Raw genomic sequence first — 288,358 nt, 5'->3', positions numbered from 1 at the left:
GTCCTACCTCGTTGCGCTCCTCACTTACCTCAGATATCTAGCCTTCGTTTTCCTCAAGTTTCCTCTTATTTCATCCTTCGCTATTTCTTCATATTCTTATCTTCAAAAAAAAAAAAAAAAAAAAAAAGATTTAGATAAATATCTTCCCCGCTTTTTCCTCAGACCTCCCTTCCCCCACCCCCACCCCCCCCCCCGGGCGTATGGAAGGAAGGGACAGTAAAATAACTTTCAAAAGGTGCTCGCGCTGTAGGGCGAAAATCCCTACATCGGACGGGCATTCGCTTTGCTTGTTCTGTTTGGGAGAATCCCATAAAGTGGACGCCTGTGCGCACTGCCTTCAATTTTGCAAACAGGCGCGAAAAAACAGAGCCGCTAGACTCAGAAGCCACTTAATGGAGTCTGTGCTCCAGCCTGATATGTCGCAATCTTCGTCAGCAAGTAAGTCGCCTCCCCTACTGACTCCCCAAGGGGACGGCGCAAGGTCGGCAGCTTCAGTGGCCATTGCTCCCAGCAAGCATAAGTCCGGCGATGCCGCGAAAGCCGGCGACGGCGCGAGAACGTCAGAACAAACGGCCGCGGCGACTAAACCAAAGGGCGGGAAGCACACTAAGAAACATAAGCATTCCGACCCGAAGGGCCAGAAGGATTCGAGAAAACCGTCCGATCCGAAGGCTCCGCGGAAACCGACAGACCCGAAGGACCCGAAGATTCCGAAGGACTCGAGAAAATCCTCCGAACAACAGAATGAGCCTGAGACGCAATGCGAGCCTTCCACTCCCGGATCCGACACCCAGGAAGTGACCACCCCGGCTACGGAGTCGCCGCACCAGCAGACGGAAGAAGTTATTCCCATTCCGTCCCGATCCCCTTCCCCGCATGGATCCATGCTAGACCCTGCGCTGGAGCCGATTCGAGACCCGCAACAGTGGACTCGACACCACATCAATCCTAGATCGTTCCGCGATATGTCGAATCCCATCCAGTACAAACATGATGCTTACAGGTACTTCGATGCGCATCGGTTCCCAGCCAGGTCTCCCAGCATGGAGAGATATAGGTATCATCATGCGCGTTTCCCGGAGAGATCCCCTAGTAGAGGGAGGGACCGCCATCGCTACAACCCGAGATCTCGGTCCCCATCCATGTCCCCGAGGCGACGCCATTATGCTTCTAGGTCTCCTTCCATCGAATCCCATGCATGCTGCGGATACCATCATTCTCGGTACCGAACCGATTATCACATGAACCCATCCAAGGAAGCGACTCCTGTCCAACGGAGCAAGCAACCACCGAGACAGCCGTCTCCGACTCCTTCCACTTCGACTTCTAAACCTAGGGGTGCGATTCCAGTGGAACCCAAAAGCACGACTCCAACCAGACCGGACCTACCTGAACCCGAACCTGACTCTGATGCTGAATCCGAAGCTCAATCATCGGATTCGATACAGTCCATGTCCCCTGGGTCCCCTGCTTCAGATATCGCCAAGCCCGCGGATTTGTCACCTTCCGAAGGGGCAAAGACATACCTGGACTTGATTGCCAATATGGCCTCTGCACTTAACGTAACTCTTACTTCGGATGCACCCAAGGTGACAGACGTGGTACACGACCTGGTGCACTCAGATTTACCTGCTGGTTCCTTTCTGCCGATGCTGCCGGTACACCTAGAAGCCATCAAAGAAGCTTGGGACAACCCAGCCTCCATTCCCCCGACTTCAAAACGAATCGAATCCCTTTATAGGATCCAAGCACCGGATTCGAAATTTTTATTTAGCCATCCAGCACCGAATTCTCTGATAGTGCATTCATCTTCTAAAACCAAACAGACCCGCCACCCGGTACCCCCTGAGAAGGAAGGCAGGAAGTTAGATACTCTTGGAAGGAAAATGTATTCAATCTCGACGGCAACTGCCAAGATCAACAATTACCTAGCATACTTCGCCGCGTATTCCCACAATATCTCCTCCCAACTGAATACGCTAGTCTCTGCCCTGCCTGAGCCCTCCCAGAAACAAGCCTGCAAGCTACTTCAGGAGCTCAACAGGATTTCAAAGCAACAGATAAACACCATCCGTCACTCTGTGGGGTGCACTTCCAAGGCGATGGCCGCCTCCATTGCCCTAAGACGACATGCTTGGCTTCGATCCTCTTCGTTGCAGCCTGATCTAAAATTCAAGATAGAAGACCTTCCCTTCGATGGCCAAGGTCTCTTTAATGCCACAACGGACGATATACTGTCCACCGTGGACGACAGCCGCAAACGAGCGAAAAGATTGGGGGTAGCCCAACAGCAGCAACAACAACAGAGCTATAAGCCCAGATCATGGAAACCAACCCCCTTCAAACGTTCCAGATCCCCTCGACAATCTGAATACTGGAAACGTAAAGCTCCTCCTCCAAAGCAATCCTTTAACCAGAGACAGCAGAGACCACAACCACCTAAAAAGGCTGCATCTTCATCGAAGCAGTCTCTTTGACTTTCTACCTCTACCACTTCAGCACGTCTCCAGGCTTCTTCCATTTCTCGACAATTGGCAACAAATAACCACAGACAAATGGGTTCTGAACATTATTTTGAGGGGCTACTCCATAGAGTTCCAAGCACCACCAAAAAGACATCATTTTGTTTCCACTCCCCCATCACCTTCCCTTCAGGAAGAAATAGACACCTTAACAGCCAAAGCGGCTATAGAGCCTGTCCCAGTCCAGTATCATCGGACAGGTTTTTATTCCAGGTACTTTCTAGTCCCGAAAAGGGATGGGGGACAGCGCCCGATTCTGGATCTAAGAGCCCTAAACAAATTCATCCGCCACAGAAAATTCAGAATGATCACCTTACAATCGATTCTGCCATTAATCCCCAGAAACTCCTGGATGGCACTGGTAGATTTACAGGACGCATACTTCCACCTGACAATACACCAATGCCACAGGAAGTTTCTGCGTTTCGCCGTTGGCAACAACCACTACCAGTTCCGAGCTCTGCCCTTCGGACTTTCCACGGCACCACGGACATTCACAAAATGTATGGCGGTTATTGCAGCGTACCTCAGGCAACGCGGCGTTGCAACCTACCCATACATAGACGATTGGCTCCTTGTGGGAGCTTCAAGGACACAGTTGATGAAGGACATTTCCATCACACTTGCGCTCCTAGCAAACCTGGGCCTCCAGGTCAATCATCAAAAGTCACACCTTACCCCAACTCAAGACATTCAGTTTATTGGGGCTCGTTTGTGCACCACGGACCACAAGGCGTATCTTCCTGTGGACAGGATATCCTCCATTCAGACGCTGGCCACACAAATAATGCAACAACCCAAGCAAGCGGCCTTCAACATTCAGCGCATGTTAGGACTTATGGCAGCCACAACGGCAGTTCTGACACACGCAAGACTACGCATGCGAACCCTACAAATCTGGTTCGTCCGCGCGTTTCGACCCCAACACCAATCTCAAGGAACGGTCCTCACTGTTCCGAGCCACATCCTCCCTTCGCTCGAATGGTGGACAGTTCGAGCTCACCTGCTTGCGGGAATGCCCTTTTTACGGCCAAGTCCATCAGCAGTGGTTACAACAGACGCCTCGAGATGGGGCTGGGGAGCTCATCTCGACGTACTCACGGTCCAGGGGCAATGGACACCGTACGAACAGTCGCTCCACATCAATTGCTTAGAGCTTCTAGCCGTTCACAGAGCGTTAAAATCGTTCCTTCCATCTCTTCAAGGCCTACACGTACAGATCGCCTCAGACAATGTGGCGACGGTTTTTTATATAAACAGGCAAGGAGGGACAGCATCCACCCGCCTTTGCAAAAGAGCAATGCACCTGTGGCATTGGAGTATTGCCCATCAGATCCACCTCACTGCGGTACATCTTCCTGGCATACAGAATGTTCAAGCGGACAGACTGAGCAGATATTCCATCAACGACCACGAGTGGTCACTCCACCGGTCATACCTTCTGCCAGTATTCCGGAAATTCGGAACTCCGTCAATAGATGCGTTTGCTGCACCAGAAAATGCACAGTGTGCGATCTTTTTTATGAGAGGTCCGCCCTCACAACAGTCTGCAGGGGATGCCTTCATACAGACGTGGACCGGTCCACTACACTTCCTCTTCCCTCCCTTTCCGTTAATAACACGGTGCATACAGAAAATTCAACTGGACAACACAGATTGCATTCTCGTGACGCCATGGTGGCCACGTCAGCCATGGTTCACAACCCTTCTCCTCCTGTCAGAAAGCACTTACCATCACTTCCCTCTGGCACACAACCTCCTGTCCCAACAGAACGGCAGGGTTCTGCACCACGACCCGAACAGACTTCGCCTGACGGCCTGGAGGATATGTTCTCAGACTTTCCTGAAGGAGTAAGACACGTTCTCCTTAATGCAAGGAAACCGTCAACAAGGAAGTCATATTCCATGAAATGGAAAAGGTTTTCCATCTACGCTACCAAGCATAATTTCAGACCCTCCTCGGCTTCCATGCCTCAAATCTTAGCATATACACTGCATTTGTCAGAAAAGGGCCTTACGTACTCCTCTCTGAAGGTGCACCTGGCAGCAATCTCAGCTTTTCACCCGCATGTACAGGGTCGAACTGTTTTCTCACACCCTGCTGCGAAATCCTTCTTAAAGGGAATCTTACATTTGCACCCACCACTACGGCAAATGTATCCTAGCTGGAGTTTGTCACTAGTGCTTAGCCAACTAGTAAAACCGCCTTTTGAACCTATGGCTACGATACCACTTCACCTCCTCTCATGGAAAACGGCTCTTTTAGTTGCACTCACCTCGGCTAAAAGAGCAAGTGATCTCTGCGCGTTCAGAGCGGACTCGCCTTACACCATGTTTCACCATGATAAGGTGGTGTTACGGCCAGATCCCGCTTTCTTACCGAAGGTGGTCTCCGCATTCCATCTGCATAGAACCACTACCTTACCTGCTTTTTTCCAACGGCCTACGGATAAGGGCCAAGAAGCTCTACACTGTCTAGACGTGAGAAGAGCACTCGCCTACTATATAGATCGAACTGCATCGTTCCGCACAGACTCCAGACTTTTCGTGGCCTACGGCCGCCGTCATAAGGGAAAAAAGATATCTACGCAGAGACTATCAAAGTGGTTGGTTGCTGCTATAGAGCTGTGCTACAAGCTCGCGAAGCAACCAGTTCCATCTGCCATAAGAGCTCATTCTACAAGAGCTTTGTCAACGTCATCTGCCCTTGCCAGGGGTGTATCCATGGAGGACATTTGCGCTGCTGCCGCTTGGTCTTCCTCCTCGACCTTCGCCACGCACTACGCTTTGGACGTTCGTGCTAGGCGGGATGCATCTTTTGGACAGGCAGTTCTTCGCTCCATCTTTGACTAAGAAGCTGGTCCGGGCTTGGTGAGTAGTTACTTACCTTATAGCCTATAATGTGCTGCCTATGTTGCACTAACCTTTGCACTATTTTTTCCTCCAACTCTAGTGCCAGCACCCACCGCCTTGCAGATCAGCTTATCAGTCACCCATGTGTGGGACTGCACAGAGACCACGAAGAAGATAAACAGGTTACTCACCTGTAATTGATGATCTTCGAGTGGTCATCTGTGCAGTCACACACGCCCGCCCAGCCGTCCCCGCTGCTGGCTACTTGTCTTATATATCCGCGCTCCTATTATGTCAGCGGCGGGGAAAGAAACTGAGTGGGTTGGGCGCCTCCCTCGCGCTACAGGCATGCGCAGTGGATGCCTGCTCCCCAGAGCGGGAGGGAGTGCGCGCCAAAAATAACGCCTAGGCTAGCTATTTAAAATCTCCGAGGTAGGGTTCGTCCTGATAGGAAAACCCATGTGTGTGACTGCACAGATGACCACTCGAAGATCATCAATTACAGGTGAGTAACCTGTTTTTTTAGCTTGTCCCCCCAGTTTCTGCTTGTCAAGAGAAAGTTTGTTTTGGAATTAAAACATATACCCCATATTCTGAGTATTTAAAATCTAGGTGCCAGCATTATTTTTGGCTGCTGCTGGAAATAGATTATGATACAACTTTATCAACATTATTAACCAGTAAATTTGGATAAATATATAAATTATATGTTCTAGGATATTGGTGCTATATATAGAAATATATAACTGAATCACTTTTTGATGTATTTAATTTAGAAGAGGATTGTAAATGGCAAATTACAAAATAATTTTAGAAAAACCACACTCCAAAGGATTTATATTGTGATTATGTAAGAATTCTCAACATTTTCCCATGTATTAGATATTGCTCTGGGTTGTCTTGAAAGGAGAGATGCCCAAGCAATGACTCACATACAGCTAGAACAAAGAGCCTCCTCTGTGTTTGGACAATTCCATACTACCTTTGGTCAATGTGATCGAATCATTTGATTACTCTCAACATCGTTCTCCATTTTAAGGAGAGATAATTTGTTAAGTCTTTGTATTAACCACTGTTCTTGGGAGAATAGTTCCATACTGTCTCTATACTGAGTGACTGAATCACACCCGATGCAGAAATGCGATCAAACAATTCATTTGGGAGGGTACTGCCTGTTATAGCTGAACCTGAGTCACAATTCTGGGATGGGATAACTCTGTTTAGTCTTTACACTGAGAACAACTGAATAATTAACTCATACCTGATGCAGATATGCTATAGAAACACCCACCCTCAGAGGAAGCTGCTATCTCTGAGGCAGCTGCTCAAGAGATCTTGTTTTAAGGCACAATGATTGCATAGTGTCAGGCTTAGTCTGCCCGCCAGCTTCCCTCTTCATGCATACCACCCTTAATGATTCTCATTAATGATTCTTTAGACCAACAATGGAAGGGAGGCAGTTCTCTGCACCCTTGTCCTCCTCCTCCTCTCTGTCAACACATTGTCTCCTCAGCATGAGCAGGGCAGCCCATCCATTCGGCAGTCCTAGACAGCTGCCTAGGATGCAGCCCTGGAGAGGTGCTGATTTGGGCCCTCCCCCCACCCTTGCCTCCTCGGCAGAGGAAATAGGCAAGCGTGGTGGCACAGCTCCTGCGCCTCAGAATGCATGCACTCCCTGACCTCCGTTGTTCATCCTCCCAGGTCTGTGTATCCGGAAGCTTCCAGAAGTGCAGACTCAGGAGGCTGAGTGACAGTGGCTGGGCAGCATGTGCATTCTGACACAAAGGAGCCACAACATGCTACTGCAGTGGTGCTTGCCCTCTCCAGGGGCAAGGGTGGGGGGGAGGAAGGGTGTGGGCAGTGGGGCAGAGGACAGGAGTTGTGGCGCAGGGGGCAGGGCTTTGCCTTGGGTGCCAGATGCCCAGAAGCCAGTCCTGAGCATGAGCAGATGCACCTTCAACTCCTCCTTGGCCATCATGGGAGCTTCTTTTTATATCTCCCCATTTCCCACCTGCTCTTCTACCCCTGGCCCTTCCATTGGTCCTAGGCCCTGCCTGTCAGGAATAAGACTAGGCCACTAGTTGGCTAACCTGCCTGGGCCCAGGAGACTCCATCCCCTTGTTACCTTAGCCCTTTGTGTGGGGTACACCTACCCTACCCGGGCTTTTGCAACTGGAGGGTTACTCCAGATGGAATGGTTTTGGAGTCTGGACTTGAGGGCTGGGGCTCAGGCTAGACAAATGGGTTTCAAGTTCATTCCATGTAAGTGATCTCATACATTTGCAGCTTGGAGATTTCATACAGCTTGGAGATTTCATACAGCTTGGAGATCTCATACAGGTTGCAGCTTGGAGATTTTTCCAGTTTCATAACTCTACAACAGCAGTTTCTCTCATAAGAACATAAGAGAAGCCATGTTGGATCAGGCCAATGACCCATCCAGTCCAATACTCTGTCACTCTGTGGCCAAAAAACCAGGTGCCATCAGGAGGTTCACTAGTGGGGCCAGGACAAGGGCCGGCATGTGGGAGTAGGCCAGGTAGGCAGCTGCCTTGGGCACCACCTGGCTGCAGGGGTGGAAGGCGGGGGCAGGTGCCTCCTCCCCGTCCCTGCTCATGCCAATGGAGCTGGCTAGAAAGCGGCTGCCTGCATGCTTCTTCCTCCATACCGATTTGGAACGGAGGCAGGAGCACGCGGGCACCGCTTGCCAGCCAGCCGAATCCTTCTGAAGGGGGGGAGTGAACTGGGCTAGGAGCAGGCTGAACATTCTCACTTGGACCACCCCTTGCCCAGCCCTTCCACTCTGCCTCTTCAGAGGGACTCAGGTGACTGGGCAGTGGCCACCCATGTCCTTCTTCCTCCATTCCAATTCGGAACCGAGGAAGAAGCATGCAGGCAGTTGCTTCTCCGCCAGCTCCCCTTGAAGTGGGGGAGGGCTGGGCAAGGTGTGAGCTGAGCATTATTGCCCAGCTCACTTCCCTCCTTCACAGGAACTCAGCTGGCTGGGAAGCGGGCGCCAGCATACTTTTTCCTCTGTTCCAAATCGAAACAGAAGAAGCAGCATGCAGGTGGCCGCTTCTCTGCCAGCTCCCTTTGAAGGGGGGGGGCTGGGCGAGGTGTGGGCCAAGCGTTCTTGCTCGGCCCGCCCTTTGCCCAGCCCACTTCCCCAGTTCAGAGGGACTCGGCTGGCTGGGAAGCGGCTGCCCGCATGCTTTTTCCTCCGTTCCAAATCAGAATGGAGGAAGAAGCATGCAGTGGCCACTTCCCAGCCAGCTCCCTTTGAAGGGGGCAGGAGGGCTCAGCAAGCAGTGGGCCGAGCAAGAACTCCTGCCTTCAGAGGGAGCTGGCTGGGCCAGCAGAGCACGTCAGCGCGATGACATCACTTTAGGTGACATCATCATGCCATGTGCGATTCAACTCCTGGGGGGGCTGGGGGCCAGGTTCTGCATGGGGCGGCAGAACCTTTAGCTCCAGGTCTGGCCAGGACACTAGAAGCCCTCCTATTAGAAGCCCTCCCATCCTGCTTCGTCCTTCATTCACCTTGAGTGGAACATGATGAAAATCCTGCATGCTGTAAGCAGGTAGGATGAGAGTGAAGAGCATTATAAGACTAGGATAAGATATGAAGTGGGAAAAGGGTCAGCTCCAGAGAACAGGTCTACCCGCTCCTTTCCACTATATTGGTAGACCAGGCCACCAGAGAACAGGTCTGCCCACATCCACCCCTTTCCACTATGGCCCTTTCTACAGTAAGTTCTGCTCCAGATTTTGTGAGCACTTGATCCATCTGCTACAGATCCACATCACCTAAATTGATTCTGCATTTAAAATATTGCTTTGCACCTTCTCACAGGAAACAGTTTTATCTGTGGATTTTTACTTCTGCATTTGTGTTGTTTAACACACTGCTGGGATTGTGAGGTAGGGGAGCCCATGAGAGTCCTTTCCCCCCTAAGCAAGTAGCCAGCCAGCCAGCCAGTGCTGTCAGGAGAAGATGTGTGTGTGTGTGTGTGTGTGTGTATGAGTATGAGAGTGTTAGCAGGGCGGGGGGGTGGAGCTGGCGCGAGTCTTTTTCCCCCTCAGAAATTGGCATGACAGCCAGTGCCATCTGGAGAAGATGTGTGTGTGTGAATGATTGGGAGAGTGGTAGTGGGGAGAAGCCCACGTGAGTTCTTTTCCCCATCAAAAATTGGCATGCCAGCCAGGACCATCAGGAGAAGATGTATGTGTGTGTGAATGAATTGAAGAGTGGGAGTGCTTGTGACATTGGTCTCAATAATATCTCGAGGTTCCACTCCAAACAAAAAAGAGAAAGCATATAATTTTGTCCAGGAAAACTTCCACAATGCAAAAATAGTAAAAACAAATCAGAAAGTGAGTTTCAAATAAAGAAAACCAGGGCTTTTTTGTGTAGAAAAAGCCCAGCAGGAACTCATTTGTATATTAGGCCACACACACACACCCCAACACCAAGCCAGCTGGAACTGTGTTCCTGTGCATTCCTGTTCAAAAAAAGCCATGAAGAAAACTATGGAAAGTTGGAGAAAATAAAAAAGGAGGTGGAAAGTTGGAGAATATAATCAACAGGAGATGGAAGGGCAAAAGGAAAAAAATGAAAAGTGGGACAGAGCTTTGGGGAGGAGTTTGAAAACGCAGAAGAGCCCCATGGCGCAGAGTGATAAAGCTGCAGTACTGCAGTCCTAAGCTCTGCTCATGACCTGAGTTTGATCCTGGTGGAAGCTGAGTTCAGATAGCCGGCTTGAAGTTGAGGCAGCCTTCCATCCTTCCAAGGTCGTTAAAATGAATACCCAGCTTGCTGGGGGGAAAGTGTAGATGACTGGGGAAGGTAATGGCAAACCACACCATAAAAAGTCTATAGCGAAAACATTGTGAAAGCAACATCACCCCAGAGTCAGAAATGACTGGTGCTTGTACAAGGGAACCTTTTCTTTCCTTTGAAAACACAAAGGAAAAGTTCTACAGTTCAGACTTCAATCCAGAGCTGAAAGGTCCAGACCAAAACTAGTTTCGAGAACTTCAGGGCAACAGCAGGGTGGAAGCGGTGTTGGTACACATTTGCATTAAAAAAATGTAGAAGCTAAAAGAAATTGTGAGACAAGACAGAACTGAAGGAGGCAGGTAATGTAGAAGGTCACTTTGGAATGTGCACAAAGAAAGGATCAAGTGGTTAGTGTAGAAAGGGCCTATATTGGTAGACCTGGCCTCTAGAGAACAGGTCTACCTGCCCCAGTCCACTGTATTAGTAGATTTGACCTTGGACCATCACCCTGCACTTAGCCTTAGAAAACATACTAGCACTTGGGGAGGGGTGGTGGTGGATTTTTGCAGTCTACTTTGGTTTTTTAGTTAAATATGAAAACCAGCATTACAAGCCAAGTATAACAGAGGAGGAACAATCACTGTCAGAACCCTGCCTAACCTAACAAACAGGAAGTTGCTTAAATGTTATCAACCTGCCCAAACTACTTATTTATTCAAATACTGATATCCCACTTTTCCCTGTGACTCAAGGTAGCTTACAAATCATACTGAAAAGCATAATAGGGGTCTGCAATTTTTTTCCAGCTCAATTGTAGCCTATGGGGACCATTATAGTCAATGGACCTTATAGGTTATAGTGGAAAATCAATCTGGGGGTATCTGGAGCTGAGGGAGCTGATTTTTGAGGTAGAGCCCCCATATTTGCAGCATAGCTGCTGGTGCCTCTCCTCAAAAACCTCCCAAAGTTTCAAAAAAAAAATGGACCAGGGGGCCCAATTTTATGGGTCCCAGAAGGAGGTGCCCCCATCCCCCATTGTTTCCATTGGGTTGAAGCAGTATATGTGGGCAGAAATTTGTAAGCAGCTTTTTAAAAAATTGTGCATCAGCACCCCCTAGTGCAGCTTAGAGGGAACTATGTTTGTGAGCCTTCTTGATGTCCTCAGGTAAGTTGTTCCACAAGGTAGGAGCCTCAAAAGGGAATGCATATGTATAGAGAGCTAATCTTACCTGTTTGCAGGAAGACCTCCTCAGAATGCTTTGTTCAGATGAATTAAGTTATCTTGGTGGAGCACAATGGGAGAGCCAGTCTTGCACATATGTGAGGTTAGGCTAATAAAAGCATTGTAGGTGATAACTAGAATCTTGAATTGAGCCCAGTAAGTGATCAGTTACTGATGAAGTGGCTGCAGATTACGTGTTATACACGTATGCCTAGCTCTGTAAAGTAAGTTGTGGCATTCTGTGCCAACTGGAATCTCCAAGTTTATGAACTTAGACACACTTTGTAACTTTAAATTGTTGTATTAATGTTATGCAATTTTTAAACCGACTGTTTTCATTTTATTGTTGTGAGCCGCCCTGAGTCTGCTCCGGCAGGGAGGGCAGGATATAAATTGAATAAAATAAATAAATAAACCCAAAGCCTAACTAACTGCAAGTAGTCTCTTAAACATCCCAAGAACTATTGCATTTAGATTCATTCTTGAAATTGGTGAGTGGTATTGTATAAATGAATGATATCTCTACCCCAGCCAAATGCTGCAGTCTATCAAATGTATACAACATATAGTGAAAATTCTGTTACTTAGATAAAAATAAAAATTGCTAATTAAAGAGACAGCCACAAGGCATAATGTGTTTTCAGCATTGAACAAATCGCCTATTAATGCCAATTTTATACCTAAAATTTGGTTTAAAAGATAATTCCTAACTTTATCTTCAGAATGTTCAAATCACATACCATTCATAAATTAAATATAGTATATGAAATTATAAATCTACATTGGCAAACATGGGCTAGTTTGTTGTTGCTATTTTAAAAGTGCGTTTTAAAAAGCCTAATACAGCTGTGTGACATATATTATATTGAGATCTGTATACAAAGTAATTACATTGCAAAGACTATTTTGTAATAATGGCTTATTGGCACTTCCAAAGCAGAAAAATAGGCTATATGAAAGCAAATGTGAAAATAGTACCAAGTGTTAGGGAGAATAAGATTTAGCCATTATATTCACAGTATAGCAACAGCTACTTGCATGATGTCACTCACACACAGAACTTCAAGTTTTGGTTATAGAAGTTCAGTACAATTTTCACCAGAGAGAACTTTTATTAGTGATCCCAAAAGATGGGTGGACTGATGCCAAAATGTTTCTGAGAAGTTTCATCATAAGGTTTTGCTTGAGTGATAGACAATAGCTCAGATAGCTTTAGAAGATAATTAGACAAATCCATGGGTCTATCAACAGCTATTAGTCATAATTTAATTGAACCTTTATGTTCAGAGGCAGCATAGCTGTGAAGCCACGTGCTGGGAAAAAACAATAGGGGAGGGTTGATGCCTTCAGGCTCGGCTAGTAGGCTTCCCAAAAGCATCCAGCTGGTCACAGCTGGAAACAGAATATCTACTATTAGACAAACTATTGGTCTAATCCAGCAAGGATTTTAAACTGTTACGTTCTACCTCTCATTATATAAATCATTCTGAGCCTGCTTCAGTGGGCAGGGCGGGATATAAATACGAAAAATAAATAAATAAATATAGATATTTGTTCCATAAAGTTTCTCTAGATGGATTGCAAAGTCCCCATTCCATATTGATGATCCAGTTTCCTATCTAGCCCTGCCCATTCTTTCTAAGAACACCATCATTTTGATGTCAACAGCTGTTCTCTTTTGGCTTTCCATTAACAACCCTCCATCGTATATCAGATTTTTCTCAACCTCTGCCTCATTCCAGGCTTCTTTTAGCTGCAGGCATTGGCCACCCAGTTCTTAAGTGAGATATTATTTTCCTATTTCTTAAAAAGAAGCCCAGTTTACTTTTTTAAAAAATAGGATATGATTTACGGGTTCAGTTTGTATCATTTATTGGCCCACTTCTTTTCTTCTTTTTGTGGTACATAATTTCTTGTCCAACCATATATCTATAAGCACAAAATCCACAGATATGTACATCTACCACATTTGAAATAGTTTCCATAATAATGTTGTCACTCAGTATAATGGATGGCAGCAAAGAATTATTATAGCCGATCACTTTACCTGAATATATAAAAAATTAACTCTGCCTTGCTGAAGTCTGAACATTTTTTGTATGATTTAAGATATCAGAAAACATATTGCAAGTGTAGTTTCTTTTGTATTGAACAGCAAACGCATTTAAACGTGCTTTTGTACCACTGAGAATAAATGCTTATATGATTTCTTATTGTCTTTTAAATCAACCTACTATGAACAAACAAATTGGGTGTCTCATAGGGATGTCACTTTACATTAAAATGTATAATTATTTTAAAACATTTTTTCAATGTTTAGTCCTCAAGGAACTGGAAACAGGTCTAAAGGAAAAATTTGGGGAATGGATGCTAATAAAAAGCCAACTATTTTTAGTATTATTAATTCCATTCCCACCACAAGCTAAGACATATTTATAATTTTCTTTCATACATTTTATGTGTTGTAGTTACTGTCTAGCAATTTAAATATGAAACATTCACTAACATTTGTGCAAACAATAAAGGCAGCATTCTGTGCTTGTAGATAATCTAGCAATTAGGAAATATCAAAGATTTCAGGTTTTCACGGCTGGTAACATCATTAAGGTTTGTAGAATCTTTCGGGATCAAGTGCCGTGTTCTACTGGAGAAAGTTTTCCTTCCAGACGTTTCGTTCTCAGCTGCGAAGAACATCCTCAACGCCACTGAGGATGTTCTCCGCAGCTGAGAACGAAACGTCTGGAAGGAAAACTTTCTCCAGTAGAACACGGCACTTGATCCCGAAAGATTCTACAAACCCTAATTAGGAAATAGTCAAGCAGCTGCTTTCTTTCAACTCAGTATAGCCTGGAAAGTGGTCCCCTTGACGTGTCCAGTCTGGCTAACTTAGATCCATACCACAGTGATATCAAAACTGGGCTACTCTACTATAATGCACTTTTTGATGGTCTCCCCTCAAAGTAAGCCCAGAGACTCCAGTTGGCGCAAAATGCTGCAGTCGGGAGCTAAGAAAAGGAATGCACAGGAACAACTGAAGAAAAGGAAAAAAACTGTGCAAGCCAATATTCAAATTGTTAAACTATGCACACACATCATAGAAATTAATATAATATACAATAGAATTCACACCATACAATCAGCAAGATTTACACAGAATTCATAAACATCCAGCACTCAACATAAATTACTGTGTATATAAATAACTTTCCTCCAGGACTTTTTTTTTCCAGTTCAAAAGTCCAGTCCAACTTCAGATATTGTATCCATAAACCCGGTAGGAAATCCAGTTCAGTAGCTCTTTATTCGGCACATGCTTTGGATTGTGTATTTTGAGCTGAGGAGAGGTTTGTGAATGTATGAGTTGGTTATAGTTCGTTAAGGAATAATCCCTGAGGAAGCTGTGAACGTGAAACACTGTCACAAGTCCGCGGAGGTGTTGGGGTGGGGCTGCTTTGGCAGCTCATGAAGGATTTTGCTTCAGCAGCCTATGGAAGAACATTGCTACATAGAATTCTAAGCGACCTGGATTTATTTCTTACAAGAGCCACTGAAGTGAATTTTCTACTGGGATTATGGATACAATATCTGAAGTTGGATTGGATTTTTGAACTGGTGGCTGAGGGGGAGACTTCGAGGAAAGTTAATAATATATGCAGTGATTTATGCTGAGTGCTGGATGTTTATAAATTCTGTGTAAATCTTGTTGATTGTATGGTGTAAATTCTATTGTATATTATATTAATTTCTATGATGAGTGTGTATAAATTAAACAATTTGAATATTGGCTTGCACAGTTTATTTTCTTTACTGCAGTCAGGAGCTAGGCAGAACTTGCATATTACTCCTGTCCTGTAGTCACTTCATTTGCAGTCCATCGATTACCGGACTCATTGTATCATATACAGTGCCATTCAAGGTCTTCACCCCATATATCTGCAGGACTGCCTTTCCCCCCATGATCTATCATGATAGCTATTGTGGCATGGCCTACTGTAGGTGCCAACCTGTAAATGGGCAAAATCAAAAGCAACTGAATGTAGACAAAGGTTATTTTCTTTTTGCTCCTACTGGATTTATCTGCAGCTTTTGACACAGTGGACCTTGCCATCTTGTTGAGTTATTTTGGTTTGGTTTAAATTGTTCTTTACAGAACAGACACATCAGTGTGGGGTTTGTCCTTTGAGATTCTTCAGGTTGCAATCCTATCACCCCTGCTGTTTAATCTCTATGTATTATCCTTAGAATAATCCGTAGAATAATTATAGTTGTGGAACTGGTATCATCAATACAATGATGACACCCAGCTCTATATCTATCCAGATAAAAACTAATGTGGTGGAGGTCCTAAACCACTGTCTGATTGCTGTGGTTAAATGGTCTAAAAAAGCAAATAAATTGAAACAGAGAAAGAAGTATTTTTCTCCCTTTCTCACAATACAAGAACTCGTGGGCACTCAATGAAATTGCTGAGCAGTTGGGTTAGAATGGATAAAAGGAAGTACTTCTTCACCCAAAGGGTGATTAACATGTGGAATTCACTGCCACAGGAGGTGGTGGCGGTTACAAGCATAGCCAGCTTCAAGAAGGGATTGGATAAACATATGGAGGAGAGGTCGATCAGTGGCTATTAGCCACAGTGTATTGTTGGAACCCTCTGTCTGGGGCAAGTGATGCTCTGTATTCTTGGTACTTGGAAGGGGCAACAGTGTGAGGACTTCTAGTGTCCTGGCCCCACTGATGGACCTCCTGATGACACCTGGGTTTTTTGGCCACTGTGTGACACAGAGGGTTGGACTGGATGGGCCACTGGCCTGATCCAACATGGCTTCTCTTATGTTCTTAACCCTGGCAAAATGGAGGTAATTCTGGTTTGGAAGGCTGAGGACTTAAAGGATATTGTGCTTCCCTCCTTTACTGTTGTGCAACTGAGCCTTGTTGACTTGGTTATGAGCCTAGAGGTTACACTGGATCATTAATGCAGATCATCCCCTCCCAAAAAGCTTTCTTCCATTTAGCCAGGAAGATGCCCCGTTACCTTGACTTGACTGATCTGACCGCCTGGCTCTATGCCACACTGACATCATGAGTATTGTAATGTACTCTATGTGGGTTTGCCCTTGTAGTCAGTTCAGAGCTGCCGGTTGGTATAGAATGGCACAGCTGTTAGCCAAAATGCCCTCAAAACGAGGTTGGGGAATTAGTTAGGTGGGCACCTGGCTCACTAGGAATCTTTTTACCAATTTATACCAGGCTCAACCATCCAGAGGGTAATTGCTCAATAAAAGGACTCTAATTTAATAAAAACCAATTGTAATTTATTTAGAATAATAGTTCTTCCATACAAGATAAAAATACAAACAATCACACATTCTCACAGGTCTAAGAAACACAGATAGATTGATAGGGGAACATATAAGGGTAGACAGACAGGGCAATATTTACCTCTCGCAGACTTCAAGGAAGGCTCCGGTGGCGGCAGTTAAGGGAATGGGGGAGGACCCGAAACTGATCAGGAATCGGGGATGGATCTATGCAGCGGAAGGTGGGTTGCTGAATAGAAGCACACCTGTGGATAGCTAGTCCACAGGTTATAAGGCCTCACTTGTGCCCTTAGGGGATGGGAGGCAACGGGGAGGAGGAATGGGAGGCTCTGTGATGACCATGAAGGCTGGACATTAGCGGAGCCAATGGCGAGTCCTTTGGTGACACCTGATTGGGTGTTTGCTTTGACCAATGAACTTCACCTTCGTCCTGGGCACCCTGGAAACTTCCAGGTTGCGACAGGGCCTGGGGTGGCTCCAAAGGTGTCAGTATGGAAATGGCTAGATACTTGGGATTAAGTGGGCTTATCTGGGAAGGTGACAATAGGGAATCAAATATTGACCTAGGTATCCCCGGTGGAAACAAAAGGACTTGGTTGTGACAGGAGAAGTTCTTCCTCTTTTCTCATCGACTTCTGGGCAAGAGTTATTGTTTAGGGTATTGCTAAGCAATCAGGACTAACAGTTGAGCTATTAATCCATTCATGGAGCAAATGGGTTGCTGCGGGCTAAGGGTGACTCAGGGTGTGTACGTGAGCTTCCCACTATGAAGGAATGAAGTCCAGCCTGGCAGGAAGATGGCTACAAGTGTTGTTAGCGAGACACAGTGGATTCCATGCTCAGCGCTTCAACACCGGCCGCCTGGATAGTTCCGTGGCAGCGCAGCTTCTTCCCTACCATGGCGGATCCACGCAGTGACGGGGGAAACGTCCGTGCACGTTGGCAAGCACTCTATACCGGTTTAAAATGCCTGCACACTTAGGCGGTTTGTACACATGAGTCCCTTTTGGTCCCTGGATGGTTTTGCTCACACCCTCTGGCCAAAGGTGTGCGAGCTCACTTCTCCAGGCGCCCTGGCATCCATGCTTGTGACTATGATAACAGGGAAAGAGGGGTCATTTCCTCACACAGCTCACCTATTATTATGAGGTAACCAGAGCATGAATGTTACATGCATTCTACAGTCATTCCACTCATCATTTATCAGCTTCAGTTCAAGGTACCAGCTATCCCATACAAAGGCCTTCATAGTCTTCTTAGACACTCAGGACTGCCTTTCTTGCTATGTTCTGCCACAACAGCTTTCATCTGAGCATAGCCTTCTGCAGGTGCCATCTCACAAACGGACAACCGCTCATAAATGCACTTTCTCTGTTGTGGCTCCCACCTTTTTGAATGCCTGCCTGAAGTGGTCAGGAAGGCTTCTATGTAAAACAGATTTGTTCAGGAGGATGCTTTTGTAAATGTAATAGGACTATATTATAACAAAATCATTCAAAGAGACACTTTATAAAAGGAACAGGACTATGAACTACACCACAATGTATAATCTATTTGCTGTATGTATTATCCCATGTTTTAGTCTTATTGAGGAAATGAAAAATTAATAAGTCTCCAGCTCCTGATGACATACACCTGAATGTTCTTAGGGAATTCAAATGGGAGGTAGTTGATCTACTAACCTGTATATATAAAACCTATCACTAAATTAAGCTGCTATACCAGAAGACTGGAGATTAGCAAATGTTACACCAATTTTTAAAGAGAGATTCAGGAAATTACAGGCCATTTGGCATGTCTGTCCCAGGCAAATTAGTAGTAAGTTTAGTGTGAGAGCCAGTTTGGTATAGTGATTAAGTGCGTGGACTCTTATCTGGGAGAACTGAGTTTGATTCCCCACTCCTCCACTTGCACCTACTGGAATGGCCTTGGGTCAGCCATAACTTTCGTAGTTGTCCTTGAAAGGGCAGCTGCTGTAAGAGCTCTCTCAGCCCCACCTACCTCACAGGGTGTCTGTTGTGGGGGGGAATGTAAAGGAGATTATGACCACTTTGAGATCAGAGTATAGATCGGGATATAAATACAAAATCATCATCACTTTCTTCTTCTTCTTTCAAAGACAGAAAAACAAAGCCTTCTGAGGGAAAATCAAGCATGTAGATGTTGGGAGATTTCTATTGTACCCCCAACAATATAAAATACCAAAATCAAAACCCTGCAGGAACTAAAACAACCTGCACTTATCAGAAGGCTAATACATACCCACTAATAAGTTTTAAGACCTCGTAGTTAAACTTTATCTGACTCCAGGCTTCTCAAAGCAAAAACAGTTCATTAGACTCCAAGTTTCTCTTTAGACAGAAGGCAAACAGTTTAGATATATGGATAGAAAGACAGAACAGAGATTAAATTAGTACAGTTGCTCTTACAGTTCCTTTAGACTTAATAACGCTCCTTTAGAAGGCTTAAAATATATGGATAGAGAACAAGACAAAAAAAACAGTTACACATTTAGAGCATAAAGCATACAATACAATAAAGCAATAATGAAAACTATGAGCGTTTTCGCACTGACCTTACTCGAGAGCGACGTCCCTCTTCACCGCGCAGCTTCTGCGCGGATTTTGCACTAATTGCTCCGCAGAACCCAGAAACAGCCGCAAAGTCCCGCGGCTTTTGCATCGCAAATGTAAACTGGTTTTTGGCTTCCCCTATTAGTTACATTTTCCCTTTTACAATCAAAGTCCCCTGTCTTAGTAGATGCCATGCTCTAGATTATAAATCTGAGCATTTTCTCAGTGTTTGAAATCTCAAACCAAAGATGGTTTAAATCAGCAAAGGCTGTTTTCTTTCTTAGGCTGTTCAGCAGAAGAAACTATCTCTGCAGAGCAGTCCAAGATTCTGTCCTAATTAGTATGGCATAATCTGACACAGAGGGAGTCTTGCTACCCTCTGGTCCAGATCAGCAGCGTAAACCAAAAAATCCACAGTTTAAGTAGGCTTTTATGACCTCATACATACAGCTACTTATGTCATCCAGCAGCAAACAATTTTTCAGCCAAATAAACAATAAAGGCTGGGAATGCCTCAAGCAACCAGTTCCCTAAATCTAGTTGCTGGGCTTATGCCAATGGCTGCCATAGTGGTTGACCTCGTACCCAGTAACCTACCGTACTTAAGCGTTTACATAGCTTGGTTCTGTGTTTCTGAAAGACAGAGCCTCTGGTGGCCAAATGCTATAACTGCAACAAAGAGAAATATAGAGGCTTCTAAGGTGTTTGATAGTGCTCATTTCATGAGAGCATAGCTACTTTCAGAAAGAGTTCTTGTAGCCAATTTCATAAAGAGTATATTTAAGAGTATGTTTAAGATCATAAAGAGGGCCAACCCAAAATAAATTCCGCCACAGTAGACAAAGGTGAGCTGGTAGGCATTATATATGTGGACTTTCAAAAGGCTTTTGACAAGGTACCCAACCAAAGACTCCCAAATAAACAGCAGTGTTGGATAAGAGAACAGATTCTCTTCTGGGTTAAAAACTGTTTAAATGACAGGAGGCAAAGAGTAGGAAAAAATGGAAAGTTCTCATAATGGAGGGAAGGAAGCAGTTAGATTCCAAAAGGATCAGTTTTGGGGCTAGTACTATTTCATGTATTCATAAATGATCTGGAACTTGGGATGAGTAGTGTAGTGGCCAGATTTGGAGTTGACACAAAATTATTCAGAATGATAAAAACCAAGGCTGGCTGTGAAGAGCTCCAACAGGACCTCCACAAACTGGGTGAGTGAGAGACAATGTGGTAAATTAAGTTCAGTGTTGGTAAGTGGGGGAGAGGGGTGGACTCCCTCTTGGGTATCCTGCCCCCCCAGGGGAAGTGTATGCGCAATACATAGCCTCTCCTTCCCGGTGTAGTGAACGCCGCGCGGTCACTGTCCGGCTATGCCTGGCAGATGGTCACTGCAATGGCCTCTCCTGCATTACTGCATCCGTGGCAACACCTTCCCGCTGGTCCCCCCTGTTTCTCACAGAGTTTGCCATGTCATGGTGCGATCGAATGTCCGGCAGTATAACCGGATGGGCAGGCTGGGCTCACCAACCTCGCCAGCCAAGAGAAGGAAAACTCTAACATCAAACCCGGGCAGATAGAGCTAGTTAATGTAACACCTACCACCTGGAGGACTCGCTGCCGGCGTCCCGGCTTACTGGGCCATGGCAGATGACCCCAAGGTGAAAGGGTGGAGCCAGTACCGCGCACACTGTGCTTCACCTAAAAATTCCTCTGCGCAGGCCTGAAGGGCATATCCACATCCACAACCCACAACACACCAAGTCCTGCAGCGATGGGCAAGGGGCGAAACGGCAGGTGGAAGATGCCACTGGAAGCCGCAGTCCCGATCCTGCATGTAGGCGGTTCAGGGTATTGGTCGCCTGATGCTGACCCGGAGACGAAAGCATCTTTCGGCAGCACCCTGACCGACCAAGCAGCCTTATCTAGGGACAGCACTGCTTGCTCCACACGGAGAGGGGCCTAGAAAAGGTGGCCTAAACAAAGCTCGTCTCCCCCACCCCAGTTGGCTAGCCGCGGTCAACGGGCATCCTTACTTGCGGTCAAAAAATAACAACAAAGAAAAGGCATGCACCTGCCTCACAAAGTGTGCAAAGACTTAAGCTTGCGTGTTGGAACATCAGAACCATGCTTGACACAGTAGACAGTGGTCGCCCTGAACGACGCTCTGCTCTAGTTGCCCACGAACTTCTCAGGTTGAATATTGACATAGCAGCTCTCAGTGAGGTCCGTTTCCCTGAGGAAGGTAGTCTTCAAGAACATGGTGCTGGCTATACCCTCTACTGGTCGGGTAAGTCAAAGGCTGAGAGCCGCCTTTCTGGCGTTCGCTTCATGGTCAGGAACTCCATTGCCTCCAAACTCGAAAACCTGCCAACAGGTCACTCAGATCGCATCATGTCCATGCGCCTCCCACTTCAAAACAAGCAGCATGCAACACTCTTCAGTGTGTATGCCCCAACCCTTCAAGCAGATCCTGCAGAAAAGAACAAGTTCTATGCTGATCTACGCAACCTCGTACGGAAGACCCCTACAGAGGACAAGGTGATCATCCTTGGCGACTTCAATGCCAGAGTAGGTAAAGACTCAGAAGCCTGGAAAGGAGTACTTGGCAAACACGGCATTGGCAACTGCAATGATAACGGGCGCCTCCTGCTAGAATTCTGCACGGAGCACCAGCTCACCATCACCAACACTATCTTTCAGCAGAAGAACAGCCTGAAGACAACCTGGATGCACCCACGGTCCAAGCACTGGCACCTTATCGACTACATTCTGGTGCGCCAGAGAGGCCTTCGAGATGTCTTACACACCCGAGTAATGCCCAGTGCGGAATGTCATACGGATCATCGTCTTGTACGCTGCAATCTCCGTCTTCACTTTAAACCCACACCCAGGAGAGGAGGTATCCCTCGGAGGAAGCTTCAGGTTGGCAGCCTTCAGTCAGCCGAAGTTAAAGCTGCCTTGCAGGCAAAACTCCAGTCAAGAATTGAGGACCCCAGTTGCCCCACAGACCCTTCTCCAGAAGCGCTCTGGGAACACCTAAAAAATACCATCCTGTCTATCTCTGAAGAAGTCCTCGGGTTCTCCACAAGGAAAAACAAGGACTGGTTTGACGAGAACAATCAAGAGATCCAAGAATTACTAGCGAAAAAGAGATCTGCCTACCAAGCACATCTTGCTCAGCCCTCCTGTCCCAGGAAAAAAGCAATCTTTCGCACTGCATGTAGCAACCTCCAGCGCAAGCTTCGAGGCATTCAGAACGAATGGTGGACCACGCTTGCAGAGAGAACCCAGCTGTGTGCAGACACTGGTGATTTAAGAGGGTTCTACGAAGCCCTGAAGGCAGTATATGGCCCATCATATCAGGCTCAGAGTCCCTTGCGTAGTGCAGACGGCCAAGTGCTCCTCACAGACAAGGCATCCATACTGAACCGGTGGTCGGAGTATTTTCAGGCTCTCTTCAGTGCCAACCGCGTAGTTCAAGATTCAGCAATCCACCTCACCCCACTTCAACCAGTGAAAACAGAGTTGGATGAGATCCCCACCCTAGAAGAGACTGTTAAAGCCATCAAGCAACTGAAAAGTGGCAAGGCAGCGGGAGTTGATGGAATCCCACCAGAGATCTGGAAGCATGGGGGCACAGTACTACATAGCACACTTCACAAAGTACTTGTCACCTGCTGGGAACAAGGCAAACTACCACAGGACTTTCGCGATGCAATCATCATCACTCTACACAAGAACAAAGGAGAAAAGTCAGACTGCTCCAACTACCGAGGGATAACCCTGCTCTCCATCACAGGCAAAATCCTTGCCAGAATACTCCTGAACAGACTGGTGCCCACCATTGCAGAAGAACTCCTCCCAGAGAGCCAGTGCGGCTTCAGAGCTAACAGGAGCACCACCGACATGGTATTTGTTCTCAGGCAGCTCCAAGAGAAATGCAGGGAATAGAACAAGGGTCTATATGTGACTTTTGTCGACCTTACCAAAGCTTTCGATACCGTTAGCAGGAAAGGCCTATGGCAAATATTGGAACGTTTAGGATGTCCCCCAAGGATCCTCAGCATGATCATCCAGCTACATGAAGACCAGCGAGGCCAAGTCAGACACTGCAACGACCTCTCGGAGCCCTTCCCAATAGGCACAGGTGTAAAGCAAGGCTGCATTCTCGCGCCAACTCTCTTTACGATCTTCTTTAGCATGATGCTTCAAAGAGCCTCAGTAGATCTAGATGATGATGATGGTGTCTACATCCGCTATCGCACTGATGGCAGTCTGTTCAACCTGAGGCGACTAAAGGCTCACTCTGAGACAATGGAAAAACTCATCCGAGAGCTACTATTTGCTGATGATGCTGCACTCGTCTCCCACTCGGTATCAGCTCTGCAGCATATGACGTCCTGCTTTGCAGAGGCTGCCAAGCTATTCAGCCTAGAAGTTAGTCTGAAGAAGACAGAAGTTCTCCACCAGCCTGCACCCCAGGAAGATTATCACCCTCCCTGCATCACTGTGGGTGAATCAGTTCTGAAGACAGTCCAGCAGTTCAGCTACCTGGGGTGCATCATCTCCTCAGATGCCAAGATCGACAAGGAGATTGACAACAGACTGGCAAAGGCAAATCGTGCATTTGGCCGACTGCACAAAAGAGTGTGGAGCAACAAGCATCTGAAAAAAGGCACAAAGATCAATGTTTACAAAGCGGTTGTGATGACAACCCTCATCTACGGCTCCGAATCGTGGGTTTTATACCGTCATCACCTACGACTCCTTGAGCGCTTTCATCAGCGCTGCCTTTGCACCATCCTCAACATCCACTGGAGTGACTTTGTGACCAACACTGAAGTCCTCAAGAGGGCGGAGGTTACAAGCATCGAAGCACTGCTGTTGAAGACGCAGCTGCGCTGGGCAGGGCATATTTCTAGGATGGAAAACCACCGCCTTCCCAAGATTGCTCTGTATGGCAAACTTTCCACTGGCTATCGAAATAGAGGGGCACCAAAGAAGAGGTACAAGGACTCCTTGAAGAAATCCCTTGGCACCTGTCGCATCAACCATCACCAGTGGTCTGACCTAGCCTCAGATCGCAAAGCATGGAGGCACACCATCCACCATGCTGTCTCTTCCTTTGAGAACGCATGCATAGCTGGTCTTGAAGACAAAAGGAGATTGAGGAAGAATTGCACTGCTACAGCATCAACCCCAAATCAGACTTTTCCCTGCAGCCACTGTGGCCGGATCTGCCTGTCCCGCATTGGTCTTGTCAGCCACCAGCGAGCCTGCAGCAGATGTGGACTACTGCACCCTTCCTAAATCTTCGTTCGCGAAGTCAAGCCGAGAGAGAGAGAAGTGTAAGGTGATGCACATTTGGACAAAAAAATCCCAACTTAAAGTATAGGCTAATGGGCTCTGAACTTGCTGGCTAATGGAGTCTGAACTTGCTGAAATTGAGAGGGAAAAAGATCTTGGGGTTATAGTGGATAGCTCAATTAAATTGTCAACCCGGTATGCTGCACCAGTGAAATAGCAATCTCTGTGTTAGGAATTATTAGGAAAGGGATTGAAAATAAAATGGCTGATACCACAATGCTCCTGTACAGATCTATGGTGTGGCCTCATTTGGAATACTGTGTACAGTTCTGTTCACTGTATCTCAAAAAAGATATCCCAGACCTGGAAAAAGTAAAGAAGAGGGTGACCAAGATGATTAGGGCAGGGGAGTCAAACCCATTTGTTATGAGGGCCAGATCTAACATAAATGGGACTGTGGGGCTGGGTTATGTGTGTCACAAAATGTAATGCCAAATAGCAGAGATATGAACTTTATAAAGGATACAGACAAACACAAAAATATTAATTTTTCTGGTAAAATACAAACATGCTTAAAACTCTTGCAACATTTGGTTTAAAATGCAAAGGTGGGGATAGTGGGATTTAGCTATGCAATTTTTAAAATAAAACATCAAGAAAAAGCACAAGGATCACAGCAGAAACTAAAAATATAAAATGCTCTGAGCCTAGGAAAACATGAAATGTCTGGTCATTGCAAGCTCCCCCCCCCCCAAGTCTACTCAGATTGGCAATGGCTTTCCAGTGTAATATCCCCCTTTGGCTGTAAGTTCCCAGGTTAGAGTACTCACTAGGCGCCAGTTCTCAGGTCCATTCAGCAAAGACAAGCTGGCTCAAAGCATCAACACTTTATTTGCAAGGGCACAACTCCAGTACCCACCAGTATCAGTGGGCCGTAGGAATGCTGGAAAGTGAAACTGAGTTCCAGTCCATTGAAACACATTGCAGCACAGACAATGAAGACTATGTATTTTGGCACAGAGACCTAAATGGAAAATCCATTCCACATTTTATTTGCAGCTTTGCAAGCCCAGAAGAACTTCCTGCTGCAGCTGGCAAAGACAAGGCAGAAGGAACTGGGAACTTCGGCAGCCTTGGAGCTTCAAAAGATGAGGCAGGAGGGGGAGACAAAAGTCATGGGCCTGATTAAAGCTCGGGGATGGGGGGTTCTGGCCCATTGGCATGCCTGGATAAGGGGTTTGGAGCATCTTCCCTATGAGGAAAGTCTGAAAAGTCTAGAACTTATCAGTTTAGAAAAGAGACAACTAAGGAAGGACATGTTAGAGGTTTATAAAATAATGTATGAGGTGAAGAGAGTTGACAAAGAGAACGTTTTCTTCCTCTCTCAAAATACTAGATGGCATCCAATGAAGCTGATGGGTAGTGGATTCAGGATGGGAAAAGGAAATACTCAAGGCTTTTTTTTTTTTTTGCTGGAGTCTATAAGAACAGAGCTCCACTTGGGCTGGCCAGGGCTCCAGCTGACCCAACCTGCCGTGCAGCAGCCACATGCTCCCAACCCAGGCAATGTGGCCTGATATCCAAATTAGCTCCTGCTGGGCTTTTTCTACAAAAAAAGCACTGAAAATACTACTTTACACAATGAGTCATTAAAATATGGAACTCACTGCCAGAAAATGTTGTGATGGCCACAGGCACAAGTTGCTTTATAAGGGGGTTTGACAGGTTCATGAAGGATAACTGTTATGACTAATGAAAACCAACATGTTCAGAGTCAGTAGACTTCTAAATACCAAAGCCAGGAGGAAAAATCAGGAGAAAGCCTTGATCTCTATGCCCTGTTGGATCTCCAGAGGAACAGGCCCCATGTGACACCAAGTCAGATGCTGGAGTAGATGGACTACTCATCTGATCCAGCAGGGCTCTTCACTTCCTATTCTACTCTCACTGCTTTTTTTTACTTACATAATACAATTTCTGCATTTCTTAACATATCATGTCCAATACTTAAACATTGCTTCAGATTGCTGTAATCCTAGTCCTATTACATTGCTGATTGGACATCTCACCCTATTGATTGCATTGATTTACACTGTGTAATCCACCTTGAATTTTAATGACAGCAAATAAAATAAATAAATGCATGTCACACACTTCTGAATGTGAGGAGCTCTAGATCAGAGTCTTTGAGTTCAAGTCACAAGAGTCTGGTTCCAAACAAATCCCACTGTTTGTATAAAAACCACTTACCTTTGTTCAGTTTGGGATGAAACAGACTTGCAAACAGTCTTCAGTGCTTGTATTCATGTAAGAAGGAGACCTTCGTGTAAAATTCTGCTGCTTGCATGTTTTCTCCACCCTGTTACATCCGTCAGGGCTGTGTGCATGGAAGCCTTATTAGAATGCTGGCAGTACCTTTAACATTGTAGAAAAGAGAGTTTAAATGGAGTGCCATCTAATAAGCACAGACCTTCTCTAAGAAAGTACCCTATTGCCTAGAAACTGCATTCTGGAAAACATATCACTAACAAGGGTTTCTTGCACAGCTAAAGCATTCCAACATTTCACGCGAAAATATTTGCATACCTATTATATAGCTATTATTTGAGTTATTCTCAAATTAGCATGCCACCATCACCATTACCCATTGCTGGAGGTTGAATTCTGCCCACTATGTGGACTCTTCATTTATTCTGCTATAGTCTGTTCTGCATAGGTTTCAGCAGGGCTTTTTTTCGAGCATGAACATACAGGAAAGCAGTCCTGGCCAGCTTGGTGTCAAGGGATGTGGCCTAATATGCAAATAAATTCCTGCTGGGCATTTTCTGCAAAAAAAACCCCCTGTGTGAAACAATGATGATGTCAGGGGGTGTGACCTAATATGAAAATAGGTTCCTGCTGGACTTTTGTCTACAAAAAAAGCCCTGGGTTTCAGTTTTAATGGAAAATCCAGATAATATATGACGACCTGTTGCATTCCAGTGTTTTCTGAGTTGCTTTTCCACGTTTTTTCAGACATAATCTGTGGTGGTTTATGTAAAGTACTGGGGTCGGCGCAGTAAGAGACCAGAGTCGGAGAGTGATTTCAGCAAGCTTTACTTCAGGAACACACACACAGACTGAGCTCTATTCAAACTTCCCGCTCCTTTATACAATTCTTGCCCCCTTCTGATTGGTCCTTAACTATGTACATGGATTGGCTATTTACAGGGCCCTAAGGGCCTATCAGGGTACAGTATGAGCCTAGATGTTGATTGGCTACTTATGTTTCAATCCTTCCCCTGATTGGGCACGCTTAGGCCTTCTCTGGAACCCTGGTGTGGAGTACAAGCTTTGGCTTGTTCAGCTTCCCTCCAAAAGTAACAGTTCTCCCATTTGAGCCTAGGACACAACAGTTTATTTCTAAACAATGACAAATTATAATACACAAGATCTTCAGCTCTTCTCATTGCTCCAGAAATTAAATAAGCAAACCATTGTACCTTGAGTACGATGATATTAAAATGGAACCTGTTGCCACAGATGTTTTATGCTACTGTTCTCATCCTTCCATCGTATTAACAATTTATGCTAATAGTGATTTAACTTTCTTATAAGGGCTCTGGTGCAGATGAAGCTCTATTTATAGACAGAATTGTTCAGTAGACTTCTTCATCTGCTTTTTTTCTCTACTGGGTAAAATAACAGAGGACTAATATTAAAATTTTACTTTCTTTATGCATCCACAATTACCAAATATGTTGCAGTTGATCTTTAGGATTAGAGTTACTATTACAATAAACAGATGAAATATGAAAATGCAAAGTAGTGCCTAAAGAACCTGGTAATTATTTAGCACAGAGATATTAAAAAATGGAAAACTTTCCCTTTGTCCATGCACAGAACATTTTAAAAGCCTCTTAAAACAGGAGGATGAAAATTGACCTCATCAATTGACCTCGTCTCCAGTGACCAATGGACAGGCACAAAGGAAAACTTGTTTGCTGGATTTCCTGCAGTACAAGAAAGAAGTTTACTTTTAAAAACTCTGCACAGCCAATTGGATCTCCAGTGACCAAGTCTGAAGTCAGGTTCAACTCATACAAAGATAACAGAACTTAATGTAAAAAGAGAGAAAGAGACCACATGATTTCATGATGGTTGATAATACTAATATATTGCTACATGAGAATTCAAAGGCATCAGCTCCTTTCACAAGTGATGTTTAACTACACAGCTCTGTTCCTGAGTTTTTAATCAAGATTTTGGAAATCATAAAGCAACTGTGTGTTTATTCAAAGCTCAGCCCATCACCACTGTATGACCCATACTTAACAGATCAGAGATTGCTGCAGAGTCTGTCTCCCTACAAACACAGTACATCAGTTTTGTTATGTAAATAGACCTTATAACAGCTACACTCAAGTTCAGGAGCACCTTAAAGACCAGCAAGATTTTAGGGATATAAGTTTTCAAGAGTCAAAACTCCCTTCATCACATAGGAGTTTTTAAAGTACCAAAAAAAGAGAAATGGACAGGCACAAAGGAAAACTTGTTTGCTGGATTTCCTGCAGTACAAGAAAGAAGTTTACTTTTAAAAACTCTGCACAGCCAATTGGATCTCCAGTGACCAATAAAAAGTCCTGTAGAGCAAAAATCTCACCATAACCAAGGAGAGGTGGGGTAAGGGTGAGGCTCTAGAGCAGGGGTGTTGAACTCATTTGTTATGAGGGCCAGATCTGACATAAATGAGACCTTGTTGGGCTGGACCATGTCTGGTTGGGTCAAGCCATGTCAGGCCGGGCCACGTGTGTACCTATTTAGAAGAAGAAGAAGATGAAGATATTGGATTTCTATCCCACCCTCCACTCCGAAGAGTCTCAGAGCGGCTCACAATTTCCTTTACCTTCCTCCCCCACAACAGACACCCTGTGAGGTGGGTGGGGATGGAGAGGGCTCTCACAGCAGCTGCCCTTTCAAGGACAACCTCTGCCAGAGCTATGGCTGACCCAAGGCCATGCCAGCAGGTGCAAGTGGAGGAGTGGGGAATCAAACCCGGTTCTCCCAGATAAGAGTCTGCACACTTAACCACTACACCAAACTGGCTCTCCTTAATTTAAGATTAGGTAGCAGAGATATAAATTTTATAAAAAACAACAGACCAACACAAATATATTTTTTAAAAAACTTAAAACATTAGCACTCATTAGTCTTAAAGATGTTTTCTTCGTATTTCTCCCATGGGACTGAGGAAACTGGGCAAAGGAAGCTCTGGCTCTTTCCTTCCTTCCCTAGGGACTTTTATCTGATTGTTTTATTTATCTGCAATTTATCTGTTTGTTTTATTGTTTTAATATTGCTTTTGTTTACTGTCTATTTTATGCTGTTAGCCGTCTTGAGTCTGTACAGAATGGGCGGGATATAAATATAACGTAAATAAATAAAAATAAATCATTCAGTATTTCTTGGTTCAGTGCATGGAGACACAAGACATAGCTCAGTGGTAAGAATTAGCTCACAGAAGAATTAGAAAAACAAATGAAATGGGCGAAACAGTTTCACTTTGAACATGTGAATAAGAACAGCAGGTGGTTGGCATACAAGCTAAGAAAGGAAAAAGCGAAAACTACCATCACCTCACTTAAGAATGAAAACAAAGAAGTCTCTCAAACAACTCAAATGGAAGAAATAGTTCAAAACTTCTTTCAAAATTTGTACACCAATCAGGAGATCTCGGAACAGTCCCAAGAAGAATATTTTAAGCAAGTTCAAATTCAGCAGTTAACCAAAGCCCAAAAAGATAGGCTGGAAGAACCTATCTCTATGCATGAAATATGTGAAGCTCTCAAAATAAATCCCCAGGCCCCGATGGTTTACCCATCGAATTCTTCAAAACATTTGAGGAGGTCCTGCTTATCCCGTATAAGGAGCTGATAGAGGATATCCAAGACTCAGTTATAATTCCTGCATCATGGAGCAAAGCGATAATCTCTTTAATACACAAGAAGGGAACTGATCCTCATGAAATTAAAAATTATACATATATCGGTTTTGAATGCGGACTACAAGGTATCTGCAGCTATCTTGTCAAATAGACTTAAAAACGTAGTATCATCGGTAATTCACTCTGATCAAACGGGATTTATTCCCGGAAGAAAGATGACCCAGAACATAAGATATCTAATAAATATTTTGGAGTTCTATCGTGAGCGCCCGGATAAGCAGTTTGCAGGTATTATGCTGGATGCTGAAAAGGCCTTCGACAAAGTAAATTGGAATTTCATATTAAAATCTCTGCAGGCCATCGGATGTGGTGAGAAATTCATTAGACTGGTGAACGCCATCTATATCAGGCAAAGTGCCAATATTAAATTCAATGGTCACCTCACAGATAAGATTGAGATTCAACAAGGCACGAGACAGGGCTGCCCGTTGTCCCCACTGCTTTTTATACTAACTCTAGAATTCCTTATTAAGAGTGTTCGAGATGATGTAGAAATTAAAGGAGTTAAAATTAAGGACAACATCTTTAAAATTCAGGCCTTTGCTGATGACGTATTGTTTGCCATAGAAGATCCCATCCACTCAATTGCCCAACTAAAGGAGAGATTTAAACAATATAGTGTGGTATCTGGCTTTAAAGTGAATGTTTTTAAAACTAAATTCCTATCACAAAATATGTCAAAGGAACAAATAGCACATTTGGAAGAAGAATCCGGATTTAAACATGAGAAGAAAGTGAAATACTTGGGTATTTACGTAACCAGCGATTTGAGAACACTACAAAAGGACAACTATGATAAAATATTAAAAGAAATCCAAGCTGATTTGACCCGCTGGCAAGATCTACAAATTTCATTGCTGGGAAGAGTTGCTTCTATTAAAATGAAAGTTCTGCCCAGGATACTTTTTTTGTTTCAAATGATTCCAATTACACTACCCCAATTTTTTTTCAAACAACTTAACAAGATAATTTCGGCTTTCATCTGGCAAAATAAAAAACCAAGAATTAAACTCAAGATTCTGCAAGACATCAAGCTGAAGGGCGGCTTTGCCTTACCCGACTGGAAGCTTTATTATCGGGCTTGTTGCCTGGTTTGGGCGAGAGAATGGTTTCTGTTAGAAAATAAGAGACTGTTATTGCTGGAAGGTACCGGTCTAACCTGTGGTTGGCACTCATATATTTGGTACAAAATCCCTTCGGGAAAGAACGTTTTTTGCAGACATATAATTAGGAAGTCTATTCTTAAGACATGGATTGAAATAAAGAAAACATTCTATACAAAGGTACCCTATTGGGTATCACCAGTTGAAGCCTCTATACACCCTAATATATATAATTGGGACTATAACTACAATTATGGTACTTTATTAGACAACGCTCACAATTTAAGACTAACGGAAGATAACATCCAGGTAGATTGGTGGACTAAGATACAAATCAATTCTAAATTCCAAGTTGACAAGGTAATGGGGTTTTATAGTAAATTAAATGAATTGGACATGATAATGCAAGACGAGCAGAAACTTATTTCAAAAATATATAATTGGATGTTACAGGGAAAAATGCAAGACGAATCAATCAAAGAGAGTTGGATAAAATGGCTTCAAGATTTTGGCTATAATATTGAGCTGAAGGAATGGGACGAAATTTGGCGACAGAATATACGACTAACTAAATCAACTATATATAAAGAAAACCTCTACAAGATGGCGTACCTAACCCCTGCCCGATTGGCTAAGATCTATACGAAGTACTCCAACAAATGCTGGAAATGCGGCAGAATTAAAGGCACTCTTTGCAAAAAAAATTTGGGCCCAAATATATGATTGGTGTCAGAAAATTTTCAAATTAAGCCTCCCTCATACCCCCGAATTATATCTACTGAGCATTGTTAAAGGGAAAATGTCTAAGACATCTAAGCAATTGTTGTTACATATAATCACAGCAGCTAGATTGTTATATGAACAATATTGGAAGGTCCCTAAAATACCTGACAAAAATGAATTTTTACTTAAGGTTTTAGAAGCTGCAGAGTTAGACATGTTAACCATGAGATTAAGGGGGGGTAACCTTCAGGATCGTCAAAAGATTTGGGATCCACTGTATTCATGGATTAATAGCATGGGAATCGACATGAGAAATCTGAAATGGTGTTGTAAATTTACCCCTCCAGCTCAGGGGGATGGGTGAAAGATCTTGACTGTAATGACTGTTGACAGTATATATTTTCTTTTTTGTTTGTATATATGTGTTATACTATAAAAGCATATTTTTTGGGGGGGGGGGGAGACATAGCTCAGTGGTTTTCAAACTTTCACCTTCCCCAGGGACTTGGGAAGGAGAAGCTTCAGTGAGTAGAAGGAAGAGAGGCTTGGCTCAGCAGCTCCGCTGTGTGATTGACAGAACCTGGCAAAGCAAGCTATTCCTCCTGAAGGGAGGAGCCTCAGCCAATGGAGAAAACAAGAGGTTTTGTTCTGTAGATCCTGTGCAATTGAACAAGCCTTGCAAAGCAAGCTGTAATGAAGAAGGAAGCAAGATACAGGGAGAAGAAAGCACATGACAGCCAGTTGCTCAGAGGCCTGATAGGAGCCTTCGAGGGGCCTGATTCAGCCCCCAAACTGCATGTTTGACACCCCTGCTCTAGAGAGAGGATTTTTCAGTTTTGTTCATGAATATAACAGTTTGTTGAGTCATAGAAGTATGATACTGAGTGCAGTAAATAAATCTCGCAAGTATATTGCAAAAAGCAAACTTACATTTATTCAAGTAGATTCACATTCAGGTTGCAGTCAAAAGGAAACAGAAGCCTAATCTAAAGCGTACTTTCCCTATCATGTGGCCAGCTGATCCAGCATCATGTGTATGGAAGAATAAGGTCACTGTTTTTACAGAAGAGACCTGTAGAGATGTGCAACTCCACAACAAGCTGTGGGAAGAATGGGCAGAACAAAGGACACATTGAGAAAGGAGGGGTGAAAGGGAAGCTCCCAGGTTAAAAGCAAAGAGACAGATATCCCATTCAAAGAGGTAACACTTATACATACTTAGGGTGATGTAGTGCCCCCAATGTCTAGGCATGCTGAGTCACTTACTCCAATAGGCTAATGGGGGAGAATTTCCCCTTCTGAGACCTTAATTTTGTTGGAATGGTCATGAAAAGTTTTAAGGAAGTAGGCCATACATTGAACCAGCCCCTCTGGTTGACAAAGTCCAGTTTGTCTATATTGCTTGACCTAATTTTCTGGTTCTGCATTCATGCAGTCCTTTAACAAACAATTTAGTTTCACAGATTACCTGATTTTGAGAGGGTGGCCTAGCTCTTCACCTTCCCCACCTCTGACAAACAGCTGACTGACAATGTTTTCATGAACACTGGCTGCCTGCATCTCCACTGTCATTTGATCTGCAATATAATGCAGTCACTTATCCCCTTATTTTCAACAGTAATTCTCTTTGTTTTGTTTTTGTGCTAAAGAGCACCAATAAAAACAAGACAAAACCATTAGTGAACAAATAATTGCACTTTTTGTGCTTGATATAGTAATATATTACCTACATTGTAACTGGGAACATAGCACTCTGTTTAGGACCTGTATAGAATAAGTGTAATAAATCCACTTCCAGCAGAGTGTGGAACACTGGTGCCTTAGCAGTACAAGAAACACCTTTGGTATAATGCATTTATTTGATATAATAGTATAATGAATTCAGAAAGAACTATTACATTGCTGTGACCATTTGGTGACATTCTTTTTAGTTTAATGCATTGAAATAGCCATTTGGAAATTCATTGCTCTTCTATGGCCATTCAGAAGTGGGGTTGGGGATTATTTCAACAGCCATTTGGTGTCGCATCATTCAGTATTTCTTGGTTAAGTGCATGGAGACACAAGATATAGCTCAGTGGTTTTCAAACTTTCCACATTAAACTCATCTGCCAAAGAATCACTGCATTGCTGCATTGTTCCCCAGAGACAACTGCAATCAAGCTCTCAAAATCTTTTGGCTGTCCCTGGGCTAAAGGAGGCTAGGCTCAACTCCACCAGAGCAAGAGCCTTCTCGGTTGTGGCCCCAATACTTTGGAACACCCTCCCAGAAGCCATCAGGGCCCTGCGGGATTTATTGCAGTTCCGCAAGGCCTGCAAGATTGAACTGTTTCGGATGGCATATAACATCTAATGGGAGAGGGCTGCCACCACATCTGGATCCATTGCGCTTTTATTACTACCTAGGATCTGTGCATGTGAGAAAGAAAATATTACATGATCCGCCTGAAGTAGCACCATTGCCATTTATCTGATTGTTTTATTGTTTTAATATTGCTTTTGTTTACTGTCTATTTTATGCTGTTAGCTGCCTTGAGTCTGTACAGAATGGGCAGGATATAAATATAACATAAATAAATAAAAAGAATTCCATTATATTGTAGACAGTTCTAAAGGCCTCTGACCCTTCCTACTGGATTTTACCACTCCATTGCATTAGGGTACACTTAGAACTTGTGTAATATTTTTCTGTGCCTGCATGGTACGGAATTGTGGACAGACTTCTGCATCATACTTACTTTCAAAGAACCTCATAGCTGCACATAGGACAGCAAAACAATCCCTTCTCCAGTTTAATACAAGCCCATGTTGTGGTGTTATTTTATTCCCAGGTGCAAGCATATTGTGTGTGCCAAGTTGTTCCTGTAAAATTCCCACCTCAAGGTAGTAACATGCTCAGCATGAAGCAGAATGTGGTCATGCCTGCTGTCATTTGGTGGTATGATGTGACAGAAGAATGGTTTCTGGGTGAATCCCTCTTACTGTCTGTTGTGAATATAAGAAGAAAAGGAAATATGGGTTTAAGGAGTGAGATGCCCAGAATATGATTGTTCATTAAAAAAAGATAAAGGTAGTCCCTTGCACAAGCACCAGCTGTTTCCGACTCTGGGGTGACATCGCATCACACTGCCCTCCTAATCATTATCTTAGTGCTAGCTATGATGCTCCGAAACCAGGCACTATTTGTTAAAATAAGAGATAAAACCTAAAAAGAAGACGATAGCTGGCAACCCTAAGTTAGCTATATATAGCCTGTAATGTAAGAAATAACATTACATTTCAAAAGATAATTTTTACTGTGGTGTACGTGATTTAGAAATAAATGTAATAAAGCAAACTTGAAACAAATCTGAGTTGGTGCATCCGGAATTTTAAAGATTTTCCAGGAGAATAACAGTGTCTCCACATTACTTGCACTTTAAGATACAAATTTGTATAAGATTTTCTATGGAAGAAGTGGGGGAGGTTTAGCGTCTGGTTCAATGTGTAGGTGTGGTGGGTCACAATTGTCTCCACTTGCATTTAGCTGGCGTTCTGTAAATAATTCAGCTTGACAACATTTTCGTTTCAGTTTGCCTTACTACTCAACTCTTTCCTTCCCCCCCCCCTCCATTTTTTTCTTCCTTTCCCCGCCTTGCAACAATCTCCCTTGCTTACATCACCGTAGTAGGATTTAAATAGCTATACAAACCATGTTTCTCCTGGAAACAAAACATTTGATTGGTCAACCCGGCAGCTAGCCTCTACCTACCAACAGGGATAACCCCGATCTTTTCAACCAATAGGAGCACAGTTCCTGTGGTTGCAAGAATCCAATGAAACGTCTGTCACTAAGGGAGGGAAATACATAGAAGCATAAAAGGTCTGTCATGTGTATTATAATATTTTCATGCCGTATCAGTGATTTTATTTTCATTCTAATCTTAATATCATTTCAGAATGTAGATTAAGGAGATATTTAGTCGATTCTTCCCACGGGTTGTTATTCTATAAGCAGATAATGGAACTTACTAGCAACGTGATGTAGTACTATCAGGTTGTAAAAGGGGAGGGGGCGAGGTGGAGGAGATTTGCAGGAAAATATTGTAACTACAGTTTCTCCCTTGTTGTAAAGGATCCTTAGGGCAGTGAAATGTAGCTAAATATGCAAAAATATAGATCCAATGTGATTTTTTTTAAAAAAACATTTTTCTTAGAATGCTTTATAAAAAACGCTAATGGTGGCTTCTGAGTAAAGCAATCTACTACGATGTAATAGTCTCACAGTGATTTTTAGCGCAAAGAAGAAGAAAGGTAAAGAAATTATTTACATGGATACCTGTATATGTGTGTGTCTGTGTTTCCTTCGTGTGTTAAGAAAATTAAGTGGAAACGGGAGGAGGAGAGTTAAACTGTTCCTATCAAATCTTTAGATTATAAAATAAGGGAAGAAAGTACTTGATTATTTAGGGATATGAAAGAACCCACGCTGTTATTTTGGCTTTATAATCTCTGTTCATGTTTTTAGCATAAAGAAAGGTTAAGTACCTGTAGGCTGTAGAAGAGCATTATGGATACTTTTGTGTTTGTAATCTGGCAGTGGCAAAACAAATTCACATTACGATGACGAGCCAAATAGATATGTAACACAGTGCTGCAGCTCAAGCAAATGATGTAATATGTAAAAGCCTCTTTTACCAATTCTTCATCCAAACCAATCACAGTGTGAATCTTTTATATAAAGCAGAGCCAGCCAGCAAGGAAGACAGAAATTGGGAGCATATGGGGGAAAGGGGAAACAAGCAGGATTTACAACCCAGAAATGCAGAATGGATATATGTAACTTTGCAGCCAAATCTTGTCTGAATCTGGAAGAGATTTTCAGAGCAATTCTGAACAGAGCTGCATTCTTCTAAATCTGTTAAAGCCAGTAGAACAGCATAAATATATTTAGCATTACAATGTTAGGTTCAGGGGGAAGTTTCTGTTTACCTCAGTTATAGTGTCTAGTGCCCTCCTGCTGCTAATTCTGGGGCTGAACCTCAAATCAAATAGGACAAAAAGAAATCTTCCTCCTCAAGATTAAATATACTTAAGATATGTATTGTAAAGCTAGACATCTATGAACAACTGGCATAATTTAAAAAACCAAACTGTTACAACAGTGTTATAAGGCTTTATCGACACTTTGCATTATGAAGTAAAAGATGTGGTATACTATGCGTGACTGCATCCTCTTGTCTGAGGATCACTTTTTGGAATAAATATAATTTCCTCCAAAATGGAGCAGCTAAAGTTGAGACTAAGTGACTTATTTCATGTGACAGAAAATATCAGCAAAGGATAACTTTATTGTTCAGAACCATTTCCAAGCAATGATTGTTTTCTTCTTGAATATTGTTTTTCTTGTATTTCCTTTCTTAATTAAATAGCTAGGTTTTAAAATGTGTTTTTCTCTAAACTTTTTAAAATGATTTTTGACTAGAAAAAGAGAGCGTTGGGAGCTTTTCCCATCAGCACATCATAATGTTTATCAAATTATGCTTTTGTTTGGCTTGGAGCTGAAGAAAATCAATGCGGAACATCACAGAAACCCAAACTCAGAGTATGAAGAGATCTGAATGGAAAACTCCACACACACACACCCCCCGCTGCCCCAAGATTATAGAGCCATTACAATGGTGGCCCTCTAATCTTTCCCTTGACTTCATAGAGGGTGGGATCAAGGTCACAGCAACAGCTCACAGTAAGCCCCGCTGTAGATAATGCATTCATACCCTCATTAATAATGCTCAAAATAAAAACAATTAACACTAACACTAACAATTTAAATACTCCTGTCACCACAAGTACAGGAAGCATTCAGATCATTGAAGCCAAGTGTTTGAGTGATTTAGGTTTAGAAAGGTATGAAATGTTTGTGTCTCAAAAAGACAATCAGGCTGCACTCCTAACCATAGAACTGAACACTGGAAGATTTGCTGTTGATTAAATAAGCTTAGAATCAAGTTGACAGTTTCCCTTCCTTCCCAGTATATTTGTCACAATTTTATACCAAAAATATTGCAACCACTGCCTGCATTTAGAGAGAGCTCACCAGCATGAACAAGGTCCAGGGACCAGATATTTAGAAGATACATTCCTATGGTTTCCTGATCCCTTATATCATCTTTGTTTTCTGTCTCTGCAATTACTGCCTCATGCCAGCCACTTTGAGGGCAGAAGAGGAAGCACAGCGCAGAGTAAACCATGGTATAAGCTGAGCTCAACTAATTGTTCTGGGTATTCTTTTACTTTTCACCTTTTTAAAAAGTCTACCTAAAGCCACATTATTTGGGTAAGTAATATCAAAGTAGCACAACATCATATATAATATAGTCATCTTAAGCCTGCTTGTCTAAAGCATTATGCCTCTTTTGACTGAAAAAATTCAAAGCAGTATACAATATTTAAAAAAAAACCAGTTATACAAAATGTGTAGTAAAAATATCCTTTAAAATCTTGCAAACCGGTCACAGCTAATGAGAAAATATTTGGGGATGGAATGGGAGCCAAAAGCCAAATTAAAAAAAAACAATGATTGTACATTTCCTAAAAAGAGAAATTATTTCTCAGCTCTTCAGGGATTTAATTCAGTTGAATGTATATGTAAAACAAATATTAAAATCAACCAGATTAATTTAAGTGACAGAAAAACAACTTTTTTCCCAAGGTCTTACAATATTTCCTAAAGCTTTTATAATTTAGGCAGGACATGATGCAATAAACCTAATTTAACCTAACATTCCAAAAATTTAGACTTTAAAGTTGTATAGTGAGTGGCCTTGGCAAACACAGGAATGCTGGCACCCATGGTCGGTCTGAGGCATTCAGTTGAGACACCGAAGAAGAGGTGTTTCTTGTATACTTACAATGCAGCCTTCTAAACAAGGAGGATATGAAAAGAAAAAAAATATGTATACTGACCCAGTGAGATAGGGATGTGCAAGGCAGCTATGATTATTGAAGTCACAATAAAAGAATAATACTGACAATATAAATTGTGGTTAAAAATAGCCAACTGAAAAGAAACAACTAAGATCTTGGAAAATAAGCTGAATTTTTTTCTAGGACCCAGTATACCTCTAGAAGTTCTGTCTTAAATTAGCATCTCAGGGCAAACTTCCCTAGAAAGATCTTGTCCTATGTTACCACTCACCAGACCTTAGACAACGTGGTTCTACAAAGAGGAGACCCATGAAGGTGACCTGGATGTATATAAGGGTTACTGTTCCCAGGTGGTGGTGGGAGGATCCCCCGCTTTTATAAGCTTCACCTGCTGGCAGCCAGCTGGCCAGCAGGAGGAAATTCCCCCCATAGACAGCAACATGGTGGGTAGATGTCACCTGGAAGTGATGTAGGCACATTGGTAATGGTGGGAGGGTGACACTGGTTTTGGGGAAAACTTTTATGGTTTGAGGGTGATTTTACTATATCCCAAGTCCCAAGCATTGTCACTGGCATGTCCGTCACTTCCAGGTGAATTGTGCATGTCATGAAAAGTCCCCAGCCACTCCTGGAACACCTCCCCCCAATTCCCCTGCCAGAACACCAATAGACCTGGCAGCCTTATGTACGTAGACTTTTATGGGAGAGGAGGACAGTCTTATTTCTCAACTGTAAGGCTTTATAGATTAAAAAACAGCCATTTGAATTGGGCCTGTAAATAAACTGGCAGTCATGTAAATGGTTAAATATTGTAATCCCGTGCTCAAGCAACTAGCAGGCATAATTTAATAATCTTACAGCCACAATCTACACCGGTTATTTGTTCATTTATATTTATTTAAACTTGTATTCCACCCTCCCTGTGGATGATCTCAGAGCTGATCACATCAGCATTTTTTGCACAAATGCTGATCGCTTTCCAACAGTAGCCCCATGTAGAGCATGTTACAACAATCCATTCTGTATCTGGTTTAGGAACATTATAGCAACATTCTCTGAATAATATTCTCTGAATATTATATGTATATTTCTTACTTTTAGTCTTGATGTCTTTCCTTGAAAGTGTACTCAGTGACCATGGGCCAGTCACACACTTGCAGCAAAACCTATCTCACAGAGTTGTGGGAAGGAGTAGAGAAGAATAATATAAGCTGTGCACAATTCTGGTCACCACACCTCAAAAAAGTTGGCATTGGAAAAAGTGCAGAAAAGGGCAACTAGAACGATTAAAGGGTTGGAACACTTTCCCTATGAAGGAAGGGTAAAACGCTTGGGGCTCTTTAGCTTGGAGAAACGTCAACTGCGGGGTGACATGATAGGGGTTAACAAGATTATGCATGGGGTAGAGAAGGTAGAAAAAGAAGTACTTTTCTCCCTTTCTCACAATACAAGAACTTGTGGGCATTCAATGAAATTGCTGAGCTGTCGGGTTAGAACTGATAAAAGGAAGTACTTCACATAAAGGGTGATTAACATGTGGAATTCACTGCCACAGAAGGTGGTGGCGGCTACAAGCATAGACAGCTTCAAGAGGGGAATGGATAAGCATATGGAGCAGATGTCCATCAGTGGCTATTAGCCACAGCTTATTGTTGGAACTCTCTGTCTGGGGCAGTGATGCTCCGTATTCTTGTGCTTGGGTGGGGGCACAGTGGAAGGGCTTCTAGCCCCACTGGTGGACCTCTTGATGGCACTTGGGTTTTTTGGTCACTGTGTGACAGTGTTGGACTGGACGGGGCATTGGCCTGATCCAACATGAGTTCTCTTATGTTTCTTAAGCTGCTTTAGGTCCCCTTTGGGGAGAAAGGAGGGGTATAAATTAAGTCAATAAAATAAATTTCTTGGGGCAAATTGAGCAACATGTGAAAGATACCTGTCCACAAAATATGGCAAGAGGCAACCTGTACTGAAATTTCAGTAACAAGAATTGGAGTGTATTCCCATGTCTTGATAGCAAATTAAAGGAAACTGCCAGTCTGTGGTAATTTCATAATGTTAGTATGGAGTAGTGCCTAAGATCACAAAAAATGTATCCAGTTGTAATACATATTTTACAATTGTTTACTAAATTATGTATCTGCATTAGGGTTGCCATCCTTCTGCTGGGAAATCTCTCAGCCCCAGTTCCTGTTGCCCATTGCCACTCAGCTGGGCAGTGGAAAGAAATGCCCAATGAAACAGGGGAGGGCATGATTGGTGATGATGTCATTTCTGGTATAACAAAGAAGTGACATCATTGCACTGGGTGATGCTCTATGGTTGAACCATAGAGATTTGGGCAAATGCTGGAGTATCAGTCTGTTATGATGGCATCACAGGTTACAACCCAAGTGGCCACTGCACCAGGGATACTGATCCTCTCTCCCGAGTCAGGAAAGCTTTGCCTCCCCCATTTCCCACTGGTTGCCATGTCTGGCAGCCCTAAACTGCACAGGTCTTGCAAAGTAATATACATTTTAGAAGACGGGTGTGTATGTAGTCCCTGAAACTCCCAAATAAATTCTGGTGGTTTTCCCACCCCATGTTATGGGGAAAGTTTGCTGCTTGGCTGGAGCCTCTTTTGGCTCAATTCTAGGAAATCATTTCAAAATATAACAGCAGCAGGTTATCAATACAGAGATTTACTTCATGTTTGACCTGTGGTATACTAGTCTGATAAAGTTGCAAGTTTGATGTTGAATCTGCCTGTTTGAAGATTTAATCCAGCTTTGTTTGCAATTATTAGTAGTATTCATTTTCCTTTCTGTTTTACACTCAATTCAGATTTTGGACGGATTGTGATTCAGCTGTGTCATTTAGCAGTTCATATTCAGGAATTGAGTGGTACCATATTGGGAGGGGGTAGTTGGTATAAATTTGAAGAATGTCCAAAATTAGTGAAAAGGCTTGGATCCCATGGTTGAAAGAGTGATTTTTACTGATTATCCTCTTCTGCTACAGACCTCTGACTTCCCTCATGCTTTCCCCAGAAGTGTCCTGAGAATATTTGGGGTGCAGAGGCTTGGAAGTTGTCCTCCACAGGCAGAAATCTCCAGGGGATCACAGCCAGAACTCATAGTCCAGTGTTTTTATATGCTTTGGGACACTGAATTCATCGAACAGATTTTGTATTTTTTATGAATTCTTTGAATTACCTGCCCTGCCCTGGATAGCTCAGGATAGCCCAGTCTCATCAGATCTGGGAAGCTAAGCATTGTTGGACCTGTTTAGTATGTGGCTGGGCAACCTCCAAGTAATACCAGCATTGTGATGCGGAGGCAAGCAATAGCAAACCACCTCTGAAGTCTCTTGTCTTGAAAATCCTACAGGGTCACCATAAATCAGCTGTGACTTAATGGCAAAAACAACAATGAATCACTTACAATTAATTACCTACATTTTTATATCTCTCCTTTGGTACTTTCTTATTTTGATATGGTTTGAAAATACATATATTAAACCACACCAATAAATAAATAGTATGCTTTTTCAATACATGGTAAAGTGTTTTTACTTTTGTCAATGGCATTGGATTGCATCATGAAAGTTCTCCCAGCTATTTATTTAAAGATTCAGGTGGACCTCTTGCAAAATATGAGAGGATTCAAAAAAGAAAAAAGCTTGAAATTTGTCTTCCTTAAAATGCATATTTTAAAATTCCCACAATATTTAGGCCAATAAACATTAACCTTTAACAAGGTTAATTTCCCTCTTCTGTGAATGCACAGTGAGCCTAAACAGGACTGTTTAAACAGTAAATGCTGTTTAAATGCTCCTTCCATGTAAATTGGGTTTTATCTGTACTGTACATTCACATGGTTTTTGTAATATAGTTTACATTGTTGTACACATTTATTATCTGAACCTGCAGTCTTTGGGTGGACACTGCTGTAAGAAAAATTCTTTGATATTTGGGTGTATTGATATTTTTTTTTTGAGACAACTGGCCAGTCTTTGGGATATATCAACATGACTTGGTTTCCACAATCCTCACTTTCTTTAACGCATTTAAACTTTTCAGCCAGTTTGAATTTTGAGAAATCTGGGGTATAAACATTGCTGTTAGTAAAATTTCTGATCAAAGATTTCACCATTTCTAATCTTTATTCTCTAAACACATTGGCTTCTCAATGGCCTTTATTTAAAAATATTTTGTGCTGCCTTTCTTCTTCAAAATGTCCAAGGAACTTTTACAAAAATCGAATATAATGAAATCCTATAAGCACTGCATTAATGAAGGGATTTAAAGTAATAAGAAGCAACAGAAAAGTAGGAAAAACTATCCCAACATGAAAGTAAAAATTATAGCAGTATTTTTGAGAAAAGTTAGCACAACTATCTCTGTATTAGTCCTTGTTACGTGACGAACATACATAACATCTTACACAGAGGCCAGAGGTGTCCCAAGAGAATGCAGTGGGAAACTATGCACATAACTGGCAGAATGGGAAGCTGTAACCTAGACATTTTCGAACAAGAGAAGGCGTTTTCCTCTCTTGAAGTAGGTATACTTCTCCATTAGGTAGAACTCTGCAAGACTGATTTCCAGATGATAGAGCAAATGATGCAGATCAGATGCACAGTATAATCAGTGCAAGCTGGTCTCAATGCATGCAAATATTAGTGCAGATGAGCCCTGCAGTTGTTTCTTTTCATTTTGAGAACTGCTTCCATTAAGTTTAATCAATTTTAAGAATGCTTATCCTTTGCCTATGGATCTCAGCTTTCTATGGTGTGTGTTTTTAATTTTGTGGTATGCTGTAGGAAGCCCAAATGCTTAAGTATGTGTTCATGTTGCACTAGTATATACTGTTATTTCTTTTCCTGCATTTTCTTTCCATCTTATATCTGCTTGTGCTGAATATCTGAAAGCTAAATTATAGCTTTTAAAAAAACTGGTCAAACTTTGTACCGACTGGATGCAATATATGTTTTATTAATCCAGTATCCTAGCTGATATACAAAAGGACAATCTCAGTCATTTTTTAAACATTAACTCAGTTTCGGTTATACATCGAAAGGAAAGAAGTAAAGAAAAGATTATCCCTAAATTCTTCTTATGGGAGGATATTTTACCTTCATTGTATCTGTTTTGTAATATACAGCGTAAATATCAGATATAAACAGATTCTAAAAGGAGCAAATATGTATGATTATATAACAACTAATGGCATCCTTTGAGGTCATGGAGTAACCATGATACTACATCTCACTTCCCTTTCTCCACTTTATATAAGACTGGCTTGTTTTTCCTAGAGATTCTTCAGTCCATACTTTTATCTGCTAAAAACTGTTTTCTCTGTGTTAATAAAATCATATATAGGCTTTGATTTATCCATTAGAATAGCTGGTATAAAACTGATACCAATATTGACTGTAATTGTTTAGAATACCCATTATTTATAGCCATATAATCTACAGGATGTTGTATTTAAGATAAGACCAAACTGTGCTCAAACTTGCTGCATGTCCAGGCCCCAGTGTCAGAAAATATACATATCAGTGATAACGCTTGGCATCACATGTGGAACTGATATCCTTTGAAATATCTCTTATCAATCTTGCACCATCTGTCATTATCATCTTATGTAACAAACTTCTTGTATGGCTTTCATAGTTGATGACTTAGCTACATTCTTTATTGTTTTATAATGTAGACATTTGAGTTCTAGAATCTGCATGAGGTGTGTGCTGCTCTTGCTTGTGTCCCCTCCCTCTCCCTTATATAACATCTATGCCCTGTTAAAAAAAAGTCACCTCTGGAAGAATTATTTTTGAATTTATTTTTTGTTGTTAGTATTCCTATTGAGCAAAGGTAAAATAAACCAAACAGTAAGTGTTAATGTGGCATGAAAGGAGTGTTACTTGGTAGGGTATTTTACTGTGTAGATACTTGGTAGGGTGTTTTGCTACTCAGTCTTCCTTGAGAAGCAAGCCAGAGTTATTTAAAGAATTCTAGTGTACTTGAATATTTTTAAAACTTTTCGTCCTGCAGAATGTGCTACTGAATGATGGTGTGATTATGATATAGAAGTAGCAAATATTGCAGCCAAAAGCAAGTATTTCAGAAATTATATTTTATCTTAAGATTGTCCTATATATTATGTAAACAGGAGGACATTTTCTTCATACTTTTGTTTAAAAATGAAGGTGACATAAGAAACGAGACAGAATTAAGAATTTTACTTCATATTTATTTTTTAAATTCTCCATGCATAATGACCCCTCATTCTCAAGTCCTCACAGGCATTTGCTTGATAATTGTTTTCCTAATGATAGATGTTCCAGCTTGAGCAGGACTCCAGGATGAAGGTATTGTAAGGTTTTAATTATATAACAAAAGGCCAAATTATATTCGTTCATTCTCTCTCTCTCTTAAATACAAGGGTCTCTTCAATAAAACACAACTTAGCGGAGCAGAATTCCCCTTTCATTTTTTTCCTGTACGTCTTAAGTACTATTTGCTCTTGATTTCATCCAGCCTTGGGGGGGGAGGGGAATTAAAAAAACATATTTTCCTTTTAAGAATATATTAATTTATTGCTGTATTATACTACATGTGGATTTTAATCTGGTGTGTGACAAATGCATTTTTAATGTCCTGTACAACATGTTTTAGTACCACAACAAGAAGGCCATATTCCATATAGACATAAAGCAAATAGAAACTGTTATGGCTGTGTATGTTGTTTTTCATGTTGGTCGATCACTTTCCTGAAGCTGATTCTTTACAGGGTAGTGAAATTTGTATTTAACAACGAAGCCTTCAGTTCCAAATGGCAAACTGGTGAGCCAGATCCAAATAGGAGTGTCAAGAGTTATGTGAAATGGTTTCTGAATGCATTTACAAAACATGATTTAGTCTGAAAATGTTATTCAAATTTTAAATGCCATTTAAGCAGAGTAGTTCTGCAGACAAGGACTGAATATTTACAAACCAGAGGGGGTGGGTGGAACCTGATTAAATGGATGGTGCTATATTCCAGCACTGTCATGTTATTTAATACATGTCCAAATTCTGCATCACAGATTGGATCTTCACAAGCTTGGGCATTCATAACACAAAATACAATTTCAGATAATGTGATATAGATCAGACATCTATATGAATATTGTACAGGTTTATAGGCATATTACTTATAAGAACTGTTTTCGAAGTCTACAGTATCTGTTTCCCTGAAAAGCTAAAGAAACTGAGAAAGCAGGACAAATCAAAGTGGGCCATTTCAAGAGGTTGATGGCTGAGCTTATTTTAAGAGGTTTTTAAAAATAAGACCATCTAATTTTTTGAAATTCGGATTGATACGTCAGTTTTAATTCTTTGTTCTGAAAAAGGACTTCCTCACCACCGTTTTCTCAGTAACATTTATCCTGCTGAAAACAGATGATAACGTTCTTAATAAACTGTTGCTCAGTATATCAAACTTTATATTTCCTTGAAATAAAAAAACACACAGATGCACTGCTATGGCATTTATAGCTACTTTTACTACTGGATTTAGTTTAAGGAGATTCTCTGTTGACATCCATGTGAATGCAGTAATAGCACAGAGCAACAACCAAAGCTGCAAAATTAGAAAAGAAAAAGAGTTGCTATGCATGTTTTACTGCTCCAAGATCTATTAAGATAATTAAGAAATATACTGATTTGTAAATAATAATAGTCTGAGATCTTATGCACCTGGATATGTAATGTCAATTTCCATTTGTGCTGCATTATGTGCTATTTATGATGATTGTGATATCCAAGTGTTACATAACCAAGACATGCATTGTATACCTCTTGTATTTCCATATACCACTAAATTTAATTTAAAATAAGTTAAAGAAGTGCAGCCAGTATTTTTAATACACATTATTCCAATCATATATTATTTTTTCTGGAAACATACTGGCTGCATGACTAAAATGATGATTATGTAAATGATAAATTGGACATTATCAACAGTTTTGCTACCTAGAAACCTTCTAATATTTAGAACATTCTTTGCTTACTAAAATAATTCCTAGATATTGAAACTATACATATATATATATATATATATATATATATATATATATATATATATATATATATATATATATATATATATATATATATATATATATATATATATTGCTTTTTACAGGTATCAAGCAACCTTTTCAGTTTTTGACTCATCTTGCAGGTGAAAATAATTCTTTAAATTGTTTAGTTTTTGCAGTGGATAACGGAGTAAAACTATTGTATATAAAATTAAATATATAAATAAAATTGATTGGCTCGTTGTGTTTATTGTAAATTAAATCCATAACAATATGTTACAATGCCCCCAAATATGAGCCTGTTTGCTAAGATTAACTCACACCTATAGGTGGCAGTCTGCTTTCACTATGGGAATGTCAGACTTCTAGTTCACAATGTACCAAAGTTGTGCACTGAAATTATACTGGTGAGGCATCTACATGTATATGCATGGTGGTAGGGGGCTGACAAGGTTTTCACCAAGGAAATTTACAATAAAGAAATCTCTTCCTTTTGAGGGAGTGGTGGATTTAAATATTCCACCTTCATTCAAACTTGTCATTTGAAATACAGTCAGTATTACAGTCAGTATCTCAGTCAGTATTACAGTCATTAACCAATCTGTAAAATTTTAGGGATGTCTCACAGATGATGAAAAGTAACTTCATATATGGATTGTAGATTGTTTTAATTCAGTTGTTAATCAGAAATGAAATGATAAGAATTATAAACGGAAATACCGTTTTTAAAAATTGAGATGAGGCACCAGACTTAGTGTTTGCAGTTTTATAACTAAACTTATTGGTGGTGGTGTGCTATACAGGGGACTTCTATTACCCAAACCTCAGTAATTTTGACAATCTTATCATAAGCTAAAAATTATGTTCCTAATTCTTGAAAGGCTTAGTGTAGTATTCAAAGTAACTATTTGCTGCAGCAGTAAATAATAGGATCATTCGTTACCTCAGTTCATCATAAACTGGTTTTGTTTGAGGGAGGGAAGGGGTCGTGCAAAAACATGAGGGCAGATAGTGAAAGATATTCCTGGGAGGAATCCCCTCAGGAGATAAAAGATGGCCTTATTTTGCCATTACCATAGGATTCCACACATGCTGGCGAGTGTTCATCAGTTCTTGTTTTCATACGTCACCTCACTGAAGCGCTGGCCCAGTACATCCTGTCAAGGAGTTCCAGGCCTGAATCCTGTGGGTTCTCAGGGCAGTTGTACACTCGCAACCAGACTGTTGAGTATATTTTAAAAGTTTTATAAAATTTATCTTAGATTCAGTTAATGCAGGAAATTATTCTATAGCCAACACATTGCTCTAGAATCAGGAAGCAAGAAAAACTAGTTTAACAGTCTAACCCTCTTTGGGCTAGCATTAGAAGAAGAAGAAGATATTGGATTTATATTCCATCCTCCACTCTGAATCTCAGAGTCTCAGAGCGGCTCACAATCTCCTTTACCTTCCTTCCCCACAACAGACACTCTGTGAGATGGGTGGGGCTGAGAGGACTCTCACAGCAGCTGCCCTTTCAAGGACAACCTCTGCCAGAGCTATGGCTGACCCAAGACCATTCCAGTAGGTGCAAGTGGAGGAGTGGGGAATCAAACCCGGTTCTCTCAGATAAGAGTCCACGCACTTAACCACTATACCATACTGGCTCTCTAGACATACCAGCCTTAGTTTCCAAAGTCAAGTAGAGCAATTGCTATCCATTTGAGATAGTTTAAACCTCTAGACCACTCAGATCTCAGCTAGTGTCTCCTCTTCTGAGCCATAGCTGCATTATAATTTTGGCCCATCAACATCTGGTGAGGATGATACCCAATCAGAACACATTATCTGGAGAAACCTCTTGAATATTACCTTATCACCTCTGGCCCTCCCCTTCCCATACCACAGACTGCAGGTTTTGATAACAGGCTAACTACTTTGACCTTGACAATGGTAAGAGCTTTGTAGACCCAGCAGAACAGACCAGGCCCATTATTCACATTGACCCCTTAGAGGAGGCCAGGAGTGCTTTGCCTCACACATACTTTCATTGAACCAGCTCTCCAGTTTGCATGGGTGGGAGGGGAAACTGTGCTCCTGTCACTCAAATTGGAGTGCTTGCCTACATTAACTGGGTCATATTCTTTCATGCTATCCATGAATTCCTGGCAATATAATTATGAATTTAATAACACTTCTTTTTTTTCAAAATTATTATCATATATATTTTGAGTAGCTGTTAGATGTTGCACTTTCTGCCCAAAAAGCTGAAGTTAACACAGGTAAGACAGCGGTGAATGGAAAGAGCAGGACTTTGTAAGCAAAAGTAAAACTAAGAAGTGAATGTATTGGTAACAAAAAACATAGAACAGATAAGCACATAGTGATTTCCAAGTGGCTGAGAATCCAGGTGATTTTGGCAGTTCCATTATAAATTAGTAAATTTCTAATATAAAATATTAACATCTTGATCCAACCATAGAAATTTGGCATATTTTTTGTCTTAAAAAGAAGAATGAAATTAATCTTTAAAATGCACATGGTTGTAATCAGATCTCAGTATTTCAGTAGATCCTGCTTTTGAGTTTTAAATATCTGGGACTAGAAAGTAAAGTAGACAATATTTTTGTTTTATTATTCATAACCCTGTGAATACTGGTTGAGAAATAATGCAGGAGATATTTAGGAGTACTCCCATAAGTCCTGTCAGAGATACATAGAAAGAATAGCTATTTAGGGCCAATATTTCCTCTTTGGATTTGCAATGGAAAATAATGTTGTTTGGAGATTCTCTGATACCTTTTTGATTGAATGTCTGTTGATATCTCCTGCAAGACTCAACACAATGAAAAGAATGCAGTGGTGGTGAGGTGGAGCTTGCTACTCAAATTTGCTGTTAGTTTTTGCCAGAGTTACCGTATCTTTCGCACCATAAGACACACTTCCCCCCCCCAAAAAAAGTGGGGGGGAAGTGTGTGCGTCTTATGGAGCGAAGGTACCGTACGTACCTTCCTCCTGGGGGGGGGGCGATCCGCTGCCTCCATCCCGGCACTTCCCCGCGCCTGCCAGCCTGGCTCCAGCTCTGACGCTTATAGCAAGCGCCAGGATCACTCCCTCCGCCCTCCATTCCCAGCGCTTGCTTTAAGCATCAGCGCTGAAGCCATGCAAACAAGCAGGGAGAAAGCACGCAGCCCCCTCCACAGCAGGCGCTCGCGAAGCGCTGGGTTTGCAGAGGGGGCGGGTGCTTCCTCTGTGCCTGTCTGCCTGGTTTCATCTGCTGCTTATAGCAAGCGCTGGGATCGGAGGGCGGAGGGAGCGATCCTGGCGCTTGCTGTAAGCAGCAGATGAAACCAGGCAGACAGGCACAGAGGAAGCACCCGCCCCCCCTGCAAACCCAGCGCTTCGCAAGCGCCGGCTGTGGAGGGGGCGGCGTGCTTTCTCTGTGCCTGCGTGGCTGGTTGGGAGACAAGCAGCAAGATCGCTCCCTCTGTCCCCATCGCAAACCCAGCACTTCGCAGGGAGCCTGCGTGCCTGGCTGGGAGACAAGCAGCGAGATCGCTCCCTGCGAAGTGCTGGGTTTGCGGTGGGGGCGGAGAGAGTGATCTCGCCGCTTGTCTCCCAGCCAGGCACCTGCGTCTAATGGTCTGGAGCGTCCAATGGACCGAAAAATGCGGTAATTATGAGGGGTTTTTTTTGTTGCAGAATATGTAAAGATGCTATGAGAGTGCCACCAAAACTGTACACGAAGGACAGCTATTTGTTTTCAGGCGATAGGCATTTCTGAAACCACATACATGTCTATTTAAAGCCATAGAGAAAATTAAATTTTAACAGTAATTATTTAACTGGATATATCATATCACTTCTCTCACTACTGCAAATGTACTGGGTCTATCTGCAGGGAAAGGAAAGCACTTAGATCTGATATCTAGAGGTATTGTCTCAGTGCAACTGAACAATGGATAAAACTTTCACAGGTGATGGTTTTTCTTTATGGCCAGCTAATACACAAGTGCATGCAGAATAAAGAAATATTTCAACATTTGCTTGATTTTAAAAACGAGCACTTAATTTTTGCACAAATATGAACAAAGCCAGTAATAAAAATGTCTAGATTCACAATCTGATATCTTCTACATCAGCAACAAGCTTAAATGACAAAATAAACATTAATTTGGCAGTTGAAAACTCAGATGATTTATATTATTAAAGAGGTTATTGTATGTGCAGAAAGGTTATGAATCTAGGTCTCTTGACTATTTTATTCACCTCAGGCTTCAATCCTAAACCCATTTAGTAGGAATTCACTTACACTGACCTCAGTGGGATCTGTATCTGAGTAAATACACATATGATTGGGCTATAAGTAGTAATAACACTTGATAATTAAAATAATTATATACACTATATAAAAATACAAAGTTCCTGCCTGCAGGCTTACAGTTTAAATTAAAAAAAAAATAGGACACTGCCTAAATTTGCATGTACTTTGCTAAGTATAATGTGATAGGCACGGCTGCAGAATTTTACAGTGCCTGTGTGTTTGGTTTTTGTGGCATAGAGTAGGGAAACCCAACTACTCAAGTGTGTTCATATGACACCAATGTACAGTATTTCTTTTCTTGCGTTTTCTTTACATTTTATACCTACTTGTGCTGAATATCTGTGTCCCGCCCAGCCAGGGCAGGGACTGCGCGGAGGAGACCCCCCGGCGCCTGCCAGCCGTTCCAAGCCCCCGTCATCGCCCCAAGAGCCTTCCCCACCTCTCCAAGCCCCCGGGGCGGCCCCACCCCTCACCTCGACTGACGGGGCAACAGCAGCCGCCCGAGCAACACCTCCCAGACGGCGAGCCCGGCTTCGAGTCCGCGAAGTCTGGCCAGGGCAAGACGCCGGGAAGCAAGAGGGAGAAGCTGAGCCCGGCGCCAGAGGGGGAGACCCGTTCGTCTCGTCGCAGCGCGAGACGCCCCATCGCAGCACGCAGCCGAGGGCTAGGACGCCCGAGGCACGCCCAGTCAGCCCAGCCCCGGCACGCCTCTCCTGGGCGTCGGGGGCTTTGAAGGGGGGAGGGGCCAGAGGGGGGCAGGACCCGGGAAGGGGGAAGGAGGGGTCGGGGAGCATAAAAGGAGGGAGGGAGGAGGTCGCTGAGGAAACTGGCTGATGCGCAAAGAGGCTGCCTCGCGAGAGAGAGGGACAGGAGCCACAGCACAGCCAAGAGGGGAACGGGGGCCTGCGGTGATGTAACCCAGCGCCCACCCCTGTTTCTGAGACCTCCGGGGAACGCCCCAGAGTGCCCGGGAGGGGCAACGGCGACGCCGGGAGACCGGGAGGGGTACCGAAGACCCGACAATCTGAAAGCTAAGTTGTATCTTTTCTAGAAACTTCTTAAACTTGATATCAGCTGGATGCAATGGATGAATTTCCAACATTTGCAATGGAGACATTAAACAGTTGGTCTTTTTATGGATTTGTGCCCCTTTGCACCATTTCCCACTACTTTAAAGAAGCATCAACTTCAAGGCAGATTTGTTCTATAGCTGAGAACTGTGAAGTACCCTATTGATGAGATATAATCATAATCAAAATGGAGATAGCTGTATTCCCAGGTTGTTACACCAGAGTCATAACAAGAGTAAGGCAAGTGCCTCACAAAGCTAAGGGGACGCAGGAAAATTATAAAGCGTGCATCTGCTAACCCCAAGCCACCAATGCCATTAAGAAAAGGGTGCATTTCTGTAAATTCAAATCCAACCAAGCAAGTGTGGCTGGTGCATTAGGACAAAGAAAAGTGCCCCAGCAATTGTAGCTCTTTGCTGCTTGCCTCTTTTGCAGTGAAAATGAAGTAAAACTAAGGACTTAACGTACTACCAGTTTAGACAATTTGCAGGCTGTCAGCTGCCTCCTTAATCAATCTTAGCCTTGCCTGCTTGTCTTTCTCCCAGACTCCAGCCAAGTTCCTCCCTAAGCTCAAGCTATAAGGTTTTCTTCCCCACAGGATCTTATCTTGGCTAAAGCCCATGACTGCCTAATGCAAAACTAGAAAGAGGGTGAGGTATATTAAAAGAAGGAAAGATTGATAGGATGGATCATTGGTTTCTTACAGAATTTATTGATCAATCAGGCACTCACAAAGGGTAACAGAAATCTGTCTAGAAGTATGGTAATAGAAGGGTTTTTTGTTTTACTATTCTTCTGTAATCAAGGACATGTGTATCCCTCCCATCATATAATTACTTTCCCCCCAGATGCAGTACACAAACGCTGCAATCCTAAACACACTTACTAGTGTTTAAGCACCATTGAGCTCAGTTGGACTTCTGTGTCAACAACATGGTTAGGACTGTGCTGCAAATCTGTCTACCCTCCTCCCATGAGACTGCCTGGGAGACTTTCTCTCCTCTCACCCCACTTTCTGTTTGCTTTTTAACATCCAGCCTGTTGAAGAATTTGAAAACTTGCATGCTGCTCTGGATTATTTTGGTTGGTATTAATCAAAGGTCTGCATGGCTTTGGCTTTTTATTTTTTTAAATACAGATTTTAAATTTCTCTTGTGCATACACTAGGCTTCCCAACCCCCCCGCTATGGCGGGGGACCCCCGGTTTTGCAGCCTCCTCCCCCGCTCTCCAAAAATCTGGAAGTGGGAGGAGGGACGGCGCTTCCCCCTCACAGCGCCGCCGCCACCAGCGCCGGCCTGGGCACAGGCAGCCGCCGCCATCGCTGCCGCTGCGGCCTGAGCTACAGGCTGCCTGTCTCCTCTCCCTCCGTCCCACCAGGCCGCCGTTGCGGCCCGCCTGAGGTACAGGCTGCCTGTCTCCTCTCCCTCCGTCCCACCAGGCCGCCGCAGCCCGCCCGAGCTACAGACTGCCTGTCTCCTCTCCCTCCGTCCCACCAGGCTGCCGCCGCGGCCCGCCCGAGCTACAGGCTGCCTGTCTCCTCTCCCTCCGTCCCACCAGGCCGCCGCGGCCCGCCCGAGCTACAGGCTGCCTGTCTCCTCTCCCTCAGTCCCACCAGGCCGCCATCGCCGCCGCCGCGGCCCGCCCGAGCTACAGGCTGCCAATATTTCCTGAATTGGACTTGGAAACCCTATAGCTAAGGCCTTGCCGCACCTCTGCTGCTTGGGGAATGCAACCGCTTCAAATTAGTTCCTGTAGAAGCCCCGCAATAAAGTGGGCATCATCATGTTTACTGCTCTGCTTTGCCAGGCCTTTGTGCTTACTGTTAAATTTCAAATCATGCCTTGTGGTTTCACTGAACTCCTGAACCATAAATGTGAACTGGTAGGAATTTCTCCTCTCGTCCTGCTGGGGAGTTCGAGATGCTGAGGATCGAAGAGTGTGTAGTTTCTCAGGAAACACTAAGCTTTTTATTTGGGGCTTTTTGCTGAGGCAGAAAGACATGAGCAAAGAACATGATAGGTGCAAGTTTTCTGGTGGCTGCTGCCAGTTTCACTTCTGAAGTAGGGCTGACAGCTTTGTGTTGGAAACTTTGGGGGTGGATCCAGGGGAGGGCAACATCAGAGGGTAGATTGACTCTGGGACATCACAACTCTGGGGGTGGATCCAGGAGAGGGCGGGGTTTGGGGAGGGGAGGGACCCCAGCATGGTACAATGCCATAGAGTCCACCCTTCAAAGCAGCCATTTTCTCCAGGGGATTTAATCTCTGCCAGCTGGAGATCAGTTGTAAAAGCGGCCCCACCTGGAGGCTGGCAACCCTAATCACTGTTACAGGGCCACTCTGGTAAGAAATCAGCTCACTTGTCCTAAAGGTCCATAACAATTTTTTTAAAAACCTGTCGTATCTAGTTGAGCTCTGGACTGTTTTTCCCTGAGACAGTAACTTTGCAATATTTTCCTCTGAACAAAAAGTGAGGATGGGATTTTTAAAGGAATGACTGGAGAAATGAAAAGGAAGACAACTGGGTTTGGCTAGGAAAATGCAGAGGAAGACAGCTGGAGTTGCCAGCTCTTGCTTGCGGGATCCCTGGAGATTTGCAGGTAGTGCTTGGGAAGGGTAGTTTGGGGACAGTAGGGATTAGGTTTCCCAATCCCCAGGGCCCAGCGGGGGATCCCCCAGTTTTACAGGCTTCCCCCCTCCCCCAGCCAGCTGGCCGGCAGGGGAAGCCCTGCCCCCAAAGCCATTATGCACCTCCATGAACAAGTCCCATAGGGAATGATGGGGAATTGATCTGTGGGTATTGGGGGCTCTGGGGGAGCTGTTTTTTGAGGTAGAGGCGCCAAATTTTCAGTATAGCATCTAGTGCCTCTCCTCAAAATACCTCCCAAGTTTCAAAAGGATTGGGCCAGGGGGTCCAATTCTGTGAGCCCCAAAAGAAGGTGCCCCTATCCTTCATTATTTTCTATGGAAGGAAGGCATTTTAAAAGGTGTGCTGTTCCTTTAAATGTGATGGCCAGAACTCTCTTGGAGTTCAATTATGCTTGTCACACCCTTGCTCCTGGCTCCGCCCCCATGTCTCCTGGCCCCACCCCCAAAGTCTCCTGGCTCCACCCCCAAAGTCCCCAGATATTTCTTGAATCGGACTTGGCAACCCTATCCTCCTCTGGGCTGAGATGTTCCAGCAAGCGGCAGCCAGGCCCAGCAGCACCGTGGGCAGCCCCGAGGCCACTTGCTGGCACATCTCGCCGCTCCGACCCGTCCCTGCTGCCCCTGGTGTCCCTGCTGCCCCCTGCCCTGCGCAACGTCGCCGTCGCCGGCCACCTCCTCCGGCTGCTGGCCGCGGCCTTGGGGCTGCCCGCGGTGCCGCTGGTGCTGGGCCTGGCTGCGGGGCTCCTGCTCTCCGCCACGCCGCCTCACCACTGCCGCCCCGACCCGGCCCTGCTGCCCCTGGTGTCCCTATCCTTCATTATTTCATATGGCCGAAAGGAATTGAAAAGGTGTGCCTTCCCTTTAAATGTGATGGCCAGAACTTCATTTATGCTTGTCACACCCTTGCTCCTGGCTCCACCCCCCAAAGTCTCCTGGCTCAACCCCCAAAGTCCCCAGATATTTCTTGAATTGGACTTGGCAACCCTATGCCATGTATGTTCATGATCCGTTACTGAAATAAAAGTTGTGCCATTATCATTCTAGCTTGTTACTTAGATATTTATTGTTTTAACAGAATAACTACTATGAAAGTATAAGGGGACACAATTTTATTTTTTGCCTCAGGTGCAAAATTAGCTTATTAAGGCGCTGTGTTACACAATATTGGTGGTATTACTGTACAAGGTTTTGTTACATAAATGGTCCTGGTCACTACTGAAATCTTGGTGTCTTTAGATTTTGAACTGAAACCCTTCAAAGTTTTAAAATCACATGGGTCTCTTCTTTTAATAGCACTCTCGCAGCCTAATCTCAGGTTTCTTGAGAGGGTCAAATAAATGAAGAACCATGTATGTTGTCCTGAACTCCTTGGAAAAGTCTGGGACAAACACATACTAGATAGATAACTGATGTATGAATTAATAGAATACCTCAAGGCAGCATATATTTTGAGTGTATTTTATAATATTACCTCATTGTACAAGATAGACAAATTTATTATTTAGAAATAACCTAGTCAGAATCAAGAATCAAGAAATGTCCACCAACTGTCATTGCAGTTTAAATGTCTAACTGCAACTGAATTTTTAAAAATCCACTCTTCTGATTAATGTATGTATTTATTTTTATTTAAAACACTTCTGTGCCTCCTTTCCACCCTCTTAGGGATCCCCAGGCTACAAATATCAGAACATTAAAACATTTCAATGTTAAAATATAAGTGTATATAAAATATGTAAGCAATTCAATAAAACATATGCGCACACATAACAACACAAGGAGGGAGGTGAGCCAATAACGGTAGGGGAATGCCCAATAATAACAATAATAATAAAACCTACTGGCAGAAGACAACAGGAAAGGGAGACTGATGAAGCTTCATGAGGAGGGAGTTCTGTAACGAAGAAAGCCCTTTCTTGGGTTGCCACCTGCCTAGCTTCAGATGTCAGGGTCATCCAAAGCAGGGCCCTCTGAAGATGACCAAAGTGGACAGTAAATTCATAAGGGAGCAGGCGGTCCATCAATTAATGTTGCTGTGGATTTTATTTATTTATTTATTTATTTATTTATTTATTTATTTATTTATTTAATGGACTTATATCCCGCCCTTCTCACCGAAGTGTCTCAGGGCGGCTCACAACATAATGATTCATACAATTCCATTTAAAACATTTACAGATACAATAAAAGCATAGTTAATAAAACAAGATAAAATAAAGCCAGCGGTCTATAAGAGCATTTTGTTCCATCCAAAGATGTTCCATCCAAAGTATCAGTTAGGTGTTATAGGCCTGCCGGAAGAGGGCTGTCTTGCAGGCCCTGCGGAACTGCCCTAGGTCCCGCAGGGCCCGCACCTCCTCCAGCAGCTGGTTCCACCAGTAAGGTGCCGCTGTTGAGAAGGCCCGATCCCTGGTGGATTTTAGGCGGGCCTCCTTTGGCCCAGGGGCTACCAGCAGATTTTGTGAGCCGGAACGTAGTACTCTCTGGGGAACGTGTGGGGAGAGACGGTTCCTAAGGTAGGCAGGTCCTAGGCCATACAGGGCTTTAAAGGTAATGACCAACACCTTGTACTGGACTCGGAATGTTACTGGCAGCCAGTGCAGATCCCGGAGCCCCGGCCGAATGTGCTCCCATCTTGGGAGCCCTAATAGCAGCCGGGCAGCAGCGTTCTGCACCAACTGCAGTTTCCGGGTCCGGCACAAGGGTAGCCCCATGTAGAGGGCATTACAGTAGTCCAACCTCGAGGTGACCGTAGCATGAATCACTGTTGCTAGGTCGTCGCGCTCCAGGAAGGGGGCCAACTGTCTCGCCCGCCTAAGATGAAAAAAAGTGGACTTGGCAGTGGCTGCTATCTGAGCCTCCATCGTCAGAGAAGGCTCCAATAGCACCCCCAGGCTCTTGACCCTGACTAATGGATTTATGCTTTTTTATCTTTGATTTTAAGACAAGGCCTTCTCAGACTTTTTTTTTTTTTTAGAAAAAGCCCAGCAGGAACTCATTTGTGTATTAGGCCACACCCCCTGATGTCACTATTGATTTGCACAGGGCTTTTTGTAGAAAAAGCCCAGCAGGAACTCATTTGCATATTAGGCTACACCCCCTGACACCAAGCCAGCTGGAACTGTGTTCCTAAAAAAAAAAAAACCCTGCTTAATATATGTTTAGTTTATAAAATTTTTATGTTTAACATCACATTGCAGCACTGGAAATGAGAAGCCAGAGCTACTAACAGAATCACCATATTTATGTATGTGAAAGTGTTGTGTCCATGCCGTTTCAAGCACAGTAAAAACAAATCGTATGAAAAAAGTACCAGGTGCTATCCAAGCTCATTAAAACAGTGGGAGCTTTATTGTTATATAAAATGGAATATGGATTACACTCTTCAGTAGTGACAGTACACACGCATAATAATGAGAGCTGGATTAAAATATATACGCTAAGTATTACTTGTTTTAAGGACATTTGTGCCCCGTAGTTTGAGAAGTGGCAGCGCTATATTTTAGCAACTAATTTACAAACATTTTTAAAAGTCTCTGAAAATTTTGGACAACAAGAAGGGGAAAGTCCACAAAATAACTTTTGATCTCTTTTGATATGCTTTTAAAATATTCTTTTAGTTAAGTGTGCAAAAGCTGAATTGTGTGTTGGCATAAGTACAAAAAAATTAGTCTCCTAGCCCACTACAAAGTTGAATCAAAGACAAGACTGCACAAACATTGTGTAACCTAACCAGATGTCTCTTTCCTATAACAGACTTCTTTTATTTAAAAAGATCATTCCTCATTTCAGAATACTATAGCTCCATAAATGTAATAAGAATTCTCCTTATTTTTTTCCAACTCTATAAAACTCCATAAACTTTAAAGCCTGGCAGCATCCTAAACACTGACATTTTGATCTGATATCTTAATTTAACCCCATTTTTTTAAAGCATAATTACATCCAGCATTTTTGGGTTGTTTTTTTTTTTTACCAATTCCCAGCTTCATAATTCCTGTATTGACTGTTTAGCTAACTCCATATTTACTTAAATGTTGCTCTAGCTGTTTCCCTACATATTTCCTAGTGCTCCTTGCAATCAGAATTTATTAATTGAATCATTCTCTCTCTCTCTCCCCTTCTTTTTATAATAGCATTTCTGTTTTATGGAAAACCTAAGAATTGCATCAACATTTAAATAATCTTCTGAAAACAAACAGACTTGAGTACTTTATGTGTTAAAGTTATTTTAGGGTTGCTGTACTATTTTTCATGTCTTCAGTTCTTTTCCTGCTCTTCATATCTGGCCACAAGAATGTTAAGATTGTTTTTATAAGACGATAACCAAACAGCAAGTTACCTAGGATCATGGTTATGCTATTTTTGTGGGCAGCAGCTTAATCAACGTGCTGAATCTTGTTATTAACACTGTTACTTCTTCTTGGGCCAAAAACGGCTGTATTTTGTGAAATGTGCCCTTCCTGCCTGTGATGCACCTTATTTCGTTCTATTCTGTTGTTTTTGGTTTTTATTGTATTGCTTTAATTTTGAATTGTGGGTTTTTTATTGTTCAATTTATGTTGTGATCCGCCCCTGAGCCTGTTATGGGAAAGGGCGGAATATAAGCCTACTAAATAAATTAAAAAATAAATAAAATAACTACTATTGGTGTCCTCCAGGGCATAGGTATGTCCAGTGGGAATGACCTTTTGGAATGGCAAGACTCCATGCCATGTCACAAACAGTTTTTGAAACTCCTTTCAGTCTCACATGGTGGAGGAGCTGCTATTTAAGAACACAAGCTCGAAGTTTCTTGGTCATGCAGAACTAGCCATGCAGTTCTTTGGATTCCAGCAGTGTCTTTACAAACCTAGTCCTTCCTATCTTAGACACTTTGCAATATCATTCACATCTTGCCTTAAACTGTAGATACTTTGGGGGTGACATTTTCCCCTGTAAATTTCTATTGTTGTTATATGGTAGAACCAATGTACCTGAATGTTCTTTATTGATTTTATTTTAAATTGGGCACATCTTTGCTTCAGGGTATGCTATTTAAGGATAATCATATTCACTTGGCATAATAAGTACAGGGCCTTATAGTAGGCCCTGTACTAAGAGCCCTGTAAGCTCTTGGAGGATTGACTACATTGGGGTGGGTGGCCTAATATGCAAAGGAGTTCCTGCTACAAAAAAAGCCCTGCACTTGAGTAACTCTACATAGGATTGCAGTGTAAAAAGATTGCTGTCAGTTAAATTGGCAACACATTTTAAAAATAATTTATCTTTAAAGTAAAGGTAGTCCCATGTGCAAGCACCATTCGTTTCCAACTCTGGGGTGATGTCACATCACAATGTTTTCACGGCAGACTTTTTACGGGGTTGCCTTACCCAGTCATCTACACTTCCCCCCCAGCAAGCTGGGTACTCATTTTACCACCCTCAGAAGGATGGAAGGCTGAGTCAACCTTGAGACAGCTACCTGAACCCAGTTTCCACCGGGATCGAACTCAGGTCGTGAGCAAAGAGTTTGGACTGCAGTACTGCATCTTTACCACTATGCTCTACGGGGCTGCTGATTTATCTTTAATATCTAATAAAACCTGAAGATGGCAGGTGTAATTTCAGAAAAAAGACCTGCCCTTTATCTCATGTAATAGGGAATGAGAACAATCCTAAAAAATCCGCTCAGAATCCCACACAGGTATGTTCAGTGGAGCTTTCTTCCAAGTATATGTTCTTAGGATTGTACTAAAAATCTCTTAAAATTATGCCTATAGGTTCACAGACACATTCTAAGATCAAAATAAATGTGTTTTACCTGAAAATGATTGCTTATTTATGTATGCATTTGTTCAGATTTAACAGATTTGATTGATATGCATTTGACTAAGATGTGTTAATTGTTAATCTCTAAATAAAATGAGAAGGCACAATATAGTGCTCTTTCTGGAAATACCAAAGGACATCAGGATCATTATCTCGTTAAATCTTTCTATGAAACGTAGATAGACCAGGATGTATTTTTCCTGTTCACAATGTTCAAGCCTTTGTCAGGTATTTTAACAAAGAGTGATGAACCAGGCCTAATTATAGTAATTGACAAACTCCAGCATTTTGGAAGTAATAGAACCAATTCATGTGTTTGTCTGCCTTCATTCAGCCATACTGACACCACCTTGAATGTAATGATTAGACATGCTAATCAGGGATATATCTGCAAGATGGCCAGTAACATTACGTCACGTGTTTCATGATTGCCATTTGGTGCAAGAGACAAATATAGGCCACATTTCATAGAATGTTTTCACACACCAGTCTACCCCTGCCTCTGTGTGTTCGTAGAGGCTCTTAATGGGATTATATTTGAAGCTTGCTTTGTAGTTGCAAATGAGAGTGCATCAGTCTGACCATTAATAGGAGTTACAGGGTTCTTGCTGCCTCCCAGGCTGTTTGTTTATTTAGCATATTGTATTCATTCCTTGCCAGGCGATATATGACTGATCGTACCATTCACAGTCAGAAACTGCTACAAGAGTCTGAGTCAACACAAATGTATTGTTATACATGTCAATGCAAGAGGGTTAAATGTGGCTTAGTTTACTCCATATTGTGGAATATGCTGCATATATTTGCTTTTTCTTATTATCCATCAGATTTACTGTGTGGTAAGTTATTCTGAATGTGTTGCACTGTGAATGCAGCATATTTATTCATTTAATATAATTTATTTCTCACAAAGTATTCGGTTCAGTGGGTTTTGTGGTGCTTAAAAAAGACATAGTCAGATAAGAAAAGCTATAAGAAAAATCATTTAGTTAGGAGACTGCCTTGGCAGGTGATTATGCCTTGTCCACTGTGTTTCTTTTCAAACATATTAGTACATATCTCAGGCTTGTAACTGATAAGATACATAATTATTTTTCCTTTTTTTCTCCTGACAGAACACTAGAAATCAATCCAGGTATACTCCTTACAAAAATTCTAGCCATAACAAACAGTCCATAACAAGATTTTAAAGATGGTGGTATTATGTCCTATTTACAAACTTTATGGTTCTAAAATTGTTGTTCATTTAATAGTATTTAAAACAGTAAGACTTGCTTTGTCTTTTAAAACAAATAAGTTATTTCTGGGCTACACTAGACATGACAGTAGCTGTGGGGCAAACCCATGGCCAATTTAGAGGATAATTTAGCCATTTAAAAATTGCTGTGAGGGCAGATTCATGGTGCAACAGCAACAGGTGATCTTGTCTCCCTGTAGGCCTCTTAAAATGCCCAAATAGCTAATGGGAGAGGGGCTGCTTCAGCACTTTAAAATGTGCAGAAGGGAGAAACAAAGTTGCCTCACCACCATACTGTGGGCCCAATCAGGATTGGGTGTTCACTACAGTTTTTAAATGGTTAAATTCCACTGTAAAATGGTGTTGATGGCCATAGCAGCCATCACATATAGTTTAGCTGTTGGTATCTGAATTCTAAGATGCAGGATAAAATGGCAGAAGGGTGGGGGGGAGAGGAATAAGGGAATTATGTATACCAAATACTAAAGTTCTCACAAACCAAGCTGTAATTTAAGTAGAAAAATCATTTTGTTCTGGACTGGCTGGTCAAGAGTTCATTATGACTGCAAAGGCACAGTATAATTCTGGTTGTTTGTTTTTCCTCAGTACTCACTTTTGGTCATCAACTGAGTCAGTAGTAAATTCTGCCTCTGCAGTTAAGAGTTATTGTGCCTTTCTATGAATGTGACAGCACTCAGTGCCCAAGATTAGTTGCCTCACATTTATGCTTCTGTGAGTAAGTAATCAAAATAATGAAGTTTAAACTTTTTCTGAGACTAAGGCTGAGCAGTCTTTCCCCATCTTTTGCTTAAAATATTTTTGATTAGCAACCAGCCATTCTGACTTTCAAAAACCCAGTGCTAATGCTGAAATTGCATGTGCATTGTAAAATGCAGCAGTGTGGAAATGTGATTGTAAATCAACACACACCCCCTCTATGCCCACCAGCATTCAGAAACTTGATATGATAGGAGTGAAAAAAGGCTTTTGGTGTATCTGTGCATTTAGAACATAAGAGAAGCCATGTTGGATCAGATCAATGGCCCATCCAGTCCAACACTCCATGTCACACAGTGGCCAATATATTTGTATGTACACACACACACACACACATATATACACATACACACACACTGTGGCTAATAGCCACTGTTGGACCTCTGCTCCATATTTTTATCCAATCCCCTCTTAAAGCTGGCTATGCTTGTAGCCGCCACCACCTCCCGTGGCAGTGAATTCCACATGTTAATCACCCTTTGGGTGAAGAAGTACTTCCTTTTATCTGTTTTAACCTGACTGCTCAGCAATTTCATTGAATGCCCACGAGTTCTTGTATTGTGAGAAAGGGAGAAAAGGACTTCTTTCTCTACTTTCTCCATCCCATGCATAATCTTGTAAACCTCTATCATGTCACTCCGCAGTCGACGTTTCTCCAAACTAAAGAGCCTCAAGCATTTTAACCTTTCTTCATAGGGAAAGTGTTCCAAACCTTTAATCATTCTAGTTGCCCTTTTCTGCACTTTTTCCAATGCTGTAATATCCTTTTTTGAGGTGTGGTGACCAGAATTGTACACAGTATTCCAAAAGAGACTGCACCATCAATTTGGGATAAGATGTACTCAGGGGGTGCGTTCAGACATACCATTAGTGGGGACACAGCGCCGTCTCGCTGACGGATTAAATGTGTTCGTTCAGACATCCACATCTGGCAATCGAGCGTCATCCAGGGTCATCCCAGCTTGCTGCACCTCAATGCCGCATTAATTTGACAGCGCACAAAGTCCAGCCCTTTTTCAAAAAAGCGGCACAAGATCAGCTTTTTCCTGTTTGGACAGCTCACGCGCGATACTGCCCCTTGGAATGTTTACCGCCCCTCCCACCTTTTTTTTTTTTTAAAAAGCAGACATGCGCATTGCCAGATCATCCGGGAATCTGAGGTGACGCTTCTGCTTCTCCAATCAACACAGGATCGGGGAGGGGGGGATGTTATCCCACTATTCAGAACAGGGGGGGAAATCTTTTTTTTCAATGTGGAGGATTTCCAGATATCATTGTCACTGCAAATTTCTAGGAAAGTAATTCCTGGCAGTTCCTTGGTTTGAATCGGCAACATTAATTCTGGAAACTTTCCCCCCTTCCCCCCACCTCTGAAGCAATGTTTGATTTCCCACCTCCAAACAGTTGGGCACATGTTCAGTGGACCCCCCCTCCCAGAAATCACCATCTGATCACACATGCTCCAAGAAAAGAGCGTGATAGTATTGGATGTCTGATTGCTCAACAACAGAATGAGTCGCATTCTTGGATGCTCGTCTGAATGGCCCTGCATCGAATCAATATTCAGCGGTTTAAATTTGAGTGCTACACACCCGCTTTTAATGGTACGTCTGACTGCACCCAGGGTTTTTCCTTTTTTTAGCAGGAACACAATTCTGGCTGGCTTGGTGTCAGGGGGTGTGGCCTAATATGTAAATAAGTTCCTGCTGGAGTTTTTCTACAAAAAAGCCCTGGATGTACTTGCCCAACGTATAGCGTTTTTGCATACTGGCCATTCATTGGCCTCCTGATTTTTTCCCTGTACTTTTCCTGCAGTAGTCTGGAAAGAAACATACAGGAAAAACTTGAAGAACAGGACAACAACTATTGGCAAATAATATTGTGCATAAGGAAGGTGGAGAAACATATGCAATTAGGAACGTGGAAGTCAATCTGAAGCAAAAACCCACTGGGGGAAAAAGCTATCATTGGTTAGGATATGAGCTCTCAGCTAGCACAAAGCATGACACTGCCGGGGCATGACAGCATTGTTACAGTAGCATCACTGGCAAATGCATTGGTCCAAAGTTTAATATCTGATTGCTCTTCAGAACAACGAGCAAGTGAATCCATACATAGCAACGTATTGTGTTGAATTATTTTTAAAAAGTCATACTTTGGTGACAAACCTCTATTGACAGCTTAAAATAGCAAAAAGCTGTGACAAATTTATTTTTAAAATCTTGGAGCAAAATTCCAAGTGGTCATTATTTAGTCTGGAAAACAAAATAAAGGATTATCTGTTCTGTATCTTGCAATATCTCATGAAAACTATGCTGTTGTCAAGTTGCTTGCAAAGTACCTGTTTTAACCTTTCAGATGAAAAGGAAGAAACCCTGTATGAATAATTATCGCATAACTTGCATTTAGAAAGTAGAAGCACAGTCTTTTTAACCCAGTTTTCTGTAAACTGTACAGCTACAGCAATGAAACGGAGAGGCTCAATGAATGACAAGAAGAGAAACAGGGATGTTCAGGTATCTAGTTTGGAAAGATAATTCATGTAGAAGCCAGTTTTAAATGCCCCATTTTTTCACAGGCATATATTTATTTTGACAAAAGTTTAAAATTCCAACAAATGTATAGAATTATAAAACGGCCAGTCATCTAGGAAAACTCAGATGGAGAAAATATTTGGAATAAATCTAATTTCTATTATTGAAGGTGAGTGAATGATGGATTGCAATTGTCCTGTTTGGCTACAAAGCTGACTAAACATCCTAGTAAATGGAATAAGGCTGAAAGAAGATTGGAAGAGAATCCAAGTAAGGCGATATTTGAAAAGCACAGTAGGATCTTTGAAAGAACTCTTAAATCTGGGGCACACGTTAAAAGTTTCCCTCAGGCAACACATTCATGATTTTTATTTATTTAGCAGATAACCTAAACTGACAGTAACCTTGGCACCAATGCATTGGGCAATATTTACAAAAGGATGAACTATTTTTTAACAATGTCTCTCTAATGTAGTGGGTACAGACAAGCTTTTCTTACTCATCAGGCATGCATGTCATCTTGATCCAGCAGTTTTGTTCATTACAAATGTAGTCATTGTGGTCCAAGCAAAGAAAAACGCTGCTCTTCATTTAGACTAGAGTTTCTCTTTATCACTTTTGCTGTGTCCCAAGGCAGTGATGCAGTACAGAACCCTGCTTTGTGTCAGAATTGTACTTTATATGCATACATTCTTCTTGGCTTAATCTCTTCAGTGTTATAGACCCACAGAGAGTTAAGGGAGCTATGCACCAGTTTGTGTGAGAGGGACAGTTTACTCTTCTTTTCTCTCTAAGTAAAGATTCTTGTTTTGCTTTTTGGCCTATGACTACAGAGTAAACAGTTTTCTTGGCAGCAAAGGATGCACCAGTAGCTCCTCAGAGTTGGGTAAGTGGATGCACCTGGCACATGGTTTTGAATAGATGGGAATGGGAATTCTCCCACACTGATGCATGAAACCATCCATTTCATAAGCATCCTCACACTGACAAAAGCTCCCTCTGTTCATGAGTTCCTCACAGGCAAAAGGAACTAGTGGAAGATTCTGAAAGAAGAACCTTCTCACAGTGATAAATTAGGCACTGGAAAGAGGAAGTATAAGAATTTAGCTTCACCACAAAGGGGCCCCACACCAAAGATGGAGGAGCTGCTAGGTAGAAATGTCTTCTGAAGTGCCTTCCATAAGAACATCCTGCTACAGCACTTTAGAAGGTTCCTGTATCTTAGAAAGATGTCTTGATTTTTCTTTCAAGCCATAACCAATGTCAGAAGTCTATTGGGATATTTGGTTAATATAGCAGAGTTTTGCCAGGTCATAGAAAAGTGATACTGATACTGAGCGCAGTAAATAAATCTCCCAAGCAGTACATTGCAAAAAAGATAAACTTACATTTATTCAAGTTGATTCAGTTTACATTCAGGCTGCAATTGAAAGGACAGAGAAAACTGATCTAAAGAGTACTTTCTGTATCACAAATGGTCAGCTTGTCCAGCATCACATGTGTGGGAGTATGAGCGCACTGTATCTACAGGAGATAGATACACCTTTCTCCAGTGGTCCCAGGAGTGGGCCAGTCCTTACTCTTGGGATCATAGCTCCTCCTTCTCGACAGCAGGGCTTAAAAACTTGACCCGGAGGGGAGGTGCTTGATCCTCAGAAACTCAGTTTCTTTAGCCCTGCCATTGAAGCAGGACGTTCTATAGAGCCCCTTTGTGGCTCCTGGCACGGTAAATTATAGAAAGAAATAAAGAAGAAAGAAGAAGAGGAACATACCTATTGAAAATTTCCTGGACGGCAGAAGGGAAGGCAAGAGCTCCCTCTTGTGGCCGTTCTGGGAGGATCTCTTCCGCTTTTTTTCCAACGGCGCCAGAGGAGCCTCGGAGTGAGGCACGCGCGCGCGAAGCCCTCCCTCTGCTTTTTCCAGCCTGGTGGATGTGCCGAAGGCTGTTGATCATTCCTTCTCCTAGTCGCCCTGCAAAGGCACTCTGGCAAACCCAGGGGCCTTGGGGACAAAGGAATTAAGGGAGAGGAGGAGAGAGGGAGCGAGCAGCTGGGAGAGGACTCGTGTTAACACGCAGCCCTCCTGGAACGACGGAGGCAGAAGCGTTTGGAACCCAGCAGCGGTAAGGCTTGCATTGGGAAAGCTCTGCAGAGTGGTGGGGGATTAGAGGAGGTCAGTTGACCTAGCCCTTATGATCCCATCCCCAGGAAGCCTCCAGAAGAGGAAAGTTTTATGTTGGGAGCTACTGGCAGCCAGTTTTGGTTTTCAGCGCTTCCCCCCCCCTTCCCCCCTCCCATTCATTCCCTATTCCTTAGCCTCTCTGGTATAGAGAGGTCTGGCTATCTATTTGGCCATTGGGAAAAGGGGAAGGAAACAAAACAAGGGAATGTTTGGTTTTTTGTTGAGAGGATCCCAGTGTTGAGCTGGTGGGGGAAAGGAGTGTATGGAGGAGCTGATTTTGGCGAGAATGGAAGCCATTTTGGTTGTGCCTTCTTTTGTTATTGCAGGGCCATACATTCTAAGATGGCCGCTTCCACCAGATTCCCCAAGGGAGCTGTAATGGAGGAGGGCACTTGTGATTTGGAGCTGGCTGATTCACCAGCACAGGAAGAAAGGGCAGAAGTTCATCATGATGATATTTTTGCAGATGAGGCAAAGTCAAATCTTCTATCCTGGATACAAGAACTGGTTAGAAAGGAGGTCCAGGCAGCCTCTGTGGCTACTCCAACCCCCCCACTCAAAAGAACATCCAAGACTAAACACTTAGAGGCTGATAAGGAAGAGGAAAGTTTTTCCCCTAGACCTCTTAAGCGCAGCAGGACAGAGATACGTTCCTGTCCCTCTGATCAAGAGGAAGAGGATTCTGACTTATCGGATGCCTCTTCATCTCCAGATACTGGGGAACTCTCTGAGGAAGAGGAGGGGGTAGCCTCTACTCATTCCAAACTTTTTCCTGCGGACGTGTATACATGCTTACTCCCAAAGGTGATTAGAACGCTGCAGATTCAGTACACCCCCAAATGCAAAGATGAGGAGGATACAGAGTTTCCTTTGGGTATGGAAGACATCATTCCAAAATCAGGGGCCAAACCCCTACAGGTGCCATTGCCATCAGGTTTCTTTTCTATTATCAGGTTAGAGTGGGAGCACCCGGCCAAGCCGAAAACAGTTTCTTCTAATTTTTCCAAGTTCTTTTCATTCATCCCAGAGGCGGCTAAGAGGCTGAAGTTACCGGTGGTAGATGACCCGGTCAATAGTTTGGCTTCTAATTCCATACTCCCGATGGATGCGGATGGAATGCCAAGGGACCCTACGGATAAAACGCATTGAGCAGGCTCTGCGGAGGGATTTTGAAGCCTCGGCCAGCTCCTTGAAGGTGTCAGCCACCACGTCTCTCTTCTGTAGAGCTTCATATATTTGGCTATCTGACCTGGCTAAGAGGGATGACCTGCCTAAGGACGTCAAGGACTCTCTTAAAAAGATAACATTAGCCACGGCTTTTGCATCAGACTCTACTCTGGAAGCGGTTCAGCTGTCAGCTAGAGCTATGGCCTGTAGCGTTACGGCCAGAAGAAATACCTGGCTACGAAATTGGGATGCGGATCCTTCGGCTAGAGCTAAGGTTGCTGCAGTTCCGTTTAAAGGGTCCTCACTCTTTGGAGAAGGTTTGGATAGATACCTTATTGAGGACAGAAATAAGAAAAAAGTTCTGCCATCCAAACAACGAGATAACAGGACGAGACAAAGGTTTCAGTCCTTTCGTGGCAATAGGAGAGAGTCCAGGCAAGCATCCTTCAAGCCATACAGAACAAAGTGGCAGTCGAAGCCTAGAGATGGTAGACCTTCCTTCACGGGGAAACAGAATCAGCCCGCTAAAGGCCAAAAGAAGCCCACCTCAGCGTGACTGGGACGAGTCCACGGACACAAGTCAGATGGGACGACTTCAGAGAGTCTCCCATGTGTGGCATCAAACAGTTTCAGACAGATGGGTGTTGGACACAGTGACCAACGGCTACTCTCTGGAGTTTTACTCCCTCCCCCAACACCGTTTTTTGGAAGTACAAAGATCACAGTCTCCCGAGAAGCATCGAACACTACTGCTAGCCATCGACCATCTAGTTTCGATAGAAGCCATCGAACCGGTACCTCCGTCAGAGAAATTTCAAGGCACATACTCAGTCTTTTTCGTGGTACCCAAAAAGAATGGGGATGTTCGGGCGATACTGGATCTGAAGTGGGTGAACAGGTCGGTTATCACAAAAAAGTTCCGGATGGAGACACTGAGGTCCATACTTCTTGCCATCCAGCGGGGGGACTTCATGGCCTCCATAGATCTGTCGGAAGCCTATCTTCATATCCCAATCGCCAGGGGTCATCGGAAGTTTCTTCGTTTCTCTTACGACGGGCACCATTTCCAATACAGAGCCTTGCCTTTTGGGCTCAAGTCGTCTCCCAGGGTGTTCACAAAAGTTCTGGTCACTCTGGTGGCAGCCCTCAGGTTACAGGGGGTGTCGATTTTTCCTTATCTGGACGACATTCTGGTCAAGGCCCCGTCGGCGGAGCAGACGAAGAAACACCTCGACCTGACCATGAGGCTGCTCAGGGCGCATGGGTTCGTCATAAACATTCAGAAGAGTTTCTTGCTTCCTTCCCAGTCTCTGACGCACCTAGGTGTTCAGATCGATTCCAACAAGAACAAGGTCTTTCTGACTCCGGAGAGACAGACAAAGATTTTACAGCTGATGGCAGAAGTCAAGCAAAGGAAGCGAGTCAAACTGATGCTACTGGCAAAATTACTGGGAATGCTGGTCTCGTGCCAGGACATAGTTCAGTGGGCACGTTTTCACACGAGGCCACTTCAGAAATTTCTTTTACCTTTTCAGAAGCAAATAGGTGCCAGAAGCCTGATCTCTCTGACACTGCCAGCCGACCTATCGAGAGCCCTTGAGTGGTGGCAGGCTCCCGGCCTTTTTTCCTTGGGGCAGGAGATGAGGGAACCCAAGAGAGTGGTGGTGACCACAGACGCCAGTCTTTTTGGTTGGGGAGCCCACATGTCAGGAGCAGTAGCGCAGGGTCAGTGGAGCGACCAGGAAGCCAGGGAAAGCATAAACCTTCTGGAGTTGAGAGCCATACGTCTGGCCATGCTTCACATGAGACAATGGGTGGTCGGGACTCACGTCCTGATACAAACAGACAATATGACGGCAAAAGCCTATGTAAATCGCCAAGGCGGCACCAGGCACAGAAAGCTACAAGACGAAGCGGAGGCCCTTTTCAGATGGGCGGAAGGTCATCTTCTGTCCATCAAAGCCACACACGTGGCAGGAAAAGACAATGTGGTGGCAGATTGGCTGAGCCGACAGGCGCTGAACCAGTCGGAATGGTCACTTCACCACGAGACATTTCGCGAGATTTGTCAAAGATTCGGGACACCGAGTGTAGACCTGTTTGCGTCGGACGACAATCATCAGGTGCCACAGTATTTCTCAAGGACAAGAAGCAGAGGAGCAGTTGCTATCGACGCTCTAAATTCAGATTGGCCGAAGACTCTATTGTATGCCTTTCCTCCGTTCCAAGTCCTCCAAAGGTTTTTGCAGAGGGTCCAGGAACAGAAAGCGGAGGTGATTGTGGTGGCCCCCTTTTGGCCTCGGAGAGCCTGGTTCCCGGAACTGCAAAGACTGTCACTAGTAGAGCCATGGCAGATTCCTACGAGGTGGAATCTACTTTCTCAGGGCTGCCTGCAGCATCCGCAACCAGAAATGTTTCAGCTCACTGTTTGGAGATTGAGCGGCAGCAGTTAGTTAGGCTAGGTTATTCCACTCCAGTAATAGACACCATGTTGTCCTCTAGAAAGGCTTCAACTAACAGAAGCTATAATGTCACTTGGCAGATTTTTCATGCCTGGTGTGGGGTTAAAGGGGAAGATCCTCTACAGGCCTCGGTCTCTGTGGTGTTGTCTTTCCTACAGGAGGGACTAGAGAAAGGCCTTAGTACCAGTACACTACGCAGACAGGTGGCGGCCATAGCAGCAGTGAGGGGATCTAAGAAGGGCAATGCTATTTCAACACATCCACACATCCGGAGGTTTCTGAAGGGGGTGGCTTTGATTAATCCACCGCAGATACATAGATTTCCATCGTGGAATTTGAACACGGTGTTGAAGGCGCTCTGTGGCAAGCCCTTTGAGCCTATGGCATCATGCAGCCTGAAGTTGCTCACCTTTAAGGTGGTATTCTTAGTGGGTATCACTTCGGCGCGTAGAGTGTCAGAGCTTCAGGCTCTGTCCATACATAAGGATTTGTGTGTATTCCACCAGGATAAAGTTGTGCTCCGCACTGATCCGGCCTTTGTGCCAAAGGTAAATTCCCGTTTCCATAGGGCAGAGGACATTGTGCTTCCCTCTTTCTGCCCTAATCCGGTTCATGAGAAGGAGAAGGCATGGCACTGTCTGGATGTTCGTAGAGCCCTTAGCTTCTATCTGGACAGAACCAAGGACTTTCGCCGGTCTGATTCCTTGTTTGTTTCTTTCAGGGCTGCAGACACTGGGCGCAAGGTATCGGCTTCCACCATTAGCAGGTGGATCAGGGGGTGCATTAGTGTGGCCTATAAGGCAACAGGACTGGAGCCCCTGGTAGGGGTGACGGCTCATTCACTTAGAGGGGCTGCTACTTCAGCGGCCTATAGGGCTTTTCCGTCCCTGGAGGTGGTGTGTAAGGCGGCTACTTGGAAGTCGGTTCACTCCTTCACTAGGCACTACAGGATTGATAAGGTGGCCTCGGCTGAGGCTGCATTTGGAAGGAAAGTCCTCCAACACATGGTCTCTGGGCAAAGCTGAGAGGCCCGCCCTGGGAACGGCTTTTTTACGTCCCAAGAGTAAGGACTGGCCCACTCCTGGGACCACTGGAGAATGGAAGATTCTTTTCACTTACCGTGAAGTCTTCCTTCTCTGTGGTCCCAGAGTGGTCCAGTCCTACCCACCCAGTTGTGTCTAACGGGTTTCAGCTTTGACCTGGGACCTCGGGGTTGGAAGTCGTAACTGAATCCGGTGTAGTACGCTGTTAGGTTTGGGTTTTTTCCGCCATAGAGTCCTTTAGACAGGGGCTCAGGATATGTGTAGGAGAGGGTTGTGTTTTTGTTCCCTGGAAGTTTCCTTTCTCCTATTTATGTTGGAGTTATACTTAGGGAGGTGTGGTAGCTGGCAGACGATCTGAGTTTCTGAGGATCAAGCACCTCCCCTCCGGGTCAAGTTTGTTAAGCCCTGCTGTCGAGAAGGAGGAGCTATGATCCCAAGAGTAAGGACTGGACCACTCCGGGACCACAGAGAAGGAAGACTTCACGGTAAGTGAAAAGAATCTTCCGGTCTCCATGGAAAGCCTTGTGCAGATAGGGCAAAGAAAGAAGAGTAGGAGTCAGAGGGCAGGTCTGAGGTTAAGGCAAAGAGACATTTGGTACAATTGCAAAAAAACCCCCAAAACCAGTGATTCCTCAGCTTCCTCTCCTCTAGAACTGCACTCCCCACTGTTAAAGGGAGTAACTGTTAAACCAGTCTGAGCATGGAGGGCCAATACTCCCGAAGGGTACAGAGGCATTTTTTAAAAAAATTCTGGGATAGCTATGTTGTCTGCAGTGTGCTCTCTAAGCTGAGTTAGTGTGAGCTAGCTCACAGATTTTTAGGCTCCAGCGCACACATTTTTGTCTTAGCTCAGGAAAAATGGCCCCAGAACAAACTAAATGTTCCTGCATTGTGAATTTCCTGCATTGTGCAGGGGGTTGGACTAAATGACCCTGGAGGTCCCTTCCAACTCTATGATTCTATCCCATTGAAGGAGATAACACCTATACAGCCTTAGAGTGATGTAGCACCTATCAATCTCCAGGCATGCTGAGTCACTCACTCCAACAAAGACATGCTGTAGTCATTGGGATGAATGCATCTGACATAAATGGGACTTCGTGGGACCGAGCCATGGATGTCCTATAACGTAATGCCAGATAACAAAGATTTAAACTTTATAGAGGACACAGGCCAATTAAATATATAAAATTTTAACTTAAAATACAAACATGCTTAAAACTCTTGTAATATTTTATTTTAAAAAGAAGGGGGATAGTGGGATTTTGCAGTGCAATTTTAAAAAATAAAACATCAAGAAAAAGCACAAAGATCACAGCAAAAACTTTAATGGCAAGGCATCGCAAGCTTCTGCAAAGAGAAGGCAGAAGGAACTGGGAACATCGTCGCAGCCTCAGCGCTTTACAGGGTGAGGAGACGAGAGCCCCACGGGCCTGATTGAAACCCTGGTTGAGCCGGTTTGACCTGGGGGACGCATGTTTGACATCCCTGTGTATATCATACTGCTTCACTAAGGTACACAGATTCTGATGATGCTCATTAAACAGATCCTATGCTTTGAATTAATTGAGAGGACCCTTTTCTGGTAAATTCATGGAAAATGTGGATATGTTTGTTATTTGTGGTTCATTTTAGTTACTTAAAAATTACTATTATAGTTATTATACACATTCATTTTTCTTACTCTGGTCTTTGCTTCCATTGGTTTCACTAGAAAATATAACTATTTCCCCTCACCCAAAATATGCTGCTCACCAAATTCCTGACCTTTTATAGATAATTAAAACTCTCAGTTGCATAAAAGGCAAAAGCAGATATTTGGCAGCCAATGAAAACACATAGTAGGCATAATAGGTACACATAATGGGTAGCAGCTTCTAACATAAGAGTTTTAACCCAAAAACTATTGCATCACCCCAACATGCCTACATCAGTTCTGGGTCACAGTGGAAGTCATGTTGGGGATGTCGCTAAAATGTAATGTGAGACTCTCTTTTTTGCAGCAGGGGGGGCAATCCTGGGAACGGGACCCTTGCCTCCACCAGGAGGTCTGACATCCCTAGCTAACGCCTTTCCTGGCACTTGCCAAGTGCCTTTGGAAAGTGGGTGAGATTGGGCCAGGTGGGGTTTTTGCCCAGCATGGTTTCTGATTGACCATTGGAGATCTCATTGGCTGTGCAGATTTTTAAGTTGCTACGATCTACACTGCATGACTGAAGGTAAGCTGAATGTATGCAATAAGCTATTTTAAATAATGTGTTCCCTGCTCCAGCTGAGCCCACTCCTCATCCCTTGCCAGCTGCTTGAAAGGACCTGGCAACCCTTGTGTTAGCAGGTATCATGGCACCCATGTTGGAGTTCTCTGCCCTAAAAAAACTGGGCTCTGAATTTTGTTTATTCATATATATTTACTCCTCTTTTCTTCCCAGTGGGGACCCACCACAGCTTACAATTTAAATAATTTGGTGGAGGGGGGAAACCAGCATAATACACCACAACCTGGAGTAGTTCAGAATCCTCTGATCTGGCTCACAGAGAGCTAAAGGATAAATGTTAAAGCCAAGAGTCCTTTCACACTTGTCCTTTATTCTTGTACCAAAAATTCATGCCTCTGGCCTTCCTCAGGCTCATGTGAAAACAAATCAGCCCGGAGCTAACATGAAGATGTTCACCATCCCAACCTGCATCCTGCACTAGAAATGCTTCATCTGTGCCCAGGCTAAATACCCATAGCAAAGGAGGGGCATCATTGTCATTGTCGTCATCAAATATGCAGAAAACATATTTGCTTATTAAGACATACTTTTAACCACAGCTCTCTACCAGCACTCTTGATGGCTCTCTGCAAAATGCATGTGGAGGGGTCAGGGTAGTAGGCAATTATTTTGGTGATGGCTGTTTTCCAGGAGATGGCAGGAAGGACCCAGGAGAGCCTAATTTGTCTTCTAGTCATATGATGAAGTTGGGTGTGCCGGCTCTTGAGGACGACAAATTGGGCAAGGAGTGGGCTCACCAAGGGACATAGCAGGGCCAACCCATCTGGAGGAGGGCCAGTGGGGTCAAGGCCCATGAGGTCAAAGTGCAGAACTGAGGAATTAAAACAGTGCCAGCAACCCCCCCCCCTTTTATTTATAAGATGCACAAGTATTTATTTATTTACAAAAGGAAGGGTGTCAACTGATGCCAGAGTGCCAATAAGCACCATGTTGGAGAGCCCCACCCTAGTCAGAAGGAGCAGGACCAGCACCAGAATGATAGAACCTCTTCTGTCTATTTTCCCTGTTTACTCAGTCTTCAAGGCTTTCAGTCTCATGGAGGTAGTTTATGGGGGTGCTTGCCCACTTTTGGCACTCTTCCACATTACCTGCTATAATACTGAGGCTGAATTAAAAAAAATACATCTGATACCTTAAGGATCTCTCATAAAAGATTGAACTCTGATTTTTTTTCTGTAACAAGGGAGGATATGTTGAAAGAAGGGACATCCTTTGAATTCAATTAGCAGTATTAAAATCTGTTAGGCCAGAACTGAGGTCACCTGAGGGCCTCAGGCCGCCTCAGAAAGAAGCAGCAGCTAAAGGCACTCTGTTAACTTTTAGACCCAGAGAACAGCTTCCAAAATGCATGAGGAAGAAGTAGAATGGATCAGACTCTGAGCCTCACACAAAAAAAATCAACGGTTAGTTAAAATTAATTAAAATGTAGAGTGAGGTACCCTTTTGCAACAAAGTTAATCTTAAAAACAAACATCTTAATTAGCTGAGATCATTTCAGATTTCAGCCACAAGAACTGGTCAGTGTTTGTGACAACAAAGGACAAATATTGCAGAAGACAATGGATTTTCTTAAGACACATGTCTGTCACGTTCAAGAAAGCAACCTAGTCTCCTTGCTTCCTGAATTAATTATGAGGGCAAATACTCATCTCCTGAGTCTCAACATATCCACAAGCACCATTTTCATTCACTGAACACATGAAGCTGCTTTATACTAAATCAGACCCTTGGTCCATGAAAGTCAGCATTGTCTATTAAGACTGGCAGTGGCTCTCTGGAATTTCAGGCAGAGGTCTTTCACATCACGTGCCAATTCTCTTAACTAGAGATGTTGGGGATTGAACCTTGGACTTTCTGCATACTAACCAGAATGTCTTTCACTGAGCCACAGCTCCTTCCCATTCTGTTTCAGTTAATCATGTCATGGTCAGCTTTTGCCAAAAAACAAACACCAAACAAATCATTTATTTGAAGTAAGAAACTAACAGATAAAGTTACTTTAATTTGAAATCATCACAGGAATTCCCTAAAATGAAAGGAATTTCATTCTTCCACTTACAGCTGCTGGAATGGCCTTGGGTCAGTCATAGCTCTCGTAGGAGTTGTCCTTGAAAGGGCAGCTGCTGTGAGAGCTCTCTCAGCCCCACCAACCTCACAGGGTGTCTGTTGTGGAGGGGGGGGAGGTAAAGAAGATTGTGACCACTCTGACTTTGAGATTCAGAGTATAGGGCAGGATATAAATCCAATATAATCTTTCTCTCTGAAAGATTTATGCCAGGCTTTTGCAAATACCATCCCACTGCACCATCCTGCTTTAATTTCCCTCTTTCTCTCCTTCTGGCTCTTCATTCCTCCTCTCCAGGCATCACTGCACCTCAGCAGCTTTCCCTCATTCCCATCCTCTGCAACATTCTTCAGCAAAAACACTCGGTGTTTCCAGGTGTTTTGTAGCCCCCATCAACTGCTGTCTACATATCCATCTGTCTCTCTCAGCTTGGCAGTTTCGTTCTCTTCATCCCTGACAGAACTTGATTGCCCACCCTAGAATCAGAAGAAGGTGGAAGAGTAAAAAAGAATAATCACACTAGGGGTGTGATTGTCAATATTATATGCATGAACTGCTATTGATTAATTTATGTTTTTTTTTTAAATTTCCTTTGATCTATCTGCTTTTTAGTCAAGGAAGTTTACTATTACTTATTAGAGGTGTCTTTCTTTCCCACCCTTTTGGGGGAAGAGGTGTGTCCGTGCAAGCCAGTGTATGCATAGGCCTAAGCGATTCCTACACTGCTGGGGTGTGCACTTATGGGGATGCCTACACATGTGCCAGACTCAGGTTTTAGGTAACAAATATTAATGCAGTTGCTATTCTGTGCAGGGAACTCCACAACCTGTCTTTGAAAATTATCTTTTATAACTTGCTCTGAGGAGAAAGGGCATTGGCAACGTGGTCAGAAAGTGTTGTCTTACTGATATTCAGATAATGTAGTGTAAATCAATACAATCAACAGGATGGGACAGCCAATAAACAGTGTAATAGGATTTGGAGTGCAGAAATCTGGAACCAAGCAGTAATCTGAATAAAGCATAAGCATTAACATGACACATCTAACCATAGCAGGATCCAGACTTGCAACAAAAGACATTACAAGTGATACATAGTACTGTAGCCCATACTCCCCGATCATTTACTAAATAAACTTTGTGAACTATTTTTCACAGTACAACCCTAATTACCTGTGCAAGAAAGTACTCCTAAATAATTCAGTTTTGTATAGTTTGCGAAAAGCCAGGAGAATGTCCTCATTAGGCAGGCCATTCTATAATGCGGAAGCCACAACACAGAATGCACATGTATGGGAAGTCGTTGATTTTGGGTGTTTGTAGGGTGGCACCTGCAGTTCAGGAAGGTGTTTTTTATAAAGGGAGCCAGACTGTGAACTATATCACTGTATTCAGTTGTACTGTTTGCTGTATGTATTATCCCATTCTCAGTACATTGCCTTACGTGACACCATTTCTGCATTGTATAACACATCGTGCCCGATATTTTATGCTTTATTTTCAGATTTCTGTAATCTTAGTCCTACTATATTGCTTATTAAATATATCATCCTATTAATTGCATTGATTTACTCTATGTAGTCTGCCTTGAATCTATCCAATAAATAAACTTTACAAAAAATAAAAAATAGACTTGCCAACTGCCTGTGCCAACCCTTTAATAATGTGTGAAAATGGGCAGTTAGAGCTTTTAATGGCTTGGAATAAATAACATCACCTGGTAAAGAACATCCTATTAAGCCTCTGTTAAAGGCATAGGACATTTTCCTTCAGGCCTGTTAGCAATCCTGGCAACCACAAACCAGATATAAAAATGACATCACCCAGAATTCAGTGGGAGAACATATCAGTCTTACAGGACACTCTGGTGCTTACTTGAAAGCACCATGTTTATCTGCAAAGGAACTTTAAAAGGAGACTCCAAAGTGAAATTGCTGAATTAGAATTTATCACTGTATTTATCCAGTCAACTAAGATGAGGTTTTCCTCACCCTCCTCAGGTGTGGAATTGCTTAGCAAAGATAGGAAAACTGTTATCTCCAAATGTTGTTGTTGTGAATGTAGATTGTATTTGCTGTTTGTATTTAAACTATGTGTAAGCTTGTCAAAAACGATGCCTCTTGCATTTTGTCTTGGACTTTTGACCCCAGTGATAGCAATTTTATACTATTGAGTGTAGCATTGTGTGTATGTGTATAAGTCAGAGAGGGGCACCCTTTCTGTTACTACTTTGGTGGGACTAATTCAGAAAGTATATACCACAATAAATCTGTTAGTCTTTAAAGCATCACAAGTCTCCTTTTCATTTTAATTAAAGGTGCTTGCCTACAATATTTGTTTGCTGAAAGCTTTACGTGGGAATATAAATCAGTGTGTGTGATCTTTCCATGCAATCTCAAAAGCACAACTTCTAAAAAAGAACTGTGGCTTATTGCTGTACTTTAATACAATAGCCGGAGGGTCCTTTTAATGGAAGGAATATGCACTCTGCATATCCTTAAGGGGCTGCAGGGTCCAAGAAGCCAACCACAGACAAAAGAATCCAATTTCAGATTTTAATAGCATCCTAACACCTTTAAGGTTTCAGAAGTAAAGTTCAGTTTTTCACAGACTGAAAATAGATGAGCTCTGAAAGGAATTAATTTTCAAGATTCACTAACTAAAAGTATAAAAATAACAGTTTACTCTTTCACTTTTTGTGAGATGTGAAATCACGTAACACTTTTGATATGAAAAAATGTGTCGTGAACAGACTGAAAGGCCCACTGTCTCATTTCATCTTGAAATGTTATAATGCACATGTAGAATTCAAGTACAGTATAATTAATATATCTAATTCTTAACATGACCAGATCTGTGAAAACATAAATCCAGAACTTGGAGCCATGAAAAGACAAGGCAAAGAAAAACCAAAGATTGGAAGAAAAATCTGAAATCTAAAAATAAATACACTAGGGTTGGAGTTCAAATTGCCCAAAATAACAGAAGCAGTGCCTATAGCTTTAAGAAACAAATGCTTTCAGTCAGTGGCCATTAGTCAGGGTTGCCAGGTCTGACTTAAGAAATATCTGGGGACTTTGGAGGTGGAGTCAGGAGACTTTGAGGGTGGATCCAGGAGCAAGGGTGTGACAAACAATTGAACTCAGAAGGGAGTTCTGGCAATCACATTTAAAGGGACCACATGCTTTTTAAATGCCTTCCCTCCACTTGGAATAATGGATAGGGGCACCTTCTTTGGGGGCTGATAGAATTGGACTTCCTGGTCCAATCTATTTGAAACTTGGGGGCTATTCTGAGAAGAGGCATCGGTTGCTATGCTGAAAATTTGGTGCCTCTACCTCAAAAAAACAGCCTCCCCCAGAGCCCCAGATACCCATGGTTCAATTTTCCATTATACCCTATGGGAATCAGTCTCCATAGGGTATAATGGAGTGCCCAATAGACATTTCCCTCCCTTTTGATGACCCTGAAGTGGGGGGGAGGGCCTCCAAACCGGGATCCCCTGCCCTCAGCTGGTAACATGATACTACCAGGTAACATGATACTACATGAGTTCCATTACTCAGCAGCAGCCACCACAGAAGAGCCAGTGTGGTGTAGTGATTAGAGTTTTAGAATCTGGGAGACTCAAGTTTGAATCCCTACTCTGTTTGCTGGGTAATCTAGGGCCAGTAATTCCCTCTCAGCCTAACCTATCTCAGTGGGTTGTTTTGAAGATAAAATTGACAAGAATGATGTAAAGCTGCTTTGGGTCTCCATTTTGGAAAAGGTAAAGTATAAATGTAGACAATAATAAATTTATCTGAAGATGGTGGGCAATAAAACAGGTTTATAGACGTGTAGAAAAGAGAGAAGGAAGCAGAAAAGTTGGAGAACTGGTTGTTGTGAGGAGGACAGAACAGGAAATAGTATGGGGAAGTAGTAGAGGGAAAACTGAAGTGCCCCTCACAAGTCTTTGCGAGTTCCCCAGGGCTTTTTTTCTGGAAAAAGATGCTAAAACTCTCAAGAGGGAAATGAAGGAGAAACACATGGGTTTCTTTGAAGCAATATTATTTTCATGCACTGACCTCTGACCTCTACTTTAAAGCAGTTTATAAACTTTAGATATGTCATGAACTTCCTCAGTTCTTTTTTGAGTCTTGCTTTTGGTGCCTAATGCTGAGTGATAACCTTGAAGCAACTGTGTTTTAATATACTTTGTTGCACTAAAGACTGTCATGCTCCCTTCGAACCCCTCATGAACTTTTAGACATTTTTTTGAGAATGTTTTTTCCATTAAGAGATTCCAGAACTCTTCTGGTGCATTCCCCCAGAAAAAAAAACCCTGTTCCCAACTGCAGAACTGAACTGGCACTGTGCAATCTGACCAGACTTTTCATGGGGAGAGCCTGCCAGGCTGCGTTATTGTTACAAATAAGTGTATGGACCTATACGTGACAAAGGCACAAAGCCTTTACTTAGAATGGAAGTGCCCATTTGTCCTGTCTTTATATTTGTTTGTTTTTAACTTGCTTTTCTCTCCAGTGGGGACCCAAAATGACTTACATTGTTTTCCTCTCCCTCAAAACAATCCTCTTAACAATTTTTAGCCTCAAACAAGCATGTGAGGTAGGTTAGACTGAGAGTATGTGACTGGCCCTAGGTAACTCAACAAGCTTCCATGACAAAATGAGGATTTTAACCTTTGTCTCCCAGATCCTAGTCCGTCACTCTAACCTCTACATCACACTGACTATGGTTATTACAAATATGAAAAGGAAAGTGATCACAAGAAATGTTTTTAAATTACATGTTACTGTTTGACGTTGATATTGTAGTGAAAGGGAAGGAAGGTTTGTGTGGCTGGTGTAGTCAGGATTTAGGATTAAATTCCCAAGCAGTTTTTAAAGCAGTTATTGTAGTTACTTTGAAGTAATTAATAATAATTAGTGATATAGATGCTCCTGAAGAATGGTTTATATGAAGTCTGTAATAGGGACAATGGTGGCAGCAAAAACCGATGAATTGGTGGTGCCCCTGCAAATATACTATAAATCCTACTCTCCCCTTATGAAAATCTTTTTAACTTCCATGCTGAAACCAGAATTAGTGCATTCATGTAGAATACCAGCTACAGAAGTGTCATATCTCTATCTCCTTGGGAAACATTTCTCCAGACCATAACAAATATGCTTATAAATGGGAAACATGGGGTGGGGGAGGCATGGTGAGATAATGGAAATGAATGGATTTGCAAATTATAGGATACTGTTGAAATGAAACCAATTACCCAGTTACATAAGTGTTAGAGAAGGCCTGCCAAAGATAAATAGTTTCAGTGTAACTTGAGTGGTATTCAAAAATATTGGAACAAACAGAAAGATATAATGGAGCAACACAATGATTGTTTTAGAGTATAATAATGGCTTGTTTCCTATTCATGTTTCCTTCTTAATGTGTTTACTTCTGAGGTGAACAAATGATTGGAGAACATGCACCCGATTTACCTTGTTGCTTTATAAATATTGATTGAATATCATATGTGTTACACAAAATAAGCTATTAGTAACATGTTAAAACCAGTAAAATCCTAATTTCTCCCTATTCAAATTCTACAAGACTGCTTATATCACAAGGCACATGTAGGGGGCTACCTTGGACAGTACTTTGTAAAACCACAGATGAAAAGGTCTTTCTCCCCTTTGGTGAGTGTTTTCCTGCTGCTCAGAAACTGCATTTCATGGTGTTATTTTGATAGGGAGGTATGGCCTGCACTAGGCAAACAGAAGGGTGACTTTGAAGTGAGAAAATAGGCCCCAAAACAAATTTCCAGTAGCTTGTCCTTTTAGCAAACTATTTGGTAATCATTGCACCAATTAGGTCTAATTGAATGTTACTGGCACAAACACTGGTGTCTTCTAAAGATATTTCATTTCCTGTGCACTCAACAGCAGAAACCATTAGCCTTGGAAATGGCATGAAATTGTAGGCTCTTTGTGCTCAGAAAGAAGGGGCAAAGATGAGATAAATGGTAGTTTTGAGTCTATAAATACAGAAAATATATCTGAATTCATCTAATCTTTTAGTCCCACAGGTATAGGTTAATAAAATCTCCTTGGGCTACTAGGAAAACGAATTTGTGGTGTTTTCTCCTCATGCATTTTTGTCTGTTAGTCTGCCTACATATAATGTGTGTCAAGAATTACTGACAAATTGGCCCATTTAAGAAAGCTGTTGAGGGAAGACCCTGAACTAGACTAAGAAGTTTGCTGCATTCAACTACTAGAAATATTGCACCGACAACACAGACCACAACAAACTCTTTTCTCCCTTTGTCACAATACGAGAATGCGTGGACATTCAAAGAAATTGCTGAGCAGTCGGGTTAGAACTGATAAAACGAAGTACTTCTTCACCCAAAGTAACGTGGAATTCACTGCCGCAGGAGGTGGTGGTGGCTACAAGCACAGACAGCTTCAAGAGGGGATTGGATAAGCATGTGGAGCAAAGTGGCTATTAGCTGCAGAGTATTATTGGAACTCTCTGTATGAGGCAGTGATGCTCTGTATTCTTGGTGCTTGGGGAGGAACACAGTGGGCTTCTAGTGCCCTGGCTCCACTGGTGGAGCTCCTGATGGCACTTGGTTTTTTTGGCCACTGTGTGACACAGAGTGTTGGACTGGATGGGCCAGTGGCCTTATCCAACATGGCTTCTCTTATGTTCTTATGGGGGGGGGGGCGGGCACAGTAAAAAGTTATTGCAGTGGCTTCTTGGGAGGTCTCAGGAAGAAGGGCCATAATAGAACATCTGCTTTACATACAGCCAGTTTCAAACCCCTGCATCTCCAGTTAAGGAGTGGGTAGTAAGTGATATGAAAGACCTCCACCTGAAACCCTAGAAAGCTGCTGCCAGACTGAGTAGGGAATACAGACCCTGATATACAGCTTCAAGAGAACTTCAGCATGTTTTGTCTGCATGTACACAGATGCCTCAGCAACAAGACAGAAAATAAAAAAAGATACAGGGAAAGCAGATGATGGATATAAAAGAATAGGCAATCTTAAGTACATTTGAGGTCATATGAAACATGTTAAATTTCTAAATCACCTATTCGCTACTAGTGTAAACTAGATTATTTACAACCAATAAAAACAGTTTAAAGCAGAAACCAAGAAACAACTACATTATTTCAGATGGCATCAGATATTTACATCCATACTCTGGACTGCACCTTAGACTTGTAGGCAGTGGCGGACTGGGTCTAAAAATATTGGCTGCCAAGAGACATAGGGGGCCCACCCACAACTCTAAGGTTAGCATTTAATTTTTATGAGAAGTACATAAAATTTTCAAAAATACAGAAGTGGAAAAAAGGCACAATTAAAACATTTGCAAAATAAATGTATATGTATTTTAGTAATTACTGTGTACATATATTGGACATATTATTGGCAGTATACAGAAGATACTAAATGTAAATACAGATTGCATTTTTTCCAGGGGAGCTGATCTTGGCCAGCTGGAGATCAGTTGTAAAAGTGGGAGATCCCCAGGCCCCACCTGGAGGCTGGCAACCCTAAATACAACATAAATTTAGTTGCATTACAGTAGTAATATTGAAATGTCTATTATATTTTCAAACTACTAAAAGGTCATTAACATTTTTAACATATTGTCTAACATTTAAGGGGGCCCACTTTATCAGGGGCCCACTTGCCGTTGGGCAAGCTGACACCCTGGCCAGTCCGCAACTGCTTGTAGGCGAGTGAGGAGTGCGCTGAAGCAAAGATAGAGGGAGAAGTGAAGAGGAGGGTGCTGGCTATGATGAAATGAAGAGCCAAGGGAAAGCAAATATCTGTTGGCACTGACCATTTGTTAAATGATCCCTGTGCTAGAGATACTGTACCTCTGTGTGGTATACCACTCATGTGGGCCATGAGAATCTAAAGAGCTACTTTTTTTCTTTTGGAAAGACCTGTTAGTTTGCAGCAATAGAGACTGGAGGTGTTTTGCAAGCATGCTGAGAAGAACAGCAGGACAATAAGGCAAGATCACTCAACAGTCAAGAGGATTCCTTTTCAGATCAGGTAGATTTAGAGACTAGGATCCTCCTCTTCATGACAGGGCATTGTAAAATATTAGGGGGGAAATGCAAACTGGCCAGTTAATTGAGTGCATTTTAATAATACTGGCAAATGAAAGCAATGAAGCTTCTTCCTGTAAGCAAAATGATGATCTGCAGCTAGTCAAACTGTCCAACTGTGTACAATTTATGAACAGCTCCTAGAAGAAAGGCGGGGCTTAATCATAAGATAATGGATGGTGTTGTAGTGTTTTATTACAAATGTTGACCATACTGTTAAACTGGCATGGCCTGGTATAATCTCATCATTTTGTTCTATGTTTTCAAAGCTGTATATTGTGATGTGATGGTATGTTGAGGTGGTTTTCATATTGCCTACTAAATTCCTAAGATTATTTTAGTATAAATGTATAAACTTTTAATGTTAAAAACTAATAAAATCTTTTATAACACTCAAGTTGCAGCAGCTCAATATGAGAGGGTGTGTCCCAGAAGTATTTCTCCCAGTTTACCAGTCTTTGTGGTATCAGCCAGTGTCAGACCTCTCCTGGTAGAACTTCTCTGCTACTCCAGTCATGGCTGGATAAGCCTTAATCCTTATCTGCCTATGACCAACTTTGCCACCTTGGCTTGAAGCTACCCCAACCTCAATCCTAGCTTGTTTGCAACTACATCATGTGTCGTCTATCTTTAATGTAAATGTTGGCCTATTTTAATCTAGCAGTACCAGCTGTCTCAAGCCTTAAACTTTTTGTGTCCCTGTGAATTTCAGTAACAGGGAGACAGCAGCATGCTGGTGATACCTGGGCACATATTGAAGATGGCTTCACAATAGGGGAAAGTGCTTTTTGGATTGAGTTGAGCTACTGACCTGCTAAAAGGATTGCATGAACTGAACAGGTAGATGGCTCTGAATATTATATTCTTTTAGCAGAACAGTCCTCTGCTCTGCAAATTACAGTCCTCTTCAGACAATTTGAACGAGGTGCCACTTCAGAGACCTCTTATCCTCATGCTTGAAAATCATGGATTTTTACTGGCTGCAGATTGAAGCATGGGAGGTTTTTTTTTCCTTCAGACCATTACATTCCTTCCACTTATGTTTGTTCTGTCCCATTAGTGCACTTTACACTGTAGCACAAAACTCACCAGAGGTATCTCAAATGAGAAGCTGAATATTCTTGGGACCCTGCCACAGGACTCCCTGTTAATGTCACTGCTGATGCATCCTGACACTAGACTGTCTCTTCAGGCAAACTTGTGATAGGCCTGTGGATGTGTTCTATTTTTAGCACACATGTTGAAAGAAACATGCACTCTATAAATATTGTATGTTTAGCACTGTCAAGTACAAAATACCCTTAAGAGATCTGGCATACTCATCAAAATTCTACTATACTTTCTATCTGAGAAAGGCCAAAACACTAGGGGAAAATATTTAAAGAAAATGGAGTTTTGCCTCTTTGAGTAGAGATAAGTAGACCTCACTTTCCAAAAAGGCACAAGAACTTTCACTAGAATCAGAAAAGGTAGTTTAAGAACAGGTACTTTTTGTTACAAATAGAAAGCCAACTACCATTGAGGACATTTATGGCAACCCATAGGGTTTTCAAGGCAAGAGACATACAGAGATGGTTTACCATTGCCTGCCTTCATTTATAAATTAAATTTATATAATGACCAAACCCTAAGCTCACAGGGCTCTGGACAATATACAACAGTAAATAAAATACAATATAAACATACAATTTTAAAAACAGTTCCCAGATGGTGTCCATAAATCAGATCTTAAGCCAGTTCCAGACTGTGTTGCTGCCTTGCAGACAGGATAGGGAGGAGGCCAAGAGACAAGATGGAAGAAAGGAGGGGGTGCCAGCCATGATATAACCCATCGCTGTCTTCAACCAAAAGTCTGGCAGAACATCTCTGCCTTGCAAGTCCTGTGGAATTGCCTTAGATCCTGCAGAGCCCTGATGTTATTTGTCAGAGAGTTTCACCAGGTCAGAGCCAGGGCTGAAAAATCCCTGGCTATGATCAAAGATAGCTGGATGTCTTTGGGGCCAGGGATCACCAGCAGACTGTTCCCAGCAGAGCATAACACACTTAAGGGGCATGCCAGAGGAGGCAGTCACAAAGATACATGAGTCCCTGACTGCTTATGCCCTAAAAGGTCTACACCAAAACCTTGAACTGGATTCAGTACTCCACTGGAAGCCAGTGTAGCTGGTGCAGCGCAGGCTGAATGTATGCTGTCCGTGATGTTCCCATCAGCAGAACTGGTGCATGGGAGTCGGCGAACTAGGTGATTGCCTAGGGCGCCAGGTCCCAGCAGGGGCAGGGGGCTAGTGCTCCCTCCCCACTCGCACTGGCCCTGAGCCTCTGGCTCATTTTTTTCCTCATCTCTGAGGGATTGGAGGAGCTCCCCTGATCCCCCAGAGCCGAGGAAGTGCGGTGCTTCCCTTTCCCAGCATCTTCCAAGGGCACTGGGGAAGCAAAGCGCTGAGTGTTCTTTCGGCTCTCAAGGACTGCAGGAGCTCCCCCGACCCCCCAGAGCTGAGGAATTGTGGCACTTTCCTTCCCCAGCATCCTCACTCTCACTCCATGTGGTCATACGATGCTTGCTGAAGCAGAAAAAAACATATAATAGCACATTTACAGCATACTCCTAAGCAGAGTTATACAGAGTAACAGAGTTGGTTAACTTAGAAGGGTATAACTCTGCTCATGAGTACATTGTTAGAGAACCAAATTATCCCATTGCTGCTCCCCCTTTCATTAGTTCATTCTGTTTAAACTGTTGAAGTTCTTAACAGACTGCGATGACAGTAAGTATGCCATGAGTACTGATAGTGGCCACACCTGGACAAAGGATTCCTGAACTGTCAGGAACCATATTGTATCCACATGGTGTTTTTTCATGAAGTGGGTCAGTTTAGATCACATCAGGTTTTGGGGGGTGGTTTTTTAGTAGGCTTGGCACCAGGGGTGTGTGGCCTGATATGCCTCCTGGGCTTTTTATACAAAAAAGCCATGTGTAAAACAATGTTGGCATCAGGGATGTGACCTAATATGCAAATGAGTTCCTGCTGGGCTTTTCTCTACCAAAAAAGCTCTGGATCACATGGCCACCTTTCTTCAGCTGTATTACTTGTGCATAATAAATCATAATGAAGTAGCATCTTTGCTACATTAGTAGCATGAGCAAGGGCCATTTTGAGAATGTGAAATAAATATAAACAGGATATTTCCAAAAATACCTGTGTGGCTGTCATCACAAAAAGCTCACTACAAAAGAAAAATGTCAAGTTTGCATAAATGGTTAACATACCATGATATACTAGAATTTTCACAATGTCAATATAAAATATAATAAAGGAAATATTTGATAAGTGAAGGATATACTTGCCATGGTTTTCTTATTGACAAATCTTTAAAAACTTTAAAGTATATAAAAGGCTTTATGGTTTTGAGCAACTTAAGACTGAATTTGGAACAGAATTATGTACAAATGATGAACATGTTATTGCCAAAATATATAAACTACATTTGAGACAGAGAATGAACAAGAAGCCAATAAAATGGGCAAATAACCCTGAATATGACATATGAATGGAACATTGGGAAAATATGTGCTTAAAAGGACTGAAATTTACAGTAAGTTCTAGCTGTAAAGAGAACTTTTATAAGATGATGTATTGTGATGTATATGTCTGGAGAAATTGGCCAAAATGTATAAAGGTACTTCGAGTCTATGATGGAAATGTGAACAACATGAAGAATCATTTTATCATATGTGGTGGGCATGTTAAAAATCCAAAAAGTTCCAGCTACAAATACATTTATTAATTTAGAAGATTTTAAAGATTAATATACAGCTGAAACCAGAGTCTTTTCTTTTGGGATTAATGGACACTCAACTGGAAGGAAGTCATGGAACTTTGTTCTTATATATGACAATTGCAGCAAGATTATTATATACACAAAAGTAGAAGAGTTTGACATTGCCCACAGTAGAGGAATGGTGGGTGAATCATCGAATAATAGAGTTGGAAGGGACCTCCTGAGTCATCTAGGCCAATCCCTTGCTCAATGCTGGAACTTCACACACACACACACACACACCATACATTCCCAGTGACCCCTGCTCCATGCCCAGAAGGTGGCAAAAACCTCCAAGATCCTTTGCCATACTGCCCTGGAGAAAAATTGCTGACTGATCCCAAAGTGTCAATCAGCATTCCCTGGGTGTGTAAAAAAGGGAGACAAGAACCAAGCACGGATGCAACCTTTCCTGCCCTCCTTCTCATGATCTGCCAAATTCACAGAATCAGCATTGCTGTCAGAAGGCCATCTAGCCTCTGCTTAAAAACCTCCAAAGAAGGAGAAGTTTTTAAAGGTGAATATTTTGCAACTTGCAGATGTGGCTAAACTTACTTAATCAATTAGAGAAAGGACAATAAATATGTTTATTGGTGAGTGGAAACCCCTTATAGACTGCACGAAGCACATAAAATTGGCTTGATGATCTGTAGTTTTGATTAAAAACTCCTTTATTTGATAGAGTTTTTCTTCTTCCTTTTTTGTTGTTATTTTTCTGTTATTCTTTTAGTTAAAAATTAAAACTTTTTTTTAAAGTAGCATGCACAAGGAAGAGGGAGGAATTGTACTGGACTCTTTTATTTATTTTACAGAATTAATTTCTTAAGCAAAGGCCATCCAAATGTGCCAAAGCAGTCCATATAAATGTATAACCTCTCTCATGCCAGTTTAAAAGAACTGGGGTAAAACCAGTTTTCTTTTAAATTGGTTTAAATAATTTTGTGTAAATAAGACATCAAAAAAGCAAACTTAAATTGCTTGCAATTATCATATTCTTTGGTGCTGAACACCATCATATTGATGACTTATTCACCACTTAAAAAGAGGAGTATTCTGCATGGTAGTATTTAGCATATTGTCTGGCATGGTAGATGCTTTTTGCATATGTTTACAATCTTCTGGCAAGCTTGGATTATGTATGCCCCAGGGTTATCATAGGCAAGTCATGCACCACTGAATATCAGCTACATTTTGAGTGTATGTATGAGCTGCTTTTGTGTCTGTATAGTTGGTGGCATCCATCAGTTAGCAGCATTCATCATGTTGATGCATGCCCAAAATTAGTGGATGGAACCATAGTCCCAGGTGGCAGTGTAAGGATGTGCAATGTAGTCTAATCCAATTTAGAACATTCAACTAAAACAAACACGTTCAGCTTGGGGAGTCAGGCAGGCAAACTGGGCCAAAGAAACAAGGAACACACCTCCCCCCCCCCCCATAAAGAATCAGACAGCCAAGAAAAATCTGTTATAATTTATCCCCCCTCTGGATTACTTCAACCAGTGATTGATTGGGAGTGTACAGGGTCAACTGCAGGAAAGCACTGTGAGATCACACATCCACAAAAGTTTTGCAGTGTGATTTAGGAAAAGAAATCAAGTACTTAGTAGGAAGCAGCCGCCCGTGAGTATTCAATATGACTATTTTTAAGTTCTGATCAAATTGCAATTTGAGAAAAGGAGTAATGGAACATCACTGCTTTGGATTGGACTGGCATCTACTGGTGAGCATGCACAGGTTTTGGATTGCTACAGAATTATTCAACAGGGAGGAATGAGTTGTGTGCTTCTTAAAGCTTACATACGTCTGGGGCTTTTTTTTGTAGCAGGAACTCCTTTGTATATTAGACCACACAGTCTTGATGCAGCCAATCTTCCTGGAGTTTACAGTAAGTCCTATACTAAGAGCTCTCTTGGAGGATTGACTACATCGGGCTGTGTGGCCTGATATGCAAAAGAGTTCCTGCTACAAAAAAAGCCCTGCATAGGACATGGTAGGCCCATTGTGAGAGCAGGAAAGTGAAATTGTAACAGGTAATGAAGAAACGCCGGAACTGCTCAATTCCTACTTTTCCTCAGTCTTTTCTTCTGAGGGAAACAGTGCTCAACGTGGCATAAACAGAACATACTATAATGAAGGTATGGAGTTAGGGTTGCCAATCCCCAGGTGGGGGCAGGGGATCCCCTAGTTTGGAGACCCTCCCCCTGCTTCAGGGTCATCAGAAAGCAGGGGGAAGGGAGGGAAATGTCTGCTGGGAACTCTATTATTCCCTATGGAGATTTATTCCCATAGAAAATCATGGAGAATTGATCCGTGAGTATCTGGGGCTCTGGGGGGGCTGTTTTTGGGGATAGAAGCACCAAATTTTCAGTATAGCATCTAGTGCCTCTTCCCAAAATACCCCCCAAGTTTCAAAAAGATTGGACTAGGGGGTACAATTCTATGGGCCCCAAAAGAAGGTGCCCCTATCCTTCATTATTTCCTATGGAAGGAAGGAATTGAAAAGGTGTGCTGTCCCTTTAAATGTGATGGCCAGAACTCCCTTTGAAGTTCAATTATGCTTGTCGCAGTCTTGATCTTGGCTCCACCCCTAATGTCTCCTGGCTCCACCCCCAAAGTCTCCTGGCTCCACCCCCAAAGTCCCCAGATATTTCTTGAATTGGACTTGGCAACCCTATATGGAGTTCCAATCTAGGATCAGCATAGGGGTAGAACATAAACATCTAGTTTCAGGGCCAGATGAACTGCATCCAAGGGTTCTAAAAGAGCTTGTGGATGTAATTTCTGAGCTTCTGGCTATTATTTTTGAGAATTCTTGGAGAACAGGAGAAGTGCTGGAAGATTGGAGGCAGGTGAATGTTGTCCCCATCTTCAAGAAGGGGAAAAAGGAGGATCCAGGTAACTATCGACCCTTCAGCTTGACATCTATACCTGGAAAAGTTTTAGAGCAAATAATCAGTCAGTCAGTCCTGTAACACTTAGAAAGGACGGCTGTGATAACTAAGAGCCAGCATGGGTTTCTCAAGAACAAGTCATGTCAGACTAACCTGATCTCTTTTTTTGAGAAAGTGACTAGCTTGCTGTATTAGGGAAATGCTGTAGACATAGTTTATCTTGATTTCAGTAAAGTTTTTGGTAAGGTTCCACATACTGTCCTTGCTGACAAGTTGGTAAAATGTGGTTTGGATCCTGTTACCGTTAGGTGGATCTGTAACTGGTTGACATATTGCACCCAAAGAGTGCTTGTGAATGGTTCCTCATCCTATTGGAGAGGAGTGACATGTGGAGTGCTTCAAGGATCTGTCCTAGGATCTGTTTTGTTCAACATCTTTATAAATGATTTGGATAAAAGAATAGAGGGAGTGCTTATTAAATTTGCAGATGATACTAAATTGGGAGAGGTTGCAAATTCAGTAGAAGACAGAAACAGGATTCAAGATGATCTTGACAGGCTGGAAAACTGGGCTAAAACCAATAAAATGAATTTTAACAGGGATAAATGTAAAGTTCTGCATTTAGGTAGGAAAAATCCAATGCATGGTTATGGGATGGGGGAGACTTGTGTTAGCAGTAGTATGTGTGAAAAGGATCTATGGGTCTTAGTGGACCATATGCTGAACATGAGTCAGCAGTGTGATGTGGTAGCTCAAAAGGCAAATGCAATATTGGGTTGTATCAACAAAAGTATAGTGTCTAGATCACATGACGTGATAGTATCACTTTACTCTGTTCTGATAAGACCTCATCTGGAGTATTGTGTTCAGTTTTGGGCACCACATTTAAGAAGGAAATAGACAAGCTGGAACGGGTCCAGAGGAGGGTGACAAAGATGGTGAGGGGTCTGGAGACCAAGTCCTATGAGGAAAGGTTGAAGGAGCTGGGGATGTTTAGCCTGGAGAGGAGGCAGCTGAGAGGTGAGATGATCACCATCTTAAAGTACTTGAAGGGCTATCATCTAGAGGATGGTGTGGAATTGTTTTCTGTGGCCCTAGAAGGTAGGACCAGAACCAATGGGTTGACATTAAATCAAAAGAGTTTCCGGCTCAACATTAGGAAGAACTTCCTGACCATTAGAGCGGTTCCTCAGTGGAACAGGCTTCCTCAGGAGGTGGTGGGCTCTCCTTCCTTGAAGGTTTTTAATCAGAGGCTAGATGGCCATCTGACAGCAATGAGGATCCTGTGAATTTAGGGGGAGGTATTTGTGAGTTTCCTGCACTGTGCAGTGGGTTGGACTAGATGACCCTGGAGGTCTTTTCCAACTCTATGGTTCTATGATTCTATGTTCACTGCAGATTTTTGTCAAAATGTGATTTCTCTCTCTTTCTCAGGCTGGCAGACATAAGATGGGAAGGCAAAAATGAAAGCAGGAAGGAAGGGAAATAATTCCTTTCCAAATACAGGGTAATTACTTCCTTAATAGGTTTTTATTAGAGAGATGATTGATAGGTCATTTCTTGTATTTCTGGGGAAACATCATCAACAGTAAAAGATTCCTTCCTAAGGAGGAACAAGGAACAAATGTGTTTATTCAAAACAGGTGTTACTAGGCAAATCTAGATAAAGCACATAGCCCGAATGTGCAGGTGATGTATAATTTTTAATTCTATGCTTTCATCTACTTGTATAACTCAGTTTCATAATCTTAAAGAGGCAGATATTGGTGGCAGTAGGTCATCTCATTAGTATCATCTCCCAAGGGCATCTAAGGGTAGCAGAAGGGTAGGGATGGTGCAACATAAGGAAAGCCAATAATTACTCTTCATTGTTTTTCAAAGATATGTGCTTCCTTCAAGGTGCCAGCCAAATGGATTTTTTTAGATGAAAAAAAGTTTCAGTCTCTCAGCCCCAAACAACTGACATTAAAGCACACAATTTTGCCATTAAATTTGCAAAGTGGTATATAGGCTACAGCAGCCCTGTGACACAGTGTGGTAAAGCTGCAGTATTGCAGTCCAAGCTCTGTTCATGACCTGAGTTTGATCCTGGTGGAAGCTGGGTTCAGATAGCCAGCTCAAAGTTGACTCAGCCTTCAATCCTTCCGAGGTTGGTAAAATGAGTACCCAGCTTGCTGTGGGGGGGAAGTGTAGATGACTGGGGAAGGCAATGGCAAACCACCCCGTAAAAAAGTCTGCCATGAAATCGTCGTGATACAACGTCACCCCAGAGTCAGAAATGACTGGTGCATGCACAGGGGACTACCTTATATAGGCTACACAAAACAAGTTGTCATTCTTGCAGGGCAAGTCCCAAATTGCAAAGGCAGAGGGAGGGACCAGATGTGATAGTTCAAGATAATTCAATTACATTTTTAAAAATCACTGGAGAGAATTCAGAAAGATTTGGTTCTAACCTGTTCTAGGGTTGCAAACCTTTAGTTAGGGGCTGGAGATTTCCAAATTACATAAATCTCCAAATTACATAAATCAGTTACTCATTATTTATTTGCATATAACATTTATTCTACTTCTCCTGTAGAAAATGGCTGCTTTGGAAGGTGACATTATATCCTACATGACATTTTATCCTAAAGTTCCTCCCCTCAGAAAACCCCGTTCTCCCAGGCTCCACCCTCAAATCTCCATATATTTCCAAACCTGTAGTAATCAGGGGTGGCCAACGATAGCGCTCCAGATTTTTTTTGCCTACAACTCCCATCAGCCCCAGCCAGCATGTCCAATGGCTGGGGCTGATGGGAGTTGTAGGCAAAAAAAAAATCTAGGGAGCTACTGTTGACCACCTTTGCGTGTAGCTGGTAATCTGATGGTTGCCTGATTTGTTCTATTATGGAGCACTTAGTGTTGCCAATCTCCAGGTGGGGCATGGAGATTTTCCAGAATTACAACGTCCAGACTATAGAGAACAGTCCCTTCAAGAAAATGAATCTAATAAGAAGAGGCCTGCTGGATCAGACCAGTGGTCCATCTAGTCCAGCATCCTGTCTCATACGGTGGCCAACCAGTTCCTCTGAACGGCCAACAAAAGGGGATAGAGGTCCTGACCTCCCCCTGATGTTGCCTCCTGACCAGTTGTGGTTTTGTAGAAAAATAGGTGGTGGAGCTCATCCAGGGATTGTAATGCAGCTGCACATACTATTAAATGGACAAGGAGGTGGAACTCTCAGAAAGGTTCAGGAGCTGTACTCCTGTGAGCTCCCACTGAATCTGAGGCCTGCTCCTGACTCTGGGATTCAGAGGTCTTGTACCCCTGAATGTGGAGGTTCCCCTCAGTCAGCATGGCTAGTAGTCACTGATAGATTTATGGGTGATAGCTCTATCTAATCCCCTTTTAAAGTTGTTAATGCCTGTGGTCATCATGACATCCTCTGGCAACAAATTCCACATTTTAATCACTCTCTGTGTAAAAAAGAATTTCCTTTTGTCCATCCAGAATCTATTGCCCATCAGCTTCATTGGATGCTCTTAAGTTCAAGTATTTTGGAAAAGGGATAAAAATCTCTGTTTGTCAACTTGCTCCACCCCATGCATAATTTAATAAACCTCTACAATGTCTCCCCTTGTCTCTTTTCTAAACTGAAAAGTCCCAGACTGATTTCCCACTAGCCTTATGTCACTTTCACTCTCCTCTTCTCCGCAGGGCTTCTGTCGGATTTCACACTATCTGCCCTGGGGGTAGAGCCTGGAGAGGGTGGATTTGAGGAGGGGTGGGACCTCAGACAGATACAATGCCTTAGACTCCACCCTTCAAACCAGCCATTTCCTCCAGGGGAACCATTGTTGCCAATTTCTGTCTGAGGGCTGTAGATCACTCAGAATTACAACTGCTCTCCAGATGGCAGAGATCAGCTCCCCTGGAGGTGTGGAGGGAGTAAATGCCTTCACTTGGGTGGGTGGGAAGACAGCAAAGGTCAGAGGGCACTCACCCAGAGCCTCTTTCTTGAGCCCGTTGTTTTTTATTTATTTATTTAGGATTTATATCCCGCCCTTCCCATGAAGTGGCTCAGGGCGGCTTACAACAAAGAGTCAAACATAAAATTAGACTAACATTTAAATATATAAGCATTTAAAATATTTAAAACATTTAAAACCTTAGAAACATTAATGTTGTATTTTTCCTCATAACGGTTCTTATTCCTAGTTTATGAATAAATAATAGTACCAGCCCCAAAACCAATCCTTGTGAGTCCATACCGCTTCCTTCCCTCCATTGTGAGAACCGTCCATTTTTCCTACTATTTGCTTCCTGTCATTTAACCAATTTTCAACTCAGAAGATAACCTATCCTGTTATGTAATTACTGCTAAGTTTACTCAGAAGTCTTTGATGAGGTACCTTGTAAAAAGTCTTTTAAAAGTTCAAGTAGATAACATCTGCTGGGTCACCATTGCCTACATGCTTGTTCGCTTTCTCAAAGAACTTCAAAAGGTTGTCAGCTAAGAATATGCTATTAGATATACTGTCAAAAATTACCAAAATTACATTACCAAAAATGCTGGGAGAAATATTCAAATATATGGTAACAATGGCTAGAATTATGCGCAAAATGGAAATTAGATGTCTGTCCAAGATTAGAAGTGGGAAAATAAACATGCAGACTTTGCAGTAATGGTGAAATTAACAACCTATTTGAGAAGCAGATCAGCTACAAAATTTGTGAGATGGAGTGTGTATTATGCAAGCAGGAGACAAATTTAGAATTTGGGTCCAGTCGTACCTCCAAGACCAACGAAGTTTAATTCTGGATGTGAGAACTTAGAGACTTAGCATGTATAGATCACTCCTTCAGATACATTGAAACAGTTCTTGCGTGCAGGAATAGTTCTTTTGTATGATAATACATTGGCAAGTGCCCCAACATTTTAAAAAAGGTGATGTGTGTGTTGGAATACAACCTTAATAAGCATGCAGGATGAGAGACTGAAAATGCACAGCCAGAGGTCAAATGTGTTCTGTCTGTTAAGATTTGTGAACAGGCAGGCGTGCATACACAAGTGTGGCTCCAAGTCTTAAAGGTGTCACTGGACTCAAACTTTGTTCTACGTATCTCACTATATGCAAACTTGTCATTACACATGGGGAGAAGGGCTCAGTCAGATGCTCTGAATTCCTTATATCATGATGTAATGTTGATACAAGGAATCGGTGTGATAGCTTCATGACAAAGTCTGAGTCCAGTAGCACCTTCAAGACCAACAGTTTTATTCATAGTATAAGCTTTCTACCAACATGACTACCTCATCTGAATCTATTATTCTTCATGAAATATCAACCTGCTCAAAGTTTCCAAATTTGTTAGTGAACCAGTTAGTTTTTAAGCCTAGTGACTGAACTGTAATGGAATCAGAGAGTTAAAAATACTCTCTGGAATCAGAGACAGTACTGGTCGCCCTGGTAGATGATCTCCAACGGCACCTGGATCAGGGCGGCGTGGCGGTGCTGATGTTGTTAGATCTGTCGGCCACGTTCGACACGGTCGACCATCGGCTACTGACCCGCCGCCTCGCCGATATAGGGGTGAGGGGGTCTGCCTTACAATGGCTCTCCTCCTTCCTCGAGGATCGGGGACAAAGGGTGGCAATTGGTGGCGAGCGGTCCCGGAGGCGCACACTGGATTGTGGAGTGCCTCAGGGGGCAGTTCTCTCACCAATGTTATTCAATATCTATATGCGCCCTCTTGCCCAGATTGCCAGGAGATATGGACTTGGGTGCCATCAATATGCAGATGACACCCAACTCTATCTGCTGATGGACGGCCGGCCTGACTGTGTCCCTGAGAATTTAGACCGGGCAGGATATGGCAACGTGGTTGAGGGGGAGCGGGCTGAAACTGAATCCAGCGAAGACAGAAGTCCTTTGCCTGGGTCGGGGCGCCCGGGAAGGGGAAATACCTCTTCCGGTCTTCGACGGGGCGCCACTGAAAGCGGCGCACCGGGTTAGGAGTCTGGGAGTTCTACTGGAGCCTTCATTATCAATGGAGGCCCAGATTGCAGCCACTGCCAAGTCAGCCTTTTTCCACCTGAGGCGGGCAAGGCAGCTGGCTCCCTTCCTAGAGCGCCAAGATCTGGCAACGGTACTTCACGCAACGGTCACCTCGAGACTGGATTACTGTAATGCCCTCTACATGGGGCTGCCTCTGTACCGAACCCGGAAGCTGCCGCTGGTGCAGAACGCAGCGGCCAGACTGTTGCTGGGGCTCCCTAAATGGGAGCACATACAGCCTGGACTGCGCGAGCTGCACTGGCTGCCAGTTATATACCGGGTTCGTTACAAAGTGCTGGTCATTACCTTTAAAGCCCTATATGGTCGAGGACCTGTCTACCTTAGGGACCGTCTCTCCCCATATGAACCCCAGAGAGCACTGAGGTCAGCTGGAAAAAACTTGTTGACCACCCCCGGACCAAGAGAGGTGAAGCTGCAATGCACCCGCAATCGGGCCTTCTCCTCTGTAGCCCCGAACCTATGGAACCAACTTCCAGAGGAAATGCGGGCCCTGCGGGACCTTGAACAGTTCTGCAGGGCCTGCAAGACCTTCCTCTTCCAACTGGCTTTCGCTGACGAAGAAAGTAATTGCTAATGATTACCGCCATCATAAAAGAACAAATAGCATTAGCACTTTTATCACTTAATTAATTAATTAATTTTAAATTTATCAGAATTTTAATGTTAAATGTAACTTTGTTTTCTGTATAACTGAATGATGTTGTTAGCTGCCCTGAGCCTGCTCCGGCGGGGAGGGCGGGATATAAATAAAATTATCTGTCTGTCTGTCTGTCTGTCTGTCTGTCTGTCTGTCTGTCTGTCTGTCTGTCTGTCTGTCTGTCTGTCTATCTATCTATCTATCTATCTATCTATCTATCTATCTATCTATCTATCTATCTATCTATCTATCTATCTATCTATATGAAATGGAACTGAACCTAAAATTGTAGTGGTTCAGCTCCTTGTCCACAAGGCAGAAAGTTGAAGTAATCAACAACAACAAAATCTTTGGTAATCCTTGTAGTAGCAAAACTGGAGATTAATTTTATATGGTGTCCAAGGAAAAGAGGCCATAGAAGCGAAAGTGGACAGTATGACATAGTGGGTAGAGGCAAATAATCTATTTACGGAAAAGCCTTGGGTGGCTTTTGAAATTAATGGATCTTAATTCTAGGTAGAATCTTTGCCATTTTGGCAAATGGTTTCTCTCAAGCTGGTTTTATGTTATCTAAACTGATGCAAAGAAGACTCTAAACTTGTTCACCAATATATCTACCATCATACTTACACATTTTTTGGAGTTATGAAATTACTTAATTTGTTCCATATGGGGTAATGCAAAGTTGGGGAACATTTTTTTGTATCCAGGATCCAATAAAAAGGCTTTCAAATTTAACTTCAGACAGAACAGACAAAGTCTTTGTTAAAATTATTTTATTCTGAAGACTTAAAGTGATGCATAAGTGGAACACACAAGAGGGGGGACCTGCAAGGACTTGCGAGCTGCATTTTATTTTGCACTACTCCACTACCCCTTAGTCACTTCCCTTTTCCTGCTTCCTTTTTTCCTTACCACCCACCAGCCAGCCTACTTTGATTTGCCCCTCTGTCTTCAGCTCCCCCCACTTCCTGCTGGTAGCTTCTACCTGGGGAAACTACAGCCCAGTTGTTTAGGAAGAACCCTCAAAGACTTGTGGGGGGCACCTCATTCCCTCCTAAATCACTCTATTTTCTGTTTACTTCCTCCTGGCAACCCCCCATATCCTTATTATTCCCATCTTTCTTCTCTCCTTCCCACCCACCCACTCACCCAGCCAGTTAGGGTTGTCAGTCCCCAGGTCCCCGTGAAAATTGTCCTGTAACTCAACACTTCAAACACATTCAGAATGCTCAGAACACAAACTTACTAGTATTAATTCTTGTACAAACAGTAGAATAATTAGTTAGCAATCCATGGAACAACCATAAGGTGGAACAGGTAAATGTCAGACGTATAACACAAAGTCCTTCATGGTAGTTAACAGACAAGTCCATTCATGTTTTCCCCTCTATTCACACAAAACAGATCCCGTTCCATCCACTGAAGAAGAGGATTCTGCTCCAGACAAGATAAAAACTTCAGGCATTCAGTCACACAGCTAATGAACCTGTTTGGAACTTTGAAGTGTGAAGAGGTATGGGATCTATGAGAAACCTCTTTGTAAATAATATAGCTTGGATAAAGCTTCTTGCAAAAATGGGGTTCTAGATATTTCATCTTGTTTCTCATAATAGCTCTGTTTTGTGTTACTCTCTAAATATTCGGTGGTTACTAACATTTGTGAATGGACCCCTATAACTTTTCAATAATTTTTGTAATGTAAGATATCTGTAATAGGAGATTTTAACTGTAGATAATGGGTTGCTGTAACTTTAAGAAACACAATTTGATTGTATGAATGGTTCTACCTGCACTTTAAATGCTGTGTAAAAGTTTGGGCTAGTTGCAAGACCTTTTGAAAAGATACTTGGAGATGGTTCTTTGTGTTCTTGCTATGCTGATAAATATTTTTGGAAAAGGTATGTTTATATTAGGACTATTAAGTGGGGTGCTCCCTGTTCTTTTTTATGTATATAAACATTCATGATATTCTTCAGACAAAGCTGAAGTGAAACGAGGAATCAAAGTATTGCCTCTTCGCTTTGAAGATTTTCATGCTTGCTGCACATCTTGGAGGATTTTACTGGCCTTAGTGGCTTACTGAAATTTGACTTGCCAATACAACTGATAGGAAATTGATTTGGACTCTTGTGGACATTACCAGGGACAGGGCTTTCTCTGTAACGGCCCCTTTCTGGTGGAACCAGCTGCCGGAAGAGGTGACGGCCCTGCGGGACCTTGGCCAGTTCAGCAGGGCCTGTAAGACAGCCCTCTTCCGGCTGGCCTATACTAACTGGCATTGGAAACTGAGTGTAGCTTTAATAGACCGCTGTTATATGTTTTATTTTACTGTTTTAACTGTGTAAGATGTTTTAAATTCAATAATTTTATGTTAGATTTTATGTGCTGTGAGCCGCCCTGAGCCACTTCGGTGGGAAGGGCGGGATATAAATTGAAATAAACTTGAAACTTGAAACTAGCATGAGCTTGCTATTTGAATGTATAAAATTTGTGCTGTTTCTATCTCTTGTATTATGTTATTTAATTATTTGTAATATATAATTTGCTGGGAAGGGCGGGATATAAACCATAAAATAAATAAATAAATAAACCTTTGAGGTTTTCTCCAATCCACTTGGAGGCTGGCAACCCTATCTCCCAACCCAGATCAGCTACCACTGTGCTCCTGGTAAGTCAATAAAGAGTAAATCTAACTTTGTGGTTAACTGTTAGGCGGCGTAATGCACCTATTGGTGATGATAAACTCATATTTTTCTTTGCCTCATGAAGACCATTATACACAGTTACTGGAGACACAGTTCAAGTGCACCTCCTTATAAGAAGGGATACATACTGTCACAGGCAGAACCACCAAATGTAAATATCAGCTGCAAAACTATCACTGAGGGAGGGGACTGAGGCAGGGCGTTTGGAGGAACACCGATAAATGGTATGCATCCTCAGTTACTTAACCTTCAACAGAGCACCTAGTCAACGAATATCTAGTGCTCCCCATGACTCATTACCATCCCTGAATCTCTCTTCACAGGCAACCAGGCAGCCCTTTAACAAGTGCAGAGGCATGAATATTTCTCATTTCACATGCAAGGCTGACAACAAAACTGGCAACAGCTGTGACTGTTGGAAATCCAGCTGTTTCTTTGTGGGATTACCACCTTTCTTTTTTTCGGGCCTCTGCTGCCTGTCAAGATACTATAGACAATAATGTATCAGCCGCACCTGTTGTCCCTCATCTGCCCAGTAGATTTCAAAGGAACAAAAAAGGTTGGCAGCCACATTCCTTTCTGTTGCTGTCAGCACCCACTCCACAACTGCTGCTGTTCAATTAAAGATGAAACTCTTTCAGCTGTCTCTGTCCGTACACTAGCAAGCAAACAGTAGATCTCCCCCTTCACTGCCATACTGGCTGTCTTAATTTACAGCTGGTGGGAGGGGGATTCTCAGCCACAACAACCCACCAATAGAGTCTGCATCTTGTTATGAGCCATGCCACTGGGTCACCAGTCAGAGTGATAACTTGAGCCATGACAGCTTATCCTCTTCCTGTCTCCTCTTTATGGTGCTGATGTGAACCAACCAGAGGTAGGTGGTGGGGGACAAGGTATGCTTGGCCAATAACCAATGGTTACCTGCAATCAAGCAAATGAACAGGGTGAAGGTGTGGCAGGATTGGACTGGTCAAAATGACAGACATCCTGGGGCATACATTAGCCTGGTAATTATTTCAGTGGAGCTACCCAGCCACACTCCACTCACTCTAGTTGCAACTCTATTAAGCAACTCTTTTCAACTGAGAGGCCATCTCCAGAGATTGTAGATGGACTTCATATTTACTAAGCCTGTGATTTCCCACTAAACCAGGGGTGGCCAACAGTAGCTCTCCAGATGTTTTTTGCCTACAACTTCCATTAGCCCCAGCCAGCATGGCCAATGGCTGTGGTTGATGGGAGCTGTAGGCAAAAAACATCTGGAGAGCTATCGTTGGCCAGCCCTGCAGTAGACCATAGCTCCCTATAGAATTAACTGTTTGATCAGTACTGCTGTGTCCATTATGGTGCTTGTGGGAGGAAAGGCTGTAATGGTCTAAGCTCTTGGGCAGCCCCATGATGCATTCTTAGTCTTCTTGGGCTGTGTGGCTTCTGAGGGATTGACCTTTGGAGAATGCCATGTGAGCTCTAGTCCCACTGTCTTCTACCCAAAGTTTTTGCTAGCTGTTCTCCCCACAAAGTATGATAGGACTAGTGGTGACCTTGCCATCTCCCCCCATTTCAAACCCAGCGCTCTTTAATCTTTGAGACCACTGGCTGAGATAATTAAAAGCTTTGGAATGGGTTGTTAACAATGTGTTGATGACACTAAACTTTCTGTCTCATTAGCTCAAGCCTTCAGAGGCAACTGTGAGGGTCCTGGGCCAGAGTTTGAGGCTGTAATCAAGTGGCTGAAAGTGAACAAACTTTTGCTTAATCCAGCCAGTATTGACGTGATGCTGGCCTGGAAGGCGAATTGTTTGTGAAGGGGTAGCTGTGTTAGTCTATTGTAGTGTGGCATTTTAAAGACTAATAAACATTAATTTCAATATGCACTTTTAAAAGTCATAGCTTATTTCTTCAGATATGAGAAGGGAAGATACTGGGGAAGATTACAAGAGGGGGAGGGGCTGCTTTGTATCCCTGGCATTTTCAGTTCAAAGAACTGGAAAGGAAAGGTCCCCTGTGCAAGCACCGGTCGTTTCCGACTCGGGTGACGTTGATTTCACAACGTTTTCACGGCAGACTTTTTACGGGGTGGTTTGCCATTGCCTTCCCCAGTCATCTACACTCCCCCCCCCGCAAGCTGGGTACTCATTTTACCGACCTTAGAAGGATGGAAGGCTGAGTCAACCTCGAGCTGGCTACCTGAAAACCCAGCTTCCACCGGGGATCGAACTCAGGTCATGAGCAGAGCTTAGCACTGCAGCTTTAACATTCTGTGCCACGGGGTTCAAAGAACTGGGCAGTAAGATAATAAACTAGTTAATTTGAAAGACCTGGAATGAAGCAGTTTCATCCTAATGATACCTATGAGTAACAACCTGATTTACAAACCAATTAAGTTGGAATGCCTAGATTTCAATCAAATTAGTTCTATTGACGTAAATGGGTGTAAAATTGGCTTAAATCCAAGGGTGATATGGTTTAACAGGTTTGTGGATATAATGATAACCTTAAAACAAAGTATTTAAATTGCTTATGGCAGTTGTCCTAAGTATATTTGTTTTGGAATACTGTGATATGAAGATAACAACTCTTTTAAAAACCCATCTATTGCAGGTGAGGAAGTAATTTTGTTGAAATGCACTGGGATTTGCAAAGACAAAATCACCTTAAATCCAGATATTCTGGTTTTATCATAAAATGTTGTTTTATCTTCCATGGTAATGAGGAAATTCAGTGACAAGAATGCATAAAAGACTAGCATTGCCAGTGTAAGACTGAAAAGTCCAAGTCCTTAAGTGAACTCCTGAGTCATTGATCAACAGATTTTGCAACAAGTCTGGAAATGACAGAGATCTTCTTTAGAAAGCAGAAAGCTGAGTGTTGGCCTATTCATGCAGCAGAATACAATCACTACATTTTATAACTTTTAAATTTGATAGCTGCTAAAAGAACTGTTCAGTTCATATATCTAAACTGGAGGAACTTAAATGGAGGGGAAAAAATCATCCAGTTTGCATTTGTAAACTGCTCTTAAGTAATTGGACTATGGCTCCAATCCTGCGCACACTCCCTTGGAAATAAGGGTAATTGATCTCAGAAGGAGTTTGAATGAGTATGAACAGGATTGGGTTGCACAGTATTGAATATACATACACAGGTTGGATCAAATAAACTGCTATGATCTAGAATACTGTCTCCCATTCTTCTTAAGACAAACTCATGCATGCATTCTAATCACTCATAGACTGCAGTATTACTTGTGTGAAGAATCAAACCTTTTACTATTATGGTCCATTGTTGTATCACTTTGTATTGCTTCAAACACAGTATTTTCCAGTTGAGGCTGTTTGCATGTGCAAGTATGACTTGCCAAAGGCTAAATTCTGTGTATGTACATTAATGGGATTTGCACACACACACGTACACCTATTAGATGTGTTTGATGTTGGGGATTGACACAAAAGATTTAATGATGGGAGATCAAATGAGCACAGCCTTTTGTGATTTCCCCACAATACTGCAATGGCATTTCCCCCCTATTATAAAGAAATGTGTCTTCTCCTATGACTTCTGTGGAAAGACACCAGAGCCAGTCCGTTTGGACTTGTACAGGAGGATGTGCCATGATCTAGCCAGTTCATCATAGTGGAAAGGCAGCAAAACAGCTGTTTCTCATGATTTGAAATGTCTGTTTGTTGCTGCTATTGCCATCGTAATTCATTAGTAATTTTTTCTAATCAAAAGGGAAAAGTAGCTTTTGAAAAATAGCAGAGATGTAAAACAAACAAAGAAAACTGCCTCACTGTTGTTGTTTTTTTGCAGTGTCAGGTCACCCAGCTGACCAGGATTCCTACCCTATGTTTTAATTGCTGGTTTTAACTGATTTTATATTATATCAAATTCTGCTTTTAATTGTTAGCCATCTTAGTGGTCCTATTTGGGCTGGAAAATATATATAAAATAATAAATAATAAATCAGCAAAACACATGGAGTTTGCATTCACACTGATACTATAATATGCGTTAAAGAAGAGGATTATCACAGAAAATGCCACCTCCAGATCATGCATTTTAGTGTCAGTTGTGTACTGAAAGAGAGCTCAACTAGAACTTCATGAGAGGTGAGCAGTGAAACAACTTCCCTCTCATGTGATGTGTCTATGTCGGAGCCATGACAATTGCAATCTCATGGATATCCTTGGTAGGGCAAAAACCCCCCTCCATATTAATACCAGCATTCCAAGGAAGGTGAAGAACCAGTATGGAGAATCCCCAGGTCACATTTATTTATTTTCTTTACTTGAACTTGGAACACTGTGGTTCTTATGTTTTGCCACATTGATAGCACAAGTCAGCCAGCAGCATGTAATTGGATCCGATGTCATGATTTTTCTTTCCACTAAAGCTGCAATCATATTTGCATTGGTGGTAAATCTGATGCACTACTGCTTGCAAGAGAATTTATTTGCAGAATTCAGCCCTCTGTGGCATAACTGAACCAAACTAGTTGGGTCTGGGCCTCTCTGAATGGCAAAAGCCCCTGGTCCCACCACCTGAGCCAAATCACCCCCACCATGCCCCTGTATAAATCGATGGTGCGGTCTCATTTGGAGTACTGTGTGCAGTTCTGGTCGCCGCACCTCAAAAAGGATATTATAGCATTGGAGAAAGTTCAGAAAAGGGCAACTAGAATGATTAAAGGGCTGGAACACCTTCCCTATGAAGAAAGGTTGAAACGCTTAGGGCTCTTTAGCTTGGAGAAACGTCGACTGAGGGGTGACATGATAGAGGTTTACAAGATAATGCATGGGATGGAGAAAGTAGAGAAAGAAGTACTTTTCTCCCTTTCTCACAATACGAGAACTCGTGGGCATTCGATGAAATTGCTGAGCAGACAGGTTAAAACGGATAAAAGGAAGTACTTCTTCACCCAAAGGGTGATTAACATGTGGAATTCACTGCCACAGGAGGTGGTGGCGGCCACAAGCATGGCCACCTTCAAGAGGGGGTTAGATAAAAATATGGAGCAGAGGTCCATCAGTGGCTATTAGCCACAGTGTGTGTGTGTGTGTGTATATATATATATATTTGGCCACTGTGTGACACAGAATGTTGGACTGGATGGGCCATTGGCCTGATCTAACATGGCTTCTCTTATGTTCTTATGTTCTTACCATGCAGACTTTTAAAATGACCTTCCTTGCAGCTGCTGTATGGCTGTGGCTGTGGCAAAAGTGAGTCTCATCCAGGTACATGGATCCAACTTATTACAAGATATTCTCATTTAGTTTGCCCCTAAGGGTGGCTTCTTGTTGATGTTTTGTCTGTACTGAAATGCCCCATTTTTAACATGCATGGTTCCTTGCTGCATATATATTGTGCAGACAATGACATTGTACAGAGCTCTAAGAGCACCATTTCAAAACCATGGAGAATTATCAAGCAGGGCTCATTGCAAAAAAACCTCCAAACAAAACCTGGAGCATCAGAAGGAAGTAAAATTTGGCTTTGCTTCTATAACCACAATACCATTTTTTAAAATCAGGGCTTTTTTTAAAAAAAGCAGGAACACACAGGAACAGCTTGGCATCAAGGGGTGTGCCCTAATACGCAAATGAGTTCCTGCTGGGCTTTTTCAACAACAAAAAAGTCCTGTTTAAAATGTCTTTCTTACCCTCCTTGCAAAAATAAATGCTTAGACCTAACTATGGCTTACATTGAAAAATCATACTCAACCGCACCTGCTAAATGTGGTTTAGCTAGCAATCCAAACTATTGCTTGTCTTAACTTTGAATTTGACGATGGTATTCACAGAGGTGAAACTTAATCTCACCCGTCCTCACAAATCAAGGGGCTGTGGTCAGATTACTCACAAAGAACACATTCAAATTCAGGTGCAGTTGGAAACATTCTTAGTAGGAAAAAGAAATATATTACTCCCTTTGTAAGGCATTGCAAGTGATATATTGGATTGATTTAGAATAAAAAAACTACCCACACCCACTGGTTTTAGAACTATCCTACATTAGCCCAAAACCCATGCTTTGCTATGGCTTTTTACTATCTTTAATTTTTTGTTTTGTTTTGTTTTAGGTAGGAGGGGTGTTTTGGTTTTGAAAGATTTAGAAACTCAATTGCCATACTGACTGTTATGAAAAATGCCTATTCTGGGTTAGAGCTGACTTCTCCTTTTGATCTGCACAATAACCCTGTGAGGTAGGTTCATCTGAAAGTCTATGAGTGGTCTGAACTCATGGTGTGGACCAAAGCAGGAAGCAAGCAGACTCAGCAGGGTATAATTACACAGTTTCACCTGCAAAGCAGCCATTTTCTCCAGGGGAGCTGATCAAAGCCACCAAGTAATATACCGTCTTTCAAGTTGTAAAAATATATATTACAAGAGTCGTGTACAACACAAATTAAACAATACAATAATGATAAAGGTCAGAAGTGCTAAGACCTTTTAAAGTGACAGAAACTCCCCCCCCCCAATCTCCAAATGAATAAATATAAGTTCAAACGTGGAAATAGTCCAACTGGAACTCACAAAGTGGGTGCTCCTGAGGAACGTTGATTCAACGCAGCCACTTTCTTAAAAGACATCTCTCTAGATTTTGATGACATTTCAATTCTTTCTTCAGTTTAACAGCTCAATTATTTAAGAACCCCATTCTACATTCTCTAATCACAGCATCAAGCTTCTAATTTCAGTGTGAACTGAAAGACGGTGTAGTACTTGGTGGCCTTGATCAGTCTACTAATCACACCAAGTGCCCTTCAAGCAGCACATTTTCTCCAGGGGAGCTGATCGCTGCCATCTGGAGAGCAGTTGCAATTCAGAATAATCTCCAGCCCTTACCTGGATCCTGGCAACAATGGTTCCCCAGGAAGAAGTGACTGGTCTGGAGGGTGGAATCTATGACATTGTACTTATCTGAGGACCCACCCCTCCTCAAACCCCACCCTCTCCATGCTCCCAAGGCTGGCGCAGCCAAGTAGGCCAGGTAGGCGGCCAACTAGGGCGCCAACCTGGCCACAGGGGCGGTGGGCACCCCCTCCCCCTACCTGCCTGGCCATAGGAAGGCTCCCTGAACCTCCTTGGCACATCCTCCAGCTGCCTCCAATGTCAAAAGTCGGTGCCTGCAACTAAGGCAGCCCAGTCGACAAGCAGCCCCTCTGCATGCTGGGCTGCAAAGGATGCAGTGCCAGTGGCCCCAACCTCTTTCGATATAGGTGGACCAAGAACAGTGGGTGAGGGCAGGAGAGGGGGTCCTTGCTGGGCCTGCACCACCACCCTCTTGCTCTGACCCTTCTGCTGCTGCCGCTAGCCCATCCTCCCCTGCAGACTTTGTGTTGGTGTGGGAGGAGCTGCAGCAGCAGCAGTTGGAGGAGGAGCCATGCCCACGCCTGGCCTAGTAGCAGGAAGTTGACCTGCGCCACCAGCACTGATGCAGCAAGTTCCTGTGCAACCTGTGTACCGCCAGCCTCCTCCTCAAGCAGGTCAGTCAGTCAGGCAGGGCGGGTTGGCCTGGGGATGGCACCCTCACTCCCTTCCAGGGCTCTGCTGCTTGGCAGGAGGAGACAGTGAGTGAGCACTGGAGCCTCCAGTTCCTGAAGCTGAACGTACATTGGCCAGTGCTGGTCTACTATACTGAGAAGCTGAGCCTGTGGGCATCACTGCAGGTGAGCCGGGTGCCCGGTGGCAAGGGCCAGTGGGCTGGCAGCATCATCAGTGTCTCCCTTGACCCTCAGAGGCCCACCCCACCAGGCATCAACAGCTCTGAGAAGGGGGCCCTTGGAAAGTGGGCTGATGATTGGCCAGCTGAATCAAACTTGCTTTTCTCTGCAGGAAAAAAGAACAGTTGGGAAAAGCCCTCCTCAACCCCCCAAGATAGCTGGTGGCTCTGGGCTTTCTCCTCCATGTTCTTATTTCCTCCTGGGCTCGGTGGGATCCAGGGCTCAGAGAGATCAGATGGAGGGCAGAAAGCTTGTGGGGGCATTGGGGGGGGCTTATCTACAGTGCTAAAATGTCTGGCTCTGGCGCTGCATGCTCCACCCCTCAAATCTCCAGGAATTTCCCAACCTGGAGTTGGCACCCCTATCTTCTTCGCAGCAGTAGTGTTATTACACAGGTCCAGGGGTTTGGGCTTGGCATTGATGAGTCAGTCAGGACACCTTGTTCAACTTTCTGTGGTCTCTGTTAACTGATTGCTGCCTCAGAACACAGAGCTCCACACCTGACTAAGCAGAGAAGGGGGTGGTGGAAACAGGCAGCCAGGCACACAGCAAAGCTTTATCCCATTGGGAAAACACATTTTACCCCTTTTCACCCATACAGGAGTTGAATTTCTAAAAATTCCTTCTTATTGGGCATTGATGTCATGGAAGAAAATTCACTCCCCAAATTTTGGGTTCTAGGTCCAGGGGTTTAGGCTGGGTATTGATGATCTGTCAGGACACTTGTTTTTATTCATTTAGGCCCTTATTACCACCCATGAGGAGACTAGGTCTTAAAAATAACAAAAACTATCTTATCGATTTCACACTACAGCTTGTCCCAGTGGAGAGCCCTTTTGCCCCCGGTGCTTCTCTTAGTTTTCACACAAGCTGCCACAGAGCTGGGAGTTGGTGCACCACTCTCCTGTGGCAAGCAGAAACTGCTTGTAAGAGGATCTTGCTTGCAGCGGGAAAGTGGTGCTCCGCGGCAGCTTATGCAAAAACTGAGAGAAGCCCTGGCAGCAAAAGGGCTCTCTAATTGGAAGAAGCCTAGTGTGAAATTAGTCTCTATCTAGTTATAAATTGGCTGGTTGTAATGTGGGTGACCCATAGACAAGACGGGGGTCACTACACACTTGGGAGAGACTCCTCAGGGATGCAAAAGATATGAATATGCAAATTAACCAAAAGAAAACACCAACTTGAAAAGGTTGGAAAATGCTTCTGAGGGGCAGAAATGTCAAGAGCAGCTGTGTGTCAGTTAAAGGTGATCAAATGGGCTGCTAGCCTGCTCAAGCTCCTCAGAGCTTACTGAGCCCCAGAGCTTATTGAAATTTTGAGGGGTGTGGTGGGATTTCCCAAATGTTGCTCCCATCCATGATTCCTCGCAGATTTTTAGCTGGTCACTACTAATACTTAAGGCATATTTCATTGCTGTGTGCAGCTTCAAGCATGCGTAAAGACCAGATCAACATACAGCTCAAATTATTGCACACCCCACCTTCCATCTCTGCTTTCCCCTGACTGAGCAAGAATGTTGACTGGGTGAATGCAAGGCAGCATGGATAGGGCCACCACCTATTCAATGGCTAGTTAGTACACTGCAGACCACATAGACCCAAAGTTGGCCTGGAAAGGAGCAGAAGGAAATGGGGCTCCATAGAGCCCTATGCCAATTTCTGCTGAGATAGGGCTGGAGTGTGCCTACAACATTGATATAGCACCTTTGAAGTGTCCAAAATGTTTCCCAAACATTACTTCTACAGTCATATAACAACTCTGCAAGGTAGCCCAGTATGATATTATTTCTATATTGCAAACTGGAGCTGGGGCACAGCAACAACTTGCTTTAGGCCATCTAGTGAGTTCACAGCTGAGGTGAAATTTGAAGCAAGGATTTCTCAGTTGACACTCTTTCTTACTTTTTGCAAATAAATGCATTTTTTCTTTGGAGGTTTGAAATTAGTAAAACCTTCACACTGAGCACTGAGCTTAAAAGTTTTTCCCTCTCCGGGCATAGAGCAAGGAGGAAGAGGGGAAGCCAGTTCAATTGTTTTCCAGACTTACCTCACGGCACCTTCATACAAATGCTAAGATATAGGAGAGGCAATGAGTGCGTCAAGTTCTCCTAAGAAGGAAATAGAGATTTGAAGGAATTAAATACTAGAGAGACTTCAGGAAGGAAATTTCAGGGAACTTCAGGAAAAGCTTCACTGACCTGGTCAGTGAATGGGAGGGAAAAGAGGTGATAAAACTCAGGGGAATCAAGAGGAAAGTCTCTTTTGTGTTGAGTCCATCAGAGCAGGAAAGGAAAGGTCCCCTGTGCAAGCACCAGTCATTTCAGACTCTGGGGTGACGTTGCTCTCACAATGTTTTCATGGCAGACTTTTTATGGGGTGGGTTGCCATTGTCTTCCCCAGTCATCTACACTTTCCCCCTAGCAAGCTGGGTACTCATTTTACCAACCTCGAAAGGATGGACGGCTGAGTCAACCTCAAGCTGGCTACCTGAAAACCCAGCTTCCGCTGGGGATTGAACTTAGGTCATAAGCAGAGTTTAGGACTGCAATACTGCAGCTTTAACACTGCGCCACGGGGCAGACAGAACTCTTAACTGAGATCTGGAGGAGGCAGCCATTGGCCGTATGCACTGAGTGCAAAATTACAGATTGAATTGATACATGAACTTGAGACAAAGCCAATGGCTCTGTCTGTTGGTTCATACCACATTGTTCCACATTCCCATCCTGCAAAATGTACATTACGTTAAAAAGTTAACAAAGAAAATTACTTTAAAAAGTAAACAAAGAAAATATAGCAAAGGGCAGTCTTTTTTTGTGACTTCTTCACTTTCTACTGACAGGATGGGCTTAATGCAGGGGAATACTGAAAAATATTCTAAAAAGAAAAAACAATGTGGTGTAGAAGTTTGAGTGCATGATTAGGACCTGTGAGATCAAGGCAGTGATTAAATAGTCGACTTAGGGCTGCTGGTAAAACTTGATTTTAAATCCCCACTCAGCTATGGAGCCTGTTGGGTGACCATGAGCCAGCACTCTCTCTCAGCTTAACCTACCTCACAGGGCAGTTCTGGGGAACTGGGAAAGGGAGCTATCCTAACCCTGGAGATATGATGGTTTAAAAATTTACTAGATAGTCTCAGCTCAAATTTCAAAATAATCTAATACATTTATTATTTTCTCCTTAAGACATCTAGTTTCAAAACAACTTTACAAGGATAAAATAATGAAAGAAAAGTGGACCTGCATCTTCCGCATAGAGAGCCATAATGCTTTATTTACATGCGTCACCATTTCTTTTACAAACTAGATTACAATTGAGAATGGAATACACAAGGCAATGTCTACTAACATCAAGTGGAGTTAAGCGCTGCACTGCTATTTCATTTGCAAATGGGGAAGATTTCCAAATCAAACTGACTTCCAATCATTATGTAACAAGGTAGTATATTCACCCATGTCAGCAACTGGTTTCCACAAAAGCCTTAGTTAACAACAGTGCTGGCTTTTTAATGAAACTGCAAGGTAGCTCATAAGAAAAGTAAAAATCATGTACCTCTTAGGAAAGATGGCCATGCGCTAAGGCAGTGGATGGAATATTCTTTCAAAAGCATGTGGTTTGACAGTGAAATAAAGAACCCAGATAAGACAGTTTTACAGATACTGTATACATATTTGTTCATTCATGCAACTTTTTTTGGTAAAAAAAGTTTCACACGTGAAACCAAAATGTACAATACATTTCCCATTCCCACCCCATAGTAAATAAAAGTATCTGGTCCCCATTCACATCTGCTGGTAGTTCTGATAGACATCGTGAACAGAAACTACTGAAAGAAGGTTGGTTGCCAAGCAATGACATAATTTCCAAGAGATAAATGTTCTAACATTTAGTTTTTGAAAACAGTCTTATGATAGGCAATAGCCTGGTAACCTATTATCAGAGAAATTAATTCATGAGACAGAAATCAAATAAGAAATATTCAGTGAGTTAAAAACAGGATACTATGTACTCAACAGACATTTAAAGAAAATAGTCTGTAAATCTGTGCCAAATTGGTATTCAACAGAAGTGACTGGAACTACTTACCTAATTCTATACTAAAAGTACAGTCCCACAAATATTTCAACAAATCTGTAAAATTGCCTATAGAGTCATTAGAGTGACAGAGGTTGTTCACAGATATTGACAATGATCATATACCCAACAATGTAAACACAGGGCTAGTGTATTAATTTCAGGGCAATATTTCATGCTTGAATGCTGTTTGGGATTTAGGATGGGAGTATTCAGCGATGTTCACAACTATGCCCTTGTGTGGTGTTTGCAGGACTGGGAAATTCAAATCACTTGTCAATGCAAGAACTCCAGGACTACTTCAGAAGAAGTGGTTTGAAATGTGCAGCCCAAGAATGCAGTCATATTACCAAGTAGCAGAACAAAGTTTGACTCCAGTGGCACATTTAAGACCAACAAAGTTTTATTCTGGGTAGCTGCCAACCAGTTACATTTGTCTTTGATTTTAGAAAGACAACTGACTACTTGGCACAATAACTGGGAGATGACTATTCAGGTACTTGATTTCACTGAGCACCTATTTCCTTCATGCCTTTGCATATACCATTGCTGTAGATGCCTTCTAAGAGAGGCAGGTTTGAGAAAGCAATTGATTCCATGGCCATTGAAGGATAACAAAGAAAGCACAGAGACTACTTCAGTCTCTAAACTGGAACTAGGCTCTGGGAAGTTGCCTAATCAGGAATGTTCCTTAATCATGCTCCCAGTTAAGGATTGTGTATTTTGGAAATCAGCTATTGAACAACTGAGGCAGAAAAACAGGTTGCTTACCTGTAACTGATGATCTTCGAGTGGTCATCTGTGCAGTCACACTGTTGGGATTAGGCGCTAGCGCCGATCTCGATCAGTAAACTTAAAAGCTGCGGATTTCCATGTCCTCGCTTCAGTGCGCATGCCCACCGAGGCAGGGGCGGACATCCCACCAGTTCCTTCTGACCGCTGCATGATCTCAGATGGACCGGCAGCAGAGGGGAAGGAGGGCGGGTAGTGTGACTGCACAGATGACCACTCAAAGTTCATCGGTTACAGGTAAGGAACCTGTTAATCTTCTTCGTGGTCTCTGTGCATCACACTGTTGGAAGATTAGCAAGCCACAAAAGCCTACCTGGAGGAGGCTGCAATGGTCCATCAGCAGGTAAGAGACTGCAGAACAGCACGGCCCACCGACGTATACTGACGTAGATGCAGGTCCAGCGCATAATGCTTGACAAAGGTATGCGGGGAGGACCAGGTGGCAGCTCTGCAAATGTCCTGAAGGGGAACGCCCTTCATGAAGGCCGCAGATGTAGCCATGGCTCGAGTAGAATGGGCTCGGATAGGACCTGGGAGAGGTCTCTTGCCCAATAGGTAACAAAGTCTTATGGTTTCAGTCAGCCATTTAGAGAGTCTCTGGGATTCGATTCGTTGCCCCAAAGAAGTGGGAGAGTAGGAAACAAAAAGTCTGGAATCCTTCAGAGAAGGACTTGACCGATGAAGGTAGAAGGATAATGCTCGTTTCACGTCCAAGGCATGCAGTCTCTGTTCAGACATTAACTGGATTCTGAAAATACACAGGCAGATAAATCTCAGTATTTAGGTGAAAGGTGGAAATCACCTTGGGAAGGAAGGTGATGTCTGGACAAAGCAAGATGCCTTCATCAGTGAAACGAAGGTATGGGGTGTTGCATCGTAGTGCTATAAGCTCACCCACCCTCCGTGCCGATGTAATCGCCACCAGGAAGGCCATCTTCCATGACAAGAGTTGGAGGGAGCAAGTCACCATGGGCTCGAAGGGCTTCCCAGAGAGCATGTGAAGAACCAAGGATAGGTCCCATGCCGGGACAGGTTGCCTGGTAGGAGGATACAGCCTGGTAAGGCCCCTGAGGAATTCCTTTGTATTAGGATGGGTAAAGACAGAGTGTCCATCAATCTGAGAGTGGCTGGCAGAAATGGCAGCCAGATACACACGTGGGGACGAGACGGATAAACCCTTGTCCAACAGAGAGAGAAGAAAGTCGAATATGGAGGATAAGCCTGTTGAAGGTGGATAGAGGGAAAGAGCAGTAGCGAACTGAACGAATCACGACCATTTATAGGCATACGACTTGCGAGTGGATGGCTTTCTGCTATTCAGGAGGATGTACTGAGCCCTGTCGGATAACTCATTCACTGCAGGCGCCATGCTGTCAATTTCAGATGAGGTACATTGTGATGTACCACCCGACCCTGGTGGGTGAGGAGATCCGTGACTGGAGGAAGCTGACGGAAGATTCCCCTGGACAGGCGGAGGATCAGGGAAAACCAATGTTGTCTGGGCCACCAAGGAGTGATGAGGATCCCCCTCCGTCGCTCCCTTGATATCTTCTGTACCACTCTGGTGATCAAGAGAATGGGAGGGAAACAGGTAAACATGACGCTGATGCCACAGAAAGAGAAGAACATCTCCCATGGACAGGGGGTCCACCCCTCCGCTGCAGCAGAAAAATTGGCATTTCCTGTTGCTGCGAGTGGCGAACACGTCTATCTCCGGGGTGCCCAGTCCAGGAAGATGGGCTGTAGGAACTCCCAGTTGAGTTCCCATTCGTGGAAGGATGCTCCCCCTCGACTGAGGAGGTCCGCTTGGCCATTCTGGTCCCCCGGAAGGACATCAACGCCATCAACATGGAGCCCATAGTTTTGCAAGTCTCCCATATGGTTCAGAGCTAGTAGACACAGTTTGTGAGAGACTGTGCCCCCCTGTCTGTTTATATAGGACATAGCGGTTGTGTTGTCTGTCAGAATGGCCACCGTCCTGTCCATAATTAATGGCTGAAAGGAATGGATGGCATGGTGAATCGCTAACAGTTCTAAAAAGTTTATGTAGTGATGTGCATGGTGTTCGGGCCACTTGTTCCCCAAACAGAGGCCATTCACGTGCACTCCCCAGCCCCATAGAGATGCGGTGGTGGTTACAGTGATTGAAGGGGATGGCTTGTGGAAATGGACTCCTTCCAGCAAATGATAATGTTGTTGCCACCAAGTGAGGGAGAAGAGTACTTCCGGGGGAATGGTCATCTGACGTGATGGGGAGTCGAAGTTGCACCTGAAGTGCCTGAGGAACCACAGTTGCAAAATATGGAGTCTGGCAAAGACAAGAACTGAAGTGGTGGCCGCCATGAGTCTCAAGAGACGTTGGACCTGATGAGCTGTGACTGTAGGGTTGTGCAGAAAAACTTGTACCAGAGACAATGTCCTGCTCGCTTTGGTGGTAGGAAGGTCTTGCAGGAAAGAGTGTCTATTATGGCTCCTATGAACTGTACCCTCTGGGAGGGTTGAAGGTGAGATTTTTTCTGATTGATTTGCAGTCCCAGCTCTTGTAAAAGAGTGTGGGTGATGGAGATGTGTTGCAAGAGGCGAGATCTGGACTCAACTAGAAGCCAATTGTCTATGTACGGGAATAGTGTGATACCCTGTAGTCTCAAATGGGCTGCAATGACCACCATCTTCTTTGTGAAGACTCTGGGGGCTGTAGAGATCCCGAATGGTAGGGTTCAGTATTGAAAATGGGTTGTTCCAATGGTAAATCGTAGATATTTCCTGTGGGATTGGTAAGTAAGTGTCCTGTGAATCTAGTGTGGCCATTCAAACCCCTCGATTGAGAAGAGGGAGAATGTTGGGTAGTGAGGTCATTCTGAATTTGTGGTAGGTGATGAACAGGTTGAGGGCTCAAAGGTCCATGATTGGCCAAAGACCTCCGTCCCACTTTGGGACCGTGAAATAGCAGAAGTAGAACCCGAGTCCCAGTTGGTTCAAGGGAACCTGTTCTATGGCTTGTTTGAGGAGAAGTGACTGAACCTCTTCCTGTAATGTGAGGGAGGAGGTGGTGGAGACAAAGGTCAGAGTGGGTAGTCTTTGAAGAAATTGGATCGCATAACCCTGACGGATTGATCAGAACCCATTGATCTGAAGTTATTTTGGACCACGCCTGGAGAAATAGGAAAAGGCAGGTATGGTCCGAAGAAGGTGAGTAGAAAGGGGGGCCAGGGAGGAAAAGGCAGCCGAAGCCCCTGTTTAGGCTGTCTAGGACCCTTCTGACGCGATGACTGAGAGGATGTAGTAGAATATTTGGATTTTGAGCCATAGGTTGGTTTGGAGAAAGTTGTTGCACCCTTGGGATGTCACGGTTATTCCATCATCATCATCATCATCATCATCATCATCATCATCATCATCATCATCATCATCAATTTTTATTTATATCCCGCCCTCCCCGCTGGAGCAGGCTCAGGGCAGCTAACAACACAATCAATACATTAGTTATACAAGGTATTTAAATAAAAACTAAGTAACAATTTAATTAAAAGTCTATTAAAATTCTAAAATTAATAAAAATTCCATCGGTGGTTTTGAGTATGGCTTTTTATTCCATGGTTTAGACCATGGGTGTTTGTTTTGGGGGCGTGATGAAGAAGGGACTCCTAGGTTTCTGGAGGTTCTAATACTTTTATTCATTTCTTGCAGAACGGAATCGGTGTTGGAGCTGAAGAGGCCATTGCCATCAAAAGGTAAGTCTTCCACGTAAGCCTGTGTGTCAGATTGAAGAACCGTAGATCGAAGCCAAGAGTGCCATCTCAGGGTAATGGCTGTAGTTACGGTCTTAGCACAGATGTCGCCAGAGTGCTCGGATGAATTCAGTTGTTGTTTGGCTAGGGTCATACCTTCTCTTTGGATCTTCTTGATAGCAGATCTACTCTGTTCAGAGAGATCTGGTAATATGCTGGATAGTTGCTCCCAAAGGGCATATTGGTAACGTCCCATGCATGCGGAATAGTTGGCCATTTTGATGCCCAGTGATCCGGCAGAATAGAAACGTCGTCCTAAGTTATCCAGTTTCTTCCCTTCCTTGTCGGGGGGAGAAGAGTGAGTCTTCCTCGCTTTTGATGATGAAGAAACCACCACAGAGTTGGGCTTGGGATGGGAGAAGAGAAAGTCTGCACTGGATTCTTGAATTCGGTACATGTGGTCCAATCTGTGGGAGGAGATAGGGGTAGAAGCTGGTTTTTCCCAAGAGGATTTGGCAGTGTGGAGCATAACAGTAGTAAGAGGCAGGGTCACTGCTGTAGACGTGTCCATTTGTACAATGTCAAAGACGGTGTCTGTAATGATGGGTTGTGGTTGAACTGTAGGTAGGGACAGAGATTGTGCCATACGTTTGATCAGGTCTCCATAGGATTTCAAATCCTCTGACGGGGAAATAGGTTGTTCCTCGGCTACTTTCTGAGAGGGAGAAAGTTCTTCTGGCGAGAAAAATGTTTCTGGATCTTCCGGTATCGACATTTCCTCCGACCTCGGGGAACCCTCAGGAGAGTCAGAAGGATCTGAAAGATGCAGCGTTGGGGCCAACACGGGTTCCGGTGTTGTAGTCTTGGGGACCTGCTCGATAGGTCCTTGGTGTACGGTTCTGTGTTGTCGATTCAAGTCGGCGTCAGGTGGTCTGGATAACGACGCAGATGGGACCCGCCTTGGTGGTCTGAAGGAGGTTTGGGATCGACAGGAGGCTTCTGAATATTGGTCCCAGTCCATTTGACGTGGAGGAAGCCAAGGGAAAGCCGAGTGCATTGGGTATGCCCCGTATAAGTACTGACATTGACGTTGATCCCATGGGATCAGTGGTGGTAGACGGTGAGATGGAGAGTCGTCCCTGGCTCTATATCTTGGAAAGCGGCTCAATGGAGATCGATCCCTCTGTGGTTCCTTCGATCGGCCTCGAGGAGAAGGGGTTTGGGGTCGAGGTGTTTTAGCTGCTGTATGTGACAGATCAGAGGGGCTACCCTCGGTACCGGAGTGCTGCATGATGTCGATATCGCAATCGGAGTCCAAAGGCATCACGAGTTGTGTGGACATCGAGGTGAGTATTGGAGGGCTTGGCCGACTACCTGGCAAAGCAAAAGGTTTCAATGGGGGAATGATCAGTGCTGTCGGGTCCGATGGTGATGCCGGAGAGGATGGAGAGACAGGTTTGCTCCTGTGTTTCAGCTTCTTTGTTTCCTTCTTCCTCTTCTCCAAGTGAGACCCCTTATCCTCTTTGTGCTTTTTTGCAGGCGTAGAGAACTCTGACCTGGGAGCCAAGCCCGTCCGTTTATAAGGGTGGTCGGCATCGAAAGGGGAGCAATTGGTATCGACCATTTTCGAAGCCGCCAATCCGGTAGTTGGGATCGGTTGGTCGGTTTGAGTGTGATCTGTCGACGTTAGCGAAGACGTTCTTCGCAGGGACAGTGCCTGTTCCATCAGGGTCGCTGTGAGGCAGGCTGCTCTGTTTTTCTTGGTCTGCTTCGAGAATTTAGCACAGTGCGTGCATGAGTCCCTCCTGTGAAGTTCTCCAAGGCACAGTAGGCACAGTGTGTGGCCGTCCGGTGGGGCGATTTTACTCCCGCACTCGGTACACCTTTTGAAAAATCCCCAGCGTCTTTCCATACAAATGGGGGGGGGGGGAGGGGGGAAAAGGCGGGAAAAAGTTCTTTCCTCCCCGCTCTCCCGTGGGAAGTGGAGACGTTCCCGGAAAGGAAAAAAAGAATAACATAATTTACTGTTATAAATGAAAACTAAGTAGTGGAGAAATCTAGCAGAATCTAGCAGAAATGAAAGTTCACAGACTGGAGGGAAGAGTGATCGACTGATCTTAGCGGCGGTCAGAAGAGAACTGGTGGGATGTCCGCCCCTGCCTCGGTGGGCATGCTCAGTGGGGCTTCTGGGCACGCGCACTGAGGCGAGGGCGCAGAAATCCACAGCTTTTAAGTTTACCAATCGAGATCGGCGCTGGCGCCTAATCCCAACAATGTGATGCACAGAGACCACGAAGATCAACCGATATACATTGACAATCTCTTTCCAGATTTATACTTCTATAATTAGGAGATGAATGCAATACTCTATTAGGAGATATAACCTCTGAGGAACTATACACAGGATTAGGCTGCAGTGTGTGTAAAGTTGGTGGGACTACATCCCATATGGCTACATTAAACCCTTATTTTATTAGCATGATGTTCTAGACACTGAATTTATACTACTGGAATAAATTAGTTGTATCCTACACTCTGCTCAGTGAAAGGCTGAGTGTATTCCACTGGCATAAGGTATGTTAAAGACGCATCCTGCTAGCAGAAGAGCCTTTTGCCGGGGGGGGGAGCACCTTGTGCCCATGGAATGCACCATCCTTAATTTACCAAGTAGATGTATATAACCCAAAAGAAAACCAAATTGCCTTTAACTGGTTTGTGATATGATCTCCTGTTTTCTTAGATATACAGCTCCTTTACACATACCCTGGGGTGACACAGTTGTCTTCACCAACAGGATAACTCCCACAGCACTCTTGGGAATGTGATTTTGGTCTACATGGTTGAGCTTCCATGCATGTTTACACAACTTAAAAGTAATGTCTTATCTTCTAGGGAAGTCTGCATACTTCTAAACATACAAGGAAGCCTAGCCATGTGGACTGAACCAAGCTCAGCCACTTGAGTGGACTTTTTACATAGTAGTGAATAGAATAAGAGCCCTGCTGGATCAGTGAAGGGGCCTTGCTCTCTACTAGTTGCATTTAGGGTTGCAGACGTGAAACCTGATCCAGAACATGTTTATTCATAAATCCCACTGATGTCAGGGGGCTTTATTCCCAGCTGAGTATGCACAGGATTGCAGCTTTAGAACCCCTCTGATGTTGCAGGCAGAGGTCAACAAGGACAATTCTTTCCCATGAAAACCAGTGGGACTTAGAAAGTGCTAAACTTTGGCTGGATTGCACCTATCATGTCTACACTTTATATAACTGAATCACCTAGATAAAATTAAAGCTTGCAAAAGAGACAATCTTCTTCTACATTGTCTCCCTGAAAGACTACACCTTTAAATGGAAGCTTAACAGAAGCAAAAGTGAGGAAACCATAAAACCTGCTGTGTACCAGATTTTTTTTTGTGCACAGATTTCCTGGGGAGGGAAGAAAGACATAAAATAAAATACACAGTCAGTCACCAAATACATTGCTGAGAACAGCAACAAAAAACAAAAAAATGACATTGTCAGCTGAATTCACATTTGATGATGTACCAGATACTCTTATGTAGTGAAGGCAAATAAGCAAATTCTTAACTAGCTTTGGTAATAGGTACCTATATCAGAGTTTCTCTAAATAAACTGACACCTTTCCTAGATCCCTGGGTCAGAGATGATGTTTTCATATAGTGTTTTCCTCTTGGGGAAGCCCTTTCCAATGCGGAGAGCAAATGAAAACATTGGCTACTTCTGATTAAAGAAATATGATAAACTAGACCCTGCCATTGACAAATACACCACCTTCATTATTAAAAAAATAGTATTTTTAATGATAAAAATCTTGACTGGAAAGTTTATGTTCTATAATCTATTTAGAATCACAACAGCACAGATAATTCATTTATGAACTGCATGATGGAGTTCACGTGTTCATCTATAGAATAGCATAGTACGAGCATGAAGAGGCTACAGTACAAAACAAAACTTCCATCACACTAGGAGCTGTGATTTCACGAAGTTTACCTCAGAGAGTTGGAAAAGAAGGAGCAATATGGGGCCCACAGATGTGTGTGTGCGTGATTGTGTGTGTCTATGGGTACACACACACTTGCATGTAGTTGCTGAAGGGGAGTTGCACCACATTGTACATGGTTCATGTGCCAGTGAAAACTCATGCACTGAAACTTTGGGTTAAAATGCTAGTCTGTTCTCCTAACACTCATGCATAATGATCTGTTTCTGTACATAATAAAATATATTTATATATTTATATGCATTATGTCTTTATGCCGAGAAAAACATCTTCATATATCACTCTGGCGAGAAACGTATACATTGTCCTAGCCAAAGTGTCTTCACTCCATTTTTTAAAATTTAAAATGTACCACTGGGTTTTCCTTCTGTGTCTCTTCGCCCCTTTCCCCACAAAAAAGAGATGCCAGTAAAAAATAATCAGAAGAGAGGATCTGCACAGCACCATCACTGTTGTTCGTCATTACTATTAAAATTTACAAAAGAAACCCATATAAGCAAAATATATAAAAACTATTTTCTTTTCAGTGGAATTTATCCAATTACAGTCTACGCTCCTATGAAAAGCTGTCTGTATGGTTTGACCTCCCTTGCCTCTCCTTCCTGCCACCTCCTCAGCTTCTCCTCCCAGATTTCAGTGACACATTCATAAGAAGGAAAGACCAGTCAAGGAGAGGATGTAAAAATAACCAATGTAATAAATCACCCAAGTTCTGGATGATGTGTATACATAAAACTTTTTAAAAATTCAGTAAGTCTACACTTTTTTTTTATACTTTATTATTATTACTATTATTATTGGAAAGCAAATTGTTGCCTTCTAGATGGTTATGGTCAAATTGTTTGGTGTGATCAACTGTGCAGCTTCACTTAATCATTTGCATACCATCCAGTTGCTAAGCCATCCAGGCAAATGAAAAAATTCATTGTGGCTGTTTGGACAGAACATGCTAGCACAACACACAAGGCTAGGCTTAATCTGACCAACAGCAAGTTAGTTTGTGACTAACACTATGAAATGGCCTTCTCCTTATACCTTTTCAACACTGGCAAGGATGCAGCACTGATGGTGGCTAATTTTGTGAGGTAAAATCCACCTTCCTGGTGCTGAGAATAAACAGAAGGTATACCCTGACATTTAGGAAAAGACTTACTTGGGAGTTGCAGGATCTGAGTCAGATCAACCAACCGGGGTGGGGGGGAACCAAACCAAAAACATTATAACCCTTCCATAAACTACTTCTAGAATCCAATCACTTGGTGATCCTATAAAGGCTGCAGCATTCAAGTGGTATTGGTCTACTGAAATTGATTTAGTTTTTCATTGTGCATATACTATATTGTACTTGAGGGATCAGCATGTAAAAAGAGAAAAAAGAACAACTGATGCATTTCACAGGGCAGGGGAACCACCTTAGAGAGGGTGAGTAGGGGTGGGGTAAACTTTGGGCAAAAGAAAACAAAAGCCAACCAAAAGCATTCTGCAACCCAGTGACATACTGGAACACCATATATTGTTTGACAAAGAAACTATCCTAAAGGCTGCACAGTGTGTTCTGAAGCAGGATGGTGGCTGAATGTGGTATCCACAAATTGGTGCTTGCCCATCCCACTATAGGAAGATTTTGCATACTTCAAGAATGCATTGAGTTCCAGAAAAGGCAGTTTGTCAATCAGATTCTGGGGCTTCTTAACAGTCTCTGTTTCATTAGGAAAATAATACAGGATTCACAAAGGTTATAAGCTGTAAACGGTATCTCTGTCCACTTGTTGACAGTTGATTTGGCAAAGGGTTGTTTTTCTTTCTTTCATTCTCATGTCAGTATAAGGGCCTGGAAAAAAAAAAGAAAAGGGTAAATAATATCAGTGAATTGGCAACTGATCAAGATTAGATTATTGTAAACCCTGGCCTACTGATAGTACAGTGTTTTGTTGTGGAAGCCTCCACTTGCTATCCTAAAATATATTTAAGATTTGTGCAATTCTGAGGGCATGAAGAGTGGCATAAGGAAAGTAAGAGAGGCTCATCTCATTGCATAGCAGTTAGTTCAGTGAAATTGTATTGTAAAATTAAATACTGCTGTATATCCACCCATTCATGCAGAGCAGGCGGGTGTAGATTTCCTCATTCCTCTCGGTTCCAACAGCCCCTTCTAAACCCAGGAAAGAGCATTTATATGGTTGTGGGATACATGCAGAGGAACAGCTATGTGGGTCAGTGCGCTGGAGTGAAATCAGCCCCTTTTCTCACTACAACTGTGCTTTCACAGTTGTATTGAGTGATTTCACCCACTATCTTTCTTTACTCCATCCTCCCAACCCACACAACTCTGAGCTGGTCCCATGATCCTCAGAATGATCCTTCTGGAGGTCAGAAGTGAATGCAAGAACAAAGAGAGGAATACAGGGAAACTCCGCATTCTATGCACAGTGATAGGATAAATGCTACCAAATGATAGAGTTCTACTGGCATAGATAGGCTATATTCGGATATCATGATGAATTGTTGGTATTTTAAATTCTGATTTGTGCTGCAAAGGTGTACAAACAAATCCCTGTTCATGAGTAAAGCCTGGATTCTTTTATTCTTGCCTCTTCTTTGTTTCTTAGTACAGATAGCATCTTTCCATGTGCTGTTGTCTTTCTGGCCAGGCACCCCAATGGCTGGTACTGCTCAACAAACTGTGCTTTGTCAATTAAGAATTAGTACCAACTGTGGTTAACAAATGAACTACAAATCCAGGTTTGTAATCGCAGTTTGGTTCTCACATAAAAGGTCTGCATTTGACTATCACAACTAACCATGGTTGGAACAAACCAGGGTTTATCAAGCATGTTTATCATGAAGCCTGAATGTAGCCCTAAAGGCAAAAATGTGAGTGTGTGTACACACATACACACACATAAGGCACTACAGAAGTCAGAACTCAATGTCACATCCTTTCCATGTTCCATGTCGAAGTGCACCCCTCTCCCGACAAGTCACTTTTTCCTTCTTTGATACATGCATTGAGTGGCTTCAGACATCACAGCAAGTGCTGAAAGCAGCTGGACAAGTGACCTTCCACTAGTCACACTTCTGTAGCAACATCCAAAAAACCTGCACAGGGGAAAGCTGCTCCTGATTAAAGAAAAGTTTCATTCACAGAAACTTGGAGAACAAAAGCATTGTGTAGTTTATACAATCAAAACTCGCTTGTCATTAATCTCGGCATTGTAAGTATTTTATGAATAAGCAATTGGATGGATCAACGCATTTAGCCCCTCTGTTGTTGCAATGTAAACATCAGGATCAGGCATCACAGTGTTTGGCTGACTAGTCAGAATCCCATCCAGGAAATCTGTCATGATGTCAGTATAGGGACATTTATTGACACAGAGCCAAATTTCAGACTTTGCAATACAATCTGAGTAATAGAGTACATAAATGCAACTGCTCAGTGTTTTAGGGCTTATGCATGTGTGGCTTTGCGTGAAGTAGGAGATGAGATACCTAGGCTCAGATATTCAGGGAATCTTTTGTGTGTAATCCTTCACAACTCCCACCTCATTAACTAGGTGCAGATAAATCCCTACTTATCCACTTTCTAGAATTCCACTGAAACCATCTGGTTGTCTCAACTCCATTGGCACCATTCTTGGAGTGGAAGGCCAGAGCTACTGGCAATATTTTGCATGCTTTTCTGTGAATTGTCCAGAAAGAAGTCCAGGCCAACAAATGGTGCAAAGGAAGACTAGACCTTTACTGAATGTGCAGAATAGCACATTTCAGCAGTGGATTACTTTTCATTTTTTAAAGGTACAGGATTCCCATCCACTTTTGCATCTGTTCACCCTAAACAAAGAAAAGTTTAAAAGTTTGTTGGTTTAAACAAAAATACTTGTGTTTCACTATTATCAGCAGATGACAAAATGGCAAGTCATAATGACTCTGTGTGGGGAGCACAAAGCATGCCTCCAGTGTGTTCACATGTAAATATACATTTCTGAAGTTCCTTTCATTTGATTACAGCGAACATGTGTGAATGGGGAATCACAGATATGAGGGACAGAATTTTTTATCATCTGAGTCACAATTAGGGTTGCCAGCTCCAACTCAGGAAATATCTGTGGACTTTGGGGGTGGAGCCAGGAGCAAGGTTGTGACAAGCACGACTGAACTCCAAAGGGAGCTCTAGCCATCACATCTAATGGAACCGCATTCCTTTTACATGCCTCCCTTCCATTGGAAATAATGGAGGATAGGGGCATCATCTTTTGGGGCTCAAAGAATTGGACCCCTGGATCAATCTTTTTCAAACCTGAGGGGGGAAGGTTGAGGAGATGCACCAGATACTATGCTGAACTCAATGTCCCTATCTCAAAAAACAGCACCTCCAGAGCCTCAGATACCCACTGTTTGATTATCCATTATACCCTATGGACACTGATCTCTATAGGGAATAATGGAATGCTCAGCTGACATTTCCCTCCCCCACCTTTCTGATAACCCTGAAGTGGAGGGAGGGCCTCCAAAAAGGGGAATCCTCTAACCCCAACTGGGGACTGGCAACCCTATCATTTTCAGTGGAGCCAATTCACATACCTGAATACATGCCAAGGAAACTTTGAGACTAGACTAGCAATGCACTCTAGCTAGCCCCCCCCCCTTTCAAATCAACCTGGATACTCCAGTTGGTGCAGAATTCCATAGCTTAGTTATTATTGGGAACTAGGCAGAGAATACATATTACAACCATTCTTCTGTCACTTCATTAGTTGCCCATGAGTTACCAAGCTCAATTCAATCACCTACAAAGACTTTCATGGCCTGGACCCTCATATCTGCAAGACCACCTATCCAACTATGTCCTGTCATGACAGCTCTACTCAAATAAGGTGTTCTGCAGCTATTACCCTACAGATGGGCAAGATCAACAACTGCCCGTACATGTGCCTTCTCTTTAGTGACTCCCCACCCCAACCTTGTGGAATGGCCTGCCTGAGGAGGTCAGGAAAGCTCCCATGCTCTTGGCACTTTGCAAACTATGCAAAACAGAGTTGTTCAGAATGGAAATGTAAAATGGAAAGAGGGCTACATTACAACAGATTGGTCCTGGAAAATGCACTGTGATTCTATTGATGTAATACCATGTATCTGCACTGTTTAACATGTCACATTTAGTACCTACACTGTTCAGATGGCACCTCCATTTCAAAATTTCTGCAATTCCAAGTCCTATTACATTGCTTATTAGATGTTATCCTATCGATTGCATGGATTTACGTACATCTTGTAATCTACCCTTGTCTCAGTGAGACAGGTACTTGTAACGTAAAATAAATTATACATCTGCCACTCATAATTCTGTAGGAACCAAGTGATATTCATATGTGTGAACTGAACTGAATGTCAAACTGACTCCACTGAAAAGCAATGTATTTGAAATGATGGGAGAAGATATGAAAATTCCATCTGTGGTGGCCCTTTTGCACATGCAAGTCATAATTTGACATGGCGATTATCAAGACACGAGCAGCTATATATAAACTAGCCCCATATTCCACCGTCTTAAAATGTCATGTTTTACACCTATTTTATTACTCGTATGCATATGCTAGATGGGAATGGATATTTTGTACTGAAGATTGTGCTAACCACCTTAAGGGCCATGTGGATCTAGATTTGGTATTCCACTTTGTAAAAATAACCAGTGTCACAGAACTGTGGAGTCTGTTCTGTGATTTGCTGCAGAACAGGTATCTGGAGAGACAGAATATACATTTTTCTAAATAAACAAATATACAAAATTCTGAGATAAGAGCCATAAAAATATTATCTGCAGTTGTTCTGCAAGAAAAAAACTTTCTTAGAAGAGATTATATAAAGACCCAGAGGGAAAAAAATTCAAGACAATTTGCCATTCCATATAAATGTGAGGGCTGTTCAGAGAAGCACTCAGTAGCACTTGTTTGGAACTTATATGAATTGCTATTTCCTATAAACAACATAATATGATATTGTTAGATGACAGCTTTGCTAGATTTTTGCTCCCCCATGCAAAAAAACCATAAGAATCAAATTCATTCTCAATTTAAATTTTTATGCAAGCACTGAGATAGCAAACTATAAAGTTTATACTTGCATCACCCTCATCCTAGTCCATTTTGTCCTAATAGTAAGCCTGTGAGTATGTATTTTGGATTGGAGAACTATTTCATTTGCTACGTTTGCACCTCATTCCTTTACTGTTAGCTTAGAGTTAAATCCTCCAAGCTCTGATCTCAACTGAAGTGTCAAGAGAGAAGCTCTAAAGTATTACCTAATGCAGATTACTATACCCATTTGGTTCCCACAGGTGTTAATTATGCTGTACTGGAAATTTATCCAGAATGGAAAGGTGACGCATTACTGTTTCCCCAAGTGCAACATACTGTTAATGTGTGGGTGGTGAAACTGGATCAACGGGAAAACTATAACATTCTCTCCAATACAAACATTTAGAAAAATTAGGGTTGGCAATCCCCAGTTGGGGGTGGGGATCCCCTGGCTTTGAGGCCCTCCCCCCACTTCAGGGTTATCAAAAAGTGTGGGGGGGGGGAGGTTGAATCTCTGCTAGGCACTTCATTATAGTCTATGGAAATGGGTCTCCATAGCGCATAATGGAAAATCAATCTGTGGGTATCCCCCCCGCTTCTTTTAGGTAGAAGCACCAAATTTTCAGCATAGCATCTGGTGCCTTTCCTAATCCCCCTCCCAAGTTTCAAAAGGACTGGACCAAGTGGTTCAATTCTGTGAGCCCCCAAATAAGGTGCCCCCATCCTCCATTATTTCCAATGAAGGAAAGGTGGTCCCTTTAAATGTGATGGCCAGAACTCCCTTTGGAGTTCAATTGTGTTTGTCATAGTCTTGCTCCTGGTTCCACTCCTAAAGTCTCCTGTTTCCACATCTGAAGTCCCCAGATATTTCCTCAGTTGGAGCTGGTAACCCTAAAGTTAAAACAGTGGGGTCCCCAGTGTGACACACAGTACTTCCAAGTTCCTACAGCACAAATCTTAGGACCAACTAAAAATATCATCCTAATGATCTGACCTTCAAATAAATTAAACCAGCTTGTCTGCAGGTATATTTGATTTATGGACTAACTTGAAAGGCTAAAATATTCATGCTAATCAGACTCCAGAGCAGCCCCACTGAATATAATAAAGCTAACTCAGAAGAGGATTTTATCTTTATTCTCTATAGACCAATAGGTGTGAACAAAGTAAGAACCATATTTTAATAGTATGGTAGCCATAGAGATGGACAGAACATGAATAAGCACATCAAACAAGGCTTTATTCTCCTGCCTCTTAATAAATAAAAAAAAAATCACTCCCACAGCTTCAAAGAAGAATTTGTGAACAATTTTGCTTATAAACTCAATATTTTCTTTTCTTTCAGATGAATAAGATGTCCACTTTCAATGGATGGCCACTCAAGATGATCTGAAGTAGATTTATTTCCCTGTAATATTTTATAACCTCAAAGTCTCTGGTAATTTCCAAGTGGTCTTTAAAGAGAGCTGGATCATGGGTTAAGTAGAACGAAGTAAGACCAGTTCGGGTGTAGTGCATAAATGACAGACCTTGGAAGATGAAGTTTGTATCCTATCAACAGGATGTCCTAGGCCATGCCAATCTCTTCCTTAAAAATGGGAGCAATCACGCTATATTGTTTCAGCAGTTGCTCAGTTCATAGCCCGGTAAGACAGATATTAGTTAAAAGAACAAACTGAAACAAAACACTTAGCAGCTCAGTTTAAGAGGGCTATGGATTGTTTTGTCAAGGTGCTACAGACATGAACAAATTCATAACCATTACTCACTTAATATTCTGCCTTAATGTGTTTTGATTTGCTATTCCACGGAAAACCTGAGCTCTCTTTTTGACATTAACAGAATTGTTGCCTTTTCTCTTTTTTGGTTGTGGGGTTGTACATTCTAGGTACATATTCATTTTTTAAAACAATCCCTTCAGACCATTGCACGTTCTCAGATCAGAAAGCCAAAGCACATCATTCCGATGGAGGCTATGCTGCGACAATATCTCACAGAAAAGGAAATAAGCCCAAGAATGTGAACACAGGGAAACGTTCAGAAAAGAAAGCTTAATTGAAGATACTCCCTAAATCAGGAGTGTCGAACTCATCTGTTACAAGGGCTGAATCTGACATAAACGAGACCTTGTTGGGCTGGGCCATGTGTGTCATAAAATGTAATGCCAAGTAGTGGAGAGATAAACTTTATAAAGGACACAGACAAATGCAAAGATTTTTCAAAAACTTAAAATAAAACATGCTTAAAACATATTTAGCACTCATTGGTCTTAAAGGTGCTTTCTTTGTATCTCTCCTGTGTGATCTAGGGAACTGGGCAAAAGAAGTTCTGGCTCTTTCCTTCCTTCCTCAGGGGACCAGGTGGAGCCTCAGCCAATAGATGAGAGGCTTGGCTCAGTAGCTCTGCTGTGCGATTGAGAGAGGCTGCCAAAACAAGCTATCCTGAGGGAGGAACCTCAGTCTATGGAAAAAATAGAGGCTTTGCTCTATAGCTCCTGTGGAAGCCTGGCAAAGCAAGCTGTGATGGCAGAAGGAAGCAAGAGAGAGGGAGAAGGAAACAGATGACAGCCAGCTGCTTGGGAGTCTGATAGGAGCCACATGTTTGACACCTCTGCCCTAAATTGTTTTCACCTCTCTTTGGTACAATTACTTCTCTGTGCAAATCTGGAAAGTAAAATTCTAAACCAAGAAAATACAAGGAATAAGAATGGAAGAGAGATTGCACTGGAAGCCAGTTTAAGCTAAAACTTGTATATCTCTGGAGAAAACATTCTGCTTTTTTAGAAACTGAATCCAATTCATCTTAGGCTACAAAATAAAGGTCAATCCCCATCAACATCCCAACCCCAGTTTCACTGGTGTGTTGGGATTATGGCATGACTGCCTACTGCATGAACTCCCACACACTGTTGTCTCCCTAAGTCAAGGAAACAATGACTGAGTCTCCCTAACTATAGCCAGGACAAAAATGGAAATATTAAGCTGGCAGTTCCTCAACCATTCTCCTCTCCTTTCTGATGTGAGACACAACAAGAATGCTGCATGGAAGAAGTTGAATTCTACAAGAAAAAAAAATAGAAGGAATTGATTGCATTTCTCATCCCCACCTTGCCCTTCTTCCAAACTACTGAAAGCTTATTATTATGCCAGCCATCCTCAAACCTACTTGCCAGGACTTCTGAAACCCTTTCCCCCCCAAGCAGAATCTTGCAAATCAAGGGATGAATTTCAAAGTGTAAACTTCCTTCCAACCACTGACAAAAGCACAAAGAAACAGACATTTGCTAGCTATTGCAGCAAGTATAAACTACTCACAGAATCACATCATAGGTAAGAGAATGTGTCTGCCATTCAATGTATTCCTGTTTACATGGCACCAGGGTAGCAAACAAGAAGGGTACCAATTTGGGCCTGACTGAGACACCCTAAAGTTCAGCCTGTGTCAGTGTCACCATTCTGAAGAAACATATTAACTTCCTTAGTAAGGGCTCTGTGAACCAACACTATACACCAAGGCCTCATACCATCTTTGATAGCTAAATGACATTGATGTTCGCTTCTGTCTGAGTACATAAAGGCAAATGTTGTAATAATTATTGTATTTTAAGACAAGCTTGCTAAATCTTGTAATGATTGGAGAAAACATCTTCAGGCATGTGCACTGCACACATTTTCTTAGAAAGGTAAAAAAACAAAGTTCTGAGCATTGCTGAAATTATTGGTAATAGACTGGCAAATGACTGAAAAATATGGGTATAGAATGAGAGCTAATTAGAACAATTTGCTAACTTTTGGTACATTGGTTTTCAGCCAAAGTGTGGCATTACATTCACAGAAGGGGTGACATCCACAAAAACTGTTATTCTCGTACTTTGCCTGATATACAGGATACTTCTACTGATCAACAAAAATAAGATCAAAAGGGCTTCAGATTATCCCTGGGTTTGAACAAGTGGACATGTTTAATGTAGCTTCACCACGAGATTGTTTGTATAAGGTGTTCAATAAGGGGTCATATTTTCATATGGGATTATTTAGCAGGCAAATGATATCTGCCTTGCTCTGTATCAAATCTACCTAGAATCCCACATGGTCAGACGATAAAGGTGGAGGTCCCCAGAACAGCATCATACAGTATATCACAGGAAAATCTTTCCTTCTATAAGGAAGTTTGTTCAAAAATGCACAAGGACATGGATGGTATTTTTCCATTAATTATGAAAAGGTGCTCATTTAAGAGGCTGTTGAGAGCACTCTTCAAGAGTGTTCTTTGGCATACTCATTGTGACCTAGCCCAGACCACACTTTGTATGAGTACCTGTGCTATCTAATTAAGTCAGATACCTTGGGTGCCCTTCCACTAGGCATGATCTTGTCAAGCAACATATCAATGGTCTTTAGATCTGAGACTCCTCAATGGAAGTCTATCATTTTACATATCTACTGAACTTTGCAAATGCTAGATTTAAGAGATGCCTACATCTAAACAATACAAATGCATTTTAAAAGAAAACAGTCTTCCAAGCCTGTTTTCTGTATTAATATGTCATTCTGGGAAGTTTTAATTTATTCAGATGTAACTGTATATAAGAAAACCTTGGTGTCTGAAAGAGGAAAACGAGCCCCCATAAATTAGACTGCAATATATAGGCATTTTTCAGGTCTGTGGAAATTTGAAATGTATTATAGAGGATATTAAACAAAATAATCAACTGCATTTAAGGATGATTGTGTTTGAGACCACAGGATAATATGCAAAGGTATCTTTTGGTAGCAGTTGTATACATTGCTCAGACTCGATGCTCAATGGACAAACGGTAATATATTATTAGTAGATATTAGTAGATGCAAATGTGTCTAAACCACAGATCCTCAGAGCCAAATTAAACATTTCCTAGGAGATCTATTCAATACTCTCCTGGCATTTTTAAAATGAAAAGCAGCTGCAAGCAGCAGCAGTCAGGGGTAATGGAACTGTAGAGACAAGTGCTATTGAACTCTTTTGTTTTAGGCCATTTTCCTACCCAGAATTGCATCTCTCAGCTGCTTTTTCATTTGCATGGGGGGAAAATACAGGAATCCTACTAAGGATGCATGATCGTGTTAGTACTTTTGCTCAGTATGAGAGAAACGAGAAGCTCAGATCTCTGGTAAAAGTACTTGGGTGAGGAGCCAATAGGATGAAGCGACATTCTGTGGCATTGTGCCTGAATGCCTCTGCATCAAAATCCCCTCTTAACAAAGAATGTGCTTCCCTCAGCACTATGTACCTGGGAGCTACTGAGGGAAGAACCATGGGTGGCATCAATGAATAAGACCACTCCATACTGGTCCAGGTAAAATTTGTCGGAAAAGATCATCTTATAGAAAGATAATACTGGTTGCATGAACCAATCCTTAGCCACTGATGAAGGAAGGACACATTATATATAATTGTACTACATAATATTGCAACCCGTTCACTAAGATCTAGCAAGACTGTCCCAAAAAGACTGCTTTCTTTTAGAAAACATTATGTTATTACATGTTATTGTTTCACAGTTCACGCTAGTCAAATGAATGTCAGCAGACTAAACATTGCTAACCTGCTTTGACCATTTCCCCTCTTTGCATACATCCTTCAGCCTGGAACCCAACTCTGTGATGAAGCTTGCTTAGCACCAGTGAAGTTTCCCACATTCAGAGTGACAACATTCTGGGCGGAGATGAGGGAATCAAAGTTAAAATCCAACCCATCTGCATCCATAAGTTCGCTGCGAATAATGGACTCCATGTCACATTCCAGGCTCCCATTGAAAATATCTAGGTCCAAGTCACTGGGGAATTTATCATGCCCCATGACTGGAAGGCTCACACTGTTGGAATATAAAGAGCCTGAGAGTGAGTCAGAAAGTGATTGCATAGACTGGTTGACAGGTGACTGTTGCTGGTGTTTGGCTGACCCAATGTTGTTTGTGTCATTTAAGCCTATAGTACCAATGGAATTTGACAAGGCACGGCTGCCACTAAGAGAAGAATTCTGGGACTGATGCTGGTGGTGGAGCAGGTTCTGATTGACCAAACTGCCCTGGCTTGGCTGAGCAGCAAATGACATCATTGGGTCGTTCCGGAGCATGATGTTCCTGCGTACGTTTTGCGCAGACACAGCTGTGCTAGCTTGTGACATGAGTGGATCTGACTGAGTCATCATGACATCACTGTGGCTAAGCGAATCCGATGCCAGCAGATCCTGCAGAGTTTGGTTATTATAGTGAGAAATGGAAGAAAATGTAGCTTGCTTGTTCTCTTGGATGGTTTGCATGGGAGACTGACGGAGGGAATTCAGAGATGAAGGTCCAAACACAGCATTATTGAAGCTGCTTGAAGGAGAACCAAGACCTGAACCTTTAGATCCATAAGGAAAACTTGAGCTTCTTTGCATGAGTCCTCCTGTGGGTGACTGCTGGGAAGAGGGGAGTGTGATATTATCCAGAAGATCATCCATAAGGTTATCTGTCAGGCCATCATTCAAGTTCATGGTGCCAGCCATATCAGTCAACCTAGGCAGTTCAACATTACAGGGTTTATTTACTGATGGGGACATGCTGGGTGGGCTACTGTACAGCATGGGTGATAGTGGAGCATCATCATCCTGGACATCATCTAACTCAGTACTTGCCAATATTGGGGACAAGCGGCCACTTATTGTACTGGCGTTTGAGTTTGTACGAGACCGAAAATCCGTCCATGCATCCAGCTCATCGCTGCTACGTGAGGTTGGGCTACCTGGCCATTTGGAGAGCTGGGAGGGGCTGTCTTCACTAGTTTCCTGTGCAGCTTGTAGAGCTGCCTTTTTCTTAGCTGCTCGTCCTCTGCTTTTTGTGTACTTGTTGCTGTTGTCCATTGAAACAGCACGCCTCCGTGGTGCTTTCCCACCTTTCCCACCATCTGGGTTGATCATCCACCATGAGCTTTTCCCAGTTCCTTCATTCTGTACCCTGATGAATCGACTGTGAAGGGACAAATTGTGCCTGATGGAATTCTGCAAGGAAAAAAAAAGGAGGGAAACATGATGACTATAAAGGACAAATGTTCATTCCAGTTTGTAAAAGTGATCTTACTACTATTTCACCTACTACTGCCTTTGACTGAATCAGATCACTGGTCTCTTAAGACCAGTACTGTCTATTCTGACCGGCAGCTGTTCTCCAGTGTCTCAGGTAGTGATATTTCACATTAACTAATCCTGGGGCTGAACCTGGGACCATCTGTGTACAAGGCAGATTTTCTACCAATCAGTAATAGTAACAGATCTTCTTATTGGCAAAGTTTACATGAACAAAGTTCTAGACATTGTACTGAACATACAACTCATGTGGATCTTTCCTAGAAGTTCTTTTGTAGGAAACAATGTTCAGCACTGATGCTACTTTTGTAATTTCATAGCTGACAGGTATTGTGTTTGGTATGATATTCTCAACAGCTCTATTAAGGCTTCCCAAATAATAATTCTGTATATTCTGACCGGTGAAGATGATTATTTAAATATAAGTAATTATTCAACTAAATATTGACTTTCCTCTTCAAGTATTTTATTGAGATACTGTGGGGATTATCTTAACAAAACAAAAAATTATGTGAAATGAAGGCTATGAATACAGATAAGGTGTGACCCCTAAGCACTGATGTTCAAAAACACAATGCACATCAAATTTTGCATGTGTTTAAAATCACGGTGTAAAACCATGTTTAAACTGAAGCAAGCAGCAACTGCTATAATAATTTCCCCCATAGTAACAATTCATTATTTTCTCATTCATGGACCACTGAATGAATTAAATGGCTTGTTACTCTACTAGGAAAAAATGATGGCGCAGTGGGAAAAGAAATTTTAATTCACTTGAAGATCCCTATACATTTTGCACATAGCTCCAGAGGATCTTTAACCATCTTGTAGCATATTCTCACCATAATTAGGATATGGTCTAAAATATGGTTGTTTTACCAAAGATCACTTGAAACACACAGTGTGTGAAACACTGCACCTTCATGTTTTCCTTCCTTTCCTTGGTCCTGCATTGGTACAGCCCTCTTTTCTGCAGGTTGCTAATTTGTTACCCAGACTATCGTCATAATTTTTTCAAAGACTTGCCATTATATACAGCACAGTCAGCTGTTGGTTAGACATCTAGTGGATCTGTAAAAAGACCCAGCAATGCCAAGTTCTCACACATCATACATAGGAAGTGGAAGTACTGTTGGTGCAATTATAACTGCCTGTACTAAAAGAGAAAACACACCAGCTTCCCAGAAATCTCTATGCAATTTCAGTCATGCTATGGTGTTCAGACCCCCTGCATGGTAAAGTGCCAGTAAGACAAAGGCCATTTCCATCAACTCTATTGAGAAGCCACAAGTTTCGGCTAGTTGAACCCAGGAAAAAAAACCTGGCTACAGAACCTGAGCTTAAAATGCATTTCTGAATTATATTCTTCATTTTTATACATAAAGATGTGTTCTGGATTCATGGCACCTTGGCAAAACACCTGTAATGGTGCTGCATGCTTACATGGAAGGCAAATATATAGATCTTTTAAAAACCGGCATGCAGAATTTTTTTATTTATGTGGAAAAGACAAACATGTGCTTTCTGCCAGCTATTTTGAAAACTAAAAGGTAACAGGATCACACAAATTGTTAAATTTCTGTTATAATTTACCACAGGGATTCTTGTTGAAGATGGATGAGTCACCCTGGCATTCTTACCACTGACACAGACAGCAAATGACATTAAGTTAATGGAAGACATCTGGGGTGTGCAGAGAAATGTGATCCACATGCTTCTTTCATTCACTTGCTAAGTATATTTTTCTTTTAAAAGTATTGTGCGTGCAGTCAGGGATGCTAAAGTAAAAAGCTAAATCTGTTCCTCTCACTTGTATGTACAGAAGAGTCACCATGGACTATCATATTTAGGAAAAGGAGAGAAAGCATACTGGCTTGGCTCAGTAGTTTCTAACTATGACTCCATTTTTTTTTTAAAAAAAGAAGATACCAGAGTGTTTTCTGTTTTCACAGTGCCTGAACCCCCCCCCCCCCCATGCACTCTGATAGCCTCATGGAACATCTGTTTTAGCTGGCTTCCCCACTCACTTGACTAGAAAGAGCAGCTCTGAACATGCACAGCAATAGCTTTCCTTATTTGAATGAAGGACCAAGTTGTTTTGGAGTAGAATACTCCATGTATGCCCTAGAGCTCTCACACTTAAACTGAATTACTGGTGTGGAGGCACAAGATTCCTTTAGGTGACAGGGACAAGATAATTTTGGAAGAATAGCCTTCTTAGAAGACAACTGTTAAAGTAAAACATTTTCTCTTCTGTTAGCACAGCTAATATGGCTGAGTGAACAGAGTTCTGGATCAGAAGGCCGGGTTCAACCCTACTTTAGACATGGACTATTTTCAGGGGTGTTGAACTCATTTGTTATGAGGGCCAGATCTGAAATAAATGATACCTTGTTGGGCCCGGCCATGTTGGGTTGGGCCGAGCCATGCCAGGCTGGGCCATGTGTGTACCTATTTAAGATTAGGTAGCAGAGATATAAATGTTATAAAGAACACAGACAAACCCAAATATGTATTTTTAAAAAACATAAAACATGCTTAAAACATTAGCACTCATTAGTTTTAAAGATGCTTTCTTTGTATTTCTTCCATGGGATCTAGGGAACTGGGCAAAGGAAGCTCTGACTCTTTCCTTCCTTCCCCAGGGGACGGGGGGGGGGGAAGCCTCAGCCAACAGAAGGAAGAGAGGATTGGCTCAGTAGCTGTGCTGTGCAATTGAGAGAGCATGGCAAAGCAAGCTATTCCTCCCCAAGGGAGGAGCCTTAGCCAATGGAGAAAATAGAGGTTTTGCTCTGTAGCTCCTGTGTAATTGAGCAAGCCTTGCAAAGCAAGCTGTTATGCAGAAGGAAACAAGAGATAGGGAGAAGGAAGCAGATGACAGCCAGTTGCTTGGGAGCCTGATAGGAGCCTTCCAGAGGTCTGATTCTCTTTCCAGCTTAGTTCACCATCTTTGAAAATGGTAATAGGTAATGGTGCTGTGATGGACAGAGGTCTAGATTTGTAACTGATCTGCTCTCTATTTCAGGATTACGGAATGTTGTGTAAGTGTCAAAGTGGGCAATCTAATAACAACAAATCCACTTCACCTCACACACTTAAAGGGACAGTGAATGTAATATTAATATAAAAGGAGGGTGTGGGTGGTGAGGTAGAACACAACTCACTAGCCTGAGGGGCTTTTTGTCAGCAAAGTGGTATATGATACAATAACAAGATAAAGGACTGTATCAAGGGTTGTGACAAGTGCTGCCTACCTCACAGAGTTCCCAAATGAAATAATAGTGGCCTACCTCATACCTATGACATAGGCACTATTATTCCCATTTTTAGATAGAGAACAAAGTCGGAGAGAGACTGACAAAATCTGGGAGATACTGAGATGTTGAGCATCATCTAATTAGTCCATGAGTAAAGAGGGATTGATCAGAATTCTCTGATCCCAAACTCTACCTATTCAGCCAATAAATAAAAAAAATAAAAATGCAGGGCACTCTGAACATGAACACGTTATATGAACAATCCATAATAGTGATGAAAGGCTCAGACAGTGTACTAACAGAATGAATTACTGTATTCATGGCAAATGACCCTGAAGAGAACAAAGGTAAACTGTAAATTGTAACGTAACGCAAGAGTTTAGGCCAATGCTAAGTGCTCCCCCTTTCAGTTTTTGCCCTCAACTGATACTTTTGTATCAATTAAGTTTCTCTGGGATATGCAATACCAGCTAACAGCTGAATTAAGTTAGTTTATATATAGGATTAAAATAGTCCTTGGAGTGCATCCTCCCCCCACATTTACAATCTGCCTGAAACTAGAATTACCAGCCTTTAAGAAGTCCAATTGCTACCTTTCAACCAATTTTAATAAACCATTTTGAAAACATATGTGCAGGACTCTGCCCTAATGCTGAAATTCCCCATGACCTGAAAGAAGCAAAGACCCCTCCAAGACATGTATTCCTCTAATAATGTATCTAAGGCACTCCTGTGAACAGGGGTGTCAAACATGTGGCCCCAGGACCCAAATCAGGCCCTCAGAGGGCTGCTATCAGGCCCACAAGCAACTGGCTATCATCTGCTTCCTTCTCCCTCTCGCTTCCTTCTGCATCACAGCTTGCTGTGCAAGGCTTACTCAATCGCACAGGAGGTACAGAGCAAAACCTCTATTTTCTCCATTGGCTCCATTTCCCCTGGGGAAAGAAGAAAAGAGCCACAGCTTCCTTTATCCAGTTACCTGGATCACATGGGAGAGATACAAAGAAAGCACCTTTAAGACCAACAAGTGCCAATGTTTTAAGCATGTTTTATTTTTTAAATCTTTAATTGCATTTGTCTGTGTCCTTTATAAAGTTTATATCTCTGCTACCTAATCTTAAATAGGTACACACATGGCCCAACAAGGTCTCATTTATGTCAGTTCCGGCCCTCATAACAAATGGGTTTGACACCTCTGCTTTAGAACAAATCTTCTCTCCAATGCACTATGAGCAACTATCTTTAAGAAAAAACAGGATTACATCATTTCACAAAACAAATAGCACTGTAATCTAAAAACCTTGTTCATTCACAGGTTTCAAAGGGTTAATGCCATGGAATACCTTACATCATGAACATTTATGTTGTTTAGCCCATTTCATGTGTACCACTAATTGCCCTTCCTATTTCAGTTTGTCATTTGTAAACGTTTCATTTTTTTTCTTCTTTGGGCAAGGAAAATTGGCCAGTCCTCCCCCTACAAGAATTTCCCCAATCCTCCTAGCACAGTGTCTGTTTTAGCCTCTTCCATACCATGTTTACCTTATGGAGCTTGCCCATTAATTCAGACACCAGCTGCAAGCGCCTCCACTGGAATACAGAGGCTTTTTTGTCTGGAATCAACATGTGGTATCAATTTATCATTCACAACAATGTAGTGAGGAATCCACTCATTTTAAAATAAAAAGTGGTACACTTTAACTCTTAAAGGTCCTTTTACCCTTTTCTGTTTTTTTAAAAAGCCTAACAATTAGCAAGATGAAATACAGATGGTGGCTATGCAGTCTGTCCGACTCTTTGTGTTTTGTTTTGATTTTGGTACCAGTCAGATTGCTATCCCAGAGAAAGTGTACTAGAAAAAGCTACACCAGCTCTGTTATGTGATAATGACTGAAACAGAAGCTTATTTTTTCAAAAGGGTCACTGGGAAGTAGTGCATTACAAGCCAAACTCTGTCTCACTAACCCATAAATGTTGGTTATTATATGTTTTTATTTGTATAGTGCCATCAAAGCTTATGGCTTTTTATAGAGGAAAATAAGGCAGGCCCTTATCCCAAGGAGCTTAAAAATCTAAAATTTGAGGTAATGGAAACAACAAAGGGAAGGAGGCAAAGACAGCAGAAAATGGAAAACAATAAACCTTCTGCATGGGCAAGGAAGTGTGATTTTGACCCTTCTAGCTGCAGTCATATCCAGAAAGAGACAGAAATTCCATCTTTGACATGTGGAGCTACATTCACAGTTAATTGGATATAAGCCTGTGTTTATATCCCACTTATCCAGGTTATTGATCAAGTCTGCAATTTCTGCTCTTCAGAAACTCTGCAGTATTACCAGATTGTTCTCTGGGCCCTAGTGAAAAGCATCTTTAGTTGTGTAGTAGCTAGGGTTTAAAATTTGTTTATTACACTTGTATTGCACCTACCTTAAAAGTGGTATGAGGTATTATCTCATTGTATTCTCACAGTGACCTTGTGATTGACATTAGGCATAACCAGGTTTTTCCTTAAAGCAGGAACGCAGTTCCGGCTGGCTTGGTGTCAGAGGGTGTGGCCTAATATACAAATGACTTCCTGTTGAGCTTTTACTACAAACAGCCCTGTGTAAAACAATGGTGATATCAGGAGGTGTGTCCTAATATGCAAATGAGTTCCTGCTGGGCTTTTTCTACAAAAAAAAGCCCTAGGCATAACTGAATCAAGGTTAATAAATAGGGTTGCCAGGATCTACTCAGGAAATATCTGGAGACTTTGGAAGTGGAGCCAGGAGGCTTTGGGTGTGGAGCCAGGAGCAAGGTTGTGCCAAGAATGACTGAACTCCAGAGAGTTCTGACCATCACATTTTAAGGAACTGTGCTCCTTTTGAATGCCTTCCTTTCTTGGAAATCATGACGGATGGGGGCACTTTCTTTTGGAGCTCAAAGAATTGGGCCCCCTGGTCCAATCTTTTTGAAACTTGGGGGGGTGAGGGTTTGAGGAAATTTGGTGCCTCTACATCAAAACAAGCCCCCCCCCCTCGATAGATTCTTTATTATACCCTATGGAGACTGGTCTCCATAGAATATTAATAGTGTGTCCAGCAGACATTCACCTCCCCCACACATTCCGATAACCCCGAAGTGGGGGAAGGGGCTCCAAACCAGGGGATCCCTTGCCTCCAACTGGAGATTGGCAACCCTACTACTAAGAATGCAGTTCTAAATAGAGTTACACATTTCCTAAACCCAGTGGGGAGAGGACTGCACTGTCAGTGAGTTCATGGCTGAACCCAGCTGTCTGTGGTGCAAACTCTCAAAACTATGCATGTACCACACTGATTATTTCTCTCTCAACTTTAATTAAAGGAGCTGGGCTTCAGGTTCACATGTTCTGCTTTAAAAGTCCTTGCCCCGAATATCATATTGAAGGAAGGTGGTTGTAGTTCCTTTGAAAAGATTCTCTGCATGTGCTCAGGGCCACTATACAAAACATAACAAAACTTAAGTCTTAAAGATGCCACTGGATTCAAACTTTGTTGCATGAAACAAAATAGGTTGGTATATTAAAAAAAAAATCCGTCTGTCATCCTAAATCTGAAAGTCCACAGATGCCAAAACTAGAAAGATCCATCCTTTTATAGATGCCACATAGCTCTTCCCGTCCCCAGGATTCCAAAAGGGCTAGGATTATGAATATCTAGGACAGCTATGTTGAAATTCCTAATCATAGCTCTTTTGACATCCTGCAGACAGGGGAAGAACTATGTACCATTCAAATTATGAAATTATTTGATGGAAATCAAAGTGGCTGGATATGTCTTTAGATGAAGATGTATGTCAGTTGCATCAGGAACATCAGTTGAACAGAACTAGAACTGGATCAGGGCCAGAATATCTATCTTCTTAGAACTTTTTAAAAATGACATTTTGAACTGTTACAATAAATAGATCCACCCTGGCTGAAAATATAGCATCTGGGAATTGGCTGAACACATCAGACTTTTAGTTAACAGCAACATTTCCAGTTATCCTATAGGCAGCCTTCCGCTGACCACAGGAGACCTCTAATAAGTAACATTTGTTTTGCTTTCAGAGAGCATGCTGCTTGCAGTTTGCTTTTCCACTGGGAAGTGGGGGAGGAAAATACAGGGAGAGATTTAATTGTCAATAATCCAAAATAGTTTAACTTTGAAGATCTCTGACCCAAAAAAGATGGGAGGGGAATTCGAAGGATGAAAGAGGGAGGGAGAATCAGCAACAGTCTCTCATTCTAAGGAAGCATACCAAGTGTTCCCTGTTTATAAGGAACTGTGTAAGGAGAGATGGCAACAGTTAAGTGGTTGTGCAGCGTTTATTTTTCAAATTTAGAAACTGTCTCAGTAGCTTCTTGCCCAGCTGTTTTTGTTCTTGGAAAACTACAGAGAACATTCCATTCCACTCCACCAAACCTGCACTTCCGGCACATATTGGACATTGGAAGCAGCTTTCATAGACGTTGCCCCCCCCCGCCCCCCGCCCATCCCCTGACATTCTGCCAAGCACTCCGGCAGCTCTTGTTAGCATAAGACGCATGCATGTATGCATGCGTAGCTCCAGCACAAAAGTCCACTGGTGTTCCAGTGTGCAAGAAAAGCATCCAACAAGAGGATTTTTTTTGGTGTACTTTAGCACAGGGACAGCTCTGTGTCCAACGTAATAGTAAACAGAAAAGCCTGTGAACATGTGGTATCCTTATATATCCAAGAAACTCTTGGATTGAAATGACTGCCTGTATTTTCCAGATTAAATTTTACCCCACATTAAAACTGACCAAATCAAGGTAAGGTTAATGTATTATTAAAATAAGGTGTGTGTGTGTGGGGGGGGGGGGACTCATCTTCAACAAGGCCCTCCCTGCCTGGCATGTCCCACGTATACCCGCATAATCAACATTAAAGATGCTTCAAAAACCTTGACCAAATTCCAATTTAAAAATTGTGTTTAAAAAAACTGATAGTTGTAAACATTATTAGGCTACCTGATTGGCTGTAAAAGTGACCAATCAGAACACAGAGGTAGATGGCCCAGTAAAAAAAAAAAAAAGGTCATTTAAAAACCTGTAGGATTAGTTGCCAGTCACATAACTGGGAGGAATAAACTATGGGAAGCACTTTTTTTTCTTTAGCAGGTCTCATTCTCTTAAGGTCAACACAGGTATGACTGGAAAATCCTGGTTGAGGATCTCCTGAGGCAACACCCTCAAAGGTAATTAGCAGTCCCATTTAGCAACTTTGAAGATAAGGAAAAGCATTTGAAACTCCAATGATTTAAATCACCTTTCAAAAACCGAAGTTATTTCTACAAGGCAGTGGGAAGATGTCATGGCCCAGATGGGGGTGCCACCTGATGCTGCCACCACTCTGCATTTATGGTCCCTTGGGAAGGACCAGAGCACCCTCCCAAGCCCAACCAAAAATGCCCCTTTTAGCTGAGAAACACAGGTGTGATGACCAGGCAGAGAACATTAAAAAGATAAAGGTTTATTAATACAGGGATGGGTATTTAAACAAGGCAAGATGCTTAATAGATATAACAGTGTATAAAGGAAAAAGAAAATAAACCTTAATGCAGCTTCCTGTACTTCCCCCTAGCCTGTTAGTCGTCAGAGCCCACAGCCCTTTTCCCCAGGCCGACTGCCTGTGACTCACTCTACCTTCTGAGTGAGGGATCCTTCTCTCAGCCACAGACTGTCCTCCCAGCCTGACTCTGAGAGACAAGAACACAGTTCCACAGCCCACAAAGTTTATGTAGCAATTCCCTCACATAATCCCTGGACACTGATTGGTAACAGTAGGTGCCAAGCATTGTGGGGATTGTAGGCTGTGTCTGCTTTCTACTCCCACACTGGTCTTTAGGCCCAGGTCTCCCTAGGCCTTGTTTCTCAGTCCTGCACAGATCATGACAGAAGACAAAGCCAGAAGAAGGCCATCTCTACGCTGGTATGGGCAGGCTTCATTTTGGCCAGGAGCTCACAAGAGTTGAGCTCCAGAAACCCTACATTTTATTGTGCTCTTTCTTTTTTAAACTCCCCCCCTCAAAAAAATTGCTTCTGTTCAAACCCCCTGAGAGAATTTTGCTGAACTCTAAGATTTGACAAACTTCCTAATATTTTTCCCCACCAAAAAAGGGAAAATAACCAAAACATATAAAGCAGACCGATGGAAATCTCCATCATGCCACTGTGGTCACATAGGAGAAAGTAATTTCAAAAGTATGATGGGAGTAAGGTTTTATTATGACAGTTTATAATTCAAGCAGCATTTTATGGTGGATGCTTAACTTATACAATTTAGTACACCCAGCAGCAGTGCTAGAACACTAGCCCGAGGTTGGCGCCCCAGGCAAGGTGCTGCTGCCGCCCCAACACCAGCACCGGGAAGGGTGAGCACAGCTGTAGCGAGGCTCCCGGTGTCAGCATATATGCAGCCCCTGCCTACCGCTGCTCTGTCTCTTGCATCTGTGATGTGAAAGGCAGAGTGACGGAGGGCAGCAGCAGCAGCGCACACACTGACACTGGGAGCCTCACTGTTGCTTCTAAGCAGACTATTTCAGTCCACTTAGAAGTGCAGGTGGGAGGGCCCAAACCAGCGTCCTCTCCCCAGCTTGTCACTCCCAGCAGCCACCTACTGTGGCTCAATGGACATGCTGGCCCTGAGTACACCTTCCGGTGATGTCAGGAGTGTGTGGCGTATGCAAATGAGTTATGCCAAAGAGCTCCAGCACCTCTTTTTCTACAAAACGACCCTGGGTATGGGTTTGTTTTCTTGCAACCCCCCCCCCAAGCATTTTGGTGCTTCCATGCACCACCTGTGATTTCTTCAACTTTTCTGTGATCCCACTAAATCTACTTTGCTGCAATGTTTTAGGGAAAATCACAGCATAGTGGTCCTGGCTGCCATGTAGGTAAGAAAGTCTGAATTTTTTGTGGTCCTTGACCATACAGCAGTTATTCTCCCAGTCCTGCATGCTACCATGCAACTTTTCTGATTTTTTTTTTTTAAAAAAAACAGTAACTGGCATATCCGTATAATGGTATTCCATTACTGGTCCAGGAGGAAAACCCTGGGAAAAGCCACCTCCACCTAGTATGTGTGTGCGGGGGGTAGCTACTACGGGGCATTGGACAGGGGAAACACTTTATTGCTGCTGCGCTGCATTGGCATCTGCATAGGCCCAGAGGCTTCTAGAGGAAAGGACTGCCAAGTTGGTGGAATGGGAACAGAGGTGAATGGTAAGCTTTATTCTCATGTACTTCAGTCCAACAAACTTTCAACCTACTTTGACACCTTCCATTATCACTTAAATGTCCTTTCTTGTCACAGCTGCACCATAAAAGCCACTTTGACACAAGTTCATCCCACCACGTGCCTGTATTCTTTAAAAGCCTGCAAGCACATGGGTGGGGATAATTGTGTAGCTCTTTGTCCATAGCCAGCATCCTCCCTTTTTGTGGGGAACTGATTCTCTTAGCACTATCAGTTCCATCCATGCAGTTGCAAACAGAACTAGCTCCAGGTTTTGGGCAAGATGCCATCCAGTAGCCTCCCTTATTAAGCACACCATCTTAACAGGCACACTTGTGCACACACATTCCCCTGTAGAAGGTAGCAGAGAGCTGGTTTTTTACAATTATTTAAACCCTGCTGGTGCTGGCTAAAAGGAGTACAACAGTTGTACTCTGCTTACTCCAAATGCTTCTCCCAGCATGTAATGGCAGATTGTCCAAGAAGCACTGAAATATCACAATGGCTTCTGCGGTGACTTCCCATTCCTGGTAGGAGTGGATGGGGTCATGTTCTCTAGTCACTAGTGGGTTCTCTGTCTTTGCAAGTGGCTCTACAATGGTAACCCTGATTGCAAGCTTTTAAACATTATAACTATGCCCTGGGATGAAATCTGCTAATTAAATTCCTACTGCCACTCATAGATGGCGTTCTTGGTGATCCATGGATCAAAAGAGATGAAGGCCACTTCTTTTAGAAGAACTAACTCTTTATGGTACTTCAGTATACATAAAGCTCACTGAGGACCTACAAAGGAACTAGTGGAATGGATACTAAAGGAGAGTTGTGGAACCTTCCCATGTTACTCTGTTTAACTAGAATACCCTTGGTAAGAAAAAGTGGGATATGCACTGTGGCAGACTGGTCCTGCATCTGCTAGCTGGCCCCGATCCTGCCCAGCCGTTCCTGGTATACTGACCTGAAAGGGCTATTCCTCTTTGCTGCCTCAGGGTAGTCACTGCCACCACTGTCCCTATCTGGGCTCTGGTTAGGCGGGTCAGCCTCCTAACCTCCTCCTGGACTCGCTAAAAACACTTCTTGGGGCTTCCTATGGATCTTTGGAGCTCCCCTGGAGAATTGGCAAAAGCTGCTGTGCCACTTCTCTCCACCCTAGGGATTCCTCAACCCACTCCTAATGTCCCAAGCAGTTGGGGGAACTATGTGGTACAGAGGGACTCCACTTTAAACAGACAAAATATTTATATACAGTAATTAACTATACACAGGCATTTTAAAGAAAAGTGAACAGAAGAAATAAATCAAAGTAGGGAAACGCTCCTTCTCTCCCTGTTATAATACTTGCCCTATCTGGATGACATGCAGGGCAGGCACTTTACTTAGACTGTTGCAAGCTTGACCATACCTTCCTCAGACTGTTTTCATACTGACTGCCTACTTTAACTGTTTTCCCACCCAAAATCTCCAATGTAAAATCCAGTTCCTGCCCAGGAACTGGTTTACCTCTCTTGCAGCATTCTGGGAGACAGGTCTCAAGGACTTCCTGTCTCTCTCTAGGAGGCTCCCCCCAGAATTGCTGGTTCCAGACAGGAGGGGAGGGGGAAGGAGGAAGAGACTAGGCCAAAGCCTGCTTCCAGAGTTTAATAGACTCCTTCAGCCAACTCCCAGTAAAACACCAGCCAAAATGGCGTTTCTCCACATTTACCATACCAAAAAATGTGTGAATGGCAAAGAACAACAGTGATTCAGTTTTGCTCCTGTGAAATTAGTCTACAAACAAGTCTTGAATTTATGTGAGGATTTTAACACTGCACTACTATTTATTTCATTTTCAACCTACAGCCTTTACAACACATTGTTTATTTTGGTCAATTTATAAATATCCAATTAGCATGCACTTCTTACATTGTTCTGTTTATGTGGACGATGACAAGTGTGAGTCAATGTTAATTCTCCTGTTATGAATCTACCCATTTTATTGAGAGCAATAAGCTTTGGAAATTGTGAGTAAACTAGCTATTCCATAACAGGAAATGCTGAGTATTAGTGGACAGGGAATAAACACTAAAACTAATGAGATCATTGTGTACAGCATGCTCAAAGAGCCTGATTCTAAATGCCACAGATCTGCAAAGAGTGGAAGTGTGCTACATCAGATAGATCTGTATGAGGGTTTTTCTACACAGTTTCACATTACCGTAATTATTGTGTCTTACAATGAAACTGCATCCCTGGACCTTGAGGGATATAAACAAATGGTTTCCTGGCATGGAGATTTTATCTATGTAGGAAAAAACTCTCACAAACTCACTTGTGAAAAGCAGTATGCTGAGCTCACCAAGTGTACTTAATACAACACATAGTTAGCTTATAGAATTCAATATTTGAAAATCATAAAATCAAGTTTAAAAAATCAGACAAAGGAATGCACAAAAAACACTCGAGGAGGGACACTGACATGGATAGTCTACTTAGCTCTCATAGCTGAAGAGGAACTATTCCTTCAGTTATCAGAGGGTGGATGACCTCCTGATCTTTGCCCCCTCTCTAATTTGATGGCAGGAGGAGCATCAATTCAGGGCTGCTTTGGTACAGTGAGGCACACAGGTAGGAATCCAGGAAATCACTTTTCTCTTAAACATTTACAGTCTTTATTCTACTGGCATAATTCTAGATGAAAGTACAGGCTTCAGAACTATGGTCTCTCTCTCTCTCTCGGCTTGGCTTCGCGAACGAAGATTTAAGAAGGGTGCAATAGTCCACGTCTGCTGCAGGCTCGCTGGTGGCTGACAAGACCAATGCGGGACAGGCAGGTCCGGCCACAGTAGCTGCAGGGAAAAGTCTGATTTAGGGTTGGTGCTGTAGCAGTGCGATTCTTCCTCAATCTCCTTTTGTCCTCAAGACCAGCTATGCGTGCGTTCTCAAAAGAAGAGACAGCCTGGTGGATGGTGTGCCTCCATGCTTTGCGATCTGAGGCTAGGTCAGACCACTGGTGATGGTTGATGCGACAGGTGCCAAGGGATTTCTTCAAGGAGTCCTTGTACCTCTTCTTTGGTGCCCCTCTATTTCGATGGCCGGTGGAGAGTTCGCCATACAGGGCAATCTTGGGAAGGCGGTGGTTTTCCATCCTAGAAATATGCCCTGCCCAGCGCAGCTGCGTCTTCAACAGCAGTGCCTCGATGCTGGTAACCTCCGCCCGCTTGAGAACTTCAGTGTTGGTCACAAAGTCACTCCAGTGGATGTTGAGGATGGGGGGAAGGCAGCGCTGATGAAACCGCTCAAGGAGTCGCAGGTGATGACGGTATAAAACCCACGATTCGGAGCCGTAGATGAGGGTTGTCATCACAACCGCTTTGTAAACATTGATCTTTGTGCCTTTTTTCAGATGCTTGTTGCTCCACACTCTTTTGTGCAGTCGGCCAAAGGCACGGTTTGCCTTTGCCAGCCTGTTGTCAATCTCCTTGTCGATCTTAGCATCTGAGGAGATGATGCACCCCAGGTAGCTGAACTGCTGGACTGTCTTCAGAACTGATTCACCCACAGTGATGCAGGGAGGGTGATAATCTTCCTGGGGTGCAGGCTGGTGGAGAACTTCTGTCTTCTTCAGACTAACTTCTAGGCCGAATAGCTTGGCAGCCTCTGCAAAGCAGGACGTCATATGCTGCAGAGCTGATACCGAGTGGGAGACGAGTGCAGCATCATCAGCAAACAGTAGCTCTCGGATGAGTTTTTCCATTGTCTTGGAGTGGGCCTTTAGACGCCTCAGGTTGAACAGGCTGCCATCGGTGCGATAGCGGATGTAGACACCATCGTCATCATCTAGATCTACTGCGGCTCTTTGAAGCATCATGCTAAAGAAGATCGTGAAGAGAGTTGGCGCGAGAACGCAGCCTTGCTTTACACCTGTGCCTATTGGGAAGGTCTCCGAGAGGTCGTTGCAGTGTCTGACTTGGCCTCGCTGGTCTTCGTGTAGCTGGATGATCATGCTGAGGAACCTTGGGGGACATCCTAAACGTTCCAAGATTTGCCACAGGCCTTTCCTGCTAACGGTATCGAAAGCTTTGGTAAGGTCGACAAAAGTCACATACAGAGCCTTGTTCTGTTCCCTGCATTTCTCTTGGAGCTGCCTGAGAACAAATACCATGTCGGTGGTGCTCCTGTTAGCTCTGAAGCCGCACTGGCTCTCTGGGAGGAGTTCTTCTGCAATGGCGGGCACCAGTCTGTTCAGGAGTATTCTGGCAAGGATTTTGCCTGCGATGGAGAGCAGGGTTATCCCCCGGTAGTTGGAGCAGTCTGACTTTTCCCCTTTGTTCTTGTATAGGTGATGATGATTGCATCGCGAAAGTCCTGTGGTAATTTGCCTTGTTCCCAGCAGGTGACAAGTACTTTGTGAAGTGAGCTATGTAGTACTGTGCCCCCATGCTTCCAGCTCTCTGGTGGAATTCCATCAACTTCCGCTGCCTTGCCACTTTTCAGTTGCTTGATGGCTTTAACAGTCTCTTCTAGAGTGGGGATCTCATCCAACTCTGTTTTCACTGGTTGAAGTGGGGTGAAGTGAATTGCTGAATCTTGAACTACGCGGTTGGCACTGAAGAGAACCTGAAAATACTCCGACCACCGGTTCAATATGGATGCCTTGTCTGTGAGGAGCACTTGGCCGTCTGCACTACGCAAGGGACTCTGAGTCTGATATGATGGACCATATACTGCCTTCAGGGCTTCATAGAACCCTCTTAAATCACCAGTGTCTGCACACAGCTGGGTTCTCTCAGCAAGCTTGGTCCACCACTCGTTCTGAATGTCTCGAAGCTTGCACTGGAGGTTGCTACATACAGCGCGAAAGGTTGCTTTTTTCCCAGGACAGGAGGGCTGAGCAAGATGTGCTTGGTAGGCAGATCTCTTCTTCGCCAGTAAATCTTGGATCTCTTGATTGTTCTCATCAAACCAGTCCTTGTTCTTCCTTGTGGAGAACCCGAGGACTTCTTCAGAGATCTGCAGGACGGTAGTTTTTAGGTGTTCCCAGAGTGCTTCTGGAGAAGGGTCTGTGGGGCAACTGGGGTCCTCAATTCTTGACTGGAGTTTTGCCTGGAAGGCAGCTTTAACTTCGGCTGACTGGAGACTGCCAACCTGAAACTTCCTCCGAGGGATACCTCCTCTCCTGGGTGTGGGTTTAAAGTGAAGACGGAGATTGCAGCGTACAAGACGATGATCTGTATGACATTCTGCACTGGGCATTACTCGGGTGTGTAAGACATCTCGAAGGTCTCTCTGGCGCACCAGAATGTAGTCGATAAGGTGCCAGTGCTTGGACCGTGGGTGCATCCAAGTTGTCTTCAGACTGTTCTTCTGCTGGAAGATAGTGTTGGTGATGGTGAGCTGGTGCTCCATGCAGAATTCTAGCAGGAGGCGCCCGTTGTCATTGCAGTTGCCAATGCCGTGTTTGCCAAGTACTCCTTTACAGGCTTCCGAGTCTTTACCTACTCTGGCATTGAAGTCGCCAAGGATGATCACCTTGTCCTCTGTAGGGGTCTTCCGTACGAGGTTGTGTAGATCAGCATAGAACTTGTTCTTTTCTGCAGGATCTGCTTGAAGGGTTGGGGCATACACACTGAAGAGTGTTGCATGCTGCTTGTTTTGAAGTGGGAGGCGCATGGACATGATGCGATCTGAGTGACCTGTTGGCAGGTTTTCAAGTTTGGAGGCAATGGAGTTCCTGACCATGAAGCCAACGCCAGAAAGGCGGCTCTCAGCCTTTGACTTACCTGACCAGTAGAGGGTATAGCCAGCACCGTGTTCTTGAAGACTACCTTCCTCAGGGAAACGGACCTCACTGAGAGCTGCTATGTCGATATTCAACCTGAGAAGTTCGTGGGCAACTAGAGCAGAGCGTCGTTCAGGGCAACCACTGTCTACTGTGTCAAGCATGGTTCTGATGTTCCAACACGCAAGCTTTAGTCTTTGCACACTTTGTGAGGCAGGTGCATGCCTTTTCTTTGTTGTTATTTTTTGACCGCAAGTAAGGATGCCCGTTGACCGCGGCTAGCCAACTGGGGTGGAGGAGATGAGCTTTGTTTAGGCCACCTTTTCTAGGCCCCTCTCCGTGTGGAGCAAGCAGTGCTGACCCTAGATAAGGCTGCTTGGTCGTTCAGGGTGCTGCCGAAAAATGCTTTCGTCTCCGGGTTAGCATCAGGCGACCAATACCCTGAACCGCCTACATGCAGGATCGGGACTGCGGCTTCCAGTGGCACCTTCCACCTGCCGTTTCGCCCCTTGCCCATCGCTGCAGGACTTGATGCGTTGTGGGTTGTGTATGTGGATATGCCCTTCAGGCCTGCGCAGAAGAATTTTTTAGGTGAAGCCCAGTGTGCGCGGTACTGGCTCCACCCTTTCACCTGGGGGTCATCTGCCATGGCCCAGTAAGCCGGGACGCCGGCAGCGAGTCCTCCAGGTGGTAGGTGTTACATTAACGAGCTCTATCTGCCCGGGTTTGATGTTAGAGTTTTCCTTCTCTTAGGCTGGCAAGGTTGGTGGGCCCAGCCTGCCCATCCGGTTATACCGCCGGACAATTCGGTCGCACCATGACGTAGCAAACTCTGTGAAAAACGGGGGGGACCAGCGAGAAGGTGTTGCTACGGATGCAGTAATGCAGGAGAGGCCATTGCAGTGCCCATCTGCCAGGCATAGCCAGACAGTGACCACGTGGCATTCACTACACCGGGAGAGGAGAGGCTATGTATTACACTTTCCCTGGGGGGGTAGGATACCCAGAGGGAGCCCACCCCCCCCCCCCACTTATAAAGATCACAACAAAAAAAACTGGCCAAGCACCATTGCAGGAGGTGGGCTGGATCCTAACCCTACCCTCCTTTGCATATTAAGCCACATCCCTCTGGTGCAGCCAATCCTCCAAGAGCTTACAGGCCTCTTCTTACAGGGCCTACTGTAAGCTCCAGAGGACTGGCTACATCAGGGGGGTGCGGCCTAATAGGCAAAGGAGGTCCTGCTAGAATTCCACCCCTGTAGCCAATCCTCCAAGAGCTTACAGGGCTCTTCTCACAGGGCCTGCTGTAAGCTCCACGAGGATTGGCTACATCAGGGGGGTGCGGCCTAATAGGCAAAGGAGGTCCTGCTAGAATTCCACCCCTGTAGCCAATCTTCCAAGAGCTTACAGGGCTCTTCTCACAGGGCCTGCTGTAAGCTCCACGAGGATTGGCTACATCAGGGGGGTGCGGCCTAATAGGCAAAGGAGGTCCTGCTAGAATTCCACCCCTGTGGAATTCCATCACTAATGGATGCCATCACTGCTGTTATTAAAAACCACAGAAAAGTCCAGGAGAATCAACAGTCATATTGCACTGTCTCCTGGTCTATGAACTATGGTGCAGACTAATAAAACAAATGAAACAGAAAGACTGCTAACCCAGGTCAACACTTACAGTACTTGGGCATCTGATCTCCCTACTGGAAAATTCAGGAGGGTGTGTGTTAAAGAGGAGGAGGTCCTTTGTATGGTCACACTTCCTCCCAAAGCGTCTCCACCCTTCCCTCCCCACCCCCCCCCCCCCGCCACAGAAAAGGAACAGCTCTTTTTCAGTTCTCCCTCCCACATGTATAGAAAGCTCTTAGCCAATCTGTGTTTTGAGTTCTGACAGTAACAGCCCACCAGAACTACTCAGCCAACACTCTGGAAAGTGAAAAATCCAACAGAAAGAGTCCCCCCCACCCCCGCCAAATCTTGCTACTGTCACAAACAATGGTCAGTGTCCATCAGTGTCATCTCCTTCTCATCCATAACAGTGGTTAGAGTTTCAGACTAGGGGTTGGGAGTTCATTTCAGGTTTGAATCCCCACCATGTCATGGAAGCTTGCTGGCTGACTATGGGCCAGGCACATGCACTTAGTCTAACCAACCTCACAGGGCTAATCTACTGATAAAATGGAGAACAATTTAAATTGCTTTGGGCCCCCACTGGGAAGACAGAATATAAATGAAGCAAATAAATAAATTAAAAATTGTGATTAACTTAAACCCCATAGTTTTCAATGGATCCTATGTCAATGGATCTAATGTCAGTTGAGTTGGAGTCAGAATATAACTGTTTAATTTGTGGTTTTGGAATCCATGTAAGCAAAACAAAGTACATATGAAGTGGTCCTGAAACTCTGGGACTAACAGCACAATTTAAAAGTGTTACACCCTTCTAAGCTCAGAGTAACAGAAGATAACCACCAATATATCAGCTGTACTGATAACACTGATCAACAGTGCCCAAAAGATAACCTACCAGCAGTTACAGAAGCCTTCTGAATGAGTTGTCATGCTGTGAAAAGCTGACAATGCATTTCAATGGATACAAAAGAGAAGAATACTTTCAGGGGAAGGCATAAAGCAAAAGCAAAAACCTCATTATTAAGGCCTCATTACAAAAAACATTAAGAGTCCTAAATGAAACATTAAAATAGGGGGGAAATTATGATTTTGTATGAATATACAGATAGGACTGCTGCATTTAAAAGGCAAAGAATATACAGTGATCCTTAATCATACATTTCTGCACATAAATCCCATTAATGAGATTTAGGCACATGCCTTTTGCTCTCTGGATTGAACCAACCCAACTCCCTTTAAGATTCCTTCATCAAAGATCTAATGCTGAAATGCTAGTTCAGCAAAAGGTTGTAACTTGTAGGCTGGATTAATTAGGCGCTGTGAATTGCACATATTAACTACCATATCTGGGGACTGGATATAGCTACTCTGTGACTAAAATCATCTACATATTGCAAAGCCACTATATTTTAGCAGGCCTGTAAAGGCCCATCAGCAATTTACATGGCATAATAATCCTCCTAGCCAGGGGCTTTAGGTCACTTTCTGAATTGTCTTGGATTTTTCTATTATAAATACTAATCTGAAATAGCAACCCCTGTTCCATGTAATTTAAAATATGTAATTAGTTTATTATTGTACAGAATAGATAACCTGGTTTTTAAAAATTGGAATTTAAAATATGATACATTCCAGTTGCCAAAAGACAAAGAACACTTCAAATGTAATAGTTTGTACCCCCTCATAAGGAAAAACAGCATTTGATTTCCCTTTTTATCATGGGGTTTCTGTATATTTAGAAATTGTTTTAGAGACATTTTCATGGGTTGTGTGTGTGTGTGTGTGTGTAAAATGCCATCCAGTCACTGCTGACTCATGGTAATCTGGGCAAGGGGCTTTCAAGGCAAGTGAGAAGCAGAGGTGGTCTGTGATTGCCTTCCTGTGCAGAGTCTCCTTGTTGGTCTCCCTTCCAAGTAATGACTCTTTTCAGCTTCCAAGGAGATCATGCTACACCATGCTGCTTTCTCTCCCACATAGGTAATAGCCATATCTAAAATGCAAGTGCTACATTTATTTTTTAAACCACATCTTTCACATCTTTTTAAAATTTGATCTTCAAAAGATTTGGGATTTTTTTTCCACCATGGTAGATATCTCACATTAATCCCAATCCTAGTAACATAAAGATGGAGGTATGCAAATTCTAAAGCATTTTAGAAAAGTTACTTGACACTAACAAGATCAGATTTTCTTTTGGCAATCTGATCTCCCCTTTATTCTGCCTCTCAATGGATTTCCCTGATCCTTTGGATTTCTGTTGCAATGAGAAACGGAGGAAGACAGGAGGGCCTGGCATGACTTGGTCCATGGGGTTGCACAGAATCAGACTCGACTGTCTACTGAACAACAAAATAAAACAAGTGGCCCAGAATTATTCAGACATTAATATCTGAATGCTTTGACCAGAGTAGATCCATCTCCCCTTCAGCGCAATGGCAAAACTACCATACAGATAACATTGTAATTTTTACTGTTTAGAAAGAAGAGGAATCATGGATTATGGAGCAATGGAATGCCTACATGGTTTTCAGTATGGAGTTTCATTCTGAAATGTTTTAGAGATTCTGTTTCATTACAGAAGGTAGATTATTCTTCAAGTAGCGACAGCAAAACAAATAAAACTTGTCAAATCCTCCATAAAATGTCCTTCCATCACAAGCAAGATACGTCTGCCATGGTCACTGAATGTACAACACCAAAGCACAAGATACAAAATAAAAAGAGAAGTCAAGGAAACATACAGTTTCATTGGATGACAACATGAGAAAAAAACATAGAATTCTGGCTGAATACATGCTCGATATTTCAAAGAATTACAGTGTTATCCTAAACATAGCTACACCCATTTAATTCCATCGCAGTCAGTGGCCTTTGGAGGGTGTGATTCTGCTTATGAACACATTATCAGAGGCTGTACAGAAGGTTGGCTTCATTTGGAATCTTTCATCTTGCCAAGTAGAAAGGACAATTTTACCATACGTCATTACAGGTGTGTGGTCAACTGTTAATATATAATGTTGTGATGCAAGATCACCTTGAATTGCAGTTGAACTGGAAAGGCCAGAATGGAAGGTAGTTTGGCGAATAATTACAAGTACATTCCCTTTTGCACACAGCTGGAAACTTTGGCAGTTATATGGTGACTAAAGAGATAAACCAGCTCTATAATCGCTTTACAATGGTGTGATATGTGACAAAGACTATTTTTAAAAAGCAGACCAGAGCAAATGATGCCCTTGCTTAATAAATTACTTTCCAGGTACAAAAGATAATTTTACTATTCAAAACACAGAATAACTGGATCCAAAGGGTGACCTTGGCTGTTCTTCCGGGGGGGGGGGGGATATGCTTTGTAATTTCCACAGATTTCCTACTTGATCTACTGTCCCTCATACTGCAGCCATAACTGTCTCGGCTTTTCTGAATGGTGCAGAAAGCTGTAGAAGACAACGGGAGATAGGAAAGACCATGTTGTTTATGTAAATATGAAATAAACAATGACTGTAATATCAAGTGAATGCGAATTGAGATTATATCTTCTGGTGTCTTGGCCATACCAAAATGTAGAACTAAAGGGTGTTTTTCTCCTGTTTTGGATCCTTAATGTCAGCTGCTAGAACTAGGTGCTTCAACTGGCAGACAAAAGGTTGCCTGCTGACCATGCAAAAGCAGAAATCTGGGTTGCTAGTATTTGTCCTGGGCCTGGTCAGTCCTGAGGCTTTACATTGCCCGTTTGCTGGACTGGATATTACATGCCTTTATTCACTTTTGTGCTTGAAGGAGGCCCTGAAACCAGAATGCACACAGCTCTGTGTACTTCAACAGAGGCTAAGCAGAAGGCAGCTCCTTCTGCAAACCACAAAGTCCCTGAATTTCAGTCCAGATACAACTAAAGAAAATGGCCTACTTGGATAAAATATTTTCATATATATGCACCCATGGAATTATTCTTAGTCTATCAAGAGAGACACTACTGGATTAGGAAATTCTGGTAAAGGACAGTTTAACACACAGGTGGGGAAACCATACATGAGCTGTTTCTTAGATCTTCCGACCTTTTAAATATTTCATTTTATAATGATTGAAACAGTTATCTCACTCTAATATTAAAACGTAATTTATAATATATACAGCATCCAAATCCTTGTGCCTACCCCTTTCCCAACAACTCAGCAAAGCATGGTCTCAATTTACATATGGGACACTGAGGCTGAGGGACAGTCCCTCAGCAGTTGTTCAGCTAAACAAGCTAGAATTTGGATCCAGGTCTTAAGGCAGCATGTTAGTCTCCAGCTTCTATGTTTTCAACATCATTTCAAGTCACTAGACAAATAGAAAAGTTGTTGACAGATCATTTGCCTTAAGAAAAATAGTGATAGCTGAGTCACTGTTTTTTACAATCAAGTTATTTCTTCCAGGAAACGAAATACTATGTATATAATAATGCATAAAGTTAGCAAGCCAGCTGCTTCAGATTGTGAATTTAAGGCTGCCATCATAATTACAACTGATTGTCTTGCCTGTGTCACATACAGATAGAACAAGAGAAAGGGGGGAGGGAATGAAAGATAAGGACAGTTCTCACTGAAGTGGTACATCTATAAATGGTTGTGCCACTTCAGATTGAAGAGGAGGATGCGCATAGCTTCTCGATTCAAACAACTCCCAGCTCAAAGAAAATACGATGCAATGAGAAAGGATCTTAAGTTTTTCCCTGGAATGTTAATGGTCTGTCTGGAGAAGGAGAAGACAAGTTGGTTTTATACCTCATCCTTCACTACCCAAAGGAGTCTCGGAGCAGGTTACAATCACCTTCCTTTCCTCTCCCTACAACAGACTCCATGATGTAGGTGAGGCTGACAGAGTTCTGAGAGAACTGTGACTGACCGAAGGTCATCCAGCTGGCTTCATGTGGAAGAGTGGGGAATCAACGCTGGTTCTCCAGATTAGAGTCCGCTCTTAACCACTACACCAAACCATTGTTTGTGACTAGGACTGTTAAATTAGGTAAGTCTTCCACGTGCTATCCAAGTGGTACAGTCCAGAACCAGGTTTACCAGTTCAGAACTAATGTACCATCAGAGAAAGAATTAGACCTAGAGAAAACGCTCTCTTTTGATATTCTCATAAAATGCTGAAAATTGCAGCAAAGGTCCTAAGAAAGAAAGGCCAATCTGATTTCTGTGTTGCCCATCAGGTGATGTCCAAGTGTAGAGTTGCCTTTTAGGTTATTGGAAGAGGGTGTTTGCTATGACCAGTTTATTCTCTTGACAAAACTCTATTAGCCTTTACCCGGCTTCATTTTGTTTTCCAAGGCCAAACTTGGCAATCGGAGTCGAGCTATTCAAAGTCCTAAAAGATGATGCTATTAAAGTGATGCACACATTATGTCAACAAATTTGGAAAACGCAACAGGATTGGAAAAGGTCAGTTTATATTCCAATCCCAAAGAAGGGTAATGCCAAGGATTGTTCAAACTATCGCACCATTGCACTCATTTCACATGCCAGCAAGGTCATGTTAAAGAGCCTACAAGCTAGGCTTCAGCAGTATGTAGATCGGGAACTACCAGAAGTTCAAGCTGGGTTTTGGAGAGGTAGAGGAACTAGAAATCAAACTGCCAACATTCGCTGGATTATGGAGAAAGCACGGGAGTATCAGAAAAAGTCTATTTCTTGTTTCGTTGACTACACTAAAGCCTTTGATTGTGTGGATCACAACAAACTGTGGCAAATCCTTAAAAGAGATGGGAGTACCAGACCCCCTCACATGTCTTCTGAGAAACCTGTATTAGGGTCAAGAAGCAACGGTCAGAACGGGATATGGAACAAATGATTGGTTTAAAATAGGAAAAGAAGTTCGACAAGGATCTATATTGTCACCCTGCTTATTTAATTTATATGCAGAGTACATCATGTGGAATTCTGGCCTGAATGAAGCACAAGCCGGAATTAAGATTGCTGGGAAAAACATCAACAACCTCAGATATGCAGATGATACCACTCTAACGGCAGAAAGTGAGGAGGACCTAAAGAACCTCTTGCTGAGGGTGAAAGAGCAGAGCACAAAAGTAGGCTTGAAACACAACATCAAAAAAACTAAGATCATGGCATCCGGCCCCATCACACCGTGGCAAATAGAAGGGAAGACATAGAAGTAGTGACAGACTTCACATTTCTGGGATCCAAGTTCATTTTAGATGGTGACTGTAGCCATAAAATTAAAAGATGTTTGCTCCTTGGGAAGACAGCTATGGCGAACCTGGGCAGTATAATAAAAAGCAGAGATATCACCCTGCCAACGAAAGTCCGTATAGTCAAAGCGATGATATTCCCTGTAGTAATGTATGGCTTTGAGAGCTGGACCATAAGGAAGGCCGAGCGCAGAAGAACAGATGCTTTTGAGTTGTGGTGCTGGAGAAGACTCTTGAGAGTCCCTTGGACTGCAAGAAGATCAAATCAGTCAGTCCTAAGGGAAATGAACCCAGACTGATCCCTGGAAGGTCAGATGCTGAAGCTGAAGCTCAAATACTTTGGCCACCAAATAAGAAGGGAGCACTCACTGGAGAAGATCCTGATTCTGGGAAAGACAGAAGGCAAAAGAAGAAGGGAACGGCAAAAGATGAGACGGCTGGACAGCGTTACTGATGTAACAAACACGAATTTGAGCAGACTTTGGAGGATGGTGGAAGACAGGAGGGCCTGGTGTGACTGTCCATGGGGTCGCAAAGAGTCGGATTCTACGGTGGAACTGAACAACAACAACAAACATTACAGCCAGAGGTTTGACTGCTTTAGACTACAAAGAATTTTCTATGCATGAGATTCTGTTTGCTTAACATTTAAGAAACTTTTCTCTGGCTAAGTTCACACATACTAATTAATGCACTCTCAATCCACTTTCCAACTGGATTTTGTCAGTTCACACACTAAAAACCAGTTGGAAAGTGGATTGAAAGTGCATTATTTAGCTTGTGGGATCGCAGCCTCTCTGTCTCTTTCCTCACCAGTGAGTGCATTAAAAGCAGTTTGGCTCAAAACACTCCACTTCCTTTGAGTGACAAGCATTGTCTCTGCTCATTTCAGTAAGACAGACTTTCAGCACCACTTCCATCTCCTACAAAAACCCAGAATGAACAAATTTCTCTGATATGCTGGCAAAAGGTATTGTTGCTTCCTATTTCCTCTTGTTGCTTCCTATTTCCCAGTGCTGGGTGCAAATGAAAGAGCCCCTCATGGCCTTTGCCTTCTGCAAAAGCCAGCATGCTGAAAGATCTTTCCTCCTCCAAGTTCACCGCAAATGGAGAGCCTGGGGAACATCCGGGGAGGGAGCAGTCACTGGGACCAAGGTTGCCATGGTGACCATAAGAAGCCCTGGTTACAGTCTTATATTTGCCATTTTACATCATTACAAAACCTGGGCCAGCTCTTGAAAGTTCTTCAAGTGAGAGATCTTGGCATTGCAGCGCACATACACCCAGCGCATGTCTCCAGTTAGTCCAGTTGAAGCATTCAGTGGCTGTAACAACAAACTTAATGGTATTACCTTTTAAGCAGAACATGCGCCTGCAAAATATAAACATAAACAGACTGTGTTCAAGCAAGACATCCTTGTTGGCTTCAACAAGTCTTGCTGAACAGCAGTGGCAGGAAGAAGAGGAGGAGGAGGAGGAGATTGGATTTATACTCCATCCTTCACTCGGAGTCTGAGAGCAGCTTACAGACTCTTTTCCTTCCTCTTCCCATAACAGACATCCTGTGAGGTAGGGGGGCTGAGAGATCTCTTGAGAAAACTGCTCTGAAAGAACTTGTGTCTGACCCTAGATCACACCAGCAGCTGCATGTGGGGAAGTAGGGAATCAAACCCGGTTCTCCAGATTGGAGTCCACTGCTCTTAACCACTATACCAAACTGGCAAGGGAGGGACTGTCTCAGGCTCCACACTCTTGTGTGTGATTGAAGATGGTGAGCAAAGCAGTGTCCTTATCGGAGGATAATGGGAAGCACCAACCAAGCTACTGGAACTAGGGCTCCCAGTCTCCCATTAGGGGCAGGTTTCTCCCCAATTTTGGGGCCTCCAACCCACTGCCATGGAACTGGCAGGGGGGGGGGGATCCGCACCCCTGAAGAACACTGGTGTGCTGCGATATGCCCAGCACAATGACGTCATCCAGAAGTGACATTATCACACCAGGCACATTGCAGTGAGGAAGCTCTAGCATTTTTTTTGGGGGGGGGGTTAGTGGGGGGGGGAGAATTATATGATAATCATAAGAGTTTTTTCAAAGTGCTAGAGCATCCCCCCCTGCGATGTGTCCATCACGATAATATCACTTCCAGGTGACATCACTGCACCACATTTGCATGCACAAAGAAAATCCCCCACCAGGAGCCAGATAAAACCTGGCAACCCTAACTGGAACCATAGCAGCAGTGCTGGGCTGGTGTAAAGCTTCTGAGTGGTTGCTTGAACCTGGTGCCAGCAAGAGATGTCATAGCCCCAGGCTTGTTCCCAAGTTCCACTAGCCACATGGAAGCTTGTACACCAGCAGCTCTATTGCTGCCTCGGGTTGTCTTCCAGCCAGCAATGCCTTCCCTTCCTCAGCTCACTGTGGTGGAGGCTGGAATACTATCTGCGCCCCAGCCCACAAGCAATCACCACTGCTTAAGGAAGAAACGGCTTTCAACACCATGTCTTTTACTTCATGATGGGATTATCTGCTCCCTCTCTGTCTTCCTGGGTATTTGCATTAAGTATACTATGTTCCTTTACTCTTGTTGGAAGAGAACCCAGGGTGTGTAAGCCCTTATGATTCAAAAGTATTCACAAAAACTTGGGGGGAGAGGGCTGTTAGTCAGAATTTTCTCGGCAGAATCTGAGTAACAGTAATTTGCATGTGCCAAGAAACAAGATTCTTGGTTCAGAACTCAAAGGTCCTAAAAGGAAAAAAAACCTGTACATATATTACAGACTAATTTAACTCAATACATTTTGGCAGGGCTTTTTTTGAGCAGGAACACAGTTCTGGCTGGCTTGGCATCAGAGAATGTGGTCTAATATGCAAATGAGTTTCTGCTAGGTTTTTTCTACATTTTGGCACTGTATGGTTGGTTCCCCTTTCTTTTTGTAAGATCTCCTATTTCGCTTTGGCCTGCGACAAGAAATTTAGTTCAGCGTGTTGTTTTTAACTTGCCTGTCAAATAGCTGGTGTGAGACTGAACTGCTGACCATATGCCAAAATAATCTATAAGAAGAGAAATGATCATTGACAATGGGAGGCCATAAAATGGTTCAGCAGGACAGTTTCCTTCACTCTGTGTGGCATCTTGGTTGATAAATACAAAGATCTTACTTTAGTGTCCCTGACCTCTGAATCAGGAAGTTATTTTAATTTGATATGATGCTAGCTGCTGTAACACATGACAAGAAACAGAGCTACTGTAGGGCAACAGGATCATTTCTCAGGCTTTGGTGATAAAGTGCAGGAGTTCTGTGCAAAAGAAATGCAAAGCAGGACTTTGTGTATTTAGATTACAACTGGAGTAAAAATAAAATTCACGCAAGGAGGAAAAAACAGCAAGCAATCCATTTCTTTCAAATCCAGAGTAGCTGACCCGCCAAAAGGCTATAATTAATTTGATTCATGCATTCTCAAATGTACACAGTGGTTACTGAGAGGCTAAAATAGCATGAAATAAAATGTTAAAAAGTCATATATTGGGAGGTGCCTGCAGGATCCATCTAATTCTGGATCTTGCCAAAACTTCTGACAAATGAGACACACTTTCTTCTGAATAAAAATTAGAGACAGATTTCTCTTGTGTAACCCAAAAGCTTTGTTTTTAGCAAAAGGGAGGGCTACTATCCTGCAGAGAAGTCCAGCCCATGTCTCTGTACGTACTATGGTTCTAGGCCTCACTCTTTAGACAGTATCATCCTGCAGCATCTTTGCTTTAGAAGAGATGGAATGATCCAGTGATCCCCAATGGAAAGATGCAGCAGCTTCACCCACTATCCAAAGGCAGCAGAACAGTGCATCATGAATAAATCCAGCAGATTGTCTCCTCCTCCTCCTCCTCCTCCTGTGTGTGTGTGTGCACGCGTGTGCGTGCACACACACACACACACACACACACACACACACACTTTTGGCCTTGAAAGAGAGGTCCAATTATTTTTAAAATCAGTTTAATCCTTGTGGTGCCCTCGCAGTTCTATTTCAATTCAGAGTTTGCAAATTAATGATCTAGTATAACCAATTGTAGCTAGGCAAAAGGAAACGTGTGCGGCAACAAATAGAGCTGCAGTGAAGAATATTTTCTTGCTATCTTTTTTGTGCTCATCCTAGCTTTATGTTATCTCACTGTTATCTCTGCCCTGAGACAAATTGTACTGGTTTCTTCCACAAACACCACTGGGCAGCTGTTCTGGGTCATCTTGGTCCTCTCTGTCATGTTTCAATAATTACTGGACACTGCTTACAAGGAACACAAACTAATTTTTTAATCTTGCGATAAAACACTGAGGATGAATGAGTAAACATTCCATTTATTAAATAAATGGATAGGCTTATATATAGTCACAATGTCATACGTTCTGGAACGAAACTCAACTACGAAAGAGAAGCACAGACTCAACACCTCTCAGTGTTCAATATCCTGAGGTTTTGCAGTCACAAGATGAAACATGCTGGGTGCTGCAAGTAATTTCAGCCTTACAAAGACCTGTTGCATTCTCTGTACATTCAAATGTTTTTAGATGAGCAGTGCTATTTGACCACTTACCTATTGAAAGGTCAATTTTTCAACATTCTGTCAATTTTACAGTGACCCCCCCCCCCCCACTGTATAGGCTGGGCTATACAGACGTTTTGCATCACCATGGAGTTAAATTAGCTCCCACCTCCAATGTATTATATACCTACTGGATAAGCAATCCTCTTTCCCATAAGAGTGAATGGGAAAACAAAACAAAACAATGAAACCAAAATGTGATCAATGAGACCCAAATGTTTGTCTGTAAGATCACACAATGCTGCAGTCTATCAGTCTACGGTGAATGCACTGATGCACACACACCAGGATTCTTTGCAGCAGAAAAGCCATTTCTCTCTACACTCATACTTGTCATAATTAGTAAGTAATTGTATAAATGAAGGTCTATAGTAGGACCATCGTGTCCTTGATTTCTCGTGCTCCCAGAATGCAACTCTCTCTCTCTCTGCCTATATAACAAAAATAAAATCTCAACTTGCCTTACCCCAAATGACAGGACACAGATGCTTGGAAAGAACAAAAGTGCAGGATGTAAATTAAGGTGAGTCGTCAACCCTTCATTCTGCACAGGTCTCATAATCCAGAGAAACATTGCCTTATAATAGCACCTGTTATTATGTATATTATTGTGAGAGTAGCATTTAAGATTGACGTAAATTGTTACCAACTAATCTGAGTTTTGCAACTCTTCTTTTTGGGTGACAAATTATGGGTGGCAGGCGGTAGTACATCTCATTGCCAGGATCAAGCACATGTATGAGTTTGGGAGAATGAAGGGATAGAGAAGCCTAGATGACATCAAAAGTTTTCAATAATGAGATAACAATTCATTTACATGTCAATGCTATCTGCGCGTGGTTCAGAGGTTCATATGACATGAGCTCATGACACCAAGTTCTATCAGTCTAAGAATATGGAAAATGTACAAGGCTGGACAGGAACTAGACTATAATAAATGAAAGCAAGGACTAACTGAAAACTTCAGATAGCCAAATGATTCCAAAAAATAAAGGCAGTTCTGTTATAAACAGGCATGAGCCTCTGACTTACTTTGTCAGCTGTGCTACAAGTGGTTAAAGCTAGGAGTCAACTACACTAAACAAACAGCAATGATCTGAACTGTTCCCTAGATTAGGATGCTAATAGACCAGCCCAGGTAAATGAAAACCTTTTATTGGTTCAGCTTATTAAGTCTGACATGATGTAATTTAATAAGAATAAGAATATCAACAAATAACTTCATATAACTTACTGCGCAACAATTGGCAGTCAAAGCATGGATAAATAGTATTCAAGATACTTGGTTGCCTATAATAAAATGGAGATTAAGTGAAAAATAGCTGGAAAATGTACTGTAAAAATTAGAATAAAATACATTTATGGCACTGGATGCCTAAAGTAAACTATAATGATGTTGTGATTTAACATATGCACTATCCTCTAGCTGCAGTGTTAGGATAATAACACTGTCCTAACTTATAGATGGGCTGTATACATGCGATATGCATTGGTCCCACAATCTAACACAAAGTTACATGCAACTCTGGCCATAGAATCTTCAACTATTTGAAATGTGGTGCATACATATTAAATATTAATCAATGGGATAGAATGCAGCAGAATACAAAGTACAGTTTGAAAAATTACAAGAGGAAGGATATAGGAAAATGGAAACCAGCAGAGAATGCACAACAAATTATTGGGGAAGATCATCAGATACTTTTTAAAATTCAAGGTAAACTACATAGATTAATTTTAAACACATTTAAGCACATTTGATTGAAAATAAATTCCTTTCAGATAAATTGGAGTGTTTAGGATCAGGGTGTAAGGATTGTGCAAGAATAACTGTCTATTTCTTAGAAAACCAAAGACTGAATTTGAATTATTTTTTAAAAAAATCCATTTATTAGAAGTATTGATAACATGGCGGGGGAACAGATATGTTAAAAATTCAAAATCAATCAGCATTGCTGGATAAATGAAAATAAAAGAGAACTAGAAATGATACTGAGGCAGAAGGGATGGAAGTCTTATCACCATGAAGTAGAACAACCTTTGTGACCTCAAAAAGCCTACTCAAAGAACAAATGTCAACAGCAGAAATACCACAACCCAGTCATAATATGAATATTTGGGCTGGAGATTGACAAACTGGTTATTCCACCCCTTATACAAGCTATATTGCATCAGGTCTAATCCAATCCAGAAAGTAAATCAATTGCTTAAAATCAGGGTGAGGGTGTGTTGTGTAAGTGCATGCTGTCTCTTTAGCAAATAATTCAGTAATGAAAAAACAAAACTACAGCAACAGCACAGTATCAGTTCACCCACTCCTCCCTCAGCACACATGCACACCAGTCTCTCTCTTCTGTAGTTTAGAATATGTTGCTTTTCTTTTTAGAAGCAGAATATATACCAGCTCCCCCCTTTTTGACCTTAACTGACATACCTACTTTTTGAATTATTTTCTTAAAATATAGGATATAAGGAGAGTGATTCAAGTTCCAAAAGAAATACAACAGAACAGATTAGAACAGTTGCATATTTTAAAGCATTCAATATCTAAAGGTGCTGACTTGAATGGCCCAGGCTAGCCCAATCTCATCAGAACTCAAAGCTGAGAAGGGTCAACCCTCGTTAGTATTTGGATGGGAGACCATCAAGGAAGTACAGGGTTGCTATGCAGAGGCAGGCAATGGCAAACCACCTCTGAATGTCTCTTGCACCTTATAAACCCTACAGGGTGGTCATAAGTTGGCTGTGACTTGTTGGCACTTTTCACCATTTATGTAAGGAGCACACATAGGGCTGCCAAGCCACCGGTCCGGATTCCCCCACCCAGGAGGTTCCCAACCCGCTGGCCCACATTGGGCCATCGGGGGGAACCTCCCCCTAAGTTGCTGGTGTGATGATGTCTCTCGGAAGTGACGTCATTAAAATGGCAGTGCACACAAGGGGCCACTCTATGGTTTTCCTGGACGCTCTAGCCATTTGGAGGGAAAACTCTATGGTACAATAGGTATCATAGAGGTTCTTACCTCCCAAAAGCCGTAGAGTTTTCCTGGAAATGCCTAGAGCGGCCCTGCATGCACACCGCCATTTTGATGATGTCACTTCTGGGCACCATTATTGCATTGCATGAACGTGAAAGTCCCCCACTACAGGAAGCTGGGGACTTGGCAACCCAAGCACACAGCAGCATACATGATCCTTCCTATTATTTTATCTTCACAACAACCCTGTGAGGTATGTTAGGCTATGAGAGAATGAGTGACCCAAAGATGACAGAATGCTTAATGGTAGGGTGGATGATATCATATAAATATGTATCTTAAATGAGGAGAACTGAGTCATAGACAGTGAAAGAGAAACTTATAAAATGTTCATATTGAGAACACTGAAAAATCCTGCTCCTCATTCTCCTAGAAGAGAAGACAATAATCATTGTACAGAAGCTGGGAAACTATGAGTACAGAAATAGTAACTTAGAGCTGTGACCTAATGAACTCATTTTCTTCAGCCACAAGAGTTTACTTTTCCTGTTGCTTATTAGTGGGAATCAGAAGTACAAGGTGGTCTGAAAAAGTCCACTGAACAATGGATTCCTCAAGCAACCAACTGCTATTACATTCTTTGTCTAAACAAATGGTGTCTGTAGAATACCATGATACTTTGTTCGTCTTAAAAGTACCACTTGACTCTAACTTGTTCTGTTGTTTCAGACCAACACAGCCACCCACCTGGATCTATCTTTAGGGGATAAAAAAGTTATATTATAATTTAAAAACATGCATTCTGTCTGGCACAAAAACTCTTAAGAAAAGAGTAAAGCTTCTTTATGGCAAGTTCTTGAGAATAAAAAAGTTATAATTGTTTACTTTGTATGTGGATGATTCCCACCTCTAAGAGTAGTTGACTCAATCTCTGATCCATCCCATTTCCTACCAATTTGCTTACCAGACTCCGGCTACACCCTGACATCCTGCAAATGAAAGGTTCAACAACTAAAGAAAATCCTCTTCACCAATAAAAAAGATGTTCTCCATGCTTTCCTATCCACTAGAATTACCTGTGCTTCAGCCTTAATTTTACCAGCTCTTGCACTAATCCTTGACCACCCCCCCAAACCATCCATCTTACTACACTGTAATTGTCAACCTCTCAGCAGCTGTGAAACATTGCCAGAATTGGTCCATAACTTACTCTGTCTCTGCTGAAATCTTTAATCACATTGTAATTACTTCCCCTATATAGAACTTCAATTTGTTCATATAGCCTGCCTAAATCTCCCTATCAATCTCAACCACTCCCAAATTTAAGGGTAGAATACTTAAGGGCTGCTTGCAACATTCCATGCTAAAGTTTCTCTCTCATTCTTTGTCTACATGAAATCTCTGTGGCTGTGACTCTCACTGTGAAGAGACTTGTAATAATTAATGAAATTTAAAAGCAGCCTTGTAATGTGTTTATAAAACTGAAGATGAATATGCTTCAAGATTTGTCTTCTTTTTTGGTGTGATGGTACTCAGTGCTGAGAGACTTGTTTACAGCCTCTTAGTGAGTTCACGGTCAGCAAAATTCAAACTAGGAACCTCTTGTAGCTGCTGGAATGGCCTTGGGTCAGCCATAGCTATCTCTGAGCTGTCCTTGAAAGGGCAGTTTCTGGGAGAGCTCTCTCAGTCCCACTCACAGGGTATGTTGTGTGTGTGTGTGGGGGGGGGAAGGTAAAGGAGATTGTAAGCCACTCTGTGATTTGGGATGTAGGGCGGGGTATAAATTCAATATCTTCTTATCTTGACCCAGTCTCTTTGTCACTATACTATATCAACTTATGTCCCTGAAAATACTTTAGATTCCTTCCATATTCTGCTGTTCTATCAACCCCAAGAGAACATGATAAAAAGACCATATCAAGAGTTTAAATTTTGAAACAAATTACACCAAAATGAATACATTAATTTAAAGATACATCGTGGACAGAATCACCTTGCATGTCTAGAATGATCTTTTAGAAATGTCCAATTGCACATCCTCTTCCAAGCATTTGTGGTCCCCTGGGAGAATTTCAAACACCTTTGCCAAAAACATGTGAGGTCTCCATAGTCCCCCCACCCCCCGATAATGGATATGGGAGAATAGCTGTGTGCTCTATGTTCTGTATTTCTCTTCTCTCTGAATTACCAGATATAAGGTTATGTGGGGTTTCCAGAAAAAAACTGCACAGGAAAATATTGCAGGAAATTTTCTAGAAAGTTTTCCAGTGCTCAAAATAGAAAATGACCTTATTTACCATGTTTATTTGGCCCTGAGTTTAGTAAACAAATGGTAAAACTACCTTATATTAATTTTATGGCCCTTTAGCAACAAATACTCAAACTCTAAATATTTGATTGGGAAAATAAATAAATTAAATGTAGTTTAAATGTTACAATTGAATTGTTTAAATTTAAGAAAAAATAACTAAAGGCTACAAGACAGATCTGCTATCTTGGATTTAATTCTCATCAACAAGGAAGAATTGATTGAAGAAGTGGAAACAGTGGGCACCCTGGGCAGTAGTGACCATGTGATTTTGGAATTTACAGTCTTAGGGAAGGGAAAAGCTATACATAGTCAGACTTATAGGTTGGACTTCAGAAAGGCAAACTTAGATAAACTTAGAACTACGCTGGGTAAAATCCCATGGTCAGAAATACTCAGGAAGAAGGGGGTTCAGGAGGGGTGGGAGTTTCTTAAAAGTGAAATACTGAAAGTGCAATCACAGATGATTCCTATAAGAAGAAAAAATGGAAAAAGCGTAAATAAGCTGAGTTGGCTCCATAAACAGCTCTCTAAAGACTTGAGAAATAAAAAAGACTCCTTTAGGAATTGGAAAAGGAAAGTTCCCCTGTGCAAGCACCAGTCGTTTCCGACACAATGTTTTCACGGCAGACCTTCTTAAGGGGTGGTTTGCCATTGCCTTCCCCGATTATTACACTTTCCCCCCCAGCAAGCTGGGTACTCATTTTACCGACCTCAGAAGGATGGAAGGCTGAGTCAACCTCGAGCTGGCTACTTGAACAAGCTTCCGCTGGAATTGAACTCAGGTCGTGAGCAGAAGGGTATGAAATTCCAACCTAGGATCAGCATAGGGGTCGTACATAAACACCTAGTTTCTTTAAATGAAACTAAGTCCTCAGGGCCAGATGAACTGCATCCAAGAGTTCTAAAAGAGCTTGCGGATATAATTTCTGAGCCTCTGGCTATTATTTTTGAGAATTCTTGGAGAACAGGAGAGGTGCTGGAAGACTGGAGGCAGGCGAATGTTGTCTCCATCTTCAAGAAAGGGAAAAATGAGGATCCGGGTAACTACCGACCCGTCAGCTTGATGTCTATACCTGGAAAAGTTTTAGAACAAAACAGGATACAGGATGACCTTGACAGGCTGGAAAACTTGGCTAAAACCTATAACATGAATTTTAACAGGCATAAATGTAAAGTTCTGCAATTTGGTAGGAAAAATCCAATGCATGGTTATAGAATGGGGGAGACATGTGTTAGCAGTAGTTTGTGCAAAAAGGATCTAGGGGTCTTAGTGGATCATACACTGAAAATGAGTCAACAAGTGTGATGCGGTGGCTAAAAAGACAAATGCAATTTTGGGCTGTATCAACAGAAGTATAGTGTCCAGATCACGTGATGTGATAGTATCGCTTTAATCTGCTCTGGTAAGACCTCACCCGGAGTACTGTGTTCAGTTTTGGGCACCACATTTAAGAAGGATATAGACAAGCTGGAACGGAACCAGAGGAGGGCAACGAAGATGGTGAGGGGTCTAGAGACCAAGTCCTATGAAGAAAGGTTGAAGGAGCTGGGGATGTTTAGCCTGGAGAGGAGGTGGCTGAGAGGTGATATGATCACCATCTTCAAGTACTTGAAGGGCTGTCATATAAAGGATGGTGTGGAATTGTTTCCTGTGGCCCCAGAAGATAGGTTCAACATTAGGAAGAACTTCCTGACCATTACAGCAATTCCTCAGGCTTCCTCGGGAGGTGGTGGGCTCTCCTTCCTTGGAGGTTTTTAAACAGAGGCTAGATGGCCATCTGACAGCAATGAAGATCCTGTGAATTTGGGGTAGGTATTTGTGGGTTTCCTGCATTGTGCAGGGTGTTGGACTAGATGCCCCTGGAGGTCCCTTCCAACTCTATGATTCTACATTGTTCAAATTTAACAGGGGGGAGGGGAACCGAAAGGCATTGAAAACTCTTCTCCCACTGATTTTAGTGCACTAAAAGAACTGTGCATGATTTGCTACTGACATGATTGTCCATTCATCTATTTTAACAGAATTTGATTATCCGCCATAGAGGTCATTGGTGTCCTCTGTCACTTGCATTACTTGTAGGGTTGCCAGATTCCATCTTCTCCTTGGTTGGTATTCTGGAAGGGGGCAAGGCTATCCCCGATACAATGACATCATGCAGAGTGACATCATCATGTTGAAGATGCAGTGCTGTGTGTACATGCCCCGCACTTTTCCCCAACCATTTAAAGGAAACCTTTACATGGTTGGGGTGGGGGGTAGAAAGCAGGCCTTTGTGTGCCTGTGCTGCAAGCAGCAAATTGACATGAGCTCATGTCACCAAGTTCTATCAGTCAAGTTCTATCAGGATATGGAAATTACAAAAAGCTACACTGGAATCAGACTATAAGAAATGAGAGTGAGGACTGAATGAAACCTTCAGATGGCCAAGTGATTCAAAGGGCTGGCATATGTGGCCTCTGCTTGAAAAGATGAGCAAACACAGGCCCTGCTTGAAAAGAGCAGGTGCCTCATGCACCTGCCCTGTAAGCTGCAAATTCACCGCTTGCAGGGCAGAAGTGGGTGGCTCCCACTTGAAAAGAGCAGGCGCCTTGTGTGCCGCCCTACAAGCTGCAAATGCATCGCTTGCAGACATGCGGCTTGTGGGGCAGGAGCACACGCTGTCTGCTGTTTTCAAGCAGGGCCATGGACAACTGTTGGGGGAGGTGCTTTCCTCAGCCAGATGGCTGGTGTCTAGGGAGAACCCCAAAAATGGAGAATCCCCTGCCCCCACATGGGGACTGGCACCCCTAGTTACTTGTGTCATATCAGACTGATGATTACAATATCCTTTCCAAAATCAGTCAGTCAATACCTTTATTAGCATAAATTAAAATCAAACAAAGCCAGTATTTCAATATACAGGGTACAATAAAAAAAAAAAATCAATTATATCTCCAGAACTTTAATCTTATATTCCCTGATTCTCATAGCAATCAGAAGAAAGCCCACTACTGAGAAGATGATATGAGAACACTGATCTTATAAAAGAAGGGAAACAAGTCTCACTTCTAGGAGGCTATGCCTATTATGCAAAATAGGGCTAATTAGAACATCCTGTATCCTTTCCAAAAAAATCTAGAAGTCTACAGATTTGAGCTCTGCTTATCTCTTTTAATATATATTATTTTGTATTGTATTGATTGTGTCACTCACTTTGGGTCCTGACTGTGTCAGGAGAGAGGTGAAGTTAATACCCTAAATAAATAAACAAACATGATTTGATAGGGCACATCCACATAAAAATGTTAGCTTTGGTTATTTTTTGACCTGCAAACAGAATAAGGTAAATTCATGACTTTATATTTTATTCAGATTAGTGTATATATTTGTAGTTTTATTCCATTACCCCATTTACAGATCAACAAACATACATATATTCTCTCACACAATTCCGAGCAATAATTACCCAGATTATAATTTTGAAACTGCAAGGTCTTGCCTAATATTGAACTGACAATGGTATCCATTCATGGTTATTGATACCATGAATATTCAGAAATTGAAAAATTTCCACAGAAAAATAAAGCAGTAGAACATGTAATGGCAGTTCTCAGAACCTGTCACTTTGTTGAATTTGGAGAAATTAGATAAAGGCAAGGAAGTATGATATTATTTTAGAGGGGGTTCCCAACTTTTTGAGTCTGTGGGTACCTTTGGAATTCTGACACAAAATGATTGCCAGGAGAGGTGGAGCCAACCACAAAATGGCTGCTGTGGGAGGCAGAGCCACACATTCACAGAAAGGCCAAGTGCAGGGGGAGAAGTAGGGTAATTTTTAAAGTACACTGGGAAAGAGAATTGAGAGACAGAATAAAACTAACATAGTGGCATCAGCTGCCACCAAAAATATTATTTTCATCTGCAAAGCCAGTCAGATCTCCAGTGGCCAATGAGAAGCCCTGCTTGGCAAGAACCCCACCCACTTTCAAAAAGGACTTGGTGGGCACCAGAAAATATATCTGCAGGTGCCATAGTGCCACATTGGGTTTACAGTGTGCTCTTTCATCTGCAACCACAAAATACTTCTTTGAAAATTAATCCAACTAAAATAAAGAAAATACATTTATGACTGGACTGAGTGCTGACACAGAAGTAAATAGGATTGTTGGTCCAATGAAAAATATTATATTTCCAATTTTGTCTGTTTTTTTCTGTTCGAGATTCTTTCAGAACTGGCTGACAGAAGCCGAAACAACCAGTTGAACGTAATCTAATCTCTGTTTGACAAGTTATTGTACACCCACCCAGTTGTTTTGCTTTCTGCATGTGGCTGGGAACTTTTTTTGTAGGTAGTAAAATAAAGGCAATTTTTTGCTATAATTTGTTTAAAACATACATTTTCTGCATTGTTTGTTTGCTCTTTCAAGCTTTGCTTCCTGCCTACTGCATAAAGAAAGAGTTTACAGTTATGGGAAATGAGGAACATACCACAACTTCCCAGTTTATTCATTTCTACCTTTATAAACCTTTAAGAATAAGAATAGGGTTCAGAAGAGCAAGGGGTCACTAATGAACGCATTACTGCTGAAGTCTTTACAAACTATACAGCAAGTACAAAACTCACAGTCAATAAAGGCTGCTGCTTGTGCAGTTTGAACTACATAGGAACACAATTGAGGTAACTTATTAATGTATATGTGAAAAATTGTAATAACCTTCAGGTAAGGAGAAAAAGGGATTTCAGCAACAGACACAATACAAGGAGATCTAAGGAAATTAGTTCTATGTTATGTCCTGAAAAGCTACATTTTAAAATCTCCTTTCCAAACAAATTAACTTTTGTGCTCTTTCTATCCCTAAAAAGAGCTGTATTCTTCAAGACACAGCCTGCACTCCATAGCACTTGTTTGATTAGCTTGCAAATATGATGACAAAAGTGTGAGTTTAACTCAATAGTTAAATCTGTAACTAAAACTGCACATATAGGAAATCCTATGAGATGCATGGAAACAGATGCTTTATTAGTAAAAGCGATAAGTATAAGGGGTTCTCTCCTCTTTACCCCCATCCCTACCAGAGATGTCTGATAATTATGATTTGCAGTACACCAGGGAAGGCTCAGAATCTTGGACATGACACAGTGTTGGACTGGATGGGCCACTAGCCTGATCCAATATGGCTTCTCTTATGTTCTTTCTAGAAGGCAGGTTGTTGCTGTTTTTTAAAATATCATTCGCTATCATTTCAATTTCCCTATTTGTGTCATTCTGAAATCTTTAGAATGTTTCTCCTCTCCATTTGCAGAAGAGGGATGCCTGCAAGTGAGAAAAAAATCATATGGCTGCCAAAAAAAGTAAAAACATGAAGCCTTTTCATGGACCACTTCCTAGGGTTGCTAAGTCCAATTCAAGAAATATCTGGGGACTTTGGGGGTGGAGCCAGGAGACACTGGGGTAGAGCCAGGAGCAAGGGTGTGACAAGCATCACTGAACCCCAACGGGAGTTTTGGCCATCGCATTTCAAGGGACAGCACACCTTTTTAAATGTCTTCCTTCCCTCCATCCTCCCCTTCTCTCATTTTACCTCAGAGGCGGAGTGGAGTGGGCGACGCCGCTGCGCTGCTGCCGCCTCTTCTCCGCTTCACCGTAGCTGCTTCTCTGAGATGGGCTCAGGCTGAGCTTCAGTTGGGGGGGGGTGCTTGTTTTAATAATAAAGAAATCTAGAAGTGTGGATTCTGATCCAGGGAAGTTCAAATTCTAAAAAACAAGCAGAAATATGGGGCAAACCCGCAGCCAGCTAACATTGGAAATACAGTTACTTAACACTTAAATGTGCCAGAACACGTTCTTCAGTGACAGAGCAAGCCAGTCTTCACATGCCCAGGAACCCTTTTTTTCAGGCATCGCTTCACACATTTCTGAGACTTATGATCTTCAAAAAATAATTCCTGGAATTTAAATTAAGCCCTGGGTAAGAGCCCCGTGACGCAGAGTGGTAAAGCTGCAGTACTGCAGTCAGAGCCCTCAGCTCACGACCTGTTCAATCCCAGCGGAAGCTGGTTCAGGTAGCCGGCTCCAGGTTGACTCAGCCTTCCATCCTTCTGAGGTTGATAAAATGAGTACCCAGCTTGCTGGGGGGAAAGTGCAGATGACTGGGGAAGGCAATGGCAAACCACCCGTAAAAAGTCTGCCGTGAAAACGCTGTGAAAGCAACGTCACCCCAGAGTCGAAAACGACCAGTGCTTGCACAGGGGACTACCTTTACCTTTAGGACCACAGAACTGTTGAATTTCAAATAACCAGTGCTGCCCTTTACACAGAGAGAACAGCAACAAATCTCTGTTGGTGTCTGGGATGAAGAGGTTTAGAAACCAAAACCGACAGTGCAATGGGTTTAGAAATGTGCAACTCTTTAGGATTGCCTTGCAAAATGAGAAAGAGCTTACCTAGACTGGAGTCACTCTGTAGATAGCTGGACTGGTGAGTTTTCCCCCACCACTTTCCCCCCTCCCGTAAGCAGTGTTCCCTCTAAGCTGAGTTAGCGTGAGCTAGCTCAGTTTTTTAGCCTCCAGCTCACATATTTTTGTCTTTGCTCAGGAAAAATGGCCCCAGAGCAAACTAATTTATTTGAAGTAGCTCACCACTTTAATGCCAGTAGCTCACAAAGTAGAATTTTTGCTCACAAGACTCTTGCAGCTTTGAGGGAACAGCAACTTAAGAGGCCGTAACAGGTGTTTACTTGATGCACCTCCATAGAACAATTATTTAATTCCACTATGTTAAACGACCTGGAAGCACCAAAGCCAAAAACTAGATGCAAATTTTTTTAGAGCCAAACCCAGGATGCTGGTGGTGGATGGGAAATCCCAAGGACTTGGGGGGGTGGGGGACGAAGGCCTCGGAGGCAGCAAGGAACAAGCCTGGGAGATGCAGCGGCGACCAGCCCAGCGTCGCCCAAGGGGGCGAGGGTTTCCCTTTCTGCAAAGTTTCCCCTTTTGCAAACAAAGACTTTGAAGAAACCTCATCCCCACCCACCGTGCGCCAAGCAGTTGCCGGCAAAGGGGAGGAATAGGCGGAGGACAGCAGCAAGGCCGGCAGCAGAGAAGGCATCGCTGTGGGGAAAAGAAGCCCGCCGGGGTCCACACCGTCTGGCAGAGCGCGAGACAACTCAGCTCTTGGCTGCCCAACCGGCCTTCCTCCACCCCGTCCTGGAGGCCAGGCGTGGTCCCCTCAGAGCTCCTCCTCTGCCACTCGCTGCCTGCCTCTCTCCAGCGGCCAACCCACCAAGGCTGAGGGGGGCAGGCTGCAGAGCTGCTTGTTTCTCCCTCCCCCCGCCCCAGCACCCAATCTCTGATTTTACCTCAGAGGCGGAGCGGGCGATGCCGCTGCGCTGCTGCCGCCTCTTCTCTGCTTCACCGTAGCTGCTCCTCCGAGATGGGCTCAGCCTGAGCCCATCTCGGAGGAGCAGCTACGGTGAAGCAGAGAAGAGGCAGCAGCGCAGAGGCATCGCCGGCTCCGCTCTGCCTCTGAGGTAAAATCAGAGAAGGGGAGGGTGGAGGCAGGCCAGGAGCATGGCGAGCCGCAAGTCCGGGTCCTTCTGAGGCTCAGAAGGACCCGGACTCGCGGCTTGCCACGCTCCTTGGCACCGTTTCCCCCCTCCCCCCGCTTCCGTTTTTTTTGACAGCGGGGGAAGAGGCTGTAAATCCTGGGGTCCCCCGCCAGGGCGGGAGGGTTGGGAAGCCTATCACTTCCCAACAATATGTAATTATCATGATCCTGGGCCTAGTCAGGCCTACAGGCCCCAGAGAAGCCTGCCCAGGAGTTACAAAAGAGCCTACATTTCCCAGGATCCCTTCTGTCCCTCTGACTGGGTGGCAAGGTTTTGGAGGGAAACTGGCTGAGAGAGGGGTGGGGCCTGGGAGGAGAACATAAAAGGACCAAGCCCAGGCAGGGTGTGTTCTTTTCCTAGGAGGCAGAGCTGAGGGAGTCTTGCTGCAAGGAAGAGACCCTTACCTTTAGAGGAAGGGTGAGTAGGCCCAGGTCTGACTGAGGCAGTCTACGGACAGTAAGTCCAGACACATTATGGCATTTGTTTATTTTCCCTTCACCCCTTTGACTGTTTAATGCACCTTGTTTATTATATTGCACTGACTGATCTTTTATTTAAATAAGCCTTTTTTCCCTGTTGTTCACTCTGCGTGGTCCTCACACCTATTATTTAGCCTAAGCTAAAGGGGGCCTGAAGGGCTTGGGAGGCAACTCTGGGCCTTCTCAAGGGAAACCCTTAACCCAGAGTGGTGACAGCAATTAGTAATACCCCCCTGAGTCATGACAGTAATGTTTAACTGTTTAAGGGAAAATTTTACCATCATTTCTTGAAAAGTAACAGAACAGGAAATGAATGATGTGGTACAAAGAGAAGTAACTGTCACACCAGTATGTAAGAGCACTAGAGTGGACACTGGGGAAACCTGAGTTCAAATCCCCATTCAGCTACTAAAGTCCCTGGAAAGGCAGAGCTAGTTACTACCTTTCTGCTTGCTGCCTCTGAGAGGCTGCAGTTGTAACAGCCCTTTCCTGACAATAAGACCCACTGAATAGACTTGCCTCTGAGTAGGTCCACTTAGGATTGCTCCCAGAGTTGCTCAGAGGATAAAATGGAGCAGTGAGTGGAACTACAATATGTTATGAGCTCACTGGAGGAAGAGTGGGATAAAAATGTAATGAATAAGTAAAAGCTGCATCTTTTGCATCAGGGCTGCACAACTGATGACTGAGCAACCTGAACACTACCTACTCTGCTTTGGGACCACCAAATGCATAACAATCCCTATTTTAATGGTTCCAAGCAAGCAAAAATCTTGAACACTCCCTTTCCCTGCTAGGGTCTGTTATACGCAACAAAAAGTCACACAGATAGGAGGTTTGAGAAAAAGAAAAAGCTCTGTGTACAAAGTACCTCTTATCCACTGATGAATACTCCCAAACTTCCAGTAAATATACTGACTTCCAAAAATAGAAAAATTAATCTTTTACTGGTATCACAAAGTTCATACAACATTCATAGTCATTCTGGATTAGCTCTCTGTATGCACAGGTAATTCATATATTTTTTCCAAATACCATCAGCTTACAGGCATAACCAGTCTGAACTTCCTGTTTTGCATTGCTGCTTTATCCAAGCTAGAATTTCATATCTATAAAATAATATTTAATAAATGTATACAGTATGCAATACTTTACTTTTTAATACGCAAACTATGAACGGGCTTCACACACCACTGTATTGCTTCACTCTTCACAATCAATAATATACCTTACTCACTTTACCACCACTTACTAGTGCCTTAACTTGTACTTCAATTAGGCGCGTGATATACCCGTTCACAGGTGCAACCACTTACCACACAGAATAATCTGTTAAAGGCGGAGACAATATATATTGGTCCCAACTTCAATTTTGTTTTAAAAAACATGAAAGATCCCATTCATTATTTAATCCTAAGGGTTGCAACATTTGTAAACGATAAATCCACCTTATTTCCTTTTGAGCCAATAATTTCTCTGCACTCACCGAATTAAATTCCAAGCCTTGTAATTTTTCCAAAACAAAAAACCTCAATGAGTCTGGATCATGACTCATACTTGAAAAATGCTCCACAAGGGGAGCCTCACTCACTAAATGTTTAAATCTAGAGCGGTGTTCAAGTACACGTGTCTTGACCATTCGCATGGTACTTCCTACATAGACACGTGTACATGGGCACAAAATGGCGTACACAGCCCTTTTAGCTGAGCATGAGGTGTGCTGTCTTAAAACTATCATTTTCCCTGTCTGCGGATGTGGAAAGTCCCTTATTTGGAGACAAAACTGGCATGCTAGGCATGCTCCACATTTGAAATTGTCTGGTAAGATGTTAGTTTCCTTCTCCAGTTTTGCAGTATCAGAGCAGATCAAAGTATTATGCAAGTTCTTGGTCCATTTAAAACCTATCTGAGGGAGTTGCTGGCACCCTGGAACACCTTCCACCAAATGCCAATGTTTTTAAAGTATTTTTGAAACTTCCTGCGCCAGAGGTGTATAGGACATAGCTCAAGTGATAAGAGTCCTTTCCTCTGATTTTTCCTTATATTTCAGCAATGTTTCACGTCGTGCCCTTTCTGCTCTGTTTCTTGCAGAGGAAACTATGTTTTCTGGATATCCTCGCTGCCTGAATTGCTTACAAAAAGTAGCACCCTCAATTCAGTAATCTTCCTCTCAAGTGGTCTGTTATACAGCTGGTGGGCTGACCCTTTTTTTGGGTCACAAGCTGTGGCTGTCTTTTCTACCCAACCCTTCAATGTTTCATTAGTGTGTTGTGCATCTAGTTTAAGCTGTTTTGGCATAGTAAGATCCAGCAAACAGGACACTGCTGAGGTTCTCAAAATACTGTACTTCAGTGATCCACCAAAGGAATAATTCCTGTGTCCAGGGCCTGTCTCTTTATTCTTCCTTCTCTGTGCTCTGTTGAACTCAATGGCCTCTCTGTCAGCAATTTTGGTGATTCACTAATAGAGCTGTGGTGACTCATGGGTGGATCCTAGTCTACTATTTGGGGGTCGGAATTATGCAGTTATTTCCCCCTGCCATTCAAATGACATTTCTTAGTGCAGAATTTCTGATACTTCCTAAGTCAGTATACATTTCAGTCTGTTGATGAGCACTCTGTTTTTGGTGCAACCAGGCTATTTCAAGTAGCCTTTCCCCCATTTTCCTCCTTTCTCCCAATTTTGAGTTGCAAAATATTTCTACCTTGTTGCAGTTGCACAAGGCCAGCATCTTATTTTAGTGTCGGCTAAATACTGTGCAGAAAATGTTTACTAGGGGTGCGGTCACACTCACCATTAAATCCATCTGCAACACGCCTCTATTATAATCCGCACAACCAATTTTCCAATCAGACAACAGCCAGGCTCCCGTTCTATCCCATGTGGGTCCCGTCGCTGGTCGATCAGAGTGCTCTACCGGACCTCGTTTCATGAGACATCAAATCTGCATTAGCGCAGGCGTAGTGATGCACTATCGAGCAGATCCAGCGTCTCCTCCCTTCTCCACAAGAGACCTCACACACCCACCATGACCTTGTTCTCGAGGGCGGGGATGTGTGTTATTTTTAAATGGGTCGGATCACTAACAGTTTTGCTAGTCCGTTGGCACTACTTTTCCAGCACGAGCACTACGCTTGCAGAAAAAAACCCAGAAATTCAAATCAGTTCACATCTAGTTTCAAAAGTGAGTTTTGTTTCCGGACATGGGGCGGGTAAACAATTTATCGAGCCAACATTCGCTCGCTCATTCACTGGCGCAGTGATATCACTTGCAGGGGGCTTTGGGAGGGAAGCGGTGGTGCGCTTCTGATGAGTTGCCAACGATGGAGCATTCAAACAGAAATTCCGCTCAGGAACCATCAGAAGAATTTTGTTCCGGATTTAAAGCAGTATCAAATTAGTCCGCGCCCCAGTCGTCTCAACGTGGGACTCAAACGAGCGAACCACCATTCGCGGATGCTGACGTTTGGACAACCGCTTAAAATCCGAACTCCACTCATGCCCGTAGCGGGATTTTCTGAATGTCTGGCCTCACCCTAGGTCATTATGCTGACTGGGATTTTTTTTAAAAAAACTTCATTCCCATCTCTGATAATTTTTGCACAGATTCACTTTTTTCAGGTTATACTTAATTTTCATAAACATTGAGCAGCATTTACTTGTTAATTTTTTAAATATACCCTTCTCAAATTTGTGACTCCCTCTGAGGACCCTGATCACATGCAAAGTAGAAACAGCAGAACTATCATTGGGCAGTGCCATGGAGTTAGCTTTATTCATCAGCTTGTACAACATAACATAAAGTTCTATTGTCTGCTTTCAATCATTTCTTCAGGCTGCCTAAATTCGATGGCTTCCTAACTTTTCTCTCTGCCTCACAAAAAACTCCAGCTCCTGTTACCCTTGTACAAAGTCATATTGATAAAGATGTTAATAAAGATCACATTAATAAGGGTGGCCAATGTGGCAGTGATTGTTACCACTACCTGCTGTACTAGCTCAGGCCTATCAAGTCTGATGGATGAGGAAGCAGAGATGGATTGAGAGTTCCAGCCCTGCCACCCACCACCAACTGCCTTAGGCATCCTCTTTCCAGATCTGCCCCTGAAGCAAGCTGACTTGGCCCTGTTCTACAGTAATATTTCTCAAGGCTCTTAATAAATGCAGATTAAATGACTGCCATTATGACCAACAGGATGTGTGTGGAGGGAAGGCCAGTATATTAGTGCCCAGTGGAAGGAAGAGGTCCAGGCCACCCACTGTCAGAGGCAGTGAGCAGGTTTTTCCTTCTACAGTCATCCTCAGATGCAGCACTTCTGTTTTCCCTATAGGAGCAAGTGCCACTATTGCCTTATGAGAGAAATGGGCAGGGTGGACTGTTAAAGCTTGGCTGCTGGTGGCCCTGTTTGTTAAGAATGAAATTGAGTTTGGTTTCTTGGTTCTGCTGGAATAGGAAGGAATTCTAACAACAACACAGAGACCGATTTCCCACTCACCTTGTTTTGGTCTTGTTGCTCCTTTTTTCCCCTGCGGGGCTGCTGCTGCTGGATTTTGCACAAGCTGCCCCGAGCTAGTGAGTTGCCCTGCCCCTTTTCAAGTTCCCTCTGCAGCAGACAAAAGCCAGTTTTCAGAGAATCCTGCTTGCTGTGAGGGAACTTGAAGAGAGGCGGAGCAACTCGCTGGTCCGGGGCAGTTTGTGTGAAATCTAGCAGCAGCCCCATGGAGGAGAGTAAGAGTGGCAGAAGTTTAGTGGGAAATCGGTCAGAGAGACAGCATGCTAGCTCTTGTACAATGTATCAGAGTGTCATGATTTTGGCCAACAAGTCTTCCCTCTTCAAGGACAGAGAAGGGTTTGATAGAGAAAAAGGGCTTGTGAATAGGGTTCCCATTCCCCTACTCCTGGCAAGGGTTCCCCTGATTTTGGGGTCTCCAACCCATTGGCAAGGAGATGGCCAGTGGGGGGGAAGCCCTGCCCCTGAAGAGCTCCATTGTTGCTTGACGTTCCTGGCACAATGACATCGCCCGCAAGTGACATCATTGCACTGGGCACATCACGCAGGGACACTCTAGCATTTGGGTAAAAAACTATGGTGCCACAGAGTATCCCCCATGCGATGTGCCTGGTGTGATGACATCACTTCTGAGTGACATCTTTGCTATCTGTGTGTGAAAAAAATCTCCTGCCAGCAGGCAGGTAAGACCTGGCAACACTAATCATGAAAGAGTCACATGATGGTAGAAGAAAAAACATCCTGATCTGGGCAGGGCTTCTGTACCTTTTAGAAGTTGCGGTAACAGCAGTTTGTCATTGCAGAGGTAAGGAAAGCTTCACCTGCTGAAATTCCTTGTCTTGTGGAGGAATCAGTTGTTTATTCTGTCTCTAAGCCATTGTTACAAGCATATAATAGAATAGAGCGCCAAGCAAGTGTTACAAATATAGACTGGAAGCATATTTGGATGACAAGTAGCCTTATTTCACATTTGGTGTTGATCTCTTGAAAACTAACCTGCAGTTCACTTTATTACATCATTTTGTTTCTTTGTCAAGTGAAGCAGGCTATATCCGAAAAGTATCCAAAACCTAGCCTTGCTTGTGTGTGTAGGTGATCTCTTGAGGCTTTCATCATGGCAGAAAGGGATGATGTAAAGCTGGCCTCTCCCATTGTAGCTGCAGAAATCTAACCTACATTCAACACATAGCACCACCTTTCTAAGTCAGGCCTGGACAACTGCAACTGCATAGCTTAATATGAGAAGATCTCATGTGGCGGGAGTTCCTTATGGTACCAACATGGACAAACTAAGACTAACCAACAGGAAATCCTGGAAACATCTCTCAGATCATGCTGTGATGCAGTGGAGTGGCAAAGAAGTAGTTACCTATAAATGGCAACCTATTTTATTTGGGGGGGGGGTTATGGGGGGCTATCATTATGTAGTGAAGCTCAGAATTTTCCATAAAATTATCAGGATGTTCCCCAAACTATACTTTCAGAATAATCAGTGGTTCTAAGCTGCTTTAAAGTTGCTAGGCAGACACGGACAATGAAAATGGAAAGAAATAGTCTGTTAAAGGAACAAGCTGTGAATGTTCTTTGCATTAAGGTTAGTATATTCCTTCCTTCTCGTTATTAGATTTTCGGTATCACAGAACATTAGTGGTGGATGTGCAGTCAGGCACCACATAATACGTTTATTTAAAGTGCACATTTTCACCCACACATGCCTTGGTCAGATTTCAACTACCACAAATGTGTATGATCAATCAGGATATACCGTCAATATTGTGCTGGACAGATCATTCACTTAAGACTTTTTGCTGTAAGAGTGTTTTGACTTGAAAAATGCAAATAGCTATATAATCAACCGCAAATGACTGCTGGGTCAAGGCAGGAGACAGAGAAGTTCAAAACCTTGAACTATATAATATCTTTATCTACAATTCCCTATGACCTGTATTTGCTTACTATCTTAAAGAATGAATGACCTGACTGCTGTGAATTATGTCTGCTTATCTGAGAGACAGTGATGTCCTTAGTCATCAAGTCATCAATGAATATAGTCCCGAGGACATATAGCAACAACAATAAAAACAAAACTCCTCCTCTCTTGTTTTAGTCAACTTGTTAGGAACCCATAATGCATGGGATAGAGAAGGTGGAGAAAGAAGTAACTTTCTCACAATACTCTTGTACACTCAATGGACACTCAATGAAACTGCTGAGCAGTCAGGTTCGAACGGATAAAAGGAAGTACTTCTTTACCCAAAGGGTGATTAACACATGGAATTCACTGCCAAAGGAGGTGGCAGTGGCTGCAAGCATGGCCAGCTTCAAGAGGGGATTGGATAAACATATGGAGCAGAGGTCCATCAGCAGCTATTAGCCACAGAGTATAGATGGAACCCTCTGTCTGGGGCAGTGATGCTCTGTATTCTTGGTGCTTGGGAAGGGCAACAGTGGGAGGGCTTCTAGAGTCCTGGCCCGACTGATGGACCTCCTGATGGCACCTGGGTATTTTGGCCACAGTATGACACAGAGTGTTGGACTGGATGGGCCAATGGCCTGATCCAACATGGCTTCTCGTATGTTCTTCCACATGGAAGAGATATGGATGTATTCATGTTTATGGTTTTTGGTCTTACTACTAGAATTACAATTAGAAACAAAACATCTTCATCTCCATAAGGGTATCATTTTTTCCTAGTTATTGTACACATTTTCTAACATATGGTCTTTACAGTCTTCATAGTTCACAACAGCACTGCAAGGTAAGCCAGGCTAAGAAAGAATGACTTGCCCAAGGTCAATTATGACCAAAGCCAGTGGCTCTTAAGAATAGATAAAAGAATAGATGCCTGGAGATAAGCCATCTTGCCACAGAAATTTTAAAATACTAATTGCAACATGTATTTTTGCTTACAATAAATGAAGTAAAGCCATGAATATGAATTTCTGTACAGCATATCAGCTCCAAAATACTAAAACTGTAAGTTTGTGCATAATAAGGAAGCTTAAACCTCTTAAATCCATCGATAGCCATGGCATATGATTCAGTGGGATCTTCATTCATACTTACATAAAAATGTTCAGCTCTACATATTCTTGGATATTTCCTGCTATTCCCCTTTGTTCTATTTTTATCATTTTTCATACTTACTGCCTGCAGATAATCTCCCCCCCCCCCCACCACACCTATGCCCTGTCTGCCAAAGAATCTCTGTGTTTTGCTCTCCCCTCCTGCATATTTCTGAGGTGGGTGAGTGGTCCTTGGCCATACAGTCTCCCAAAATTGCATTGCTGAGGAAGGTCAGTAGAACTGGGTGTCATCTAGGGAAGCTTTTCTGTTACTGATATTCATATTGAGAAACTAATGATAAGCTTTTAAGGAATTCTATGTTTTACTAGAACACACTTGGAAACCTCCTGGTATTTGATTAATTGCAAAACTGTGAACCTTTAAATAGGGACTAAACAACTGATTAATATGGAATACCTCTTATCTATCCTGAAGATTTTGGACTTGGGTAGGGGTGGCTATAGTTACCACCCCCCCATGCTTTGAATGTCTCTGGACAGGTTTTTAGAACAAAGCACCAGAGGAATTAGTTCTTATTTTCAGAATATAATTTCTCCGCATGGCCCATGTATCTGAATGAATCTTTCTCTTACAAAATTCTAGCCTTTAGTTCTACAACTACCTTTATTGCATGAATTAAAAGAATCACTCAATAAAACAAACAATATACTGATCCAAAAAGACAATGTTTAAAATATTTCCATTTATTTCTTCTCTCCACCCTCAACAGTCTTCAGCCAAGAACATACACCCTTGGCCGGGTGACATTGATAGCTTTCTCCCAAATCTTATCCTCACAGAGACACTCACGGAACTAGGCCAGAACATGTGTATCTATCCATCAAAGACCAAAGCAGGAACATTGCCATTGCTCTGTGCCAAGTACTGCATTAAGAGGGCTTAGTGACAGAAAAGGGCTTTCCACGTGGATGTCAGAAACTTTTTGCCTGAGAACAGAAGCACACCAAAACAGATGTTTGTGTGTGCACACGAACATGCACATATAGGGATTCACTGAGCATTTACATTGGTAAATGCCAGCTGAGCTAGCCAAGCACGGCTGCATAAATAAGGGAGCCATTCAAAAAGCAGCAATGTATAGATCTGTCTTTACAATGATATAGCAGGTGTATTGTTCAAAACTGGGTGTGTAGCTTTCCAACTACAATGAAGTACCAGAGGAATTCGTTCTTATTTTCAGATACAGTTTCTCCACATGGCCCCATCAGTCAACAAACAAACAGTTTCTGAATAGAAAAGCTAAGTAACCCATTAATAAAAACAAACAAAGGCTTTAGGTTGACAAGGATTGGGAGACAGAGGAGACAAAGGGTTCCTTGTTCCTATTTATGAACTCTGAGCAGATGACCTGAATCTCCTCTGCACCCCGCCTTTCCCATAGCCTGTAGCTTAGATTATTCACTTCTTAGCAAAAACACCACCTGCCATATGGACAGGAGATTAATTACACTGCATTTACATTAATAAAATATATGAGTGCATCTATTTTCTTTGTCACAGCTACCCTTTGAATTTGATTGTTTGTGTTAAGAAGTTAGTGTCATTCAAATTCACCAGTGCACTGAGCATGAGAAGCATATTTCAGTCTATAATGGATGGATTCTTGTGGGATCTTTAAAAACTTATCTGATTTCCCATATCTATCTTGCATGTAGGTTCTTTGTTAAAGCTTTTATTTCATCTGGATATCTTCAGCATTTTCCGCTGTCCCTTCAATAAATTCTGCTGAATTTGATGTATCACATACTGCATTAATTTAGGGATCTGGCTGACCAGAACAGTGAATGTCTTGTTATCTAAAAGACTCTGAGAGCACAGCTCAAACAGGGGCATAGTCCTGAGTAATGAGGGGGGAGTGGCGAGGTGACAGAGGAAGTGGCAAGTCTTCAAAGGAAGCAACAAAGAGAAAAAGTCTTTATTGCAGCCTAAAAGGCTGTGCAGTTGTATTGTGGGGCAAGCAAATGTTCAAGCCAGTTATTTCACTTGGTCCTTAATCCAGAACATGTAGATACTCTGCCTCTAAGGCAATACTAGTATTCTGCTGAAGGGCTTCTTAGGCTTGTCCTTCACACCTTCCTCTGCCACCACTTTGAAATGGCAGGAAACGGAAGCAAGGCGTGTGACTTACAATGTGCCATTAAGACGATGACTGAGTGGTAGGGATTCAATCAATATTAATACAATTAATATGGTATTAGCCAATGCTAGCATAGTATCTGTGCCAGCATATTCATTGGCTCAGGGCATGTTCATAAGGCTCTGTTCAGGTGCTTACCTGAGACAAAAGTAACATCTTTCTGATGGAAGTGTGGGCCTATGTTCTTACTAGAGTTTCCAGGTCTGTGTTGGAAAATACCTGGAGACTCTAGGTGGATCTGGGAGAGGGCAAGGTTTGGGGAGTTGAGGGGCCTCAGCATGGTACAATACCAAAAAGTCCACCCTTCAAAGCAGCCATTTTCTCCAGCAGAGCTGATCTCTGCCAGCTGGAGATCAGTGTCAAGCGCACTGATTTCTGGACCACATTTTACTATGTAGAGAGCACGTCACCAACTCTCCCCCATTATTTACAACCCATAGGGCACGTAGCAAAAACATCTGGCCCTGGCATGTTTATGGTATAGGCCGGCAGTTGGTACCTCAAAGTGGCCTCCCCCGGTTTCACACAGACAACCCTTATCTGTTCACAAAGAAGTGTGAGAATGTTTCTGATGTTTTTAATAGCCTAAGATGCCTTAGTAATATATAGATAGTTGCTTGGTAACCTTTGAACCCGTGACTCAAGTATGCATCTGTAATGTAACCTTTGATGATATCCTATATAGCAACTGTGTAACTGTTAATACTCCATTACTCCCAAGTCTTATGTCCTTGGTAAAGCTCTTGAGTTTCTTGCAATAAACATATCTTTTGATTCAAAACAAAAGGACTCTGTTATTGGGAAATATCGGCACTTGACATTTTGGGAGTAATCCCATCTGAGGACTTAACTGAAATTGGAAACTTTCTACCGTGATGGCGGAGAGAGCTCCAGATAACAGAGAGGCCTCCAACAACCCAGAACTGCTGGTTGGCAAGGATCAAGGACCAGATACAGTCTCGAGACAGCCTCCATGGCACATACTTGACTCCAGGAGGCCGGCTGGGAGAGGGTCCCCGCTGCACATACAGCGACTATTCATAACCCCAAAGGATTGGGGCCCCAGAAGGTCTACTAGCCTGATGGATGAAGCACCAGCACAGAGAGAGGCGATCTTAGCACTACCACCCCTACACACATGAATGGGGGACGATAGTGATCAAAGCACATCCGAGGCAAGTGGGGGCGATGGTTGAGAAGACCGGGGTACCGACCCGATCCCAGACGAGGAAGAGGAGGAATAAGATCCCAACCCATGGGACTTCCTCCAAATGATGAGGTTTGAAATGGTGGAGATGGCCAGAACTCTCAGGAAATGAGAGCGAACAACGCCTTCATGACTCAAGAAGTGAGGAGGCAGCTGGACCGGATGCTACAACCACCAGCGTGGGGGGGAGGGACAACCACAACAGCCCCCACAACCCCAACCGCAGCAACCCCTGCCACTGCTGCCACCACAACCCCAGCAACCGCTGGCGCCACCTAGGCCAGTAGACTATGGCAGGGGCTGAGATTTGGATGCCACCTTCGACGGGGACCCTGAAGAGGTGGAATACTTTTCGATACAAGCTAACAGCTTCATCTACTACTGGGGGCACACCTTCCCTGATGAGTTCAGCTGAGTGGATTACTTAGGATCCAAACTGAAAGGGGCTGCCAAGAGATGGTATGTGAACCTCTATGAAACCCGAAGCTAGATATGGTGGCGGCATTCCTGCGGCCCTACCGACACAGTATTAAGACCCCTTACAAGAGACTTGAGCGCTGACGACCCTGCGGGACCTACAACAGGGGGCCAAGGCAGTGAGAGAGTACGCGGCTGAGTTTCGGGCCAATGCCACCAAAGTACGGGGCTGGAGTGAGCAGATGAAAATCAAGCAATTCCAGAGAGGTCTGAATGCCAGCGTGCTGGATCGAGCCCTCCAACAAGCTTGCCCTACTTCGTTGATAGGGTGGGTGCAACTTGCGGGGGAAGTAGAAACCAACATGAAGAGAGTGGCTCTCCAGCGCCAACAGCAGCAAGGGAGTAACGGGGGATGTGAGTCTCGGCCGGGGGCAAAGGTGGAAAGGTGGAAGACAGGTCAGTCCGGGGGGGGGCATCCAAACCATCCACCACCCGGCGCTGCTTTTGAGGTGGAGACCCTAACCACATGGCCGCAAACTGGCCTGAGAGGCCTCGAGGCCCCCACCTCACTCTGAAGACCAGTGCACCCAAAGCGAAGAAAGCGGAGGGACGAGCGAAGGAACCAGCGAAGGGCAGCTTGGCAGCTGCAACCCCATGGGAAGAAGAGATCATTGTCATCGATGAGTTGAGGGAAGAATCCTGGGAAGAAGAGCCGGCAGGAAACGGGAGCAAACTGCCAAGCAGCAGGTCGTGGAACTAATGGCGCCACTGAGGGTGAAAATTATGGGGACTTTGCTTTTCATCCCACTGACTTTACTGAACCCTAACCTTAAGCGTTTTATACATGCCCCAGCGTTACTAGATTCTGGGTGCACCAGAGACATAATCACCCCCAAACTAGTAGAGGCTCTCTGACTCCCTATGTGTCCCTTGCAGCATCCCATCCAATTTGAGCAGATGGATGGAACAGTGATGAAGTGGGAGCCCTGCACGGAACAAACCCAAGGAATGCCGGTAGGGATAGAAGACCACTGGGACATGGCGATTTTTGTTGTGGCCCCCTCATCATCTTTTGACATCGTCTTGGGGGTGGGATGGCTGGCTAAACATGATACTAACATCAGATGGGGGGATCAAATCATAGACTTTAGAGACTCCGTGTGCGAGCCCCACAAGTGGAATGAGGGGTGGGGCCCCAAACGAGAAACTATGCGTCACCATAGAGGAAGTGAGATCGATCCTGAAGGAATATCACGACCTAAAACAAGTGTTTAGTGTCCCCACCGGGACACTGACTGTGCCATAGCATTAATACTGGGGCAGAGCGAAAATATATTCTATGGGGTGGGCTGAAAAGGCTTTTAGAGAAGAACCTAAAACGTGGTTTCATCCGGCTGGCCACCACCCCTCATGCCACCCCGGTGCTCTTTAGGAAGAAAAAAGACAGGGGGCTGAGACTATGCATGGATTTTAGGGGGCTTAACACTAAATGTCCATTTTGACGTCCAATGTGTACCCCATACCCCTCGTAAAAGACCTATTAAGCACTGTTTCAGAGGGAAAGATTTTTACCAAGCTAGATCTGCAGGATGCCTACTTCCGGGTGCGCATCAAAGAGGGGGACAAATGGAAAACAGGGTTTAACACGCCGATGGGACAGTTTGAATACTTAGTCATGCCATTCGGCTTACAGGGGGCCCCCAGAGTCTTTATGAACTTCATAAATGAGGTGCTGTGGAAGTATTTGTACTGTGGGGTAGTGGCGTACCTGGATGATATAATTATTTATTCAAGAGACCTCCCCTCGCACGTGAGATTAGTGAGGGAAGTACTGGCAACCCTCTATGAGAACCAACTGTATGCAAAACTATCTTAAGTGTGAGTTTCATAAAACGGAACTGGATTACCTGGGCTACAGAGTGTCGGGGAAGGGATTGGCGATGAACCCAGTCAAAATACAAGCTGTGTTGGATTGGGAACCCCCGAGGACATGTAGACAGCTACAATCCATCAGATTTGCAAATTTTTATCGTAATTTTATACAGGGGTTCGCCCATACAATGCTCCCCCTGATGGACCTCCTTAAAACAAAAGGGAAAGGTCCCGAGGCCAAACGGCCAGGAGCCAAACTGAAACGGACAGAAAGTTGCCAAGAGGCGTTCAAAAAATTAAAGAAATTGTTCACCAGTGAACCAATCCTGATCCACCCCAATGAATTAAACCCTTTGTGGTTCAACGCGACGCCAGTGATGTCGCTGTGGGGGCAATTCTAATGCAACCAGATGAGGGGACCTAAAGCCCTGCGCTAACATCTCCAAAAAATTTTCCCAAGACCAAAGGAACTGGTCAGTGTGGGACAAAGAGGCATTTGCTGTAACGTTTGCGTTAAAAATATGGAGATCATGGCTCGAAGGAGTGAGGGTCCCGTTTGAGATATGGACAGACCATAAAAATTTGGAGGCTCTAACAGAAACAAATCCGGTGGGCAGGGTTCTTTGCCAAATTCGATTTCAAGCTAAAACACATACCGGGGTCTAAGAACTTTTTAGCGGACGCCCTATCACGCCTTTCCCAGCACAACAGCCAAAGAGAGGAGGTGATTGATTCGTTAATCTCCCCCAACCACTTGGGGGGAGCTGTGACCACCCGCTCACAATCAAAGCGTGAAGTGACTGAAGAGCAATGGGGGGAGAAACTGAATAAAGAGGTAGAAAAGGAAGGAGATACAAAACCAGAGGGGGTGAAAAGAGGGGAGGGAGGCTTTTGGTACAAAGACAATAAACTATACGTACCAGAGAGCCTCCGAAAAGAGGTACTGTCATGACAACAAGACAGCCGGTCATTTTGGGTATGTCAAAATCCTGCACCTAGTGAACAGGCAATTTTGGTGGCCATTTATGAAAAGGGACATATCTGAGTATGTGGCCTCCTGCCCAATTTGTCTAATGGCAAAACAGTGAGGAGGAAAACCGCCAGGACTATTACAACCACTAGAGACAGCAGCCCAACCCTGGTTGGTAGTGTCGCTGGACTTTATCGTGGAGCTCCCTCCCAGGGAAAAACCGTAATTCTTGTAGTAGTGGACACCTTTTCTAAACAAGCGCACTTTATCCCATGCTCCCAAATACCGATGGCTAAGAAACTAGCCCAATTAGTCTTTCAACACGTGGTGAAATTACACTCCTTCCCAGATAAATTGGTTAGTGACAGAGGAGTACAATTTGTTGCCAACTTCTAGTGGGAGTTCTGTAAATTAAGCGGTATTGAGCAGGGTTTGAGCTCCGCGTATCACCCTCAGATGGACAGATAGACTGAAAGAGTGAACGTGTTGCTGGAACAATATTTAAGGTGCTTTGTGAACTACCAGCAGTCGAATTGGGTAGGGTTGCTCCTCTTTGCAGAATATGGTTATAATAACAGATTGCATAGCTCCACCAAATCTTCCCCTTTCCTAGTGGTGAATGACTATGAAGGAAAACCCTTCCCCCAGTTACCAGGAGGACTGACAGCAGAAAGCCCATCCACCTTCGAGCAATGGTGGGGGAAATTGGGGAAGGCCTGGAGCACATCCAGGAAAACTTGGAACTAGCCAAAGAGACATACAAAACGCATTATGATAAGCATCACTCTCCCGCTTGGGATTTTAAATTTGGAGATAAAGTGTTTCTATCCACCAAGAACTTGCCGTTACCACAAATGTCTAAAAAACTGGCCTACAAATTCTTAGGACCATTTCATATAAAACGTGTCATCAACAAAGTGACTGTAGAATTAGAATTGCCAAAAATTGTTTAGTAAGATACACTTAATTTTTCCTTGCAGTTTACTTCGAAAAGATCCTGGAGTGATGCCTTGGCACCCTAGACCAAAAGCGCCTGATCTTATCCCGGTGGGAGATCAGAATCATCATGAAGTAAAAGAGATCTTAGATGCTAAGCTGAAGCGGGGTGTGTTATGCTTTCTAATTAGGTGGAAACATTTCTCAACAGCCCATGGCGAATGTGTAGTAAGAAGAAGAAGAAGAAGATATTGGATTTCTATCCCGCCCTCCACTCCGAAGAGTCTCAGAGCGGCTCACAATCTCCTTTACCTTCCTCCCCCACAACAGACACCCTGTGAGGTGGGTGGGGCTGGAGAGGGCTCTCACAGCAGCTGCCCTTTCAAGGACAACCCCTGCCAGAGCTATGGCTGACCCAAGGCCATGCTAGCAGGTGCAAGTGGAGGAGTGGGGAATCAAACTCGGTTCTCCCAGATAAGAGTCCACACACTTAACCACTACACCAAACTGGCTCTCCCAGTTGAAATGTGAGGTCCCCAGCATTAATTAAACAATTCTATGCTAAATATCCATCAAAGTCCAGAAGGGGAGCTTAGGGGAGGGCAGTATGTCAAGCACACTCATTTCTGGACCGCATTTTACTATATAGAGAGCACGTCACCAGCTCTCCCTCATTATTTTTTTTTACTCTCTTAAAACAATTTTATTGGTAACATATAGTAATAAATCTCCCAGCTCTCCCCCATTATTTACAACCCAGAAGACATGTAGCAAAAACATCTGGCCCTGGAATGTTTATGGTATAGGCCGGCAGTTGGTACCTCAAAGCGGCCTCCCCTAGTTTCACACAGACAACCCTTATCTGTTCACAAAGAAGTGTGAGAATGTTTCTGATGTCTTCAATAGCTTAAGATGCCTTAGTAATAAATAGATAGATGCCTGGTAACCTTTGAACTCAAGTATGCATCTGTAATGTAACCTTTGATGATACCCTATATAGCTACTGTGTAACTTGATACTCCATTGCTCCCAAGACTTATGTCCTTGGTAAAGCTCCTGAGTTTCTTGCAATAAACATATCTTTTGATTCAAAACAAAAGGACACTGCTATTGGGAAATATCGGTGCTTGACAATCAATTGTAAAAGTGGGAGATCTCCAGGCCCCACCTGGTGTCTGGCAACCCTAGTTCTTAACCCCACACCATCACACTATGCACAGATGCCTAAATGCAAAGGGATGAATCATGCAATCTAAATCCCTAAATGATTTGAGGTTCAGGTATATTCTCTTTTACTGCTGTGCTAGCAGACTAAGATCGTCATCACAACCTCTCCTAATAGTGCCCGTCTGCAGAAGTGAGGTGACTAGGGATACAACATTCTTTGTTGTGAGACCCTGTTGTCCCTAGTGTCAGCTTTACTGAATTTTAGACAAGTGGAAACAAACCAGGCTTTGAAATAACTTTTTATTCACTTTTGGCTCCTCACCGTAGTCCACCCATTGTATAAAAATTTTTATACTGCTGATTTTATTGCTGACGATTTAATTGTTGGAATTTTATCAACTGGCTTAATTTTTAAACAAATTGTATTATTTATTGTTAGCCAGTTCAGGCAAAAAAAATTGAAGAGGCAGAATAGAAACATTCAAAATAAACAATTATCAAATGAATAAACTCTCCCTTTCTTGCAGGGATAAACTGCATGATGCCTGCACAGAGTTCCCATATCACATCTTATATGAGAAGACCTGAGATACCCATTCTTGCCACCAAATGAAAGGCTGAAAGAAATACACATGCTGGCTTTGTGGCAGTACATGGTGGTGGGTATAAAATAATATAACTATCAGTACTCACTCAACTGAAGGTTAAAACGCTTGGGGCTCTTTAGCTTGGAGAAACGTCGACTGTGGGGTGACATGATAGAGGTTTACAAGATTATGCATAGGATGGAGAAAGTAGAGAAAGAAGTACTTTTCTCCCTTTCTCACAATACAAGAATTCGTGGGCATTCAATAAAATTGCTGAGCAGTCGGGTTAGAACGGATAAAAGGAGGTACTTCTTCACCCAAAGGGTGATTAACATGTGGAATTCACTGCCACAGGAGGTGGTGGCGGCTACAAGCATAGCCAGCTTCAAGAGGGGGTTAGATAAAAATATGGAGCAGAGGTCCATCAGTGACTATTAGCCACAGTGTGTATATATACGTGTGTGTGTGTGTATTTATATATATATATATATATATATATATATATATATATATATAAATTGTTGGCCACTGTGTGATACAGAATGTTGGACTGGATGGGCCATTGGCCTGATCCAACATGGCTTCTCTTATGTTCTTATGACTGTACAACTGAACGACAACAGTACTCAGTTCCTGAATGCTGGCAAAGCCAGAATACTTTATGAAGTTAAGCAAAGTAATGCTTATTTTACCACATTTATAGAGATTGAGGAATCTACCTTAATAAAGAATGGGTTTCTTTGTGAACCATTTGAGTTTCCTTTTTAAAGAGGGCACAAACGTGCCCAAGTTTTTTATGCTCTTGATCTCCATATTACATTCGACTTCTGGGAACTGCCAAAAAAAATTCCTAAGAATGAAAAGCACTTTTCTGGCCTCTAATATCACTAAATGGCCAATACTGGTCTACAACTAGGACTGCCAGGTCCTCCCTAGCAACTGGTGGGGGGCAGGGGGGGCACTAATGTCACCACTGACACACTCATCACGTCCTGTGTGCACCAGTTTAACCATAGATGTTTACCCTAATTCCAGAGTGTTCCCAGTGTCCCCCAGTGATGTGCTGCTGTCACTTCTGGGCACCCAAGAAGCGATGCTGGCACACTGGTATGCTGCTGATGTCCCTCACCCAATTTTGGCATCATTTTTTCCCCACTGCTGCCCAGCTGAGTGGTTGATAGGAGCACCTGCTGGGAGTCCTGGCAACTCTACCTACAATCTTTAGTACAGACTGGCAAAGACAAGTCAAGGATGGAATTAATGTTGTGAGGACCAACTGAACACTGGCACATCATCATGGAGACACAACCTTAAACCCCCAAGGGACTTGCATTATGGTAAATGCATATTGTTGGAGGCTGGGTATAGGAATCACCCAGTGCTACCGTTCTGTTTCCAGTCACAATTCAAAATGTCGGTTCTTTAAAGCTTTAAACAACATGATGCCAGGGCACCTACTGGCCAGCCCTCCAGTTAACATCCTGTTCACAAGCCCTGTACCAGGACAAAGTATTTTTGCTTACCCACGTTTCAAAGTTTTTAAGCTTGTTTTATGGACTGCTTCTACCTTCAGGACTGTTTTATAGATATCCTTTTAAGCTTCTGAATGTTGTTTTATGCTGTTCTTATGCCATATTCTGCCTTGTTTTAATATTGATAATTTTATGGTTGCTGTTTTTATGATTTTATTGTATTGTTTTTACTGTGTGAGCCACCACAAACAGCTCTCTGGAGAAGCAGCATGCGGTTCTACCAAGTAAACAAACACAGCTGTGTTCATTATTTAAGAGTGAAGAATCAAGAAGACAAATTATCTAAACAGGAGAGTAGCACATCAAGAGTTGCTCTATTCCTGAGTCATTAGATGCATAGCAATAATTTTGTTGGCTGGATTAGCCAGATGTTGGAAATTCAAGTTATAAGAGAAGTCTTCACTCTTTTCAGTCACAAACCATTTTAAATTTATGACTGTAAACATGTAACTTTGTTTTTTGTTTGTCTTTCTCTTCCTTTCTATTTCTCATGGAAAATAAACAAGAAAAGAACCAAGTGCTGATGGTGTTTGCAAAACCCACCTTAAACTGGTGCCTTAGTTACAAATCATGTTGGGTCACAACAAGCCTGGAAATGATGGTCTTAAAAACATGGATGTAAACTTTTGAAAGCATCGATATATTCTAGGACATGGTTTGTGCAATCCAGCCACCAGAGGTTTTTGATGTAGCATTGGTTTGCTTTGTTGATTTGCATCTTCTGTGGCCAGGCATAAAAACCCATTTGAGAACTACAGATCTAAAAGCAAGACAGAAGCTCAGCCTATGTCCCTATGTTACATTTACAAGAACCACTTAAGATAATATTTTTCTGCTATGCATATTCTTTCCACATGCTGCATGAAAATTATTCTTTTCTGTTACCATATACAAGCATGCAGCATCAGCTGTTAATTGGCATGGGTGTTTTGCTGGAACTTTTATAGGCAGGCATATAAAGACCTCACCCATTTGGACAGGTGCCTGTATCCTAAATCACTCCATTGCATAGTGGCCTGTATCTTGAAATAAACCAATGAATGAGTTGGATGAAGAATGAGAGCTTTGTGCCACATACATGCTGGTAGGTAAGCGCTTAATAAATTCCTTCTCCTCAGCAATTCCCAACACTTGCGACAGAGCAGGGAATGAATTCTCCTGAGTGGAGCAATGTTTATTACACTGGAACAGAGTGATTCACTAAGTACAGGATGTGCCCAATTACACTGTGTATTTTCCCAATCCTGTTTCATAAACTCCTATTATACAAGGCAGTGTATGCACAGTATTTTGTCTTCTCTCCCTTGTTCATTAAGGCGTGTTTTATGTAAGGTTCTCCAGTCTGAGTGCTAGAAGACACATAAGCTGACTAGGCTCACTTTTGCCTGTGCCGCAACTGTACAAGAAGGGACCAAAAAAAAAAAAAATCAGAGGCTGACTTTGAAGGATGTGTGCTGTCAGTTTGTTCTTGGTACTGGCTTCCTCGCTGTAGTTTTGCCATGCATAATCTCTTCTCTACAGTGTAGAATTCCAAAATAAAGTGATAATTCTAAGAACATGTACAGGTATATCCCAAATCTAGAGCATCTGGTTGCCTAACGTGATTCACTGCAATGTCTGTGTGCTTTTTCTCTGTAAATAATTACCCAGGACTGTGTTTTGTGGGACTAGAAAATCACCATGTTAACTAGTAAATTCTGTAGAGAGAAATGTGTAAATTTCAGGAAAGCAGGAGTGACATCAAACTTCACCTTTTCCATTCTAAAACACTAATAATTTTCATTTTATTTACAGTAAAGGTAATATGATCTCACTAGTTTGCCTAATAATCCATGGATCTGTCTTGACAAGGATGTTACCTCACTTTCTGGAGCTTAAAGAGGCCTTATATTCAATTTCCCAACCAAATCATGCTTAATTTGTAAAACTAACAAGCATGACGATACATCAGTCTGGAATGCATCACTGCATTCCCATCAAGCCCTCCAGTCTGGGTCTTTGGTTTCCATTGTGCTATATGTACAACTTGCATCACACTAACAGACTCCAAAAACAAGATTTGGTTTATGCATTTTTGTTTGTTTTTGTACTTTTTACTGGCGTAATACTAGAGAGTGTAAAAAAATGTATTTGCTGTTTACAGGGAAATTGAGGCCTATGCGGATGGCATGAGTTGTCTGTAACTATTTTTAAAATGCCATTGTACTTTTGAAAGTAACTAAAAGACAACAAAGATTTGTGCCCCTGCAACAGCAAGCATGGGTAAAGTTGGCAATGGGGTTCACCCCCCTCCTCCCTTTCCTCCCTCATACTGGGACCCACTTCCTCCATTACAGTTGGGCGTCGCAAGGAAATGGACTAAAACACCTTTAAATTGCTAAACAGGACGAGAACAAAAGTGGATCTTAACTTTGCCCCCATCCCTTTAGTGGCTACAGCTGGAGTGCCCAGATTGTTGCTCAACTCTGACCAATTTCATTCTAGGCTTGTTCTGGGTGGTGTGAGGAAAAACCCCCTTACAGAAAATTGTAATCAGCTTGGTTGCCAGAGCACCTGGATGAGTGACTCACACACATCTGGCCAGAGAGTGTGGGTAAACCTATCCAGGGGCAAAACGGACTTATGCTGTACTAGCAGCCATAACGCTACAAAGGCACTCTAGACTGGTACAAGAGTGCCCACCAGGAGAGCGGACGGCTTCCCATCATTCCGTATGACATCCATCCAGCCATGGAGCGGAAGAGGCTGTGCCGCCAGGAGCTATCCAGGCGAACAGTTTTGAAGTTCTGACCATGGAATCCACCGTAGAGGGCTAACACCACACGCAGCTATCTTCCTACCAGGCGAAGTGGACGACTCACGTACACACCAGATGTCCAGCGAAGTGGACGACTCACGTACACACCAGATGTCACCTATGCCTGCAAGCAACCTACCCACCCCAGGAGTGGTTAATCGTCCAACCGCCACTTTCTTTGTTTGACGGAACTCAAGACAAAGACTAGTGCCAAGGAGAAGACAGAAGAAGAGGAAGATCATCTTCAGCCAGAGCCAAGTTCCTTTGTACAAACTGGGTGTTACCTAGGCCATGATTTGACTCTCTATTGTCACCCTTTTAGATAAGTCTAATAGTCCTAAATATCTCCCCACCCAAGTAATCTCTCTATTCTTCTTCCCAACTGTCACTTTGGAGCCTCCCCTTGGTCCATTTCAACCTGAAAGTTCACTCAGGTATCCAGGATCCAAGCAAGTCCATTGGTCCAGTGCAAGCACCCAATTAGGTGCCACCAATGAACTTTCTATTGGTTGTCGCAGTGGTCCAGCCCTCATGGTCACTGCGAAACCTCCCCTTTTTGTGAGGTCATGCACCAGCTGACCGCTTTCCTCTTCCCTCGTACCTCCCATCCCATAAGGGCTCAAGAGAGTCCTTATAATCTGTGGACTAGCTACCCACAGGTGTGCTTCTATCAGTATCCCAACTTCCGCTGCATAGATCCATCCCTGATTCCTGATCAGTTTCGAGTCCCTTCTCCCACTTCCTCGCTTGTCGCCATTGGAGCCTTCCTCGAAGACTACGATAGGTAAATATCGCCCTGTTTGTCTACCCATATGTTCCCCTATCTCTCTATCTATGTTTCCTAGGCCTGAATGTGTGTTTTTATGAGTATTTTATCTTGTATGGAAGCCTATATTTTTCTTAATAAATTATAATTGTTTCACTTAATTAAGAGTCCCTAATATTTTAAGCATTACTTTTCTGTACGTGGAATCCTGTATACACAGGTAAAAAGATCCTGAGTGAGCCAGGTGCCCACCTGACAATTCCCCAACCTCTTTTTGAGGGCATTTTGGCTTACAATGGAGAGCCCTTTTACTCCCAGTGCTTCTCTCCATTTTCGCACAAGCTTCCGTGGAGCTGCAAGTTGGTGCACCACTCTCCTGCGGTAAGCCGAAACTGCTTGTAAGAGGATCTTGCTTGCAGCGGGAAAGCGGTGCTCCAACTTGCAGCTTCGTAGCAGCTTGTGCGGAAATGGAAAGAAGTGCCGGGGGCAAAAGGGCTCGCCACTTGGAACAAGCCCTAGTGCAAAATCAGTATCACGTTTTGTTTTACTGTGGCTTAAAGGGAAAAGATCCAGGAATGTCCAGAAAATGCCCTTTTACCCCCATGTGGAAGCAGTGAATGATTTAGTTGTCTTACCTGTGGGGCACAGCATTGTATATGATTACCTAAACCGTGGTTATGGACTGGCTATAATCAGAATGTGAAATTATGTTTTGAAATGAGTTTATAAGCAATGATTTCATTTAACCATGGTTAAGTTGTAATTACCCGTATATACTCGAGTATAAGCCGACCCGAATATAAGCCGAGGCTTCTAATTTTACCCAAAAAATCTGGGAAAACGTATTGACTCGAGTATAAGCCGAGTGTGGGAAACGCAGCAGAGACTTTTCGGAACTGAAAGCAAGCACTCTAGACATGTGCATGAACCGAGGGTCTGATTCAGTATAAGGCAGCTTCATATGTTCATATGTTCTCTGTTTACGCAGCCAACACAGTGGCGGAGTTGCCTTTGAAAAGGGGGGGAGAAAGACTGAGTACTCTTTTGAACCGGAGTAACTAATCCGGAGTGCAAAATTTGTCTGAATTTACAATGTTAGCTCAAATCTTAGCGGCGGTGCGGAGAAAGAAATGGAAACTAACCCCCCCCCCCCGGTTTCCTTGCCCCACCCCCGTAGTCACCTCTCCTGGAAGCTCCGCACCAGCAGCCACACGATGAGCGGCAGATTCTTGCGCTCGTTGTAGGTGGGCAGCAGCACCGAGTACTTGTCCCGTGAGGCTGCCATGATGGCGGCGGCCCTCGGAGAGGAGACGGCGCTTGCGTGTCAACCAGCCAACCGGGCCTTTTGCCTCAGCGCCCGCGACGGAAACGGAAGAGGCGAGGCCCACCTTGTGAAGCTTCTTTCGGATCCATAATTAATACCTTCTTTTCTCCCCCCCTTTCAATTTGAGGGAAGAAGCGGCCGCTGAGGCGATGTCTGAGCGCGTGGGAAAGAAGGCGCGCCTCTCAGAGGCCGACGGCTCGAGCGCGGCCTCTGAGGAGATCATCATTCCCTCTCCTCTCCCCCTCCGCACAGAACTGAGCCGGCTGGAGATCGAGTGCTACTCGCGGCAGCTGGTGCTCCCGGAGACCGGCGTGCACGGGCAGCTGCTGCTCTCCGCCTGCTCCGTGCTGGTGGTGGGCTGCGGCGGCCTGGGCTGCCTGCTGGCGCTGTACTTGGCGGTGGCCGGCATGGGCCGCTTGGGCCTGGTGGACCACGACGTGGTGGAGCTGAACAACCTCCACAGGCAGGTCCTGCACTGCGAGAGCCGTCTGGGCCGCTCCAAAGCCGGGTCGGCGGCCGCCGCTTTGAGGGAGCTCAACTCCACGGTGGAGTGCGTGCCCCCCCCTCCCTACACCACTGACTCGAGTATAAGCCGAGGAGGGGTTTTTTCTGCCCAAAATTTGGGCAGAAAAACTCGGCTTATACTCGAGTATATACAGTACATCTGCACCTAGATAGATAAGGTGTTTTCTGTACCATGACAGTCACATTGCTTACAAAATGGCAGATCTTGCAGGTGTAGCCCTGTAAATATTCTGTGTGGGGAGGACTTAGCTTGGCAAGCTAAACCATGGTTCTACTTGGATCAAAGTGCACTCTGTGGTTGACTAGAACATTCTGGGCTGTTCAAGACCTGGAGCCACTTTCAGCCTCCAGAAGTGTGTAAAAGTCATTTGTCAGGCTTTGCAACCTCAGGAGAGAGAGCTGTAATGGTTAACCACACCAAATTAAAACTCTTAAAGCTATTAATCACATTCTCATGACTGCAGATAAGGCAACGTGCAACATATGCTTCTGTAGGTCTTTGCCTTTAGCCATAATCAAGAGGTATTAACCTCTCAATGGAAAAGAGCTACATGAGGTGCTGTAGTAAAACTGTGACAGAAGTGAAGTGGGACAGGCAAAGGTCAAATGAATTCAATCTGTATTAAATGACAGTTATGTAAGAAATAACTTAATACCTGAACACAAATGGGCTGATTAACATTCATGAAATGAGACTCATCAATCCTCTACATAAAAGTGAAGCCAAAATTTATGTCACAATTCCCTATTCAACAGCACTTGCAAGCAGCAGGAGTCCAAATGGGTCGCTGCTAAGTCACTGTGTTCAGTAGTCAACCATTTGTCAATGGAACAAAATTATCTGATAAATGTTCTTCCATTCAATACATAGATCAATGGAGGCTGCGCCAGAGGATGTTAAATATCACTTGCATCATAAAGCCACACATGGATATCCAGGTTTATGTTTCAAAAGAAGAGACTTCATTTAATTCATTGTGAGAGTTACTATGTAGTAGTTTCAGGTGGGTAGGCATGCTAGTCTTCAGTGGCAGAACAAAATACAAGTAGCATCTTAAAAACCAATAAAATGTTCCTGTAAGCTTTGACAAAGTGAGCTTTGACACATGAAATCTTACACCCTGAAAATTTTGTTAGTGATTAAGGTGCTCCTGGAATTTTGCTCTGCTATTAGACTAACATGGCTACTGGACTCAAATTTTCTTATGTGGTAGTTGTATCACTGGCAACTACAGAGGCTCTTTTGTGTATCTGCAGAAATCTTTCCAGTACACAGATGTCTAGTGCAATCTTAAACAGAGGACTTAACAACAGTGTAACTTGGTTTAGGATTACTGGCAAACTGCAGTTGCCACAGAAATTTCAATTAAAGCAAATTTTAATGCATCTAGGGCTGCATCGATACATTCTTAAATTTTGTGGTATCGTTGCCCAACAGAAATAATGTGTAAGTGGATTGTCTTGTTTTTGCACATGAAAATCCAGTTGTGAATGATTGCCATAGGGCAATGCTAACACAGGGAGGGAAGTCGGAATGGTATAGCCTGATTTTGTCGGATCTCAGAAGCTAAGCAGAGTCAGTACTTTTGACAGAACACACACACATAATGATAGCACAATATACCATGATGTGTGGATGCAGTTTAGGACTACTACCTCAGATCATATACCAAAGAAATGCTGAGAGGAAAGCAAGAGTGCTGCTGCTTCTTTAAAAAAAAACAGCACTACAGAGAAATTTCAATGACTGCAGTAGGGGCACCCGTCCCAAGATTTAAGTTGCAAAGGTTGCAAAGTCAAATTGGGTTAGAAAATACCTATAATTCACTTTAGTTAAGTGAACAGTCTTGCTTCAAAGGAAGGAATCCTTGGAGGGAAAGGCTCCTTCCTCCCCTGCTTGTATTTTCATTTAGAGGGAGTTTTGTTTGGTCCAATCCCATAGCTCATGCAAGGTATATTTTAAAAAAAAGGTAGTCCCCTGTGCAAGCACCAGTCATTTCCAACTCTGGGGCGACATCGCATCATGACGTTTTCACGGCAGATTTTTTACGGGTCGTTTGCCATTGCCTTCCCCAGTCATCTACACTTCCCTCGCAGCAAGCTGGATACTCATTTTACTGACCTCGAAAGGATGGAAGGCTGAGTCAACCAGGAGCTGGCTTCCTGAACCCAGCTTCCACTGGGATCAAACACAGGTTGTGAGCAGAGCTTGGACTGCAGTACTGCAGCTTTACCACTCCGCGCCACAGGGCCTTATCATGCTAGGTATAAACAACTGCGATTTTGCAGCTAAATCTGGTCTGCATCTTTGACCTTGGACAGCTTTCCAGGTATTGCAGAACCACAGAGCCCAGCCAGGTTGGGTACAGTGAGTGCTGCTTGTGATGCTCATTTAAATGAACAGGATACAGAATAAAGTTGAATATAGGAGAATATGGTTTCCAAGCAGATTTGGGTTAAGGTTATGGTTGAGACAAATGGGAATGCTGAAAATCATCACTCCTTTTGCTGAAGCAACAGCTAATCAGGACTGTGAAGGGACTGCTAGTGGACCAACACAGTAGTCCAAAAGTCTGAAGGAGGTACATATGGCTGGATGTGTGTTATTTTATTTATAGTTCACTTTTCTCATTGAGAGAGTTCTGCTTTACAAGTGTCCAATGAACACTTTCTTTCACCTGTAAATCTGCAGAATTGCTGGGGGGATATGAGGTCTTGTGGTTTTAGAAACTTCTGGCAAAAAGAGCTGAGACTTCACTCTGAATTAAGTCTGTTTGCTATCAGTGACATCACACAGCAAGAGCTCAATGGCTAGAGTTGCATGCTCCTGGGAAAAAAGAGACCTGGCAGGCTTGAAAGAGAAAACAGTACAGAACCTACAGCCAATCGGGGTTGTGAAGGTGTGGTGCAAAAGAACATTTTGGGGGCTCCAACCAGTTTCCTTCATCCCCCCCAAAAGTTGGCTGTGAATGTTTACCCTAACATAAGTTAAGGCACTGCCACCTACTCCACAGTCTTCTGAGGGCTCCAGCCCTGGCCTGTGTCGCATTAGCTACTTGATAGTGGTTCATTTAAAATTCTTGATTTTCTTTTTGTCTACTAATAGCAGCAGTCACAGAATTGCTGCTACAGAATTGAGTGACTTTCCTATCCCTATGTTGTTTATTGCAGCATTTTAAAATAGAGGGTAAAATGAGTTGCCTTCATGTTAAACAGTTGAAATTTGTGAATCAGGATTGACTTTCCCATCTTTTAATCTCCAAGCATGCATGTTTTGAACAGATAATTGCCCTTCTATTTAGGATAGGAACTACCTATATAAAGATTCATTTGTATAGACAAAGATTCGTTTGGTCCTGAGACAAGCAAAAGGCTCAGACTAGGAGCTACTTAGGAGGAGGAGAAAGAGGAATTGGATTTATACTCTGCCCTTTACTTCGAGTCTCAAGAGTGACTTACAATCTCCTTTCCCTAGATTAGAGTCCATGCTCTTAACCACTACACTAAACTAGCATTTTCTGTAAACATGATTTAGGGTGTGGGGGGAAAACAATGCATAATCACCAATGTGAGCACACAGACCAGGCAGCCTCTGTATGCAGCGGTTGCTTGACCCATAAATTCAGGAGAAACTACATATGTTTTTTTTTTTGCTAAGTAATCTGGGTAATGTGCTTATAAATTCTTTATTTATTATTACTTTTTATCAACACAGTGGGGTTGCTGTTAGGGTTTTTCCCCACTCTCTTTCAGGCCTTGAGGCACCTTTGGCAGACTGAGACCTTTTTCGCACACAGCTTACCTCGCAGTCACAATCCTGTTCCCTCCGCAGCGTCTGTCGGATTTCCCACCATCTGCGCTGGAGTTACAGGAAGTGCCGCGACTTTTGCGTAGCAAATGTAAACTGGGTTTTAGCGGTTTACGTTTGCTACGCAAAAGCTGCGGCACTTCCTGTAACTTCGGCGCAGATGGTGGGAAATCTGACCAGACGCTGCGGAGGGAACAGGATTGTGACTGCGAGGTGAGCTGTGTGCGAAAATGGTCCTAGTCTCACATTGCTGTTAACTAACCATCCCTTATGTTCCATGTATCTACAACTCTGTGTACATTACTTGTAGGGTGCTTGAAAACCTTGTCTTCAGTTGGCTGAAGATACATGAGCTGACTGTCCAAATCAGCTCTTATTTCCAAAAGCAGTTTATTCTGAGAAGAAATTTGCTTCCGACAGATGAGAGAGATAAAGTTATTATACACTTCAGTGTTACTACGTCTCTTTGAGTTTACATGTAAATGCTTTAGCTATGGCACAGAGTGGTAAAGCTGCAGTACTGCAGTCCAAGCTCTGCTCATGACCCGAGTTTGATACTGGCAAAAGCTGGATTCAGGTAGCCGGCTCAAGGTTGACTCAGCCTTCCATCCTTCCAAGGTTGGTAAAATGAGTACTCCAGCTTGCTTGGGAGAAAGTGTAGATGACTGGGGAAGGCAATGGCAAACCACCCCGTAAAAAAGTCTGCTGTGAAAACGTTATGAAAACAACATCACCCCAGAGTCGGAAATGACTGGTGCTTGCACAGGGGACTACCTTTTACCTTTATGTACATAATGCACTCTATACCTAAGAAACCCTTCCTGCTAGATAGTATTGGCATTATTATAGAGCATGGCCACCCATGGACAGGTTTGGCTGGGTGGCAAAATATACAGTCCTCAGATCGCTGTGTGGAGTATAGGGTGGACTCTACGAAACTGAAATTTGCCACCTCTATTACAAGATACAATAAAACCTGGCAAAGCAGTTTTGTATAGAAGCCCAGTAATTACCAAAATGTGGATCAATCCAGCCCAAAACTGAGGCATTGGCAAACACTTCCAACAAAAAGAAAGATCTTTTACTAGAGGTGTAGAGAAAAAAATTAGTCTACAAATCCATTACACCTGTCTCCCAATTTAGTAATTGGCATGTCCCTCATCCCTCAGCTTTATTAACACAGTTTTAAATCTTACACCACCCCTGTCATCTGCCCTGCAACATCTCTTGAGAGATGTTTATAAGTATGTCAACTAAATTAACAAAAGAGTCATAGGGTGTGATCAGACAGGACTTTTGCCGCACCATAGCCACCCCCCACCCTGGATCAAAGAGGTGTGTTCACACACGCACATCTGTCCCCTGAAAAGTTGTAGCTGCAACAGCTCAAAAACAGAGTCACCAGGAACTCCACTGGGCAAACTGCTTGCAGCACCTCCCTTGTGCATTTCTGGCCATCTGAATGGCTGGGCTGCATCATGCATGCGCTGCACATGTGCAGGAGCAGTGTGAATACTCCTCTGGTGTGTGTGCGGCCCATGTGATTACCACAGCATGCCTCAAAAAGCATTGGCTGATCCCTTGTCAGATCCCACCCACAGTATGATTATAAATAAATCACATTTTCTTGGATAGCTGATGGTATGTGATAACTACTACACATGTGAACTGGAGGTGGAAAGCAATAATCTGATACTAGCAGCTCAACATTTTGGATTTAATACGTAATTAACTTCCATATTATTTTTTGCTGTTTAGTCCCCTCTCTTCAATGTCACATGATTACTACTGCCCAAATACCACGTGGTATCTGGTGGTACTTGGTGGTGCATGGCAGAGTACTGTGAGTACTACGATTCAGTGTGACATCACCAGGTCCCACCTGATGGATGACAACATTAGGGAAATAACAAAGAAAGGGGGAAGGGGAAAAAACTCAACCCAAATCTAAACTGTAATGGAGGGTCAAGTTGCCTATAACACAAATCATAAAATGTATAACATTTAAAATAAAACATACACCAAAATGAATTTTAAAACATATTGTCTGAATATCAGACTGCATAAAATTTGCAAACCATATATAATTTCACATGTACATTTGATGGATTTCCAATCACTACAATAACCATACATGTTTCAGCCCCTAAAGGCCTTCTTCAGAGGTCAATATATTAAAAATGCACAAAGACACACATCCAGGAATAAAATGACAGAAACCCAGATGTTGCTTCTTATAAAATATAAAATTATATAAAGTAAATCATATCTGGATAGTCTGAAGACTTCACCCATACATCAGAATGTTCACCTTAGTAAGCAACTTTTGATGGTTACCTCACATCCAGTGATATTAGATATTCTGTACCAGAGAACCATAAGAACATAAGAGAAGCCATGTTGGATCAGGCCAATGGTCCATCCAGTCCAACACTCTGTGTCACACAGTGGCCAATTTTTTTTATATATATATATATATTTATACACACACACACACACACTGTGGCTAATAGCCACTGATGGACCTCTGCTCCATATTTTTATCTAACCCCCTCTTGAAGCTGGCTATGCTTATAGCTGCTACTACCTCCTGTGGCAGTGAATTCCACATGTTAATCACCCTTTGGGTGAAGATGTACCTCCTTTTATCCGTTCTAACCCGACTGCTCAGCAATTTCATTGAATGCCCACGAGTTCTTGTACTGTGAGAAAGAGAGAAAAGTACTTCTTTCTCTACCTTCTCCATCCCATGCATAATCTTGTAAACCTCTATCATGTCACCCCACAGTTGACGTTTCTCCAAGCTAAAGAGCCCCAAGCGTTTTAACCTTTCTTCATAGGGAAAGTGTTCCAAACCTTTAATCATTCTAGTTGCCCTTTTCTGGACTCTTTCCAATGCTATAATATCCTTTTTGAGGTGCGGTGACCAGAATTGCACACAGTATTCCAAATGAGACCGCACCATCGATTTATACAGGGGCATTATGATACTGGCTGATTTGTTTTCAATTCCCTTCCTAATAATTCCCAGCATGGTGTTGGCCTTTTTTATTACAATCGCACACTGTCTTGACATTTTCAGTGAGATATCTACCATGACCCCAAGATCTCTCTCTTGGTCAGTCTCTGCCAGTTCACACCCCATCAACTTGTATTTGTAGCTGGGATTCTTGACCCCAATGCGCATTACTTTGCACTTGGCCACATTGACCCTCATCTGCCACATTGACGCCCACTCACCCAGCCTCAACATATCCCTTTGGAGTTCCTCACAATCCTCTCTGGTTCTCACCACCCTGGACAATGTAGTGTCATCTGCAAACTTGGCCACCTCACTGCTTACTCTCAACTCCAAATCATTTATGAACAAGTTAAAGAGCATGGGACCCAGTACTGAGCCCTGCGGCACTCCACTGCTTACTGTCCTCCACTGCGAAGACTGCCCATTTATACTCACTCTCTGCTTCCTATTAATTAGCCAATTTGTGACCCCTTGGATTACTGAAGGAAGATAGGGAAATGGCTGAGAAGCTGAATGCATTTTTTGCCTCCGTCTTCACTGTGGAAGATGAGAAGTATTTGCTTGCTCCAGAACCACTTATTTTGGAAGGGGTGTTGAAATACCTGAGTCAGATTGAGGTGACAAGAGAGGAGGTCATACAACTGATAGATGAATTAAAAACTAATAAGTCACCAGGTCCGGATGGCATACATCCAAGAGTTCTGAAAGAACTCAAAGTTGAACTTGTGGATCTTCTGACAATATGTAACCTTTCATTGAAATCTGCCTCCGTTCCTGAGGACTGGAAGGTAGCAAATGTCACCCCCATCTTTAAAAAGGGTTCCAGAGGAGATCCGGGAAACTACAGGCCAGTCAGTCTGACTTCAATACCGGGAAAGTTGGTAGAATCCATTATCAAGGACAGAATGTGTAGGCACATTGATGAACACAAGTTATTGAGGAAGACTCAGCATGGGTTCTATAAGGGAAGATCTTGCCTCACTAACTTGTTATATTTCTTTGACATGTGAACAGAGGAGACCCGATAGATATTGTTTACCTTAACTTCCAGAAAGCTTTTGATAAAGTTCCTCATCAAAGGCTCCTTAGTAAGCTCGAGAGTCATGGGGTAAAAGGACAAGTCCTCTTGTGGATCAAAAACTGACTAATTAATAGGAAGCAGAGAGTGAGTATAAATTGGCAGTCTTTGCAGTGGAGGACGGTAAGCAGTGGAGTGCCGCAGGGCTCAGTACTGGGTCCCATGCTCTTTAACTTGTTCATAAATGATTTGGAGTTAAGAGTAAGAAGTGAAATTGCCAAGTTTGCAGATGACACTAAACCATAAAGGCAATCTCCATAAAGGCAATCCTGGTCAATCTCCCATTCCTGCTATGGTTTAGGAGGGGAGGGGCCATGGCTCAGTGGCATAGTCTGTTTGGCAAGCAGAAGGTCCCAGGTTCAATCCTCAGAATCTCCAGAATCTCCTCAAAAAACCTCTGCCTCGGAGAGTCACTGCCAGTCTGAGAAGACGTTACTGACTGTGATGGACCAAGGGTCTGATTCCGCATAAGGTAGGTTCATGGGTTCCTGCCCTGGATTTCTTAGGGTAAGCCTGGCTCCTGTTCCCCAGCTTTCCCAAGATTCACCCCTTTAAAGCATTCCCCTGTGAGAAGGACACTTCTAGACTCACTCACTCCTTCTGCCCCAGGGACTGGGCCTAGAAGAACAGCAGGTTCCCCAGCCACTGGGCTGTCTGATAGGGTTTCCAGCGCTTTTATTCCTTCCTCCTGGCTCTCTCTAAAGGGACACATCTACAGCTCATGTGGGCCTAGGGAGGCTGCCATAGCCAATGTCCTGCCCTGCCCTTCTGATGGGACTGCTTGGGACCCAAAGACCTGTGAGGTGCTCGCTGACCACTGAGTTGAGATTAGCTGTTCCTCCCTTGCCTCTTGCTGCTTTGGGGGCTGCTCGGACCTGCTATTGGCTGCTTCCCAGCTCCCTGGGCTGGATGCCAGGCAGGGGTCCTGTTTGCTGCTCTGCCAACCTTGCCAATTGGCCACCTCTCTGCTCCCTCCTGTGGCTCTTGCCAGCTTGCTGCTGCCTTCCCTGGTTTGTCTGTCTGTTCCAGCAACTAGTTCCCCAACAAGTGTTCCCCAACTAGTCCAGGTCAGTTATATAATAAAAAAACAGCATTTCCCACACACTGTGGTGGCACCCAGTATATTTGCATGCACTGACCTGAACACCCTTGCTGAGTATATCTTGGAGATTTGTCATACTCCATATGGTTTCTGTTGTTTCTGCAAATGTGATCATTAGATTATCAACAGCATTAATGTTCTCTTGAAAGAAAAAGATTGCTTTGCCTCCAGAAATCTCATAAAATAATGCACAGGCATTCTCCTAAATGACCCTCTCCATGTAGCTCCCCCCCAAGTCAGGAGTACTCAGTACACTAAAAATAGCTAAAGGTAAATCTTTCACAGCACAAAAGTCCTGAGTGAAGATAGTTGCACCATATGCCTGGAAGGAATCATTTGTCCAAACCATCTCAAAAGCATTCAGACAGATTAACAGAGATACACTTGTTTTAATGCTTCTCCCTCCCATTTCTTGGAACTAGTATGATGGCTAAACATTTTGCCCTGAGTGCCCATAACCATTATGAATTTGGCATCCAGTTTCCTGCAAGAACCACTTCAACAGACACTATTCTTTTTATACTGCTCCTCTCTAATCGCAATGTGAAAGAGTTGCACTGCAAGAAACCACTTCTTTGTTTGTGTTTCATTTTCAGGCTTGGATAACAATGTACAATCTCCATTTAAACAGCATACTTGTTAAACTCCTGTCTTCTTAGAGCAAATACCATCTTATTTATTTAGTCAATGTCTGCATCTAAAGACCACTGCTGTCTGCCATGTGGTCATTTCTTTTGCGGCATGTATTCTCACAATACAGTTCAATGTGATAGTTGTCATGAACTTCTTTACTTGAGGAAATCTGACCATCTCCTTTTTGTGAGTTCTGACCCTAGGTCTGGGATTTACCACAGAGGTTTTTTTCCCCCAATCATCAGATAATTATGGATAATTTCACTGCAGACTAGGAATATTTTTCTGAAAGGCTGTGTGGCAAATTACAATCTACATACAGATGTATTATAATTTTCTCAGTGGGTTCAATGTCACCATGGCCAGGCTATTTGTCTAAATACAGAGGCAAATATAGATTTATTAAGACAAAAGCCAATGAACTTAGGTATATCAGCTTCTCATCCTTAGCTCATGAGATTCCTAACATACCTGAACAGTAGGAACATATATCATCTTTCCTGAACAATATAAATCTTTAAAATTATCAAATATATTCACTTGATTACAGTAACAGTGAATAATCTTTAATACTAAGAAATCTATATTAACTTACACTAAAATATTTATCTTGGGCTTGCAATTCCTCCTACCAAAGGATACTATTAGGAAGCCCATCTATATACCATTCCCTCTATGAAATACATAGAAGAAAAGCAAAAGGATTTACATGAGGAATGTACCTTGTTTCTTATCCACTACAACTGCACATATAGTTCTAAGTTCTGTTAGAGTTGCTTTAAATATAACAAAAGAAAATATACAAATTCACGTAGGAATTAGCAGATAACCTGCATGCAGATGGACAAATGGAAACATAACAGTGCCTAGCTGGGCACACATTCAGCCAGTGCTGCACAAACTGCGCTAGCTACCAGTTGAGCACTGGATCTATTTCAGGGTCTTAGTGTTAACTTTTAAAGCCTGGGAATGACATATCTATGGAACCGCCTTTCCCCATATATGCCCCAAAGAGCACTATGATCTGGCACACAACATCTGCTGACCATCCCTGGCCCGAAGGAAGTCCGACTAGCTTCAACCAGGGCCTTTTCGGCCTTGGCCCCAGACTGGTGCAATCAGCTCCCTTTAGAGATCCGGGCCCTTACTGAATTGTTACCTTTTCGTAGGGTCTGCAAGACAGAACTATTCTGCCAGGCTTTTGGTTGAGGCAGTGGGTATCCCATTCTATTGGCTGGCCCTATGCTGTGACACCACCTCTGCTGAAATACTAGTTTTATACTACTTGCTGTTTGAGACTCTCAGTATAATATGATGTGCCCAGCTGAGCCACCAAACTGTATTGTTCACTTTTATTGGTTTTAACTGTTTTATACTGTTTATAAAATGTTGTTACCTGCCCTGAGCCTGTTTGGGAAAGGGCAGAATATAAATTATGTAAATTTTAAAAAAATGAATAAAAATAAATGCTTTGCTGCACACACATTCACTGTGCTCAAGTGTACAACACATATCATGTACCATCTCAGTGATCCTTACAACAGTCATATGAAGTACTTCAGTATCATTATCCCTGGATTGATGGGGAACACAGTGACTTGCTTAAGGCCACTTAGAGAACTCCTGTGCAAGAACTGGACCTTGGACTTCTCACAAGAGATAACAGTCACCACTTCAGACAGAAGTTGCCACTCCTCATGGTCCTCTTTTTGCCCATGAACTTCAGTACCATATTCTTCAGCAACAAGAACTGTATTACTTAGTAATCTGCAAAGAATTTCTGCTGCATTTCTAGCTTGCAAGCTTCAAGAGAGTGGAAACAATTTGATATAGGGATCCTCAACACAGCACCTCTAGGTGCCATGGTGCCTGCCGATACCTTTTGTGGTACTGTTCTCTCTAAGCTGAGTAAGTGTGAGCTAGCACAGTTTTTTAGCCTCTGGTTCATACATTTTTGTCTTAGCTCAGGAAAGATGGCCCCAGAGCAAACTAATTTATGCAATACTCACAACTTTAATGCCAGTAGCTCACTAGCTCACAAGATTCCACAGCTTAGAGGGAGCACTGCCAGACGTTTTTAGAACATGGGTGGGTCAAGATGGAGCTTCTGCCCAAAGGGGCTTCTGATTGGCCACTGAAGATCTCACCGGCTACAGTGGCAAGCAACCACAGAATAAGGCTCACCATTGCATGACTGAAGGTAAGGTATCTGTAAGCAAGACAATACTTTTAAACAAGCCACCCTGAGTAAAAGGTCATCATGTTAAGCAGAGCTTCTTAGTGCTGGATTAAACCCTGTGGAGGCCCCTAGGCAATTGAAATCTCAGGGGCCCCCTTGCAAATTATCTCCTAATATCTCCTGCAGGCAGAAGGCTGTCCACAAAAGAAAAGCAGTTCTGAAGCATACTTTGTGGGAAGACATACATGACTCGGACCCAAGAATTGCCTATAAACCATTCTTTTCATATAGGAATTTTCTGCTGCTGCTTCATTTTGGTTCTCTCTCTCTTACTTACTACACACACACAGAGAAGCCAAAATAGAGTTTTCAGGTCTACACATTTGTGATCTCACTGGGGCAATTTACTCACAGGAATTGGTGAATATAAGCATCTGTTGCATTTCTACAACTTCTCCAGACTAACAGGAAAACAGAGAGTAGCCTACAGGGGGTGGAGTTTTACTCCAAATAAACGCTTTTCTTCCTTTCTCACAATGCTTCACAGAGCCATATTGCTCTGCCTGCTCACCCAGCCCATATAGCTCTAGTCAGTGAGATTTAAAGGCACACAAACACACCTTCCAGAGACTATCTCCTTGGGCTTTTGCAAGGCAAGTAAAAGTTTCCCCTTCTCCCCACCTCAAAGACAGACGAGCAGAGTCGAGGTGCAAGCGAGTTTTTTCCAACCCCCTGGGCTTTTGCAAGGAAACAGACTGTCCAATCTCCCTGAGCTTTTGCAAGGCAAGGCAACACACACTCCGATCTCCTTGGGTTTTTGCAAGGCAAGAAAAAGTTTCCTTTCACCCCCACCCCAAAGACAGACAAGCAGAGTTAAGGTGCAGGTGAGTTTTTTTCAACCCCCCTGGGCTTTTGCAAAGTAAGGCAAACACACACTCTGATCTCCTTGGGCCTGGAGAGTCAAACTGGCCTGGGGCTTGGAGGCCCATAGGCCAGTGCCTACTTGGCCTAATTGTTAATCCAGCTTTGGAGCTTCTGCTTGAAATGTAGAAGAGTTACTAATACAGTTATGGATAGCTTCACTGCATGACATTTTATGGTTGACTCCACCTCCTGTGGCAATCATTTGTTGTTGCACTCACCACTCTATGTCAGAATTCCAAAGATCCAAACTCTGTGCTCTTACATCTGCATGTTTAACAGTGAGAAATACAAAGGCCCCCCATATATGAAGGGAGGGGGGCACAGTTGTCCCTAAAAGAAGCAATTTGGAATTGCAGGTTGCTTTTCTCCTTATCTGGTTGTATAGAAAATCTCTCTAATTTGTAATAGGGGGGAATTGTATGTGGGGGGAAGACAGTCTTGTATTCTCTTCCTCCCCACCATGTTCAATTTTCTTTCTCCTGTTTTATCCATTGATTTATGTTGCTTTCTCATGGGGTCTGCAGTGCTAAGGTTGCCAACTCCTGATTGGGAAATTTCTGGAGATTTGTGGGTGGAGCCTGGGGTTTGAGGGAGAGGAGGAGAAAGAACCCCAATGGTGCTTGCAGGCTGAAAAAGATTGAGGACCCCTGGTTGTTACAAAGTCTGGTTGAGCTGACTTAGATAAGGTCTGATTAACTATATGATTTAGTGATTTTCTTGTTATATAAATATACAGCACAATTATCCTGATAGGCCAAACAAATGCACAGCTGTAGAAATTAGTAGAAAAACGCGATTATGACTAAAGGAGCACATCACCCATTATTAAATCTATGCAATCCTGAAGCTTTGTCTAATGCCATACATTTGTGTTACTCCAGTATAATACAGGTGGACACAATCCAGGGGTTGATTCTGACAAACGCACAGAGGTCTTCTGCACTGGGGCTGTGCATGGAAGGAGGTGCTGAAGGTTCTCCTGCTCACGTAGAGATCCAATCACAAAGTGGAGTGGAAGAGGCCTCTTGTCATGCATTTTCTACTCCTAGCAATTATCTAGAATAAACAGATTAAGGGTTGCCACTTTTGGTGACAGTCACGTGTCTCTCATAACATCTAATTCCAGCCTAAGAATGTTTTTCAACAGATGTAAGTAAGATGAATGTTAACAATGTTGTTAACACCAGGTAATGGTGTTATGATTTACTGAATGGCAATGAAAACAGTGGTTTCCATAGTGGTATATTGTATGCGTATTGCTTCCACAAACTCAACGTGGAAGAAGATACTGAGCTGAAAGATTGCTAGGAAGAAAGGAGACAGTGGACACATCTGTAACCCTCCACGCACTTTCATTGTGTACCATTTATCCTGAATCAGGCTGCAATGCAGAGATGCAGACATCAAAGCTTTGTTCCAGTTCTTCAAGAACAGGAATTGGAAAGCAGAAGGTGGGGGAGGTAGATATTCCCGGGCCCTTCTCTGCTCACACTTCTAAAATCAAGTGTGGTGATACAGTGAAACACTTCCAAGTGACACCTCCCATGGCAACCACCATATGATAAGAAGGGGAAGAGGTAAGAAGAGAAACATCAGGGCTAATTCAGAATCTCTTTCCTTCTTGATACATGATCAGATGCCTTGAACAACTTTAGCAGAGTGCTAAAAGTTGTGCCAGAAGCCCATCTATTATAGCTCAGGGCTGTCAAAGAGTGCAACACCCTTACAGCATTCCACACAATTCAACCAAGTTCAGGAATGAGAAGACACTTTGCAGAGTAAAAGGACTGAGTGACCAATGACGGCTACTGTATTTCTCAATACTATTCTCTTTCCCATCATTCACTGGGCCAGATTCTATGGTCTTGCTGAAAGTATACACATCCATTCATACAGACAACCAGAGACAGTGATACATATTTAGAAATAGACAGAATTATAGTGAGACCACAGCTTATTTTTATATTCAAAACAGAAAATACCTTGAATCTGTCACCATCCTTTCCTTCCACACAATAAAGGATTATCATATAACTTAATATTCCCTAATACTGTAGATGTAATATCCGTACTCTATTGACTCATAAGTACAAACCTTGGAAGAGAACAGCTGTTAAATTCTACAGCAGGGGTGGGGAACCGTTTTTCTGCCAAGGGCAATATGGATATTTATAACATCATTCGTGGACAATAAAAAATTATCAACTTAAAAAACAGTGCTCCGCAGAGGGAGAATGATTCAGGCCAGCAAAATTAATGCAAATAATTGTTTTTCTATTTGAAGTCATGTGGGGAGAGCCTAATCTGACACACACACACACACATGGCCTTTCGCCCTAGGCAAACGCATAGGTCCAGGGCTTTTTTGTAGAAAAAGCTCAGCAGGAACTCAGTAGCATATTAGACAACATCCGCTAATATTCGCATATTAGGTCACACCATCTGGGATAATCAAGTGCAAACTGAATTGTGACAGTAACTTTTCCAGACCCTGCAGTAATTCTGGCCGGCCAGCCAGGCCCCAGGGAGGCTGCTGCACAGTATATCTGGGCCCTGTGATCCTTGCCTGGCCCTGGGGAGGCTGCTGCACAGCGCAGCTGGGCCCCACAATCCTCGCTGGCCAGCCGGGCCCCAGGGAGGCTGTCACATGGCTCAGTTCGGTCTAGCAACTGAGGGCCACACCAAGTGACCTAGAGGGCCGCATACGGCCCTCGGGACAGAGGTTCCCCACCCCTGTTCTACAGCTATGCAAGAGTCACATTAGAACAAACAGCAAATCCACTTTGAAAAAGGCTTCGAATATTCTCAGTTGCATGAATGTAAAAGGCCATAATTCAAAACTGCAAATGTGCAGCTGTGTGTTTGCAGTCTAGCAACATGGAAACAGAAGCCAGCATATGGACCACTTGCAATACAAGTTTCTAAACCAAACACATGTTGTTTTTTCAGCTTCCCTTTCCAGAGAAAATTCATTCCGATTGCCCAATTTCTTAAAAAAAAAATCGGCACGCGGTAATTAGTCACAACCTGGCATTTAGACTACTCCCATTAAAAGGCAGGCAATTTTCAGTGGTCCCTTTCTGATAACACAGAAAAGAAATCGGGGGGGGGGGGCTGAATGATCCTATTCAAACCTCTAAAATGACTGCTTTTTTTAGCTTGTAACTCCTCATATATTATTGAAAACTTCAGTATTTTATATTGAAATACATATGCCAATAATGAAACATGAATAACAACTCCATTTCCCATTCTAGTTTCACATTGGCAAACAAATCTTTCTTTACACCAGAGCAAAAGTATTTGAAACAGTACACTGACGACTGACTTAAGACCAACGAAAGTGTGCAAAGACACTACTGGCAGCACAGATCTACACAGAAGTCAGTCCCACTAAATTCAGTGCTGCTTCCTGCTCAGTACATAGGCCTGGGATTACTGCCTAATGGGTGCTGCTGATTACAATGTTTTTCATTCCAGCAGTTATCATCAAACTATTTTTACAAATAGCTTTTCAAGCATTCTTCTGCTTCTTTAGAGCTTTGGGCTGATTACAAAGTAACATTTTCTGTATTGGAGAAGAGGAGAATGATGTAAGCCATTTTGGATCCCCACTGGGGTAAAAGGTGGGTCACAAATGAAGTGAATATATAAATAAACGTATTGTCCTCATTGGAGGAATAATTTCAAAAATTGCTTTGCATGGAATAAAAAACCCAGCAGTCGTGACTAAACTGCTTCTTCTTCCTGATTATGGACATTCCAGACCAGGGCTGTCAAACATGCAGCTCATGGGCCAGATTAGGCCCCTTGAAGGCCTCTATCAGTCCCACAAGCAACTCATGGTCATCTGCTTCCTTCTTCCTCTTTTGCTCCCTTCTGTACCACAGCTTGCTTTGCCAGACTTGCTCAATCGCAGAGGAGCTACAGAGCAAAGTCTCTATTTTCTCCCTTGGCTGATCAGCACATGAAGCAACTTATGTGCAAAAGCTTGCAGTGCCCAGCCATTTTATGTTTTTCCCTGAATTTTAGTCTCAAAGCACTGACCATGAGATTTCTATAATGAATGTCAATAAATCAAAAGTAGGTTTGCAACTTACAGATACACACCTGAATAGGCTTGCCAATCCCCAGGTCCCAATGGGGGTTCTTCTGCTTTCCCAGGCTCCTTCCTGCCCCCAGTCAGCTGGCTGGTGGGGGAAAGCCCTGCCCCCACAGCCACCATATGAATTTTCACCTCCAGAGGCTTCAGTCTCAGATTGGAAAGGCTTCCTCTTGGGATGGTGTGTCTGTGTTACTTTGAAGAAGTTGGCAGCAACTCCGTGAGTAGAGCTGCCAATCCCTTGCTTCAGAGTCGCCAGAAACGGGGGGGGGGGGGAGGGAAATGTCTGCTGGGCACTTCACTATTCCCTATGTGGAGATCGATTCTCATAGGGTATAATGGGAAATTGATCTGGAGGTATCAGGGGCTCTGGGGGGGGGGGCTGTTTTTTGAGGTAGAAGCCACTTCAAGGCCACTTTTGAGGGGGAGCAAAATTAAAAAACATGTAGATCCGGTCCTGGCCTGGCCTGACAAGTCTCATTTACAACATATCTGGCCCTCATAACAAATGAGTTTGACACCTCTATTCCAGATGAAGTCCACATTTCATGCAGCAAACACAACTGCTACATGCACACCAACATTACCAAGTATTCGTTGCAGTGATCACATAACATGTGGACAACATACCTGTATCTTTAAACACCCACAATTAGGGATCTTGAGTGTTTACACACATGGATTGGTAATTTTTAAAAATATTGTCTATCATGTAAACTGTGAAGCCACTCTCTATGTGCGTTCTTAGCAAAGAATTATTGCAGCTTTCAATCATGCGTACATGGGGGGGGGGGCTGTGATATTCACATAGGCTGGATCTCTTTTCCAACACAAAGGTTCATTCCACTGAAGGACTGTTATTGTGTGGTGTCCCTCACTGAAACCACCCCCCCAAAACCAAATACATTCCTTTCCTTGCACTTAGAAGCATCCACCTTCTTTCACTCTCTTTTATTCTATTCCATGGGCCTGGGTGGAGCACATGGGTGATCTGACTGAAGTAACTCATAAATTCAGTACAATTAAGTTGGTTATCCTGACATGAATCGATCATCGCCTTCATCAGCATTAACTTAATCTGATCTTGTAAGTATATTCATCAGACTTAGTTTTAAAAGTTACAATAAGTTATCCACAGTAGGAATTTCTTGGTATTTCCCCCCCTCCAACTGAAATTGGGGGTTAGTGGGAGAGAAAGAACTTTTTTTTTAAAAGGCTTGTAAGTACTAAAAGGGATCATATGACAATAGTGTTGCAGTGTATCGTGCAAGCTTTGTTGGAGTCAATCCAATTTCTATACAAGTATTGCCATTTTTACAACAAAGCAGTTTTATTGAACAGGGAGGCTTCATCTTAATATTGGCACTAATGAATGCAGAGTACACATTGGCCAGGGAACAATGAATCAAGAAAAGAGTTACAAATCTCTAGTGACAACTGCATGCAAAGAGAGATTCATTGTGATAGCATTGTTTGTTCCACTCCTTCCAAAGGACACTTCCAAACAAAATGTTGCTTCTCCTAAAACACTAAAAAAACCTTCCATATTTTTGCAGTCCTAACTTCTTACTCTCTTCTCCCATAACTATTACACATAATTTCAGCAGGAAAATCTGCACTAGCCCAATATGTGAAAAACATTTCTCCTTATTACTTCCTTTCTCCCTGCCCTTCCTTTTCCTGTCAAAAAACCATTTAGTGCTTTCAAAACTATTCTAGTTCCCAAGGCACCTACTACTGAACTACTTTAGTGTTCTGGAAAAAAGCATAGGATCTGTCTTCAGTTTGCATCCATTATCTTTCCTCAGAAATGTAGTACAGTTAATGAGATGGACACGCTGGAGGAATGTTATGCCTTTGGACCCTACTACATAGTATACAGAGTACACCAGGGGCTCTTATTTCCTGCATTCATGGGTTTTAGCTATTTTTGGACCTTTTCTTCTACCTGTCTTCCAGAAATAGTCAAAAAAAGCTAAGGGGAAACATAATGGCAGTTTTAAATATTTAAAAGTATCCCAGAGAGAAAAACATGTGGAGCATCACATGCATCTCTTCCCAGAAGCACATCAGGGTCTGGATGAAAAATAATGGGTTTTACAGTGGAAGTACCTAATTTTGATATTTTAATTTTATTTATTTATTTACTTTAAACTTATATCCCACCCTCTCTGCAAACGGACTCAGGGTGGCTAACAGCAACCAAGGATTACATATTAAAATCATTAAAACAATATAAAACTAAAAACTATAAATATCACATTATGGTGCTATTTTAAGAATGGGGTGTTGGCATCACCAGTATGGAAAGCTAGGCCAGCTGCAAAATGTTGGCAGGTTTGAAGCCATGCATTCTCTCTGCTCCAGGAGGAAATATAGGATTGCCAGGATTGACTCTTTACTTTGCGGAAGAGATGAAGAAGGAAACAGTGTCCAAGAAACTCAGTGGCAAGCATGACAGATCACTGGACCACATGATACTAGATTAGCATTAAAGACTGGAAAATCATCCCTTAAAATAAAGTAGACCAGCAATGGGGAATAAGACTATTTTCACATGAGAACTCAGCACTGACTTTAAGCTGCTCTTGCACTACCTGTGCCATGTATCAATGTAAGCCGTATACCTTATTGCATGTTTTACATCTACATCATAAAAAGAAGTCAAGAAGAAATCTATTATAGTTTCAAGTGTGAAAATACCAATGCCTTAAACTGACAATGGATTGCTGGATTTGTTTTCAGGAAAAGGGCTGGACATCTCTTAGGGATGTTTTAGATTAAAGCTAAAGGTGATAGGGGGGCGTTAAATGACCCCTTGTTCTAATTCACAGTTATTTCATCTAGGAACTTCAAATCTGAACCTGATTTGTAGCCAAATTGGTCAGTGAAGACCTTCAAACTCTTTGCATGTATTTTAGAATAGCTGAATGTTCAGTAAGAGAAAGGCTCTGCTGCAGAGTACTGGGAAACAAAGGATTAAAGTCTATCAGCACCATCTTAAGTAGAATCACACTGTTCTAAGCCTGTTTACTTCAACAGACTTAGAAGGGTGTAGCTCTTCTTAGGATGGCACTGTATATCTTGAGATTTTGTCTCAGTACTTGTGGGATTCCAAGATGGGAAGCCATGGGGGAAGAAGACCTCTTGTTGCTGGTCGTAGGCATCTATATAACCTTGCTTGTCTGTTCTAGAAACACATTCAGAAAAAGTGTTCAGTGAAATGCTGTAACAAACTGGAACACATGCAATTCACTGTTTTGTGTCAAAACCCAGCTGAAATCAACATGCTAATATTTGAGCCAATTTAGTACCACTGAAGCAAACGGGATGAGACTTGCTTTGATTCAACTAAGCTTATGCATGCATACCGTTTGCTGAATTAGGAACTGTGAGCACCAATCATATGCGCCAAAACAGGCATCACAAGTCAGCCTCTGAAGGCAAACACTGGTCCATCTAGATAGATCCCAGTAGGCAGCCGTGTTGGTCTGAAGCAATAGAACAAAGCAGTAGACAAATGCACCTTTAAGACCAACTAAGTTTTATTTAGAATGGAAGCTTTCATATGCTCTTAAGCAGACTTCATCAGATAAAATGGGAATGGCAAGCAGCAATACTTAATGTAACTGGGCAGTGTGGAATCATGGGAATGTTTTTAGCAGATTAAAAGAATCATGAATAGGGATCTGTGTTTGTTAGTGTAGGACAAAGCAGGGTTGAAAAAACATTGGAGAGTGATACCTAGATTTATAGCATCCACACCTACAACAGCAGTCTGCTTTTTAACATTCTCCAATGCTTAAGAGCATACGAAAGCTTACATTTTAAACAAAACTTAGTTGATCTTAAAGGTGCACTTGTCTACTGCTTTGTTCTACTGGTCCACCTGTAGCCAGGATACAGTATTCTCAGTTGGAATCTCAACTACATTTGAATGGAAGTCACCATCCACTCATTTGCATATTAGGCCACACACCCTGACATCACCAGAAGTGACATCACCTATTCAGTAGGTTACTTTCTGCATATTGACACAGAACGGTACAGTACCATCAGCTGCATTTCATGAATGTGTGTTCTCAACCTAATGAGAGACCTTGTTTTGCGCCCCCCCCCCCCCAAAAAAAAAATGAGCGGAGAGAGAGATAGCCACATGTAGCTTCTACCAGGATGGGGTTTTTCTGGGCAGCTCTACGTTTCTCACTCTCTTCACAAGCCCATTGGAGGCTAGAGGCAGCAGAGAAGATGGAGCGTGTAGTGTGGGATTGCATGGCTGCCTAGTGCCTTTCCTCTGCAAGAGACCTTTTTTTTAGCCAAAGCCCTGGCCAAGCCAGCTGGAACTCTGTTCCTGTGTGTTCCTACTAAAAAAAAAAAAAAGCCCTGTGCATGTCTAGCCAGAAGTAAATGCCATTGTATTCATTAGGGTTTACTTTCAAGAAAGTGTTCCTAGGATTGTAGCCTTAGTCACGCACATAGCCTTGGGCAGGGACTACTATATTCCAATTCAAGTAATTCCAGCATCCATGGATTGTGGGTCAGGCTCTTTGGTTGATGCATATTTCTGAAAATGCAGAGGTGTTTCTGAAGTGCTGCGTTAAAAAAAGGATTGCTGTAAACAACATGCTGTCATTCAGTTTTAGCCATTCCGTCTGTAATGTTTGCTTTATAGTTCCATGCAAACTTTTTTTTGTAAGACATGGAATTTTACAAACCAGTCCTTGTATATTCTTAAAATAATACATAACTGAGTATCTAAGAGATTTTTGTTTTGTTTTTTTGGCTGAACAACTATATCTTGGCAGCAGATCCCAAGAACAAAAGTTTAATCTTTCAGAACTAATTATTCAAGCTTGGATGATGTGAATGAGATCTCTTATGTTTTTTTCCTGTAAGTAACTGGAATGGGGAAGGAATTAAAATAAGTTGGAGTGCTAATTAAAAGAGTTTCTCAGGCCAACCCCTTTATTGTACAGTCTAAGCACAGTTTTCAAGTTCTAATGAAATTACCTGAAAGTTTCAATTGCGTCTATGAGCAGTTACCATTCTGTATATGCACCTCTACTGATGGGCAGGGGAACACAGACGTCCCATCCTTCTACTACCAATGATAGGAAAGCTCCACTTGCATCATATATATGACAGTCTCTGAGTCATTACATTGCCTTTGTTCAAAAATAGTTTCATAATGCTGAAGAAGGAAGAAAGTGCTTTTACACTTCTAACTGAAACACTATCCCAACATGTCTGCCTGCAGTGCTGGTGCTAATTATTGCAGCAGTCAGATGATGGTAGATTTTGTAATATTGTAGCACTTGGCAAGTTCTATGGTTGCATTCCTTGAGAACTAAAGAGCTACAAATAATTTACATATGCAATATATATGATGCAGTGATGGCCAGCCTTTCAACATTTGGAATCCTGCTCCTTTAACACTTATGTGCAACTGGCAATTTCAGCTGCTGCAGTTCGTCATCTAACACATTGCAGTGATTTGAAAAGCTAAACTTATCAAAATCCTCTCAATTTACACAATTAAAGTTAAAAGAATCCCAATATGGGAAATGTAGCACTTCATACTCTCTCTCTCTCTCGGCTTGACTTCGCGAACGAAGATTTAAGAAGGGTGCAGTAGTCCACGTCTGCTGCAGGCTCGCTGGTGGCTGACAAGACCAATGCGGGACAGGCAGATCCGGCCACAGTGGCTGCAGGAAAAAGTCTGATTTGGGGTTGGTGCTGTAGCAGTGCGATTCTTCCTCAATCTCCTTTTGTCCTCAAGACCAGCTATGCGTGCGTTCTCAAAGGAATAGACAGCCTGGTGGATGGTGTGCCTCCATGCTTTGCGATCTGAGGCTAGGTCAGACCACTGGTGATGGTTGATGCGACAGGTGCCAAGGGATTTCTTCAAGGAGTCCTTGTACCTCTTCTTTGGTGCCCCTCTATTTCGATGGCCGGTGGAAAGTTCGCCATACAGAGCAATCTTGGGAAGGCGGTGGTTTTCCATCCTAGAAATATGCCCTGCCCAGCGCAGCTGCGTCTTCAACAGCAGTGCCTCGATGCTTGTAACCTCCACCCTCTTGAGGACTTCAGTGTTGGTCACAAAGTCACTCCAGTGGATGTTGAGGATGGGGGGAAGGCAGCGCTGATGAAAGCGCTCAAGGAGTCGCAGGTGATGACGGTATAAAACCCACGATTTGGAGCCGTAGATGAGGGTTGTCATCACAACCGCTTTGTAAACATTGATCTTTGTGCCTTTTTTCAGATCTTGGTGTCTTGAGGAGATGATGCACCCCAGGTAGCTGAACTGCTGGACTGTCTTCAGAACTGATTCATCCACAGTGATGCAGGGAGGGTGATAATCTTCCTGGGGTGCAGGCTGGTGGAGAACTTCTGTCTTCTTCAGACTAACTTCTAGGCCGAATAGCTTGGCAGCCTCTGCAAAGCAGGACGTCATATGCTGCAGAGCTGATACCGAGTGGGAGACAAGTGCAGCATCATCAGCAAACAGTAGCTCTCGGATAAGTTTTTCCATTGTCTTGGAGTAAGCCTTTAGTCGCCTCAGGTTGAACAGGCTGCCATCAGTGCGATAGCGGATGTAGACACCATCGTCATCATCTAGATCTACTGCGGCTCTTTGAAGCATCATGCTAAAGAAGATCGTAAAGTGAGTTGGCGCGAGAACGAAGCCTTGCTTTACACCTGTGCCTATTGGGAAGGGCTCCGAGAGGTCGTTGCAGTGTCTGACTTGGCCTCGCTGGTCTTCATGTAGCTGGATGATCATGCTGAGGAACCTTGGGGGACATCCTAAACGTTCCAAGTTTTGCCACAGGCCTTTCCTGCTAACGGTATCGAAAGCTTTGGTAAGGTCAACAAAAGTCACATATAGACCCTTGTTCTGTTCCCTGCATTTCTCTTGGAGCTGCCTGAGAACAAATACCATGTCGGTGGTGCTCCTGTTAGCTCTGAAGCTGCACTGGCTCTCTGGGAGGAGTTCTTCTGCAATGGTGGGCACCAGTCTGTTCAGGAGTATTCTGGCAACTTCATACTAACCCAGAATAAAAACACATATGCACTAAGTAAGGGGCAATATAACGAATTCAGAACATATTATGTACATTTTGTGTGCAATCAACCACCATATTTCACTTTTACAACTTCCACACATTTCAGTGGAGACTGGATAAGAACATGGGAAATTGAATCCATTCTTTGTGAACAGAAATACCTTTTGTGCTCTAGAATGACAGGCATGGCCCCAAAATGCTTGTTGTTCTCTTTGAAAAATAAAATACCGCACAATTCCTTAATCAGAACCAAAGACAGGGCATGAACATTTTAAAATTTCACTTATTCCAGTGGAACAGATTTTCAACACAGTCCAAAAATATTGCTACACAGGCTGGAGAACTACAGTTATAACTGATTAACTTCCATACACCAGTTTATCTCGACGGTATGCTACCACCAAGAACTCTCGTGCCTAAGTAACATCACAGCTACACTAATGATTGTGGACAGGACCACAGGATGATTCTGATCAGTACATGTTGAAATCATTGCAGTGATAATCTACAGTTTAAAAAAGCCAGCACTTCAGCCTTTCACACTTTAAGTAAAACAACTGTTTTGAAACATCTAAAAAGGAAAAAACGTGCAAAATGCTTTTTTAAAAAAACAACTGCTCCTTTAATTAAAAACAGTTCCTATACAGCCAACCCTTTATGGTTGGAACAGACAGACAGAAAGTAGTCTGTCAATCATTTTAGAGAGTACAAAACATAACTTTCTTTTTTGAACAAAGAGTTCTTGGCCAGAGTAGTGTTGCCAAACAGCTCTCAGCCATCTTAGGGAGACTTAACCACAAGTATGGCACCTAGAGCACATTCAATTCTACAGCTGGTCTTTAAAACTACAAATTGGTAGTTCCTCAGTTCCTAGCTACTAACCATCATTGCGCATGGGAAGAACCCTCAAAGAAGTTCATCAGCAGATCACATGAGGACAACTGTGATTCAGCTAATAACTGGGTCTGGGACCAATGTACCTGAGGGATCATCTCTTCCATTATGTTTTTGGTAGAGCATTATGATCTACTGGCAGCCATCTGCTGGTGATCCCCAGCCCTAAAGAGGTCCAGCTGTCCTCAACAAGGGCCAGGGCTTTCTCAGTCCTGGCCCCAACCTGGTAGAACTCTCTGATGACATCAGAGCCCTGTGGAATCTTATGCAAGATTATATGGGATGTTCTGCCAGGCTTTTGATTGAGGATGGTGACAGCTGTCACCTTTTGCTTTCTTCCCATCCTCCCAGATGTTTTTCCTCCATCCCCCCCCCCCCCCCGTGTACTCCAATAATTTGGACAAAGAACATAATTAGTAGGATGCCATCAGGGTTTTTGAAATTTTACTGTTTTAATCTGTATCATTTTGTTGATTTTAACTTATGTATTGTTTTTACCTGATGTTCATCACCCAGAGCCAGGATTGGGCGATTCAGTAAATTTAATAAACAACTACTAATTAATGAGCTGAGTTTAACCAGTTCTGCCTCCTCAAAAAAGTTTCGGTGGGGGCTGTTTCACAGGGATTACCTGACCACCACACCTACCTCAAATGCCCTTTCTGGTTTCACAGAAGATTGCTCAAGGGAGGAAGAGGTGGGGAAAGATCACTACTGTGACTGTTCCACTCACACAGCCATAACGTTCAATCTGTGTTTTTTGAGTAGCTCAGGCTGTTTTTAAAAAATTATTATTATTGCTGCATAATGTTAAGGATTACAGCTGCCATCCACATCTCAGCTAGGATTGCCAAATCCCTCTGTCACTGCAGCAGGGGACTTGTTCTTCTTGTGCACTGTGCGATGATGTCACCCGGAAGTGATGTCATTGTGCTAGGGATGCTCTAGGACTTGTGCTAGAGAGCCAGTTTGGTGTAGTGGTTAAGTGTGCGGACTCTTATCTGGGAGAACCGGGTTTGATTCCCCACTCCTCCACTTGCACCTGCTAGCATGGCCTTGGGTCAGCCATAGCTCTGGCAGAGGTTGTCCTTGAAAGGGCAGCTGCTGTGACAGCCATCTCCAGCCCCACCCACCTCACAGGGTGTCTGTTGTGGGGGAGAGAGATAAAGGAGATTGTGAGCCGCTCTGAGACTCTTTGGAGTGGAGGGCGGGATATAAATCCAATATCTTCTTCTTCTTCTAAAAACTCTATGGCTCCAGAGTTTTACTGCGATTCCTAGAGCGTCACACCGTAAACCATAGAGTTTTTAGCGCGAGTCCTAGAGCATCCCCAGCATGCCATCATCACGCCAGGGATGGCACATGCTGATGGGGCTCTTTGGGGGCGGGGATTTCCCCTGACTGCCTGCTCCCTGCTGGCAGATTGGGGCCCTCCCAGGAGGGGGGATCCCCCACTTCCAGGAGGAGCTTGGCAGCCCTAATCTCAGTTAGGGTTGCCAATCCCCAGTTAAGGACAGGAGATCCCCTGGTTTGGAGGCCCTCCCCCCCTTCAGGGTTTTCAGAAAATGTTGTGTGGGGGGAATGTCCACTGAGCACTCCATTATACCCCCTGGAGATGGGTTTCCATGGTATATAATAGAGAACTGATCTGTGGGTATCTGGGGCTTGGGGGGCTGTTTTTGAGGTAGAGGCACCACATTTTCAGCATAACATCTGGTGCCTCTTCCCAACCCCTTCCCTTTCAAAAAGACTGGACCAGGGGGTCCAATTATTTGAGCCCCAAAAGAAGGTGCTTCCATCCCCAGTATTTCCGATTAAGGGAAGGCATTTAAAAGGAGCCCGGTCTCTTTAAACGTGACAGCCTTTGGAGTTCAATCGTGCTTCTCAGAACCTTGGTCCTGGCTCCACCCCCAAAGTCCCCAGATATTTCCCGAGTTGGACCTGGCAACTCTAATCTCAGCACCTAGTCAAACAACTAATTGATAACTCAACAATGCAAGCAATGTTTATCTACAAGTGGTTGAATTTTACCTCTTCATCTAAGGCCAAAGCATCGACTTTTGGATTATGGCTACTACATCTAGCTGGACCAAGGGCACACATATGTAAGCAATGTAAGGGCTTTTCAAAAGCACCATACAAGCCAGAAATCAGATAACAAAAAGCAACGCCTGGAAAAGGACTTTGTATCAAATGTTAAGAGCCCTGTGGTGCAGAGTAGTAAAGCTGCAGTACTGCAGTCGGAGCCCTCTGCTCACAACCTGAGTTCGATCCCAGCGAAAGCTGGTTCAGGTAGCCAGCTCCAGGTTGACTCAGCCTTCCATCCTTCCGAGGTCGGTAAAATGAGTACCCAGCTTGCTGGGGGGGGGGGGGAAGTGTAGATGACTGGGGAAGGCAATGGCAAACCACCCCGTAAAAAGTCTGCCATAAAAACGTTGTGAAAGCCACTTCACCCCAGAGTCGGAAACGACTGGTGCTTGCACAGGGGACTACATTTACCTTTTTATCAAATGTTATGCCATGCTTAAAGAAGAAAAGCACCTGCTCTATATGTTCCTTGAATAGTTGATACCACAGTTTGAACTGCAGTATGCATTCCTGATTTTGTGAAATATTAAGCCTGTCATATCTTGAAAGTATAAGCGAAGAAAAGAAAAACATCAAATAGAGTCATTTATCCCACCATAACTGCACAAGTCTGGGTTGGAGTTATGCTATAGTATACTATGCAAACGTTATTAGTGGTGCTGCTTTCTTTCAGAAAAATGCTATTGAATATTTAGATACTTATAGTTGATAACTGTGGACATGAGCCTGGCCAAGTTCCAGCTAAGCACTTTTATTACAGAGGGTATAACTGTGCATAGGATTGCACTGCAAGCGTACTCCTATCCTTCCACTGCAATTGAGCAAAGTTTGTCTATTTATTTAAATATTTTGACATCCCACCTTTCCTTTTGGATCAAGTTTGAAACCTTCACCCAATCTAGGGAGATTTCCACCAACCTGAATGGCTCTGCCTTTGGAGGAAGACTAATTAAGTTAGAGGAAGGTTGCTTAGGCTGAACAAAAGCTACCTGTAGAATGGCTGGATCCACAGCACTGATTGTAATTCTTATATATTTGAGAAATTAGAACCTCATTTCCTTTGATCTAGAAATGGTTTCCTTCATTCTAGTGAGGGTCTATTAATTTCTGAGGTGCTTGCATTGTCTTTTATGTTTATAATCATTCAAAAGCAGACAATCCAGGAATATTTGGGTTTTCTTTATGGCCTCCCAAGAATGCAGTTGTAACCCTGAGATGGCTACTGGGTAGAGATAAGAAGGCCACTACATTCCACTGCACCATTGCAAGGAGAAGCTACAACAATGTTATGCATTTTTGCTGGCACAGCACCACCATTATGCAGACAGCATTTACCACTGGTATAGCCCTCTACAAGAGCCCCGTGGTGCAAAGTGGTAAAGCTGCAGTACTGCAGTCAGTGCCCTCTGCTCTTATGACCCGAGTTCAATTCCAGCAGAAGCTGGTTCAGGTAGCCGGCTCCAGGTTGGCTCAGCCTTCCATCCTTCCGAGGTAGGTAAAATGAGTACCCAGCTTGTTTGGGGGAAAGTGTAGATGACTGGGAAAAGAAATGGCAATGAAAGTCTGCCATGAAAACGTTGTGAAAGCAACGTTATCCCAGAGTCAAAAAACAACTGGTGCTTGCACAGGGGACTACCTTTACCTTTTTTTTAATAGCCCTCTACTGGTGACCCTCTGGTGTAAAAGGAATGACACTGGAATTTGATGTTATGCTCATTTAAAGGACACTGCAGCCATTACACCAACATGAGAGTAAAAACTCTCATAGTGGAGTCAACTGTAAGGCCCAGGCAAGTGCACCACTTGTTTCTGCCTGCCTCCACTGCCAAATCACAAGAAAGGAATTTGAGTAGCTCATAAGTCAATCACAGAATAAGGCAGATATAAGCCTTATGTGTACAGAAGAGTAACACATGGGGGTGATTTCCTGTCTGTTAACCATTGGAGTGGAGACAAAGCTGACACACGGATACAAGTGAATTCAGCCAGTTGGGATCTCAGTCTGCCTGTCTGAAATAGATTAAAATTATATTTTATGCAAACAGATTGGTTCCAGAAAAATAATAATTATTTTTGTGGTGCATTTCACAGGGGTATTGCACTGGTCATCTGAAAGCATTGTGTGAAGTGATTATAGAATAAAACATAGGAAGGGTTGACAAGTAAATGATAAATATATTCTGACTATGTTCTTAACTTGTTGATCCCAAGAATTACAACATAACTGCAAAAGGCTGTAATTTTCAGTCCAAATCACATACTTCCTGTTAAGGTTCTAAATCAGACTCATGACAGCAAATTAAATAAATCACAATGTTAGGAACACAGTGATACAGTGTAGAAGTATGATAATACAGACATTTTCATTGCAAGCTCAGTGTCAATTTAGCCTCTTTGTTTATATATAGAGGCTGCACTGGAGAATCACAGTAAAGAAATATGTTTAGCAATTCCACTGGAAGCTTCCCAAGTGTTCTTATCTATGGAGTCCTGAAATAACTAGGGCTGTACTTTTGAAACTTTGCTAAGCATGAGCTGTACTTTTGAAACTTTGCTAAATTAAAAATATTGTCAGTGATCCATATCTTAGAGGAGCTGAGACAATGAGAGTAACCAGTGACTTAGCATCAACAGAAATGGCAAGGATGTTCACCCACTGGTCAGCATTGTCTGCACCATCTCAGTGGCAGTAAGAAGGCTTTCTGATTCCATATAACAGGGGTGGCCAACGGTAGCGCTCCAGATGTTTTTTGCCTACAACTCCCATCAGCCCCAGTCAGCATGGCCAATGGCTGGGGCTGATGGGAGTTGTAGGCAAAAAACATCTGGAGAGCTACCGTTGGCCATCCCTGCTATATAACATGTCCTGTTTCCCTGAGCAAGTCCATTATCCAGACATTGCTTAGTAGACACAGCGGAAAATTTCACTTCTATCCACTGGCTCAGGAGGTGCCTCCCTGCCTTCCCCTCCCCCATGAAAGGTAAGCAACACTAGTCAGCCTTCATGGGAACTCACTGCTTGAAATGGCTTACAAATGAGATGGAGGCTACTGAGAGAACTGGAAGGTGATAAAAAAAATCTGCTTCAATGAAGCAAATATTTCCCAGTATTTGGCTCTTTAAACTGCAGAGGCAGTTCAGCTTTAACCATTTCCTTATTAGCTATCTACTGGTTAACTGCAAGCAAGCAGGTTGGCAGCAAAAACAACAAAACCAAGCCTACCCATTGTTGCAATGTTGGTTGTTAATATTCATTTCTGTAGCATCTGTAAATCAAAAATGCTTTGCAAGATGTATGTTATAATTCTTGTGAAAGGAACTCACTAAAGGGCATTCCATATGTTATAATTTCAACAGGCATATTTAAAAGATTGAGCAGGTACATGCTTACATCTGATAACATTTGAGGATAATAATGTGTTTATTTTGCAGCAAGTGCAATCCAAAAACCTGGCATTTAAGGTCAAAGCCAGTCACAGCACTTGTCAAGTGTTTTCAAGAGCCCATGCACAATAACGGGCTATATGGAAGGCCAAAGGACTGAAGTTCTATTCAGATCAATTGGAAATGTTGACTGTTGATCATCTTGCTTATTCAGGTGTAAGTGGGAAATCTGCTCTGCTTGGAATCACACTCCCTATAAAAGTATCACTTCTTATTTGAGAATCCTCCTTGAGCAGATGTTACAGCTTGATGCTTGGACAGCAACAGTTACAAGTAGCCTTTTCCAGTTATGTCCCATGACTATTATTAGGATATCTATACCCCACTTTTCTCTCAAATGGGGACCCCATCATCCTCACAACTCTGTGAGGCAGGTTAAGCTGGGGTTGTGTAACTGGCCCAAGGTCATCCACAGTAAGCTTTCATGGCAGAGTGGAGATCTGAACCTGAGACGCTCATATCCTACTCCATCATTCCAACAATTACGCAAGGACTCAGCCATTGCCATTCATGCCTTGATAGTGTTTACCTCTGAAGTAAACTCTGAAGACTTTTCAGAAAACATAGTGGGGTGGATCCTACCGCTATCTTCCCATTACACTGAGCAAAATTTGAAGTCTTCCTTCAGTTTCAGGAGATGTCTTTCGACTTAACTGACTCTTTCACTTACAGTAACATATTATCTGTACTTGTGACTCTTCATTTAAGCTACAACTCCACATTACCTTTAAAGGAATATCATCATCCCTTCAGAGAAGCTTCTAGTCTCTCTTGGGAATCATCATTTTGGGAAAGAAACACTCTGAGAATACCAAATAGGCAGCCATGTTGGTCTGAAGTAGTAGAACAAAATAGGAGACAATTGCACCTTTAAGACTAACAGTTTCATTCAGAACGTAAGCTTTCGTGTGCATGCACACTTCTTCAGACAAGGAATGAGGTACAGTAAGCAGAGACACATATAGCTGGTGGGGTGTGGAATGCCTTGCTGACTATTGTGGAGACCAGTGGCAGCTCCTGCCTATATGAAGGCTCAGTATAGAAATACAGCAGCCAATCCAATAGTTCTTCCATTAATAAGAGAAATCCTACATTTTCGGGGGAACTGTGCTCTGAATTCTAGGCCAATAGCTCTTTTGTCCCTGAGAAGTGGGACCGATGAACTTGGAATGGAGTTTTGATTAAATATTTATTCATTTCCTCAGGATTAAGGTAAATAAATGGAGGGATGCTGAAATATCTACATACAAGCCTGAATAAAAGCTTTTTCTTAGACAACTTCCACATCTGATTTTAGGAACTGTCACCCCTTTCTCAATATCAAGCAGGAGCTTTAGCTTCAAGGAAAAGAACAAAAAATATTCTATGGACAAAAAACACTATGTGATAGCCAGTTAAAATGCTCAGTATTCTCTATTTTGTGGTACTACACAACGGTTACAACTATAGAAAACATTAGGAACCACCTCTAATTCAAAGGAGAAAAAAAAGGGGAGTAAACCAAACCCCTCCCTGCAGCTAGGGACAGAAATATCCACGAGTTATGATTTTTGTCCAGGTTAGTTGATCCAAAGAAGAAGAAAATACTTTATCAGACTCAGTATGAGCCAATTATCTGCTGAGTAAAGTATACTCTCTGTAAATGGGACCAAACAAAGCACAGTGATGACAGAACAGGGACTCTAGAAATGGCCTGAGTTAGATTAGATAGCGCTGAACAGGGCATTTTAATCACATAATAAAGAAAGGCAGCACCAAGGAACAGCCAGTGCCAAAAAGCTCACAAAAACGCTCCCACTAAATGAAAAGAGAAAGAAGAGGAGAAAGAGACACCCATGTAGAGAGAGATCATTTCAACATCTCCCTTATATGACAGTTTGGTCAAAACAGCCCTTCCAAGGCATATTCACTTCACTCTCTATACAACAGCTGCAGTTTATGGTGAGTAAAATCTGTTTGGTTGCAAGCAGTCAGGTCTTTGACTACATGCACATACAAAGGAGATTCTTTCAGAAGAGCTCTTTATTCTACAGATGATCCCTATTTGTTAACAAGCACAGGGTGGATACTGATGATGACTGCATAATAAGTGATAACTTACCATAATATACATGTAACCACTTGCTAAACTAGCTGAACATACATAAAGCTGCCTTACTAAGTAAGGCCATCAGTCCATCAAGTTCAGTGTTACCATCTTTGACTAGAAGCACAGCTCCAGGGTTTCAGGCACAAAAAGTTCTTTCCCAGCACCTGTTATTTTAAATATTTTAACCAGTAGATGCCATAAATTGAGAATGAGACATTCTGCATGCAAAAGCATGTGTGCTCTGTTACTGAACCACGGACACTCCCCTATGTATAGACTACAGACAGTCATTTTAGAACACATCTACATTCGATGTGTGGTTAAAATCACTGCAAACACTTTGCAGAATGATAGAGATGATTAAGGTATTCATAGATGACAACCTGAACCAAAGACTGCTGACTCTTGAAGGGTGCTAGTAACACCAGCACCAATCATCAAGAGTTTAAGAGTGATACTAGTGGACACCTCTCTCTCAGTGGAGGTCACACATATTGCTGAAGTGGCATTTTTCATCTCCATTAAGCCCAGCATCTGGCTTTCCTCTTGCCTTGCTCAGACCTGGCCACAGTAATCCACATGACAGTCACCTACAGATTAGACTACTGTAACTCACTCTATGCTGGCCTACCCTTGATTCTGACCCGGAAGCCCCAATGGGCCCAGAATGTGGTGGTGCAAGTCCTGATGGGAACACCATGGATGGCACATATTCAACCTGGGCTGCACCAACTGCACCGGCTTCTGGTTGAGTACTAAGTCAGATTCAAGGTTTTGGTTATGACCTTTAAGATCTTGAGCAGTCTGGGACCGACATATCTATTGGGCTGCCTCTACTATGTTCCTGGAAAGGCATTACATTCTGCTGGTTGGAACTTACTGGTGATTCCCAGACCTAAAGAGGTCTGGCTGTCCTCAATGAGGGCCAGGCTTTTTCAGTCCTGGCCCTGACTTGGTGGAACACTGTGCCAGAAGACACCAGGCCCCTGCAAGATCTTTTACAGTTTCACAGGGCCTATAAGGTAGAAATGTTCCACCAAGCCTTTGCATAAAGACAGTGACAGTTGCCATGCTGGAACCTCTCTCCTTCACCCCTATAGAGGGGTGCCCCCACCCCCCGATGCAATGTCTGGTAATCTGGCTTGGGGAAGTGATTTAAAGAGAGAAATGCCTTCTCCACGCTGCCTGAGGGGGTGATGGGGGCTTTGAGAGCCACACAATGTGTGTGAAAAAGCTACATGTGGCTCCTGAACCACAATTTGGCCACCCCGGCTCTGGAGTGTCTGCTTTTGAGCATGTGGAATATAGGAAGAATATCACTTCCTGACCAAAAAGCAGTAGGGAAGGGTGCATGAGGAGGAATGAACACAGTGGGCCTCTCCAAGTACAAGATCCAGTTTGGAAGGTTAATTTCTAAGGACACACAAAATAATCTAATAAATGGAAATTTAGAATGGGAAACACAGAATGAAAAATTAAAAGAAATACAGCTTCAGGCTAACTATGCAGTTAAAGTATACAGATTTTTTATCTAATTAGTTACAACTTCCTCAGAGCTGGCTGGTCCATTAGGCAGACCTAGGAAATTGCCTCTGGTGCCAAGGCACCAAAAAAGGCTCAGAACAAGTTCTGGCTGGGGCCAGAGGAGCCATGTCACATGTTAGCCAAGGGCACTACCACCAAGCCCTGTATCACTATCCAGGTAGACTGCATAATTAGCAATGGAGCCCAGGGAGTGCTCATCTGGTCTGCCTTCCCCTACTTCTGGCCACAGCCCTAGCATCCCAACAGAAGAAAATAGAAAGAAAGAACAGGAGACAACTGGCTTCATGGGAGGAAAGAAGAGCAGGTGGCTGCTGGCTCCACACTGCTTGGCCAGCAGTGGTAGCTCCTTGCCTTCCCAGCACCACGTGCACCCATGGGCTGCCTAGCACACTAAAATCCCTTGGGACTGCCCTGACATCTGGAGATGTGTTTAAAAGTTTACAGATCGGAGATGCAAGCTCTCATAGCTGACAAAGTCAGATAGATGCCGTCAATGCCTTGGTTCTAATAACTGATAACAAGATTCCTCCTTGTTGGAACTGTATGTCAGATGTCAGAGTTTCCTTTGAACAATCAGAAAGTGCAAATATTCCCTCTGAATTTGTACAGCTTAATAAAAAGTTTCACATGTGTTTTACACTTCCCACTTTTAGAGTTGGGTACAAAGATTAAGACTAGGCTGGGGTATCAGAGTTGTCACACAGAGTTTGTTGGCTGAGCCAGTCCACTAGCATGTTCTCTTTCCCCGCAACGTGTGTCGCCTTTAGTGACTGAAGATTTTTCTCCGCCAGTCCATCAGAAGAATTGCCTCTCTCTGCAGGAGTTTCGACCATGTCCTGCCTTGCTTGTTCACGAAGGCTTTCACCATCATATTGTCCATTTGGAATCAGCTGTCTCAGCTTCGATTGTCTTTCCAGAGTGAGGAAGACTCTGTCCTATCTCGTGTCGATATGCACCCCCAGATGAAGGATGGATTGAGCTGGGATGAGGGAGCTCTTTTCCCGATTTATGACAAATCCGTGAGATGACAGAACATCCATTGTCTCTTTCATGGCTGCCTTCGTCTGTGCAAACGATGTTGCCTTGACCAAGAGGTCATCCAGATATGGAAATACTGACACTCCCCTGAGATGCAAGACTGCCACTAGGGCCAGCAGTATCTTCGTGAAGACTCTGGGCGAAGATTTTAGGCCGAATGGCAAGGCCTTGTACTGGTAGTGGCTTTCGTCATATGAGAATCTCAGAAAATGGTGATGTTCCTGTAGAATTGGGATGTGTAAATAGGCCTTAAGCAGATTTATCAATGCCAGAAAATCCCCTTTTTGTAGGGATAGCGCCTGTTCAATTCTCTTGTCTGCAGGGTCCTTGGGTGTGCCATCGGCATCCAGTGGTAATAAGGAGGAAGAGGCAAGGCTGTTAACTGGGTCGTCCACCCTGGGTAGCTTGAGCCGTTTCATAGCCTCTGGAATGAGGGCGTAAAGCTTGGAGAACACTGAATGGGTTGCCTTCGGTTTGGCTGGATGTTCCCATTCTGCCTTCATTATAGAGAAAAACCCTGCAGGTAATGGTACCAGCTGGGGCTTAGATCTAGCCTTAGGAATAGTTTTCTCTGACCCAACTGGAAAGTCTGTTTCCTCTTCCTCTTTAACTTTTGAGTCATAGGGCGTTTTCGCACTGACCTTCTAGTGGCGCGACCACCCTCTTCACACCGGAGGATCTGCCCGGATTTCGCACAAGAAGCGCCGGCGCACCCAAAAGAGCCGGCGACTTCCGTCGCGAAACCCGCTCAAACGTTTTCCTGCTTCTTGGCGGTTTCCGTTTGAGCGGGTTTCGCGACGGAAGTCGCCGGCTCTTTTGGGTGCGCCGGCGCTTCTTGTGCGAAATCCGGGCAGATCCTCCGGTGTGAAGAGGGTGGTCGCGCCACTAGAAGGTCAGTGCGAAAACGCCCATAGTTCAGTTCCAAAGCTCTGATATTCTTTGGAAAAAGGCATGAATAAATGTCATGGGGGGAATAACCCGTTTTGAGATGTTTGGATTGTCTCCACCTTTTCCTCAGAAAGTTCTCCTTCTTCCTTGGAGGAAGATAATTCTGAGTCTTCAGAGTCTTCCCCCAGCTCAGAAGCTTGAAAACCTTCCACATCCATGCGTCTGTTTTTCCTCTGGGATGGGACAACACCAACGTCCTCCTCCAGATTTTTAGTCTTTTTTTGCACATTTTTAGGTTTCATCTTGGGGTCCTGATTGGGATCCCCTCCTAAACCTCCTTTTTTACTATCTGTTGGATCCAGGCAAAAAGGTTTGCTTTGGCCTCCGCTCCTGCTAAGTTCACTACTGGGCTTTCCATCTGTTCTTCTTGAGGGGGAGAGTCAGACAAGTATCCAGGTCCAGGTCACAAGTATCTGTGTCCTTAGCTGTGGGGAATTCAGATGGGGTAGCCATTTTGAATTTCGCAGAGAATACCGTAAGGAAGAGAAAGCATAAAGTGGCCGCCTTTCCCGCCTACATTCTGCTTCCCGTTCCACACCCTGCAGGCCCTGTGCAAGCTTTGCTAATGGGTTGTGCGACTCCCCTTCTCTCCTTGACCTCCTCTCTGCAGGTCTTCCCCCTCAGGAGGAATTATCATCCCCTGAGCCAGGGTGCCTGTGTGCTTCCCCCCCACACCATTGAGGTTCCAGCACTGGGGTCCCCTGAGGCTTTGTATTGTCCAAGAGGGAACGGGGGGGAGGGGGAAGAGCGCCAAGCATCAGTTGCTGATTTAGCCTACCCCAGGTTGTCGCTTCCCGCTGCCGTTTGTTTACCCGCAGCTCAGCTGTGCCGTCGACCAGCATGCGGGAGCCGGCATGTCTTTGCCTCCCTATCTGGGAGGTGTGGGGAGGCCTCTGCCGTGCTCCTGAGTTTCCCAGCATCAGGCCGGTCTCACTGGCACTCTGGGCGCCGAGGGAAAGGTAAAAATCTCCGTCCCTTTCCTCGTGGCTGTGTTTTTGGTTGTTCTTTTTTTTTTGTAGCTGTGGTTGAGCTCAAGAGCTCAGCTGGCATGTCCTGCTCTGGAGGCAGAGCCAAGCAAAACTGAAAGTAAGGGGAAGGCACCTCCCCTCCTGGAAGGAACTTGTTTGCTGATCCTGCCTACGGAGAGGAGGAGCTAGATTCCAATGGTCATAACTGACCCACTACTTGGACCACTGGAGAACATAGTGCTGTGGTTCAGATTAAGTCTCCAGAACCCCCCTTCCTAAACAGGGGGAATGTTCATTATACTTATTGTTGCGTTTAATTATAGTAAAATGGCTGCCCTCTGTGTGGGTGATAAAACCTGCATCATAGGGATCTAAACCTACTCAAGAGATTCTCAGGTACTAGTATGAACCAATTATTTTTTAAATTAACCAAAATGGAAAAACAAAGGGGGGGGGGGAGAACCAGCATTGTCTGACAAGACTACATATGCTTTAGTCAGAAGGGATGGAATGCTGGGAGTAACTGAGGGTCAGTTGAAATTGAAAAGGCTGGCAAATAAATCAATTGGTTCAAACCCCTCAAGAAATCAGAGAATCCTGAAGAGAAATATTGAGGGGATTCCCAAATGGTTCCACCCTGCAAAGTTCCTGATGGGTCTGAAGCTTGTTCCAGTCATAAACTACATCTGGGGACAGAGGGCAAGATCAGCATTCAAAGTGATGGCCTGTTGGAAGCTATTTATATCCATTCTAATAAAGCTGGAGCTGTAATGGATTGTGCAAACTTTTCCAGTGAGGGCCAAACCTTAAATTGCAGGGCATTTAGTGACAGTAAATAGAACTGTCAGGCCTTGGTATCTTAATGCATCACAATGAACTTTTGAGCTAGTGACCTGATTTTGGACGGGGGTAGGTGGGTGATAGCTTGCCTTCTTAAGGTCAACAGAAGCTGCCAGTGCTTGAAACCATCACAGGGGAGCTGCTGGCTCTTAATGCCTTCCTTCTGCTTATTGAGAAAGTTTGTGACTATGCCTCCAGCTTTTACTCAACAACATTTAAACTTTTTTATGGGCTAGAATTAGCTAAAAAGAAAACTCCAAGTGGTTTTAATTGTTTTCCTTCCTTCCTTCCTTCCTTCCTTCCTTCCTTCCTTCCTTCCTTCCTTCCTTCCTTCCTTCCTTCCTTCCTTCCTTCCCTATCAGAAAAGACAAGGGAAAAATGTCTACTGAAAGCGACCCATCTCTGGCCTGTCTTGCTGTGGTACAGAAGCAGAGTGCAGAGACTATACAGAACTTGGCAAAATACCAGGTTAAAAAAAACTGTATTTGGGAATGAGAACAAGAAGTTAATTTCACACTGCAATATCTCCCTATCTCAACTCCCAGTCAGCTGAGCCAAGCTAAAAACTGCTAACCAGTGAGGCAGAGGGGAGGGGACCAATAAAAGCCTATATGAAGACAGCCAGTCCAGCACCACACAGGTTTGCTTTCTGAACTATTAGAGGTGACAGTGGCAGTTGCACTCAGAACAAAAGCAGTGTGACTCCAGCAGCCAGCAACAGGCAAACAAGGTATTAACTCTCAGCGTACATGAAGCTAGTCTTGACTGAAGTAGGCTGCAAACTCATCGTGAAAAACATTTATGTGACAGCAACAAGAAGAACAAGAAGAAACTCAACTAAGAGACCCCTCAGGCATATTGTTACCCAGCAATGTAGTCTGGTTAGTCAAGAAACTATGCAAAGAGTAGTAGGCTGACATAGTGCACTCTTTACATTTCATTTTGAGGTGTTTTTACCATTGAATTTAAGAAACAAAAATGGGATCATACTATACAGTAGGCTTTCTGATGCCTGCTGGAAAAATCTGTAAAGGAGCATGCTGTTTGAATTCAGTTACTAGGCATTATTTTTATTTCTTTAACAAATTTATATCTTGCCTTTCTGCCCTCATAAAGGCTATCACAGCAGCTGACAAATTAAAACCAATAAAACTATATTTTAAAAACAAAAAAACCCATTCAAATAATTACAACCAGAGCTTAAGTATATACAAAAACATTTTAAAGATTAAAACATTTGGAGGTAAGGGAATACCTGAGGGAATACCAAATGAAATTAAAAAGTCTTCACCCACCAATGAAGGATGCAAACAGAAGGGGATAGACAAGCATCTCTGGAAGAGAGAGTTCCAGAGTTCTGGTGCCATGAATGAGAAGGCCACATTCCAGGATGTTACCCCATCTAATTTCAAAAGGCAGGAGGCACACAAAGCAGGGCCTCTGAAGATTACCATAGTGATCAGGTAGGTTTCAAAAGGGAGTAAATGGTTTTCAGTCCAATAAAGTTTGAAAGTTGTCCAGCCACCACCAGGGTTGCCATTTTCAGTGTGTTGGTCCCAAATCACACAAGGTCAACACCAATACCTTGAATTTGCCCAGAACAGATGGGTCTACTGGAGTTATACAGTCCCTATGACCCACTCCAGTCAACCTGCTAGCAGGGTTCTGAACCAATTGAAGTTTCTGAATACTCTTCAAGGACAGCCCCATGTACAGTGCACTGCAGTAACCTAATCTAGATGTAACCACAGCATGCATCACAGTGGTCAGATCTTTTCTGTCCAGGAAAGGCTGCAGCTGACTAACAAATTGAAACTGGTAAAAGGCACTTCTGGCCTTTTGGACACAGCCGCCACCTGTTTATCCAGCTGCAGGCCTGGGTCCCAAGAGCACCCTCAGATTACAGACCTGTTTCTTCAAAAGGAGTGCAACCCCACTAAGAAAATGTGACACTTTAAGGCCTAGGTAAGGCATTTTGCTTACTAGTAGCACTTCTGTCTTGTTAAGATTAACCTTCAGTTTATTAGCTGATATCTACTCCAAAACTGCCTCCAAGCAGGGAGCTCAGTAGCAGTCTCCCAGCATCACCTTCTGAAATCTGTCCTCCAGTTGTGACTGGAACGAAATGGTGCCTCCCATTCCCTGTCCAGAAAGGCAGTTTAGAAGGACACCATATCCAATGATACAGAAATAGGGTTGCTAATCTCCAGTTGGGGGTAGGGGACCCTCTGGTTTGGAGTTCCTCCCCCCACTTCAGGGTTATCAGAAAGCAGATGCAGGTAATGTCTGCTGAGTGCACCATTATATCCTATGGAGGTTGGTCCCCATAGGGTATGATGGAGAATCAATTTGTGGGTATCTGGATCTTGCAGGGGGAGGCCTTTTTTTTTGAGTCACCAAATTTTCAGCACAGCATCTGGTGCTTCTTTCAAGAAGATTGGACAGAGGGTCCAATTCTATGGAAAGGAAAGGTCCCCTGTGCAAGCACCAGTCGTTTCCAACTCTGGGGTGACGTTGCTTTCACAACGTTTTCACGGCAGACTTTTTATGGGGTGGTTTGCCATTGCCTTCCCCAGTATTTTACACTTTCCCCCCAGCAAACTGGGTACTCATTTTACCGACTTCAGAAGGATGGAAGGCTGAGTGAACCTTGGACCGGCTACCTGAATCCAGCTTCTGCCGGAATCGAACTCAGGTCGTGAGCAGGGAGTTCAGACCACAGTACTGCTGCTTTACCACTGCGTCACGGGGCCGCTCCAGTTCTATGAGTCCCCCCCAAAAAGATGCTCTCATCCTCAATTATTTCCAGTGGAAGGAAGGCATCTAAAAGGAATGCGGTCCATTTAAATGTGATGGCCAAAACTCCCTTTGAATTGTGCTAGTCACAACTTTGCTCCAGGCTCCACCTGATTTAGACCTGGCAACCGTATACTGAAAGCTGCAGAGAGGTCAATATCCTGGTACTGGTACTAGTCATCCAGCAGGTCAACCAAGGGCAACCAGACTGGAAAAGATGGGAGGGCAGGGCGACACGGAGTATGGCAGATGCTTGAGAAGAGAGCTCCCGACTAGCTGCCTTTTTACCCTTCCTGCTCCCTTCAAACGTTTCAGCTTTACCTGAGCATTAGCAGAAAAAACAATTCTAGAAGAAATAGAGCAGCCTCCACACCTCAAACAGTGACTAAATTCTTCTCCACACGCCAGAATTGCAAAGACAACTCTCCCCGGTCTGACGAAACAGAAAAAATTGCGGCAGAAAACCCGACGACAGGAAAATCAGTCGAATTGGATGAAGGATCCCTTCTTACCTCACAAGCCTTCTATGATACCATAGTGCATTTAGAAGAGACTATTGCCAACAGAGTCTCCACCACAACAGCTCCCATTCAGGATGAGCTTAAAAAAATGAATGAGACTCTAATGGCAGTTACCCAAACAGCAAACGCAGCTTTTGAAATGGTACCCAATGCCCAGGAAGCAGTGGAGCACCTTCAACATTCAGACACTTGGCTTCAGGACAAGGTATTCTTCTTGGATAACAAACTGAGGGCAATGAACTTAAAATTTTGTGGACTGCTGGAGCAATCCAAGGAAAAACAAGAAATCAAAATTTTTATTGCCACGTGGCTTGCCTCAGCCCTTATGCTCCAAGATGGAGTCGCCCTGCTTATAGACTCTGCCTATCATTTGGGGACTTTGCAAGCTAATTCCAAAGACTTTCCATGGGATATTTGGGCTACTATTCCAGACTCCAGGACCAGAACATCAATCTTACAAAAAGCCCGCTCTGAAGAAGGGCTATTATACAAAGGGCAGACTGGAAAAGATCTAACCAGGGGTGGCCAAACTTGCTTAATGTAAGAGCCATATAGAATAAATGTCAGATGTTTGAGAGAAGGAAGGAAGGAAGGAAGGAAGGAAGGAAGGAAGGAAGGAAGGAAGGAAGGAAGGAAGGAAGGAAGGAAGGAAGGAAGGAAGGAAGGAAGGAAGGAAGGAAGGAAGGAAGGAAGGAAGGAAGGAAGGAAGGAAGGAAAAGCAACTTTAACTTTAAGTGTATTCTCCAAGCCAGCCAACGAGGCAGAGAGCCACACAATGTGTGTGTAAGCCATAGTTTGGCCACCCTGATCTAAACAATTCATCTCATCCAATAAAGCTTGAAAGCTGCCCAGCTATCACTAGGATTACCAGTTCCACGCTGGCCACTGGTGGGAGATGGGGGGGTAGGGTTGCCAGATGCAGGTTGGAAAACTGGAGATTTGGAGGTGGAGCCCAGGGAGGACAGGGATCTCAGTGGGGTACAATGCCACAAAGACTACCCTCCAAAGCATCCATTTTCTCCAAAAAGAATGATCTCTGAAGTCTGGAGATGAGATGTAATTCCAGGGGCTGGAGGCTGGCATCCCCAGCCATCACCCATTCAACCTTGAGCAAGGATGGAACATTTGAGACTGGCTGATAGTTACTGAGATCTCTTGGGTGCAGAGTAGGTGTCTTTAGAAGTGGATGCACCACAGCCTGTTTCAAGACTACCTCTTGCATTCACAGCCAGCCTTCACCCTTCTCCCAGGCAGATTTAAGAAGCCAGGAAGGACAAGAATCATACAAGCAGGTGGTAGGCCTCAAACCTCTAAGGTAATTTTACAGTTAACATTTCTAGAGATAACCGTTATTTATTGTATGCCTGAGTTTGTCTGCTCAGAACTTGACTGCACCTTTAAAAGGCCCTATATTCTTGCCTGCAGGAACAACTTTAGTTTTGTCCCAAATTTAGATTTGGGCAAAGCAAGCAAAGCAACTAGTGGAAAACAGGGCAGGTGACAGTGGATGCATCCTTGCTTTTGGTATTTTAACGTTCCAGGCAAGATTTTGGCACTGACATCTGGTAATACTATGCAATATATGTAACTAATTACCCCCACATTCACATCTTGACAGTTGTACATACAAATGTCTACAATGTTACACTTTCACAGAACAGGCACTCTCCTGATTCATCAGTGGATTTAAAGGTAAACAGGGAAATATCCAGGTAGCAAACTGGCAAAACTTGGTAGAGACTTTACCTAAATTCTTACCAATGTGACAATCAAAAAAATTTCATGTAGTAGTACAATACTTCACAGTTGTATTTAGTCAAGTCTAATTTCAACAAAATACATTTCTTATCACACAATGAGAGAACTCTAACATTCCTTATTGGCTACACAGTACAATTTCATTCAGGTCACTGTTTCTCAATGCTTATCTAGTCTGTCTGCTATAGACACATTTAGAACAGTAACCTCCTTTCAATGTTAGGGATGTCATTGGCTGCGGTCAATTAAATCCATCCCTAACCCGTTGCTATTATACCCCGCAGCTTTTTACAACGAATTTCCTGATCAGACATCCCTCCATCCTTCAGTTCTAAGCAGCATTGGTTCCTGTCGTTGGTTGATCAGAGGTCTCAACCTTTTGAGATGGAATTCCACATTCGCACAAGCGCAGTACCGTGGGATATCGTGCTTGGTTGCTTTTTTTAAAGGTGCCAGAAAAGGTGGGCGATTTGCCCCCCTCCCCATTTAAACACCCGGAAAGGAAGGGGAAGCCCAGGAGTTCTCTTTGCTGTCTCTCCGCCTGACCCACCTTTGCCGTTTCCCCGCCAGGCAGAGAGACAGCAAAGAGAGTTGCCATGCCCCCCCTCCACATTTAAACACCATGGCGGGCGGGGTGTTTAAATGGGGGGGAAGGAAGATCCCCCACCTTTGCTGTCTCCTCGCCTGGCGGAGAGACAGCTAAGGTGGGTGATCTTCCTCCCCCCCCCCATTTAAACACCCTGATGTGGTGTTTAATGGGGGGGGGGAAGCACGGCAACTCTCTTTGCTGTCTCTCCACCTGGCGAGGAGACAGCAAAGGTGGGGGATCTTCCTTCCCCCCCATTTAAACACCCCGCCCACTGTGGTGTTTAAATGCAGGGGGAGCATGGCAACTCTCTTTGCTGTCTCTCCGCCTGGCGGGGAAACAGCAAAGGTGGGTCATCTTCCTCCCCTGGCAGGGAGACAGCGAAGGTGGGTCATCTGCCTCCCCCCCCCCCATTTAGGGAAGGTCCCCTGTGCAAGCACCAGTCATTTTCGACTCCAGGGTGATGCTGCTTTCACAAAGTTTTCACGGCAGACCTTTTACGGGGTGGTTTGCCATTGCCTTCCCCGGTCATTACACTTCCCCCCCCAGCAAGCTGGGTACATATTTTACCGACCTCGGAAGGTTGGAAGACTGAGTCAACAATTGCTGGCGCAATGATATCATTTGGAGTGGGCTCTCACAGGGAAGCGGATGTGCGCTTGCGACGAGTCGGGTACAATGGAGCGTTCAAAAACAGAAAGTACGCGCGGGAGTCGTCGGAAGCATTCTTATTCCGGATTTAATGTACTATCAAAAAAGTCCGCATCTCAGTCGTGGCAGTTCGGGACACGAATGAGCCAATGACCATTGCCAGATGCTGACGTTTGGACAACCACATAAAATCCAACATGCATCTGGCTTTCATTCATGCCCATCTCGTCAGTTTATGTGCGTCTGACCTCGGCCATTATGTCATGATTAAGTTTAAAGATTGGCAGCCATGCTATTGACTGTTGTTAGCCCTTTGGGCCTTTGGGATTACTGTTTTCACTGACCATTATCAGATCTCTCACTGGAACTGGGCTAGTTAAATGGCTTCCCAGACAAGCCTCTCAAATCCACTACAAATGCTGAATTTGGCTCAAAGGCCCCAGCTGTAGCAGACAAATCCAAGTATCTCTTTTTCATAAGTTAACACCAATACAAACACATTTTAAAACATGTGCTAAATCTCTTTGACAGAACCATGCTGTTTTCCTTTAAAACAACAAAAAGATTGTTAAAACTACAAAAAAGATGTTTTCATTAATTCTACAATAATCTTCATATTATAGCTTATGCTTTTAATCTCTTGTTTACTCTTGTCTTTCTGCTAGTGTCTGTGATCCCTTTCTCAGATATATTTTCTTTCTTAATTATTCCACAAGAATCATAAAGTATCTCATATTCTCTTAATGTTTGAGATGAATTTTAAAAAATGGGTTCAAAGTTTAACTTTAGTTACGGATGACATTTTCTCTCCCTTCCTCCAAAGGAAATGGCAGTTTCTATAGTATCACATCCTTACTGCAATTCTTCCCTGGGTACCAACCCGCCAATATCCAGGAATTTGTCAGTCTGGAATGAAAACCAATATTCCTGGTTGATTTTTCTTCAGCCAAACAACATGTTACAATCACAAAATTTCAATGCCCTGTACTATTTAAATGTTCTCATTTCTGCTGCCTGTTACACTAATGATTGCTAGTCTTACAAACTTAAAATTCAGGTTAGGTAAAGACAAAATGCTTATTTGTATACAGACAAAACAGAACAATTAACACCACTAATTTTTCTGTAGTTTTTTTTTTAGGGGAGGGGGGTAAGAAAAGATAGAAATACAGTTTAAGATTTATATGAATGAGACGTATCCAGTTACTGGAACATCATGTTTTCAAGCTTGTTTGTAAATCAAACTGTATCATATGCTAAATTCAGGAGATATAACTGAAGAGTAGTCAGATTACTATTTCATTGAGCACAGGAATGCCCGTTTCAGATTACATGGTGGCTTCACAGTTAAGTAATTCATTGTAAATCTATTCCATTAGAATATTTTAAGGTCTATTTTTCTTAAAATACAATATTTTAAGGTCTATTTTTCTTAAAATACACACTACTGGCTCCACAGACAAACACCTACTTTCCTACCACAGCTATTTATAACAGCAAACTTTTCTGATTTCACTTCTGTACTAACTTCCTTAATATATGTCTCTGAAGAGATGTTTACTGTGAAAAGAAAAATCAGCAACTAATACAATGGAAGAAATCATTTTTCCAGCTGACCCAAAACTTTCCTAAAAAGGAGTGGTTTCCAAATGTCAGCCTGAACTCCTCAAAAAGCCAAGTTGCTGAGTGGGAAAGATAAGGCTATCATAGTTCAAGCAGTAACAGAAAAGTGGAGCAAAAGTGACATCTGAGTCCCAAAGAAAGGGAAAACGTTTTTGTGATCCAACATTTTGTGATACCATTACAAATTCTGGAAACAAATTGAAAACTTCAACTGTACATTTTTGCATTTTTGCATTATATAATGATGGAAGAAAGGAATGTAACAGGACTTCTCTTTAGCTTGTATAAAACTGACCATTCTCAATTCCTCTTGTGGATTTATTGGTCAATGCAGACTCTGCCAAGAGTAGAAATCACTGTGATCCATGAACCATGTAGCAGCACAGCTACAAACCACCTATACAAGGCACCAATGTGCTTGAAGCTCAGGTGAGCAAGACTTTTAAATTATTATTATTGCTTTCAGAAAGAACAGTCCACAAAGCTGTGGCAACTACACTGATAGAATAAAACATGTTACAAAAATATATTGCTTTCTTTCAGATGAGTATCATGCAACACATGATAGTTCTGAAAATAAGCCATTCAACCCTACCATCTTATAGTCCCTACCAGCAATCCCATCTACCTTTAACAAAGTCATTCTTTGTGTACTTGGAAATGTTCCATTAGTTTTGCCACAGCTGCATACTCCCATTCAACTGGAAATGCTCAAAATGTGCAAAGGAGGGAAACAGTAATAAGGAAGCTGAAATTTGGAGCAATCTTCATTGTGATGTAGGGTGAACACTACAATGGGAAGTGGCAGGCACAGCTGATGTCTTTCTCTGCAAGTCGGGAAACAGTTGCCTACCTAAAATAATGACTGTAACTGCAGCCACATTTTGTGCCAATTTACAATTGGTTTTTGCAATAATAAAAAAAAAAGTATTCCGGTAACTATAATAATACAGTCATTATTCAGTAAGTTGATGAGCAACATTATAATGAGAAAATTAAGAGAAGGCTGGGAGCAGACTTCACAAGAGGATAGATTTAATACGAGCTCACACTGATTGGATGCTCTTCCATTTTTTAAAAAAGCCCTACGTACAAAAAGCTAGCATAGGGGTGGCCAAACTGCAGGTCTTTCACACATATTGTATGCCTCTTGAAGCCCAACCCCATCCCATAGGCTGGCTTGGAGAATGCATTTAAAGTTAAAGTTGTTTTCTTTTGACTTCTCCCTCCCCCATCTATTTTCCTTCCTTCCGACTCAAACATCTGTTTATTCTATGTGGCTCTTACATTGAGCAAGTTTGGCCAGTTCTGAGCTAGCACAAGATTCTTCCCTAGTCCCTTTTCCTGACATGCTAGTTTTTTTTCTGTGCATACCTCTCATTGATAATGCAGTTTGATAACTGCCATCTGGGAGGAACTGTTATTGTATATTCTGCTTGTAGTGGCCTTGAGTCATTTATTATATCTGTTCTATGTTCCTTGGGGCCCAGAATTTGAGCGAAAGGCAAGCATATAAATATTTCAAATAAATAAATATTATGGGGAAAATATTACATTAGAGGAGACCTCACCTGCAGTCTGAAGTGATATAACCAAGACACCATTCCTGCCTCTCTTGCTATTCCACCTTCCTGTGTGGTACCTTTGCTCGCGATTTGCTACATTTTATTTTTAATATCTGTGTCCTACCTTTCCTTGACCTTCCTTTAAAACCACAGGAAATAGTCATAGTAAACTGCAGCAATACAAATGTACAAAAATTACCTTAACTAAATAATCTAAACAAACAGAGCAACAAAAAAAACCTTGAAACAAGGATTGTCTTCCAGGCTCACTTAAACATAAAGAAATATGGGGACCAAATGACCAGGAGCACCATGGAAGAACAGCCCCTGGTGAAGACAAGCAGATGGCACAATATTTGTCTTCCCTAGGCATAGAGTATGAAGTTTTTCAAATGCAAACTACAAGCAGACCTAGGCTCTGCCCACCTGCTCATGTTCAAGTGGCTGTGTGGCATAGAAACGTTCTTTCAAGAATGCACCAGACTTCAGCAAAACTGGAAACAATTAGAGAATAATGCAGTGCAATCCAAGAACAAAATGTGTGTTGCAGATTAATCACTTTCCAAGTCTGCAAAGGGAAGATAGGAGTGAGAGATAAATCTGGCCCCAGTGTTTATGCAAGCGTATCATACTTCATAGTACTGAATGTCCCAGCACTTACAGAGGAAGTAAACAATGTTCTCTCTGTGTATATGTATGCACACAGCACTAAATATGATAGCCTGTAAAGAATGCCTAACTCTGAGTTATGAAACATAACACGTCAGAGGTCTCCCAGTTGTTAACTACAGTACTACTGCCAGGGAGTGGGGAAAGGAGGACTTCTTCAGAGACAGCTTATATTTAAGAACTATAGAACAAAGTAGGAGTTACGTTGCACCTTTAAGACCAACAAAATTTTATTCAGAATGTACGCTTTCATATGCTCTAAGCACACTTCATCAGATGTCTAATGAAGTGTGCTTAGAGCACACTAAAGCTTGCATTCTGAATAAGACTTTGTTGGAAAAGGTGCAACTTAACTCCTACTTTGTACTACTGCTTCAGACCAACACAGCTGCCCACTTGGATCTATTTAAGAACTATATCACTCAGTCTGAAGCATGTTTAAGCAGCTTTATTCAGTTCAGTTGGGCTTACTCAAATAATCATGAACTGCCTAAGTTCTCTGTTCACACACACAAATTTCATGCAAACTGTCAACACATGCATAGATTGACTTTTAAATGACAGTTTTTCTTGAGGAAATGTAAACTTTTCCTCTCATATTTTAAATAAAAAATTGAATCTTTGCTAACTTTGTCATCAATTAGATCCAAGTGGGCAGTCGTGTTGGTCTGAAGCAGTTAAACAAAGCAGGAGTCAAGTGCTCCTTTAAGACCAACAAAGTTTTATTCGGAACGTAAGCTTTCGTGTGCTAAAAGCACACTTCTTCAGATGAGGGGATCAGGTACAGTGGGCTGAAATACATGCAGTTTGTTGATTAAGAGGGCAAACTCATACAAAACTGGGATCACATGGTGTTCCACAGAAGGCTCTTATGAGCCTTCTTACCAAAACAAAGAGTTAAATAAACAATGTATGATCTTAGGAGCCATGTAAAAAACAAACAACCCCCCCCCACAACATATTTCTCCTCTTCTGCCAAACAAAAATGGACATTGACAGACAAAAAACACCATGTCCATACACATTTATACAATTAAGTACACACTATTAGAGCTAAACAGTGTTTATTGTGTCTGAAGAAATCCATCCCCAAATGGCACAAGCCATAAAACAGTTAAATAACATGTGACAACCAATAAAGAAACTGTGCAGACACATATGACTACAATGACACTGAGGAGATAACAGGCCAGATGAAAGATGATATTACAAAATGGCTGATGTGACTGGAAAGACTTCACCCAAGAGTCGGAAACAACTGGTGCTTGCACAGGGGACCTTTTCTTCCCTTTTTAGAGAGGCCAATAACATCAGCATGGTTTATTAAAGTTTTACTGGATATCTGAAGTGCTTCCACATGACAAAAAGACAATGTCTTCTTCTGTTACTTACTGCTGCCACTACAAACCACAAAGAATATTAAGTAACCTCAGCATGAATTCATTCTCTAACTTGAAAGCTGGTGCACTGCAGAAAAATTAAAACTTTTTTCTGCTTGTTTTCCCCGGGCCTTCAATCTGAACAAGTATGGACAAAACCATGGAAACAATAATTGGCAGTAATCTTAACTTTGAACTCAAGAGTAAACATGGTGGAGTAAACATTCCCCTAAACTGGGTTTGTCTAAGGAAACCTACTGTCTATTTACACAGCTGACTCTATCTTGTCTCAAAATATAGTATATATAGTACATTTAATTTTATTTCTAGCAGGCCCAATCTCTTAAGAAAAAAATTCCCCAAAACCAGGCAACCAAAATAAATAACAAATAGATGCATTTAAAAAGCTACGGTGCAATACTAAAAACAAAGGAACTAAAAAAATAAATAAATCACATGCCTAAACACAAAGCAATGTGTTAGACAGTAACCTAAGAGCAAACAGTTTACATTTCTATCTGGATACAGGTTAGGGTTCCCAATTTCCCACTGGGGTCAGGAACTCCCCCAATTTCGGAGCCTCCAATCTGCTGCCCCATAATGCAAAAAGTTTTTTGTTCCTTTCAATATACAATGAGAGCGTTAGAAATTAAAAAGATAGTGCTCTGACATTGGAATGTAGTGTCGGGCATTGCAGGCTGCTCACTTCCCCCAATGGTTGGTTTTCGTAGGTCTCAGAACATACGAGACATTTTAGTTAAGACTGATTCACAAGGTACTCCAAAGCCATCATGTTTGCCCTTAGGGCATTTTCACTGTAAAGGCTGTAAAGCATGTAAATATTCCTTACCTCTAAAGTCATATATAGATCCAATTAGTAATGTGACTATAAAATGACTAGTTTTACAAATTGTGATTCAAAAGGAGTTATTTATGCTTTAATTTGTGGGGAGTGCTCAAAAATGTATATTGGATGTTCACGTAGAGCTGTGAAAATGAGGGCCTTGGAACATATTTCGAGGGTCCGTCATCAAATTTCTGATGTTTCTCTTTTTCACCATTATGCTGAGACGGGCCATGATATAGAAACATTGAGATTTTTTGTAATTCAGAAAATAGAGAGTGTTCTGTATAAAGGTGGTAATATTCAACAAACTTTACTCCAGTGTGAAGCTAGGTGGATCCATCGTTTGAATACAACTGTACCATTTGGTTTAAATCAGTGCAATGAATTGGCATGCTTTTATTTAAAAAACATTTAAATACCTGTTGGTTCTGATAGTGAAATTATGTATGCTTTGTGGAAGTCCCCTTTAAGTTGTTTGATGGGCAACAGCTGTCATCTGCCTTTTTATAGCAGATGGTAAGATGCTTTGGTAAGCCGTCTTTAAGAAGTTAAGAATGGGCGTTGATAAGAATGTGATAGAACGATGCGTTAAGGTATTTGTTTTATTTCATGTATTTTGTTAGAGAGGGTATCATTTGTATGTTGTTTGCTGTTTGCTGTCATATTATGTCTTTCAGGTTTATCATTCGGCTTTCAAAAAAGCTATCTATAGTGGAACGTGGTTCAAGCTAGCGATTATGTGAAGTAACTTTTACCTTAGAAGCCGAAGTCATTGGTTGGACTCCTTGTGTGTTGTAAGGAAGGAAGTTTTTTGACCCACTGGGAGTTGCAAATTTCTTCAGGGGTCGACATATCAGAATGGATTTTTATCACATTAATTGAGAACTTCTGATATAAATGTGTACAATTTCCTAAAGACTTTGTTTTTGTTCTTTCTGGCACAGTTGATATTTGTCTGAGGCACATAATGGGCCAGCAGGAGGAACCTGCCCCTGAAAAGCTCTGGTGCACTGCAATGTGCCTGACACAATGACATCACCTGGGAGTGACAATATTGTGCTAGGCATGTCATGCATGCAACACTCTAGCAACTGGGTAAAAAACTCTATGGTGCCATAAAGTTTGCACCAATTGCTAGAGTGTCATATGCACAATGTGTTCGGCATAATACCATCACTTCTGGGTGATGTCATTGCACCGCATGTGAAAACAATCCCCTGCCCGGAGCCTGGTAAGACTTGGCAACCCTAATATTGGCATTTAATTGTGTCTGATCTTGCTTTATATGTCAATGAGAATTAGCTACCTTATTCATTCTGCCTGATGAAAAGCTCTACATAATTCAAAAATCTGCATTTTCTGCATGAAAATAATTTGATTCAACATCTCCCTTAAAGCAACATATTAAAAAGGACACATATTAACCAGAAGGATATGCTCACTAGTATTATGTGTAGAAAAATTATTTAGCCAAACTTGTTGCTCCTTCATTCTGCTCCATTGACATGTTTGTCTCAATCATACACCCCAATTAACCAACTATTAGTAACAAGCTTACAATATAGCAGCAAGATTCCCCTGCAGCAGTATTGAGCCAAAGCTAGTAATTGATCCAGAGATCTGTACCAGCTCAATAGGGCAGGGTGTCTCCAATTCTAGGAAACATTATATGCAGCCTAATTCTTTTCCAAGGTTACAACCTCAAGGTTATGATCACTCAGAAAAGCTCATAATGACCTAGGGATCTGTAACTATACAGCAGTCTTAGGGTAATAAAGAATTGCACAGTATAAGGATCCTCACAGGCCTGCTGAACATTGGGCATCATAGAAGCATACAGGAGACACAGAGTCACCTAATTCAAAACGTGGTATTTTTAATTCTTATAGTTGTAGTCTACCCTTCTACAAAACATATCAGATCAGCATTTTAGCCTTTGTAACCTTTTGGAGGACTCAGACAAGCAACTCTGAGAAGCAGAGCTATGGCTCAGTAGTACAGTATCTCCTTGGCATACAGAAGGTCTCATGTTCAATCCCTGGCACCTCCAGTTAAAAAAGGATCAGGTAGTAAGTTATATTAAAGGCCTCCACCTGAGACCCTGGAGAGACACTGCCGGTCTGAGAAGATATTACTGACTTTAATGAACCAGTGATCTGATTCAGAATAAGGAAGATTCATGTGTTCAGCCTGCTGAACTACAAAACTGATGAGGGACTTACACCAAGATTACCTACATCTATACACATCATATTCTGTCAGCTCACTTTCTGCACACCCATAAAAGTGCTCAGGAATTATATTCTGGAAATCCTGTAGATATATCACATTTGGACATGTTGAAAACATTAGTAATTAGTTGCAGTTCCATTAAAGAAACATACTCATGCTGCAGATAGCCCAGAAGAACTATCCACAGTACCCATGGGTCAAAAGAAAAGAGACATGAACTGACATACAACTGAAAGAATGCTTTAGTTCACATATTTAAAAGAATCCCAATTTATTCCTCATACAATAAGTCCCAAAGTTAGAAGACTGGTCTTGCATTGGTTTATAACCAGAAAGGGTGACAGAATCTTTAAAGATATTAATTTCATTTTAATAGCAACAAGTTGTGTTGTGTCATGGTCTTCAACCAACATGGACACAGCTTTGGAAAAAGCAGTTATACTGCTAAACCTATGTCATATTTAGCTAGGTATGCTAAATACTCAGCTTTGATGTGAGTAAATGTCAGAAACCTGTTGTTGTATGAATTGTTAGAACTGTTAAAGCAGGAACTTTTTAACATGCCCCCCAGCCCCCGGTCACTCACAGTTATTCCCTGTTATGAAATAGGAGCAAGGTTTAATAAAGAGGCAGACACTAGAGTATCTGGAGTTCAAAGAATATGCACATTAGCACACATGGTTTTTCAAAGCTGATGAGAGAAGATAAAAGAGCCATTAATCATGACAATTATTCCACAGCAAAAAAGGAAACTACTCCTATGGATTAGTCCCCATCAACCTGCCACCCAGCTGGGCATTCATAATGGAAGAAATCCCATTTAGGGAAATAATCTTGAAAGGCCAGTCTTGTGGAAAGAGATACTACAACTTGCCACTTAAGGGGCAGAAAAAGTTCGACATACTTAATTTCCACAGAGACCAACAGGTTGTACTTTTGGAGACCTTCATTTACTCAACTTGGAATTGTACCTCTGTCCTCTAAATGTAGAGATGTAGTTACTTTTACTTTTCCAGCATTATGATGCAGCTTATTTCATTCATTCATTCAAACCCCTTAGGGAATGACAGATGGTTTTGCAGCATCCTTTCTGGCTTTCCTTGTTTGGGGGGTGGGGTGGGTGGGAAGAGTGATGGACACTGGCAGTCAGTAGGTCCCAAATTGCTACTAATATTAGGATCCCATGCCATGGAGCAATAAATTAACCAAGCTTCAAATTATTCTGTTTGAAAAGGTTGTTGAAACCTTTCAGAGCTATCATGGGCTGCCAGAGGTTCAGTGTTCTGTGGAACAGGCTTCAAAACTAGGCAAAAGCACTTCACTTGTGCCTGCTGTCACCCCCACCTTATGGAACAGCCTGTCTGAGGAGGTCAGGAAAACTCCCACTCTCCTGACTTTTTGCAAACTATGCAAAACTGAATTACTCAATAAGGCTTTTTTTTTTGTCCACAGGTAAATAGGATGGTCCTGCGTTGAAATAGTTCAGAAAGTTGCACAGGGACTACGGCCAATACAACTGTATTTTGGCCTATCACTAAGTATGTGCCAGACTAGGTAGCTCCTACACCATTTAATTAATCATGTTTAAATGCTTTTGCTTGGCTTCAGGTTTGCTTCAACTGAGCTTTAGATTGGTTTTCAGATTTCTGTAGTCCAAACATTATAGTCCTGTTCAGTGGATATCTCATCCTGTTGAATGTACTAGATTTATACTGTGTAATCTGCCGAGACTCAGTGAGAAAGGCGGTCTATAAAAAAACTAAATAAATAAATGCTACCCCCTTTAGGACTGTAAATGTATTCATCCACCTTATCCCTCAGGCTTGGGATGGACCCCAACATTAAACTCACATACAAAACTACAATACAGCAAAAGGTTAAACTTCACTTAGTCAAACGCTTAATCCTTATCAATGAAAGCAGCTCTTCTGAAAGGATCCAGGACCAGCACATGTTGAGTGAGGAAAGGTAGCTCAACAGAGCTAAGGCATAGGCCTCCACTTTTCACCAAAATAATCCTCCAAGTCTACTCATGGGTCGGCACCACCATGCATAAGTGAATAAAAAATGCAAGAACACCTAAGCAGCAAATTTATTATGGCAATGTGCTGCTCTGTGTGAACTATCATGACTCATCATTAATTAGATACTGCCAAATAGCTAAAACTATTACTAGCTCAGACAAAAAATAACTATTAAATACCTACATCTGTCTTTGCTATGTTCTTTCAAAGACAAGATGCTACAACAGCAAGCCTATTTAATGTACCTTACCCCAAACCAACCAACCAACAACTTTAGGCTGTTTCTCTGTGTTCATTCTGGCTCCTGTATAGAAATTATAAATATAGAATCTGCAGCCAAATCTTGAGCCCTGGCTGCCAGTGCTTCTGCTGGTATCCTATGCTCACAATGTAAACAGGACCACGGAGGAGAGACTAAGCCACAACAAAAAGAAACAACTCTCAGTGTAAAAAGCAACTTTAACTTGTTGTGAATAATAAGTATCAAAAGACAAAACAAATATTAACAGCATGTATCACCAAGTTAAAACCTCATAAGTTACTCAATGCTCCTACTGCCCTTATGTTGCTGAAAGTCACTAAATTACATTCAGTCCAGTATTAAAAATAGGTGGTCCAACGGAGAAACGGTCCGCTTTGCAAGCCGTTTCGGATCTCAAATCCTTCTTCTAGGGACCATTCTTATGAGTATTGTATAGTTTTCCAGGTCTAGTAGTGCCAAATGAATTCCTAGCTTTCTCTAATTAGCACGCATAATAGTGGGAACGCCATAGTAAGTACTATTCTTATCAGCAATGCAGGCGTCAATGCATGGCTTGCAAAGGTTACTGTCTAACACGGCTTGCAAAGCAGACTGTTTCTCCGTTGGACCACCTATTTTTAATACTGGACTGAATGTAATTTAGTGGCTTTCAGCCACATAAGGGAAGTAGGAGCACTGAGTAACTTATGAGGTTTTAACTTGGTGATATGTACTGTTAATATTCATTTTGTATTTTGATACTGATTATTCACAACAAGCTAAAACTGCATTTTACACGGAGAGTTCTTTCTTTTTGTTGTGGTATCCTATGTTCATTCAGCAGAAGCAAATATCTCCCCCCAAAAAATACAAATCCAAGGTGTGGAGAGTTTGGTAACTGTACTAGAGCAGGGGTGTTGAACGCATTTGTTCTGAGGGCTGGAACTGACATAAATGAGACCTTGTCAGGCCAGGCCACGTGTGTCATAAAATGTAATGCCAGGTAGCAGAGATATAAACTTTATAAAGGACACAGACAAACACAAAGATTTTTTTTAAAGCTTAAAAGAAAACATGCTTAAAACCAAAATGTAAAAGTAAAAAAAAAGCCCAGCAGGGACTCAAATGCATATATGCCACAACTCTGACACCAAGCCAGCCGGAACTGCATTCCTGTGCATTCCTGCTCAACAACTGTCCTGCTTAAAATATTAGCACTCATTGGTCTCAAAGGTGCTTTCTTCGTATCTCTCCCATGGGAGCCAGGGAATTGGGAAAAGGAAGCTCTGGTGCTTTCCTTCCTTCCCCAGGGTACCAAGAGTGGGAGGAGCCTTAGTCAATTGAAGGAAGAGAGGCTTAGCTCAGTAGCTTTCCTGTGCAATTGAAAGAGCCTGGCAAAGCAAGCTATTCCTCCTCCCTTTCTCCCCAAGGGAGGAGCCTCAGCCAATGGAGAAAATAGAGGCCTTGCTCTGTATTGCCGGTGTGACTGAACAAGCCTAGCAAAGCAAGTTGTTATGCAGAAGGAAGCAAGAGAAGGAGAGAATTTGTTATGCAGAAGGAAGCAAGAGAGAGAGAGAAGGAAGCAGATGACAGCCAGTTGCCTCTGGGGGTCTGATTTGGCCCCCGGGCTGCATGTTTAACACCCCTGCACTAGAGGCTTCTGCAAATCCCACTGAAATCCATCAATCATGGCATAATGATGATACTCCTGTGACAGCTAGAGATCAAAACAGATAACCAGCATATGTGAATATCAGCACACATCTGATATCAGTCCATGGATACACACATATACACACAACAAGAAAAGGAACAAAAGAAATAGTTTTCCAAATATAGGTTGGACACGTCACGAACTGCCACAGGAACACTGGCATGAGTGTTCCAGGGAGTTTCAGGTTCAGTTCCCTTCCTGCAAAATCAGGCAGGTACACAGACATTGCAACCACAACACACATATACCTCTGCAGAAGCAACCAAGCATCCTTATGGAGAAAGGGAGCTAAGGAGCATCAACCTTTGCCAGGTTGACAGCAACAAGAGAATAAACCACTGCACATTTACAGAGAACATGCCTGTCAGCTCTCGTTAGCTCACTGGAGAAAAGCATACACGTGGGAGAAAAAAGGCATGGGTTTGAACTGTAGAATAGAGGTGCACCAAAAAACTGAAGCACACTCTTCGAGCAGCAAGAAGTAGAAAGAGGCCATCAACACTCTGGAGCAGTCCTCTAACAATATACCAAACTGAAGACACAGTTGACAGATACAGCATACAGCATCAGAAATCAGCAAACAGCCAACAGCCATAGTGGTCATATACTGCAGGCCACAGAGGACTCCCAAGTCAGTCAGAATCAAAAGATAACTAGTGTGGTGTAGTGCTTAGCGTGTTGGGCTAGGATCTGAGAGACCCAAGTTCAAATCCACACTCTGCCACGGAAACTGACTAGGTGACCTTGGGCCAGTCACAGGATAAAAAACTGTGAGGATAAAACAGAGGAGAGGAGACTGATGCAAGCAGCTTTGAGTCTCCACTAAGAAAAGCAGGATACAAATATCTAAAATAAGTACAGAGAAAGGCACAGTGACACCAAGTGATACAGAATAGCTGTAATTTAAGACATTTAAATATCTTATTGTGATTTCTCAGGCCCACGAGTTGACATAAATATACCAGAAGTTTCAGAGTTGCAGCCTGTAGACAGCTGTTGGGAAGGCCCAGAGTGAACTCCCCTCCCCCCACCAATTCAATGTTCTTTTCACTATTTATATTCTTGGACTGACCAGCTGTGACTGATACTGTAGGTCATGGTGTCCTAAACCTACAAAGAATGTGATGATGCTACCAAATCTTCTGAACTTGTTTTTAATCATCATAGTCCTTAATCTTACACACTCTGTAAGCCGCCCTGAGCCTACCTCGGTGAGGAGGGTGGGGTATAAATAAAATTTTATTATTATTATTATTATTAACTTGCTGTAGTTACCATTCTGCTGACCTTGCTCACTGTGAAATTCAACAGGGAGTGCTATGTTGCCCAGCCCTAATCTCTTTAGGGTTTTTTCTTTGCTTTCTAAATTTTATCAACAGATACCACATTAAGAAAGCACATTCTCTTCATAGTACCCATCTCCGGTTTATATTATTTTATCCTATCATAATTACACACAATAAGATCTTTGCACAGCCGTATTCAGGCAGCACTCAATAACTCTACCAACAACTGACCATATGCAGAGATTCTCCCAATATGACCCCAAATTGGTTGAAATGGAGAATGTCCAACAAGAGGCTCCTTTCTACAGGGCAGCTCCACGACACGCCTAGCAGAGGAACAACAGTTCAATCTCAAATTGGTCAGCTGTCCATATATACAATGATGCTTCACAAAGTCTCTGGAAGACATCAGACATACATACACACACAAATCCTTCTTCCTTCTATCTACATCCTTTGGTAGCACTTATTTGATTTTTATGAAGTTCACAAAAAAACTAATGTATCTCAAGAAGTGTCACAAAATGGAAAATTTGTAAAACTCTAAAAATAGGAATTCATTCTGCTCCACCTATATCATATCTACATACTGTAATTATACACTCCACATTTAACTGAAGTCAGTAGCAACATTTTACTCATATCAACAGTTCTGGACTCTGTTTCAAAACTGGAAATCACTTCCCTGAGGCAGTAATGATTCAAACCCTTTCTTTAGCAGTCTCTTTCACCTCCCCCTCATATGTAAGCCTGGTGTTTGCTCTCAAAATACATGCTGTCCAAGAACTCTTTACAGTAGACCAGGGGTGGGGAACCTTTTTTCTGCCAAGGGCCATATGGATATTTATAACATCATTTGCGGGCCATAAAAATTATCAACTTAAAAAACAGTGTTCCGCCGAGGGAGAATGATTCAGGCCAGCAAAATTACAGCAAATAATTTTTTTCTATTTGAAGTCATGTGGGGAGAGCCTAATCTGACACACACACACCCGGCCTGCCGCCCTAGGCAAACACATAGGTCCAGGGTTTTTTTGTAGAAAAAGCTCAGCAGGAACTCAGTAGCATATTAGACCTCATCCCCTAATATTCACATATTAGGTCACACCATCTGGGATAATCAAATGCAAACTGAACTGTGACAGTAACTTTTCCAGGCCCTGCAGCAATTCTGGCCAGCCAGCCAAGCCCCATTTTGCCAGTGTATGATAGATAGAACCAGATGTAAAGCACTTAGGATTCAGACCAAGGAGAGATGACTAGCTCTAAATTTAATTCTAATCCCTACCTGCTCTTTTCAGATCCTCAGAATTACCTTTGCAAGATGGCTACACCACCTGGAAACTCACCTTATGGCTGCGGCTGCCCCCTTCCTTCTACTATAGAATATGGGAATGGTCCCTACACAGGATTAGGAGAAACAAGGTTAATCACTGGGATTCTGCTTTGCACCATCCCACTGCCCATACTTGTAGACATGCAATTACATATTTATAACACAGTCCTAAAGACCGTGATGGAAGACTTTAAAAAAAAAATTCTGAGCTCAAACAATTTTAGCATAAAGTTGTCAGTTGACCAAGATAGCAGAGTAAGAGAGCTGTTTCCTGAATAGTTTCCCCCTGCAAGTTTACCCTTAATATTAGTAAGTAGAGGAATTTTCCAGTTTGCATAGTTTCAATAATTAGCTTATGCAACTTGCCTGCAATCATCTCATTGCTACCACCTGTCCAAGAGGTAGTAACCTATTTCAAATTCCTACAGACAGCTAATATTACAAAACCTATTAAGGCATTAGATTTGACAATGTGCTTGCCAAGTACAGACACTGAGGGCCACGTCATACTGTGCTGTCTCATATTATACATACACAGTTTCATTGGCATGAAAGCTACCTCTATACTCTGACTAAATATTCAATGAGGAGATATATGACTCTTTAGCCGTTTAAGTATTTGCCCACTTCAATCCAGGGTAGCCATTACAAAAAAATGAACTTTTGAGGCAATGGGCTAGATTTAGTCTCCATAAAGACACAGAGATCACAGGAATGGATTTTTCCTGCCTTCCCTTTCTTCCAACAGCTCCATCAGCTTCCAGGGAAGTTCATGCAACAGAAAGCAAGCTACAAATCCACTTTCCACTTCCTGTAGTAAATTACACCCCCCCCCCCACATGGCATATTTTGCTTCAGTTCTTTCTATGAAGGATCATTAGCTGAAATACTTGATTACTTCTTGCCAGACATGACAGAACTGTAATATAAAAAATGTATTCTTTTGTTTTCATAGCAAGCATAAAAATACATTTCTGCATATGTGGCTGATTAGTTCCATGGCATTGAACAATATCTTTCATATTCATAGAGATTTAATTATGAAATGTGTTTTTCTGACCAAATAAATCTGCATTTGAATATGTCTGTATTAATCAACACAAAGAAGTACAAAAGGTTGGTCTGACAGTACTTTCCCTTATAGAAGTCATTCTGAATCTCCCTCACTAGGGTCAGATTGTCCAAAACATTCCCCAGTGCTTAGAGTATTTAAATCCTTCTTCTCACACCTTGACCTTCCCATCTCCATCTGAGCTGGCCCTGCATATGAGAGTTCATTATTGTCCTCTGACAACTTAAAATTATCTGCTGTGGTTTTATTTAACTTGTTCTCCAAGGAGCGCAGGATCCATTTTATCATTACTACAACTCACCCTGTGATAAATGAGGCCAAGAGAGAGCAAGGGGCCCTAAATTAGCCAATAAATTTCATAGATGAACAGGCATTTAACCTCTGTCTCACCAGTCCTACTCTAACACTAACCACTACAACCAGGGCTTTTTTTGAGCAGGAGCACACAGGAACACAGTTCTGGCTGGGTTGGTGTTGGGGGTGTGGCCTAATATGCAAATGAGTTCCTGCTGGGCTTTTTCTGCAAAAAAGCCCTGACTACAACACACTGGTTTACTTTTATCAGCAGGAATTATCTCTCATGAAAACACAGTCTTTGTAAAAAAATAAGACCTATCTTTAAGCCTTTTATAAAAGTGAATCTCCAAGACACCCTGAACACATCCAAATTTAACATAATCCCAGTAGGATATTTTCATTATGCACATTTTTGCATGTTTGAAAATTCCCTGATCTGGAAAACTACTTTCAATTAAATACACACCAAGTCCTGGCATGAATGCATATGGACTAAAGTTTCAGTGAAAGTATGATTGCAGGGTTCTCATAAAAAAATAAGACCTATATCAGTTCAGAACTTCCAGCTTTACCCATTCAGATAGGATGATGGTCCTCTTCTTCAGTGTGGGCAAGATGAATATACTATTGTTTCTGTCTAATAGAAAATGGAAAAAAAATTAAAAGTGATCACTGTTGTCAAGTAGACTTCAGTGTGGAAAACACAAAGGACCACAAGAAAATATGTATACATATTGCCAAAGATGAATACAACAATATACAATCTATCAATAGAATGTCATGTGCGCAAAATGTTAAGACACAAGACTCTGAATAATACACATTTTGAATCTTCTTCAGATTCGTAATCTGAACAGATATACAAGGTTGGTTTCAATCTTCAAACCAATGTCAGCATTTGCAATGATCTTAAACACCTACAGCAACTAGGAAATGGAAACAAATTCCTGGCTTTCCTAGGAGATTATGGGTCTTTCTGCATGTGTTCTTCCTAGAGTTCCCAGGTCCAACTCAGCAAATATCTGGGGACTTTGGGGGTGGAACCAGGAGACATTCCCATTCCCTAAAATAAATAAAAATTCAGCAGTGCAGTTCCCCTGAATACATCATTTCTTAACCCCCCAGCAACTGCAGTTGCACTAAATGAAAGTGAACATGCACACACACACTCACAAAGCAACCAAAATAAACACTGCACACACATACTTTTGTGATGTCACTGGGGCAATTTACTCACAGGGGCTACTGAATGTAACTATCTGCTGTATTTCAACCAACTTCTTCAGACTAACACAAGAAAACAGGGAGCAGCCTAGGGGTTGGAGCTAGCTGGCTGGCTGGCAGTGGGGAGAAGCCTGAAAAACCAAGGGATCTCCCACTGGGACCTAGGTGCTGGCAAGACTAGCTCTACCACTGAGCTATCACCACTTTCAAGGCAGAGGGGTCAATACAGCATATAGCTTCCTAAGGGGAGAAGAACCCCTGTTTTCATCTTAAGAAAAGACAGGAAATGGCTGCCTAGAATGTGCATAAAACTTGTTCAGTGAACATCACTTCCAGTTTTTAGCTACATATGATTTAAGGGACACCCAAAACATACATATATGTGTTTTGTCCATCTTGCTAATAGCTACTGATACTCTGATGTTTTCATAAATTTGCATAATCCACAAATATGAGTTCACCAAAAGATGAACATCCGTTTACCAATGCAACAGCAGTTATTGTAAGCGATTTAACTTAACTCTTTTTAGTTCCCCCCCACCAGACCTTTTCTTTTCCAACTGACTGAACAATTTCAACCAGGATAAGATAACTTGTCTATGCTGATGTAGATTCTTCTGAATTTCTGGCAAAATTCTATTCTGGAAATGTAATGACTTTTTAAACAATGCAAGCAGGGTTGTTGTTGTTTTTAAACTGCTTGTACAAAAACATTTTACACACAAAAATAATCTAGCATAACTAACTGATTTCTATAGTTTAGTTTGTTTCAAGATAAATAAGAATAAGACCTCCCTAGCAGACAGAAATGAAAGCCTTTATACTAATAAAACATTATTACACTTCTTTTTTTTTTAAAAAGTGGAGATTAACTACAAAAATACTGAGACTCATGAACCTATACCCAGTAATGAACTGCTACTTCTAGCAGCTTGTTTATTTCCTTGGTAAATTGCTTATAAATGGCTATTTTTAAAAATCCTTTTGAACCTGAAGAATTCTGGCACAGCCACAAAATGGCTGCCACAGAAGGTGGAGCCAGTCATAAAATGGCTGTAGATATTTACCTTCAGTCACACAGTGAGGAGCCTTGAGCTGTCATGGCAGCTGTTACCAAAGCAATGTTCTAAAAATCTGCAAAGTCAATCAAATTTCCAATCAGAATCCCTGCTGGGCAAAAATGCCATCTGACCCCTCCCACTGTCTAAAAAACATTTGGAGGGTACCAAGAAAGGTGTCAATGGGCACCACACTGGAGATACCTGGGTTAGAGTATTAAGCAATATTAGGTATACACCAAATTAGCAACTCTAAGCATTCCTTAGATTGACGATGATAAAAGGTAAAGGTAGTCCCCTGTGCAAGCACCAGTCATTTCCGACTCTAAGGTGGCATTGCATCACGACATTTTCATGGCAGACTTTTTACGGGTGGTTTGCCATTGCCTTCCCCAGTCATCTACACATTTCTCCCAGCAAGCTGGGTACTCATTTTACTGACCTCAAAAGGATGGAAGGCTGAGTCAACCTTGAGCTGGCTACCTGAATCCAGCTTCCCCCGGGATCAAACTCAGGTTGTGAGCAGAGAGCTCAGACTGCAGTACTGCAGCTTTACCACTCTGCGCCACGGGCCTTAGATTGCTTATTTTAATCATTTTCATAGCTACATACAGAAATGAAACTACCAAGCCAAAACTCTTGGCACCGCAAGTAGGCCAGTCGTCCCAGTTCATAATAGCAAGATAACAATGATCATCATTGTATTTGCAACTGCAGCTACATCCTTAAAACAAGCTAGCATAAACATCTGCATTTGACCTACTACGATATTTTCGTGTTAGAAAAGATGATTTTTTGCAAGTGGATTTTGCTATTTCATACAATAGAATCAAGTTGCAAAGTGCATTAGAAGTGGATTGAAAGTAAATTTGGCATGTGTTAAAGCAGCCTATGTGTTGCAACCTTTCACTTGTCTTTCTTCAAACCTTAGATGAGAGGGAGAACTGCTGATAGTCTGACTGTGATCTTAATTACCCTTGGAAAGCTGTAATAGCAGACTTGCTGCCGCACCATTTAAGAACTGCTGGTTAAACTGATGAAGGCCACAATCCTATGTACATTCCCTTGGCAGTTATTTGGTGGGGCTTACTTCCATGTAAACAAGCATAAGATAAATGGGTACATGGCCATTCACTTTGTTCTCCTTCCCTAGTGACAACACAGGCCTCTGTGTCCATCAACCTAATGCACCCCCAAGGTCAGTTGCCTTTCCCCCACCTAGGATCAACAAGTCTAGAATAAACGAGTAAGGGAAAGTATGCTCTTTCCATCTGAACGAGGGAACCAGTTGGATATGGCAACCAAAATGAGACTCAAGGATGGAGGTGGTAGACAAAAGAAACAATGTTTCCATGTAAAATGTCCAAACAATGCTATTAAAGAAATAACTACCAATAACAACCACTTAGAAAATTACCTTGAATTCCCTAATAGTATATAACAAGCATAAACTTATAAAGGACAGAACAAAAATTACATTTAAATAGGAAGGGGAACAATCAATTCCCCAAACCTAACAGTTCAATAGGTAAGTTCATTTTTCTTTCTTTTTTAGGCTGACTGTCCATTCCTCCTGTGGTGTAGATACTGAAAGGATGGACCTCAGGACGCAAGGAGAATAGCGAACTGCAGTCCACGAGATTCTTTGATGTACAGTGATATTTTAATCCTTATATACGCTGAATGGGCTCTTCCGGGACTTTTGAACCTTGTTTTCACCCGAAGGGCTTTTTCTAAGCTTCAGTACATGACATGGCATTTCCAACCAATCCTGTACTTCACATTCTTACACTTCCCAAGATTGAAACCTTTTTTGGGAAGTGTAAGAATGTGAAGTACTGGATCAGTTTAAAGTGCCTTATCATGTACTGAAGCTTGGAAAAAGCCACGGGAGTGGACAATCAACATAAAAAAGAAAGAAAAATGAACTTACCCTGTTGAACTGTTAGGTTTTGGGAACTGATTGTTCTCCTTCCTGTTTAAATGTACTCTTTTGTTCTGTCCTTTATAAGTGCATGCTTTGTTATGCACCGTGGCTCAGAGTGGTAAAGCTGCAGTACTGCAGTCGAAGCCCTCTGCTCACAACCTGAGTTTGATCCCAGCGGAAGCTGGATCAGGTAGCCGGCTCCAGGTTGACTCAGCCTTCCATCCGAGGTCAGTAAAATGAGTACCCAGCTTGCTGAGGGGAAAGTGTAGATGACTGGGGAAGGCAATGACAAACCACCCCATAAAATGTCTACTGTGGAAACATTGTGAAAGCAACGTCACCCCAGAGTCGAAAACGACTGGTGCTTGCACCTTTACCTTTTTTTTACCTTGTTATGCACTATTAAGGAACTCAAGGTAATTTTCCAAGACAGCCAGTTGGGTGTAATGGTTAAGTGTGCGGACTCTTATCTGAGAGAACCGGGTTTGATTCCCCACCTGCTAGCATGGCCTTGGGTCAGCCATAGCTCTGGCAGAGGTTGTTCTTGAAAGGGCAGCTGCTGTGAGAGCCCTCTCCAGCCCCACCCACCTCACAGGGTGTCTGTTGTGGGGGAGGAGGGTAAAGGAGATTGTGAGCCACTCTGAGACCCTTCGGAGTGGAGGGCGGGATATAAATCCAATTTATTATTATTATTATTACTGGTAATTATTTCTTTAACAGTATTGTTTGGACATTTTACACGGAAGAGTTGCTTCTTTTGCCTACCAATTCCCAGTTGGAGGAGGGGATCACATGGTCTGCAGGCCCTCTTCCCCAAAAAGCGGGGGGGGGGGGTTGAATGTCCACTGGTCCCCACAGGGTATTATGGAGAATTGATCTGTGGGTATCTGGGGCTCAGGGAGGAGGCTGATTTTTGTGGTGGGAGCACCACATTTTCAGCATAGCATCCGGTGTCTCTCCTCAAAACCCCCAAGTTTCAAAAAGATTGAATGAGGAGGTCCAATTCTATGAGTCCCAAAAGAAGGTGCCCCCTTCTCCATTATTTCCAAGGAAGGGAAGGCATTTAAAAGGAGCATGTGATGGCAAGAACTCTCTTCAGAGTACAATCATGCTTGTTACAACCTTGCTCCTGGCTCCATCGCCAAAGTCCCCAGATATTTCCTGAGTCGGACCTGGCAACTCTGAGTGGTCTGACCTGGTCTTCCTAAGGAGGCAATCCAGGCATGAAGGAAGATGAGCAGTTTGCCTGGGTTTTTGGCTGAAACAGTATGGGTAGATCCTACCCCAATCATATCCTACCACTCCTCCAGAGTAAGTGGCTCTTTCATTAGAGAGTCCTTCAGCTGGAGGAAGGCTTCAGACTTTGCTCGATGAATGACAGGGCAGGGATATGATCCTCCTCCTTGGTGCACTGTGCATATCAACATGCATTGCCTCTGCTATGTCCTGCTTTCATTGGACTTTTAGTGGCTTTTTAATACAATAAAGACTCATCAGAAATTCAACGTGACAAAGACTGTAAGTTGGTAATTGGCTTCTTTACAGGATGAGGATGCATAGGTTTTTTTTTAAAAAAAAAATTGTGAAGTACTTTAAAATGTTCAGTGAGAGTGTAAATACTCTGCAAGTCTCTGAAGGCAGGACTCCCCAGCTCTTTGGTCTTCAATCATAAATAGTCTTTAGTCATAAACAGGCCTTTTTCTAAGGGTGTGTCCTCTTGATTATCTTAGTTGGATAGAGAAGCCTTGTTATATATATGAAGCAAAGTGTTCCTTCTGTTTATCCTCACTACTAAGTAAAGTTTGAAAATGTGTCAAGTCAACACATGCTACTTATCAAAATTGCTAATCACATCTCATTTCCTTGTCTAGAAAAAAGGTAGACAGTATAGCATTTGGTAACAGGCAAGCATGCACAAATAAAGCAGTGTGCATTACAAAAGAAATGCCTAAACAAAGAACATGAGAGGGTTAAATGATTAATAGGCTATATATATATATATAATATCCTGTTGGATTCACTATTAAGAGAAAGAGCCTAAAGTGAGCCATATAAAACTCTAACTTTTTTTTTAAATCTCCTGTAAATGTCAATTAGGGCTATTTTTGTAGCAGAAACTCCTTAGAATATTAGGCCACATCCCTCTTATATAGCCAATCCTCCAAGAGCTTACAGTAGGCTCTGTAATAACAGCCCTTTAAACTTTTGGAGGATTGGCTACATGAGGGGTGTGTGTCCTGATATGCAAAGAAATTCCTGCTATAAAAAAGCCCTGGATGTCATCCTTTGTACTCTATAAAGAAAGATTCTGCTAAATCCTGCTCTGATGGGTGGTTTCAAGTTTCATTTTCAAAGGGGGGGCTGGAATGTTAAAAAGAAGAGGGGAAAAGGAGGAGTTTGACAGTTTAACTGCTCACCATCTGACAGAGTTTGGAGTTGTTGCGTTTTGGTGGGAGGATTAGGAGTAGGATGCCAGCCCCTGGTCCAGGCAGGGGTTCCCTTGCTTTTGGGAGCTTCAGCCCACTGCCAACCAGCTGGCTGGCAGGTAAAACCCCACCCCCAAAGAGTGACATTGTCATGCAACATCCCCAATGTGATGCCATTACTTCTGGGTGATGTCATTGTGCCAGGGACATCATGTGGTGATACTCTGATTTTTAAAAAAAACCCATAGTTTTGCCCAAAAACCAGAGAGTCACCCCCAACATCACCTAATGCAATGACATAACTTCTTGGTTTCATTAAGCCTACAGTGTGATTCCCCTAAACTTATAATCCACTCAAGAAAATGTTGGGTGGCACCCTGAGTCCAGGCACTGCCCTCATGGAAAACCAGAAGACAGATGGTCTAGTCATCTCAATTATTTAAAAAGTATAAAAGGAAAAAAAGGAAGTGAGTAGGGTGTGAAATTTTAGTGTCTAGTTTCTGGGTCTGGAGATGGGGTGTGTCACACCACCTTTGGCACAATGCTTCCTTATAGATGAAAATGAATATTCTAATGCGTACTGGCCTATGAGGATTTTTAATGCACATGTTTTCCTGAAAGATGGAGTTGCACCAAAATCAATACGTTTGTGTGCATGCATGTGTAAAGTGTCAGCAAGTAGCAACTGATGTATAGTGACCCCAGCTTTCAAGGAGAAGCCATTGCTTTCCTCTGCAGAGTCTTTCTTGTGGTCTCCCTTTCAAGTGCCAACTCTGCTTACAGCCCCATAGCTAGAAAATTCCAAATGGGGTGGGGGACCCATGGAAAAATTTTGGATGGAGGGCCTTCCCCTTTGGCCCTGATCTCTGCGCCGCTCTGGTGGCCCCGTCCCCCTCCACGCGGCACCTCCCCCCCAACTCACCAATTCAGGGAAACTGAAAAACGGGCTATTCAAGGCCCCCCCGTGCTGATCATGTGACCAGCGGGAAAAGCTGCTCCAAGGCTGGCGGTTCATACCTCAGCTTTCAGGCACACTCCGCAAGTTCAGCGCTGGCCACCCCAGCGCTGAACTTGCTGAGCTCACCAGAAAGCCAGCATATGAACTGCTGGCCTCAGAGCTGCTTTTCTTGCCAGTCACGTGACCGGCAGGGGTGTGTGTGTGTTTCCTTGAAATAGCCCCTGAAGCCCGCTCTTCACTGTTTCCCCGTGTTGGTGAGTTGGGAGGGGGAAGGCACCCGTGGAGTGGGGGTTGCCAAACCGGAGCTGAGAGAGCGAGGCCAGGAAATGGAGGGGCCATAAAGACCCAAGGGGGTTGGGTGGGGGGGCCATGCCTCCCGTGGCTACGGGCTTGCCTGCTTAGCTTCCAAGATCTGATGAGACTGTCCTATTTGATGAGATCAAAGAGCCGGTTTGGTGTCATGGGTAAGTGCATGGGCTCTAATATGGGAGAACTGGGTTTGATTGCATCTGCTGGAATGACCTTGGGTCTGTCATAACTCTCGGAGCTGTTCTCTCAGAGCTCTCTCAGCCCTATCAACCTCACAGGGTGTCTGATGTGGGAAGAGGAAGGGGAGGAGACGGAGATTCCAAGTGAAGGGCGGAATATAAATCCAATCATCATCATCTCCTCCTCCTCCCCCACCACCACTTTACCTCCCCAAATCAATATAAACTGGGCCAATATTGACTTCAAGATATAAAACACTGGCATATACAATTGAAACAGATTCCCTGGTGTTTCTGTTCAGTTATTTGAAAAAGGTAACACTATAAAACATGGCATCCTTTTAAGAAAGCAGCAGCCAGACTGTCTCTTTAGCCAAAATTCTAGAAACACTTTAGGAAAAAAATTATAAAATTACCAACTACAAAAATATTGCTATGGAGTGTGGATTCATACCACTAAAAATAACTTGTTAATTAATACTTAAGAGCTATGAACTTATTTGAGAATGAGGACTTATTTTATTCAGGAAATTTTGGAAACTATTTGTTATCACTGGAGAAGCTATTAACAAGAGCGTAAAACAGAAATGTAAACTTTATTGTAAACAGATTTTTAAGAACTTAATTGTAGATACCTTCTCTTTCAATTATTGTTTTGGTAGGTGCAAGTGGCTGGAAGAATAGTCCCCTTGCAACCATCATTTTAAAAACTTTTGCCACCAGACATTTCAATGGACAGAGACCATGAGACAAAACTAAAAGCACAGCAAAGCGCCCATCCTCTTATAGTTCAGGTACTAAGCACAGACATTTACTGTGTTCAGTGCTAATCAAGAATTTGTTTGTGTACCCTCTGCATGATATATTAAAAAGAAATGTCCTATCATCGGTGAATGGAAAACTCATTCATTCCAAGGCCTGCTCACATTATCCCAGCTAAAGATGAAGATTGAAAGTCTTTAGTATTTAAATGCTGTCTCTACAGGAGGCTCCAGGATCAGGTCCCTCATTTATTACTTTTAATCTATGCTTGCCCATGGGCTACTTTTGAACCAGCTTGACAGCATGTTTTCAGTTCAGTCAAGGCACAATTTTATCTCGTACTCACACATAAATGATTAAACGTGTGTAAATCAGCAATGGATAAATATGTTGCTGAAGGAGGAAGAAACTTTACTTCTACCTTACTTTGACTTCAACATACTTAGAAAGGTGTAACTCTGCTTAGGATTCCACTATGGGGTATACTGTGCCTATCCACAGTATGGATAACATGTTGAGTATATGAAGGGAAGAAGAACCCCACATGATCCATCACATTAGGCACTTAAGCGAAATGCAATTATTTGTCACATATTACAAGGTGCAAGTAATGTGTGAATGAATGCCAGTAGCATTCATTATCACACCGTATTTGGAAAGGAGTACATTTAGGCCTGGCACACAGACATGGATGTAAGGGAATGTGGTCAGAATGAGATGACAGACCCTTAAGGGGTAGAATGGACTTCACCTCTTCAAATCATCAATAACATGCAAAGTAGCTACACTGGGAAACCTCTTCTCAAACACTGCAAAGTAAAGCAACTTGTGAAGGTATGTTGTACAGCAGGAGACAAGATTCACCATGTAGGGAGAGATTCAAGAACCCAAGCATATTTTCCTTAAAATTCTACCTTCCTTAGAATGCTATTATTACACTGGTCGTGTAACACAGTGGTCGTTTTCGCACTCACCTCCAGCCGGCGCGACCCCCCTCTTCACCGTGCAGGATCTGCGCGGATTTCGCACTAAATGCTGCGGAGCAGCCTTTTGCGACGGGAGTTTCCGGCGCAAAAGCCGCTCAAACATAAATCGCCAAAAAGCAGTTTGGCGTTTGCGCGGCTTTTGCGACGGGAGTTTCCGGCGCAAAAGGCTGCTCCGCGGCATTTAGTGCGAAATCCGCACAGATCCTGCGCGGTGAAGAGGGGGGGTCGCGCCGGCTGGAGGTGAGTGCGAAAACGACCACTGTGTTACACATTAACCATAGTAATGAGAGCTGGCACGGCATAGTGAATAGAGTGTTGGACTAGCAGGGACCCAGGTTCAAATCCCTACTTCTACCATGCAAGCTTGCTGGGTAACTTCACAAACTCTCAGCATTGTCAACCTAACAGAATTGCTGTTGTGGAAGAGTAGTGCAGGAATGATGTTCTACGCTGGGGAGGAAAGTGGGATATAAATAAATAAATGCAAATGCAATAGTAGCAAATGAGTAAACTTGCACATATCTTGTGAAAAAAGATCAGTAACAATCACATTTATGCACACATTTAGCAAATTACCAGGTATGAAAACACTCCAGCCATATTTATTATTTTTTATGACTTTGAGAACCACCTCTTACGAACCTCTTAGAATTATATGTTATAACTTGTTCAGCTGAATTTCCTAGTTATATTCCCCACACAGCCATCAACGTTCCAATTCAAGACACAGAAAAATAGTTCACTACTCTGATGAAAGTATACTTGTCCATGTCTACATACTAATCTTGCAACGAACTTCAGTTGCAGAAATCCATTTAGACCCTGGCAACTCCAACGAAGTAAGGCCAAGGAGCTTCTGTCAAAATCCAGTTTACAGTTTTCTTATTTGCCAGCAGGGCTTTTTTTGAGCATGAACACACAGGAACACAGTTCTGGCTGGCTTGGTGGCAGGGGTGTGTGGCCTATTATGCAAATTAGTTCCTGCTGGGCTTTTTCTACAAAAAGCCTTGTGCGCAACAATGGTGATGTCAAAGGGTGTGGTATAATATGCAAATGAGTTCCTGTTGGGCTTTTTCTACAAAAAAAGCCCTGCTTGCCGGTGTTAAACTTAGGGTTGCTAGCTCTGGGTTGGGAAATCCTAGCAGATATAGGGGGTAGAGCCTGGAGAGGGTGGGATTTGGGAAGGCGATGGATCTCAGTAGGTTATAATGCCATAGAGTCCACCTTTCAAAGCAGCCATTTTCTCCAAGGCAACTTCACTTGGTTGGCTGGAGATCATCTGTAACTGCAGGAAATCTCCAGATGCCATCTGGATGTTGGCAAGTCTAGTTGAACATGTTTTAAACCTATCAGGCAAATTGGGTCTTTTCCCCTTTATGTTTGTTCATCTCTGAGCCTACAGTTGTTACTCCATGCATAAGAGCTATAATCCATCATAGCCTGGAAGAACAAAAACAATTTTAAAAAAAATACATGGATAATTTAGGTCTTAGCCATTCAGAGTAAACATCTACCTCCAAAATTTCAGTTCCATCTTCACATATAAATTTAGGTAGTCCAGACAAAAACTGCTTTCTTCTTAGCAACTGCTTCTAGGAATGTGCAGAACTCATTTCTGAAATCCACATTTAAAAAAATGGGGTTTTCCCTCAATTGCCTACTCCTATGTGCCTATGGAGGGAAAATTTACACAGTCAGATCAGCTAGTCCAATTTTGGCACATGTTAAAAGAGGCAAGAGCATATCATTATATGTCCAAAACTCTCTCTCTATATTTGTTGCTTCTCAATACTCTAATCATTTTTCAGAACCTTACAGTAAAATACTGCGAGACACACACATAGTAAAGCAATCCTGTGATTTCTTTGCAGATGCTGAAAAAGGCAACCAACATTCCAAACATACTGACTGACAGTGCAGCCCTACACATGCATCTCAGAAGCAAACCCAAAAAGCTCAATGAACTTATTCTATGGAAAATGTGCTTCAGCCATACTGGCAAAATACTGTAGTTTCAAGCACACTTACTTAGAAATAAGATCCATTGCTATCAATATCCATTGCTTCCAAGCCAGCGGCATTTAAGATTAAAAGTAAAGTGAAAATCCTATTGGAAGAGAAATTATAGTACAATGGGAAGATGGAATGCTGCTTCTTGTCTGGGAGCCTTCCCAATAGGATTGAAAACCAGGATGTCAATTATATCAATCCCACACTCTCAGATCTTGCATAAGAAAAATTAGATCTATAGCTTAAAATTAAAATTTGCAGCGCTGCAAAACAGATGACTAAGGTGAAGTGTATCAACACGTCATTTCTAACTGAGATAGTTACAGTGGGATATTGCTGCAGTAAGGGTTTCCTAAATGATCAGGGGCTCCAGTCATCCACAAGGCTAATATGGTATGCTGAATAAATTCACAGAAGTTAGACTGTATATGTAGGAAAAAAAGAAACAGCCTCCGTAATGTTTCCATACCTGATCACCACACACTAAGTTGCTATTCTAACTCAGAGCTAAATGGTTTTTGTCATCTATTAATGCATCTTTTTTTCTTGAACAAACATCTTTCTTGACCAAGCTTAGCATTTTTCTTGGCCAAAGGAAGGGGGGAAGACCTAAACTGACTAAGCAAATATTTTATTACAGCAAATAAAATTTAAAGTCAAATTACAATATGCTTTTGCATGGCATCACATTCTTGAAACAGAAGCTTCAATTTATTAAATAAAAAAATCAAAATACACCAGCAGCTGGTCTTTAGATCTCACAAGGAAGATAAACATACCAGATGTAGATTAATTAAGCTTCTGATATAAAAACAAAATAAAACAAATGATCTGCTTCTAAATTCAGGAATTATTGATATAGCTTTATAGGAAAAAAAAAAACCCTACCAATTCTACAGGCTAAGAATGTATGTGAGAGAAACCATAGAGTTTCCAGCAATTCCTAGAGCCGCATGACATCACTTCTGGATTTTCTTGGAAATGCTGTAATGTCATTGCCCACTGGTACCCCCCCCCCCAATGTATCCATCCCCCTAGACTCCCTTCGGTTACCAACTGCTGGCTGGCAACACTAGTGAAAGTGGACAGTTTAGCATACTAACTGAACATAAAATGCATCACTTATAAAATTGTACTATTTGGTTCATTTTTTGAATTTTAAAGTATCAATATTTTCATTTTTTCTATAAGATCTAATGAACTATTTTTATAATACAGCATTTTGCTAATGGTCACTGAATATTTCAGCTCAGAGGCAGACCATCAGTAGAAGGGACTGGTTTCTAGAGAAGGCTTGAACTCTTCCCTCCTCCCTCTTTTCTAGGGTTGTTTTGCATGTGAAATTGGTTCAGAAAATTAAGTGCTTTCCTCGTTCTCCTTCCCAAGTAAAGCAATTGGGTTGTGATGTCTGCCTTTTGTACCATACTGTCTAGTGAACTGTAATGTGAATGTAATGCCAAATATAATGCTGTCCTAGAGTTCTTCCTTAAAGCATATCGTTGCCCTGTTTTCTTCTTTTGCCATTCATGTACCTTGATTCTATTTCTAGGCAAAGGTGAACATGATAATTCTTTTAATCTTTTTTTAATTTTGGGAGTATTTTACACAGTACTTTGTTTCTTAAGGCAATCCCCTGTGAAAGATAAAATAGTGATAAATAGTTGTGGTAATGCTGAACAAAAACTGTGTGGAAAGATAAGCCATCCTCCCCAAATTACAGGGGGGGGGGGGAAAGGAGAGAGAGAGCCAAAACATTTTTTTAATATGAAAAAGAACATTCTCCTTTCAACAGTTCTTCCCTCCAGGGAAACCAGAAATTGAAACATTGCCTCTGTACCCTCATCAGCTTTTTAAAGGAGTATGCAGATACTGAGTCATATAAATAAATCACTGTGGGGCAGCTTGGAAATGTGTAGGTGAGTGTTAAAATAGCTTGCACATATGTTTATCAGAATGTAGATGGCATGAGATCTGGAGAGGATTAATGTACACTGTTGCTGTCCTTATCCATGAGCCAACATTAGATTAGCTAACATTCTATCAGGGTATGAACACAAAGAACAAGCTAGATGATAAACTGGGTAAAGTCTTATCTATGTTACAGGAAATGTAATACTTGTCTAATCATTGCTGAAGTCAATTTTCAACATTCTAAAACACACACAATCTAAATGATGTCCATGTGTTTTTTTGGAAAATAAAAGGAAAATTGGAGAGATTATGGCACCAAATTTATCCCAGATATCTACTGATTTAAAAGATTAGCAACAATGCCAGGCTTAAACCACATTACCAAAATGCTGGTTATCAGGGCTTTTTTCCTGGAAAAATAGATGCTGGAACTTTCAATAGGGAAATGGAGAAATACATGGATGCCCCTCATGAACTTTTAAACATTTTTGAGAACTCTGTTTTCACAAAGAGGTTCCAAAACTCCATTCCACTGTGTTCACCCAGGGGGGGGGGGAAACCCTGTTGGTTATGATTACAGCAACATCAGCATGGTAGCCAACCTTCTGTACATATCTCAAGTGTCCCTGGCTCTCTGCTGAGGCACAGTACAAAACAAGATCCTTGCTCTTCCATTTTTCTGTAAACTCTGTGTGGTGGAAGACTTGTGTCCTGCTCAGCTTTGGAGCACACAGGAGCATCCACTTGCTCCAAAATTCATTCCTACATGAAACTTTTTCTTCCCTGTCTTATGCACAGATGAGTAAATAAAGGGGTTTTTTTATATCCTGAACACTGGGTAGCTCTCTGTCTGGTTGTCTATCCTGCCCTTCTACAAAGCTATGTAAGTAGTTATCCAGTTTTATTGTGACATATGTCAGGATGGGAATACAGGACTGGCTCCTGGTCATCTAACAAGCTTCAAGACTGAATGGGGATTTTTAACCTAGACCCCTCAGGTTCTACTCAAATATTCTAAACCACACTGACTTTTATTTATTTACAAAATGTATATTCTGTCTTTCTGCCCCCATAAGGGCCGCCATGGAAGGCAACAGATTAAACATACAAGATAGAAACAAATCTTTAAAAAACAATACAACTAAACAAAAACACATCATTTAAACAATTAAAATATATGTGTGATACAATATAGTCCAGAGTACCCCCAAACTATGGACCTATTTGTTCAAGAGGAGTGCAACCCAACACAGAATGGGTGATACCTTAAGTCCCAGGGCAGACTTTCCACTCACCAGTAGTACTTCGGTCTTGCTGGGATTAAGTTTCAGTTTATTAACCAACATCCACTCCAAAATTGCCTCCAGGCACCGGTTCACATTTTCGCACACGCTAAGGGGCTGTGCAAAAGTCTCCCAGCACCACCTTCTGAAATCTACCCTCTGAGTAAGACTACAACCACTGTAAAATGGCACCTCTCAGCCCCAGCCCCAGGGAGTCCAGAAGAATACTATGACTGATGGTATTGAAAGGCACTGAGATACGTTCCTGCTCCAAAATTTCAAGATATGACAGATCCCCTCCCTTCTTCTGAGACACTTGGCATACATGGAGGACTGCATGGAGGCGGGATCTCTCATCTGGCACTGAGTTTTGGTTCAAGGAGAGTGTTTCTGCTTGTATCAAACTCAGTTCAGTCTTAAAACCTCTATCTCCCCTTTCCTGCATGCTGATGGTAACAAAGAGGGAGGCAGTGAGCACAAACACCGGCTTAATAGTGTTACAAGTAGTGGCTTACACCTAGAATTGAAACACATATTTCAAAGTTCTGGGCCAAAATAACGTTCATTACGAGTGCTTGATATATAGAATATGCTGTAGCAGAATATACTTTTGCACCAGATGACTGCCACACTCACCAAGGCCTCAAACTAGGGTTCTGGATACTTAATCACAGGGCAGACCCTGACAGTTGCTCCTTGGCCATTGCAGTTGTGCTCCTCCCCCCTTATTGTGCTCCTTGTCACACCTTCATCTTCTGGGCTGCTGTCAGTGTTAACTGTGGCAATGCCCGGGCTTTCCAATTCTCAGGCATCTCTTCCAGGTCAGTCTCATCCTGGTGTGTTCCTGTGGGCTCTGGGTGGGCTGGCTGTCTCCCCCTGTCCCTCCTGACTCCAGAGCAGCTGCTGGTATGTGGGGGCATGGCCAGCCTCCTGCTTACTCCCTCCTCTGGCAGTCTCTGGGCGTGCAGTTTCTCTTCCTTCCATTCAGCTGTTCCCTCTGCTTTTCTCAACCATCTTTTGACAGCTTGGCTTGCCAGAGCACAATTTTTCACGCAGAATCCCTGCATCCTCCCCAGCCTGGCCATACTTTCTTTCAGGCAGATTGCTCAGGGGGTCTGACAAAACTTGGGGGTCTGTGGGCCTGCACGGGTGGTCACAACAATCTACTAACAGCAGCTTTAAATATACTGATATGTAGGAATCCAGGAAGCAATATGTTGTCAAAGACTTTCACAGCCGGAGTTCATTAGTTGTAGATTTTCCATGGTCTTGGCATTGTGAGACCACCCTCCAATCACCACCCTCAACAAAAAAGAGGCATAATCAAAACATTAGTAGACTGTGCAAGGAGGATATGTGAACTGCATTTTCTCAATGATGAACTAAATCATCTAAACCACATACTTCAAGTAAATGGCTACTCCAAAAATGAAATCAGAAGAGTGATTAAACAAACAACCGAAGAAAAACAGTCTCCCATGAAACAGTTTCGCCATATATCAAAGGAATCACTGATCAGATGTGAAAACTTACGAAGAAACACAGTCTACAAACAGTATTCAAGGCCGGCCCTAAGGTGCTCTGCGCTCCAGGGCAAGTTGCCCCATGGCACCCTCTCTGCGGTGCCCAAGCCCCATCAGCCCTCCCCTCTGCCCACCTGCCCACGCCATGCCCCTCCTGCCCTTGTGTTATTTGCAGTGCCACAATGTGGTGCCGCACTCCAGTCCCAACCCTCTTGCACCCTCACAGGAGCACACCAGCCTCACCTTACCCGGGCCGCTTCGACCCACATATTTCTGTAACACATTCTCAAGAGAACGTGCAACATGACGAGGCTTCGCTCCCGAGCGAAATCTCATCACACCACGCTCTCTCTTAAGAGAACGCTTTACAGAAATGCCCGGGAGCAAAGCACTCTGGGTAAGGCGAGACTGGTGTGCTCCTGTGAGAGCGCGGGGGGCAGGCAGGCTACCTTCCCCCCCCCAGTGTGCTGAAAGGAGCAACACCAGCCTGCCCTTACCCGCTTCGATGCGGGCATCTCCATAAAGTGTTCTCTTATGAGAGCATAAGACACAAAGAGGCTTCTCCCCCCTCCCGAAAGGGAGGGGTGAGCGAAGTCTTGTCATGTCTTGCCCTCTTATAAGAGAACATTTTAAGGAGATGCCCGAATCGAAGCAGGTAAGGAGAGGTTGGCGTCGCTCCTCTCAGCGTGCCGGGCTGGTGGTGGCAAATTAAGCATTTGTCTGGGGTACCAGGAGGGAGGAGCACAATTCAGCGCCCCACTCCGGGTGCCCTAGGCAAATGCCTAATTTGCCTAGTGGGTGAGCTGGCCCTGACAGTATTCAGACCCACCAGCAAAATACAACAGATTCTACGATCAGCAAAAGACAGAAGGGAACCTCTCACTTCTGCAGGAGAATACCACATACCCTACAGTTGTGGACAGGTTTACATTGGGACCACACAACATAGCATCCAGACAAGAATAAAAGAACATGAAAGACACTGCAGACTCGGCCAACCTTAAAAATCAGCAGTGGCTGAACATAGCCCAACTCAAACAGGACACAGTATCTTATTCCAAGACATTGTAATGCTGGACAATGCATCCAATTACCATGTTATATTATACAGGGAAGCCATTTAAATCCATAAACATAAACATAATTTCAACAGGAAGGAAGAGAGTGAATAGGGCATGGTTTTCAGTCCTGAAAAACACAAAATGCTCTGCAGATTACAACAGCACTACATATAAGATTAGAATTTCAATAGCCAATCCATATACAAACAAACCTCCTCAGGAAAGTGCCTCCATTACAATGTCACAGCTTGGGAAGCTCTTACAAGATAATGACTCAGCCCTACCCCACCTTCTTGAGTAGATATAAAATCCCTTCCTACCATCTTCTTCTCACTTTGACCCAGAGAGAACTCCAGTTTTCTGGGTTATACCTATGAGGATGCCAGTCACAGTTGCTGGCGAAACGTCAGGTCTCACAATGCCAAGACCACAGCCATACAGCCTGGAAAATCTACAACAGCTAGATCAGGAAGCACTGATAATTCCTATATATTCACAAAGCATTAGTTTCTGAAAATACCCTTGCTTTCTTCAAAGTCTATAATCCTATTATATAAGTAAGTCATATATGTTCATCTAAGAATCATATGAAAAACATCTGTATTATTAAATACATAATGTATGTGTCAACATTTTTCCATTCATCCATCAGTTATGGAATTACCAAGGCACTATCAAGCAAGGCCTGTATATGTATATTCAGCCCCCTATATATGACCAAATATTATCTGTGGCAAATAGAAAACACTAATAGCATTCTTCCTTGGTTATTAATATATTTTCAAAACAATAAATCAATTACTGTAAATCTACATATTTATAGAACTCCTCTGTTGCACACCATCTGCCATAGTGGTTGTTGATGTTCACCTTTTAAGGAACCCATGCAGAGATCATCAAAACCATTTCCAACATTGCAGCAACCACTCACAGAACCACAATGTTTGTAAAAGGAGTGTGAAGACTCTCATGTCAATGCCAACCAGGAATAGCATGAATACTCTCCATGAAAAAAGGGTGTAAGCAGCTGACAAATCATATGGTCCCTATGTGAGGACGATATACCATCTTGTTTTACCCTACAGAGTTAAAACATATATAACCTAGAAATCATGAAGATTACGAAATGCTATTATCTTACTATACCTGATACTGCCTTCTCCAATGTACTGCAGTAGATACATGCCAAAAGAAAAAGTGGACGTGTCCAGACCCTGCAAAAGGTTTTTAGTAAGTAATTAAACCATAGCAAAGTATGCTTAGCAAGTGTAGTATAAGCCCTACCATGGACTTCTGCAAAGCATCCTCTGAAAATGCATCAAAATACTTCTTAACCAAACTGTGTTAGTTGTTTAGTATTAGTATCACAGACGGTCCAAGTAATGTTCCACAATAAGTATGCCTGTTTCAAAATACAAAAGCTAAAAATTATGAATTTCTAGGGTAGCACACAACCCCTCCATTCAATGTGTATATCTATGTAATTGGCAAAACCAAAAATAAACTTTCTTCATACCCACCAAGAATATTCTCTTCCTTCCTCACAGCCCTACAAATATGTCAAATAAATTTTTTAAAATATTATGTGCAATCTACTCTGAGCCTATAACTCCAAATGCTTTTCTCTAATGTTGTACAGAAACAAGTGCAATTACTCTGAAGGACTTCAGCCCTGAAAAGTCAACAACTTGTATTACTGAGAACAGGCCTCTTAGTTAATACGGGTTAACATGCATTTCAAAGCCTGCCCATGTTCCTAAGATTTCTGATGTGATTATATCTTCCAATATGGTCATATTAGAGGGCACTGAGAAATTTCTTCTTTCTGACTTCTATCATCATGTCTCTGGAAATCTTAGTTTCAACATGTTAATTAGCTGCAAGCACCATGGAAGGCTGTTCAGAAATAAAATAAAAATCAACTTAAAGCTATATATGGTCAGAAAATTTCAAACAACAATAAGCCACCTAATTAATTCAATCATTTTTGCTGTATGGTTTAAATACTACTGCTACTAAAATCAATTAATATTTTCACAGTACACTGAATGGGGAAAAAGTCTACAAGCAATTTCACACTAGAGCTTGTTCCAGGTGGAGAGCCCTTTTGCCCCCCCCCACACTTCTCTTGGTTTTCACACAAGCTGCCCCAGAGCTGTGAGTTGGCATGCCGCTTTTCCGTGGCAAGCAGAAACCGCTTGTAAGAGGATCTTGCTTGCTGTGGAAAAGTGGCACGCCAACTCGCAGCTCTGGGAAGGCTTGTGTGAAAATTGAGAGAAGCACCGGGAACAAAAGGGCTCTCCACCCAGAACAAGCCTAGTGCAAAATCGGTCAACCTTTCTGGCCTGCAAGTTACTACGTGGTGCTTGACAGCAGTTTTTTGAGCACACGGGGTAAAAGCTAAAAAGCTGGCTTTCTCCTGACAAATAAGATGTAAGTCTGAGACTGACACATCACAATTGACACCTGTGCTCAGGATGGAAAGCAGTTTAAGCCCTTAACTGCAATTGCATTGTACATATAGACTTTCATGCCAATACGCTATATAAAGAAGCTATCAAAATACATCGATGAGAGAGAGAGACACGAGCCTTGAATTTTTTTTAAACTGCTGAACATTATTCTAACAGGGCAGAAATATTTACTGTTATCTACTCAAAAGGAAGATAACACTGAATGTCAGATGAGCTCCTTAAAAATGTTATACTCCAAAACATTTTTATTATTGGACGTGACTAATTTGTATACAAATGTAAGACAACCTCCTTTTTTATGATGTATCTGTAAAAAAAAACCCTAGTCTTGCATTTGAGTGTATACTGTACCTCAAGCCAAAGGGACATACACAATCAGGTGCTCAGACTGGAAGAAATCTTTCACTTGCACTTAAATTATATTTCCCGTAATGTATCCTACCAAGAAGCATGTGAACAACAGACCAAAAGAAAATCTGGTTTTGCTTTGTTTTTGCCTTCAAATGACTATATAGCATTGTATTCTTTAGTCTCATCAAATGAAGATACTCAGAATGGGAAAGGAGGGTTATATTAAATTGTAAATATACTAGAGTTCAGAATGAATGGACTCATTCATGCTTTTGATGCAGGCACTGTATCAGAACTGGGCTCTGCTTCCTTCTTTGTACACAAAACTAGCAGCAGGCAAGTGAAACAGAGTGACAACATTTCAGCAAAGCTAAAAATACTGATGTTTATTTGAGTGCTGTAAGATAAAATCATGCTGAGCAGAAATGAACCTCAATCTGTATGAAAGAGTTTTCATTTTTCCAGAAATCTTTACATTTGCTATATGTTGATTCTGTGTATCCTCATAAAAGATACATAACTGTTCTCTCTATACAATTAAGCACAAAAGATGGTATTTTCTTTCTAATCTTTTACAACAATATTCACATGTGAACAACTCTGGGTCACTTTGCACACTACAAAATTCTGACGCATCATACAACCCATGGTTGTCATGCATACTCGTCCCATAATGAAAATTTTAGCTGTAGTTGAAGGCTGTTTTGCAGCAAAATTTCCATGCAAATGATCGCATTCCTGTACAAAAATTACTTTTTATTTTCTATAGAGAAATGTTATAATATATGATGAAATATTTCTGTTTTTACCTACAAAGCCATTTCAGCAGGTGGAGACATATATTAATTTAAAACAGCATCTAAGGTGGAGTGACAAAGATGTCACTAGCCTGGCCCTACATAGTAATTGCTTTTGTTGCAATGGCTTGTCAGGTCAAACAGGTTTTGCTGGTTTCTGAAGCTCTTCAAAACCATCCAAAACTTGTGACTAAACACAATAGTGGGGTTAGTGTACACATCACAGTCACCAGTATCCCTCTCATACTACCTTCAACACTCTCTCTGAAAAAATGCTATCCATCTTCAGCCTTGATGGGAATTTTCCATCCTTGGTACTTTTCATGAAAACTAAAAAGAGAGGTTCTGAGAAAGGAAGGGTCAACATGACACTGGTTTTCACACAGCAATGTCGTTTCTTCCCCTACATGGACTTACACACCCAACAGTAACCCGCATCTTTCACACAGATGACCACAGGAATCATCTGAGCTGCATGCAGGTGTAGCAGGGCTTGTGGGGGCCATAGATGAGTCCAGCAACGGCTTTTAAAAGAAGAAAATCTGTATACTTAGTCATGCCCTAAGGGACAAATTGTGTACAAATACAAGTAACAATGGCTCAATTTGTTGTTCTACTGGGAGCAGCGAAGTGATGGGAAGAGAGATGCATCTATAAACCTTTTCCTGCCCACTGTTTTCCAGTTATCCAAGCAATTCCCTTCACCCTGCTACTTCTCCAGGGCACCTAATGTGTACTTAGATTCTCTGATTCAAATTTCGTGAACAGCCACTTTAGCCTGGCACTCTGATCCTTTAACACACTATCGGCCTGATCTTACATACATATAAGGGCACTCTACTCAGTGGGACTTAATCTCAAGAAACTGTGCACACTGTTGACTCTTCACTAAAACTTGCTTCTGAAAAAGTAAGTTCAAGATCAAAACCATAATTAGACTGCTACCAAACTTCTAGTGCAATCTTAAAACAGTTATATCCTTCTAAACCCATTGGACATAGAATTTATTGACATAAAAGGGTGAAACTCCACTTAGGGCAGTACTGTCAGTCTTGGATTTAATAAAACAAACTACCTGTAAGTGGTATATACAACATAACTAGAACAGCTTATACTTATCCTAAAACAGACAGACACATTTCAGCTGTGACTGTTCATTGTGTACTGATGCATCAAAATGTCAAAGCAACAAAATGTCAAACCATGAAAGCACCAGTGGGGCTTCAAAGTATTACCTTCCTCATTCAACTTTTTATACAAAGCGGTTTAAAACAGCGCATGGAAAATGCACATTTGTCTTCTAATGCATGGGAATACAATAGATGGTTGTGTAATGAAAAAGAGCACCTCAGTCTATCCCTACTAGCATTAGATAGTACTTTCTCTAGCTGTTAAATATCTGACCTCTTGGGATTTTTAAAAATGTTACATTCATGGCCACACTTTGCAATGCACTATTTTTCAAAGTCTGTTATCAAAATATCACCTAGTTTCCCCCTTCTTACTCAACAAAGAGAACTCAATAGTCAAAGTAATGGATTGAATTAGCATTACATAAAGCTACAACGACTGAGAGAGGAACACCAGTGAAGTCCCTCCACTTATATTCTAGTACTGAATAGGTTCTAAGGTCGATTGTGTACATATAATCCCATCAAATAAAAGACAGGGATCAGCCTGTCACTCAGCAGCCACAGACTGAACAAGGGGATCATTTCAGCTCTCTGCTGTTGGGAGTGGATTCATTTTGTTACTCCAGTTTCTTTTTTGACACATGCCTTGGCTGTTTAGCAAAAGAACCAAAGCAAACCCACCACCTAGGTGTACCTAAAGGAATAAACTGTTTGTATCTTGGACCCCTGCTTCTTCTTTCACACTGCTTAGAAGCCTCCTGGCTGGCATCCCTAAAAGAAAAGGGTGGTACCCTCAGGTTGTAGTCAGCCCAGCAAACACTACGATGACATAGACAACAGCCGATGCTGGGGCTACATAGCAAAGCACCAAATAGAGTAAGTTTCATCAGTGCTTTTTAGGAAGCACCCTGAACTCTGATCATTCCCCCTCCACCACCATCTGCCCTTCTACAACATCACACCACTGTTTAATCTTTAACTGGCAAAATGTACAGGGCAGAGCATGCCTGATCTGATTACCCTCCTGGGAAGCAGAGAAGGGTCAAGCCTACAGTTCCAATCCTTGTAAGAATGTACCTTCTAGGCACATCCGTATGGAAACTCTCTGGGTTGGCCAGGCACTGTAAAACACAACTGAAAAGACAACAAGTGTCCCTGGAAAAGAGAGACCCTTTACACCAACAGCAGAGAAGTAGCTGTTTCCTGAAGTTGTCCCCACAGCAAGCCATGTGAACAAGACAAATCTAAGCTACGTCTTCAGCACCCACAGACCTACCAGGATGGGACAGTGCTGCTGGATGGAATGTGCTGTGAAAGCACATCCTGATTCCCTGGTATGTCCTCAGCACAACCTAACCGCCTCATTCACACACAGGCTCTCTCCTTCCAGTTTCTACTGGAGAAGCCCTATAATTTGTCAAACCATCTTATGTGGGTTAATGTTACATATGTGTGGTAATGTAGGGTGACCTTTTGAGGACCGCACAGTAATCACTGAACAATTACTTTAGGTGTTTAAGGCAACCACTCCCTTCCCCCTCCCCCTCCCCATCAAAATCAGGTCGGTGAAGAGTTTAAGAGGGTGTCTCTCTTTTCCCGCCCTTTCCATGCCTTCTAACCAGCGTCAGCCTTTTCCATCTATGGCGTAACCAGCCGGAGATCGTTATTCTGCACTAATTAACACGGAGATCGTGTGTCTGCGGATTAAGTGTACTGCTCACCCTGCCACAGGAAGGCGGGACTGGAAGGTCTTGGTGCCAGCAGCACTAACTACGGAAAGAAAACATCTTCTCCCCCCCCCACCACCACCTAAAAAAAAAAGTATGTGTGTGGTTATACGGGACTCCGGGATCATGGACTATCCGTGTCTCGGATTCCCGTTGTTTTGCAAAGCGCCCGCCATTGCGACGCCCCCTCCACAGTTCCCGCCGGCCAACTTTCCGCCTCGTGCTTACCTTCCAGCCGGCCGAGCTATTGCTGTCGCCCTTATCCTTGAAGTAGGGCACACAGCGCACCATCCACTCGTAGATCTGGGACAAGGTGAGCCTTTTCTCCGGGGCGCTCTCGATAGCGCGGGTGATTAGGTCGGCGTAGGACAGGTTCCCCCACGCGTTGCGCCGGGACGAGCATTTCCTCGGCGCCGCAGCCGCTCCAGGTTGCTGCTGCTGCCCGCCGCTAAGCGCACTGGCGCCCTGGCCGGAGCCCTCGCCGGACAGCCCGGGCAGCGGAGCCAGCAGACGGGCCGTGTCCTCGGGGGCAAGGGCCTCGCTCCCGCCGCTGCTAGGGACCGCGACGGTCATGGCCGAACCAGCCCCTTGTTCCTCGTCGTCCGCATCGTCCTCCTCCTCCGGGATCATCGATGCTGCGTCGGCGGCCGCTTCCCCAGCGGGTTTGGCCGGGCTCGCCTGCAGCTCAGGCCTCTGCAGGGGCCACGTACAGGAACGAGGGCGGCTTTGGGGCTCGAACTCAGGGTCCAGCTCCACGTCCAGAGGGGACAAAGGGGCGGGGGGAGACGCCTCTGCCATCTTGGCCTCCCCCCCACTCCGGAGTCTCGCCTGCCGACCGGCTGCCGTTGGGGAGAAGTGGGGCTGGAGAAGCCCGATCCGTACCCCGGTCCCGCCTCCGCCGCCTCCTCGGAGCGATCAGCGAGGCTGAGCAAACATGCCACTCTCCATTAAAGGTCCGGTCGCTTCCTTCCCACCCCGCCGCCGCTCCTCCTCTTTCCCCCGCCCTGAAATCAGCAGCAGATCGATTCGCCAGCCTCCAGCTCCTGGGATCCAGGTGCGCTCCTGCTCCTCCTGGTCCCGACCGCGAGCCGTGCAGACACCCCCAAGCCCCGCAGACTTGGCAGCAGTCTCAGCGACAGTGTGCCGTATGTTTGTTTATCTTTCGCCCCGTGCAGAATTGCTCCAATAGCAGCGCGCTGGGTCTTTTTAAAGAGACCCCCCCCCGCTCCCTCTTCCCTCGCTTCAAAATCCGAAAACCGGCCGAGCCTCTTTGCTTGTTGCTTTCTTCTCTCTTCTCTTGTAGCAGTCCCCACTGATGACTCGTCCTCCCTCCTTTCCTTCACAGCGCCTTTTGCTCGGGAGCTGAAGTCTCAAAATGCATCCGATCACATTTGCTACAGTTGTGCATATCGCCTTCTCTCCTCCCCTCCCCTCCCCTCAAAGGAAAGAACGGGTTAAAAAAAAAAAAAGGAAAAGCAAATCTTTTGAACGAGGGGAGGCAGCTGGGACTTTTTAAAAACAATCCTTCAGTGGAGAAGGGGAGAAGCTCAAAAAACCAAGCAAGTCAAATCACCGATCTTCCAACAGGTCCAGAAGCCCGAAGTCCTCCGCGGGGCTGCCAAGAAGATGGGTTTTGTTCCAGCATCAACACTACATTCATAACCTCCTCGTTTCTGCTGCTGCCATCTTGACAGTTTCCCCCCTTCACTCAAGTCATGTAAAAAAATAAATAAATAAAGCCTTAGCCCAAAAAAATAAAAAAAAGTGCGAGGTCCACGCAGGCGAAAGAAGGCAGAATCAGCGGGCAGCTCCCAGTCAAAAGAATCCGAACAAGAACATTTTAAAAGGAAGCAAAATTCCCAGACAGAAATTCGCAGGCGAAAACGGCAGCGCTGCTGCTGCACACTTCCTGGGGCTGCGTCCCCAGCTCCTTTCACTTTAGGTAGGAGACGAAGCAGGGGATGGAAAGGGAGGAGGAAAGCACGGCCGAGCCTTGTGCAAAGCGAAGGCGCCGCCAGGGAGAAACGCTGCTGCTGCCACCGTCGCCGCAGCCCGCCTGCCCGAGCAGCCTGTCACCCTCCACTCTGCTGACTTCCACATTCCTTCTCCTAACAACCAGCAGCGGCAACACAAAGTTATAGACACACGCAGGGAGCCTCAACCTAACTCCGTAGCAGCCTGGTCGCCGCCCACAAGTGGGAAGGGCTAACGCAGTCAGCGAAGGAACCAGCTCTCGAGCGGCTTGTCCTACAGCCTGCCGGGTTAGGGAAAAGCTCTGGAGATTAGTTTTCACACCCCACCGCAATGAGAAGCAGATCTAAGAACGCTGTGCCTTGAGAAACAGTATGAAAACCATCTCCGTCTCGCTTCGAGGACAATGACAACAACAATTTAAAATCGAGCAACACGTTTCTTTCCTCTTCTCTTTCATTTCTTCTTGCCTTTGCCCCCCTGATTCAGCAATATGTTCCCTTTTGCACTTTGTAAAATAGACTTTGGAATACAAAGCGAAACAGCATTCGGTGTTTTTTGTTTTTGGAGAAATGGTGGCACACATGCTGATGCTGACCGCTTTTTTTCCTGCCCTAGAACACTGGGGCAAGCTTTACAGTTCTCTGTTGTTTTACTACAAAGGATGCAGGTGGGTTGTCAAATGCCAATACAATGCCTTTTCTATGACAAAATGCTGCTGGATGGGGTTTGGGGATAGGATTGTTTTAATGATGTGAGATAAATTCTCTGTAGCAGCGTCATTAAAGTTGAGGAAACCAAAAAGATGAATTCAAATGTAACTTGGAATTGACTTTTGAATGTTAACAGTGGGCAAACAGCTTTAGACACGTTCAGGCCTGCCCTTCCAGGTTCCAGGTTCATTGATGAGAAGTCCTATGTATGTGTAGGTATGTATGCATGTGTATATATGTATAAACTATCTTATGTTAAAGAAATAGTTGCTTCCTGCTGCATAACTGCTTCAGAATTCCAAGAGACTGAATTACTAACATCAACATAGATATGCAGGCACAGAGCACAGCATCACTGACTTACTGGTATGAGTACTTATAACAGTAATTTAATTCTAATACAAGCAAAATCTCCCTCAGGATCCCACATTTTTGTTCAGGTTTCCCAGTATTCCCAACATTTCTCCCTAACACATATACAAATATGTTTCTTATATTATCACCTGCATAATGAAAAATTTACATTGACTACCCTTCCAATTCAGGCACAATTCAAAGTGCTGGTTCTTATACAGTCCTAAGACAGCAACCCTAAGTGGTTCTATTCAAAGCCATACT

The 288,358-nt window shown here is 42.9% G+C and overlaps 1 protein-coding gene across 1 annotated transcript; it reads right to left on the bottom strand.

The window, feature by feature from the left end:
* Positions 1-123,319: 123,319 nt before the first annotated feature.
* Positions 123,320-287,160, bottom strand: FOXO3 (forkhead box O3). Its single transcript, XM_060237906.1, has 3 exons — positions 285,285-287,160; positions 133,184-134,619; positions 123,320-123,353 (listed from the first exon to the last, which is right to left on the bottom strand). The coding sequence occupies exons 1-2, from the start codon at positions 285,852-285,854 to the stop codon at positions 133,219-133,221; spliced, it is 1,971 nt and encodes a 656-aa protein (XP_060093889.1). The 5' UTR covers positions 285,855-287,160; the 3' UTR covers positions 123,320-123,353; positions 133,184-133,218.
* Between the last annotated feature and the right edge of the window lie 1,198 nt (positions 287,161-288,358).

The sequence above is a fragment of the Heteronotia binoei genome, chromosome 1 (assembly GCF_032191835.1).
Source record: "Heteronotia binoei isolate CCM8104 ecotype False Entrance Well chromosome 1, APGP_CSIRO_Hbin_v1, whole genome shotgun sequence".
NCBI lineage: Eukaryota > Metazoa > Chordata > Lepidosauria > Squamata > Gekkonidae > Heteronotia > Heteronotia binoei.
The sequence above is the reverse complement of the archived record's forward strand: the minus strand, read 5'-3'. Positions and strand labels throughout refer to the sequence as shown.

Coding starts and splice junctions, on each gene's coding strand:
- FOXO3 (XM_060237906.1), bottom strand. CDS start 285,854: ATGGCAGAGGCGTCTCCCCCCGCCCCTTTGTCCCCTCTGGACGTGGAG. Junction 134,620..285,284: donor ATAGCTCGGCCGGCTGGAAG/GTAAGCACGAGG, acceptor TTTTCCTTGCAG/AATTCCATCAGGCACAATTT.